At 39.3% G+C, this 288,358-nt stretch overlaps 5 protein-coding genes, 1 non-coding gene and 1 pseudogene across 6 annotated transcripts; 2 read left to right on the top strand and 5 right to left on the bottom strand.

Annotated features, from left to right (window-relative positions):
• Positions 1-316: 316 nt before the first annotated feature.
• Positions 317-24,521, bottom strand: LOC139735515 (uncharacterized; annotated as a pseudogene).
• A 9,390-nt stretch (positions 24,522-33,911) lies between these two features.
• On the bottom strand, positions 33,912-42,444 carry LOC139739782 (sulfotransferase 1A1-like). The gene is made up of 7 exons (XM_071650413.1): positions 42,391-42,444; positions 42,028-42,210; positions 40,480-40,607; positions 37,916-38,165; positions 35,480-35,574; positions 34,732-34,933; positions 33,912-34,021 (listed from the first exon to the last, which is right to left on the bottom strand). The coding sequence occupies exons 1-7, from the start codon at positions 42,410-42,412 to the stop codon at positions 33,912-33,914; spliced, it is 990 nt and encodes a 329-aa protein (XP_071506514.1). The 5' UTR covers positions 42,413-42,444.
• A 15,671-nt stretch (positions 42,445-58,115) lies between these two features.
• On the top strand, positions 58,116-131,294 carry LOC139735611 (dolichyl pyrophosphate Glc1Man9GlcNAc2 alpha-1,3-glucosyltransferase-like). The gene is made up of 13 exons (XM_071646398.1): positions 58,116-58,183; positions 83,926-84,004; positions 87,325-87,518; positions 114,778-114,902; positions 116,421-116,488; positions 121,440-121,566; positions 123,424-123,527; positions 126,363-126,483; positions 126,754-126,896; positions 127,766-127,905; positions 129,643-129,740; positions 130,481-130,553; positions 131,039-131,294. Exons 1-13 carry the CDS (start codon positions 58,116-58,118, stop codon positions 131,292-131,294), a joined length of 1,596 nt encoding a protein of 531 aa, XP_071502499.1.
• A 4,835-nt stretch (positions 131,295-136,129) lies between these two features.
• On the bottom strand, positions 136,130-160,158 carry LOC139735719 (uncharacterized). The gene is made up of 22 exons (XM_071646503.1): positions 160,044-160,158; positions 159,259-159,368; positions 158,230-158,493; positions 156,646-156,715; positions 155,425-155,534; positions 153,567-153,657; positions 152,368-152,684; positions 151,578-151,688; positions 148,458-148,572; positions 147,465-147,584; positions 146,054-146,242; positions 144,436-145,131; positions 143,910-144,078; positions 143,414-143,526; positions 142,635-142,793; positions 141,832-141,924; positions 140,573-140,887; positions 139,469-139,626; positions 138,698-138,840; positions 137,316-138,032; positions 136,823-136,936; positions 136,130-136,221 (listed from the first exon to the last, which is right to left on the bottom strand). The coding sequence occupies exons 1-22, from the start codon at positions 160,095-160,097 to the stop codon at positions 136,130-136,132; spliced, it is 4,320 nt and encodes a 1,439-aa protein (XP_071502604.1). The 5' UTR covers positions 160,098-160,158.
• Positions 160,159-166,191: 6,033 nt separating this feature from the next.
• Trnae-uuc (transfer RNA glutamic acid (anticodon UUC)) lies at positions 166,192-166,263 on the bottom strand. Its single transcript has one exon. It is a non-coding gene; the product is annotated as a tRNA-Glu (tRNA).
• A 523-nt stretch (positions 166,264-166,786) lies between these two features.
• Positions 166,787-183,687, top strand: LOC139735824 (N(4)-(Beta-N-acetylglucosaminyl)-L-asparaginase-like). The gene is made up of 10 exons (XM_071646604.1): positions 166,787-166,889; positions 167,407-167,512; positions 167,993-168,040; positions 169,101-169,213; positions 169,809-169,869; positions 170,659-170,710; positions 172,254-172,453; positions 176,191-176,298; positions 177,404-177,537; positions 183,159-183,687. The coding sequence occupies exons 1-10, from the start codon at positions 166,787-166,789 to the stop codon at positions 183,272-183,274; spliced, it is 1,041 nt and encodes a 346-aa protein (XP_071502705.1). The 3' UTR covers positions 183,275-183,687.
• A 13,684-nt stretch (positions 183,688-197,371) lies between these two features.
• LOC139742378 (sodium- and chloride-dependent glycine transporter 1-like) lies at positions 197,372-283,888 on the bottom strand. Its single transcript, XM_071652977.1, has 16 exons — positions 283,757-283,888; positions 233,701-234,599; positions 217,357-217,605; positions 214,412-214,633; positions 209,260-209,391; positions 207,037-207,337; positions 206,261-206,393; positions 204,561-204,695; positions 203,868-203,971; positions 203,151-203,281; positions 202,270-202,379; positions 201,375-201,509; positions 200,671-200,770; positions 199,414-199,541; positions 198,458-198,640; positions 197,372-197,974 (listed from the first exon to the last, which is right to left on the bottom strand). Exons 2-16 carry the CDS (start codon positions 234,551-234,553, stop codon positions 197,606-197,608), a joined length of 3,285 nt encoding a protein of 1,094 aa, XP_071509078.1. The 5' UTR covers positions 234,554-234,599; positions 283,757-283,888; the 3' UTR covers positions 197,372-197,605.
• Between the last annotated feature and the right edge of the window lie 4,470 nt (positions 283,889-288,358).

Genomic DNA, 288,358 nt, shown 5'->3' on the forward strand with positions numbered 1-288,358 from the left:
TGCACATTAAGATTACACATTGAATACCGTAGAATCACGTGGCGAAGGTTAAACACCAGTCGCCTAAAATGAATAATAATCACGCTGACAGAAATTCCAAAATTCCCATTGAGTTTGCAGAATAACTAAATGAATGAACAGAATGACTAAACAGAATGTAACAAACCTCATCCAATGGCGTATATTATATTTAAAAGTTTTCACTCTGCGGAATTAGGCACGAGCATAAACCCAAAGGAGTCAATTTACATACACATATAAGCCTATACGTATAAATCATATCGTATCTGCAATATGCTATTTGCCTCCTGGTCGTTTATTCAAATTGGAATTCAAGTCCAGAGCCCGCCATTTTTTCGGCGTAGAGTTCGTCAAACCTTCGGTTTTGGTCTTCCGTGAAGTAATTTTTCCAGTCGCCTACAGCACCTGATAAACAAACAAAAACAAGGAAAAACGAAAATGTTACCACATGAATCATAAGTCAGGAATAAAAAATAAGGAATTAAATAAATAATGATACATGCATTTATTGAATGAGAAACAGTACTTTATCACTTTCCTTTGTTAACGCAGCAACAATTCTTCGACAGGTGCATTATGTCATCTCTTATGAATTTCACGTTTTACGCGTACAATCCCTTTTTATACCATTGATTTTAATGGATCAACGTTTTTTTTTAAATGACAAGAGCACCCTTTTCTGAAGAAAACTGCTTTATTAAATTTGTAGTGGGGAAGCAAAAAAAAAAAGTATTATTTATAACAATGGCCACTTTGCATCGCTAGCCTGAATAATTTTGATAGGATACCTTATACGATCGTCACGAAAGAACGAAAGCAAGTCATCGCTGCAGGTTGCATCCATTTTCATGCTTCCATTGATTCTTTAACATCTTTAACATACTTTTACGCGCCCGCGCTCGCACACACACACACACACACACACACACTAAACAATGCTTTAAAATAAGTATTCTGCCTCCAGAATACTGAATTCGCATGGATGGTAGTAGTGACACAAAATGTTCCATTAATACCTTTCCGCATAAATGAGGACGAACTCTTGCTTTCCTGCCGTTTCTGACCCGGGCCAACTTCGGGCTTTAAGAAATCCGGGTTCACACTTTTGTTTTGCTTCATCGCCTCAAAACTGGAGGCCTTCACAATGCGATCGATGACGTCATCAGAGAGGGATTTGCCTATGAAGTGGGCCACTCGTTCAACTGTTCCGCGGAGGTCCTATAGAACACACAGTAGAACTCTTAGCACACATTAATGTACACATAAATGTTGTGAAGATGAATGATGGCTGAATGATTATTGAATGTTAATATGTATATGGTCTGAAACTGTAAAAGTGTTAATAAGATAAAATCTCTGCTCAAATAGTTGTGACAGATCTGCTCATCTGGCCAGACATTAGATTACTAGCGTTAAGTTTTTTTGACTTGCACATCTACATGTTCTGCTCGTAATCGTTCGGGTGGCTGCCTTCTTCGCTTGGAAAGGAGAGCTACGGATTAAAAGTATATATACTTTTTTAAATTAAAGACGACATACCTTCTTCATGTCCTCGAACTTCAGGAAGAGCACGTTGGGACGGTTGCGTCTCTCCCACCAAGGGAGCACGTTCTCAAACCACGACCCTTGGATAGCTTGATTTTAAGAATAAGTTTAAAAAAGTTATAGTCTGTTGAAATAATTTATACGGCTCAAATCAAGTTTTTGTGTGACTATCACTCCTTATCTAATTTATTTATTTATTTTTTACGAGTTGCCTGTCATTATCCTTTACGGGGAATTTCATGCTTTTCACCCTTACAGAACAATGTACTTTATAATAAGTAATGTACAAAGAAAATGCTTACACAATATAGCATTTGTGTATGCATGAATGTGAGATAAACATTTATGATTGTCCAAAAGTATCAGTTATATAGCAGTTGTTTTTAGTATCGTCCGGAAACATAAACATTGTAATTCAGTCAAAAGGCACACATATTTATGATAAGAATTTCTTTGCATAATCAATGTTGCAAACGGAATAATAGAAACATGACGTAAAAGCTCACTACTATATATACATGGTACACCGCAGGTTTCAGTTTAAACAACAATAAAAAAAATCGTACGATATCAGAAAATTTGCCTGAAAAGTGAAACAATCATTGCAGTTTCCTTCATTTCTGATATTCAGACATCACTAAATGATTCTATTTGTATGTTTATACAGACAAAATCATTTTCTTTCATCGTTTCTAACCTCTGTCAGCAATGAATTCTTCGAAAAGGATATCCCAAGAGTCGTAGGATGGAAACTGGTCTCTCCATTGACAAAAGTGAAAGAAAGATACAGCGGTGTCCTTGGGGTTTCGCGCCACGTAGATGACCTTGGCTTTGGGATCGTCTGTTCGGATTTCTTCGGGTAGCCATGACAACCGGCAATGCGACTTCAAGATACGTGGAGACGGCATCTCGCTTGCTACGTCCGCCATCGGTGGAGCTTTACTGAGCTGGTATTAAAAGGCGTTTAAACATGTTTTCAAGAGTGCATGTCGGTATACATTGCACGTCAACTCCTTAGGTTCCGATCGACATATGATTGGCAATACGTAAGTCCACTTTACTAGGAGGTGGGGAAGGCCATCTTCGACAGGGAAATAGTACATGTAACTCAGCAAAAAGCATGGCGACTTTCCCCCAATTGTCTAAACACCTGGTATTCTTTTCACACTTAAACAGTTACCTTTCAACCACTATGAAATGAGATGATAAGGGTTCAATTGAAATTGAATTCAAGTTATGCATATATATATATATATATATATATATAATACTTTATTTCATTTTTCAACAGAACATAAAGTTATAACAACGTATGCAAATAAGATGATGACACAGTGTCATTAAGGGGTATAATTTTATATTATTCTTCAAAGACCAGTATGCATGCCATAATAAATAGGGTATGTTTAAAACGAGTTCTGTGAAAAATGGAGGACGTACCATGAAGCAATGCTTTTAATGAGCTGTTTGCTGTCGTTTGACTACAAAGGAATCGCTACATACATCAACATCACCACAACTCCTGTACAGCAGCTGTTGTCATTCATACTTTCAGCTGCAGACAACATACCCCTGTTTCTTTGACATCATTGACAATGGAATTCCCGTTATATGACTCGTCTATTAGTAGACTTGCTAAGGGGGTAAACGCTGCATTTTTAGTACAAATGTCCTACTTGGTACAGATGTTCCCTAGGGCAAATGAAAAATTTTTATCTAAAGAGACAATCTGTATCTATGCAAATAAGCCTTAATTTGCATAATTTATGCAGAAATATATATAAAAATTATTTAAAAATATATGTGCATCCAGCAGAAGTATCTAATTTGGTAGAAGTATTTTATAGAGTAAGTGGAAACATTCCTGCAAAAATTGATTTCATACCTATGTAAATAAACATAAAATTTGCATAATTATGCAAGTTATTGTGCAAAAATCTGCATTTTTGAAAGAATTTCTAATCTATTAAGCACTGGATCTTGTAGTACAAAGTTTGAACCTGGGATGGATGTTCCTTGGGTCAAAACCAAATGATTCATTTAAAGAGACGAACTGTTTCTATGCAAACAACCTGTTATTTGCATAATAAATTATGCATATCAAAATCTACACATAGATAATCAGAACAAACAAAAAGCAATTATGTGACAATGTCTTCAATCGCTTTGAACTTAATATCCAAAAAGCTAATGGAATAAGACAATATTCTCACAACAACACTTTTCAGTTGCTTAAGTTGTTTCCATGTTATTTAATCAACTTAGGTATTGTATGCATGAATTATGTTAATAAGTACACAAGACGTGAAATTTCGAAACATATTGATATTTGAAATGATTTTTTACTATCAATTTTCCCTCATTGCATAAATGCTTTGCAGCGTGGGAAAAATAGCAATCGATAGTGACACTCTTTAAATATGATCATGCAAATATGAAAGTAAGGCCTACATAGGAACAGATGCAAATCGGAACAATATTGCTTACAAAAGGATTGTTTTTCCCTTGCAAACAGTACACAACTGGGGTCATGGTTAGAAATCATTACAAAAAAACACTACAATAGTGAAAGTGTGAATTCTGATTTTCATTGTGTTTTGTAGGCACCCAAGCGAAGCGAATAAGGGGCTTTTTATATCAAACTGATTATAAACTTGTGTAAATTATATGGATTATGTGGATTAAGGGTATCTGCACACATTAAGAACTTACAAGCTTGAGTTAGAAGCAAAGTCTGTTTCTGAAAAAAAAAACACGTTCCCTCAGTATACTATTAGCTGCTATGGCATGGAAACTATGCTGGGATATTCATACACAATAACATTTTGATAAGGCAATAATTTATGCAAAAATTGTCATTGAACATTAATCTTACTCTCTGACTTAAAATCAGTCAATTTCAACAATAAATCAAAGCAGAAATAATATGTTCATAGCCATAAGAGAGTATATCACATGGCGTTTACAATTACTAGGATGTGTGATTTGTCAACAGATCGTCACATGCTACTGTTTATGAGGATCGTAAATGTCATATTCTCCCTGGTTGTGATTGTTTTCCTTTGGGATAATGTAAATCCCTGGCGGTCCAAAGAATGTTGTATTCCGCCACATACCAGCTAATACCTGTATAGATGATGACCTACATGATCTTGAAGCTTTTTCCAAAAAACATAATTATGTTAACTGGTTTTGTGTAAAGATGTCAGAGGTTAAGATAAAAAAGATACACAGGTAGAAATGTAAAAGGTAAGAATGTCGGAGGTTATACATGTGTACATCAAAATTAACTTTCATGCGACCCATACAATAGATGCAATGACGGTGATGACTATACCATGTCACTGAATTCCCATGTCCTTTCCTGATTATCAAGAGGAAATAAAAACACTTGAGAGGGGAGGGCTTAACATTTTTCGATAATCAACAAGGGTATCACTGTCAGGAAAGAACATGCACAAATATGTACTTAGTTTTATGATACCTTGATTCACATTCAAGATATGGAAGAAAAAGTGAAATATAGCACTTTCATCAGAGCTTTGACCTTTTGGCAGGAAATTTCCCAGAGAATCTCCATTAGGTAATACAATGTACATGTATATGCTAAGTTCTAAAGAAAAATCCTACAAGCATTGCAAAAATATGAGGGAAATAGTGAAATTTTGAGGGCTCAATTGACCTTGATCTTTGACCCTTGACCTTTGACAAATGACCCCTAAATTCCCTAGAAAATCCCTGCCAGGACCAAGTTCCATGAAGACATATACATATTTTTTGTTGTTATTATACATGCATTGATTAATATTCATATCACGAATGATTGTTAGCATACTCTGGCAGAAAATTCAATTCATCTAGGCACATTTTCCATGCTTTTGAAGTGAATAGGAATACTTGTACTTTTTATATTGAGTATTTTTATCTTTATTCTTGTTTGTTTGTTGTATACAGTTATCTATGTAATTTGTATTTATTGTTTTACCCTGTAAAAAAAAAATCTTGAACCATTTGTGAGATACAGAGACAAAAAGGAAATCTTAACATTTTCACCTGACCTTTGACCTTTGACCTCTTGACCTGAAACTTTGTGAAGAATCTTATTTTGGTATATATATATATATGTATATATATATATATAGTACCTGTATGCAGTCACTGAGTTTCAAGAAAATACCATCAGGCATTGCATAGATATGGGGGAAATAATGAAATTTTAAAATTGACCTTGAATTTTTTGACCTTTGACCTCTTGCCGGTTTAACTTAAAAACTGCTTAATTAATTGCTCCATCATACGTCATCCTTGGACCAAGTTTGGTGAAATTTGCTTAATCCAGTCTTGAGGTATCGCGTAAACTGAAACAAGTCGACCTTGACCATTGACTTCTGGTACATTCAGGTATTAATATGCACAATATGCTAATTAGGTGGTATTTGCATAGAGAAATAGTGTTTTGATACTACAAACGAGAAATAATGTTTTGATATTTCAAACCATTTCCTTTTGACTAAAGGATATGCATAATACTTTGGTAGTTTTTATCATAAAATGCAGTTCTTATACTGTAAGAAAAACTTTAAAAATGTTTTTACTTTACTTTCTTTAGTAATCATGTAAATTAGCTGGTAATGATGGTTCAATAATTCAAATTCTTTTCTCATTTTGTTTCATAGAGTGTTTCTAAAGGGTTATATCTATCTAGGAAGAGATTTAAGGGGGATTTCATTGTTTACAAATCAATTTGAATTACTCGCATAATTATGCAAATTTTATGTTTATTTACATAGGTATGAAATCAATTTTTGCCGGAATTGTTTCCACATACTCTAAAGAATACTTTTACTAAATTGGGTATTTCTGCTGGATGCACATATATTTTTAAACAATATTTGTATATGTATTTTTGCATAAATTATGCAAATGAAGGCTTATTTGCATAGATACAGATTGTCTCTTTAGATGGAAAAAGTCAAATTGCACCGAGGAACATGTGTGCCAAATAGGATATTTGTACTATAAAATGAGCAATCACCCCTTTTTTCGCCCTTGGCAAGCCTACTATATATTTTCTTTAATATGCATTATATTCTTTCAAAAAAAAAGATAAGAAATCCCATTGTGTACAGCACTGTGATATTTTTTTTTTTCATAAATACGGCAAAACAGAAATACATTGCAGAAAGAAGTCAGATTCACCACATTCAGTACTCACATCAGTATGTCTATACATATCGATGACATCTAAAAAAGGCAGCTTCTTAAATATATGGCCCCCGTCCTATATGAACACGTCCCCTTCGTAATAAGCAAGCAACACTATGTGCTGCATCCACGTGGTACCTGGTTGAACAAATCGATATTATGATAATAATGTTTTTTTCGATAATATAATACAGGGGGCATGGGCTGAGGAAAAATGATATTATCATCTCCTGGTACGTTTTTGCCTCGAACGATGTACAGAAAATCATAAAATGAAACACAAAATGAAAGAGCTTTGAGCCAGCATAATAATATAAATACACACACACACACACACACACACACACTATATATATATATATATATATATATATATATATAAGGTGAAGTGAGTTCGTATTCTCCTAAGTTATGCTGAACAATGATGTTTGCTAAGAGACCGACCCCTCGACCCTTCGACCAGAAGGTGTGACAAGTAATTTAGTCTACAAAAGGCATCGAGCCGGGATACTGCGCCATACGGGGAAAAGAAAACGAATTCGTATATACAATTATAATTTTTATGCAATGAACAATTACGTATTGCTTATTTTTCCGAAACCGATATGCACTTTGTATTTGTATATCGTAAAAAAAAAATTTAAAACAATTTCAAATGCATGATAAGGACAGGGCGACAAGAACATTTATCAAACTTACCCGACTTTAGATAAGTGACTGCAAAGATATCATCTGGCCGAACTTCGAAGTTTTCCAGGGCCTTTAAGGCCCGAAGGGGCATGACGTTCGGCATAACCACACCGCGATATTCATGGCATTTTTCTTTTACCGAAAGAGGCACTTCAAAGGAAAAGATGGGTTGTTCACTTTCCAGAGTTCCCTCTGAGTAAAATTGGAAGGAGTAAAATGTTATGACATGTAGGTATGGAAAAAGACAAGGAAAAATCATCATAAGCTGCGAAAGAAAAAGAAAGAAAGAAAATGACACTATAAGCATAATATGTCTAAAAATTTCAAAAAAACTATACAGAAGACACAAAAAAATATTTTATAGTCACCTCTGGTAATTGAAGTTGTCATTGTAGCTGTATAATGAGCAGCAGCGATGGAATAAGCTGAGATTCCGCCAACTATCTCTGCAACAGACTATCTCTGCCTCTTCGCAAAACTGTACAGGTCATAATTATGTAGAGCCACTGGCAACAATATGAACATGACAAAGGCAAATCCCTATCTAAGCAAAAGTTCTCAATTTTTTACGATTTTCCTTTGTCAACAGCCAGTGGGTAAAATGTCCAAAGTCCACTGTCCTTGTGAAATACCTCACCTCATGCGCCAGCGTATTTCTATTCCACCAAATGCAGTGCCCTAAGTAACCACCTCCGTTTCCTCAGTGAATTGACCATTGATTGAACCACGCATATTGGGTAACAAGTCATTCAATTTATGTATCTCTCTCTCTCTCTCTCTCTATATATATATATATATATATATATATATATATATGATATGTATGTTCTGTTCAGTGACAAAAGCAATCAAAACGACTCGTTATTAAACGTGTATACATGTTTACCAAAACTGGTTATCTGACTCTGAGAAAAAAAAAAGGACTTGCGTTTAAACGCAAAGTTGCATGAGATTTGGAGGACTTGCGTTTGATTTTTGGAGTTGCATTTAAACTCAAAGTTTCTAGCAACGGGGCCCTACGCCTGAGATTGATAACAACACAATGTGAATTGAAAGGAAGGAAAAAGAACAGGAAACACGCGAAATTTACATTGGTAAGAATTTGTGAATTTCAGTTGAACTTGTTTTTTTCCTAAACAACGCTAAGCAATCAAAAAGCACTTGCGTGCAAAGAATTAAGTTTCTCTTATAAGCCAGGCACACTATAATTGGGATTCTTGAAGCTTCGACTGAGAATCAAGGCTTTGCTTTACGAAACAGACTATCAGCAGCGACCACCAGAACACAATGGAATGAGCTTGAAAGGAAGTTTATTTACTTTACTCTTTAAGAGTTGAAATCAACATGATATGAAGAAAGTGCAATGCTTACCGCATACCATTTTAGGGAGCTCTTTTATGAGCATGTATTACAAATTCACGTGTAATTCATACAAGTCACTAGTTACAAGAGTCTATAATCGTGGTGATGTAATTTCCTTTTGCTTTCATTCAATCGTAAACAACACTTTTTGTTGAACTTATTCTGAAATCGATGAATTTATCGCTTGAGAAACACACATACAAACATCAAGTAGTATGATATAATCAAATTTAAATTTGTTTCAAACCACGCAACCTGCACATTTCCGCAGTTTGATTAGAAATAGCTTATAGCTGAAAATACTAAAACATTGGGTCACAGTTAGTTTCTCCAAAGGTTCATTAATCCGAAACAAATTAAGGTTACTAGTATTCCGAATGTTCATTAGTAGGCATCATTTTGTTTGTGTGTGTGTGTGTGTGTGTGTGTGTGTGTTCGGATTTCGGAACTTTATTTCATTTTCGAGTTAATGAACAGTAGAAATACCATGTTTTTCCACTTTCGGATTGATACACAAAGATAAAAAGAGGCGATTATGTCATGACATACAGACACTCAGATATAGTCATTGAATCTTTGGGTTCTTGTTGGGACCTCCATGATAGTTAACAAGCTTGCTTTAAACTAGGTTCCATTGCATTCCTCTTTATCATTCTATTACTTTGATTGAAACTGACACATCGACCGCAATGTATAATACGCTTGTATTTTTTTTTCTCGCATATCCAAGCTGGGCATTATGTATTATCACAATTTGTTATGTTTCATGTATTTTTCATCGAGAAATACGAATATAGAATTGAAATTGAAAGTGAAATTGAAACAATTCATTTGCAATGTATTTGTTACGGGCATCCTAAAGATTCGACTACATTCCCGGGAAGACAGAGTTCACCAAGAAGTTTACGAACTATATAGTCGATATCCTTTCAAAGATGCTAAGGCTCGTCAAATTTCTCTAAAAGCCTTGCCACATAGATGCATACACATGGAAGAAATAACTCATTCTTTTAAAAGTGCTGGAAAATCTATTCCTCCGTAACTTTCTTTAAACCTCGATGTGAATCCAAATAATAACTAAGTGCATTATGAAAGAAGAATAATTTCAGGAAGCACTCTTATATCTACACTAAATACAATGAAAATTCCTTCACAATATTTGAATCTACACAATGAGGATTTTTTTTTTTTTTTTTTTGCACATGAACTTTACAAGATCTTCACCCGGAGAAATCAAAGAGATGATTGTGCATGATATCACCTAAAATGAACCATAATTACTCTTCTACAAAATTGCGAAATTCCCAATGACTTTGTCCAGGACTAAAACAAATGACACTTATCAAACCGGGTATTATGATTACTTAAAAGTATACGCGTTGCCCATATAGGAATGAACATGAACACTAAACGGTGAAATAAAATACATATGTATCAAAAATTGATAATCAATGTTATCTGTCGCATAGAATTTCATTCGAATTGAAATTCAAGCCCAGAGCCCGTCATTTTCTCGGCGTAGAGTTCGTCAAACCGTCGGCTCTGGTCTTCCGTGAAGTAATTTTTCCAATCGCCCACAACGCCTGTCAAAACAAAACAAAAAGTATTATAAGGAGTTATCAATGATCAGACAATGACAGCAGATATTTTTGATAAAGCGATATCTTGACTGAGAGACAGAAGCCTTATCAACTCCCTGCGTTAATGCGAGAACAGTTTTGTGAAGTTGCATTATGTAAACTCTTGAATATCATGACGCAACACTTAACATCAATATCAACGTGAAAATGTCACCTTCTTACGTCAACAACGTTCTTCTCTCCGAAGACCTGCTTTATTAAGATTGTAGTGGCGAAGCCAGAAAAACGTAATACTATGATAATGGTCGCTTTGCTTTGCTAGTCCGATTCGTTGTGGCAACATACACTGAAAAAAGTCCTGTGGTAAATATAAAACATCGAGCTGGTGTTAAATTTTCGGTGCTCATTTATGGTGTTAGATCAACACCTCCGGGTGTCACTTCAAAATATGAAGTTGTTTTCTGAACAGTTTCTTAGTTATTCTTTTTCTTGTTGATATTCAATTTCAACAGGACGATCAAGAATTTTCCAATAGAGTACGTGTACTTGATTTATGAAAAAAAATGGTGTGAACACATTAACACCACAGTAACACCAGTTGGTGTGGTCTCCTATTGATCTGGGCGGGTGTTATACCATTGACATCAACACCAACAATATCAAATCAACACCATGGTGTCATTGTTGAATTAACACCAGCGCAGTGTCAAAGTAACACCATAAAGTACCAGGTGAACACTTTTCAACACCATCACAACATACTTTCTACACCTGTGAGTGTGGTCCTCTATTGACACTTGATCGGTGTTAGATTTAACACCCGTGATATTAAATCTAACATCGACGTTTTTGCAGTGTACGTATACGTCACCAAACAAGATAAGAAAGTCGTATAATTGTTGAAGGCTATGTCCATTTTCATGGTAATCTTTCTTCATTACCGTTTTGATATACTTCTGCGCGTGCCCACACACACACGAATACACACAAACACACACACACATAACTACATACACATACAAGGATTTAAAACAAGTAACGCTTTCGTGAATTGCCATTTGTGACGTTATATTCTGTCTCCAGAACATTGAATTCACATGGATGGTAGTAATGACACAAAATATTCCATTAATACCTTTCCGCATGAAGGACGACGAACTCTTCTTTTCCTGCTCCTTCTGCTCCTTCTGAGCACGACCCACTTTGGGCTGGAAAAAGTCTGGGTTCGCACTTTTGCTTTTCTTCATGGCGCCAAAAGTGGAAGTCTCCACAATGCGATCGATGACGTCATCAGAGAGGGATTTGCCAATGAAGCGCGCCACTTGTTCAACTGTTCCACGGAGGTCCTAGAATAGACAATAGGATTATTAGAAAACAGTATAGTCTGTGCGTGCTTATTCCGTATTTGGTATCGTCGACACCTAACAACGTCGTAGAGCAGTAGAGAGAGAAAAAAAAAAACACGAAGACTTTAGTTACACCTAGTTTATTTGTACAGACACTTTTGCGTATTTTGAATTTTTTCAACGAGTATAACAGTGCTTGGGAGATCCAATTCCAGTAGCGAAGAGCAGTACAGTGAAGTGCAAGCTTTATTCATTTTGATGCTCTTTTCAGGGCATTAAATGCTTGTTTGTGTTATGCCATATTGAGTTATTGAAATATCTTTTCTGCAACTTGCTCTAGGTTTTAATGTCATTCTGCTCCACACACGTATATGACCTGTATGACAGTTTTAACGTTTGTGTCTTTTGGCGGGGAGGGAGTTGCGTAGTTGGGTGTTTGACGTGCTTATCTACATATGAAGCCTGTAGTTGTAGGCTGCCTGCTTCCCTTGGAAAGGAAAACTACAAATTTGAAGTCTTTAAAAACGAATACCTTCTTCATGTCTTCGTACTTGAGGAAGAGCACGTTGGGGTGGTTGCGTCTCTCCCACCATGGGAGCACGTTATCAAACCATGAACCTTGGGGAGCTTAGAAAAATAAAACCAACAGCAAAATTAATGGGTTTTAAATTGTACAACTCACGAGGAGTTTCTATCATTCCTTATTTGAATTTCTGACAATTTTTTTTTTCGACAGTTTGTCTGTCATTACTCTTTTTTTTTTCAAATCAAATTCAAATCCAACTTTATTTCAATATCACATTTTCTTTTGTTGATACAAGTTGAAGGAAAATGAAATATACAATGTAATACAACAATATATGAACATATACATGTGAAGCTATTTGTTCAAAATAATTGTGTCATATCACAGCATTGATGCATGCATGAACGTTAAATGAACATTTATGACTGCCTAATAATGTAATAATATCATAGGACAAAAGGTTTATTCTTCATCTGGACTTACTTGCAAGCTAAGTATGCAGCTGTGGAGGCAGCCCTGGCCACTCTCAAAAAAAGAAAATCAACGTTATAAATGGAGAAATAGGAACATGACGTACAAGTTCGTGGCTTTATGGCTTAACGCATGTTTCAGATTAAAGGAGCTCTTCACTGATAATGAGACAATTTGCCTGAAAAAGTCAAATAATCACTGAAGTTTTCTCAGTCACTGATATTCAAACAGCATTATGATGATAGGGTGGTGCTATAGATGAAGTGACAATTCTTCGTAGTCCGTGCAAATACATGTTTGGATTCTAAACCATTACAATCATGACAATGAATGTCTATATAACACTCCTCTTCGCTTTGAAGTCATGCTCGGCGCCGCTCTAGCTCCAAGACGAAATTCGGTTAAGAAGAAATTGTTTCACATTTCATCAAAAATTGCAAGCTATATTTCAACACAAAATATGAATGAGATAGTAGAATTTATCTACAAAAATGAAGGAAAGAATTCAATGATATCGATAAGCATTTCCGTAATGTGCGAATCGACATAAAACGAAAATTATGTCCTCTCAAATGAGATAATATCACTCCTTGATACCCACATTCGCGCATGTTAGTTTTCTAACTTTTATTCTGCCATATTTGATCTGAGTGTTCCGTGCTTTTCTACTTTTTGCTGAAACGTTTATGTTTTTTTTTTTGCGGTTTTGTTTTTGTTTTCTTTTGTTTTTTTTTAACAGTGCATTCGGATTCGCTGCTCCTATTTAAAGCACGCATATTCACTGCTGCTAGGACATTGAAAGAGAGAGCGAACTGCAGCAGGGGAAGTATTTTCTGCTGTGGGTGCGGTAGTCCTGATATTAGCACTGATCCGCTTTTTTGGGCGTATAGTCCATGGGCCAGGCCAGATATTGGTACCATCTGAGGTGGCAAAACCTTTTTGGTGTCATTTTGTTTGTCGGGCATAGATATGCTTATCAAGCTATGATAGCATTTCCAAATGAGTAGCTTAGTCATAGTAAATGAATTTTTAACCAATATGGTCTCGTTGTTATATCCCTATACTTCTGAATCGAAACTAACCGCCATACAAAGAAGAGCACTGTCTTCTGTATGTTCCTTAGAGCTGTAAAATGCAGCTCTATGGTATGTTCACAGGTGTTCTGTTGTAAACGCGGTGCGCTTAGTCTTTGTTCAAGGCAGCGAAGGGAATATCCAAAGGTTATGATGTCCACAGGGCTTAGTCTTTATTCTAGACGGCGAAGGGAATATCCAAAGCGTATGATACAGTGTATATCCTTTTATCTAAAAACAACAACAACAACAAAAGCAATTCCTAGTGAATTTTACCGTATTTTTCAATAATTTATCATTTTCCGGTGAAAACGCTGATACCACGCCAATGTCGCTTTATTTCCCTCCAACAATATAAGATAATGCAAAAACAATGTACCGGTACACTACGATACATTATAATGAATGATATTGTAAATGAGCAGAGTGATTTTTGTTTAAAACTGATGTATTTGTTAATAGGGTAGTATAAAAACAGTATAGATAATTCCTTTTATGAGAAACTTTAGATATGATAACGGTACATTGGTCTAGATAAAGAACTAAGCGCACCGCGTGACAGCTGTGGACATCATAACCCTTTGGATATTCCCTTCGCTGCCTTGAATAAAGACTAAGCGCACCGCGTTTACAACAGAACACCTGTGGACATACAGAAGGCAGTGCTCTTCTTTGTATAGCGGTTTAGTTTCGATTCAGAAGTATAGGGGTATAAATACGAGACCAAATTGGTTAAAAATTCATTTATTATGACTAAGCTACTCATTTGGAAATGCTATCATAGCTTGATAAGCATATCTATGCCCGACAAACAAAATGACACCAAAAAGGTTGTGCCACCTCAAATGGTACCAACAACCCATTTTTCGGGTCTTGGCCCATGGACTAGTATAACTTCTCAGCAGCGGTGCCGAGCATAACAAGGACACGGCACACCGAGCTCGAGAACGGCAACGGTCCAGTTGTTTTTTCCCTGCGGTGCGCCAAAAGGAACCATGTCTCGTTCTGTTACAACATCACTTCCCCGCTAATAATTTTGTTTGTACAAAGCAAATCTGCAAGTGTTGATGTTGTTGCTCTTGATTTTGACACAAGAATAAAGTTTTGGGTGATTTTGCACCGAGTAATTGATTTGTGACAACAGAACCAGACATTGCTCCTTTATAGGCACACCATAGCAAAAAGAAACCGGACCGTTGCCGTCACCGTACTCAGTGTGCCGAGGCTTTTTTACCGACTGACGGAGAGCAGAAGTTTATTATCCATCTGTAACACCTGCCTGATGATACTGTGACTAATCTATTTTTCTCCCCACGTTTATCCTAACCTCTTTCAGCGATGAATTCTTCGAAAAAGACCTCCCAAGAGTCGTAGGATGGAAGACTGCGTACCAAACGACAATAGTGAAAGACAGACACGGCGGTATCCTTGGGGTTTCGCGCCACGTAGATGACCTTGGCTTTGGGTTCGTCCTTTCGGATGTCCTCGGGTAGCCATGACAACCGGCAATGCGACTTCAAGATACGTGGAGATGGCATCTCGCTCACTACGTCTGCCATCGTTGGAGCTTTGCTGCGCTGGTATTAAACGGTGTTATGATTGAAAGAGCGCATGTCCCGCATATACATTGAACACTATCTCGTTCGGTTTCAATTGACACATGTACGTATCATCATGATAATATTGACAAGAATTAACTCTACTTTACACAGATCTGTGAAGGCCATTTTCGGTAAGGAAATAAATAACTTTGCTAGAAATTATGGAGAATTTTCCCCAAATTATCAAGCAATTTTCCCTTGAACCATCGTGCCAGCATATGATAGATGTTCAATTTAAACTTAATTCAAATTCAAATCTAAATCTATTTCATTTTATCAACAGAACACAAATGTAACGTGGAATGCAAATGAAATGTCGATACAGTGAAATTGATTGACACGTATCATCAAAGACAATATTATTATACTTGCCATAACAAGGAAAGCAAATTTCCTGGGGAAGACATTTTCAATGAAAAATGGATGGACCTACAAAGAAGCAGCGCGAGCAATGTGCGGGTTGACTACATGATTATCAACAGCTGCATTTACCATCCTTACCATCATAATGACCATTAAATTCAGTCGACATATTGTTATTGCCATTCAAATACTTTCGTTTGCGTTCAACATTCACGGCAAAAAAGAGTGTTTACTTTTTTTTTTTTTTGCTTTATTTCCCTGTCTCCTTGACAATGGAATCTCTGCTGGAAAGAACACAGTGTTTCACAATGTGAAACACAATGTGTAACGCAGTGTGAACACACCATCATGTTACATTCGAGGGTTTCAACACTATGAACACATTGTAAATCACCGATTGACAGTGTGAAATAAAACATGTGAACACACTGTGAAAACCACACCACAGTGTGAAATCATCCATTCACGTTGTTAAATTCGAGCGTTTTCACATCACCGACAATTTGTGAACACTGCATGTGAACAGTCTTTGGGATGCCTCGTCTCCAGTTTTTCCAATATATTTCTCAATATTTTGTCTTAAATCAAAGTATTTATTCTTGAGAGCACCGTTACAAACTTTTCTGTAAACAAAAATATGAAAAAAAATAAATTCCCGGTATTAAGTACTCACATCGGTATAATTAAAGATATCGACCATATCTAAAAAGGGTACCATCTGAATTATATGGTCCTCGTCCAATTTGGATACATCCCCCTCATGATGAGTTAGCAGTACTATGTGCTGCATCCATGTGGTACCTGATTGGGCAAAGAAAGATGAAAGCTTTGGTTAGATTTTCGCTTTGATCTAATAATGATAGAATACAGAGGAAATATAATGATTTTATCATCTCCTATACATGTAGTACGTTTTGCGTCGAATATAAGGGAAATGTTTACATAAAACACAAAATGAAAGAACTTTGAGCCCGGACTTTGAGCTAACAAATATGCTCATTCGTTTCTGGTCAGTTTTCCCTTTGTTTGTTTTCATATATATATATATATATATATATATATATATATATATAGAGAGAGAGAGAGAGAGAGAGAGAGAGAAGGGGTCTCGACCATTTACAGCACCAGTGTAGCTCCTTCATTATTTATATTCAGTGCAGTGTGAGAAGAGCATTCATTAGCTGCGTCCACGAGAGCTCTTCTTCGCACACACACACACACACTATATATATATGTATATTTATTTATTTATTTATTTATTGTTTATGTTAAGTGTTGATGTGAATATAATTACGTATGCATTCATGAAGTATATACCGAGCCGCCATATTGTGCCACACGTGGACAGGAAGATTGTCGTATAACTCTGATGCCGCTATGACAATTACTAATTACTTCTCTTTCCTAAGCCGATATACTAAGTATTTTCGTATATCATAACGCGTCTTAAAGCAATCACAAAGGCGCGATTAAGACAGGACGATTTAGAAACATTTATCAAAACTTGCTTACCCGACTTTGGATAGGTGACGAGAAAGACATCATCTGGCCGCACTTTGAAGTTCTCCAAAGCCTTTAAGGCGCGAGGGGGCGAGATGTTTGGCATAACTACACCACGATATTCGTGGCATATTTCTTTTACACACAATGGAACTTCGAAGGAAAAGATGGGTTCGTCACTTTCGGGAATTCCCTCTGAGTGAAATTGGAAAAAGGGATAAAATGTTATGACATGTGGATATGGAACAGACAAGGAAAAATCATCATAAGCTGGGAGAGAAAAAAAAGGAAAGAAATACTACACTAGAAGCATGATATGTCTACAAATGTCAAAAACTATATAAGAAAGCACAGAAGACACAAAAGAAATATTTTTTTTTTATAGTCACCTCTAGTAGTTGAAGTTGTCATTGTAGCCGTAAAATGAGCAGCAGCGATGGAATAAGCTGAGATTCCGCCGACAATCTCTGCAAAAGATTATTGCCTCTTCGCTAAACTGTACAGGCCATGATTATGTAGGGCCACTGGCGACGGTATGAACGTGACAAAGGCAAACCCCTATCTAAACAAGAGTTCTCATTTTTCCCCCGATTTTACTTTGTCAACAGCCAGTGGGCATCATGCCCAAAGTCCACTGTCTTTGTGAGCTACCTCCTGCTTGTTTGTTTGTTCATTTTCATTTTCCATCTGAGAAGATAGCTGGATAGCCCATATTCAGCTACGTTAAGCTGGTCTTCCATGGGGTCCAGTTGGATGTGAGGTGGGACCGCTTCACCGGGTTAAACACCCTGCTCTTTACGATGAATGAATGAAGCAGGATCTTTTACGTGCATGAGTTGTTACTCTCTCATACACGGGACCTCCATTTTATGTCCTATTCGAGGGACAGAGTGTTATGCCTCTTGCTAGAGGGGGCGGTATGCTTACATACAACATTGCTCAGTCCAGACTCAGGTTCGAACCCGGGCTGCGTGATCGTGAGGCAGACGCGGTACCGACTCAGCCAACTCAGCTGCGTGTTTCTATTCCACTAAAATGCAGTGCGATGAATAACCAGTTACTATTGTATGTATGTAATATATATATATATATATATATATATATATATATATATATATATATATATATATTGTGACGAACTCGCCTTCTCGTCGTGAAGTAAGAGAGTGTATTCGACTGTTTGTACAAATGTCTCCGCGAGCCGTGTCAGGATGGCCGAGTAGGCGGGGTTCGTTTTGTTGCAGTTTACAACGATCCCTTTAAATTATTAAAACTACTAGTCTGTACACTACCATGTATTATGTTGTGTCAGAAGCAGCTCACTAACACAAGCGGCACACATACCAAGTTCAGCATCACTTAAAGTATGTCACTCCCAAGCGTCACTTGTAGAGGATGTTAGATTGGTAACACTTATTTTGTTACCAACTTTTACTACCAACTCTTGCTACCAAGTTCTGCTACCAAGTTTTGTTACCAACTCTGCTACCAACTTTTGCTACCAACTCAGTCACGCTAACGTGGAACACCTTTCACAACCATATGGTGGCACAGGTATCGTTGATGGCACGGGGTAAAAGTGCTGTATCGCACCGTTACCAACTTCCTCAGGCGACGACTGGATCTTGGATTGGGCACGGACTATGCGACAAGTCACATTACCATTATACCCGAAATCCAATGACGACGACTGGAACTTGGATTGGGCACGGACTATGCGACAAGTCACATTACCAATATACCCGAAATCCAATGGCTTGCTAGTTGGTCTTCTCAGGAACGGTGCTCCAGCTCAGGAACATGTACCACCACTCTGCACACCGCTGCTTGATGATAGAACTCTCAAGAAGACACAGTGGAGTCATCAGATCAGGAACACATGTACAGTTTAATACACATAGAAGTGAACATGAACAACACATTTGAATTTATCATGTACGGGCTGCTTGTTGCGGACTATGTCACACAACGGCCACTTTATGTGCCTCTCCTCCTATCGCGGAATGAGGAGGCAATCCCGCACGGCCGTAAGCGAGGCGGAAAATACCCGCAGTAGTAGTTCGAATTATTTACAATGTTGGCGTGGTTACAAAATTCGTACAATGATTATACGTTTTAACAGTATCTCTTGTACATAGTTACTATAATTCGGCATGTATCATCGGTCTAAACCGGAGTTGGTATTAAAATAACCCAAACTTGCCCATGACAAACAAGTAACCACATATTTAATAATAAATGTTAAAACTCATAATAATGCACTACCACATTAAAATGTTTGTCCAACATTCCGATAATGCGCCCATTTCTATTCTTTTTTTTGTTTTAAAGAATATTTTATTCTTCATCAATGGAAACATAATATACAAATAAATTGATACAGAAATCTCCGGACCAATTTTATAGTCCTTTTCATCAATGGATGCAAAACTGATATCAAAACTTAACATTGATTTAGCATGTTTTGATACACTCTGGTACATTTTTTTCACAATCAATATACACAATCCATATATAAACATCTCTTCTTTTCTAATTTTACATTATCAATTCCTCAATCTCTTAACAATTTTTTTCTTTCATTACATAATAAATTCTATTAACTGAATCACTTACCCCAAAAATAATTTCTTTTCAGCTTTCATACAATCCAACCTAAAATATCAATATCCATTGATTGAAGTTTTTTGTTAAAAAAACAAAACAAAACAACCCCCCCCTCGCCATCCCCCCCCCACTACTCAATACCCCCGTCCATTCTCCCTCTTACTACCCCACCCCATCCCCCCTCCCCCTTCCAAAACCCCCATCACAACAAAACCTCAAAAGCAACTGAAACCTGTATGTCCTGACTTACATTATAACACTTAATACGAGTGCGTGGAAAAGGTATTTCCTGGTGGATTACGGCAGACCATACTCTGTTAAATAAACGCAAAGCAAATTCTCAATTCTTTTTCCAGTTTTCCCACTTTTGTAAATGTATTGGCAACGTATTACGTATAACTGCTAATTTTTCTTCTTCTAACCTATCCTGCTCTATAGACCTTTTAATGAAAAATTCCGTTGGGGGTGTCTTATTTTTCCTTCCTAAAAAAAGCAATTTCTTCACCAAAATTATAACATGGTTAACTAACTGAGCTTTTCCTTTATCTGGTAGCTCTATACCAAAAAAGATCTCTTCCCAGCTCAACTGTTGCAAATCAACATATTCAAAGAAAGTACTACATTTCCCCCAAACTTTCCTAGCAAAATCACATGTATAAAATATATGTTTATACGTCTCTTCCTCTTTATGACAAAAAGAACATAAATTATCATTTACGAACTTAAACTGAAATAATTGATAATTTGTGTACACTATTCCATGCAATAATCTATATTGAAAATCCCTCAAAACAGAACTCAAAGTGCTACTTCTTATCCTACTAAATATACATTTTATATCTCTATTAGAAAAATCACAAAAATATAAATTTCTCATTTTTTCTATCACCGAAGAATCATCACTTACTTTCTTCACTAATTCAACATAAATGTCTTTAGAGGTAATCTTTTCCAGAGGAATTTCCTTCCCATTTCTTATAAAAGTCATTTCATCTACATTTGTATTCTTCTCTACCTCTGTGTTCTCTATATTCCTTTTCCAACCAACTGGAAGCGCTTCATATATCTTTTGAATACTCAATATATTCAAATAATTAAATCCTTTATTATAAAAATATTCAACCGAAAATAATTTACCATTCCTATCCATTATATGTTCCAATCTAAAACATTTTTTCAAAAACAATTTTTCATCAAAACTGCATTTTCCCTCAATGCGAATCATTTTATTATTAAACAAAACTTCCTTCCTTATTTGATTATAATTACCCCTGAAATCCCTTGTTTTCACCCACGTTTTCAACAGATCCCTGTAAAATTCCGGTATAGACAAATTCAAAAGATAAATAAAATAGTTACAACAAAATATAAATTTACCTCCAATATGTTTAGTAACAAACTGAAAATATTGTTTCCATTTCATTTCTTGTTTACCATAAAATAACCTTTTAACCCACATTACTCTTTGAGCGTCTATCAATGATGAAAAATGCATAAATTTTACTCCCCCGTGTTCATAATCTAATACCAACACAGTTTTTTTAATTTTTGGTTTCCCTTGCCAAATAAATTCCCAAACAACCAAATCCAATTCTTTATATACCCATTCTGGCAAAGGAGTTAGAGACCCCACATATATCAATTTAGAATAAATAAAAGTCTTCAATAACTGAATTTTACCAACTAATGTCAAATCTCGTTGCTTCCACCATATTAATAATTTCTTTATTTTACTAAGTATTTCTTTATAATTCAATTTTTCTTTCACCTCTGGATCCAAAGCAAAATATACCCCTAAAATCTTTAACTCCGTCACTTTTTGTCCAAAAGAAAAATCATAAGTACTATCTTTACTACTTCCCAATTCTAACACTTTTATCTTATCTTTATTAAGTTTAAGTCCAGAGACCCGTTGAAAACAATCAAAAATAAATTCAATCCTCTTGATTGACTCAAAATCTTGTACCAAAAATGTAATATCATCCGCATAAAGCACTTGTCTGACTTCATTCCCTCCAAAACATAACCCTGAAATCTCCTTGTCTTTTCTTATCGAATGCGCTAACACTTCGATACATAAAATAAACAGATATGGTGACAGTGGATCCCCTTGTCGAACCCCCTTTTCTATCTTAAAATACCCTGTCGATTTACCCCCGTTAAAAACACAGCTAAGAGCATTATTATAAAGAGTAGAAATCCATTTTCGGAATACAGGTCCAAAACCAAAATATAACAGGGCCTGTTGTAAAAAACTGTGAGCAACGGAATCAAAGGCTTTTTCGAAATCAATTGCAACCAAATAACCTGGTAACTTAAAGTGGGAAGTATGGAAAATCATGTCATCAATAATACGTATTGCTTCACCTATATATCTACCTTTCAAAAACCCCAATTGATCTTCCATTATAATTTCCCCTAAAACCTCTGTAATTCTCATTGTTAAAACTTTAGAAAGAATTTTATAATCCACATTTAATAAAGAAATAGGTCTATAATTCTTAATCTGCAAAACATCTTTACCTTCTTTTGCAATCAAAATAATCATTGCTTGTCTTTGGGAAGCCGATAGTTCCCCATTATGATACGCTTCATTTAAAGCTTCTACTACTAATTGTCCGATAACCAGCCAAAATGTTCTATAAAATTCAACCGTTAACCCATCATTCCCTGGTGATTTATTCAGTTTCATTTTTTCCAACACCTGTATACACTCCCTTTCTACTATTAACCCTTCACAATAATCTTTGGACTCCTCAGATAACCTGGGCAAATCCTCAGAAAAAAACACATTATCTGAATTCAAAACTACATCTGATTTAGCATACAATCTACTATAAACATCCTTAATTTCATTAATTATACCAGTTTCATCATAAATAATATCACCCTTTTCATTAATCAATTTTTGTATATTAGTTTTTCTTCTATTTGACTCCATTAATTGCGTAAAATATCTCACATCTCTTTCTCCTCCTTCATACCAAGAGGCGCGGGAGCGAATCTTAACTCCTTCCTTATCATAATCATAACTAACCTGTAATTCCCTTTTTTTTTCTTCAAGTCTCTTACATACTTCTTGATTTGGCTGAGATATCAAACTATCCTCCAACTCTGCTACCTCTCTTTCCAATTTTTCTCTACTTTCCTTTCTATTTTTAGACATTTTCTTAGAGTATGTTTGTGTAAACTGACGAATTTTCCATTTCAAAAAATCCCAAAGTACTCTTTTATCCTGAATCTCTTCCTGTAAATCTCTCTTTAATTTCAAAATTTCTTCCTTCATTTGCTGAACATAAACCATATCATTAAATAAACTGTTATTAAATTTCCAATAAGAACTTCTATTTCTTATTTGATTTTCCCGGATATCCAAAAACCCTAACCCTATTGCGGAATGGTCCGGAGCAATTGAAGACATAATTTCACATTTAACCACAAAGTCTACTAAATCTTCTGAAATTAACCAATAATCCAATCGACTTTGCATAAATGGTACTTTCTGTCTATATGTAAATTGCTTTTTTGTTGGATTTCTCTTCCTCCAAATATCTACTAAATTGCATACTTCCATAAAATTATCCATTTCCAAATTAAACCTACTCTGACAAATTGACTTATTTCTACCAACATAATCACACTCTTCATTACGGATCATATTAAAATCCCCTCCCATTATAACAGATACCCCCTCTCTATTCATTTCCCTCAATTGTCCCTCTAACTTCTTTATCATTTGTATTTGCTCTTTTTCTTTTCCTCTAACAGGAAAATACACATTACATAAAATCAATCTTAACCCTTTCAAATTACAATACATCAATATATATCTACCTTCTACATCACTTACCACCTTTTTCATTTCCAATTTTACTAACGAATTAACCAAAATCAAAACTCCTTTACTATGGGAGGTTCCATGACTATAAACACATTGACCGTTCCATTCCGATGTCCATTTATCTTCTACATCTCTTGTACTATATGTTTCTTGTAAAAATATAAAATCTGCCCCTTTCTCCTTACACCAAGCAAAAATTCTCTGCCTTTTACCCTTTTCTCTTAATCCCTTGACATTTAAAGAAACATAACTACTTTTCCCCTCTCTATTATGCGCCATATACACACAAAAAAGTGAATCTCAGATTACTGACGGGAGTGACCACGACAGCAATCCGTAACAAAAATTTGATGTGCATTTCACCATCCACCACGAAATGCCCCCTGGTAACCAAAGAGTGATAAAAACCCCACAAACGAAGAAGAAAAAGAAAAAAAAAAACGCACTCGTCCCTAACCCTTATACCTACCCAGCAAAACCTACCCTATCTAACCAATTCCCCACCTGGATCCCCAATAAAAAGAAATATAACCCTACAATCCACGCACTGACACCAATGAAGCTCAGTACCCTCCAGCAGCCTCTCCTCCTCCCCGCACTACATTGCGTTAAAAAACCCCTCCATTCATATTTTAAATTCTTACCAACAAGAAAAAAAGAAAGAAAGGAAAAAAAAATCCTCTCAAAACTTATTTATAATGCCCTTCATCACATGCCAGCATTATCCCTACAGCTTAAAAACAATAACCGCAACCCAAAACTAATCATCACCCTACTCACCGATGTGCATAATGTCCCCACTACCCGGCACAATCGATTATGACAAATTGTAATCGAACGGTTAAATCGAATTTCGTTACATGGCTTCCCTCCCCATGCAGGCTTCGTCCCTGGAGCCGAACACATAGAGAGCAAAAAGTGACAACAAAAATGTACTACTAGAAACATAATTGAAAGTTTTGCTCCTTTAAGGCGGACGTCCACTTGGGCGCGGACAAGCCCCGGAAGGGTTGCGGAAGCAAATTTTGTTATTTCGGCATCCTGTCCGCGACATACGCGGAATAACTTTGTGAATCGGCTTGTCCTGGGACATTCCTAGGACTGTCCGCGGACTGTCCGCGGACTGTCCGCGGACTGACTGCGGACATTCGTAGGAATCACTCCAGAAGAGCGCGAAATACCTCGGAATATGCTAATCGTAGCCGGGCAGCGCGGAAACATCTAGGATTACACCAGGAATGAACGCGGACAATCAGGATGCCTTCCGGACAACACAAGTTAGGCATGCGGACAAACTGCGGACAATACCAGGAAAATGGAAAGGTATACATTTGGCGCTGACTTTGACTTTTCCTCATTTGACTGCTAGCCGTCATTCATGCTCCTTGTTGTGCTTCCGCAGTAGCTGCTGATATTATATTGAGATGATTGATCAATATTATTTGATAAATGTGACCACCAAAAGTCGAAGAAGAGGATTGTCTGCATGTCGGCTGACGACTCATTCTTTTTTCTTTTTAATTTGCCTCATCTGGGAGAACAATTTTTTTCTCTGCCTACAGTCACATGGATGATATTCGCAAACTTTTTGAACTATATATATATATATATATATATATATATATACAGTATATATATATAATATACATATAAATGTTAATGTATACATATATATATATATATGGATCATGTTGATAAGGCAGTCCACGTGTTGGCAAGATAAAAAGATAAGTAACAAAACTGCAACAAAGTTCATGCTGTAATCACCAACGGTTGATTTTCTTCACAAGAAATAAACCGTTGGTGAATATAGCATGAACTTTGTTGCAGTTTTGTTACTTATATATATATATATATATATATATATATATATATTCTTTATTCCCCTTTTTTAGACCTGTGCTTTATCCATCGTGAAGTATATACATGTTTTGTCTGATACTTCTGTAGAACATGCCAAAATGATCCTAATCATTAAATTTGCTTTTCTTTCTCTCATTTTTACCCTTGTGCATCTCTAACCCTCTCTTATTTTGATCACTTTTGAACATTTTCAAGTCCGAGATTTTTTTTTCATGCTTAGAGCTTACTAGCCTATTGTCAATGAAGTGTAAAAATGGGGAAATATCTTTAACCTATACTTTGATTTCCTTTTTTCATGGGGGTATGGTTCAGCTGGGCTGTCAAATTGGACAATCGAGTTTATTTGCAACTAAAACAAAAAGAGAAGAAAAAAATATTAGGTAATAACAACTACGAAAATCATTCAGGTAAAGAATACTTCTGAAATGATTTGTGATGCTTAATGTGTACTTAAATATATACACTCAGCAAAAAAAAAAGAAAAAGAAAAAAAAGAAAGACAGAAATTTAACGCTTTTTCGAGTTCATGATTTATTGCTTTTTCTCTCATTTCACTTGAATTTTGAAGTGACAGAAAATTCTTCATTGTCCTCCATCATCTTTAGCTTTCATTGTTATTTGGGGCTTCAAAGATATTACATTGTAATGAGACCACAGGTATATCTTTGCAATTGAATTCATGCTTTTTAGTGTGATGAATTTGTCTTTTGTTCTAATATGTTGTATCATTAGAAAGCATTTACGTATGAACAACAACTTGTTCATGTTTATATAATACATTAACATTTAGCCAACAATTCTATGTTTATTTTTTCTGAGTGTACTTCCACCTACTTTTGTGATTTTTCAGTTGGGCTGTCACATGGGACAACCTAGTTTGTTTGCAAATAAAATACGAAAACAATATAAAGGAAAATGTACCATAGTAAGTAATAGGAACCAGGAAAGTCACTCAGATGAAAAATAATTTCTGTTTAGATCAAATCAATACAAACTTACTCGGAAGTTAGGGGCTGATTTCACTTCTTCCTGCAAACTTTTGGCACAGTCTATACTACCTTCTTCTTCGCCTTCTGGGACCGGAAATTCCTTAGATTTACCTGTTCTTCATCACTAGACGAAAGGTGTGACTGTGATGGGGATATTTGCATGGGGGCCTCGCCTCCCTTCTTGCTCATTTTGCGTTTCATTGGCATGACGCTCGCGGAAAGTGTCGACATTTTCGTGTCTGCATCACAACATTTCCGCATCGGTTCCGGACACTTGCATATATAGATCCGCATCGGCTCCGCGCTGTCCTAAACCATTCCTGGTGTCTTCCGCTTTCATTCGCGAAGCTTCCCCACACCGCGGGATTCTTTCCGGAGCGTGTGCGGAAGGAGCGGAAGGGTTCCGGACAAGCGGGACATCGTCAGGACATCGTCAGGACAAGTCGCCGAAGGTGTCAGGAAGTTCATTTCCGCGTCCAAATTTTGGTCTCGATCAAAATTTGGGCGCGGAAATTTTTCTCTCTCCCGAAGGTGCGGAAACGCCCGGACATGTTTAGGACAGTGAGCGGACACGTTCAGGAACGTGCGGACAGGTTCCCGAAGGAGTGCGGAATACCAAATTTGCATTCCGGGACTTGTCCGCGTCTTGTCCGCGCCCTAGTGGACGCCTGGTCTTACAAAACTCTACGTACAGTCCATAACAACGTTATGAGACAACTATAGTCTTTAGTTCAAAGCTGTCCAACCGTCATATAGGCTAATTGTTCGTAACAAACTCATCTTTTAAGAGTTCAACAGTCTCTTCGTTTGATTTCCTGACCTGGCTGCTCCCTTGCAGCAGACAGGTCGACACGAGAAATGTCACATTTCACCCTGGCATGGTCTACCAGAATGAATCCGATGTATGACGAGAAGAACGGGCGTGCCCCAACGGAGAGCGGCTCCTCGATCGGGGTAGATAATCAGGTGGTCTTCCCGGTGACCGAGAATAGCGTGCAGGTGAGGAAGAGTCGTCACACCGGCGATGTCCACTAGGTAGCTTTCCCGCAACCACTGGTGTTGTCGCGCTGACGCTGACACGTGTCCCTGCTCGGCCTGTAGAGAACACCTCTGAGTCGTCTCTCAGAAGCTGGTTTGCCGATGAATTGCTTTCTGGGGGAGTTTCTGTCCAACTGCATTGACAGAAGTCAACCAGATGTGGCGGCACACGATTCTGAGATATGCCTTCGTCGAGAGGCGTGGTCTCCGTGTCGTCCTCAGCAAGGCCGGTAAGGTTGGCTGGCGCTGTCCCTTTTACCAACATCGGTGCTGTCGTTGCTGCACATATCTGTTTCTCATTGTTTATACATGGGAGAGATACCCATGGAGTATGCAGCTGCATGTTCTCGAAGTCGAGCGTGGTTTGCAGACCAATCAAGAGATCCAGACCAAGGATGCCCTCAGCTCTTATGTCAGCTACTACCAAGTCAACATGGCACAAGCAGGAGCCAAGCTGAAGTTCCATGGTAGCATGTCCCTTTGTTTTCAGCCGAGATCCGTCTGCTTGACGAACGATGCTTGTCACTGGTTCAAGTGGTGGCTTTCGCTCGGGTCTCATTCGCAGGTACATTCCTTCTGAGACATATGACTGCGATGCACCACTGTCTACCAGAAACATCACCTCCTGCCCATTCACGTTCAGATTTACGAACAGTCCTTTCTGGAACGTGGATGACAGAAGTGAAGCTGCGGAACTAGGTAGTGGCGGTTGAGATATCTCTGGTTCGGATGCCTCTCTGGCTGGTGTGCACCCGTCGTCTGGAGGATTCGTACCCTCCTTGGATGTGTCCTCCTTGTTATCAGAAGGCTGAATGTCCTCCTTCTGTTCGCTTTTAGAGAATGTCTCAGTCTTGCTAAATAATGCCAAGTCGTTTCTCGGCACTGGCGCTGGCTGCTCCTTCTCCCTCTTCCTAATGAGATCGTTCACTGCTTCGATCATGAGAGTGGTGCTATTTTCACACACCCCCATGGATTTGTCAGCAGCGTCTTCATCCTTCACAGCCACGTCTTGTTCTTCCTCCTGTGACAACAAGACTCGGTTATACTGCCGACGGTCACTCTCCATCCGCAGGAAGGCTTCTGTGTTGAGAGCAGCTTGGATTGCCTCGTCGAGCGTACGAGGCTGAGCCCGGAAGAGGCCGATTCTGATATCCCGGTCAACTATAGCATCGAGAAAATGACCTCGAGCCAATTTATCTTGGCCCGCTTCCTCGAATTCAGGATATGCCATGGATGTCAGCTCGCGAATGTTCTGTCCTAGCTCCTGCAAACTTTCCTTCGGTCTGCGTCGTCTGGTACACAGTTCTGCCAGGAATACTTCTGAATGCGAAACAGGTCCAAAGCGGTGCTTCAGGCGGTTCACGAGTTCTTGGTACGTCAACTGACGTCCCGTCTGCTGTGCTAAAACTTTGACAGCAGCTCCTTTCAAGCTGGCAACCAGATATTGAAGAGCTTCCACTTCCGTCCAGCGGTTAACTCCAGCGCAAGCTTCGAAATGGCAAAGATAGTCCAGCACAGGTCCTTTGCCATCATATCTATCTGGTATGACAGCCGGTTTGCTGGTTCCGTTGCCCTGAACATCATAATGACGTCTCTGGTCCCAGAGCTCTGTTCGACGTCGCTGGTTCGGGCTAAACTGGTGTGGCATTACATCTGGTTGTTCTCCAAATGTAACAGGCTGGTCACTTGTACGAGATGAATGCGACTGCTGCATTGGAGTTTGATGCTGCTGAGGTAGTAGCTTTGCCGATGGCGGAGCTGACAACTCCACCTCTCCATTTGCATCTCCAAACAGCTGAGGTGTCACGGCCACTGGCGAGCTTGGTCGTGACGACTGGTTAAGGCGCCCTCCAAGTGTCATCGGTGAGCAGCGTAAGTTAGAAACCGAAGTTGGTGCTACTCCAGTTTGTTTGCGCACCGATTCTGACACCTGAGCAATCAAGTCGTCGATTTCGCTAATCTTGCTCTCCAGCAAAAGTGACAACTCCAACAATGGCGTTTCGCGTGCCATAGTGAAAACACAGTTAACTACATTAATTCATACAAAAGTTACAAATAGGGATCCCACTCCTGACACCATGTGTGACGAACTCGCCTTCTCGTCGTGAAGTAAGAGAGTGTATTCGACTGTTTGTACAAATGTCTCCGCGAGCCGTGTCAGGATGGCCGAGTAGGCGGGGTTCGTTTTGTTGCAGTTTACAACGATCCCTTTAAATTATTAAAACTACTAGTCTGTACACTACCATGTATTATGTTGTGTCAGAAGCAGCTCACTAACACAAGCGGCACACATACCAAGTTCAGCATCACTTAAAGTATGTCACTCCCAAGCGTCACTTGTAGAGGATGTTAAATTGGTAACACTTATTTTGTTACCAACTTTTACTACCAACTCTTGCTACCAAGTTCTGCTACCAAGTTTTGTTACCAACTCTGCTACCAACTTTTGCTACCAACTCAGTCACGCTAACGTGGAACACCTTTCACAACCATATGGTGGCACAGGTATCGTTGATGGCACGGGGTAAAAGTGCTGTATCGCACCGTTACCAACTTCCTCAGGCGACGACTGGATCTTGGATTGGGCACGGACTATGCGACAAGTCACATTACCATTATACCCGAAATCCAATGACGACGACTGGAACTTGGATTGGGCACGGACTATGCGACAAGTCACATTACCAATATACCCGAAATCCAATGGCTTGCTAGTTGGTCTTCTCAGGAACGGTGCTCCAGCTCAGGAACATGTACCACCACTCTGCACACCGCTGCTTGATGATAGAACTCTCAAGAAGACACAGTGGAATCATCAGATCAGGAACACATGTACAGTTTAATACACATAGAAGTGAACATGAACAACACATTTGAATTTATCATGTACGGGCTGCTTGTTGCGGACTATGTCACACAATGGCCACTTTATGTGCCTCTCCTCCTATCGCGGAATGAGGAGGCAATCCCGCACGGCCGTAAGCGAGGCGGAAAATACCCGCAGTAGTAATTCAAATTATTTACAATGTTGGCGTGGTTACAAAATTCGTACAATGATTATACGTTTTAACAGTATCTCTTGTACATAGTTACTATAATTCGGCATGTATCATCGGTCTAAACCGGAGTTGGTATTAAAATAACCCAAACTTGCCCATGACAAACAAGTAACCACATATTTAATAATAAATGTTAAAACTCATAATAATGCACTACCACATTAAAATGTTTGTCCAACATTCCGATAATGCGCCCATTTCTATTCTACCGGCACAATCGATTATGACAAATTGTAATCGAACGGTTAAATCGAATTTCGTTACAATATATATATATATATATATATATATATATACATATATGTATATATATATATATATATCATATATATATATGTATGTATGTATATAATACTATGTATATAAAGCTGTAGATGATGCATGTTTTGTTCGGTGAAAAAAAGCAATCAAAACGACTCATTAGTAAACGTGTATATACAAGTATATCAAAACCAGGGTTATCTGACTCTGAGAAAAGAAAAGAAACTGCCTTTCGTGGAGTAGGTGTATACAGGTATACATATAATATATGATAGTCATAATGAAAGTGATAAAATTCCTTCCCTTCTGGTCACTACTGTTAACAGGGAGATTCGCTGAAAATTGAAACTAATGGGGAAACTTTCTAAACGATGACAGCATCACTTCTTGTAATTTGAGTTTGTCATACTGTGAAATAAAGGCAATGTAAAACCTTGAAATTTCATAATTTCTTCATCTTGATTATGTCATAAATGTTCTAAATTCCAGACCAGTTATGCATTAGTCTGAATCCTATAACAGTGAAAATTTGATTAAAATCAGATGAGATTAAGGAAGGTTATGAATTTGTGAAGTTTTGCTAAGTATCAAGGATTTGCTCTAAGAACTGAATATCAGCAGCGATCATCAAAGAATGCAATGGAATGAGTTTTCAATGAAGTTTATTCAGTTCACTCTTTTAGTGTTGAAGTCAGCATATGCAGAAAGTGACATGTTACTGAATGCACAAATTCAAGTATAACTCATACAAGTGACTGGTTACAAGAGTCTAAAGTTGTGATGTAATTTTCATTATGTTTTCATTCAATCATAAACTACAGATTTATTATGAACTTAGTGTGAAATCGGAAGGATTTGTCGCGTAAAAAAAAAACCACATAAAGAAATATCAAGTAGTATGATATAATCAAATTAAGTTTGTCTCACTTTGTGGAACCTGCACATTTGAGCAGTTTGACTAGAAATACCAAAAAAACATTGGGTTACAGTTCGTTTAACTGAACGTTCGGTATTCCGAGGGTTCGTTAATTCTAAAACAAAATACGGTTACTATCAATCCGAAAGTTCATTGGAAGGCATCATTTTGTGTGTGTGTGTGTGTGTGTGTGTGTGTGTGTGTGTGTGTGTGTGTTTGTGTGTGTGTGTGTGTGTGTATTTGTGGTTGGATGGGTGTGTGGGTGTGATCTCGTTTTCTAAACTTTTTTTTTTTAATTTTTGGGTTAATAAACAGTAGGAATACATTTTTTTCCCATTTTCAGATTGAAACACAAACACAAAAAGAGGCGATTATGTCATGACGGACAGACACTCAGATAATAGTCATTGAATCTTTGGATACGGCAACTGTTTGCTTATTTTGGACACAGCCCAAAAAAGCAGACCCCTCATGTACACATGTAATCATCATGTCTCAAATCTCTCATCATTTATTATTACGAGTAAGCGCACAATATGAAATGTTGTTCATATGTGATAATTATACAGGTATAGTAATCATGAAAATATAATTTGATAGTCTATGCAGTGTATGGCCCTACAGTTATTTCGGGTCCGTGAACAACGGAAGTTTTTTTTTTATATATTATCAATAAAATGTAGAAAATATTACTTATGCAGTCTCACTAAATTTAGACATTTCTCTCCAGTAAGAAATTATAATAAATATCAATAATACCATTATATTTCACGCATTGTCGCACATTCATTATACATTAGACATACCTTTTCCTTGAACTTGTATAAACAAAAAGGTGCTATTGGAAAAAATATATCATTTAAATCTAATTGTTCGATCAAAAATACCAGAAGATTGGCATAATTTTTGTTGTTGCTTTACTTGTTTGTTTGTTTTTTTCCAAACCGAGGTAAAATACATGGCTTATACATTAGTGTATGGCGCACGTATTAGGTGGGTATGCTATTTTCTTTTCAACGCCGCATACTTCTAAGATAACACCTTCGGTCGCGGCACATATTACTTTCATTATTTTACCTTCTTTCTGTTTTTCTTGCCGCATCACAGCTAGCTGGTATGTCACAGGTAGGAATCGTTGATACATGTCTTTCGTTTTCCGACACTTCCTTGTATTTTCAATGGAAGCCGTAATGTTTAAGTCATGTCGCATTCACATTATTACACCTCTGTCAGTACTGCTATCAGAGAAACTGCTAATTTGCTCCTTGTTTAGTATGGTTAGTTTATTTAGTCACTTGTTCTCCTATGATTGTATTTAAGAAGAATCTTCTGTACCCTGAGTACGCTTTTTTGTTCTTTTTTTAATTTGTCCTTTAATTGTACCCGTGTTCCTCTTCCTATTGTCCACACTAGGTGTCTGTTGGGACTTACATTCAACAAGGTTAAACTGCTTTTAAGTACGTTCCATCACGTTCCCCTTTATCATTCTTTTACTTTGATTGAAACTGACACATCAACCGCTATGTAATATGTTTGTATTTTTTTTTCTCGCATATCCAAGCTGGTCATTATGTGTTATCATATTTGTTTTTAATATTTCACATACTTTCGTCGAGAAATACGAAAATAAAATTGAAATTAAAATTGAAGCAATTATTCTGCTATGTATTTTGTTACGGGCATCATCCTAAGGATTCGAAAAGATTTCCTGGAAAAAAGAGCTCATCAAAAAAGTATACAATGAAAATTCCTTCACAATATTTGAATCTAGACAACGAGGATTTTTTTTTTTTTGCACATCAACTTTACAAGATGTTTACCTGGAGAAAACAAAGAGATGATTGTGCATGATATCACCTAAAATTAACCATAATTACTCTTCTACAGAATTTCGAAATTCCCAAATGACTTTGTCCAGGACTAAAACAAATGGCCCTTATCAAGCGGGGTATTATGTTTATGCGTTGCGCATATAGGAATGAACATGCACATTAAACGGTGAAAGAAAATGCATATGTATCAAACTTAATCTATGTTATCTGTCGCCTGGAATTTCATTCGAATTGGAATTCAAGCCCAGAGCCCGTCATTTTCTCTGCGTAGAGTTCGTCAAACCGTCGGCTCTGGTCATCCGTGAAGTAATTTTTCCAGTCGCCTACAACACCTGTCAAAGCAAAACAAAAACAACAAAAAATTACCACAAGGTGTTATCAGTAATCAGACGATGATGAGCAGATATTATTGATATAAGGAGGTGTCTTAACTGAGAGACAGAAGTACGATCAACTCCCTGTGTTAATGCGAGAACAGTTTTATGAAGGTGCATTATGTAAACTCTTGAATGTGATGACTCAACACTTCACATCATTATCAACGTTAAAGTATCGCCTCCTTATGTCAACAACGCTCTTCTCTCCGAGGACCTGTTTATCATCAAAGATTGTAGTAGAGAAGCCAGAAAAACGCAATACAAACTATGATAATGGTCGCTTTGCTTTAGTAGCCCGATTCGTTTTTAGCAGCATACGTGGGGCCTACGTCACAAAATAAGATATGAGAGTCATTGTTGAAGGCTGTGTCCATTTTCATTCTATTCTTTCTTCGTTATCATTTTGATATACTTATACGCGCGCCCACACACACAAACGTACACTCACGCACGCGCGCACACACACACACACACACACACACATATATATATATATATATATATATATATATATATATATATGTATATATATATATATATACAAGGAATTAAAATCAGTAACGTTTTAGTGCCGTGAATCGCTAATTGTGACATCACATTCTGCCTCTGTATAGAGTATTGAATGTCATGGTTGGTAGTGATGACACAAAGAGTTCCATTAATACCTTTCCGCATAAAGGAGGACGAAGTCTTGCTTTCCGGCTCTTTCTGACTTGGGTCAAGTTCGGCCTTCAAGAAATCCGGGTTTGCACTTTTGCTTTTCTTCATCGCGCCAAAAGTGGAAGCCTCAACAATGCGATCGATGACGTCATCAGAGAGGGATTTGCCTATGAAGCGGGCCACTTGTTCAACTGTTCCACGGAGGTTCTAGAACAGACAATAGGATTATTAGCTTACATTGTAGTCTTTGCGTGCTTATTCCGTGCTTGGTACATCGCGACACCGAACTACGTCAGAGAGAGAGAGAGAGAGAGAGAGTCAGACAGAACACGTAGATTTTTATCTAAACCTAGTTTATTTGTACAGACAATTTTATGTATTGTGTATGGTATGTTTTAACGCATATAACAGTGCTTAAGAGATCTAGCGAAGAGCAATAAGTGCAAGCTTTATTTATTTTTATACACTTTTCAGGGCATCTAATGCATGTTTATTAGCCATATTAATTGAGATTTTGAAATAGCTTTTGCTCAACTTGCTCCGCACTTAATACTTAATTTTGGTATTATTTTGGTATGATTGTGGTATGACAGGGGGGGCCAAACGTTTTAACGTTTATGTATTGGGACGGGGGGGGGGGAGTTGCCTGGTTGAGTGGTTGACGTACATGTACATGTTCAGCCTATAATTGTAAGCTGTTTGTTTCCTTTGGAAATGAAAACTACAAATTTGAAGTCTTTTTCAATGACATACCTTCTTCATGTCTTCGTACTTCAGGAAGAGCACGTTGGGATGGTTGCGTCTCTCCCACAATGGGAGCACGTTCTCAAACCATGACCCTTGGGGAGCTTAGAAAAAGTACAAGCAATAGCAAAAGTAATAGGATTTTAATTGCAAAGCTCACAACAAGTTTCTATCATCTCCTATTTGAATTTCTGACAATTTTTCTTTTCAACAGATTGTCTATCATTACTCTTTTTTTCGAATCAAATCAAATTCAAATCAATTTTACTTCCAATATCACATTTTTTCTTGTCGATGCAAGTTCAAGGAAAACAAAACGTAAAATATATTACAATAGTATAATGAACATATACACATGAAGCTATTGATTTGTTCATAATTTGTCATATCACAGCATTGATGCATGCATGACTGTTAGATGAACACTTATGATTGCCTGATACACGTGTTATGTTGTAATATAGTAATAACGGTTAATTCTTCATTTGGACTTACTTGCAAGTTAAGTAAGCATTCTATGGAAGCGACACTGGCCACTTTCACAAATCAACATTAATGGAGAAATAGGAACATGACGCACAAATTCGTGGCTCTATGGCTCAGCGCATGTTTCAGATAAAAGAACCCCTCTTAAATCATGCAAATAATGAGACAATTTGCCTGAAAAGCCAAATAATGAAGTTCGCTCAATCACCTCTATTAATTAAAGGGGCATTCCAGACGATTTTCATAATTTTACATCATGTAGTACATAAATCGACAGCTCCATGGATAGATTCGTGGAATTTATTGTGGTCCTTGAGCAGAGACACAATGCTTTGAAAAACCTAAAACAAATTACACTGAACAATGATGATGACGACATTGGAGACTCATATGTTTCAGAAATGTAGCAGTGTAATCGCCATTACAATACTGCTTGCTTGCAAGTTCACCTGTGTATAATCTATGCATGCCTTCTTCTTTTGTTCTGCTACCTTGAGTCCTTACTCATGCATTCTTATGGTGAGGCTGCCATGTCATCATCCTTGTTCATTGCAATTTGTTATGAATTTTGAAAACATTCTTATTCCTCATCTCAATCACTATAAATTCTGAAACTCTGTATTCAGTATAGCTAATTTATAGTTGTTCAAATGTAAAAATCTGAAAATCATCAGGAAGTCTCCTTTACACAGCACTGCGATGGTAGGGAGATATTATAGTTGGAGTAACAACTCTTCGTAATCCGTGCAAACGCTTGTTTGGATTCTAACGCATTACAATGGGTGGCTAACATTCTTCTTTGCTTTGAAGTCATGTTCTTCGCTCCAAGACGAAATTCTGGGACAAAGAAAAGGGTTTGCATTTCATTAAATATTACAAGCTCTATTTCAGCACAAAATTTGAATTAGAAAGTAGAAATTATCTACCCCCCCCCAAAAAAAAAGAAATTAAGGAAAGAACTCAAAGATATCAAGAAGCATTTCCGCAATGTGCAAATCAATATTGAATGAAAATTAGGTCCCCTCACCTAAAATGACATATCACTCCTTGATATTCACATTTACACATGTTGGGTTTCTATCTTCTATTCAGCCATATTTGATCTTTGTGTTCCACCGTGTTTTTGCACTTTTTTTTTTTGGCTGAAATGTGTATCAATTTGGTTTTGTTGTTGTTGTTTACAGTGCACTCGGATTCACTACTTCAATTCATAGCACACCCACATTTACTGCTGCCAGCTCATTGAAAGAGAGAGCAAACTACAGCAGGGAAGGTCTTGTCCGCTGTGTGAGTGCGTAGTCCTGATACTGTGCACTCCCGTGATGACGAACACGGTTATAACGAAATTCCGGTTACAACGAAGTAAAAAAAAAATAATAATAAGGCCGCAACATTATCCCCTCTATGTATTTTTATTGTTTATTTGTTCGGTTATTTCGATGTAACGAAAGAGAACAGCCGGTCCCTAGGACTTCGTTATAACGGGAGTCTACTGTAACTTCAACTCTTAGCGATACCGAGCATGACTGAAGGCCGAGCACGGTAACGGCAACGATCCGGTTTTTTGCTACTCGTTATGAGCCAATATTATCCATGGCTGATTTCTGTTACAATACCACATCCCGCATATAATTTTATCACAAAAGTTTTCAAGTTGTGATTTCGCTGTTCTTGATTTTGCCATAAGAATAATGTTTGGGGTGATTTTGTACTGGGTAATGATTTTTTTTCTTTTTTATCAGAACCAGACATGGTTCCTTTAGCAAAAACAAAAACAACATCAAACAAACAAACAAACAAACAAACAAACAAACAAACAAAAAGATCCGTTGCCGTTACCGAATTCGGTGTTCCGAGGCCTTTTATACGGACTGAGTTAGAGCGGAAGCTCAGTTTCTATCTGTAACACCTCCCTGATGGTACCATGGCAACTCTATTTCCTCCCACGTCCCTCCTAACCTCTTTCAGCGATGAATTCCTCGAAAAATACATCCCAAGAGTTGTACGATGGAAGATGGTCTACAAAATGACAGAAGTGAAAGACAGACACGGCGGTGTCCTTGGGGTTTCTCGCCACGTAGATGACCTTGGCTTTGGGTTCGTCTGTTCGGATGTCTTCGGGTAACCAGGACAACCGGCAATGTGACTTCAAGATACGTGGAGACGGCATCTCCCTTGCTACGTCCGCCAACGGTGGAGCTTTCCTGGGCTGGTGTTAAACGGTATATGTGTTTTGATTGAAAGAGTGCATGTCAGCATCAATCAGTTCAATTCCAATTCAAATGAAATTTTATTTCCAATAACGCATATTTATTGTCGTACAATAACAAAACGTACAATGTATTTCAACAAAAAATGCATTTTATGAAACTGATTGTTCAAAATTATTGCGTTAACCCTATTCCCGCCGGGTGGGGGGGGGGGCATTTTGCCCCCCCCCCCCCCTCGACGTTTCGCGTGGTTATTCCTCAACGCGTGATGCTCTCGCCGCGACATTTTATGACCTTTTTCTTTCAAGTATTGCGCAACTTTTGAGACCAAATTTGTTGCTCCCGGGCATACCGCTTTAAAGCCACTCCCCTTGGAAAAAAATTCGTCGACCCAAAAATTGCTCAAAAACATGATTTTGTGTTCAAATCCAAAGTTAATTGTGTCTTTGCAATTAATTCAGATAGAAATAAATATTTTTACTTTCAATGGCTGATAATGATTTATTTTAGCCTGACTATGCTTTAAAAAGTTTCTGCGACAAATTTTGACAAAAAACAACAAAAACAAAAGGAAAAAAGAAATACATAAGAAATTCAATAAACAATAAAAGACTTAAGAAATGATTATGAAGCCGAATTTTTGCTTCAATATTTTTGTTGAGGATATTGAAAAGAATATATTCACCAAAAATTAGAAGTCTTGGAGCTTCATTTTTTTTTATTTACAGGCAAAAAATTAATTTTTGCATAAATTAGCATAAATTAATTAGTATAAAATACATAAATTAAAATTTGAAAAATCTAACTATACGGTCTTGTAGATTACATTGGCCTTACCTTTGTGCAAATTTTCGCGAGGTCGCGCGATCCACGACCGAGATCTTAAGGGGGGGGGGGCAAAAAGCCCCCCCCCCCCCCCGGTGGTTTCAAGTCCCTCAAAAAATCCGGTGGGATTAGGGTTAATGGAAAAGACTGAGGGACCCACGTGAAAGACAAGCTTGTAGAGATGTGGGCCACTCAATACATTGAACTTAATACGATAGAATAAATGTATGAAAGGTACGGAAACACACACGCACACACTCGCGCACACACAATATTATTGTTGAGGATATTGAAAAGAATATGTTCACCAAAAATTAGAAGTCTTGGAGCTTTAGAAGTCACCTCGCTCGGTTTCGAGTGACATGATAATGTTGACAAGAAGTGATTCCTCTTTACACAGACCTGTGAATCCAAGGCCAGCTTTACCAGGAAAGAAATAACCCAGCTAGAAATCATAGAGAATTTCCCCAAATCATCTTACAGTAGAAGAAATATTCATCTCATACGTTAACTCCACTGGCTAGCAAGTCAAGGCTAGAATATCTTTCAAGCTTCTCGTACTGGTCTGCAAAGTAGTCAAGAACAGAGCTTCAGAGTACATAGGGGAATGTAAGGAAGACCTGCTTGTTTTGAAATCCCTATGTATGCACTGGACTTAAACTGTCGCTGCTTGGTAATTTGAATATATTTTAACTCCTGTGGCGACCAGGGATGAAATTTCATTGAGCTTTGTATCCAGTGGAAAATGCGCTCATTAAATATCAACTATTATCGTTATTATCATTATCATTATTGTTCTTATTGTTATTATTCTTATAATCAGTATTATTATTATTACTACTACTATTATCATTATTATAATTATTATTATTGTTATTATTTAAGGACCTCAAACAGTTTTCTTTGAACCATCATGACAGCGGATGATAAAGGTTCAGCTCAAACTTGATTCAGATTTCATTTTGTCAACAGAAAACAAATTTAACAAGATATTCAAACGAAATGTCGATGCAGTGAAATCAATTAGTATACAAAGGAAAGCACATCCCTGGTTAAGGTATTTTCAATGAAAAATGGAGGGACCTATTAAGAAGCAGCGCGCGTAACGTGCGGATTGACTGTATAGTATTACGCAATTATCATTAACAGCACCATAAAGCATCCTTATACCACAATCATGACCATTTTAATCAATGCATTGTTGTTGTCATTCAAATACTTTCATTTGTAAGTAACATTCCAAAATGAAAATCCACAAATAAAACAAAATAAAAAACACTTTTTTTTTCTTCTCCGTCCCCGTCTCCTTGACAATGGAATCTTACGTATATTATGACCCGTTTCCAGTTTGTGCAATATGCGTAATATCCCTTTTTTAATCAGACTATCCATTGTTTATAGCACTGCGATATACATTATTTTTTGATATGAAACTCGAAGAGAGAAAATGCGACAGAAAGTCAAATTCACTGTATTGAGTGTACTCACATCAGTATGATTATGGATATCAACCATCTCTAAAAAGGGAACCTTCGTAATTATATGGCCCCCGTCCAACTTAGACACGTCCCCCTCATGAAGAGTTAGCAGCACTATTTGCTGCATCCACGTGGTACCTAATCGGGCAAAGAGCGATGAAAGCTTTAGTTAGATTTCCTTTTGCTTCTAACCATATACAGAAGATGAATAAATGTAGCACAGATATAGGTTGAGAGAGGTCAGAGCCGCCATATTATGCGTTTTATATACATTAGTAATTATGAAAACATTAATCATAGATTCATTTACATAAACGCCTTACGAATTATATGAACACGTATACATATTATTTGCATGTCTATGTCAACATTTTCACATAAACACTTACGCAATCTATGTGTATATTTCATTTCATTTCATTTCCGACGAAAGTATACAATATGACGTCTGCATAATATAGACAAAGTAAAGTACAATGCGACTTTTGCATATTCAAATGAGATTTAAATGCACGTCATTTGTTTCCTACGAGACAACACATACTTTAGGTGAAGAAATGCACGGACAAATTATAACAGAATCGAAACAAAGAAAAAAAAGTCGGAAATGGAGGGGATTGCTAAAAAGCCTAGCTTGTAGAATGCAGCCCCCTCGTGAGTAGTAAATTGTGGTAATGATCAAACGAAACGATAAGACATATTCCTCGGGGAAACAGAACATAAAACAAATACGCACACAAACGCGCACACAGACAGAAACAAAGCAGCTCTCTTATACGCGAGGAAAGAATAAACAGGAAGTCAAAGGTCAGATAAATGGTCATCAGGGATGACAGTGCGAATTTTCACAATGATATCATTCTGAAAATTCGCACTGTCATCCCTGATGAAGAGGAAGGATCCTCGGAAATTCAGATTATTCATTAAAATCAAGATTGGCAATTAATGCATTCCTCTGTTGTGACATTGTTATTGCTCTTTCTAGTACTGCCAATACGCCGAGCAACTACAATGTTTGTATATATATATATATATATATATATATATATATATGTATATATACATATATGTATATGTATATATATATATATATATATGTATATCATACATATGTATATGTATATATATGTATATATCATGTATATATATATGTATATATATATGTATATATATATGTATATATATGTATACATATATATATATATATATATATATATATATATACATATATATATGATAACAGAGAGAAATGGATTGACTGACAGAGAGATAATAGTTGTGACGCTAAATATTACTAAGGCGAAGTAGGTTTGTGTCCACCTGAGTTATGCTGATCGACTAATATTGTCTGATTAGAGGCCGATCGCTCAACCCTATGATGTGATGAGCGATACGGCATATTGCGCCATATGAGAAAAGGTATATATTTCTGATGCAGTGAACAATTACCAATAAGTACTCTTTCCGAAACCTATATGCTATTTTTGATATTGTATAATATTGTATAATATTGTCACAAGAGGACTTTAATCTATCGCAAAATGTTTATCAAACTTACCCGACTTTGGAAAAGTGACGACAAAGATATCATCTGGCCGGACTTTGAAGTTTTCCAGGGCCTTTAGGGCGCGAGGGGGCATGATGTTCGGCATAACCACACCGCGATATTCGTGGCATGTCTCTTTTACACACAAAGGCACTTCGAAGGAAAAGATGGGTTCATCACTTTCGAGAATTCCCTCTGAGTGAAAATGGAAATAGGAGTAAAATACTGTGACACATGCATATATGGAAAAAGACTAAAACAAAATTATCATATAAAGCGGGAAGAAAGAAAAAAAAAGAAATTTATAGTGAAGGTAGAGTAAAAGGTATATTATTAGAAAACACAGAAGGCAAAAATGAAATATTTCGTTGTCACCTCGGTTGCTTGTAGTTGCCATTGTAGCTGGTATAATGAGAAGCCGCGATTCAGTAAGTTGTAACTCTCCTGCACCGTATCTGTGACATCTATTAATTATTGCCTCTTCGCGAAACTGTGAAGGTCACGTGTAGGGCCACTGACGACAGTATGAATGAATTGAACAAAGGTGAACCCTGCATTTAAACACGAGATTTCTAAGCAAACAATCTCTCGTCATTTTGCAAACAGCCTATAGAAAGAAATTCCCAAAGTCCACTGGCTGTTAAGTTGTGAGCTACCGCCTGAGTATTTCTTTTCCACCATGACACCGTGCAGGGTGCTGTACGTTATTCCGAAGGTTCGCTATTCCGAAGGTTCGTTAATCCGAATCACACAAATTCCCTATACCTAGAGGTTCGTTAATCCGAAAATGAAAAAGGGTTCGTTAATCCGAACATTTGTGGCGTTATTCCAGAGGTTCGTTATTCCGAAGATTTGTTAATCCGAAAATGAAATTCGGAATAACAAACCTTCGGAATAGCGAATCTTCGGAGTGAAGAGCCTTCGGAATAACGAACCTTCGGAATAACGAGCTGTAACCGCAGTGCAATGGACTACCACAGGCCTCTCCGTTACCTCAGTGACTTGGATATTGAGAGAGGATGTCTACTTGAAAACGAATCGTGTAATATGTACTATATATGGTTATTTACCTATTTATTTATTTATCTCAATTTCAATTATTTATTTTCTTATTAATTTCTTATTTTATTTTTCGACAAAAACATATAGACATCACTTTTGTGTAACAAAAAATAACGTGCATGAAACTACGAAAGATAAAAGAGTGCACAGTAATTGTAGAACCTTGCCATAATTATACATTGTCATAAAACTCAAGTGATAGCAGGGAAGAACACAATATGCAAGATTCGAAAAATGTAGACACATGCTCTCTCTCTCTCTCTCTCTCTCTCTCTATATATATATATATATATATATATATATATATATATATATATACATATATATATATATATAATTATATATATATACAGAGAGATCTACAAGCTATATATCATATTCTACAAGTTCTGTCTTTTTATTGGGTCTCTCCATTTTTCGCACTTCGCAAGGTTATACATGTACTTCATTCGACCACTTCTGTTTCTTTTTTTTACTACAAAGTATAATTACTATAATGTTCTCAATTATTGTAGTCTTTTCATTACCCTATGTTCTGTTTACCTTATTCTCTGTTATCAAAGGGTAAATCAACATTCTAAATGTTGTCACTCCTCGAACCTTTTGTGTAAATGTTAAATTCAACGCAAAAAAAAAATGTTGTATTAACTGTTTCTGAAATGGTAGTTCAATAATTTGAGTGTTGAATTTAAATTTCACAAAAGTTGGAGGTGACAAGATTGCAAAAATGTTGATTTTTGTTTTTAGAGCGCATATATGTATACAATTTTGTGTGTGTTTTCATGTGTGGATAAAAAACACCAATAAACAAGGCGTGTATAGACATGTTCTAAATTTTGTTATGTAACTCTGAAAAAGAAAAAGCCTTACGTACACAGTGCACTGAGGTGCCACGAGCAACTTCCAGGCATACGTATTTCTATTACATCATAATTATGCAGAGCACTGAACTACCACCTCTGTTACCTCACTTACTTGTCTACTGAGCCAGGTGTTACTGATGGGAGCTTTTGCATTGTTAGAATTGAAATTCAACGATGTGGTGGACACTTTGTGTGGAAAATTTGGAAAATATTGAATCAAGAACGTTCGATACGTTGGTGACTTATCAACGCTGCACAAAAACAAACAAGAACCCCAAACAAACTAAATTCTGTCTCTTTTTTCGGGAGTAGATCCTTGAGAATAGTTTTCTACTCGTTTTATCAGGAAAGGGCTGTCAGCTCGTCAAACATCATCAGGTATGTTTTATTGTGACGGCCCTTCCAACGTTGACCATGTCATGAAAGTGAAAATGCAACAGTTTACTGTATTTTGTTTTTTAAAAATGTCTTCATTTTGTTTGAAAACTTGATCTACCTTTGAAAATGATATTCAAGCGAAATCATACTTGAAATCGGTGTTATTGTAATTCCATTTGTACAATGTATTCTTGAAGAAGAAAAAAGAAATGTGGCAGGAACAAATTGAAATTGAAAATTAAGAAAGAAAAATTAATTTACTTTATACAAAAGGACCGACCCCGGTAACCTCAAGCGGGGGGTTCGTTCGAACCCCCGCCTCCCCCCCCCCAAAAAAAAAAAAAAAACGAAAAAAAAAAAAAGCAAAACACGTAGGTACTTGGTAGGGGGGGGGGGGTCTGATATCTCTTGTTTTTACTACCACTGTTATCACACTATTTAAGTTCCCACTGCAAAGTAAAAACCAGAGTTCACACGCAATGTGGAACAGGTGAATAAGATTCAAGAGGTAGAGTAAATACACACCATATGACTATCTGAATATAGGTTATTGAGAAATGTTTGTTTTTAAGTTCTGTTTTTCGTTTGGCTTATCTACTACATCTTTTGACGACAGCAATAATAATGTAATGATATATCTCCCCATCAGAGTAGCTTCTGCAGTGTTGTCACTGTTGTTCTGGAGGTGCTTATCTACTACACCTTTTATCGATAGCAATAATAATGTAGTCATATATTTACCCACTAGGGCAGCTTATCCAGTGTTGTCACTGTTGTTTTAGAGAACCCTTATCGTCATTATTATCATTATCATTATTCTGTGTTTTATTTGATAACATTTATTTGATCGGTTTTTTGTTTTATTTCAATCGGTTCCCCCAGTCATACCATGGTCTAAAGATCTGTATTTCATAATTCCCCTAATCTGAATATTCATGGGACCTGCTGCTGTACAAGCTTGCCTTTACGCAGGCCCCATCATATTTCTCGCATTATGACAATAGCTCAACTCTAATGTATACAAACATTTGTGTTTAGAACGATACAAACTATTGTACATTCCGGTGAAGTTTCATCAAATTTAGGTCTTGTACAATTTTTTTTTTTTTTGCTGTATAGTTTTTCTGTGCAAATCGGGAGAAATGTAAAATAAATTGAAATTGAAATTGAAAATTATCCGAGCAATGCAAATCCGGGCCAAGAGGGCCATGGTATAAAGAGCTTGGTGGGATTCGTACCTTCGACCTCTGTTGAAAGTCAAGAGTCTTATTATCTTATCTGTACTATAAACAACACTGTCCCATTACTGCAGCCGACTGTTATGATTGGTTTCAAACAACATTGTTACCAGTAGTTAAAGGGATAGTATAGTGTTGGTGTAGATGAGGATTGGGCTTTTCACTTTTTGAGAGATATCAAGAAACCACTTGTGAAATTGTACAAAGCATATGATTCTATAAAGAAGAATTCAAAGTTTATTTGATGAAAATCGGTTTTTGCATGGCTGGGACATCCAAAAACAAAATAAAACAAAGCAATCGTAATAAAGGGTGGGTCCCACCTTTTATTAGGGTTGCTCTGTTTTTGGTATCACAGCCATTTAAAAAACCAATTTTCATCGAACAAACATCGAATTTCTCTTGGAATTACATGCCCTTTCTTATTTCATTAGAGGTTTCATTATTTCACCCAAAATTCTAGAAACCTGAAGTTAGGTCTCAACCATAATTATACGATTTCTTCAACAGTAGGGTATACCACGCACGTGTACTTACCCGATTACTCACACAATATGAACTGGCTGGGTGATAAAAGAAATATATGAAATAAAAACACACAAGGAGATACTGATATTGTTGCATAATTTGTCTGGGGCGTCTTTGAAGGTATTGTTTACCATTGGGATGATTTTGAAAATGTTCGAATTGTCACATTTGATGTTTAATAACTGTAGGTCTGAAAACAAAACATCCTCCCATATAAAAATTTCGCAATAAAGCCTAAAATAAAAGGAGATATCACTTTTTTTTCTCAATAAATCATAACTGTAGACTTGCATACTTGCATACTTAAAAATGATTATTATTGATTACACTGATTAACATTTTTACATTGGTTGTTTCTATTCCTAAGTAATGTTTTAGAATAATTTTGAAGCACTAAAGCTGGGTTTTTGTGTTGTCTACAAATAGTAAATATGCCTTTAAAAATCTTCGCCATACCATCTAGCAATCTGGAATCTGCTCCCAGCCCTCTAAAGAAAAAAAATTATTAGCAAAGTGCAATTACGATCACGGTGTCAATGTATGAATCATATTCTTGTTTGGTTTTTTTCGGCACCTGATTCATGTAATCTTATGATTCTACTTTGTAAAATCGTGTACGTGATGGGAAATGCTTTTCATCTATTTGAAATAGCAATTAGAGTCACCATTAGAATTTGATAAAATGGCGAATGGATGCATTTTTATCTGTTGAAAAGTGGTCTGCTGAATATGTAGCATATTTTGTGTCAACTCTATAGGCCCCGTCATTTACCCAATACATATACCACGAAAAGAAGAAGAGGAATGAGGAGTAAAGAAAGAAGGAGAAGACGAAAAAGAAGACGAAAAAGAAGACAAAAAAGAAGAAGGAGAAGAAGAAGAAGAAGAAGAAGAAGAAGGAGAAGAAGGAGGAGAGGAAGAACATTAAGAAGAAGAAAAAAACGAGAAGAAAATCATTTCAAAAGAAACAATTTTGCAGATCACCAACACTCAGCCGGATAAAATAACCTATAATTTCTAGTGCTAGCCTATAGTACATCATTCTATCTTTGTAATGAGACCCTTCGCAGTTGAATTTCGTCTCATGTGTACAAATTGATTGTTTGGGGATAAAATGTCATTTCACACGCAAGGATAGACTACCAATACCTTTCTGATTACCAATCAAGATTAGGTCTATATTTATATCTACGATGATTTGATATATTCTGAATTGCCATTGCAACTTCCAGGTCACCTCGAGACAGACATGTCTCACTGGGTGAACGTAACGAGTCCGACACCTACGAGCCATACCGGCCGAGAGTTATACAGCCCACGAGCTTTACACCAGGCAAACAAGGCCCACGAGTTCGTTCCTAGGCAAAAAAAAAAAAAAGGGGGGGGGAAGGCCCTTGAGTCCGACACTAGGCATATAATACCCACGAGACCGACATTACATCACAGGGCATTTTCTAATGAACGCATTGTCTGTCTTGTGACCCTTTTTTGGCCTAGTGTCGGACTCGTGGGCCTTGTTTGCCTACTGTCAGACTCAACCAACCATCCGTATGACTTGTGGGTGTCGGGTTCTTGGGATGACCCCGTGTCCATTCTCCTCCAGCCGATATCAATCGAAAGCGGGGGAAAGAGTTTAAGACGCCATCAGCAATACCGCTGTATATCAGGTAGATATCAAATTAGAGGACCTTGGTGCAGTGTGAATGCTGGAAAGTTTCCGTTCCGATGGCTTACGTGTGTATGTCAGGAGGCGGGGGGGGGGGGAGGAGATCTGTGACCAAAAAAACAAACAAACAAACAAACAAAAAACAAAAACAGCTTGACTCAGGCGTTTTGAGTAGGCACTACATCATCTCTTCAACTCAAGATGTACCTTCTTCCTGTGAGCTTGGAACGGCGAACATAAAATACATGAATTATTTTCTTTAAATGTGTGTGATTTCGTGTGTGTGGGGGGGGGGGTGGGAGAAGGATCAATCCGCCCCCCCCCCCCCTTCTACGGGAAATATCTCAAGGAGTAACCCTCGGAAGTCATTGCTTTTTTGTACGTGTGTTGTTTGTTTGTTTGTTTGTTTGGTTGGTTGGTTGGTTTTTGTTTGTTTTGTTTTTTTAATTTTCTAGCCGAATGTATGGGGCCACAACTACCCCACTCACCCCTCCCACCGTCCCTGTTGGTAACTTCAACACACTGCAGAAGAAACAGGTTGAAAGATTAAGATCAGTTCGGTAAACACTCCACAGTGCGTATGGCCTACTCCCAGAAGCAAATCAAGTACGTTCCAGCGAACGACCAGACGGCCGCACTGCAGCCGGAGCGTTCATTCAGGCAGCGGCGAAAAGGACCGATGCAATTCTAAACGGCGCTCTTGGCCCGTTATCAACGCGCACCCTTTCACAGTGAACGATTTCTCAAGATTCCTGACATTTCCATAAAAAGACGCCGAATGTCTCTATCTCTATTTCTCTTTCTTTCTTTCTCTTTCTCCCTTGTTAAATGTCCTTTTTCTATTTCTCTTTCCTCCATCGTCCAATTCTTATTCGGTTTGGCACTACTCTATTGCGTCCCTATTTGTTTAGAACAGACTCCGAATGTTATCCAACATAGGCGTTTGGGGTTATTCTCATTATTGCAATACCTACACTTTTAACATACCGAAGCACAGCAAAGAGGCATACCACAATATATCTATCTATCTATCTATCTATCTATCTATCTATCTATCTATCTATCTATCTATCTATCTATCTGTATATATATATATATATATATATATATATATATATATATAAACATATACATTATATATAGAATATACATATATACATAAACATATACATAATATATACATACATATACATACAGAATACACATTCATATACATATACATATAATTCATATACTCTTGTTCCAGCTTTAGGGAGATATATGTTAGCATATACATCTATTAATTGTCTTATATGTATACAATGATAAAGATTGACTGTAGCCAATCATGACCTAATCTCTCTGATCCTGCCCCCCCCCCCTTTTCAATAATGGCAACACTTTTATTCCAAGGCTTCTCCCCCATTCTTCCGATACTGAGTACTTTTAAAAGTTATTTTTATTTTCATAAAATACCTAGGTCTCTGACACTCTTTATTCTCTCGCAATTCAGTATTTCCTATTATGTAGTTAGTATGTTTTTTCATGTTTCATTTTGACTGCGGCTTTTTTTTCTCCTTGTGCGATATCAAATCAAACAAAGCCCATTCCAATTTCGGCGGGAGGTAAATGACTCCGACGAACGTATGAATTCTCAGAAAGTAATACATTTAGATGTGATGTGACATTCCGCCTGTGATCTAACGGTCATTTACACGTCGTGCTCGTTCCGTCCACTGTGGACGATAGCCATCACTGACATGGGAATGATATTATTGAATATTTCTTGTGCTCAATGGAGTATGCATTTAGATTCAGAATGTGCAAGGTAGAATATTGGTGAATATCACCAAAACCCTCTGTAAAAAACAAACAAACAAACAAATAAAAACGAGCTTGTCAATACTGATAGATGAATACATTCAGACGTAGAAGTGCATGGCAGGTAGAAAATGCATCATGATCGTTATAGCCACGATGAGGCTTACTCTTTTTGGTTACGCCTTAATTGATAATGTTGCACATCATTTCTTTCCACGAACAAACAATTTCTCTTGATTTGGTGATTCATTACGGAGTGAGGAACAACAGCATACTTTCAGATGATGTTGACTTTATCATCATTGGAATGTTCTAGACTCTGAGAGGAAAAGGAAATAATCGTCATGATGAGTAAATTAAATCCAAAGAAATGCAGATTTAAAGCAACAAGGACAAATAAAAAACAACAACAAGGGAATCTGGGTTTGAATAGCGGTTTGAGGGAAGTAGGGAAGTCTTCTGCTAGGATTGCGGGAGATGGGTGAAGTGCTCTATAGGGCACTCCCCCTCCCCCCCCCCCCCCCCCCCCCCACTTAACGTCAGACAATGCTGTAATAACCTCGCAACGATGACTATGACTTGCATATAAGGAAAGCGGTTGCAGTTGCATGTACTAAATCATCGACCAATATATATAGCAGGATGCACAAACAACTGGGGAAATCCAGGGGCGGATCCAGGAATTCCGTAAAGAGGGGGCACGTTTACAAAATTAAAGGGGGGGGGGCGCACGCACCCCTCCCCCCATTTTTTTCTTTTTTATTTCTTTTGTTTCAACAAAAAATAAAGGGGGGGGGGCGTGCGCCGGTTGCGGTCCTCCCTGGATTCGCCACTGAAATCGTAAGATGAGGATCTTATCAGTTTATGTAATTTGAATGTATTGCTGGACTGTGAAGGTTGGAAACTTTGAAATTCAATAATAATATCCCAAATCTATGTCAATTTCGATGACAATTTGCCATATATATATCGATATTACTGTACTCATCAACGTGGGGGTTGGACTGTCATTGGACTTTCAAAGCCCTCTTACAAGGCACAAGTTTTCTGTTGTCATTTTTGTTGCTGTTGATAGTGATACAAACTAATCAAAATTATAGGCAGGAATGTCCACGAGCAGAAAATGGTATACAGCTGCTGTGAATGCATAACAACAACCTATACCTCCGACGTAGTAGAAATGTTTGAAACAATGTCAGCTAGTCTATATCAAATGGTTAACAGAACTACGACTTAAGAACATTAATTCAACGTGACAAAATGAAGTTACTCTTGCGGAAGTAATGCACTTGAAATAAAAGTCACACAATAATTAATTTGGTTAAACGCAATCTCTGTAGACTTATCATTAGACAAATTGACTTTACATTCGAAAACAACCACTTCAGGTTGTTTGTGGTGCAAATAATCTGTTTCAGTCACTTTCAGATCATTAAATGCACTTCGTTGTCGTCATGAACTTTCACAAAAACAGAGCTGCGGTTTAAAATTGATGACGGCGTTTTTACTCCACCACTTAACAGAAAACAAGTTTAAAAGATCCTAAAAAAAGTTCCGAATTCGAAATTCCCTTCACGCGTCGGCGCGTTCTTGAGTAATATGCCTCCATCACTTTCGTCCCAGGACATGGCGCTAATTGCCAAACTAGATGAGTTCGATTCCACTCCGCATCTCACAGCAGTCATATTTTCCGGGTCACAGATCGACAACTTTAACGTCAACGCGGACGCCACTCCGATTAGTGTGCAAAACACTGTACAGCTTCATCAGTTGTGTTGTGCAGTCCATCCAGCGACCTGCGTGTCCTCTTTCAATGAAGAAACATGCAAAAACGGAAATGTGAAGCCCTCCTTCACAAATTCACACTTTTTGTGCGCCAAAAGGGCGGGGCGACAATTTCATACTGCGTCCTCGATCAGTTGTTGAAGATGTTATGAGTTCCTAACAGGCATGGCGACTAAAGAAAAAGGATTAGTAGACTCTCTTCTTCTGTCTCTCTCTTGCTTTCTTTCTCCTTCTTATATATATATATATATATAATATTTATTCTGACTCATTAGCCTATTTACGTGAAAAAAAGAAAGTGTAACATTGTGGGGTAATTAGTAATGAGTGCGCCTACCATTACGCCCAGACGATGACTGAATATTAGCGGGAACCATGCGTGTACGGCTATAAACCTGTTTAATGGCTGCGTAGTAAATTGAGAAAAATAAACAAAGCTGACTATGAGAATATTTCTAATAAAATTGGCTTCCCTAATGGAACTATCTCAAAAGGATTCTGGTCAAGGATTGTTTTCTGTGCCTACTACGTATATCTCTTTGTTGTCTGAATAATTTCGTGTGACGCCACGCAGTAGCCCGAATGTAAGCGTCGCCTGGGCTTTTGGGTTAAGTATCGATTATCTAATCATGCAAAGTGACTCGGCGGAGCTTGAGATGGAGGGCTACTTTGCGCATCGTTAAAGATTTACACCTCTCTGTGAGAAACGGAAAGTCTTTAATCGGAGTTTTTCCAGAAGCTGACCAGCTCCCAAGAGTCTTAAAGGGATAGTACAGATAATAGTATTGGTTGAGATGAGGATTCAGCTTTTAACGCTTTGCAAGATATTTAGACAGCACTCTATAAAATGTTAAAGAGGATACAATTCTCAAAGGAATTCAAAGTATAAATTGATGAAAATCGGTTTTGAAATGGCTGAGATATCCAAAGATATAATAAAACAAAGCGATCCTAATAAAAGGTGGGTCCCACCGTTTATTAGGATTGTTTTGTTTTGGATATCGTAGCCATTTCAAAGCTATATGTTCATGAAATAAACTGTGAATTCCTCTAAGAATTACATGTTCTTTCATGCTTCATGAGAGATTTCTCATTATCTCGCTAACACTCACACATATACAAAGTTGGAAACCTGCAGTCCCATCTAAACCAAAACTGTACATTCCTTTAACGCCCATCGGTACGGTCTTTGCGTGCTGATTGTATGGATCGTAATATAACGCGCAAAATGAGTGGCTGCGTGATTTCGAAAGTTCCCTAAATGCCTTTTAAGTGGAGGGGATGAGGTCAAGTGTGGTATTTTGTGTTACATCTCCTCTGATTTTTGTCTTTCTATTGGTGCATGTATGAATACACATATAGATTCTTCTTCTTTTTTGTGTGTGTGTTAATCTCTTTCTTCATAATGCGCGGGCCTTTCTACGTGTGTAATAGTTTATGTGACGTAAGTACTCACGAGTAAGCAAATCTGTTGTTGTTATTGTTCTTCTTCTTCTTCTTGGATCAAAGGAAGCAGCTTTAGCACGTCATCCCATCTGTTCTTTTGATGATCATGTTGTGTGCAATATAGCTTAGAAACACTACTCACACATTCATAAAAACGCACACAAACACACGCACAGATAGAAACAGAAATATTATGCATGGTGTTTCCGTGTTTAGCTGTATCTATAAAGATAGATAGATAGAAAAATAAAGATGAAGATAATGTATGTATACATACATGGATACAGATAGATAGATGAATAGATAAATAGCTGCATACATAAGTAAATGAATATAGATATCTAAATATGATATATATAGACAGATACTTTGTTGATTAACACAGGGCAAGGTGCCCGAAAATTTGTGAATTGAAAATACACAATGTACAGCGTGATAAGTTTCGGGAGGAATTTCTCTGTTCTCCTCCTGTAAATAAATAGGTAGATAGATAGATAGATAGATAGATAGATAGATAGATAGATAGATAGATAGATAAATAGATAGATAGATAGATAATTAGATAGATAGAGAAATAGATATTACATAGATAATTAGATAATATTCATACCACCTGGTCAACAAACACCCTAAACAATGAGTTCACGGCCATAACTGAAGTAACATTCACCTCATCACACTGATACACAAAATAACACTCAACGTACAAACCAAGATTCATCCCAACACAATGCACACCGCACTGCACCGCACGTCCTTCGCACAATTACTTCCCACTCACTGAGTGGCAAGATTTTCTTTATGTATCTCTTTATTGTGCCCTTCGCACAATTACCCCCCACTCAGTGAGTGGCAAGATTTTCTTTATGTATCTCTTTACCTGGGGCCATCTTCCTCGTCAAGCTTAGCTTATGATGATGGTCCCCTGCATTTCATTTTTATCATTTCTTATTGCTTCCTTTCATATATGATATTCGTTCTTGAAAAAAAGAAAATGTATGTAAGATCCAAACGTTACGAATATTAGCTGGTAAATGACTATGTAAGTATTTTGTTGATTTGTTGATTTGTATTGATTTTGAAATGCAGAAATAAAAACTGAATTGAAAATTGAATTGAATAAATAAAGATAGATAGATAGATAGATAGATAGATAGATAGATAGATAGATAGATAAATAGATGACAGAGAATAAGATAGATAGATGGATGGATAGATAAATAGAAAGATAGAAAGAAGAGGGAGGGAGTGAAGGAGGAAGAGACAGACGGACAGCCAGACAGCAAGAGTGAGAGAGAGAGAGAGAGAAAGAGAGAGAGAGGGAGAGAGAGAGAGAAAGAGAGAAGATGTATTTTGACGACCGCTGAACAAGGCAAGTGACGTTTTGAAAAAAAAAAAGATGCTAGCAGTCTTCACGTGCGAAGCACATGATTTTGGGGAAAAAATAATCAGGCTTGCAGTATACCAGGATCAAACCCCAACAGGTAAACTAGTTCTTGTCTCCGTGGTGAGACAATGTTGTTGTTGTTTTTATATATATACAATGGATTGCCAGAAGCACTCTTTTCTAAAGTTCAAGGAATTCAACGGTCCACATGTAGAATTAATCGTCTCCAGAAAAAAAAATCCCATGATCATAGAAACGATCCCCATTACTAAATGATGTGCTACACAGATGTGAGCGGGAGAGTGGGATAACTTATTAACATTGCTGAAGGAATTGGTCTCAATGTTTAGTGTGTTATTCCACTTTAATTCGACCAAGCAGGCAGGTATGTGAATTCAATCTCATTTTATTTCCTTCTCATGCATGGCGTATACACAAGGGATCAATGTAAGGGATTGAGCATTTTTAATCTTCATTTCCCGATCGTCTCAGGGGATAAAGGGAACGCTAATCTCGGATATAGCCATGTTCACATTATAATTCTACCTCAATAAGTATAATGATGCCTCATGTTGATTATCAACTTCAATTTACTATAAATGTGTTAATGTATGAATGTCTGAGTATATGTCATTCGGCCTTATCAGCATGGCTTCATAAGCTACCACTGTAATATTATTATCACATTTGTTTATGAATCGGTATGCGCTGAGTATAGAGATAATGCCTTCAATTCATTTGTATTGAGTCACATCCCTTCAGAGCTAAAACATGAATCAAATCCACAGACAGTAGGGATATGCATTGTACATCGATTTCCCCAAAGCTCATTTATGTTTCAGTTCAAGTTCTCATCCGATTCGAATTCAATCCGGCATTTGTGGCAATGGTGATGAAGGCGACGATCACGTTCGATCCACACATAGCACATCGATGTGAAAACCCCATTCAGAATTTATGTCAATCGTGTGCGACAGCTAGCTCTTGTTTCAGTTACAGTTAGCACTCGCACGCCGAAGCATATGTACGTGCGAATTCCCCGCCGCACCCCGCTACTGCAGGAAATTAAGATTAATCTTGCAATAGCTCTCCATTGCGTGATTACACGATGAAGCAACAGGAAAGAATAAATAAGTCGACCACTTTTTTTTTCTCTCTCAGTTAAACAAAACTGAAACCCACAAAATGATATGGAGATTGAGTGGAAACATTGATATTAGTAGAAGACATCAGTGAAAGTTTGAAGAAAACCGGACAATCGATTAAAAAGTTATGAATTTGTATAAAGCATCTCGGTTCCGTCATTGCCCCAGGGCGTCGTTGCTGGATGAATAGACTCCTACAGTCCATGACGTCATTCTGGACAACAATGTAATGAAAATGTAAAGAGAATTCCACAAAATTTCATTTTCAAAAAGTACTCATTAAATTTCCATCGACTTGTTACTGACATTTATGTTGAGGGTAGTATTATTCCCCTACTTTCTGAAAGAGGTAAGTCTAGTGCTCTTTCATTATGCTAGAAAAGTGCAAATGTGTGTTTTTTTTTTCTTTCCATTATTTTCTTTTTATTGTCCAAAGCGATGCCATGAACTGTAGTAGTCTCCTTATCCAGCGATGACGACACTGAAACTTTGATAATTCATAACTTTTGATACGATTGTCCAATTTTCCTCCAACTTTGACTGATGTGTTCTTCTAATATTGCTGCTTTCAGTCAATCGACATTTCTGCTTGGGTTTGGGTTTTCTTCAAGGTATAGGAATGCTGATACAGCACCATGCTTTACCATAATTGGTTACACTTTTGTTTTCTTTTTCTTTTTCTTTATTCATTCTGGTCCTACAATCGAGCTGCAGCATACTAGTACTATAACTACTACTACTGCTACTACTGCTACTACTACTACTACTACTACTACTACTACTACTACTACTACTACTACTACTTCTACTACTATAACTACTACTACTACTACTGCTGCTGCTACTACTACTACTACTATACACTTCTATACTACTATACTACGCTACATGGATATTAACTTATTGTACAGAGTCACGTAAAGGGATTCTAATGCACCTTGGTAACGTGGTAGGGCTAAGATGCATTCTCCTGGTAACAGAATATAGAATGTTACTTTCGTGAGCCCTGGTCCGTGTGTCACTATAATGTGTACATAAGGATTGATACATTATCCGCAGGACTATATTGCAATCTTGTGTGATTATTTATGGCCAAATGATATAATGATAATAATCAATAACGACTCGTACTCGGGTTATGACACCGTGGCATGCTCTCGAATGACATTATGCCTATCTAACTCGTGTATATAACAATGAACAGTAAATGCCTGTATTTACATGTATATTCCACACGCGCATATTATATGCCCTACCATATAGGTATGCGTGATATTATGCAAAAACTCGTGAAACATTGATAGGTCCTACACCATGCGCCTGACAATCTCAATCTGGGGAGGACCTATTCACAACATTCTCAACTGGCAATCATAAATCGAAATGTCGTCAAAAAAAGAGGGCAAAAAGCCTAATACTTACATTATTTGAAAAACAAAACTGTTTGGTTGAGACGAAGATCTGAGTCTGCGTGCAGGAGCTGATCAATATTGATACAAAGCAACTATGTAAAGGTTTTCTTCTTGTAATATCTTGTTGCTGTTGACATTGAATAATTATTATATTCACATAATTAATATTGTATTTGTGATCGGCACATTCTTTTTGTGTCAAATTAGCAGTCGAAACACACACACACACACACACACACACACACACACACGCGCGCGCGCGCGCGCATACACACACACATACACACACACACACTCGAAAAGTAACTCGTGACATTGATAAGAATATACTTCCAGCTGATCTTGATAGTAAAGTTATCGAACGTAGACTCTCATAATTACTACATACACCTAGTTATTGAATTTACAAGAATAGCCATACTTTTGTTTGAGATTGTAAACTCCTTATTATTAACTTGTCACAAAGGGTAACGCTTCTCTTGTGAATTCCTCTTTTCCATATAGAGTTACAAAATGGAATTGTATTGCTTACTTGTTTATTTATCTAAAAACAAAAGTTGATATTATTTTGATATTGTATCCATGTCTTGTTGAAACTTATGTGATTCAAAGTTCCTTACAATATTATATACTCATGAAAGTGTTATGTATAATATTGCTTTCTATTACTTTACCACGTGTTTATATGGAAATAAAATCATTTGAATTGAATTGAAAATAGCTTTCAACGCGCATGATTAAAAAATAATTTTGATCAAGGTGATCACCCAATATCATTTTTTCATCGTAGCTTTATATTCTTTTTCCTTGTCACATGTACATGTATTCTACTGTCACCCATGATTTGGTTGTTTTGTATGTATGTGTAGAGTATACCGTCTACTGCTCACTGTTCTTCTCATTCTTTATCACATATTTCTTCGACCACTACAATGATATTCATCATCAATATTTTGTCCACTGTCAGCGTTGTTGCATATGATATTGGAGGAATTATTATTTGTGTTTATCATCGTCATCATCATCATCATCAATTCTTTTTTTTTCCCCTTTTTTTTAAACCTCGTTACAGGCAGTTTAACATTCGGACTCTCCTTTAAAGTGACCAGAATTGATAAACCGGTATCATCTTCATAATATTTTGTAGCTGCTGTTGTAGTAAGAATCTACTATCACTTCCATCTTAAATATCCTATAAACAAAAGTCATCATTACCTTCACTGACACGCAGCTGAAAGTTTTAAATATAGGCCTGTTATTATCGCTTACATGTGCCGTTGAACACGTCGACCTCATTGACATTTTGTGTCTCGCAGCCGCTGCACTCCCGTGACCCACCCTCGGAGATTCGATGACTAATCTTAACGTAGAGGGAGACATATCTATCAAGATGGCAGCCTACGTGTGGGTCGTCGTGGCTTGTATCTCAGCTGTGAAATGCCTCCTCATTCCTGCTTAGTAAGTTATTTACTTGTTACACGTCAAATGTAGTCATTCTTAACCTGTTTACTACCTTACTTGTAACTGCCAAGCGAGCTAATTGCACTGATATACAGAGAACGATGGTCATAATGTTCGACGTGCACTCCATCAGTCCCATATGCTTATAATCGTGTGTGAACTGTTCAATATATAATTCATCACAACTCATCATACGCATATCGCGCATGTGAGATCTAGTCCCCAGACTACCTGACTGCAGTGTTATGTTGTAGGTCTAACTTTTTTAGTATCATGCAATTTTCGGCATACATGTATAGACCGATTCTGTGACGCGCTATGTGTATTTTTGGCATGGGCAGCGCCATGGCATTAACGCGGTGTCTTAGCCGACCCCCCCTCCCCTCTCCCCCACCCCCTTCCGTGCGCGGAATGAAAAACTGATGCATGGTCGTTTTAGCCAATAGGCGTCTCGTACTGAGTGCGCGAACGCTTGCTTAGTGCGCGAACCTTTGTTACAAGTGCGTGATAAACATGTTGTCCGGGGGTGGGGGAGAGGAGGGGGGGTCGGCTAAGACACCTCAAAATGAGCTCATGGCTGCGCTCAGTGCCACAAATTGTCTGAAGCCCTCAACGAACCCGAATCGGTCTATACATGCCTCACATGGTAGGTACTGTGCTTGGGCCTCTAGCTCTACCAGCAGAGTCAGAGAGTCTCTCATAGTCATACAGTCATAGTCATATGTGAGTGTGCCTTTTTATAAATAACTTGACACAGTACTCAGTACAGTAGATCTAAAATAATCGAGTAAAATTAGATCTACTTATTTGGGAGCACCCTGAGTCAAAGGGAGTTCGGAGTGGTGTCTCCGTATGATGAAAAAAGAAAGACAAGTTTAAGCATGTCTGAAAGTGTCCTATTTTACCAACTGGTTCTGGTTCTGGTTCTGGTTCTGGTTGGGTTACTGTACATACTGTACATACGTTTTGTAAATTCATCTAATTCATACCACTTTTACCAGACGTGCACTTGCTCATTTTCACTACCAGATTGATCCCATGGTCTTGAAAAGATGTTTTTCTACGAGTTCATCTCCATACAACCTCCTGTTCATTCCTTCGTATTTTGAAACAGCCTGGCACTTTGCACATCAGCAATATGAATATGCATGAAAGTCGCGATGTTTTTCGCCTTTGGAAAAGGCCCTTTTGGTGTGTGGTGGTGAGCGTAAGGGTTTGAGTGAAACGCGCCCAGCAGAGAGCAAACTGGCACTACATGATGTCCCGCAGCGAGAGTGCCTTGTCAAAAGGCTACACTGCTGCCAGCTAGCGCATGCACACAGTTTTCAAATCTGTCATATTTAGCAGTTGTCGTTCTCACAGATTCCTATTGACTGAATCATGTAAAGTCATCAATTTGGACAGAAAGGGACTATTGCAGGAACCAAATGCTCTAAGACACTTGTCAACAATCGGACTACATCTGTATGTATTCAAATTGGAGCTATCTTTGGTACTGATGTTGGAATTTAGGGGTGATACTACCCCGTATGAGACTCCAAATCCTACTATCCGTAGCCTGAACACAAAGCGTTCAGGATGGTTGCAGTTAATGTTACAAGAAAGTTGTGTGTATGAATTCTGAGAGTACTGTAAAAGTGGTTAATTTTGCGCTAGTAATTTTTTGCACTCAGCCGGATGAGATGAATTTCACATGTTTTGAATTCTGTGGAAACATGACATGAACCACTGGAACATGGGATGGAATGCAAAAGTGTTCACTTATGTGCTTTGATTTTCGCGCTAGCTCCTGGTTACGCGAAATATGCAAAAATTTCCACTTTTACAGTAATATTTGTAATCCATTTGAAATACCTTAGTGTTATTTGCACATGTTGTCTAGCACATATTACATGCACTTTGTCGGCCTTTTTTTTATTGGACTTACCTTTTGAGAGATGACAATTGAATTAGTGACATAGCGTAAACACCACCGTGTATTCGTAATACTAATCACTATGAATGACAGACGTGAATGACATATTCATGGAGACTTCCTGACAAACTCAGACTGGATACCAACCTGTTTACAGAGGTAAGAGTTCACCTGTTTACAAAGGCCTACATGTTTGGTTGAGCATCTATTACATTGTATGTAGTTTTGTTGCAGTACAATGGAGTCATGATCATTCCAACATCAATAAACTACTATTTTTTTTTTCATTTATACTATATTGTCCCTTGTATAGCTATACAGCCATTTAGTGAGAAAAAAAAATCCAGTGTGAGAGCACTAAGTGGTTGGCATTGATTTAGACCAGTACAATTTTTATTTTAGGTTGTAATCACAAATATGACCTTCACTTATGAAATTTCATGTCTGATATACTTTCTAAGTAAACTTTGCATATTAGAGACTTTAGATGTATACTGTAAAGTGTATGATGGGAAAGTTTATGGAATGCACACAAGGTACTGTAAAAGTGGAAATTTTTGCGATGTTGAAATTTTTGCGCAACCAGAAACTAGCGCGAAAATAAAAGCATGTGAATATTTTTGCTTGCCATATGTTCCTGTGCGTGATGTCTTGATTCCGCGGAATTAAAAACATGCGAAACTGCGGCCGAGCGCGAAAAATAAGTTGTGCGAAAATATCCACTTTTACAGTATATGACTTTTCAGCATGTTCTGTGAAAAAAATAAGCCTTTCCCAGGCTCCCATGCAGAGTTTTTGCAAAGAAAAAAATTTTAATGATAATTTCAAGCTCTAAATGCGTTGGATTACTTTCTCCCTTTTGAACTTTGCTTTGTGCACCAGGCAGACTTCTAAATATCGACTTTCTGTGAGTGGAATGAGAAATGAAAGTGATAGAATGTTTGGATTTGCATTTTGATGTACCAGGTTAAGACAGGTCATGCTTGATAGATAAAAATAAAGCAAAATCAGATCGCAAAGCGGCAGAAGTTTCATCAGAATTAGATGGAAACTATCAAGATAATGGAATTTTAAAGTTTCATGTGTATTTTCCAAATAGTGATATTGGTCACAATATTTGCACATTAACTGAGGTGATGAGGTCATCAGCTTGCAAATCTCCCATTATGTAGTACACCAAAGTATCATGAAAATCATTGAAAATTACCAAATCCCTTGCAAGTCCTTGAAAAATCATTGCTAGGTTATTGTAACACATAAAAATGCTGATGCCAATATTCACCTGTTGATTTCATGTTCCTGAAAATAGTGATTACCAAGATTTTGTGTGTGTATGCTGTTTGTACTGTAGGTCAAATGGAGACTCGTCAGGTCACGATTAATTTTCATCACCTCATGTACAAGTGTAATCTGAGTAACATTTTCAAGACACCTCAGGGCATACAAACAAAAACCAAAGATGTACTCCTACCTGCCCAAAATGGGCATTTATGTTAGGTCCCTGGCAAGCAGTGAATGGGTGAGTGCTCATTCATTTTATTTGCCCAACAGTTTTAGTTGCACTGGGTGTAAGTGGGCTAGTAAATTAGCATAGCACCCTGTAAGTCTGTACAGTGCACATACTAGATGACTTATTCAGCACATGCGAAGTATCCCTTGGCTTAGGAGAGACTTCAAGTGTTCCGGAGGCCCATATTCATATTGCAAGTTAGTCGCCCATACATGTATGACGACTTACTGTAAAAGTGAAAATTTTCGTCTGCAATTTTTCGCACTTAGTTGGTTGAGATGAATTTACTTGGGTTTCCAATTCTGCGTAATCAAAACATAAAAAAGTGTTATATATAACTGGCAAAGAATTTTGCATGCTTATATTTTGCGCTGGTCTCTTGTGCCAAATATTATGTCCAAAAATGACACTTTTACAGGAGTCATCCATATTTGTGGATGTCTCAACAGAAATGAGCTCTTTGTAGCTCTAGAAGTGACAGTCCATAAAGCATCACATTATATGTCAGTGATGATCACTTTAGTGGCACAGTGTTGTATATTGACCGATTCTGTGATGCACTATGTGTATTTTTGGCATGGGCAGCGCCATTACGCGGTGTCTCAGCCAACCCCCCCTCCCCTCTCCCCCACCCCCTTCCGCGCACCGAATGAAAAACTGATGCATGGTTGTTTTAGCCAATGGGCGTGTCGTACTGAGTGCACGAATGCTTGCTTAGTGCGTGAACCTTTGTTACAAGTGCGCGATAAACATGTTGCCCGGGGGTGGGGGAGAGGAGGGGGGGGGGGTTGGCTGGGACACCGCAAAATGAGCTCATGGCTGCGCCCAGTGCCACAAATTGTCTGCTGCCCTCAACAAACCCGAATCGGTCAATAGCCTGATAAGTTGACCATTTTCAGGTGAGCAGAGAAACTTAATTGCAGTGCTGAAATACAATTAAAACGCTATTAGAATTATCGTCAATACACACAACCAAGGAAGGCTTCACAAAATCTGCAGCTTTGCATTTCAGAGTGAGGAAAGGAGGTGTGGCTTCTTTCCAGGTACCTATCAATCACTCTTGAACAGAGCTTGTGAAGCCATACGAGCAGTAAATGATATGTACTTTGACTATTTCTTTTTGCTATTCGGCCAGGCTCGCTAGTATGCATAATATAGTGTAGCATACAGTTTGTATGTAAATGCAAATATTACAATTTTACTGATAGTGGTATTTCGTCTTATGTACATCCTTTCTCTTGTGAAGAGATAGGCAAAAAGGCTTCCATGCACAAATTAACATTAGTACACATTGCTTTAAAATCTGATGATACCAAAATATCAAGCTCATGCCTAATCAGACATGCCCATGTTCCGTTTTGGCAGTATTTTGTACCATTTTTCCCTGCCAAAAATACTGCAGGTTTCATGGAAAATACTGTTTATCTTGAAAATTATATTACTACATGTGTCTATTGCTAGAAAGGTATAAATACACTGTACTGTTTTTCCACCAAAACCATGACTTTTCAGGCCTCAGAATAGTGCAATGCTGTTTTCAAGGTTGACATCCCTGCCTAACTATCATAAAAGGATTGCATCTACTAACAGCTTGTAGTGCTAGATTTCAACGTAGTCCCATGTATATCATCTTTTAATGAATTTGTAACATTTGGTGTGAAGCTAGTCAGTCAGGATTAGGATTGCTGACTGCACTCACAGTATGGCATCACACAGCTACACAGCATCACATGTGATATACTGTGCATTTGAAGCATACATTTTTTTTTTCTGCAGAAGTTGTTGAAAGGTCAGAAGAAACTAAATATCCCCCAAATATGATTTGGAGGTCAATCTGTACACATGACTGTTTTGTTTTATTATTCTGGAAAAACATCACAAAATGATACCTCCGGACCTTCATTTGAATTGCGCAACTCATCTGTGCGATTCTAGCTCGTATGTACACATAGCCAAAATGTGTCGTTTGAATGATAGTTCTTGTGATGCATGCATCACTAGATTCATCAGTCAAATGACGCATTCTCAGCACGTGTGAAAACAGCCAAGATGACACCAGGAGCATAAAATGTCATAAGAGTATATATATAACACAGTGCTTCTATAGCGCATATCACTACCGTGGTGTCTCTATGCGCTTTAAGGAGAGGGATGAAGTAGAAAGAAGAAATGCAGTGTACAATATGTGTACCATAAATGCAGAACCAAACTCATTCATAATACTTTTTGAACAGAAATGTCTTGAGAGCAGTTTTAAACTTTAACACTGTGGGAGCTTCTTTTATATAACACGGAACAGCGTTCCACAGTGTGGGAGCAGCATGGGCAAAAGATCGCTCACCATAAAACTTTGTTGTGATAATAGGACATTGGAGAAAATTTTTCTGAGTTGATCTTAAATTACGAGAGGGAGCGTACCTGACCAAGAACTTACTGAGATATTCTGGTGCCATTGAATGGCGGCACTGATTAGTCAGTAACAGTATCTTGAAAACTATACGTGACTGAACAGGAAGCCAATGGAGCTGTTTCAAAATGGGGGTTATGTGAGAATTCTTCTTTGTGCGGGTGATCAATCTTGCAGCTGCATTATGAATTGCCTGGAGTTTATGTAACTGTGAGTCAGAGATATTATACAACAAACTGTCACAATAGTCTAAATGACATATAACAAAAGCCTGAACAAGCTTCTTAGTGGTCTTAACATCCAAAAACTGACGAACTTTTCCAAGCTTATATAAAGCGAAGGATGCTGATTTACATTTCTCTGAAACAAATTTGTCCATGACCATATTCTGATCGAATATCACACCAAGGTTTTTGGCTGTTTTACCAGGTACAATGGAAGTACTGTCAATCTTTATAGCAGGAAGTTCCATTCTTCTGCGAAATCGAGATGTAAGGTGTAAGATCTCAGTTTTTTCATCATTCAGTTTAAGACCATTTTGGATTGACCATAGTTTAATCTCTCTGATACAACATTCTACTCGAGAGATTGCATCCTGCATGTTACAAGGTTGAAATGAAATGTATATCTGAGTGTCATCAGCATAACACATCCCTGACATTCGGTTGGACATGATAATATCGTGTAAAGGAGAAGAATACATGGTAAACAACACTGGGCCAACCACAGAGCCCTGGGGGACACCGATATCTAATACATGAGCAGAGGATTCTAACTTCTCTATTACAACTGTCTGCCTTCTCTGCTTCAAGTATGATTCAAACCATTTATAAGCAAGAGATGTGATACCAAACTTGTGTTGCAGCCTGTGCAGTAAAACATCATGCCTGATGGTGTCGAATGCCGATGAAAAATCAAGCAGAACAAGTATGGTTTCATTGCCATGGTCTAGAGAAAGATTAATATCATTTGACACTTTGAGTAATGCTGTTTCACAACTGTGGAATGGTCTGTACGCAGACTGCAGGGGTGAGTGTAAATTGCTATCAGAAAGATAATGCTGAATCTGCCGAACTGCAGCTCTCTCTATAATCTTTCCAAGAAATGAAAGATTAGCAACTGGTCGATAATTCTTCAACTGCTCAGGATCCAACCTTGACCCTTTCATGAGGGGAAAAACAATGACATCCTTCAGACTTTTAGGAAATGTACCCTCTTCAAATGATCTATTTACGACGCATGTGATATATGGAGCAAGTTCTACAACACACTTCTTTACAAAAGAAGTTGGCATTGGATCAAGTTTACATGTTGCAGCACTCGACTTCTTGATAATTTCCTCTACTTCATAAATCTTCATTCTTTCGAACTTAGAGAAATTCACGTTCTTGCAAATCTGGTCTGGAGCTGGTGTGGGATCTGTACTCATGCTACACAAACTATCAGATATTTGTCTAACCTTATCAACGAAAAAATTCTGAAAATATTCAGGTAATGCCACAGAATCAACACTAGGTAAAATTAAGGAAGGCTTAGGCTTAAACATCCTTTCAAATTTCCGGAACAACTCACGAGAGCTACAGTCCTCAAACTGTCTTTGATGATATTCTCTCTTTCTTGTCGTGAGTGCTTTCTTATAGTGACAACAAGCTTTCCTGAAGATTTGATGGTGTACCTCCAACTTGGTTGACCGCCATCTACGTTCAAGGCGTCTGAGATCTTGTTTCAGCTTATGAAGGTCTTCGTTGAACCATGGAGCATGGGGGCGAGGGAAAATCAAGCGAGTAACCAGTGGCGCATGCTCTTCCAGTAATTCAGACAGGACTGAGTTGTATAGCTGTACCAGTTGTTCCAGATCATTAGGGACAGATGCGTATAACATAGAGCTCCTGACATCCTCTCGGAACACATCAAGATTGATCTTATGAAGTTTCCTAAACGTAACTTCTGTCCTCTGTTGCTTTGGCTTATCAATCATCAGAGAGCACATTAGGGCACAATGGTCAGAGGGAAGGTAGTATGTGGAGTCCAATTCAGAGACAAGGTTATCAGTCATACGAGTCAGGAGGAGGTCCAATGTGTGCCCCCTGAGGTGAGTTGGTATAGTGACATGCTGTTTTAGGTTCACAGAGTTGATCATCTCCAGAAAACAGGATGCATCTCTATCTGAAGGATTATCTACATGGAAATTGAAATCACCTGCCAGCATTAGCTGATTTGGATACACAGCAATCTGTTCAAGAAATGAGGAAAGCTCATCAAAGAAAACCTGCGTAGTTGACCGGCCAGCTTCAGTTCTTTGAGGACGATAGACCACCATGAGGCGAAATGATGATTTTTCTTTTGCACTAAGTAGAAGATCAATATACTCAAATGATGTAAACTGTCTTGTGTCGTACTTGTGAACATTGAAAACTTTCTCAATGCATACTCCCACACCTCCACCCAAGCGACTCTTGCGAGGAGCGTGATGGAAGTCGTAATTCTTGAGGCAGCTAGTTAGATCAGCAATAGCTCGATCATCTCTCACATCACCCGACAGCCAAGTCTCAGTCAATGCTAGAATGTTAATATGGTGATTGATTATGAACTCACAGATTACCGGTGTTTTTGATGTTATGGACTGTGCATTCCAGAGAGCGAAACGACATATTGATGACAGACCTCCTTCTTCGGGGCATAAAGCAGCATGGGGCCTGGAAGTTGAGCGCTTCTTGCCACCTTTTCTTCCCCTCTTTGTTGGCTGTTTGGAAGATATCTCGAGTTCATTGATAGTCGACCACACTGAAGGACTGACACGTCGGTGAACATGGTTGATGGCAAGGAGTTCAGACCTATCATACTGAATTCTCTTCCTTGCTGTATTCTGGGTTGTTCGGGATGAAGCTGCAGTGGCATCATGGTTAGCATTGGAAGTACCATGCTGTAGAAGAGGCCCTGGGTTTTGCTGCACATCACCACACTGTACAATGTTAAATGTGGAGTCTGCATTACTGTAGTAAAGTACTGCCTTCCCTATGAACTTCACTTTGACAATGGGACATTTAAAATGCCATTCCAGTTGCTTAGTAGACTCAGGTGTTATTAGGCTTACTTCTTTGTCTGCCTGGCCAGAGTTGCAGAGGATGGTCAGGACAACAATAAGCCACACCAGAATAGAAGACATTGTCCCTCCAGAGGCTCTGCTCAATCACAATAGGACCTTTGTATAAGGTGTTGCTGCTCAGGAATCATGCTGCTGTAGCTGGGTCTTGCCCATGTAATGGAGTTTGAGCAGCACAAGAATATCAGATAAATCCAAAAACAGAGTTTACCAATCACGAGGATAATGAAGCAGAATTGCAGTTCAAAATTTGTCCAGTAGTGTCAGTGATAACTCCCAAGCACTCTGATAATAACATGAATGAGAATAATCTGCAGTTACCAGCAAGGAATAGCAAAGAGTTGGAGAGAGGTAATCAAGCAGCTGTGAGGCGCTTGACTCTCTCCTTAGCACTTCGGGAGTATATCCCGAAGTGTCAGATACTACCTTATTTGGAGAGGATTGGTGTCCAAGTCTTCAGGATTTTTTCAAGGACAGTGGACTCTTAATCCCAAGTTGAACCAAACACGCACACAAAAACAGAGAATATCATGTTGCCGAAGCGACGCCTTCAGGTGAGCCGTTTGCCAGCCTGAGCCAAATGATCCCTATGTGGCGGGGGTTTCCCCCTTTTCAACACCTGTAGATACCATGCCATCAAGATCTAGGTCAAATGGATGGAGAGGAAGCTACAGTGCAGATAAAAGGAGGACTTTGATTTTTGAAATTTAGTTCATGAATGCAGAAGTCCCTTATTGATTTTTTTTTTTTGCATGAATGTACATAGATCACAAATTCCTCATACTGAATTTTTGACCTCATTATAAGTTAAAGAGTGAGTGGATCAAGAGAAGTTAATCTTTAAAAAGATCAACACATTTTCTACAGATTTGCTTGTTTGTTTGTTTTTTTTTCATTCCATCAAATTTGTAGGTAAAGTTGATGTCTCAATATACTTGTTTTGTTGGTAGTCTTGTCTCGGACATTATTCACAGGAAATAAGGGATGCAGTGTAATGCCGTTCTCATGAGAAAATAGGGAGCATTAGATATGTGAAGCAAACATTATGATGATAAAACCCATGTTCTGTGCGTGTGCAAGACTGCTTATCAAAATCAATCTTGCATTCATTGTTTGAGTTTTCACAATGGTTTTGGACCATTTTAGCATCGGCTTATATTCATGACACAGAGGGCTACTTGATGCCATTATGATGTCAGCTAGCTGTTTTGATTGGGAGAAATTTCACACTTCACGAAAGACAAATGGGGGCACTGTTGTACTTATTATAGGCTACATCTTCACGAAATCTAAAGCCACTTTGCAACACGACGCAGGGAGAGAGGAGAATGGTTGATGCAACAGTCGTCTAAGTGTTCACAGATATAAAGCTCGCCAGTGAGAGTGCAGGTCTACAGAAAAATCTGGCACACATGAACTGATGAATTCATAACCTGCCATTTCATGTACAGTAGTTAGCTTCTAGATCATCCATTTCTGCAGAGCCTTTGTTTGGGGGAGGGGATGCGGAATGAGTGAGTAACTTCAATACGTTGTAAGCTGTATAGCCTTCAATGTGTGATGGTGATGTAATAATGTTGTAACATCATGCTTGCTGGATTGTAGTTGAGGTAAACACAAAAACCAAGTCATACTACAATAATAGATTTTGAACTCCAAAACATATTGCACAGAGTGCATTTCATAAGGCAAAGCTTTAGTCTTCTTGATGATAAAGAAAAATGAGCTACCGATCCTCTCCAGACCACCAATTGATTCATGCTGCACTGTGGGCGACATTCAGGTGTGTCATTAAACAGGGTGATCGTCAGCTGTAATCCGTTGGGTAATTTGATTGTCTCAGAATAACAAGCTGCTGCTCCAGAATTTGTCATCGATGAAAAAAAGGAAGACAGAGTGATCTGTAGAAAGAAAGAGAGGACAATCGAGGGAGAAATAGGGGGAGAGAGGGAGGGAGTGATGGGGGAACAAGAATAGCTTTAGAGGCATATTTGTTACATGTGATCCCTTTGACCTTTTTGGTGTTCAATGGCAACTTTTTCTTTCGCTTCGATCACCGCTTTTGCATTTTTTTCATCTGGGTTCCCTCATTGGAGAACAAGGGAAGAAAGAACGCAATTATGCAATCGTTCTTTAGGGCAGTTCCTGAACAAATTGGGTGAGTTTAAAGCTGGATGAAAGCGATGGGAATGAAAAGTTTTTTCTCCGGCTCACATTTCAGAGGAGCATGCATTGGTGACAACCCCTCCGCCCCAATTACATCTTAATGACTGAAGCTGCATATTAGGTCTGTCAAACGGGATCTGCTGTGCCCGTGGTGTAGGTAGAAGGGGGGAAGTGTAGTTGGAGGGAATGTGGCGGCTGCCATATTAAGCCCCCGTCGCCAGAGTGGATGAGAGCATTCGTGAGTGGAAATGTATTGCTCATGTTGAGGCTATAGGTGCACTTTGGGACCACTTTGTGCCCACAGATGGAGCATGTTCTTTGGCGATTGGCACAGATGGCTGGTTAACTAATTGTTGATGACTACAGAGATTACCTAATCCCTGTACTGTGTAATCATAGCCTTCCCGTTGGACTGAGCCTCATTGCTACAGCTGTATGTCTGAGTGCATTAACTAACTTGACGTCAGTTTCAACTAGGTCAAGTCTTGATGGATTCTGCATGCTGATGGAAGAAGCTTGGCAAGCTGAGCTACAGTAAATGAATGGGAGCATAAAAGGTTTTAATATGTGTATAAAAAGCAAGTGCTAGACAAATGCACATGTACAAAAGGATATCATTGCTGTGCAGTTATTACTATTACTTCTGACATATTGGTTGGTAGAAAAATAGTGGCTGTATGGTCAGATATATATCTTTCTGTCTCGCCATTAATTTCTGTCTTTAGTTTGATAGTATGTCATGGATGTGTGCTTTCTTAAAAGCCCCATTTTAACATCGCTAGCCTTTCAAAGAGTTACCGTGACAATGTCCAGGTAGCATCTGGGTAATCCTTTTTTTCATCCTGCCTGTTAAAATGGTCCACGCAAATGTTGCTTGGATGTTATTGCGGTAACTTTTGCCAAATTCTACCCTAGTCAACTAGGGTAGTTACCCCAACATTACCCTGACGTTATCCTGACGACCCTTCTATTAGAATGCTCCTGCAGAACATTCCCTTGATACACTCAGCACGCATGCGCAACATTGCAGACAGAGAATGATTGACACGCTACGCGCCGATCACGTGCATGGATTGAAACCACTGATCTCTATGTAGTTGAGATCAGTGAGTGTAACCATGTTTTGTTTACTAATGCAATTGCCTACCTAGATGTGCACAATCTAGAATAGGTGGCCACTGGCTGGTGGGCGAGGTAGCCGCATCAGTGGACACACCCTTTGTGGAAACCTATCCGGACAAGATTTTCAATATGTGTCTGTCAACACAGTACCCCTCGCTTTCTCCTGCAGTTTTATTGCCTAAGGCAAGGAATTCTGTTCTTCAGACATTGTCCTGACATTGTCAGGGTAAAGGTATGTTAAGACAGGGTTTAGACATTGAACTATTTGATAAAAACAGAAGCAAACAGTGTCCTTCAATTTTTGATGAAGTAGATATTGGTGCCATAATTAATCACTACTTTTAGCATCAAAATATACACTGGTATCAGCAGTAGCCCATTAAATGTCAAGCAAAATTTGTATGTTGATGTAGATTTTGCATTCCTAGATGTGTTGCAAGTTTTGACATACTATCAAACCTCAGTCTTAATTTGTTTTTGTTTTTTAATTCTCTTTTTAATAAGAATACATCGTAAGTAAGCTGTTATCACAGGTCTGCAGAAAATTTGAATTTATAATGCATTTCATGTAGATTAGGTACATATCTCCCAGCAAAAAAAGGCCCTAAATTTGCCTATGAAATATACATTTGTCATGCTTTCCTTCCATGTCACTACTTTTATATTCTCAGCACTCGCAGTTAGTAGGAAAAATTACGGAAAATCAGTGCCTCATCATAGCATTAATGATAGTAATTATCTTCATGATAACCTTGTGGTTCATCTTCTTGTACATTCCTACCGAGGTAGATCTTTACTCTGATCCACCATACATTACTTCATGTACAAGTGTACATCTCTGGCTGTCCTTTTTTCAGGTTGCACAACATCTACATGTAGTTTGTCTCGTTAATTGGCTGAACTCACAGGGGAATTTTCAACATTAAAAAAAAAAAATGAAGGCTTGCTTTACACAAAGCATGAATTCACAGCTCATCCAAGTGGCTTTTAGAACTCTGAGTAATTGACAGGAAATCAATAGTGCTTTATGCAGCTTAAGAGGAGATATATTTGGGATTTTTTTATTTGATTTTTTGTTGTTGTGAAGATGTCACAACTTTCCGGTGAGTGCATCTCTACTCAAACTAAAGACGTGCGTGGCTCGGCGGCAGCTACCATCATGGGAGGCCCACACACAAGCCCTTCCCACAAGTGCACATTATGTACAGTATATGCAGAGATAATGGCACACAGTCATCCTTGTAATTATCAAGGCTTGGTAAGAGGAGTACTAGTTACTCCTTTCATGGGACAATACCCCAAAAACATATCCAAGGCACATTATTTTGACTGCTTACTTGGGATGAGATGCTGGTTGAGTAGGCACAGGATGTTACAAACACTGTACCAGGGCTTTTTAAAGCTCAGTCGGTAGAGCACCTTGCTAATATCTGGAGGTCTTGGGTTTGAATCCCGATGGAATCTCATTTTCTTTGCTATTTTTTGTCGAGCCCACCGGAGGTGAGGGGAGACTAGGGGATCACCTGTGGCGTCTGTCTGTCTGTCGTCCGTCCGTCCATAACGCTACAAAAACTTGAATAACTCTCTACTGAGGACTTCAATTTCAATCAAACTCGGAGGGAAGAGTGGTTATACAAAGTTACACATTATACCAAACATGAAGGTCACCTCAAAGTCAAAGGTCACAGGCAGGGGTCAATGAACTTTAGGGCCCAATGTTAAGTTTTTACGGAGCGTTTTGATAATGGCTCATAGCTTTTGATGTATACAAAATTTTGTATGTCCGTTTGTGACCAAACTTGGATGGTAGATGTCCCCTTGGGAGTTGAAGGTCACAGATAGGGGTCAACAAACTTTTAGGGCCCAATGTTAAATCTTTACAGCGCGTTTCGATTATAGCTCAAAACTTTTGTCCATATGTCTGTTTGTGACCAAACTTGGATGGTAGATGTCCCTTGGGGAGTTGAATGTCATCACAAGGTTAAAGGTCATCAAACTTTTAAGGCCCAATGTTAAGTTTTTACGGCGCCTTTCGATTATAGCTCATAACTTTTGATCCCTAAGTCTGTTTGTGACCAAACTTGGATGGAAGATGTCCCTTGGGGAGTTGAAGTTCATCACAAGGTCAAAGGTTACAGAAAAGGGTCAACAAACTTTTAGGGCCCAATTTTAAGTTTTTACAGCATGTTTTGATTATGGCACATAACTTTTGATCCCAATGTCTGTTTGTGGCCAAACTTGGCTGATAAATGTCCCTTTGGGAGTTGAAGGTTACCATGAGGTCAAAGGTCATAGGTGGGGTCAATGAACTTCTAGGAGTTAGAAAAAACATTAATTTCTTCTACGCGAATGGGCGAGACACATTTTGGCACTTACCTTGTTCCACTAATAAATTATATTCATTTCTGGTCAGTTTCCTTCTGTTTACATTTGTAACATACTCAAAAAGCTGCATCACTGTGGTGATCCTTCTCATTCATCCCCAAGTTGAATTATCCTTCTGGTTTATGTCAGATTTAAGTGTGTGCATGTGTGTCATGCACATACACATTGCTATAGCTTCTGACCATCCGAGCATTGAGAAATAGAGGTTTCTAGGACGAACACTGTACTAGGGCTTTCTACACATATAGCTCAGTTGTTAGAGCATCGGGCTAGCTCTGAAGGTCTTGGGTTCGCATCCTGATGGAATCCCATTTTCTTTACTCATTTTTTCACTAATTTAGATATATATTTTTTTGTCAGATATTGGAAAACAATGGAACGTTTGTATCAAATTTGTCTTGTTGAGATTCAATAGATTTATGGTAAAAATATGGTCAGCGATCTTTAATTAATATTGTAGCAATGATAGAATCTTCAGGAGTATCAACCATAGCTTTAATAAGATTCATTGCGGGACAGTGCATCACATGGTCTACCAGGTATGTTGAGCATAGCCTTTCCCCTTTACCACATTTCTGTGCATTGATCCCTGCTATAAGCTTTTGATATATTAAAACAAATTTACCATCCAAAAAAAAAATGTGAAAATTTGTTTTCAATGGGTGCATGAAAGTGCACATTACACAAGCAGTGTGAGCCTGTTCGATGTGAGGGCCTGTGTTTAACTTCATGATGTGTTCATAAAATACAAAATTTTGCATTTACACATTTACAGAATAATATATCACCCTAAATGTTTTGAAATGAAAACTGGCTATTGTAGAAGCATAATGAGCCTACATATAATATATATCATGCTGCATTAGTCAAGTTTACTTTAAATGTTGGTTTTTTTTTTCTTTTGCCTTCATGGAGAAATCTCTGAGAATAGAAAAATTTGAACTGCGTGCAAGCGCATCACTCATCACCTCATAGAGACGGTGGAAAGTCGTATGAGATGCAAATGCACACCTGATGGTTGCGACTGATCCGTACAAGAAAACTGAATGCATACCGCCGCGCTGGATGTAATACATGTACCTGTAATCTTTAGCACTTTTCATCGAGTTGAAAGGGATCTACTACTGCCTGCTCGGCAGTATGCGATTACATGACCAGACATGAACTTCTTTATATTTCCTTCCTCTTTCTCCCCCCCCCCCCTCCTCCCCTTTTTGTGGTTCTCTGGCTTCTGTACCTGTGATTTTGCAATATGGAACGACTGATGATGCAATTACTTGGTTGTACAATTAACTGTGGATGCTTCGGCATTTAGTAGCTTCAATTTCTCCGCAAGACTGGTGTACATGGATTTTTTAAATAAAAATAACTTGTTGAGGACAGACTGATTTTACTACAACACGCATTTCCCATAGCCACCTGCCCGAGCATACTCGGGACTCGATTTCTGCGGGTTAATGACTGGTTGAGACATTACCACCGGACAGAAGCAGAATGTCATGTTATAATGGTTGATAACCAGAGTGTTGTGTATGATGAATGTGTATGTCCACTTCTGATATGTACACCTTGTTTGTTTGTTTTTTTACCAGGTAATAAATGTAGAGTATTGATGATCACTGTAGATTTCATTTATGCTCAGGTATCTCTTTTAATTTTAGGCATATGTGCAAACATACATTATGTGACACAACTGCAAAACTCGAACTCAGTGGAAAATGAGCTTCAATAAATAATCAATACATGCCCATGACAAAGGTGGCATTTTCAAGTTGCAACAGTTTTTTTTTTTTCAAATGGTAATAGTATGCATTGGTCAAGGGGAGGTATAAATGTGGGTTGGGGGGAGTGGGGGGGGGGGGGGGGAAGGAGAGGCTTACCACAGTAACGCATCCGTGTCATCCCAGGCACTCATGTATCACCCAGGATTTTGGTACAAGGTATGTTAATTGTTGCGCATGCATGACACTCTAGGATGGTGCGTCTCTTGTGGAGCCTTGGGTTTTTTTTCCCCCTCCCATCTCTCTCTCATTCTTGTTCTCGCTCTGTCATATTTCCACCAATGGAATTGGAAGCAGTGAGGTGTTACTAGGTCAGGCAAGCCGGGGGGCAAAAAACCCTGTGTGAAAGTTTTGGGTGTTGCAATGGATAACCTTTGTGAAGTCGGTCATGTGCATTTGAATCTGAGTATAAGAATGAGAGTGTTTTGCCAGAGAGAGAAAGATACTTAGATAGAAGGGGGGGGGGGGGGGTTTGAGAGGAAGGGGAGAGAGAGAGAGGGAGAGGGGGAGGAGGACGGAGGGGGAAGAGAAAGCCTGTTGAGTAGCAGTGTCGGCTGACCTATTGCCGCTAGGAACTGGGTGTTCCGTCTATTAACTATGGAAACTGCCGTGCTGCAGAATTTAAGGGTTAATGGGAATTTGTGTCAAAGTCTGGCCTGATGAAGAGGCAGGTAATGGGATGTTTGTATCATGCCTTCCAGTTTTGAAGCCAATATTCTCAGTGTCATAGATTGTAGTTTTTCAGCCAAATAAGGGGAAAAAAACACATTTCCGATACCAAATGTCAATGGGCAAAATGTTTGTGTCTTGCATTTTGATAGACATTAGAAGGAAATCTTAAAAAAAAACAAAACATATTATGGTACTAGATTAGTGTGAAATACAACGTTCTGTAGAATCATTTTAAGAAGTGTCAATTCTAGATTTGATACATGTATAGTACAAAAATGTAGGTAACAATGAAAACTGATCATAAGAAATTGTCATGCTAGCCTAGATTTATGTCAGATGCAAGTGGTTTTGACAAACAAACAAGTTCATATGTCATCGATTCCTTGCTGACTGGGAATTTATTCACCGTGGATGACTACATGAGAGGATTCATGTCACACAAACATTTTTTTTTTAAAACCATGGGAGCAGTGACTGAATTGAAATGTTGTGATTACTGTCAGTTTTCTCTTTGACCGTTTGCCATCAGATCCAACACACAATAGTTTAGAAACATTCATTCATAGTTAATGCACAGTTTTGGTCAACTTGAGCTGAGATTTTAGTCAGAATGGATTTTGCAGAAAGTTTGTCAAGGTCTACAAATTTTGTAGAATATTTCATGTACAAAATTGTACATCATTCATTCGAGTGATTTTTCCTTCTTTCAAACTTTTGGTGTGTACTATTCATCTAAAATCTCTTGTATCTATAATAGAAGGAAATGCTCCTGTAGTCATAAAAAATGTAGTGGTAGTAGTTAACAATCGATACTTCTCATAAAACTAATGACCTGTAAAAAAGTTTCTATTCCAGTGAGATTCGTTCTTTGCTTTAATATTTTATGTGTGTTTGTGAGACACATGGAAGCTGCATCACAGGGAATTTTTAAGAGTGGCAGTGTAATTATTTACCATGTATTTTCTCTGAGATTCAGTGAATGTTAACTTGAATTGTCAAAGTTTTTTCAACTTTATTTTTTCCCTAAAAAATCAAATGGTCATAACTGCAAAGTTGACAATCTTGCTTAATAGAAATGCCGATGTACAAGCATTTTTCGTTTAAACTCAAATGGTCATAAATGCAGATTTGTCAATCCGGCGGGAGGCTTTGCGAAAAGACGGTTACTGCCTTTAAGAGATTTTAGCAAATCTTTGGGGTGCGGGATAGCTGTGAGGTAAACCGATTAATTCATCACATCAAGGAATTGATAGGGGTAAGCTGCTCAGAAAGAAAATGCCATCGCCGATTCAGCTTTGACATTTGCTTTGCCTCCGGGCATGTTACCATGGCTGACACACACACACTCAAACAGATCATAGAATATATGTCATAACAGCGAAGTTAATAATTCAGTGGGTAATATTCCCCCTTTGCCCATGGCATTTTTGTCATCTTGCGATAAACACATTTGCATGATATTGTCTATCCCCCGTGCATTCCCGGAGCCGAAGCAGTCTGTGTCCATCAACGAGGGGTTCCTCGCAAAGTTCTGAAGTTTTTGTTAACATTTAGTTTGCAATCTTCTGCCAATCAGCTGCTGTGATCAGAGAATTTTTAGGAAAGATGTCTTAATATTTTGTAACCCCCTAGTGAAATAGTAAATTGTCGTGGTCTGCCCTCTCCCAGGCCATTTGAATTTTTTTTTTTGAATTTCATTACTGATGCATTTATACCATTTTTTTTCTTCCTATCTTTATTTTGTAATATAAGAGTGTGAGATGGATGTGATTTACTCCAGTCATCGCCTACTTGTTATTTTCTCTTTTCTGTGTGTGTGTGTTTGAAACTTTTCACTTTCACAGTTAGTGATGAAATCGTGATGGCATCGTAGCTTAAAGGGACTGTGCAATGCAAATGCATGGTAAAACTTGTATTGTATTCATAATACCCTGATCATGACTTATGTGGGCAAAGGAATATCTAAATATGAGCCATATATTTCATAATAATTTCTCTCCTATTTTCTTCAGATTACTGGGCCATGCACACACACATACATGTACACACACACACACACACACACTCACACTCACACACACTCACACCCGCACACACACAAAGAAAAACCTTGTGAACTATTAAAGCAGTGCTACAACCGTTCTCAACCGGAGTACTTTGCCATTACAAATATTTGTTGACAGAACTTTCCATCCATCATTACCAAGAAACTGTGGCTCAAACTTTGACTGAGAGAGATATTTTAGGTCGTCCGAGCAGATTTTCAAAACTATTGTGTGTCATCTGATGTTGTTATATCTTTCTGTGCAGACATCCAGTGTATGAGTAGACCAAAAATGATGTCATTCTTTATTGGAATGAAATTACAATTGATTATTCAGCACATATTGACTTCTCACTGAAATAAATTCTTCCAGCACTGCTTGTACAACTGCGAGCATTCTGCATACAAATAATTTGAAAAAAAGTTAGACAGAGAAAAAAAAAATGTACAGGGAAATAGAAAGATAGTCTCAACATACCAGTACATCAAATGTTGATCATATTCTGCAGTTCAAAAGGACAGGGCCGACACGTATCCAAACTGGGACATGAATTATTAATCAAGAAATCATTTGGTCATGATGGAAAATTTATTGGACTAGATAGCTTTTGAAGGAGTAGTGATGAATTATGTGTGAGTAATCCCCTGCAAACAAAAGCTACACTTTAAAGTGGCCTTTTCGTTTGATCTAACCCCCACTTAATGTATCATTTCACGAGAAATTGAAGATCGATAAGAGTCACAATGTGGTATTTAAATGTCACTAACAATAGCAAAATCTAGCCGCCATCATTCAATTGACCTTGTAGTGTGGTACATCAATATCTCAGGCATTTTCACCTCTGACATTTCTATCTCTGCTAGTTTTTAACTCGTGACCAATTTATTATCACTTACTTCACTCCTCCTGCAACATGGCAATGATATCTAAGTGAGATGAAGTTTACCTGGATGTTGCACTTTGGCAGCCCCTCATCAGGCTGTTGTTATTGATATAACAGGGATTTAAAGGTCATGTCATGTGAAGTCATGTGTGAACAATGATATAAAGAAAATATAAAGGGTATTCCTCAAAAATTCACTTTTCCAGCATAATGAAAGAGCACTTGACTATTAAACCGCTTTCAGAAAGCAGGGGAATAATTGCTACATGTATCCTTAACATATGTCAGTATCAAGTTGACGGGATGTGTAATTATCATGAAAAATGAATTTTTGCGGAATTCCCTTTATACTTGCTTTATATTGTTGTCCACACATGACGCCATAACCTCTAGTAGTCTCCTAATCCAGCGGTTCCAACACCAAAACTTTAAAAATTCATAACTTTGGCATTGATTGTCCGATTTTCCTCAAACTTTCACTAATGTGTTCTACTATATTGCTGCTTTCACTAAATCCACATTTCTCTTTGGGTTTTGGTTTCCTTTAAAGTGTACCATACCCAGCTGAAAATCAAATTTGTGTACAGCTACACAAAAAACAGCCATAATTCACCTGTGATAGCCCCTGAAAGTATATATTTTGATCAATCAGGGGACCGTTTCATGAAACTTTTTATCAGTGATTTATACTGACAACTGTTAAAAGCTACTGAAATCCTTGCGTCTGATTGGCTGATAGCAAATTTGTCGGTGAAAACCTCCGACGAACTCGTTGATGAAACGCCCCCCCCCCCCGATCATATTTTTGTAACAATATGGCACTTGTGCAGCTGCGTGTTGAAGCTCTGCTCTGTAAGTGCCAGAACTGATGTGTGTGTTCTAGCTATACACGTTGCAAATGATCTTGAGATTCCATGTCAATCAGTTCGCTGATTGCACACACATTGCATATCACTTTCATTCATAACATTTTTTTGGGAAAAAATATTGATAGCATGATTATTCAATTGAAATAATCGGGTGATCAGCTAGTCTATTGCTAGTCATTTTTGTTTTTGTATACTCTTCAAAATTTACCTTTAAACTCCAAGAAATAAGAATTGGAGTGACAAAAAAACCCCAAAACAAACATTTTGCAGAGTGCATGTCTCAAGTGCATATTCTTTTGCTTGTCATTGTAATTATTTTCTTGAATACAATTGTTTCTTTGCATTTTTTGTTCCTAAATACTGGTAAAGAATTGTGACTAAGAGGCAGTATACAATGTATATCTTATACATCAAATATCAAATGAAATATTTAATAAAGCAATGACACAATTACATGTTTTGTGTGGTTGCTCTTTTTTTTCTGCCCTTTTTTTTCTTTTGAAAATATTTTCATCCTGCCATTTCCAGAGAGTTCAGTTGCAAAACAAAAAACAAAAAAAAGCGAGAGAGAAAGGGGAAAAAAAAACCCAACTTGGCTGGAGACTGGATATTCATGAAATGAAAACGGAGAGAATAAAACAAAACAACAGCAAAAAGAGACCAAGCCAAACCAAAAACAAAAGAAAACACAAACAACAAAGTTCACATAATCATTGTTGTAAAACAGGACTTTATCCCAGTGCATTTTGTAAATTAAACAGGGACTGTGTGGATTTACCCTGACATTAGATGAGATCAGTGGAGTCTTACCATCCTTTGTATGCAAGGAGACCAATTATTTCTGTGACTACGTATCAAGTGCACGCACCTGGTACAGCTCCCTAGGGATTTTCAGTGTAGAGGGCGTTGATGCCCTCTCTCCCTTCCCCTCACACTCATTTTTTTTCCCTCACAGTTGTGCTCACACTGTAAGTACTGTATAAACTGTTATTTTCATGTACAGATATTTTCGCAAATGAGGAGGCCACGGACATTTTTCACGAGATGTTTTTTTCGCGAATTGACAAAGAGCAGTGGCGGATTCAGAGAGGGGCGCACCGGGCACCCCCTTTAATTTTGTAAAGAGACTTCCCCTTTACGGAATTCCTGGATCTACCCCTGAAAGAGGCTATTATAAGTGCATGATTATCCCAAGGTTATGGCAACATTTTTTTCGTGTTGTTAAATTCGCAGGCCAACGGTGATTTGCAAAATTTGTGAAAGTTAAGCCCTCGTGAAAATAACAGCTTATGCAGTATTCATATCCCTAGTACGCCTTGTTTTTGATGTTCCCTTTGTGTTTCTTTGCATATTATACTTCATTTATCCTACAACTAATTGCACAGATGTTAAAATTGACTTTGACAAATACAGCAGATATTATGTATTTCAGATGACTTTCTTTCCTACATGTGTTACTGCTTTGTGTCACATATTTGCCAAAAAAGGCTTGTTAAGAAGCATTTGTATGCTCTACTCTTTTCTCCTCTGAAGCCATTTTGTTTGTATCCTCACACAAAGTAGTACCTCCTGCCATTGGGAAGAGAGATGAATTGTTCAGTTGAAAACAAAACAAAACAAAACAAAACAAAACAAAACAAAACAAAACAAAACAAAACAAAACAAAACAAAACAAAACAAAACAAAACAAAACAAAACAAAACCCTAAATTGCAATTGCCCTGGATGGAGACTATGGAAATGAAATTAAGAAGGGGATCAAAAACAAAAAAAAAAAAAACCCACTAAAAAGCACACACACATTAAAAAAAATCCAAAGATACAACGCACAACCAACAAAACAAAACAAAAAAAAAGATCGAGAGCAATACTTTTTTGCGTGTTGTTTTAAAACGGGATTTTATCCTAGTGCATTTTGTAAATTAAACAGAGATTGTGTGGATTTACCCTGACATTAGGTGAGATCAGTGGAGTTTTACCAACCTTTGTATGCAAGTAGACCAATTATTTCTGTGATTTGGTATTAACTGGTACAGCTCCCAAAGGACTTTCAGTGTGGAGAGCGCCCTCAATGTGGTCTCGGTACTGATGTCCTATCTTTCTGTTTCCTCTCTGCTCTCACTCTCTCACACATTTACTCTCTTTCTCACTGTGTGTGTGTGTGTGTGTGTGTGTGTGTGTGTGTGTGTGAGTCGAGATACCAAGTCTCACGCATTCTGCGTGAGACTCAAGCATTTAGGGGCCATCTCACGATCTCACGCATGGCACCCATTTTTCTCACGCATCGAGCGAAGTCTGCAGCTTGGGCCTATAATAATGAGCATAGCTCAAAGGATTAAAATGATAGTTGTAATTGTAGGTGTATTTCCCTTTTGTCTTTCAAAATAAGTAAAAAATATTTACTTAAGTATGCACCTGATCGCACAATTAAGAGCTAAAAATCGAAGAAGCTCCCTACCGTGGGAGGGGGGAACGGAAAAACTCCTCGATCCCACACCCTCGCTCGCTTGCACATTCGCGTGCTGAGATGCCGAGTCATGAAAATCTCACTCATGAAATTTTTTTGAACTTGGCATCCCTGGTGTGTGTGACTGTCTGTCTGTTTGTCTCTCTCTATTTCTGCCTCTGTCTCTGTCTATCTCTCATGCTGTATTTGTGTCTGTCTTTCTGTCTTTATGTCATCTGTCTGTTTGTTTATTTCTCAGTTTCTATGTTTGGTGGTGATTCATGTTAAAAAAAGCAAGTTTGGTGTGTAGGTCTTATCACTAACTTTCACACCTACTGTGTTTGCTTGAATTTGAAACACAATTGCAATATTTAAAGCATCACTAGAATCGTGTTTCGAATTAAACATTCTTGCGGTGTGAATGCAAACTGGAAGCACGGAAGGTGATTTGAAATGTAATTCCAATCGTGTTTCTAATAACAGTCTGGAGGTGTTTTCCATTCACATTTCACCAGAATTTAACTGTGTGAACGGAATTGAACTCCAATCGTGTTTTTTGGGGGGCGGAGATTACGATGACTTTCCAACCACTCCCGCAGAAAGACAGCTCAAGAGTGATTAAAGGGAACTTGGAAGTAAGTCAAACCTCCCCTCCTCGCTCTGAAATTCAAAACCACAGAATCCGTGAAGTCCTTTTCCTCGGTCACATGAACGAATGATGATTCGAATTGTAACTGCAATCGTGCTTGTAATTCAGCATTGAAATTAAGCACTCGTGGTACATGTAAAGGCACGGTTGGAGAACTGTGCGACCATGATTTCATTGCCTCATCAAATTTGCATGACTTGTGCTTGCTTTTGATATCATTGTTGCATGATAACATGTTCAACTTTCATAACATTCCATAAATGTCTCGCTGTAAATCCAGGAACGCTCATGGCGTTAAACTTTTGCGAATTGGAGCTAATGGCCTTTTTTGCAGCATGATACTATTTCGAATTGCCACTTGAATTGAAAATGCATTGGGTAGACAACATTTTTTTGAGTGCATTGTACTTTTGCGAATCTTGAGTCCTCACGAAATTCACAAAAGTCTCATGCATACGAAAAATTTCTGGTTTTACACTATTCCAGTGCCAATTTTGTTTTACACTATTCCAGTGCCAATTCTGATGAGGCTTGTACAATTAAGCCTATTATGAGTACAGTAGGAGACAACAGTATGCTATTCCATAGCACCAACAGACCGAAATCTCTTCAGGCGACTCGTAGAGAATATTGGGTCTGATCCAAAAGTTCTTCACTCTGAATTACACAACAATTTGTACTACATTGAGAGGGCATGGTGCACTTTTTAAAATCCTGTTAACCCCCTCCCTCTTGTTGTTCTGTAGAAACCCTTCTCCTTTTTCCCCTTCTACAGTAGTTTCTTGATGACTCCGTATTGATCGAGTTAAATTCTGGCCATCCCGTGCTCCCCCGTGCACCCTTAACGCTTGATCAAGATACCATCATTCTCCCCCATGTCGAGGAGGAAGAATTAGATTGATCGGAACATCCTGTACAGATGTACCGCGAACACTGGAGAAAGGTTCCCACCACTCCATCAGAGTTAGGCATCAAGGAGAAAGCATTTATCAAAAAAAAAAGGAAGAAAGAAGAGGAAAACCACAGATAAAATTGAATATAAAAACAAAGCAAGACAAGACAAGACAACAACAAAACGGACTCACAAGGGACAGCAAGACATTTAACATACTTGGGGTATCCTCAAAAAAAAAGAAAGAAAAGAGGATATCTGAAGACTGTTGGGTGGTTTAGAGTGTGCCGGAGAAAATATACTTTAAAGCAAGATATAGTCGCAGAATGAAATTTTCGTGAATTGGAGCAGACGGCCTTTTTTTTCTTCATGGCATGTGATTTTCGCGAATTGCTACTTGCATTCAGAGCATATAAGTGTAGACGAGAACTTTCACGTGCATTCTAATTTTGTGAATCTTGGCTATCGCGAAATTCGTACAATTAAGATGCACGCTAACATTCCTTGTTTTACAATATGTAGCACTAGCTGTATAGGTCTTACTCCGTAGACATGAGGTATTTAACTTGCTGTTCTTGAATCGTTGCATTGTCCGCTGTACAATGACTGAATGTCATGTCTATGTGACTGAAGGCATTTGTTTCTCTTTCCCGGACTGTTCAACTGAAATGTTTGTTTGTTTGTTTGTTTGTTTGTTTTTGCTGAGTGGAAATAATGAGGTCAAGTTACATTTTATGCCTCATCTACATTGTACGCTCTGTCAAGTGTGGAACTAACCGAATGCTGAATGTTAATAACATAGATTATTATTATTTGTGTAAAGGTAAAGTCATATTAGTTCAGAAAATAACAACATCCAAACTCCCTATTTCTCTTTCTCCGAATATTCCTGCAGTCGATCCACAGACTTTGAGGTTCATCGAAACTGGTTGGCAATCACACACAGTCTTCCAGTCTCAAAGTGGTACTATGAGGTAAGAGTAATGCCTTATTTTTATGTGAGTGGCCTGTTTTGTATGTTATCGTGATTTCAGAGTAATTAATGTCATTGAATTCATTGTTATTTATAACTGCAAGAAATGTATGTTGTTAATGGAATATTCATGTCAATGATTCATACATGGAAGAAACAGTGTGGTACTTGTAGTATCCAGTACTGGATGCATAGGTATGTCTCTATGTGCCCGCAACATTCAGTGGTGACAGACGATAAAATTTACACATTTCTTGTCAAGTGGCTGCAGTTTGAAAGTTGCCAATTTCCTTTTCTTTTATTGCTAACAAAATAGAGAATTGCCCTCTCCCCCTCCCCCCCCCCAAAAAAAATAAACAAGAGAGAGAAAAAGGCCATTTAAAGTTGTGATACATACTCATTCTTTTTACTTGTAATTAAGATGACGTAGTGTACATGTAGATTCTTTTGACGCACATGTTAGCTGCTTGTCCGTTAATTTCTGATGGCTGTCCATTGCTGAAGTCATGGACCCCATCATCTGGTAGTGCAATTCATTTGGTTGCTTTAGGAGGAACATACAGTTTCGATTACTAGGAATTGGGACAGACCTAGATTAGGAGAGAATTTCATTCATATCGTTTACATGTTTGCCCACATGCAATTCAAATTGGTGGCAATCAAGACGCTGTCGACGTTGGCGGTTTGTGTCCAGACATGATCTGATAGCTTGTTCATTCATAACTGTTACACCAGCCACTTCATGTAAAGCAATTGAATCGCCTTCAGGAGTCACTTTTTTTTCCATATGTAGTTTGTGTATGTCTGTGTGTGTGTGTGTGTGTGTGTGTGTGTGTGTGTGTGTGTGTGTGCTTGTATGTTTGGCAGTATAAATATATCTATATCTTTTGTACCCTTTAGTACAATGTATTTGCCTTATTTTTATCTGTAGCAAAATGTGCAAGTTTTGTATGTCCATACCATCAGGAGTTGGCTGTGGTACATAATGGGTTTTAACGGACTGCAAGGAAGTTAAAACAATTTACTCTTGAAGGACACAGTAGCGATGTTGCCGGGCAGATATAGGGCAGGGGGGATTACGCAACAGGTGACCCCTGCTCTTGCTGCCCCTCTCGTTTGCGGGGGTAAGCGCACGCGGTGAAGAAATTGCTTAGGTAGCGTCATTCGATGGCGGTTTGTCGTGGAAGTAGGAAGTAATTGAGGCGGCTCCTAATATTGGATTTCGTGCATTGTCTTACACATTGAACTTCGAAACCCACCTCCTCCCCGTCCGCCTCCTGCAAATCTTGGATTGGTATTTCATTTCTTATGGGTGTTTCGATAATTGATATCAAAGTACATAGGGGGCAAGTTTACCTACGTATTTCCATACGGTCGTCGTAATGGACGTTTCGGCTTTGATGGAAACGGATGTGCCGATTAATGATAACAATATTTGAATGGATGTCAGGGAGGCATGGGTTGTAGGTAACAGTGTGATAGTGTGGCCATTCTCAAGAGCGTAGCTTGGTTGCACCGCGCAGGTGGACCGCAGGGGAATTTTCCGGCGACATTTTCCCTTCATAATAATGGTGGTTGAGAAAGCTGAAGGGTTTTTTGCTGGTTTTTCGCCCCTGCTTGGGGGTTGCCACACTTTGCGGCCGTATTTTGATAAAATTAAGCCGCTATAGGATAACATCTGCTTTAAAGTACAGTTTGAATCGTTCATAATTATATTCCTCTCGAGGTAAAGGGGGCTTTGTTCTGGTAACATACTTTTGGATGCAATTCTATTTACCGGCGAGTAGCGAAGCAGGCTGACCTTAGTACCACGAGGATGGATTGTTATCTAAGCCCTCTGTAAATATGCGAGTCTTGGGGCAGTCGCGCTGGTCGGTGACTGCTTCAAGGCGTGGACGCAAGGGATCGGAGTTGGTATATGTGCCCTCGTGAAGCACTTGTTAATGCGACCAGAACAGGTGTTTGGGTTTTATTTCCTGCCAATTTCGCTATCGGTGCGGCGGGGCAGATGGACTTTTACGGGTGGCTTTGCTTTCGCTTGATATACCAGTTGAGTAACATTGGTTTACTATATGAATTAAGGGCCCTTGTCACAGAGGCTATAAACCCCCTTCATCTCGGGATGCATAATGCTGTGAAGTGTATTACTATTGTACGTGTTTGGAATGGTGTAAGAAGTTATCACTATATCAAAATGTATATGCAAGATCGAACTCGTTATTATGGATAAGCACGTTGTCATTCGATTGTATGGATTATATAACTCATGGCTTCCACGATTAAACCACCATAACCGCAGATTTGGTTTTCCATGTCTTTTTATTGTGTCGTAGCAAGGAGTAATGCATATCATTGTTCACACTTTAAAACCAAAGCATGTCATTCGAATCTAAAGTATACATAACACATCCTGTATCTGCCACTTCTTTTTTTTTATTATTGTCATTATGTAGACTAAAGGGATGGTATAGTTTTGGTTGAGATGGGGCTTCAGGTTTTCAACTTTTTATCAAATTTTCATCAAATAAACTTTGAATTCCTCTTAGAATTGTATGTGTGCTCCTTAATATTTCATAGGTGATTTCTATTTTTCTCGCAAAAAAGTTAAAAGCTGAATCCCCATCTCAATTAAAATGATACCATCCCTTTAAAGGCCCTTTGAAAATCATGTATTGATGCTACAGAAATTAGACCTACTGTGTATTGCACATGCCCAAGGGAAAAAAATAGAATACACGATTGCCACTAATACACATTCATGCTGTCGAGTTAAAAGATTGATTTACATGTAGATAGTGGAAGCATTTTCTTTCTTTGCTTTTTTTCCCTGTCTACTGTTGCTGTGTCTTCTACATACGTACCTCCTGTTTATCCATTTTTCCTTTGTCCTTCAATATATCCTTCCACTTGTTCACTATTGTGACAGTCACAGTATCTCAAGTCAATTACTCATGTTTTTCCCCAAATAAATTTGTAGTTTTTGTATACATGTAGATTATGTCAAAGAATTGCCTGTGATTGTCATTCAACTGACAGATGACATAGAAGTGTGAGATATTACTTCGTCTTTTTTTTCTTTCTAGAATTCAGATGTTCAGCAAATTTGCAGTAATACAAGCAACAGTTTTTTTTTCCCCTCATACATTTGTAGTTTTGTCATGTAAACTATTTAAAGCACTAAGTATTGCATGCGATTATCAATTGAATCGCAGGTGGCATGAAAATGTGAGATATTACTTTTTTTTTAATCGCTGTATTTTGAAGATTTGCAGCGATGTAATCAAAAGTCCCCACTCTCTCACTATTCCCCCCTCCGCACAGGACACGTCCGAGTGGACACTGGATTACCCACCGTTCTTTGCTTGGTTCGAATGGCTCCTGTCCAAAGTTGCTGTGCACTTTGACCCCGAGATGTTGAAGGTCAGCAACCTGAACTACGCCTCGCCGGCCACCATCCTGTTCCAGAGGCTGTCCGTCGTCTTCACTGACCTCGTGCTGGCCTACGCAGTCAAGGAGTATGTATGACCTGCCCAAATGTGTGACAGACAGACCTGTCTATAGCAGCCACCCAGGGGAGATGAAAAGAGTGGCTGTTACAGACAGGTGGCCACTATAGTCAGGTTCTCCAACATTTTATGTGTACCGGTATTACATGCATGTATGTACTGTATTATCGTGTCCATCCATTACTTGTAGGTAGTTTGTATGCACAAATATGCTTCATGCTGTCATCGATTGTGTTATTGCACACTAGCATGCATACAGGAATCAAGCTTTTCATATTAAAGTGCATCACTATGCCTGAAAGGCAGGTGAGTGCAGGGGTGGATCGCATTAAACTGTTCAAAATATATTACTGGCATGGCTGCAAAGCAAAAGAAAACCTCCCAAAACCCAAACAAGCTCAAATTTACCAATTCGGCTGCAGTACTGCTCAGTATGGATCTGTTGCTGCTACATGTATACCGTAAAGTTCCGTGTATAGGACGCACCCGTGTATAAGACGTACCCCTAATTTCGGACCTAAAATTTAAAAAAAAACAAAAAAACACGAAAATGTCCATGCAAATATTGCGTGTGTCATACATATTATTTCAGCTCAAAATTTCCCTAGAATGCAGCATGTATTTGCTCTATTTTTCGTTTCCTTTTATATTTTCTTTTAACTGTATTCATCGGACATCAACACAATATGGAAGACGCAAAATGCGAGACTTGTCTCGGTACTCACTTGCTATTGTTTCGCCTTTCAATCGTGGTACATATGTCATGCATATCGTACTCATGAGTGTACAGTACGATCTTTGCTGTCATACATAGCAGAGGGTGTCTCGCATATTGACGCATGTCAGACTGGAAGGTTCATTTCGAAAAATAAGAAAAACATCAACAAGTGTAGCAGAGGGATCATACGGCAAGACATACGGTGCGTACGGTAATTACACTCATGCACTGTTACCAGTAACATGTGTGTCTCTTGTACCATGCTTGTATGCACAGTGCTAGCCTTTTGCAAAAGGCAGCTCGCTATAATTTCAGCACACGCACACAGAGAGCAATGGACTTGCACACACAGCGCGCAACGGGCAAGCGCGCTTCGATCCGATCACTGTGTGCACGCGAGTCCATTGCAAAAGCCTCTCTGCAGCTGCTGCCTTTGCCAAAGGCTTGCATGCTAGCTACAGTGTAGCTATGCTATCCTAGCTGGCCTTGCACTCGTGAAATGAAGAGCAAACGAACGACATGGATATGCATGCATGCTTCACACATCGTTCATATTTACGGTGACATAGTGTCGATCCTACTCCGTATTTTACAGCTTTTGTCTATGGCCATATCGATACTAGTACATTGATAAGTTTTACGGTATCGGTAATTTAGTAATGATACCTGTACATCGCGTATTCCAGCTACGTAGGTTGGCTGTTGGTAGCTTGGTAGACTGACATCGGTAGCATGTACAGCAGTGCTGTTAGTGTTACAGCTGTTGTCTATGGCCAGATTGATACATCGTTACTGCACAAGGCCGATGTAAGTTTATCTCGTATTTGCAGCTTTTGTGTGTGTCCAGATTGAAAGATCGCTCTTTTATCCGTAAGTTTTAGTGATTGCTTACCTTCCAAACGTCGATGGGCATACATGGCCCCAAGTTGGCCTTATAAAATTGGGTGTACATGACGGATTTTTTTCCGTGATTCGACTGTACCCGTGTATACGACGCACCCCCGATTTTCAACGTTTTCCGACGAAAAAATAGTGCGTCTTATACACGGAACTTTACGGTATATACAGGTGAAAATCTACTGCAGGATACAAAATTGGTGGGTCTTTCACATGGCTTTCCTCTTGGAGGAATTTTTCTGTAGCCGTTAAGGTGGGCTGCCAAGACAGATTTGACTGTACATGTACTTTATCAATATTCATGCATTTAGTCTTCATTAAATCCTTACTACACTTTTTTTTCCCTTTTTTAAAAATACTTCAACTGTATCTGCACATCTCTAGCCATGCTTCATTAGCCTGTAAGCATGGATGTGCCGAGATAAGCTGCCATTAATAGGAATTCATTTCATACTTACTTTAAACAATATTTTTATGATATTGTGATGTTACACTACTGTATCTGTACAATATGATGCATGAGCGACCAGTTGCCAATAAATAGTTTGGAAGTTGTGACTGTTGAAATGCATGGGAACAAACTACAAAAGGATATGAAAAACAACAACACACAAACAAACTCAAAGCAAAGAATGATCTGATCATAGCTGTTCATATTTATTCTTCCCACTCCTTTCAAATGAAGAAATGCATGGTTTGCTTGAGGTGAAAGGGATGAAGGGTCAAAGGTCAAGTCCAAAAGTCATCAAAATTTAGCTAAAAATGTCTTATTCTGGCCATAACTTTCACAAGATCAAGATAAGTCCAGTAAATGATGTTACTGGTATCTGGTGTCATTTTTCAAGGATAAGAGTGAATCTTCCCATGGAAGACCAGCTTGTGCACCTGAATATGGGCTATCCAGCCATCTCTTCAGATGGAAAATGAAACAAATAAAAACAGCAATAACAATGACAACAACATTGTGTAACATTTCAACAATTGCTGTTCAAGCTGCCCACCAAGCTGACCAGGATTGTGCTGTTTGATATCTGTTTAAAACTTTGCTTGTTTTATGCACCTCAGGATCACTCTCTGTAAAACTCTGATTCAGTCATTAGGTGTGGCCAGACTGGCAGAGAATCAAGAAGTTTAAGGTCACATAGTCTTTGCAATCTTTATGTCATCTGATCACACTGGCAGCCAAACTTCTCGATCTTTGGATCAAGAAGTTTGTGTCACTAATGGGTTTGCGCAAGAAAAAAAGAAAGAGTTCGCTGTCTGATGGCTAGTTATTGTGACGTAACAATGAACACCTATGCATCACAGACGTAACAATGAACACCTGTGCATCACAATTGCCTTGCACTTTGGAGACACCACCCGCAAACAGGTGGTGGAGTGGTCACACGACAAACTTCGCAAAGTTTCAGTTTCTAGCGGTCACACTGGCAAAAGATGGAGAAGCTTGGTGGGGGTGGGGGAAGTATCCCTAGCTGGAGTGGGAAGATTCGTGAGAAGTTTCGCAGGAAGTAAAACAAGTAAAACAAAGTGATATTCATAAAAGGTGGGTCCCACCTTTTATTAGGATTGCTTTGTTTTGGATAACTCAGCCATTTCAAAACCAGTTTTCATCAAATAACCTCTGATTCGTCTTAGAATTCTATGTTCTTTCATATTTCACATTGAAAGAGGTTTTCATTATGTCACAAAAAAGTGGGAAACCTGAAGCTGGCCATCTCAACCAAAACTATACCATCCCTTCAGGCAAGTTAGCTATTGATGTCAACTCCATGATGAAACTGTTGTCTATTTCAGTTCAGAATTGTGATTTGTGAGAAGGTACTCAATCATGGTATTTTTCCCCCTTATATTTGGTACAAATGGAGAAGAATCCCCAATAGGCTACCGGTAAAACTTCCTCATTTGCGACTGATGTTTACTTTTTATACGTGGATGCACACTCTATCAAACATTCTGTCGATAGAAATATGTGTGCCAGAGCTACATGAGAGTCACATCCAGTCATGTTTTAATCAGCCTTAGAGGAGTGCTTGCATTCTCATCTGGGAGCCATGAGATACCGCAGCGAGATCAGATTGTATGAACTAGAATCTGCCCCATGTCTTTTGAGACTGTCCTGGTTGGAAAAAAAAAAAAATGATGTCCCTAAAATCTAAAAAGAATGATCAGAATCAAGTGACATAGTCCAGTTTTGAATGTCCGGCTGATGTAACATAGAGATAGTCTCCAGATATCCCATTTACATTATTTTTGTGTAAGATCAACAAGATGCCCCAGAAGAGAGCACGGCAAGGGGATTTTTTTTTTAGAACGCTGTACATTCTCTGTTTCACTTAGTGAGAGTGAAATAAAGAGCAAAGCTGTCAAAATTAGATGGCGATGCTTTGAAGGCATAGGACAAGACTAAAAAAAAAAAATAATAAAAATGACAGACTTCTTGTTTGCCTGCTTGACAGTTTGTTCCGTTCGATTAAATTAAATTCAAATTCTATTTCCAGTATCGCAAATTCTTTCAAATATTACAATTACAACAATTGAAATGCAGTTTGTTCAATTCAATTCAATTCAACTCAAATTTCATTTCCAATATCACAAAATCTTTCGACTGCAGTGACTACAACAAATTAATGCAGTTTGTTCAGACCAATGCAATTCAAATCATATTCTGTTTCCAGTATCACAAATTCTTTCAACTACACAATTATAATACATTAATACAGTTTGTTCAGGTCAGTTCATTTCAAATCAAATTCTAATTTCCAATATCACAAATTCTTTCAAATGCAACTATTACAACAAATTCATGCAATACAAAATATATAAACGTAAATTTGAAAGTGGAAGATTTAATGAGCAAGTGTGTAATCTATAGGAAACTATTTGCTCAAAATAAATTGCTTTATTGGAAAAGAGAGGCCCATGTAAAAGACAAGCTTGTAGAGATGTGGTACAATGTACATGCAGTAAGATGGGACTTACAAAAGAAAAAAGACAAAATAATGGAAGCGCACAGATGCACACACATGCACACAGGTATACAAACGATCGGGAAACAAAAATGTAGACGGTACAGTATTGGGAAGGGGCAGTCGGGGAAAGAAGGAAGGACTATTGGAGAGAAAGTTGCATTTTGGAGTTGTCAAAGTTTGCCCGAATTCATCCATTACCCAAGCAACAAGTTACGGGTATTCCCAGATCTTGAGAGTTTTATTTGTCCCTGAGAGAAATGCTATGCATACATGATAAAAGAAACTATGCATAATATGAGTTCTTTGACAGTAACAGTTAGATTAGTTCTTAGTCTTTGAGACCCAATCCCGAACAAAAATGAGTCCAATGTTGTCAGTATGATGATAAAGCTACATGTGACTGTAATTCAGCAGGTTCAATCATATAACAATACAAAGGGTCTGAGGAGAATAGTATGTATATGTTAGAAGTGATGGAATATCTCTCTTATCAAAGTTGAATATAAGTTGTGTAATTTGGAAAAAGAAAAGAAAAAGAAGATATTCTGTGGTTTTACAATCACCTTCTTTGCCACTTTGGAGACTTAAGAGGGATTAAGAAAAGGTTTTTGCAAACTGAAGCCGAATGTTTTTCAAAGAGCTCTTACATCAACTGGTTCCACATTTGCAAACATTGCTTGCGTATTGTTTGCTCTTTTTTCGCTGTTTTTCAGTAAGCCCGACTGCCGCCCTGGGCTACATTTAGTGAGTGTGTAAGGGATTTAAGTTAATTCATGTGAGCCATTCGGCATCATAGCAGAAACTGATCCATAATGGATGCGCTTCGGCGGCGGTGGGGCAGGAACAGAACGCGCCGTCTTTCAGAGCAGATCATTTGCCGAAGCGTGGGTGTGAGTGTCGTCGCACTGTCGCTCTGATTACGTGTCATGTTCAACATGAAAAACAATCTTGTCCTGTCGTCGTGCTGCCCAGCTGCCATTGCTTTCTTCAATCGTCCAGAAGTCGGCCCACATGGTTTAGTGACAGTTTATGACATAACTGTCTGATTGGTGAACACATATATATTTTTGTTTATTCTTTTCATATCTTTTTAATTGAAATCTACCATTTTTGTATTTCAAAAATGTACATTGATTAAATGTCTAATATGCTGTTTCATGACAGTTACATTTTCATCTCCTATATTTCATTGTCCCCGCCGAACGAGTTCGAGCAGGGGACTATGAAACGGGCTCGGTACGTGTGTGTGTCCGTGTGTGCGTCCGTGTGTGATCAAAACTTTCAATTTGCTACTTCTCTGTCATTTATGAGCCAATTTCGATTCTGTTTGCTTTATATGATAGCACTACATTTGAGCTTTGAAACTTCTACACAGAATTTCAGTTGTGACCTTTGACTTTGACCTTTGACCTATATTGTACATTTTGCTACAAAATGCTACTCCTTCGCCATTTCTAACCCGATCTCGATTCTGTTTGCTTTATGTGATGCCACTAGGTGAGGGCTTCAAAACTTCTACACAGAATTTTGACCTTTAACTTCTTTGACCTTTGACCTTGATTTTTGACCTATATTGTACATTTTGCTACAAAATGCTACATCCTTCGCCATTTCTAACCCGATTTTGATTCCGTTTGCTTTATGTGATGGCACTAGGTGAGGGCTTCAAAACTTCTACACGGAATTTTGACCTTTGACTTCTTTGACCTTTGACCTTGATTTTTGACCTATATTGTACATTTTGCTACAAAATGCTACTTTCGGCAGGGACATATATTACGCACCGCGTAATTTCTACTTTTCCTTGTTTCTTTTGAAAGCCTAAACAGTTTCTGCTTTGATTTTGCCAATGTACTTTTTCCTGGTGGTGAAGTTTTATGTTACTTGGGATTAGAGTATTAATTGCCTATCACTCACAGGAAACAAAAAATCTAGCATGTGTTCATGCAATCATTTTTGGAAAGAAATATATACCAGATCTCCCCGTTTCAATGAATATTACTATCACCTCTGCTCTCTCTGGCTTCTGGCTTCACAACAATTGCTTGTTTGAGATGTGATACATAATGTTATTGTTAAAAAAATGTAATGAATTCACCTCTCGATTCCTTTTTGCCTTATTTGAATGAGCAGATGCTCATGGCAGATATTCATCATTAATATTTCAAACATAGCAATCCATGAAACTCACATTTGCAGTTCCAGTCTGAATCTGTAGACAAACTGCTGCAATTTGATGCAAAGTTATGGGGGAGTCTGGCATGTTCATTTCTACTGAATGGAATTTCCTCATTTTGATTGCTTTTTTTATAAAAAAGGGCTTTTCTTTTAGGGCATGCCAGAAAGCAATTCCACTCTAAGAGTCTGAAACTCAATCACATTGATATGCTTTTTTGTCTGCTGTAGAACGTACATACACTTGTATGACTGCTGTACCTTAGTCATTGCCATACTCCAAAGTAAACTTAACGATGAAAATGGGTACAAACAAGAGACAGAGATGTAATTAGAGAAGATGAAGGAAAGAATTGAAGCTTCTGTAATGGCAGTGTAAGAAGTGACTACTTAGAAATGTATGTGTTCAATTATAGCTACTACTACTCTTACTATTGTTTGATTTGATTAATATTACATCATATTATGAAAATCATTGTTGTTGTTATTATCATTATTATTATTATTATCATTATTATTGATAATATTAATAAATTATCATTATTACTATTTTTATCAACTTTATTATCATCATCATCATCAACAAAGTAGTAGACATCTCCCTGTAACAGTCATAGTAGGCATATATCTGTCATGTCATTGAGATAAGTTTGGATCACCGCAGAGTGTTGCTTGCCTGATCATAAAGTTCAGGATAATCCAGCACACGTAAAGTGCAAGTTGTATTTGACATTTGTGGCACTGAGTAGAATTCATACTCAGATTGATTCATACTCAGATTGCAAACTTGTTTTCAAACTCCCAAGATTGAAGGAAATATTCCTTTAACTTCCCAAAGAGGTAGAAAGGTTTGCACTGATATCTAAGAGCATAAAGTGTGGGAAGATTATAGGATAAAGATGATATGAAATTATGCTAAAGGATTTATATTTGCAAGTTGCAACTGAGCCAAGATATGTACATGTATATATGAGAGCAGGATGGATTTCAGCATTATGAATTACAAATAAGCACGATATGATTACAGATTTACAGTATGATCAACATTCCATATACAGTTTAAGCAGCATAAGTGTAGTAAAAGGTCACTTACGGAGGTTCTTCTTCTTCTCGTATGGCACGGCGTGCCTGGTTGATACCGTTTGCTGACTACTGCTAGTCACCTGGGGCAAACCACGAGGGGTTGGCATCATTTGCCCGTTTTCTGTGTGTTTAGCTAGGTTGGCCACTTCACCAGGTTAGCCCCCTGCTCTTTGCAATGAATGAATGAAGTGGAATCTTTTACATGTGTGAGTCATGGCCAGCTCTCGCACTGGGACCTTCTTTTATCTCTTTGTGTGCCATGTTCGCATGCCTGACTCAGTCGACGGCGTGCCAAGTTCACAGATTTTACTCAAATGCACAAATCTGCCCAAACCGATCGATAAATCGCCAAATGCCACATTACAATGAAAGCGTCACTCGCAATTCTGATCCACTCACTTGTAGCTTTCATTATGTGGTGATTGAATATTGAGCGATGTTCCCTGTTGGAATTTTGGGAATCTTGGGATTTTCTCCACAACTTTGCTCATTACTCATGTCAAGCATAGCAACAATTTATAAGAAGTTGCATGGATTTGAAACACAGAATTTTTTCCCCAAAGCATGCCTGCATTGCACCCTCAGGATAATGTGGCACACAGGGATTTTACACTGTGGCACATGAAGAGTTAATGTCCAATCCAAGGAACACAGTGTTTTATGCCTTGTATTATTAAAGAGAAAGGTGCAAACGGTGCACATTGCTTTCTAGACAGTGAATTGCTCTTTGTAGGTTGTGCTACTTCATGAAGAGAAAATTTACAGATCTTTCAAACAAGATTAATAGAGGTGAAACGTTGAATGAAATTTAACTTTTGTGTCGTGAGTATTCTTATTCATGTATGGTACCCCCTCAAAAAAAAATTCTGTTCTCAGAATAGTATGCTATTGCACTTCTGACAAAAATGATTTGTGGTATGCATGAATGTTTCGTCGTAATGTCCTGCACTGTGCATCACTTCTTATCAGATAATAATGATGATAATGATGATGATAATGATAAATATAACATTAATCAAACATGGAGAACTTGTATGTGTACATGCATGCATTGATGTGGTGTATGATATGCGTGATTTCTCAGAAAAAAATGAAGAATTCATTACTGCCAGTCATGTGATGGTATTAACCCGTCTCTGGCATCTGTCTGAAAATTTTGCATTCCGCCACTTCCTGCAGCGTGCGTGACTGCTCCCGCTGTGTAGGTAGTGATATCAGTTCATGTGCATTAATGATTCATGCTCAGTCGCGATGATTACCGAATCGCAAAAAGGGAAAACCCAGCGATTCTAATTCCATATGTGATTTACGAACAAAAATATGGATGGACATGTTGTAAAGGACAAGTGCCGTGTAAAAAAAACCCAAAGCAGCAACACATAAACTAAAGAAAAATAAAAACATTCCCTTCATGGTTTGCTTCATGAATGGAAGATTCTGAATCAGTTATCTCCCACGATGCACTTGGGGTACTCATCATGCCGTCGAGATGTTCTTTCCGAGTTGCTGCTCTTTCAGCTTGTATGGACGGATTGGAGGGGGGGGGGGGGTGGGGGCAGGGGGATCTTGTGGAGCGATGAAATTTCACCAGAGGCTTAATGGGTGTCGTGGAATCTCACTTTTCAGGTGTAATGAACCGGAATGCATGTAATATCTTGTTGATCTGCTGAAGGTGTTTGTAATTGGATACCTTAGGAAAAGACCCATTTGCCTTTACATGTCATGAAATGGGGGTAGGGGAGGATAGGGAAAGGATGGGAATTGGATGAGCATATTCCATATGTGATGAGTAGGACCCTGAGCAGGGATTTTTGTTTTTAGGATGGCTGCTGTTGTTGTTGTTATGGGGTTTTTTTTAGATTAAAGGACAAGTTCACCTTCATAAACATAAGGATTGAGAGAATGTAGCAATATTAGTAGAACACATCACTGAAAGTTTGAGGAAAATCGGACAATCCGTTTAAAAGTTATGCATTTTTGAAGTTTTTGTGCAGTAACCGCTGAATGAGAAGACTACTGCAATGTGTGAATAACTTAGATGTCACATGTGTACAACAATATAAGGAAAATATAAAGAGAATTTCACAAAATTTCGTCTTTTGAAAAAAGTACACATTCCCACGACTCGTTATCGACAAATGTTATGGGTGATATTATTCCCCCTGCCTTTAGAAAGAGGCAAGTCAAGTGCTCTTTTATTATGCAAAAAAAGTGAAAATATGTTGAATTTTCTTTACATTTTCTTTATACTGTTGTACGCATATGACTCACAAGCTGTAGTAGTCTCCTCATCCAGCGGTTCCAACACAAAAATTTTAAAAATTCATAACTTTTGCATCGATTGTCCAATTTTCCTCAAACTTTCACTGATGTGTTCTACTAATATTGTTGCATTCTCTCAATCCTTATGTTTATGAAGGTGAACTTGTCCTTTAAGGAACATAGCTTACAAAGAATACTCATAAATATTCAATATGAAGTGTCACATGTTGTATATTCTCAGGGGAATGTCTGTAATGATTGCATTAGAGCTGTTAGGCTCTAGTCAAATTTCTCACATTTAGGTAGTGGCATTATTCTTTGTTACCTTTTTGCTCTATTTTTTTTTGGGGGGGGGGTGATTGGAGAGGGTATTCTGTTATATATTGCAGCACAAGTTGAGTGAATTTCTCCATAAAGCCATATAAGACTTGAAACTTGCAATCCAAGCAATGTATTAGAATATCGAATGACTTGCCAATATGAGGTTGATGTTACATAGGAGTAAAATCACAGTAAAGAATAGTAGGCCATCTAAGTTCATATGAGATGGTGCCAGTACATGTACAATGGCTTCACGACTGCTTCAAATAAAAATCAGGGACAAATCACTTTGCAGAAGAAATGGGCCACACTATATGTACCTTTATGACTTTCCAGAGTTTACCATTCCATTATAAGTACAGAAAGCAGTTATTAATATTGGTCCTATTTTGCTTTGTTGCTTTTTTTATGTTTTAAATGAAAAAAAAGAGCTATGATAAACTTCACTAAATCTCAATCTGTTGCTACTGCCTTCAACAATGAAAGATTCCTTCAAAGTTCTTTGCCCTCCTGATTGGTTGGATGATATATTCTCTGATCTTTGTTAGATGTGAAAGAAGTGTACAGAGAAGTTTTTGATTATATACCTCCACCCATGGGGCATTTCGGGTGAGGCACTTAAATGTTCCATTTCCAGATTTAGAGCAGATGGTAGAACAAGTTCTGTGTCATTCTTTCACTGCCCTTTTTCCATTTTTTTTTCTTTCTTTTTTTTTGTCTTGAGGAAGTATCTTATATCAGGCACACAAATATGGGAAAGGTACTCTATGCTCCTTCATTTGTGTGACATAATAGAAGATGTTGTTTTTGTGTTCTTTTACAGATTGATGCAAAAGTCAGATCTGAAAGCTTATGCCAATTTCTTCTCCACATAAGCATAAAAGTTTTCGGAATAAGGAACCTTTGGATTAACAAACTTTGGAATAAAATTAACAAACTGTGACCAGCATTATGGTTGAAAGGATGACCACTTGCTGAACCCAACAAGTCCCATAAGCTGCATTTCTATGGTGTGATACTGTGTCTCCTTGTTCAAAACTGCCCTTTTTATAGATAGTGTTTTATTATGAAAAGTAAAAATATCATCTTTAAAGTGAGTTCTGTGTATTTTACACACCAAACTTCTTGTATATTTTCATTGAAACATTTTCAAAATCATCTTGATTTCTAAAATCTATGAATGAATTACAAACTGCAAAAAGTTGCATGATCTGATTTTAGATCAGATCTCAAAATAGGTAAAATGGGTCAACCCAGCCAATTTTTTGTTTCTTATATTTTCTTACTGAGCAATTTTTTTCTCTGTGATTCTAAAGTTTTGGATCATAAAACAAATGGGATATTGTCGCTTTTGCTGGGTTTTTTTCTTTGGTCTGTGTGATAAGGTAGAATGTAAATGTGCCTTTTCATTCCTTTATAGCCCTTCACTCTTCACTTTCAACTCTAATAACCTTTGATAGGATGATGCTGTTGCATTTAAGTTAGTCTTAGGCCTGAATAGAATTTACTCAAAAAGTGTTTAAATTTTCAGTTTAATCTGATAATCCCTTCACAGTGCATTGCTACGGAGTTTTACGTCCTGTGCTTTGCCCCATTCGTTGTACAGAGAGCACCACTGGGCAGATCGAGTACTCGAATAGACCCTAAACTTCAAGCCTCTCTTCTCAGTAAACACTTTTCCAGAGGGTGTACTTTCTTTCCATTATTTAGCTGGGCTAGGAAAGCCAGGTTGTTTTGAGTTGTTTATTATTCTAAAGCTCATACAAGAGAGCCTGCTCTTTCAGAATCTGCCCTTAGCTAGAAATCCTTGTCTGCTGATTTTCTGGTGGTTTTGTGATGCAGGGTCACATTAAAAAAAAAAGTAAGGGAGATGGGAGTGAACTACTGGTAATTGTTTCCGTGACCACTACTGTGAAACCAAGAGGAGATGTTATATGGCCTTCTCTCCCCGGAGCGGTGTCACTGTCCTTTCGGGCACACAACTTGAAGCATTTAGTTGTCGCCCTGGGAATTCAAAGAGCAGATAGAGAGAGAGAATATTTGTAGCCCCAGTTTGTTGTTATTCAAGCAGGAATGGAGAGAGTAAAATGGCACTCCGTGGCGGGGGACAAAACTTCAGCTGCTGTTCAGAGCGTGCGAGGAGGGAGCTATTCCCAGGGGCTGCCGTGACGGCGGGGGCTCGGAAAATTTGCCAGAGGAAAATATATTTGGTCGACTTGTGGAACATGTACAGCTCTATTCAGCATGCCCAACTGCCACAAAAATAAGACTCTGTTTCATTCACGGGAGGATCTGAGGAGAGATGCGAGTTTCCGGAGGCTGTTTCGGAGCGTGATAGCTTCTTGACATTTTAGGGGATTGTCTCAAGCACTAGCTGGAGTGGGACTTATATCTTGCTGGGTACCCCTGAGGGGCGGGGGGGATTGAGCATCACAAAGTTTGTAGTCATAGATAGATTGTCACGGCTCGGCTACCTGTAAAATTTCAACATATTCTGTTTTTTTTTTTACTCCTTCTGATGACCTTTTTATCCATGAAAATGCTTCCCATTTTCTCACTTTAATACATTCTGTTCTCAAGCCAAGGAGGTTTTTAAGCATGGCTCACTTGGGTATGAATAACATGTGTTTCCTTAATGCCATGTTGTGTCAGTGGTCGGTGAAGCACTTTTAGTATAAGCCTGACATTCCTTCAAAGGCTATTAGTCCATTTTCCACCCACACACCCATAACTCAGAAGTATGAAGGTTGATTCTAAAAGAGCTCAATGCTCTTCTAACCCATTGTGTACTACATTGATCAGAGAATATTGCATACCTGAAATGGGGTAATCATGAATAGCTTAAAGATACAGCCAAGTCACATTCTCTCTTACATAAATTATCCCATACTTTGAAAGCTCTGTGCTGTACTCAAACACTAGCCTGGTACTATCTTCATGCATTATAACCATTTTCCATGTACAAACACCTGGCACTCCTGTAAAGGACGTCAATTTCTGCCCACGTGCCCATAAAGCAGGTCTAAAGTAGATTCTAAAGAACTAGATACTTTTTTTTAACCATACATTAATATGAGGACCATGCAAAGTGTAATTGGCTCTCATTGAATACTAAAGATATTGCCATGTTTCACACATTTTCTTCTTTAGTTCTATGTATGCACACACAAACCCAGTGATGTTTACTGTAAAACCAGAAATGTTTGCATGCATTTTAGTTTTGCGAATTTTGTGAGAGCCAAGATTCATGAAATTAAAATGGATCTTGTGTCTTTCAGTATAGATTGAATTTTAATGCACTATGCATCATTGCTCCACAGTCAAGAATAAGTAATCAAGGACTTAGTTTATGAGTTAACATGATCTCTTTCTAAATCACTGTCCCAAAATATAATAACATATTTTGAAAAAGTTATTACAAAGTTATCATTATGACTGTGATTTTTACATGAAACATGTTGTAACAGGGATGAGGATAGCATTGGGATCACTTTACCTTTTAAAACACTTCTGATTGCTAAAACTTGGCTGTCATGACTGAAGCATGTAACTGTATGTGTGACCCTGCATCATAAAAACCACCAGAAAAATTGCCATAAGATGATTTTAGTTAAGGGCAGATTCTGAAAGAGCAGACATTAAGCTTTAAAATGATGTAAAATGCAATACTAATGGATTTTCCTAACCTATCTATTAAAAAAAAGTCGGTATTCTTTGAAATTATCAAGGTATACATATTGTGGATTACCATGATGGGGTGGTTTCCTCACATGGACAAAACTTTGAACTAGTTTGTTTATATGAGTATATGAAGATAATCATAGTAGCCTACTTGATAGCCAAAGAAGAATTAGAAGTATTATTCATTAGAGAGTATATTACCTCAATAAGCAATTGCTTCATAGTTTCTGTTGAGAGATAGTGAAAGAACAGATTACTGTCATAGTGCACTGAAAAGAAAGAAAGAAAAAAATCCTTAATGCAGGCACTATAAAATTTGAAAATTGAATGAATTTGGTGGGTTTAATGCAGGTCTGTGTTTCTCACTGTCTGATTTATCTGTCTACTGAATGGTCACTTGTCTCTATCTTCTTGCACTGCGTCTCAATTTCTTTGCGGCGTAGAGCATCGATAACTTGATCTGCGGGCTCGTACATATCAGATGGTCATAATGAGGTCATGACAATGGGCTTCACTTGTTGACCCAAGCACTTATCCCCGACTCGAGTGGCATCGGGCTTTCTTCCGCCGTGTTTACGAGAGCGCGGTCAATTCCGTTTGCCGAGCGCTGGAGTGGAGGAGGGTAAACACACGCTCCATCTCCTCGGTCAGATCCAGGCCTCTGTTCGCTCGCTTGGCGAGCGGCCGGCGCTCACGCACGGGGTCTGTCGAGATGGCTGCGAGTGATGACGGAAGAGGTCCTGATGGCCGAATATTATGGATGAAGAGATCCATTTCTAGGTCATCGATGGGGAGGGCATCTCATTTATATCTGCTAATTTCTGGACAAACCCTTAACATCTTACAATCATGTGGACGTTGACCCCCTACCTCTACTGAACCATTGTGGACTTTCATCCTTATTGGTATTCTGCCCGCAACAGCCCGTCGGACTTGAAACTTCATCTCTTGACCGGGAGAGGATTGCTATTTAAATCATTCTCATTCAGAATGGCCACTCAAGGGTACTCTGGGACCAGTTAATCTCTTTGCCATTGCCCTTATGTCATATCTCAAGTATTATCGAAAAAATGGCCAGTGGTGGGGATGGTTTTGGAGTGACATGGGGGAGCAGATAGGAAAAAGGAAGTGGATGATGTTCTTACGTGAGGAGAAGGATAATATGAATGTGTTCCATGCCCAGTAAAGATATCTGCAGACTAGAAATTGAGTTTCTTAATTTTGGCATGGTATCTTTTCTAGACAGATTTTGTGTCTTACAACAGCTACATTATGAATGTAATGACTCGTGTGTGATGTGATGTGGTATGGCTTTCTAGAAGGGAAATAAAGCAAATTGAAATTGGTAGAATCATTAATTGCTGCATTCAGGTATTGATACAAGTAAGGTTCACATGACATTTCTAGTCTCAAAGAGTAACTCATAGTTTTGAATTTCATTAATTAGCTTGCTTGTAGATTAGCACCAAGTAGATGTACTTGCAGGTTAGCAATCTTAAAGATTAGTCGATGAATAGAACCACAATACATCTTAGGGTTTATGCTCTATCCATGAGCAGCCGGGGGTCCTCATTCATAGCTTATGTGTTGTGGACACAATATCGATGAAACCAAAAGTTAGTGTGTCCTTGTGAACCCTATCTTGATCTTGATCTGTAAATTAGTAGAAGCTGACAAGGGGATCAGAGTTCCCTTCAAAAAAGCACACAAAAAAAAAAACCACAAATGAACAAACAAATGCACAAAAAAATAAAGCAAAACAAAAACAAGAAACCCATAAAAATTTCTGGAAAGAAATTGCAGGTATACTTTTGAGAGAAGCACCATAAAATCAGACAGTATGCTTTTGAAGAGACTTATATTAATTGATAATCATGTTCACTAAAAATGAATGAAGTAAATGCCCATGAAAGTAGGAAAATGATAAGTAAATACACTGTACATGTAAATATGCTCTCACCAGCAAAGCTCATCAAGTTTTTTTTTTTTTCAGTGGAATTTGAGGTAATATGAAGAATGAACTCCTACATGTCTGTTCTTTAATTCTTGTAGTATACAAACGTGGTCTTCATCATCACTTTGTTTGTGATTTACTCGCCCTTTTCATCCAGCTTTAATATGGAATAGAAATTCACCACAAACAGACTGTTTTACCTTTCATCCAGTGTAGTCCCATTTGAAATATCTGCGGCTGCAATGTCTTGGAGATTCATTATGTCAGGATTAGAATGTTAAATGTGCCGATGACAATGTCATTTTTTGTGATACTACCAATGTGAAGACATTTCCTATCTCAGCACACTGACTTTCTAGGGGAAAACAAGAGATAAGGGAATTATTAACCCGTTTAGGACGAGTCCCGAGTATGCTCGGGCAGGTGTCTATGGGAAATGCGTATTGTAGCAAAATCAGTCTGTACTCAATGTGTTAAGAGACAGAGCTTCCAAAGAAAGTCTTGTTTCTTGTTCTGAAAAAAAAAGAGGAAAAGATTGTATAAATGAAGAGGAACTCAGACCAGAAAAAGTCTGGAACATGTGTCGTCAATCTAGAGCCAGAATGGTATTGAAGGTACACCAATTCTCAGGGGTTAACCCGCCTATTTCTACCAAGATTGCTTTTGGATTCAGGCGGTATTATGGGATTAGGTGGGATACTAATTTGTTTATGAATCTAGGACAGCCGGGAGACAAGTTGTAGTGAATTCATTAATCAGACAAGATTTTTATGACAAGAATTTTTTTTTTTTTAAAATCCTTCGCACAAATTTACAGAGCAGGCCATCTGAGGGGACACTTCTCTGGCGCTCTCGTTCTCCTAATGGAGCACACTGCCTCTAAGAGTGGTACCCCATCATGTATAAAGAGTGAACTGCTCTTGTGTGACCAGAATGAGTCTCAAAGATAGAAAGCGTCTGGCACCATTTCGCAGAAAGCTCCCTCATCTTCAGAATAGGTCCCCTTATTCTTAGATTAGCCAAATTGATCCAATTTTGTGAAAACAGAAATTGCGGCACATCGAAGGCGTCACCCTCCTCTCAGCTGCAAACTGCTATTACAATTAAGGGGCTACGAATCAGTCAAGCCCAGCTGTAGCCACAATGGTGCTATAGATAGGCGTACATATTTTGCAGCCTGAATTTTCAATTTTAAGCGTGATAGCGCCCAATTTGGCAGCCGTAATATATAAAGTGTGAATGATGATACAATCAATTACAAATCACAAAAAATAATTAGTTTGCTCCGAAATATTTCACATTATACACATTTTGTTTCATTTCATGCTTGTCTGTGTGTGTGTGCATGTGTGTGGGAAGGGAAAAAATCTTTGTTTTGTTTTTGTTTTTGTTTTTGGTCCTCCCGACTTGTCTCTGTAGGAGCCTACACTTTTTTGCTAGTCATGACGATCAGTTTATCATACGATCTGCTGGAAGACATCATGGCAGTAATTCATTTTTTTTGCCATGTTTCATTCCGCGGGCGGAGCAGAGCAAAGTTTTGCGTGTGATTATCAGATTTGATCATCTGCTCCGTCAGCGCTGGCGAGAGCAATTAATCACGTTTTCCCCCAGCTCTGATGGCGGTCCAGTATTCGTTGGGGGATGGAGCGTGGGAAAGAAAGCACACATCCATACTGGCCATGTCCAAGGTTTGGTAATGAGTTTTTAAGGAGTTGGGAGTATTTGGCTGCTCTGGAAGTACAGTGGTCCTCACCTTTGTAACATTTTTCTCTGTGCTTTCACTCGATCTCCCCGATCTCTGTGTTTGAGCAACAGATTCTTTTTAAAGAAATTTCCTCCAGTGATTTTTGTCTGTAATTCACCATTAGCTGCGTGAAAGACATCATTGATAACTCACAACTCTACTATTCAAACACAAAAAGTTGATGCTAAGGAAATGACTTATTCTTCTTGAATTCATTTCAAGCCAGACCTTCTTATAGAAGGATGTGGTTAAATGGGAAACTTGGGAAATGCGGGCACCATCTCTTTGTGTTATTGCCATGCATGCCACTGATACCACTATGGCTATGTCTTGAAAGCCTGCGACATTCTCAAATCCCTTCACTTTCCTATTTCATTCTTGATTTTGCTGCAACCTCCACCATACTGTCAGATAAATTCCTCTCCAGTCATTCAACTCACTTGAATGAGGATTGGCATTCACAGTTACAGGATGATTCTTGACCAGAAATTACATTATTTTTGGGGAAAAAAGATGAACAATTCACAAGCACAGCAATAAATATTCTATTAGTGTAGTATAAAAAAAAAAGAAGTTATGAAATTTCGAAGTTTGCAAACTAAGTTTGCTAACTTTGCGAAACAGATCTCATTCAGTTGATATGAATGTACAAATGAGTGAACTGATGATATCCTCACCTCATAATTCTGATTTCTTATTAATTGTTCCCAACATCCTCACAAAAATTCAATTGATCTGCTGTGAAATGTCAAACATAATGTTATTCATAGCTGAATAGCTTCAAAATAATGATCAGTCATATCTATTAGGATTTGAGACTGGGGCATAGTAATTACATTTGAACAACAACAAAAAAACTTTGATATTTTGAGATTTTGTGGACAAACTATGTGGCAAGTTGCAGTTATGAAAACATCATTAACTCACTCATTTGCCTATTCAGATTGACTGTTCCCAAACTGTTTTGTGAAGAATAACAAAACTTCACAATTTCATGACTGCCCAAAAGTCTACCTGATCTTGGTCAAATTTGCACTGTTAGTGTTGTGCTTGTACAACTGTACTTGTCTCTTTTTTATTTGAAGACAGTAATTTTTTCACTGGTGCTGAATTTTCCTTTAATTAACATCATGCAAACATGCAACTGTGCACTACCCATTCATTGGATTCATGATCACGCATGTAGGGGCCTACATGTACATACAAATTTTATGTGGTCCCAAATCATTTCAGATTCCCCATTTCTCATTTCCATGCACAAATGATTGAGAAGTCATTTTTTTTTTCCCCAGAGAATACTGCATCATCAAAATCCAAGCCACCTCGATGCTCATACCATTTTAGGCTGGAGTTGGCGTCGTCACGGCAGTCAGCAATCTCCGCATTTTTTTGTTAGCGCCTCCGGTTACTGTAACCATTCCCATTAGGGACGCGGGGTAATGAAGGGATGCGATGACACCGCCGGGGGATAACAAACATTAATGCAGCCCGTTCTGTGATGATGGTCCCTCCTTTCAGTGTTTCGTTTCATACCATAGCTCGTCAGATTTGGCAAGCAATATATATATCGGGGGAAAATGAGCGGTGACATTTTCGTGAGAGACAACCGAGATGTGAAGACAAAAAAAAGAAAAAAAGAAGGGATTAAGAGCTTTCAGCAAGGCAATTGATGACACTGTGTCGGGTGACTCTTCCTTTTTAACAACAACAACAACAACAACAACAAGATCCATTCAGTCATTTTTTTTTAAATCTTCTGAATGGGGAGTCGACGTGTTTTGAAAGTGATGTATTGAAGCTGACAGGAATGCAGAAATCAGCTGGCCGATTCGACAAACGGCAGTAAAAAATGAGACTTCGATTCCAGATGGGCTCTTGCACTATGGAGTCATCGTATTCCCATGTAGAGATGCTATCTATCCTTGATAGCCATCACTAGTTTCATTCAGAGATTATTTTGAGAATTGTCCAATTTGCACAGTCATACTTCTAATGCAATAATTTCTCTTTTTTTTTTTGTCCAGACATGTAGCATTTATGTTGAATGTCTTGGAAAAAAACAGAAAAACAGACGTCGAATCTGCTTATGTCATTTTTCTTGTCGCTGCTTTTCACTGCTGACATTAAAGATACATTACAATGTCCAGGAAACATATGGAGCTTCTGAGCCTTTGTAATTCAATTTGAAAGTATCAATCATGAAATGGAAAAAAGTTGATGGTGACAATAATTTGTAAGATGCATCTATTAGATAGGTACATGAGCAGAAATGTGCAGAGAAGATTAACATTTGCAAGAGGAGTGACATATAAAGAACCACAAAAGAAGCAGAAGAAAAAGACACAGGACCCCAGTCTATATGACTATTACTATAACTGGAAGTCCATTACAGATGCAGAACTATAGCAAGTCTGCATGATAGATTATATTTTATGGTTCATCACAAAGTCAACAAAATGTTGCATGATCTGATGTAACATGAGGGCTCAAAATAGGTGAAATGGGTCAACATAGTCAATTTAGTCAATTTTCCCCCCTTTTTTTTCTGAATTAGTGATTTTTCTTTTACATTCAAATTCTGAAGTGCGGAATCGTAAAATGAGTGGATAGATTTATTTGTGTAGTTTATCTAGAACACTTCTTTTCTCCTATAGTGTGATGCGATATGTCTGAGAGGTTCCTTTTCATTTCGTAACCCGTTGAGGACGAGTCCTGAGTATACTCGGGCAGGGGTCTATGGGAAATGTGTGTTGTAGCAAAATTAGCCTGTCCTCAACAGGTTAAAAACCCTTTACACACTTTTCACTTTCAACTGTAATAACTTTTTAAACAATAATGCTGCTGCATTGAAAGTTAGTATAAGTCATGAAACAAACAAACCAACACCGACAAAAACATAACCACCTCGATGGAGGTACACTAATAAAGGTAATGGCACTGAGTGTCCACAGATGTCTTGTCTGTGCAAACAGATCTGCTAGGAAGTGTAAAACCCATTCCCCCATCCCCTAGATATGTGCGAATAATACCTTTTAACATACTGCACCTCGCGAACATTAATCCAATTTATTACAAAGTGATCAGCCTGCTCTGTAGAAGTATGACTTGCCCATTGCTCTTATTTTTTTCTCTCCTGGTGTACCCAAATTGAATTATCAAAGATAATGAGTTCTTGAAATGTGAAGACAGATGAGTTCAATGAAAAAAGGGGGAGGGGAGAATGAGGCATTGAGTTCGCAAGGTAAGGGAGGTTATTGACCAGCGGGACATTTCACGTGAAATGTGGCCCCACTTATACATGAGTCGATTCTTGAGACTCTAATGAGGATGTTGGGAAGTGGATCTCTATCTCAGGCAGGTAAGGTGAAACATGGACTCCATGTGATGCAGAAACTGTCAGTTTTTATTTTAAAATTAATACATTGTAGGCATGAGAAATGTGTGAAATAACACTGTCATTAAAAAAAAAAAAAATTCAGTTGGTTAACGATGAAAATGCAAAGTATTAGCCAGAAAGGTACATCAACAGTATTGCAGTCTGATAACATGTTGGATCGTGGTTGCTATGTAATACTTTATAATCGATTATCGATAATAGACAAATCGGACCATAGCAGTATCCATCAATCTTCCACACGAGAATAAATTGCATGCAGCATGTTGGGAAACATGATTGCTTGGACACATTCGATCATCATGTAACGTTCTTCCTACCCACTGTCTACTGCTATGCTGAACTGGGAGGGCTTGTGAGGAATAAATGTCAGGGACTCCAATTTAACTTATCTTATACATTTGATCTCAAAATACTACAAAAGAACTCATTATCCTGTCAGCAGAACAACTTTCTTGATAGACTTTTCAGTACATTGCAAGCAAATTTCAAATTTTGGAAGATGAATTTTGAGCCCTTCTCAGTGAGAACTATGTGCCCTTAAGGATTACTGCTCATTATTCCAAACGTTTGTTGATCTGAAAATGAAATAGGGTTATCATTATTCCAAAGATTCGTTAGTCTGAAAATGAAATTAAGTTGGTTATTCCAAAGGTTTGTTAATCCAAAAATGATACAAGGTTTGTTACTCCAAAGGTTTTTCAACCAAAAATGAAGAGAGGTTTGTTATTCAGAAGGATTGGTCATCCAAAAATGAAATAAGGTTTGTGATTCCACAGTTTAAGTATGCACAGTCTTTATTCATTTTTGGACTTATAAGCCATATTTCATTTTGAAATCAGCAAACCTTTGGAATAATGAACTTTATTTTCATTTTTTGATTAACGATCTTTTAGAATAATGAATCTTATTCCATTTTTGGTATTATGAACCTGTGAAATAATGAACCTTATTCCATTTTCAGTATTACAAACCTTCGGAATAACATACCTTCAGAATAACGCCACAAATGTTCTGATTACCGAACCCTTTTTCATTCTGGGATTAATGAACTTCTAAGTATACAGATTTTGTGTGTTTTTGAATAATGAACCTTTGGAAAAAACAAACTTTATTTCATTTTTGGATCCACGAACCTTCGGAATAGTGAACATTACCCCCTTTAAGCAATTCCAGTCTCTCTGTCATGAGTAGACTGTTCCTAGATATTCATTTTCCCCCCGCAATTCATTCACTGCAGGTGTAGTAGGTGGATTTGTGGATTTTGAAGTTTACGGTCATAAGCATTTGCATTAGATGTATCGAGACACGAATTACTCTTTCTTCTAAGTTAGCCCCTGCTGGAATGGACAGTTTTATTTACATTCCTCTTTTTCAGTGTCTGTACAGTTTTTACCAGTGATAGTGACAAAATTTGTGAAGACACATTAGCTGCCATTCATATTTTGAAAATCATCAGATAATCGGTGCCGATCTTTGGAAAGAATTTCTTTTGGAATAGATATCATTACAGCAATTATTTGCTGGCAAGTGATTTTCATGCAACTGGCTTTGTTTGAAAATATTGAGTCTTCTGGAATGGCCCCCTCACCACCAGTTGTTGTACAGCGACAATGTCAGTCTCTCAAGGACGTAACTATATGTGACATTACAAGAGGTTAGGTATAGGTCAAAGGGCAAGACATTGGATAGTGTGGCTATCATTGAGACGTACTGAACCATGCCTGGATAATGACCTATGCGGATCACTGGAATATTTTATCATGGACCCTCGGATTTTGAATTTCCATGTGACTGGGCTAAGACCGCAGAGCTTTCAGGAAGACGGGGGCGTTGACTCATCGGCAGCGTTGAGGCTTGGTTACCGCAATCAAGGCCATTGGCATCTTCTGTCACACTTCTCCATCAGCCGGCCAGCGATAGGTTGAGCCGGGAGTTCATTCATGTACTCCCATGCAGGAAATGTTCTGTATGTTGTGCCTTTACTTTTTTGTGAGCATACTGTTTCACGAGTTGGGACTTAGACATATCTGCGAGTGGTTGAATTTGTAATCGAGAATCGCAATGAGGAGATGGGAACAAGCATTATCCCTCTTCAAGAGAAAATTTAATGGCTTCTCAACCTTGGAGATGTCACACTTTTGGTATCAGAGGATGCTCTTTTTTCTGTGATGGATGAAAAGCATCTAGGCCAAGCCTAGGTCAGTGGCTGCTCTTCGCACAGAAGCATCACCATCCAATATTTGAAAAGTTAAAGTGCTGGCTTGATTGACAGGTATGGCTTCAAGAGAGCACTCATTTTGGGGGTATTAAAACTACAGGACAGGAAAGGGTTTCTTGTTGCAGCAGTAATTAACAGATAGAAGCAAAAGACTAAAACCAAACAATACAATAGAGTGCAGATTTCCATGCAAAACTGTTACAAACTTGTTTTAGCCAATCTTTATAACTCTCTCGACCCTCACCAATCTGTTTATACTCCCTAGTGACAATTATCTGATTCCCCCCCGTGGTAATTGCTTATAAAACTTTTTAGAATCATGTTCTCTCCTTGTAGGAAAATTCAATTAAGTCATTATTTCTAGACAGAGTATTTGGTACATATTTGATGAAAAATATTTCCTGCTTACCGCGCTTAAACCGTTGAGGACGAGTCCCGAGTATACTCGTGCAGAGGTCTATGGGAAATGCGTGTTGTAGCAAAATCAATCTGTCCTCAACGGGTTAACTGAGAAATGTCCCAATGTCATGTGATGATGAAGTGCAGTTTAAAAAAAAGTATCATAAAGATACATGCTTTTTGTTACTGAGTGGTCATAGTCTGAAACTGATAGGGAGGACATGAAATCTGCAGCCACATGGAAACCATGACAACCAGGATAGAGATTACAAGATATGTCAAAAGATAAGTACATATTTGGGCTTTCTTGTGCAAGGTGGCAAGTATTGTATGAATATCAAAAGTGTATTTGGTGGACAGTAGTGGACAAATAATATATATTAGTCTGCCCAGCTCATGTAACAATTCCAATATCCCTCCCCCTGCAAAAAAAAAAAAAAGGTGGGGGGGGGGGGAGTGATAATGATCATTCAAGGAGAAGTGTAATTAGGCATAAGGCAAGATATGGGATTTTGAACAATATAAAGAGAATACCTAGTAATCTTTCTCTATTTGTTCAATTCAGAGACAGCCAGAAACGTGCTAAGGAAGAAAAAGGAAATGCAAGTGGTGGGTATGCATTTTCCCCATATCTACACTATGCATGCAGCTTTAGCTAGAATTCAACTCACATTTAGGATCAAAAGAGTATTACTCTTTTGACTCTGCTACTACCTGAATAATAAAATGGGATCCTATCATGGCATTTGAATGTGTTGTGTTCATTTCACTTTTTTTCGATTGTACATTTTGCTACCATATGCTACTCCTTCGCCATTTCTAACCCGATTTCGATTCCGTTTCCTTTATGTGATGGCACTAGGAGAGGGCTTCAAAACTTCTACACAGAATTTTGACCTTTGACTTCTTTGACCTTTGACCTTGATGTTTTTACCTATATTGTACATTGGCTACAAAATGCTACTCCTTCGCCATTTCTAACCCGATTTCGATTCCGTTTGCTTTATGTGATGGCACTAGGTGAGGGCTTCAAAACTTCTACATAGAATTTTGACCTTTGAATTCTTTGACCTTTGACCTTGATCTTTTTACCTATATAGTACATTTTTGCTACTAAATGCTACTTCCGGCGGGGACATATATTACGCACCGCGTGATTTCTACTTTTCCTTTTTTTTTTGGATTCAGTTTATGGTATGGTGATGCAAAGCACCACTTCCTTGAAATTATATTGCTTTTCTGCTGAGCAAACGTGGAATGTATTCTCTTGATGCATATGTATCTGTTACATTCTATGGATGGACCAATTAAAGAGGGCTCCATTTCACCATGCCCCAGTTACCATCAAATTTGGATGTGGATATTGATAGTGCTTCAGTTTCCTTCAATTATCATTAAAAGTTGCTCTTTCATTCGGCTGCGCTTGTAGCCCCAGGGTGTCGTAAGTCACGACGTGACAGAACGTGATAAATCATGCAGTGTGACACTTGTGACCCATCTGTACTCTGAGAGTCGTATGTCACGAGTCGGATGACTTGTTCCTCGAATGCGCAACAAATCATTATTTCCATCTACATTCAAACTACAGTTTATCCTTAAGATAATAATGATAATAGCTGCAAGAGGTGACTAATAGTCTGAAGAAATTTAGTAAAAATATTGTACAAAATTTTCATTAAAATCCAAGTGAGGAATCCCTGTATATCTCTTCTACAAGACACCAGAAGAAACATTAGTCCACAGTCACTATAATGATGATGGGACGCAATGAATTTTGATACAGTGTACATGAAAAAGAAATGTTATTATTTTAGTGAGCAGTGAAAGTAGTGTTTTATGGTTTGTGATGAGGGAGGTACATCGTGACCAAAATGTGAGCCATGGGAGAGATTTCAAGGAACTGATTCCATGGTTTTTGAAGAGGTAGACTAGTTGGAGCAGTCTGTTTTGAGCATTCCAGTCATGTGCCGTGAGACCCGGGCCGAGTATAGTGGCTGCCACTGTTTGACATCATATCGGCTTCCAGGGCAACCCCGATCAGGTCAGTGTACATTGAATTGTCAGTTTCTCACCCCATGAGACACGCGTGACTCCAAACACATTTTGTGCTCTTTTGCGCAAGGAAGTTATGTGCGTATGTACATACCCATGAATATTGGATGTTCCAGGTAGCCAATACACGATCTAATGGTGTGATTTCTGAGATGTGACAGTTCGTAAATTAAGCCTCCTTTGTTGAAGTAACATTGAGACCTGGAGAGTGCACATGAAATATTCATAATTCATTACCTTGCCTTATTTTTCACTCCCTTTCGATACAGTGTGATTGCAGAAATGACTTTCCATTATAAAAGACCCCCTTCCCCCCCCCCCCCCCAAAAAAAAAAGATATACCTATTCATCAGCGCTCTGATGACAGCAAGCACGGGAAGTCATGTGCTCCACGAAATGAAGGAGGTATGCAAACATACAGTTAGCTTAGTCAGTGTGATGAAATTGAATGAGTCGAAAGCCTTTTGCAAACAAAGAAATGAAAGAGCTAGTATCCCATAATGCCCTCCCCCCACCATCATAAAAAGCAGCATCATTCAGCATCTTTCCTTTTTTGTTTGCCTTTGATTAGATTTGAAAGAAATCAGGCAGCATTAAGGCAAACCAGAAAATTAGATTGAGAGCTAGGCTCGAAACGATCCTCTGGAAGGGTTGCTAGGCAACCGTCACACCCGGGGTACATGGACACATAACTGATGGTCGTCTGGAAGAGGGCGTCTCATCCATGAGCAAACACGGTGGGGAGCGCAAACATCTCGAGCAAACTTTCGCCGCAAGAAGATCGTTGAGTCCTCTTTGGCTTGCCGGCTGCTTTATCGGTCCACGTTTGCAGCGTGACTCGTGGCTGACTCTCGCTGTGAGCAAAAGCGATCGTTGCGTTGCGCGCAAGATTCTCTGGGGATGGAGGTCCCTACGGCTGTGGCAATGCAAACGAGTTTTGCTATCATAGCCTTTCCCTCATACAACTTTGTACATGTCTTCTCTGATTTACAGTCACACTGAAAATTGCCTAACTCTTTGTCTCAATTCTACAGGAGTGTTTGTGTGTATGTTGCATGTGTAGTATATACTGCACATATGACACATTGAATTTCATTATCAAGATCGAGACCAAGAACAATCGTGCATGTCAGTAGTGTGCATCATGTTAATGAGTTTGTCTTTGATACTTGTAAGTTTTGATCCCTTATTTTTTCCTCTCAATTTACCATTTTCTTTCTCTCTCTTTGTCTATCTCTCTTTCTTTCTCTCCCTCTCTCACTTTCTCTTCATCTACTTCTCTTTCTTTCTGTCTGTGTCTCTCTCCCTCTCTTTGTCTACAATGTATCTCTCTCTCTTCTTGTCTTTCTGGTTTCTCTTGGCACCCATTTTTCTTCTTTTCGCCTCCTCCAGGTTCTGCCTAACTCTACCTAAGCCGTCCAGCTACAGGCGGGAAGGAGTCGTCGGGGGTTGGACTGAGCCGAGCTTCACCCTTGCCATCCTGCTCATCTGCAACTTTGGTCTGCTCATCATTGATCGTATCCTTTTTTTTTTAAGCCACTGGAGTCTCCCTCCATCATCAGCCACACGCGACCTGCAGACATAGGGTGATTTTTAACCCTTTCAGTGTGAGGACCCATGCAGGCTGTTGCTATATTTCTGATCTGAGAGCTCTGTGATAACCCATCTCTAGTGCAAGGTTTCTTTTTCTTGTTAGTCAGTAACAAATTCTTCATATGAGAGTCCTGACTCAATTTAACTCTTTATGTGCCATGGTGTAAACCTCCTGTGTGCCACGTTGTTCTAAGACACCAACATATTCATGCTTTGGCAAACCGTTCTGTTTTTTTTTCAAATCCATGTAACTTTTATGGGTTTCAGATAAACTGGACATGTAGTGAGCAAAGTTGTAAAGAAAATGCCAAGCTTTGCTTTGATGTATATTTTATGACAAGTCTATAATTGTTTGTCTTTCAAATGACCAGCAGCTACGGTACATTACTTTAAAGTCATGACTTTTGCACACAAAACAGTGACAGAAACTTATCATTCATACGCAAATCCAGTAGGGAACACCGCTTGCTAGTCAATCACTAAATGCGAGCGATGTGTGAGAGGAAGGGAATCGCTAGAATTGCTTTTGTTGTACCACGGCATTTGGCGATTTATCGATCGGTTTGGGCGGATTTCTGCGTTTGAGCAGAATACGCGAAGTTGGCACTCTGTCGACTGAGTCGGGCGTGCGAATGTGGCACGTAAAGAGTTAAGGTCTATGTGCTTGATGTGGACCTCTTGAGCAATGAGCCTGGTACTTATCTGAACTGAGACATCATCTATACAGATGTCAGATACCATTTAGAGATGAAAACTCTGGCAACATTTTTTTGGAAGAATGTTCATCATAGCAAAAATTATATTGCCAAGGCAGGGAATCAATATTAAGAAGGACAGTTGAATTTTAAGTGAAATTAGATAAAAGATATCATTAATATTTGAGAATCTGAAGGTAATTAATTTGTAACTTGATGATTACTTGGTAGGGATTTCAAAATACCTGGCTGAGATTGTGTAATTATGATATTCCTTGAATGGGTACTTCAACACCAAGGTACTGTAACTTCTCTTGAGGTAACAGTTCTTGTGAGGAGTGCGGTACAGCTTCTCAACTGGACCAGAATATTATGATCAGTGATGCAGTGTGTATACCCCTCAATCTTTTTCAGAAACGACTCCATCAGTCTGAGAGAGAGTGTCTCTGTCAGTTATGCATTGTGGTCTGCATTTTTTTCCCTTTTTTTACCAGGCAATGAGTAACAAATGGGTTAGACTCTACTGTTTAAGGTCACAACATTTTGTGTTTTTATCATTCGCTCCAGAACTGCATTACTTGGGATTCGTCATGTCTCGCAAGTCGCATTTCACTTGAATGTGTTTGCCGAGTGCTGACTTGTGGGGTGGGGGAAAAAAACACAAAGCTCTGAGCAATCTTCTGGTTGGAGTGTGTGTTTGGATAGTGCCTTTCCTTGACTTACACACCGCCATCAATTGACTCGCAGATATCCACTTTCAGTATAATGGATTCCTGTTTGGCCTCATGCTTCTCTCCATAACCAGAATCTGTCAGGTAAGTTCCTCCTATTTCTAGTTTTGTCTCTTCCCTCTCTTGTGTACCCTCTCCCTTTTATGCCACTTTATATGCCTCTTCATGGTGTGATATCGACGGTAATGTCGGGCAATTTCTCACGCCTCAAATAGATCCAAGCTTCTTCCTCCCCCCCTTCCAGTATCATGGCTTGTAATTCTTTTAAAACTGCTTTTCAATGTCGCAATCACTCCTATAATGTACCCCACAATGTGAGTTTAATCATGATTTGTGGTGCCACATTACATGCGTATGTACCGCATTTATGGATTTCATATCGATTTTGCGAAGAATGTGATGATTGGATAGCGTGTCTGTGCAGATTAAGAACAGAAGAGAATCAAGTCCTGTGATTTCTGTTTCAAATCTCCTCTCGCATAATTGCACCGACAGTTGATGCGACAGTGTATTAGTCACACTTTTATATAAAGCTTGTCTTGCAAAGCAATCAAAAAGACATGGAAGACAAGGATAGTGAATACTAGTATAAAAGAACAGATCATGTAAGCATTGTCTGCTCTGGTGAATTTATAATCGAGTGATGTTGTTCACTTTGCTGATGCAATTGATCACTAGGATCTTATCATTTGGAATGGTTTTCTCATTCTTGAAAAAAAAAATAATGACAAAAACACAATGTTTGCAAATGGCCATTGCCATTCTGTCAGTTTCATTTACAGTTTATTTCAATTTTTCACTTGTACAAAGGAAATCATTATATGACAAATCATAATGACATTCTTATCAAAATATGAATAAGAGGATGTGACTGTGAGGTGCATTACATGACAATCTATGATATATGTGTCATGATTTTAGAGCTGGCTGTCACTATCTTGATGTCCCAATGATTGGGGGGACAATGCAGCACATGTATACGCATAGTCTTTTAGCAAATACATTGTATCCGAAGCAACAACTTTGAATCAAAAGAATGCTATGCTAGATTTATCTTCGTAATATTAGGGCAAACACCTTGGTTACAGTGCACACATATTTCAGAGACAATGTTGTGAAATAGATACAGTATTATGTATCACGTAAAATTGAATCCAGAAGTTTGAGGGTCTTTTGTATTTGATTGAGGTCGATGTACAAGGGTAATACATTTCAGTAAAAAAAAAAAGAAAGAAGAGAATATTACAGTCATATATGGATGTCTTTATGATACAAGAGTACAGCTACAGAATTCTGTAAAATGTTGTCACTTTGCTTGATTGGTAGTAATTAAAAACTGACTGCCCAAGTGATATGTGGTATGTCAATGGCTAATTAGATAAATGATGAATGAAGTCACCGTTGACAAACATTCCTATACTTTTGCAAGTCAGAGAACACATTTACTGAACCACACCGCCACATCAGTGTCAAGCTGTTTGTGGATGCAGCGAAAATTGAGCTCTGTTCGGTATAACGTGGATGGACGCGCAGAAAAGTGGGACATGCACTTGTTAGAGCCGGGGGACCGTGGAGCACTGAATTTGTCCGGCCTTTGGTGGTGAAATCCGATCATCCAGATTGAGGGATTTGGGCCGCTATTTTGCCGTGGCCCGGGGGAAGATGCGGGGAAGTGGACATTACCTGAGCAATTTGTGAGAGCTTCCCCTGGAGTTTAGGAATGCAAAAAAAAAAAAAAAAAAGAAGAAAGAAAAGAAAGGAAATCCAGTTGACCGTGACATTTTAGTCCATCCGCTTTGCATCAGTTCAACCCACGTCATGTTTGATTTGCCGAAGAAAAAAGAATGAAAAGGGGATAAAAGAAAAGAACAGGAAAATGTTCCCGGTGTAGGACCAGCATTCCAAGAAAGCTGTGACATGGGAATGTGATGAATGAGATGGCACCGGCTCTTTGTTTGTCAATTTCACATCAAAAGATTTGTCGCGCCAAAGAAGAGATGCGGCGAAGCGTGGTGTCCTGTAGGTGGTGGGCATTTGCCGAGCGGGATCGGATTACGGTTCAAATGTCTCGGCAGCGGCGGCGGCGGCGGCGGCGGCAGGGCAGGCATGGTGAAGCAGGGACGGACCAGGAAGGTGATCCATGGATATTTGCCAGGGCGGTGTTTTTCTTGCACTTCATCGCCAGTTTTGCCGGCTCACTTGGGATTACCAAAGTCTAGGTGTTGGCAGATATAGTTTAATGTTATTCAAGGAGAGGAAGGTAATCTGACCTGTCATTGAAAAACAGAAATAAAGAAAAAAGTCCAGATTTCCAAGGGGTGGTTGTTATTGTTATATTTTCTCTTTATTTTTGTTGAAGTCTTTAAAAATACCTAAGGTGCTGATATCATTCATGGAAAGAAGCACTTAATTGTGGTTATCTGACCTATTATCAGTTATCAGTTCAAGATGGAGCTAAGCCGATATACCCTTTCCTTTCTCGTTTAATGCACTGAACAATAACAAAATCAACTGTAATGCACAGATAAAACAGCGATGGGGTTTGAAACGATCTTAGAATTCATTGAATATTTCACCTCTCAAAACAAAAGAAAAAATTCACTTGTGAAAAAAAAAAAAGATTTAAGATTTTGAAGAATGTCACTTTCTACTCACATGGTAAAAAAAAATTTGTAGAGGCAAGTCATAGTTAGACTCATTGGGATTTTTTATAATTGCAACAGACCCCACCAAAGATCAGTTAAGAAAGAGTCGAATAGTTTACCGCGAAATGAAATCACTATATTATCACTTCACAACTAAAAAAATTGAATAGAAATCATGTTTGTGGTCAATGTTTTATCTCCTTCCACCCTCTCCCTGTGAAAGCCATCATTACTCTGTTACTAAATTTTCACAACACTACAATAATCTGATGAGGAGATATGATATTAAGAAGAAGATTTAGTAAAGATGTATTTTTGGATAGGTCAGCATGAGACATGATGGTGACGCCATATAGCATCATCACCCCATCAAATTTTGTACCTAGATAAGGAAAAGGAAAAGCAGAAAAAAAACTGAGAAAAGAAGAGGAAGAAAATTAAAAAAAGAAGGAGAAGATGCAGAAGAAAAAATAAGGACATAGACAGTGAGAAGATGAGAAGAAGAAAATGAAGCAAAGAAGAAGAAGAGAGAAGGATTTACGCTCTGCAGGCAAGTACTCGAGTTTTGAAACTGCGAAATGGGAAATGCAGATGATGCCTCCACCGGGTGTGGTATTTTTTGCAAAGGTGTACGGTTACGGTGCATCAAGCCAAGGAGACTCTGTGTATTGCTCATCTCGTAACAAACACTGACTCCTGTCTCATTTCCACTTGTCTTAATGCCCAAAATCTCTCCTTCTTTCTCCCCCTGAAGCATTGCATTTCCTGTGCCCAACTTATATTCCATCACCTAGTGGGACGTAAAGTCAAGCCAAGAGCCAGACCTGCCGGCCTTTTTGCCCAGATTCTTCCATTTCCTTGAACCATCCCCACTCTAGAGTCAGTCCTTGCGATTGCATAGTTTATGAAAAGTTTTGAATGAAAAGTTATAGTTTTCATGGAATATGGCATAATTTTCATTTATAAAATATACATTGAATTATCCTTCCAATATTTTTTTTCTTCCACTGACTGTACAAAGACCCAACAAACTTTATGACATATTTCCATAAGTTTGAAGTCAGGGATTGAGTATTATACCCTTTAATATTCCACAGAGATTATTTTCTCATTGGTCACTCGTCAGAAGCAAAGTTTGTTGCTTCCAGCCACCCACCGAAGTGTATCGGATGGCAGTCTGATGAATCCGACTTGTGTTTGTCGACTATCAGGTCAGTGTCAGACATGTCGCGCGTGATCCTCATCTGACCATCTTGACTCATCGGATCACACCCAGCATGTCTGACACTGTGACCGATGAGAAAAAAAAAATCTCTGTGGAACGAGGGTGTAAGATAGAGGGAGATTTATTGCAAGTTGGGCAAAAGGTTAGCTTATGATGACTTCTGTGGGTATGCTCTTATTGGTTTAGCTTTCAAGTACTGTATGTTGTAATTAGTCTGTTGTTGATTACCAAACATTTACATGAACTTTGAGTATCAAAAAAGCAAGTAAGTATTAACAGTGTGATATCTTCCAGTCTTCAAATTACATAAATGTTCATAAAAACTTTTAGGGGGGGGGGGGAGGAAGTTCCAAAAATGGGCCGTAATTGTACTTAATCGTAATTTTCATCTTCTTCTTGGGAATGCATGGTCAAATTTTCACCAAACTTGGCATGTACGATGTATTATCACTTGGGTGATAGAATAATATACTGTACAATGTATTGGGGGGGGGGGGGGAATACGGACAAAACCCCCCAAATTAAAGAATCTTTTCAAATCTTTTCTAAAATTGCAAACTAAAAGCTATGTTAGTGCTGCATGTATGTGTAATGCGTGGAAGGTGGATATGTGATAACTCAGGTGAGACCCCAGGTCTCTATTGTTTTTTGGGGGTTTTTTTCATGTTCAAATGCTGATTCCTCAAGTTTATCTATGCATTGTCTGTTGCTGATGTCTTTTTTTTTTTAATTGTTGGTTGTACGTTGCACATGACAATTTTCACATTTTCATCTTCTTTTTGAAAAATTGTAGCTGGATTTTGACCAAACTTGGCCAATATCATCAATAGGGGGAGGGAATAATAGTTTGTACAAAATGGTGGTGATGCCTCGAGGGGACCCAGAGGATGGGGCCCATAGGTACATGTACATACGAAATTAGGATGTTGTTGCCCAGGGGGCCTGCAGCAAATCCCTGAATCTCTAGAATTTGACGTAGTTTGCTTCAGGCGGAATGCCTTGAAGGCCAAGTGTGATGCTCAGTTGAGCACCAGACCCATGGGTCTTCCCCCCTTTTTTTTTTGTAAGATGTACCTCAGTATGCAAAGTGGCGAGCCTACCATTTATCCTTACTGGACTAGAATAATTGAAATTTGGTAAATTGATCTGCATTGTACCATTCCAGGACCGAACCCTTGAGGGAGCCGTCTGGTTTGCGGCGCTTCTGAATTTCAAGCACATCTATGTCTACGTTGCGCCAGCTTACTTTGTGTATCTACTGAGGACGTACTGCTTTACCGCCTCAAACCAAGGCAAGTATAAACCAACTGGTGTGTCAATGCATCAATAACTCTTTAGCACCTATCACCTTAAACCAAGGAGATCATACTAAGAATATGAAAATCCAGAAAATAGGGAAGAAAAAATAAAATGGGGGGGGGGGGGAGGCAAAAGGGGTAACAATAGCTCATAATATCGTGTAGTGGTGATTGAGATTTTTTTTTTTTCATTCTTGTTTCTTCTTTAGCAAGACAGTGACAAAGGTGTCGAACTTTTGCCAGACTGTGGAATTCTCAAAATAATCAACATTGATATCAGTATTTTTCTACTGATTATTGTAAATGCAATGAATCCCCCCAAAAAAAAAAAAAAAAATAGAAGACATCTGCATGTTTGTGTCAAGTCAGAAGTGTGAAAATTACAGTTATGGGTTGTTGTTTTTTTGCGCTTTCTCAACTCACTTAATGATGTTGGTGTCAACTACATTGTGTATCTTCCTTGTCAGACATTCAATGACATGTATGTTTTCAATTTGTTCCTCAAGAATCGCACCTGTGGTTCAAACAGAAACAGAGAGACATTCAACTTTGTCCAGTGGTGGATGATTTCATGGTACACTACGTTTGTTTGTTTGTTTGGTCTTGTGTGCGTGTGTGTGTGTGAGAGTGTGTGAGAGTGGTCTTGACAAGGACATACTCAACCTCAAAAATTTCGGTAAGCATGCTCTAACAGTCCTCAAGAGAACAGCCAGTAAGAATATAGTGTACATGTGTACATACTGAAATGTCGAGATTAAAGGAGACCTCCGGATAATTGTCAGACTTTTACATATCAACAACTATAAATCGGTTATACTGGGAACAGAGCTTCAATATTCATGATTGGGATGAGGAATTAGAATGTTTTCCAAATTTATAACAAATCATAATGAACAAGGATGATGACATGGCAGCCTCAGTATAAGAATGCATGAGTAGGGGCTCAGGGAAGCAGAACAAAAGGAGAAAGAATGCATAAATTCTACACAGGTGAACTTGTCAAGCATGTGGTATTGTATTGATATTACATTGCTACATTTCTGAAATATGTGCGGCTCTATGTCATCATCCCTGTTCAGTGTAATTTGTGGGGTTTTTCAGAGTATTGATATCTCTGCTCAAGGACCACAATAAATTCCACAAATCTATATATGGAGCTGTTGATTTATGTACTCCATGATATGAAATTGTAGAAATACAGTCTATAGGTCCTTGTCAGGAACAAACTCATGTCCAAGAAAGAATACATGGTGTACCATGAAACCATCCACCACTTAACATTCTACCAACACCGGAATCTTCAAAGAGTAGATAGTGTCTATTGTCCAAGTAATAAGTATTTCATGAGACCTGACTGAATGCCATTCTAATTTGCAGAATACTTCAGGGGCAAAGATCGCTACATATGTTTGAGTTTTCTCCATCATATTAAAAAAAAAAAAAAAAAATCCTGAAAATAGAAATCTGGCAGGTTTCTGCATGCATGCATGATGTGTTCCACAGTTTGCTTTATACAACTATGAGCATTCATGACATAACCATGACCAGCCAAGCTAGCTACACATTTCTCATGTGTGCAGAGAAATTATGATTTCTTGGCAAGTGAACACTCTAAAAGGTCAGAGCAAACTTCCCGTGTAATGAGAAAATACACATCATGTCACTCTGGTCTTCAAATTTTGTCATAATATGTCCAGTGTTTTTGTTTTGTTTTGATTTCCTTGTAGAATGGCTTATTAACTCTAGCACAAATGATGACATTTTCTAGTGTTGCAATTTGGCACTGGAGGTGTCAATGACCTCCAAATTCTACTTTCGCGATCTATTTCATTACATTTTTCATTTCCCCAGATGGTGGTGTGAGATGGAGGAGTTTCTCCATCGTTCGTTTCCTGGCTCTTGGAGTCCTCGTTGTCGCCTTGTGTGCCTTGTCCTTCGGACCATTCATTCTCATGGTGAGGAGCTCGCTCAATATGAATGCAAGTTGTCAAGTCTCGTCAATGGTTGGAGTAGAAACTACTGTAAAATCAGAAATTTTTGCATGCATGAAATTTTTTGCAAATTTTATGAGGAGCTGAGATTCGCGAAAGTACAATGCACGCAAAAGTTTTTGTCTGCATAATGCATTAAATGCCATTCGTCAATTTGGGAAAGTTCCATGCTGCAAAAAAAAGGCAGTTGGCTCCAATTCGTGAAAGTTTCATGCCACGAATGTTTCTGGTTTTGCAGTAGTTTGTAGACGAGTGTATCTCCCCTTGAGACACTTGATGCAATAGTACATTGACAGTTCACTAACTGCGATATGTAGGTGTGGGCGTTGGTTATTATTGGTGAAGCATGAAGTTTTTTTGATAGAGCAAGATTTTTATGAAGTACTGCAGCATAGCATTACTAGAGCTGGTTCCCTTTAAAATTGACAAGAGACATTTAAAAAAAATAACAGCTAATGCCGTTTGCATCTGTTTTCATGTTCACACTTGGTCCTTTTGTATTCAGGGTTTCCTTTGGGAGAAATGTAGTTATACATGGATCATCTATAATTGAATGATCATGTGCTCCAAGCTACTGATAGAGTTACATGTAGATTACCCCCCCCCCCCCCCCATCCCCATGTCATAAAAACATCTTCAATCATTGTTCATACGATGTATATGAATAATTGCACCTGCCATTGAGTGCCATTGAAAAGGCTACATCATGATTTTCAACCCTCCCCCCCCCCAAAAAAAAAAGAGTAAATAACAACAGCAACAACAACAACAAGTCACATATTGTGTGATATTGACTGTCTTCTTGCATTAGTCAAAGATGTTTAACCCTATGTGTATCTTGAGTGCCAACTGGTACAGAAAACCCCATAGCATTGCACACACCTTCTGAAGTCCATGGCATAGAAAGGGTTAGGGATTTCCTCAGACTTTGCCCCGTTTTTTATGATAATGCATTTTGCATGCGATCGTGAGTATCCTTGCCCCAAATGTGTATTCTGTTATCATTCTTGTAATACTGCAAGACCACTTGCAGTATTAAGCATAATTAATTTCATTTTTGTTTTCTTTTTGTTGAGGCCCACTTGTTGATACCCCTCTTAATATGTCAGCCGTACCTGTGTAAGACATTTTCCTAGTTACATTGAATCCATTTGCATCAGAAACTTTAACCCATTGAAGACGAGTCCCGAGTATACTCGGGCAGGGGTCTATGGAAAATGCATGTTGTAGCAAAATCAGTCAAACCTCAATGGGTTAATAGCAAAAATGTAAAAAATACTTTTTAATGTCATGTCTAAGTGAAAAGGAAAACTCCTATTTGGGCAAGTAATTTTCATGAGATTTGATTGTAGGTTGACCATGGGTTATTGCAGGCTTTAGGCAAAATACATCAATATTCTTCTACATGTAGGTACAGATACCATCTGTCTTTAGTGGCATGTGGCAGGTGCGTCATTTGACTGCTTTGTGAAAGTGAACTGAAGTAAAGTATGCTTAAGGGGTCAATAATTTACACACAACATATCCTCTGGCCTCATATTAACAACCGCCATCCCCCACCTCCCCCCCCCCCCCCCCCACCATCCCAACCTTAAAATGACGCCACAACCGACAATGGAACCACCTGTTCATGGTCTGTTCAATCCATTAGAGGGGAATTGACCGCAAAGGAAGATAATGTGATTTCGGCTGCAGCAACGAGATTAAAAGGAATAGATTGTCAAAAACCAAACACAAATGCTGGCAAAAATCAAGAAAGTTATGACAGATTGAATCTTGTACAGACACCCATTGTGAATGCCAGGCTAGCAGTCTTTTTTTTTTTTTTCATGTCACTTGAGGTCAATTTATAGCAATTCTTCTTACTTGTTTGTTCAGAAAATTTTACCAACAAGACAGCTTTTCATATGTGTTCAAGATTATCATGGGTATTACCTGCACAGTGCCTTCACAAAGTGCTTGCTTCACCCAAGTCTTTCATCTCTGTGCTTGGGGTTGCATTCTGTTTCGCCTAATGTAGTCGTTGGTAGAGATAAGCAAACTTCTTGAAAGTTTGGGAATTGTCCTGGCTGAACTTTTCAGGAGTAAAAACAAATCACAGCGTCGCTGCGTTAGAATGTATTTGAGAAATGGTCTATAATGTACTTCACCTACTCCCGAAGAAAAGATGACCCTGCTCAAAGTAAGAAGACTACAGGAAGTTTGAGGTGTACCCATGATTCCCCCTGTTCTTTCTTCTTACTGTTCTTCCTACTTCTCCCAACTGCTTCCATTTGATAGGAACCTAAAATTTAGGGGTTTTTTTTTGTTTCTTTGTTTTGTTTTTTGATGGAAATTTTATTTCTTGTTGTATTTTTAGTTAATATTATGTGATGCATGTACAATTAACTGCATGTGCAGTGGCCTTGGTGTAGTGAGGTGGGTCCAAGGACCGTATTTGTTATCAACCCGTTGAGGATGGGCTGATTTTGCTTCAACATTCATTTCCCATAGACAATTGCCCGAGTATACTCGGCACTCGTCCTCAACAGGTTAAGTGAATTGTTTCTGCACCCCTGGCAACCAAGACTACTAGTATGGCATATGAAATTTTACAGAAGTGTTTCCAACATGTGTATTAGGAGATGTCAAGTGAATTTGTTATGATTGTATAGTTCCTGCTCTTCCAAATATGATGATATTGATGATATTTATTAATAATAATGGTTATGATGGTAACTATGGTATCATGATTTTGATTATGTTAATAACAGTATCAGTAATATTGATAAAGATTACTTTGTCTTCTTGGCTCTGCAGGACCAGCTACCTCAAGTTCTCTCCCGGCTCTTTCCATTTAAGCGAGGCCTTTGCCACGCCTACTGGGCCCCAAACTTCTGGGCCCTCTACAATGTTGCCGACAAGACTGTAACACTCGCTGGTATGTCTGAACTTACATTTTTATGATGATGATGATGATGATGATGATGATGATGATTATATTCTATATGATAGAATATTCCACTGTCAATACTGTGTGATGCTGATCTGTTTTGTTTGTTTGGTTTTTTTTTTTTATGATTAGCATTAAAAAAATGTTAGTTTCTTTTTTTTACTCACTGATCTTTATTGTATTCATCCTGTAACTGTGTGTGTTGTTGTATGCAGCCTTCCCCAATACAATTGTCTATTTACATGCCATATCTTTCAGGTCTGAAATTGGGCTTACTTCCAGCTGACTTTGCGACCAAGCAAGCAGCCATGACTGGCGGTCTTGTGCAAGAATTCCAGCACACTGCTCTTCCCTCAGTCCCACCCATAGCAACTTTTGTGCTGACTGGTGTCACCATGCTTGTAAGTCCTTTAGTTGAAAGAGAGAGAAACACTGAGGCACACTGAATTCCAGTAATGATGGGATGTTTTCCATATTGAGCTGTTTTTGTATTGTTTTGTTTGCTCTTGAAGAAATCAAAGAATTTGAAAGAATATCTCTGGGAAGTACAATTAGGCATATGTCTTTGCAGTTGCATGAATCTAACTACATGCGAAAAGTCCCATTTGCAAAATGTACTAAGGAAATATGTGGCATTTGCAGTATCATTTAAATAACTGTACTTTTCTCACAATGTGATAGGTCTGTGTAACTTTTCCAACCCTAAGTGACATTACGTGTTTCTTTCTTGGTAGTATGTTATATGGTTAGTTTTCCCACAAACTCTTCTACAAGTTGCCTACATACGGGGTACAGAGACTCCAACCCCAATCACCTTCTGATCTGGAGATTCTCCCACCTGAAACCCCTAGCAAACGGGAGATTCCAACTTGATGTGCGCAAAATGCAAAGTCCCTTACGACCGGGGTCCGAAGCTCTAGGGTTCTAGATGCTCTCTCGTGCTATCTAAGGCTTATATGATGGCAATAAGTAAGAAATCATTTCAAGTGGGAGACACAGAGCCAGGGCGGGAGAAATTAAATCTCAAGCGGGAGAACGGGAGATTTTGCAAAAATGGGCTTTCGGCGGGATATCTCCCGTCGAAAGCGGGAGAGTTGGAGTCTCTGTACATCCAACAGTTACATTTTGATGTGTTACTTGTATCACTTCAACTAAAAGATCTGTGTCACTTTCCTACAGAATGTTTCTATATTTTATGCTGTTAGGTGTTTTATTATTGTATGATTGCTTTAATACCCACATGCCAATGACGCGTTATGTCCCCTTGTAGCCAGCCCTGCTCCATCTCTGGCGGTACCCGGGTGGCCCGAAGGGCTTCATCCGCTGTTTGACGCTCTGCGCCTTCAGCTCGTTCATCTTTGGCTGGCACGTCCACGAGAAGGCCGTACTCCTCCTGATCATTCCTCTCAGGTAGTTTTTGTCCCTTAACCCTATTCTAACTGGGCTATCTTGTATTTGAGACCAAGTTTTTACTGGGGGGGGGGGGGGGGGGGGTCAATTTGACCCCCCCTTCAGATCTCGGCCGCCGATCACGCGATCGCCGCAAAATTTTGCCTGAACATAGAGCCGGATGTCAACTACAAGATTGCATGGTCATACAAAAGAAAAAGTTTGATTTTCTATTTTTAGTAAATTAATTATGCAAATTTACGCATGAAATCATATTTTCACGTATAACTCCATTAAAAAGACTGAATGATAGCTAAATTTTTGTGTAAGAGTTCCTCAAGACACATTGAACAATTTTCTAGTAAAAAAATAGCACAATCAAAATCAATTTCTTTTGTTTTTTATTGTTTTGTTAATTTCTTACGCATTTCATTGTTTTTTCGACCTTTTGTTTTCTATTGTTTTTTTGCCAAAATTTGTTGCAGGCACTTTTTCAAGCTTATCTACACTAGAATCAATTAATTTGAATGGTTAAAAGTTGAAATAATCTAATTTGTATCAATTTAACCAAAAAACACAATTTGCATTGGATTTGCACACGATATCATGAATTTGAGCCGTTTTCGGGTCGACATGCATATGCAAAACATTACGTAACTTCAGAACGGTGTACCCGGACGTCGCAAACTTGGTCTCAAAACATGCGGGAGACTTCAATGAAAATAGTCACGAAACGACGCGGCAAAATCTTTTCACGTTGCGGAATCGTGGCGCGAAATGTCGAGGGGGGGTCAATTTGACCCCCCAGTTAAAATAGGGTTAAACCCTTTGAAGACTAATCCTGAGTATACTCGGGCAGGTGTCCACGGGAAATGTGTGTTTCAATATAGCAAAAACAGCCCATCCTCAATGGGTTAATCATGTTCTTTTAAAAGTCAGTAATAGTCAGTTCTTCCTCTTAGGCCTACTGTAAAACCAGAAATGTTCGGGTGCATGAAACTTTCATGAATTTCGCGAGGAGCCAAGATTCGCGAAAGTAAACTGCACACAAAAATTTTTTGTCTACACAATGCATTGAATGCTAGTGGCAAAACTCAAACAAGTTTCATGATGTGAAAGAAGCCCTTGGCTCAATTCGCGAAAATTCATACCACGAATGTTTCTGCTTTTGCAGTATGCAGCGCCCTTCCGTCTTGATGATTATTGCAAATACGCTGTATCAGAGATGTCTCTTGTTCAGAGATACTGCAAGGTTCTTTTCGCAGGCCCTGCTTACTGCAAATGTGAAATATTTATTTGTAAATGTTGAATGTTCCATGGTGTTGATAATATGTTGATACATTTTGTTGCCTATGATACCATACTTATGATACCATACCAGAAGGGCACAAGTCAACACCTAAAGTGTGACCCCACTTGACCTCTGCGTGTTGCGTGTGGGTGCGTAAGATCACCTCATTCATATGCACGTAGCGTACAGCCAGTGTATGGACCCAACTGCTAGAGACAAAATGTCTACATTTGTATGCGATAGGGAGAATTGGCCAGAAACATTGTTTGAACCCACCTACTTTTTCTCGTGGAGAAAAGGGGAAAAACCCATGAGAAGAAATGCTTTTGAATTTTCGGGAAAGTAAGAGCCATTTCCATATAGTCAAGCATTATTACATCTCGTGTAAAATGCTGGGAGCATCAAGGAGTTGAGTGAACTTGACGCCCGAATTAATTTCCTCCCACTTTCTTTTTCGTTTTCCATAGTCTGCTCGCCGTTCAGAGTTTCAAGGATGCCCAGGTGTTTCTCATCCTATCGACCGTTGGCCATTTCTCTCTCTTTCCGCTGCTCTTTACTGCTGCCGGTAAGAATGAATCTCATATTTCTGAAGAATTTCTCCTTTCTCCAGCTCCTGTGTTCTCATTTTAAAATTCGGCCCCGAGAGCAAATGCAGAAATTTTCTGTCCAGTCTGCCGCAAGATAATCTGAGACGTGCACTGTCGGAAGGGCAAGGAGCGAGCCTACATTTAGCACCATATATACTGTGGGCATTCTTGAAGAATATTTCATATTTTACAATACTAAACTCCTCTTCCTGTCATATCAAAAGCCTGATTTTTTTTTTTCGTGTCTCTCTCTCTCTCCTTTTCTTTTGCAATTACCATATTACCCTTTGAAGAGGAAACATATTAACTTTATCTGTCCGTGAAAAAGCAACTACATTAATGGTTTGCCTTACATGTTTTCTCAAGTACTACAATCGTGGAAACTTTGATGAAAGTTCAAAAAGATATAATGGTACAAGTTTAAACTTTTAAAGCAGATCATGATATATTTTTCTATCGAAATCTTTAATAGCCATGCTTTAATGGCCAAAAGTCATGCTGACCTACTTCTTCTGACTTATTTGAATTCACAAGACAGCTTCATCATCTCATTACAGTTTGTTATTGATGCAGAGCATGTTCCTTCTTTTTTCTGGAGCTCAAAGGAACATAATTTGCATTTGTGATTTATACACAGTTGTGTCTCATCTGTTCAACTGTGTTGCAATCAGACAACGTAAATCTAACATCGTTTCCTTTGTCTAACTCTTGTTTGCAGAAACACCCATCAAAGTGGCACTGATGATCGCTTACACCAGTTTTACTTTTGTTGCCATGGAAACATGCCACAGGCAAGTTGATGACATCACAAGTTTATGACGTTGTGTAGAATTTCCTCTTATTTAAAAGACTGAGACAAAAAGAATAAATAAAGAATATGTTATATTTTTGTTTGTCTTTTTCATGAATTAGCATTGATGATTGGATGAATCACATTCATAAAACTCTACTGATCTAAGGCAGGTAATAGATTCGAAGAAGTACATGTATGAGAAAAAGAAAAAGAAGTATGAAAACGTACAGAGCAATCACATGTAGTCAGTTCATGAATTGCAACATATGTGGTACTTTACAACAAAAATAGTGTAACCTATGTCTTAAATGTACCTGCACTATCTCACTGAAAATATGCATGACTTTCACTTTCATTTTATAGCTTGTAATTAAATGGTAAAGTGAGCCAGCAAGAGTGTAGGCTCAGAAATTCACCTGCTTTAACAGACATTTGTGTCATAGCTGTTGTGTGATTTTTTTTTAAATCCCTTTCCCTTGGCAGATCCCTCGTTGTGAGTTACTCCCTCCCACACTTTTCCCTGCTAAACCCTGTGGAGACGCTGTACATTGTGGGTCTGGTGCCGCTTTTCCTGTACTGCGAACTGGTGCACTACGCATTGGGGCTGTCACAAAAACTGGCCTTCCTCCCTCTTCTCCTCATGTCTGTTTACTGCTCAGTGGGTGTCCTCTACTCCTGGCTATGTCTGTACTGGAACACCTTGAAGAGGGGTGGTGTTAACAAGAATAAGCAAGAATAGTTTTCTGAAGTTATTTTTCAAAAAGCCTTATTTCAGATGTGTCTTTATCAAGAACAAACCAATGAACAGTTCTTGATGTACAGCAAAGTGTAAATTTTATTTTCATTTATGCTGATGGATTTTCCACTTCTTTTTCTTTTCTTTTGTAGTGTAGGATTACAATGAGGTGTGCAAAGAAATAAAGAATTAGCAGGCGAGAGGAAATAAACTAAGATGAATGATATTGTATATCCCTATGCAGAACAGCATAGATCATGCCAAGAAAAAAATTGAATCAGTCCTTTGTGTGATATTGTAGTTCTCTACCAGTCCAAGACTTGGAACTATTCTTCGCTTTATCATGATGTGAGTTTACCCTTCTTGCCAGTACTTAAGCATCATCGTCTCTGTTTAAGGGTCCCTAATTGCATTCGTAGCCCTTGTCTTAGTTTTCGAGGGGTTATTTTTAAGAATAAGTAAACACATATTCAGAATGTGCATGTCATGAGTTGTCCGTATACATACAGTGAATGCAAAACCCCATTGGAGATGTACAGAGGAACTCTGAATATCCCAACTCAGTGATTCAGGAAAACTTGTTTCAATATTGTCGATGTAGGGATGTCTATTCGCCTCACTTAACGTGGTACCTGACTATTAAACGAAAACAAATAAACCCAACAAACAAACATAATTTTTCCTCATCTCAATTTAATCAGTATGGGGGATCTTTCATTTACAATGTACACTGTACTTGTCCTACTTGTGTGTTTGAGTGCATGGACAAAATAATGATAAAAATGTGGTATGAATTTCTTTAGTGGATAACAAGAGAGGTGGAAAATCAAAATCATGTCTCAAATTACTTTCATTTGAATTCTGTAACCTTGTGTGCAAGTGATTGTGGGTGTGACATATTGGTGTATGTAAGGCAAGCAAATAAAATCTTTGGTGTGCATTGATTGATACCTCATTTCGCGATATGACAGTACTACAGATTGATGCACGATGTATTAACGTTAGACAATATTCATGCTCACAGTGTGGTTTACAATGTACAGGGAAACCCAGCTATGATGAGTTGGCTTGCGACAAGATTTTAAGATGAATCCGATGGTCCCGATTTTCCACTACCTCGGTACTGTATTTCGCTGGTCTTTCTTTTCATTTTTACATTTACGACAAAGTACAGAATGTAACAGTTATAGCAAGGTAAAATGGGAAGTCCAGGAGACCGTGTTATAACAGGGTTTTTCGGTATCACTCTCTCTAAGAAATGAACTCTGGGAAAATGCACATGTTAAGTGTCTGGTGGACTAAAAAAAAAAAGTATTTTCTGACATCAGTCAGAAAAAATGCAAAATCTGCAAAATCACAAGTAAAGCCCGAATAAAAAGTGACTACAATGTATAGCATACCAATGGCTTTGCCTGCTTGCCCTGTCATTGTCCTTAAGATGGTAGTCTTATATCATCACTAGATTCAAGGCTATTCCATAAGCAATCCGAAAGTTTGTTCCTCAACATGTGTTTGTGAAAGCCATTCTGATTTATGTCCACTGTGTAGGTGTTTGCATCCACTGTGTATGTATTTCCTGAACTTCCCAGCTTCTGTATGATGTGTATACAGAGGACATCACAAGTTGAGAGTCAGTGTTAAGGTAGATCATGTACCCTACCATGTGAGCGATGCTACCCCGTTGAGGACAGACTGAGTTTCAATGGGTTAATATGAAATGATTTATGAGGTCATACTGCCTTGCTGATAGAAGCATCAAGTTGATAGATACTGGCATGATGATCGGAGAATGCATCTGAAATACAATTTCATTCTTTAATTGGAGAAGAATGTTGCTTGTGCTTAAATCCTTGTGAATGCAATAAAACAAATTTAAAGCAAAATATCAGGGGAAATTTGTACTTCACTCAGTAAATGTGATGCCAAATTCGACCATTGAATGGTGCTTACAGTACCACACCTGTGCTTACTGTACCTTACTTGTGTACATTATAATGCCGCCTGGGATGTTTTCTTCGAAGATACAGTGTATACTCTTCTATATTTCTACTCAAGATTGATCAGTGATGCACTAATACGCATCTTCAAGGAAAACTTCCTTCATACATTGAGAATGATTTGTGTTTGTGCGTGTGCATTTGTGTGTGTGTATGCGTTTGTGTGTGTGTGTGTGTGTGTGTGTGTGTCTTTCCTACATACAGTGAATTATGTAACATTTAAGTGACTGTGATACAGATGTAGCTGATTTTGTGGTGCATTTTCAAAATGCAACCAAAAATTTCCTGACATTGAAACATTACTGAATCATAAGCCATACTGATGTAATTGTGTTCCATATGACTGTTTTATGTGGTTTCATCAGTTCTTCAGAGCAAAATTTTCCTTGTATTCAATTTTCGCTTATTCAGTGCTTTATTTGGTTGCCAAGAGACATGGTGTACAAGTACCACTGTTATACACAGAAACACCATTGTAATGAGCTCATTTATAACTGAGAACCACTTTTAAGAAGGTAAATTTGGAAGTCCCAATTTTCCATTACTGTACTTCAGTTGGTCTCTTTTTTTTTTAATAGTATCTTTACAATGAAGTACCAGTTGAGTTATAATGTGGTAAAATCAATGGTCCCAGTGACCTTGTTATAATGGGATTTCCCTGTATGTAATTTGGAACAAGACAGAGCCTGTGTATTCTACAACTGTGCATTCAATACTCAGGTGAAAGTAAATCTCCTATATCGTACTTTGGTGCCTTATCCCAATACGAGACTCTCATCATTTGGAACATTTATGTAACAAACACTTGTCAATAAAATAGCTACTTTTATTGGTCCAACAGCTTAAAGTTACTATGTACAATATTTGATTGGTTTCACCACCATAATAGACAATATTCCTTAGCCCAAAGATTTGTTCTGATGAGAATACATGTACAATGTACTAAATCTACAGCTGTACTATAATGTGTGCAACTTGTGCTCCACATTTAGATCAATGTGTCAATTTTTTTTTTTTAATCATTCTAATTGGTACATCACAAGACAATTTGGCAGAGGGAATTTAAATCAAGTTTTCCTTAACATATGGCCCTTTTGGGTAATACAAGCATTGCTCACAAAATTTACACTGAGCACACAAACACACACACACACACACACACACACACACACAACCCTTACAGAATCATGATCACGTCTGCATTTTGTGAAAGGTTCCCATCAAGTATAAAGAATGAAAACAATTAATACATTGTAGTCTTTCTGTAAATTTTGATCGCCAATATTCAACTTTTTGTGTCCTTAGATACTTTTGATGCAGAATATTTTGCTGGGGGGGGGGGGGGGGGGGGGGGAGAGTATATTTTCGCCAGTTATCGAGCAGGAGCTGCACATAAATGCCAAGCCTGCTCTGTGCACCTGCACACCAATATGCTGTGTGCAGGCAAGCTGTACGAAACATTCAGCATCTGCAGTGTTTGCCTGCATTTATGCCACTTTTTTTTCTTTCCTAAGTGTTTCAGTGAGATGATGCTTTGCGCTCTTGTGCGTGGGTACTGCAAAAGACTGGCTGCCAGATAAAGCCTTGGAAATGTAAACATTTCTATTGATGGAAGCTATCAAAATACACATATGAGAAAATTCTGTGTCAATTGATTCATATCATGTGTATTTGAGTTGAATGAAGTACTGTACATTGTAATAATTCATACAGCTGGACTAGATGTGTTCATGTGACCTATATTCACACTTCTTCTAGCGAATCCTGCGTAGAGAAGCTGAATACCCAGAGCATTCAATTCTTTGAATTTTCCTCTGCAAATATCGGTCTCCATATATCATATGTGAATGTTTTCCCACATACTGTTGACTCAGCTTCATATCTAGGTCAGACAGACCATACTGATTTGCGTCGTCTGCATAAATATTCCAATATTGAATGGGTGAAGTATGGGTCTGAAAAGGAAAGAGAAGGCAAAAGCATGAAAGATTCCGTAACACAGAAAAAAAAAAACACATAGACACCTACTTGTCGTGCACTGCATGTATTTATTTTTGTTTGTTTTTAGTTTATTTATTTTGCCTTTATTAAAATTTCACAGGGAAATCTTGAGACTGGAGCCACACATAGCACCACACTCCAGTACATTGTCATGTTGATTCTTTAGACTAGATGATTATCATACCAGAATGAAATGTTCCTATCCGAAGCTCTCCTTTGAGGTTCTCATTAAAAGCACTTGCATCTCTACATGTATATCTGCTCTACTTTCAGTGTGCATGGGTGTATAACAATGTACAATGCAACCAAAGCCGCAATGTTAACTTGTTTTATTCTTTCTCCAGTGCCGGTGTTATCGTTGCTACACACATCTTGGTTAAAAATGCAATCAATTGTGAGATGTGATGCAAAATGTGTAGTCAAAAAAGAGTATGAGGAAATTGGCAGTTTGGGGCAAAATTCATGTGAACAACATGTGTCAGTGACTATATTACCTGCTGTGGTACATTGACGTAAAGATAGGAGTTGCTGTGCTTACTTAAACATAACATATCAAAATGTGCATCTATACTCTTATTTTAATTCCATGAATACCTCATCTTTGAAAGCAGGGTTAAGTTTCTTCTCCTTTGGAAAGCTCCTCATAAAACAATTGCACACATCCATTTTGTTTTCTTTCTCTTTTTTGGCATCATTCTGAACTTCTTTTCACTATTGAAAAGGTGATAAAACCTGCAATAAATATATTTCAGTGTCATTCATCTACTCAGTCTTATAAATAATGAAATCTGCTGAACCTCCTCTCGAGGTAGCAAACAAGTTGGACCGTTTGGTTGCAGTCTATTTGGACTTGATGATCCGCTGCGCTTGGCTCTCTTCTTGGCGACACATCTTCAGCTTAAAGTCCTGCCTCCTGATCAGTCGAGCCATCTCTGTTATGATGGAAAAACATCAGATGAAAGACATCAATCAGGATTATGCATGAAATCTGACTTTACAACCAGCCGATTGATGACTGTAAAGAATCGTGAGTTCTTTCTTGAATCAGTGGTGGTAAAATGCTGTGAGCACTTATGCATGAAATTCATCTCTCTATTAGCACAGACTGTTCAATAAAGTAATATGTAGTACACTTCTTCATTGAAAGAATATATCAACCTCAAAAAATACTGATCTCAATTCTTTCAATATAGGTGTATACATGTTTTGTTTTTTATGTTTTTATGTTTGTATTAAAAGGGGGGGGGGGTAGTTAGCAAGTAATTGATCAACTACCAACATTCTTGAATCCAACAATATTTTTGCCGAAGAGCTAGAATTTTTAGTTATTTATTTTTCTTTTCTTTTTTTATTTAAATTTACTTAATAACAGCATGTAAACTTGATGAACCAAGATATTGGATAAAACAAATTCGGCATGAAATATGCATAATAATTCAATTTCTCCACTTTGGTTTGATACAGGGAAATTATGAATGGAGTATACATCAATGACAAATAAAACTCAAAGATCTTCACAAGAAGCCACCTCACCTTTATTACCCTTCTGAAGCTGGCTACCCATCTGGGACAAGGCTGCTAGTCTTGCATGCAGACTCTGCAGGTTGCCACTCTGGGTTGCGGCTGTATCGGTCTTTGGCGAAACACCTGGAAAGACAAACAAATTATGAACAAGGACTAACTGAGGATTTTGTTCCTAATTCTCAGAAAATTGCAAAATCTCCATTTCTGCTTGTTGTTGAATAATAGAGATAACAAGCAAAAAAAACAAACAAACAAAAACAAAAACAAAAACAAAGAATGAGCACCAGTTTGATCTGTGTGAAGATACTTTACTTTAATACATGGTATATCGTTATTTGGTGATTTTAATCTTGAGAGTCTGCTCAAAGGTTGAGTGCATTTTTTTTTTCAAATGTATAAGAATTACAGTTGTCACAAATAAGAGATATCAGAGTGTGACGATGCTACCTTATTCTTATAGAACAAGGACTGGGACAATCAAGCATTCACTATTTAAACTTACTTGAAACAGAGGTAACTGTTGTAATGGAGCTCTCCTCACTATCGCTGATGATGAGCTCTTCCACTGCGTTCACATCTCCAAAGCCCTCCCTGTTTCTGCTGTTCTTGTCCCTGACGGCAGAACTCCACTGCTCCTGTCTATTTCTGTTCATCCGCCTGTGAACAGTGTCCATGGGGTCTGGCACTTGAATCGTCAGAGGAGTTGAAAAGTCTTTCTTCCCTCTCGTCGGTGCATGGAAGCCATCCTCGGAGGCAGAGACAGAGCTGTCGCTTAGATCGAAATTATCTCCCGCATGTGATTTGGCACTTTTTGTCTTGTACTGAGTTGTGCTCACAAAGGTATCTTTCCTGAGGCCATTTTGCATGTGATGCTTAGTGGTGTGTTTTGAAGCATTCCTGGTGGATGCATTCACACTGCCTCTGTTCCCGATTTGACCTTTCTTTGCATGTCTTTCTGCACTTTGCTCATGGGGCCTGTTCACACTCGGTCCTGAACCGGGATTAAAATTAGGCTCGCTGCGCACACCTGTGTGTAAGCCAAGGAGGTTGGTAACTGGCGAGGGTGGGGCATCCAGCTGCAGGCCTTTCCTCGGATGCAGGAGCTTCTGTCGGGGTGGGGTACCAGCAACCTGTGGCTGACCTTGCTTGATTGGGGCGCTGATCGATTCGTCGATCTTGTATGGCGACGATGTCAGGAGGGGTGGGTCCATTTCGCATTCTGTGAAACAAGAATCAAGTACTTGTGTGAACACAGCTGACATGCTTACTTTGTCTGCCTGAAACATCATTATCATGTTACTCTAGTCACAAGTATGAAAATCTGTCTGACTTGAAATTGCAGAGTTATACAGACTTTTTGCCCAAGTTTGTTTTGTTGCTTTTTTACTGCCATTAGACTTACGAGGGCAAAGTTAAACTAGTTTTTAATTCATTTGATTCATCTTACTTTCTTGGTTTGGTCTGTACGAACACGTAATTATAAAGAAATCGATACTTCCCGCAATCAACTACAAATGGCTAGAATTTTTCTTTTCAGCATAATCACATAGGTACAGATAGACATGCATTGTTTCTAGCACTAGACAGTACAAATAATGTAGAAGCAGGGTCCACAGAGACAAAGCAAAGCAGGCCCTGTTGCATAAAGTTGAGATCAAACAAAAGTCAGAAAATCAAGCATAAGTCTCTGAATGCTCCATTCTGATTGGCTGATACCTGACTTATGTTTGATTTTCTGGCTTATGTTTGATTGTATCTAATTATGCAACAGCTCCTACGACATACAATCTTTGTAAAGTGTATACATGCAGATACACATTGCAGGACTCTGAAAGTACTCTAGTTCTAATTTCCTTCATTTCGAATAAAGGTGAAACCCTTTACCTTCCTTTGTGGATGACAGCAAGCCAACTTCAGGAGCTGACTGGGTGTCTCTGGCAAGAATCACGGGGTCTCTCTGCCCCAGGAGTCCATTGAGGCGATCCATGGCGGGAACCTCCTTTGCTGACCCAAAACCCGACTTCAATCTGAAAAGTGTTTTGTAATATGTGACCAACAAGGTAGAATCTAATATCTCCATTCTTCATAGTAAGCGAGGTTGGGGTGACAAGGAGAATTGATTTGTTACAATTGTATATGTCTACATAACCTGCTTCCACTATACACAGTCTTCATATAATTGCTGCAGCCTCATCTAATTACTACTGGCAAACTCGATTCCATACTACATTGGGATCTAAATTCACTGAATAATCATTCAAAACATATTTACAGCAATTTCAGTGGAAATGACTTCTTTTTTTTTTAATTTCAAAACTGCATCTGGTCTTTGAACTAATAATGCTGTTGCATTATATCATCAATTTTCACTACAAAGCGCTTTCGCAAAGAATAATGAAAAAAGAAATGTTCAATCCAAAATACAGTAAACAGAAGCTTAGGGGACAGCTATGACATGGAAAATAGCTTCTCATTTTAACCATGTAACCACAGATCCACTTTGGTTTTATAGGTACATGTAGTGGGGGGGGGGGGGAGGCTTTTGAATATAATTTTCCCCATAAAAACACTAGAATGACTTGATAGTTCCAGGTTATCTGTACATGACATGTCTACATAACACAACATACTGAGAGTCAGAAAAACAGAACTCACTTCTTATCCAGACTGCTACCTGCTGCCGACACTGGCTGCCCTGCCGCGGCGGTGGCGGACTTCAAGGCAGCCATATTGGATGTGAAGACACTCCTCATTTCCTGCAGCAAATCCTTCATCTCAGCCGACATGTTATGGTCCGGGTCCGGCGAATCAGACTTATCCTTTCATAACACAAACATGGCACAAATGAAACACAAATACCAAGTTGCCGAGTTGTTTTCATATTTTCCCTATCAGTTAAACGAGGACGAAACCTAAATAATATATGATTATGTGAATTGAGGGAATGCAGCAATAATAGTAGGATACACATGGAACTCACATGGAAAATGATATAGAGAAAAGTCAACATATTTTTCACTTTTCTAGCATAAAAGCACTTGACTTACCTCATTCATAAAGCAGGGGGAATAATATTACCCTTAACATATGACAATAACAAGTCAGGGAATGTGTAATTTTCATAAGAAATTAAATTTGGTAAAATTCTCTTAAATTTGTATTTTCTTTATATTGCTGTACGTACATGACATCACAAACTGTAGTAGTCTTCTCATCCATCGATGGCTGCACCGAAACTTTAGAAATTCAAAACTTTTCAACGGATTGTCTGATCTTCCTCAAACTTTGTTGATATGTCCTACTAATACTGCTGCATTCACTCAATTAATATGTTTGTTCCAGTTTCATTCCCCTTTAAAACACCCACACATACAAGTCTCTCTCTTTTGATTTCATGTCAACAGAAGAGATATTTGTCTGTAGGTCAATGGAAAACTTTTGAGTTCATGACATCATACAGTTACTACTAATATCATTGTTTAATGAAAATATAATTTACATGAAATTTCACATTTTCATCCCTATCAGTATTTCATTCATACATTGTTTGTCAGATTTTGAAGAAATCTCAATCTGCTACTGTGTTTGGAGGGTCCTTGTAATAAGACAAAATATGAATTAAAAATTGTAATGATGAGCATTCCTGCCATACTTTTGTAATACTGTAGGTATACATCTTACAAGTATACAGTGTAAATCTATCTCACTGAATTTCATAGAGTAAAGAGGAAATGGGATGCACTGATATGTCTTGAGTACCAGTTTCTGAGCATGCCCATCTGCCTCAGTGGACGTATTCATGATGACGACTGGGACTGGTGTGATGTAGTTCCTCCCGTTCAGTCTGTCTACAGCCTGTATGCTGGCTGACTGCAAGAAGTGGGCCGACACCAGTCCAGCTGACGCCTTCCCCTCTCCGCCCGAGGAGGACGACTTGATCTGCGCGAGGGCGGTGGCGGTGGCAGACTCGGTCCGCCGGAACTTCTTCTCGACGGCGTCGGGGCTCTCCTCTGACAGGGGCTTGCTTGGAATGTGTTGGGATGCTTCTTTGGCGGCAAGGGTTCTTTGTAAGGCCTGGATGACAACACAACACAGCTGATTAAAACTCTCTGCATTTTAATTGCAGTTGAACTCAACACAGACTACTGTATATGCCATATGTCTAATTTTTCAATAAATCGGGATTTCCTGACAATTTCAAGAGTGTTTGGATTTGCTTTTGTGGAGTAAAGTAATGAACAGAGAAATGTACATGTGCATGTGACGTTGCATTCATGTCAGGATCAGAGTTAATATTTGGCATAAATATATGGCATATGCAGTAAATGATACTGCACCCGGGACCCCACCAGACTTAATTCATTCACCGCTAATCATCAGCCACATATTAAGGTATGATCATACAAATCACAACGGTTTTAATATCGTTATATCACAGAGGCACCAATGTGGCGATTACAGTTTCCAAATGATTTCCAGAGATATCTCAAGCTTATTCATTGATAAATTCACACATTTCATTGAGTCAATGAAAGGAGGATGTTAAATATCTTGCATAACCTCACATTCATAACCTATCATGAAAGGAATCAACAAAAGTAATGAAATGATTAGATGTCACATTTCTTATGCCTTTGTGGTGATTACAAATATTCAAAGTCATGTACCTATTATCGCACAGTGTTTTTGCAGCAGGGATCACCTCATCAAATCACTGAATATTAACAACCATATTGGAGATGTTTCTATGCAATCATGGTTTTAAATGTTTACAATGAGAACTCTAAAATCACTTACAGCTCATATCTTCCTCAATAAACAAGCACAAAAACACTGGAAACAATCAAACAAAAGCAGAACTACATGTCAGACAAAAGACACTTCCCCTCTTTGCTCATCATTCTATGTCTGTTGTCTGCTCTTCAAACATGAGGCTCTCCTTGATTCTACTTGCCTAATGAATATTCATTCAGACTGCCACTACAATATTCATGAGAAGCCATTCATTTCATTCTTACCTTCATCTCCAGCTGATGCTTAAGGGTCATCTTGGTCAGGGCTTGTTCCTGCTCCTCAATTACCCTCTGGGCATCAGTGTGCTTCAGGGCAGCCTGCTCATGACAGAGAGAGATACATGATGAGGTGAATGGTCATTTTGAAATGAAGCACCATTTTGGGAAAGTTTTTTTTGGCATAATATGTGACCACAATCTGCTATAATAGCTAATGACATTCATATACTATTGAACTGAATACCACTGATCAGAGCTTCCAAGTAAGAAGTAGTTCTGGCACTCAAAAAATTATATGCCAGTTCACACCATAATATATTCACATCACTGCTGTGTTTTAAGAATGTCGGTACACAAGGTGACATACAGGTAAGTTTTTGGGGTTGTTGGTTTTCTTCCGCATGTTGGGTTTATACGCTGTGCACTTCCTCACCAACCACATAAAAACATCATTTGATGCAAGTTACAGAATTCAAGGAGAAAGATTCAGTGCAAACTAATCATTCAAAAAAAAAAACCCACCCCAAACTACTGCTGATTATTCTTGAAAAATCAAACAAACCTGCAGGTCTTGGCACGAATAATGGCCTAATCATCTAATTAAAAGTTACTGGAAGTACAGCTTTCCCATACAGAACTCTCTAAAATTCAACAAAAGCTGCAGAATTACCTGACATGAGGGCAGGAACCATGATGATTACACATCTGCAACTATGATATCGAAACAACAGACATGCACATAGATGGAAAACACAAACAACCAACTGAACATACAAAACAAATTACTGGACAAGTATAAGAGCCTTCACCTTTTCAAGGGCACTCTCCAGTTTAGAAACGATATCCTTTTGCGAGCTGCGTCTGTTTGCCAGACTCTTGAGTTTGTGCTGGAGTCTCTCCAGCTGACCAGTCAGTCTGGTCAGCTGGTCCTCCAGGAGCTCCTTCTCAGCACACAGGACGGAATTCTCCTTCAATCAAAAGCACAAAAAAAGTTCAGCTGTAAGATTCTCAAACATGCTGGGTTCATGCCAGTTGATGGAAATGATTAACGGTCTTGGTTGTCAAAGTAGCATAGGGCAGTTTGTCAATCAGGTGCGATTAAAAACCACTTGACACATGAATTCATTCATTTTTAAATAAATACACAGCACCTGCTGCTATTAGGAAAAGACCCAGCACTAGCTGTCGGGCAAAAGCCCGGCAATCTAGTGGATATAGCCCCTGTCTAGTAATAAGGAGATCATTGGTTCGAATCCAACCAGAGTATGCATGCCCATGATTTTTTTTTTATCATGGCTCCTACTAAAAACTGAATAATCGGCGCTTTACTTACATTGTTGAAGGGCAATTATTTATGATGTATCAGTTGCAACAAAAATATGGTGCCATCGTCGCTGGATAAGGAGGGTACTACACTTCATGACGTAATTTTAGACAACAATATAGAGGGGAAAAAGTAAAATCAACATACAATGTAATTTCACTTTTCTAGCGTAATGAAAGTGCACCTGACTTACCTCTTTAAGAATCTTTCGTATTGTTGATTAGGACAAACACAAGCTAACAAAATAAGATTGGTTGTTCTTACCTTTTTAGCTGCACTGAGGCTCTCCTCCAACCAGTGAGTCTTATTCTGTAGGGAGTCCACTTCACTCCGCTTGGACAGCAATTCTTTCTGGACATTGTCTGCCACATCCACAGCTTTAAAATGAAAAAAGAATTTATTTTTATTAGATAAACTCCACAAAAACTACCCCCCCCCCCCCTCAACAAACACTTCTTACACAGCATGTTCTAAAATATACTTCAGTTACATTTTTTATTAGCTAAAAAAAAATAAGATGTCAAACATTGCTCTATAATGTACTTTTATATTTGCTGTTTCTTACATGGTGCTTTAACAATCAGATTCATACTACAGTTTTGGTTGAGAGCAAAGCAAAATTTTTAATGAAACAAAACTACCTCATTTAATCTCATTTCTCTTCCCAGGTCAATCTTTCACTGACAGTCTCCCCTAATGCATCCATTGTAACAGAAACAGAATGACCAAACAGGAATTCATACTTTTGGTTTCGTCTTACCACGAGCATCCGCAGACTTGGTAGCCCTCAGTGCCTCCAAGGTCAGCTGAAGGTCATGCTCCAGGGCCTGAATCCTGAGCTGAAGATGGCTGCTGCTCTTGTCCGTCGTCTTCTCGAGTTCAACGTACCGCGTTTCCAGCACCTCCTTCTCAGCGGTCAGGTGCATCACCTGATCGAAAAAGGCCAATCAAAGGAGAACATGTTATAAATGAAGACCCCGATAATAACCTCACACCATTTTTATGCTTATATGATCAAATGCTTGACAGTTTTCATCCTCATTCAAAAAGAATTGTGAAACTCAAGGATGACAGCTGCCAGTGACATTTCTAGGAAATAACAGATCAACTTGGATACATACATGTACAACAGTTTTATTCTCTGTGTCTCACTCACATATCAACACCTGTCTTCTTTTACAAGATAGGAATCTACAGTAAGGTTTCGCCTGATTTTTGCTCATTTTCTCAAATCATGGTCCAATTTTTACACTGGGAATGAAAACATAAAGAAAGACAAGACTGACCTTTTCTTGCATGGTTTTGAGTTCCTCCAGGATTCCCGCTTTTCCCTCGATGACTGCCTCCACCTCCCTGTTCTTCTCCTCCACAGCCCCTGTCAAGGTCTTCACCTCCGTCTCCAGCGACTGAACTCTCTTCTCCCTGACCTTTAGCTTCCTGTTGAGGTCGTCCTTAACCCCTTTGACCTCCTGCAACTCGGTATTCTTGTCGTCCAGGAGTTTGATCAAGCTCTCCCTCTCCTGCCTAGCCTCGGCGCTGGTCCTCTCATTGGATTCGACCACTTGCGAGAGACTCACCCTCTGCTTGCACAGCTCCTCGTACTGCACCTCCTTCTCCTTGAGCTGGGCCTGTAATCTGCTCTGCAGACTGGTGGTGGAGTCTAACTCCTTGACTCTCTCCTCACACAATGCCTGGTAGTGATCTCTCTCCTGCATGAGGATGGTCACCATCTTAGACTTCTCTTCCAGCTGTTTATTGAGATCGTCATTGGCCGCCTGTGCGGCCTGGAACTGGGAGGTCGTCTCCTCGAGCACGGAGCTAAGTCTATCCCTGCTCTGCTCGGACTGATCACAGTCGGACGTCTTCTTCAGGATCTCCAGAGAGAGTTTGCTATTCTCTGCTTGAAGGGACTCGATCTGTTGCAGCAGCTTGCTAGAATTCTCCACAGCCTTCTTCTGCTCTTCACACTGCACCTCAAACATCTGTTATCAAATCAAATGCAAGGAATCTGATCATAAAATATGCAGCTGAAATTTACTCCCCTGATATGCCAAGAACTTTAAAGCTGGGCCCGAATTGTCAATCTTCTGTGGGTGCTGGCCTGGAACACAAGACATTTTACGGAATCACATGGGAATCACTTTTTATGTGATCTTTAATGACTTCAGAGAAACCAGGAGGTCTTACATAAACTACACAATTGGATACCTATGACTTCTGAATGCTTTAGTTTCAGTTTCCCTACAATGTCTTTTGTTTTAACCAGTTGAGGACGGGCTGATTTTGCTACAACACGCATTTCCAATAGACACTTGCCCGAGTATACTCGGGACTCGTCCTCAACGGGTTAATCATATTTGTAACATGGAAACATGCAAGTTATGCTCAGTCTAGGGAAAGATGAATTCCAGTGTCTATAGTTTAATAATCATAGTAGTATTTTGGCAATGATTGACAGATGATGTCATTGACAGAATCTTAGTCTGAAAGTCTTTTTGTGAGCATATCCAAGCAATATGAATATTACAATATAGTAGAAAAACTATCATAAAATATATAACACATACAACTTGTATTTAGATATTCATTTGGCCACATAAAGTGATCTGTAAAAGGTATTAAGACAAAATAACATGCATTTGCATTGCATAGTTCCTTTAAGACAATAGAGAAATCAGTATCATTGCTTTGCAAAAAAGCAAAGTTCACGATTAGCCACCTTGGAGACAGTGTATTTTACATTCGGATTACAGAAGGCAGTATTATTGTTTGCAAGTTGATAATTTTGCAAAAATCAACTGTCTTGCAAAATTTTTATAAAAAACAAAAACCGACACCAAAACATATGGCATGGGGTAAACAGAAGGCACTTCAAGAGCTTGTCCGTTTCCCATCCATGGTTACCTTCTGCTGCAGCTGTGACTGGGCCTGCTCCTTGTAAGAGACCAGGATCTCCTCCATGTGCCTGACCTCCAGTGACCGGTCCTCTAGCTCCCGCTGCATGTTGGTCAGCCGCTGACCCTCCTGAGATCGCAGCTCCTCCGTCTTCTCCTCCTCCTCCCTCAGCTGGGACTGCAGGGCGAGGAGCTTTTCCTGGATTCAAGCAGAAGACCAAACTAACCCATTCCTTCTGCAAATTCTCTAAAAAAATTCAGTGCCCCCCACAGGAGATTCTTTTTGCCCGTCAAAAAAGAACAGACATGTTGGTAATCTACATGTGCAAAAGCAGTCAAGCAGTATACCAGTAAGTATTCCCTTTCTATGCAACTGCATGTGCCATTGAACAATGTAAATTATCGATCAGCTGTGAGATATGAATGGAGCATGTGCGGGCCTGGAAAATTCTTTTGCTATACACCATAAAGACACCCACATGTGGTAAGTTGAAGTCAAAATCTAGTGAGCTCAGCCTAAATTACTACAAGTGTACATACATCTTCATACCAGTATTGTAGCATAACAAGCACAATACTACGTTGGAAAATATGGATTACACAAAAATACACACAATTCTGAGACAATAAAATAATAACTATCGATAGCAGAAATTCTAATCTTTCACTAAAAGTTGTTTTCCTACTCAGTACAGTATATTGAAAAATAAACATGATTTGAGGCAACTAATGCAGACACACTTCTGAATATTTTGGGAACCTGGTATACCCGGTCTTCTGAGTTGAAGCTACAGGAACCAGGTATACTAGGTTCCAAGAAGGAATGGGTTAAGATAGAAATTACCACAAAAAAATGATGGATTTCTTAGTACCATCAGTTTTAAAGCAGAATAGCATTAACCCCCTCTGGATTTCTTACATGATTCTGTGCACTCTCACTTTGCGGTTTGGATTTTGGTGCTAATCAAATCGCATGTTCCTACAAAGGTGATACCAATGAAAGGGGGAAATTGACACGCATGCTATCAAAGAGTTCATACTTTCAACAAGCGACGAATAAAATTCCTACTTCTGCTTTCCTACTTGCGCATTAAAAAGCGATGTACAGAAAAAAAAAAAATCTCAATTACAATGTACATAAAACTTGGTTTTTGGGGGCTTGTTTGTGACACACACAGCAAGATTCAACAAAGTTTTTGTGCAAAGACATATCAATTGTTGGCAGTCAATACTAATTCAATTGAGTTATGTCTTCATGCCTTTCTGGCTCTAGAAAATATTCTGTGAAAAACTGTGCACTTCACTCTTCATAATCTCAATTACAACATGACATAATATGCACATAACACTTCACGTAGTAGTCATCACGGCTCCCTCATATCGGGACTCGGGGTCAAATACTTTTGTGACGAAGCTGATACCTTGTTTGTCTGCAGATTTATGTTGGCATTGGCTAACATGAGCTGGAGATTGGAGATCTCTTCCCTGGCTGCCTGCATGTTAGCTCTGTTGGTATCCAATTCATTTGTCATGGATTCAATCTACAGAAAGAAGGGGGGGGGGGGTAAAGATACACTGAACATTCAATTTGTGACAAAAAAACACCAACCATTATTCATTCCCTGGAGATCATGGTTTGGATTAAAAACAATGACAACAAATCCAGCTATTCAGTTTGGTGAAATGAGTATTAAAGGGTGTGTACAGTTCTGGTTGAGGTGAGGATTTAGCTTTGAACGTTTTGCGAGATATTCAGAAACCACCCTATAAGATGTCAAAGAGCATGAAAATCTAGGGGGTATCAAACTTTATTTGACAAAAATCGATTTTGAAATGGCTGAGATATCCAAAAACAAGGTGAAACAAAGAGATCATAATAAAATGTGTGGCCTGTTGCCTTTTATCATTATCACTTTTTTGGATATCTCAGCCATTTGAAAACCAATTTTCATCAAATAAACATTGAATCCTTCTTAAAATTACATGCTCTTTCATATTTCATAAGAGGTTTCTCATTATCACACTTAGGAATGTTCAAAACATGAATCCCCACCTCAACCAGTACTGTACAGTCCCTTAAAAAACTTAAGTAAAGATATTCAACACTTTGAATGTCGGTAAATTATACTACCATGGGGTTCCATTGTGGCTACATGGTAAAACATCAGACATTTTGTCCAAAAATGAAATTCCCTGTACAGTTGTTCTTAATAGAACTGAAAAATTACCCAGGTTATCAGCCTGTAACAGAAAGGTCACACTTGACAACACTTTTTGGAGACGGTACAAACCAATGGGAGGGTTTTTTGTTTTGTTTTTGTTTTTTTAGATTGCCAATGATGTACTGGGCAAACACAACAACTCAAAATCGTGTCTTGTGATAAATACAGATATGCACTTGGAGCTCGAGTCACCTTGTGCCTGGCTTCCTTCCTTTCTGCCTCCATCTCCTTCTTCAGTGCCTCATACTGGCTCTCCATGGTGGTGAGCTCCATTGTCCTCAGGGCAATCTGCTTGCTTGACTGATCTCTGAAATAAGAGAACAGATAGAAGTTATGTTAGATAGTTGGTTTTTTTCTACACATGCTGAGTTATATGCACCTCATGACGACAGCACAATGCGACGGAACATGACATTGTTAGAGTCCAGGGCAACTTATCACAATGATATGAATCCACTGTGTAAGCACTTTTATCAGCAACCGTATATGTACCATTATCAATATACGTCTTCAGCTCTCCGCATACAATATTGCTCTAGCCATAGGTAACAGCTGCTCATCTTCACAAAGAAATTATGCCACATTTATTTATGCAGCAATTTTTGCAACTGTTTTGTATTTATCTTTGATCAGAGATTTACTGTATAAGCTGTTATTTTCAAGAGGGTTTAATTTTTGCGAATTTCACAAGTCAAGTGAATTAACAACACGCGAAAATGTCGCCATATGTTAGGCTAATAATACATTTACGGTAGCCACGATGTCAAATTGCGAAAATGTCTGAGACCTCCTCATTCGCGAAAATATCTGTATGCAAAAATAACAGCTTATGCAGTACGACAGTGATAAGCAGCAAAAAAATTCATATATATATATATATATATATATTTCTAAAACAGAGCGGATTTACATGGTGATTACTTTTGCAGTAAATGTAAAAAAAAAATGGAAGAAATACATCTGTAATTGATAGATAGAACACTACAACTGGAAATTCTGCTCGATCGCCTTCTTGATGAAGATGCTGCATCCACGAGAGCACCACAAAGTCCAGCAATACTCCAAAATAATGAACAAATTCTACAACAGCGTTTGGCGATGAGAACATTTTGTCAGAACCCACAGACAGCAAGACACCATTCAGGAGTGGGTCTGTCTGAAACATGTCTGCAGAGCCAGACATCTTCACTCTAGACTATCGTCATGACACCAGTCTTGAACACAAAGTCACAAGACAAGAAAGGAAAACTCCATGAGCAATAACAAAGTTTCAAATTATTTTTTTTTTCCAGATCAGTTCTTTGTAAATATAACTTTTAAAAAACTGAAAGAAGAAGAAGCAATCAAACAGTTTTGAGTAGGGAAACAGAGGTGTATACATACAAGACAGGTCAAGGTTCAAGTGTGCCGACCCTCACAAAGTCACAGACAAGGGAAAGGCTGACGAATGTGTCCATCAACCTTGGACAAAGAGTCAAGTACTTCACTCTACACTTGTGTCTTTGTTTGCAAAGCCCCTGCCAGTTTAAGAAGTAACAATAGGCTACAGCACAATCAGGTACTCTGACGTTCTGCAAGATGATCCTAGACATACTCAACAAACTTCTTCTTCATACATTCCAACATGTTTAGAGTCTCCAGACTCTCTAATTAATATTGACATGATTATGATAGATGAGTATATTTTCCCCAGTGATTTTATTGTCGCTTATCAGACAATGCTGTCATAAATTTGATTGACAAGCATCATTTTAATAGCAAAGGGACATTATTGGGCAGCTTTGAAACTTCTGGAAGATTAACATTGTGACTTAGGTCCTATTTTGTTGGTGACTGGTCACAAATGATTTTATAATGTCAGAGTAAACACAATGAAGTGTCTTGCTATGGCATCTGATCGTGTGAAGAAAAAAAACAACAACAACCTCAACCAACACATCAATTTCAACATCTTCCCTCTCTGGCAAGTTGTCAACACCTAGGCTTGGGATGAGCACGCTCCACAAACAATCGCGATGCTGCGAAGTGGCACAGCGCCGCCACCGGTGCTTGAAGCGGCGAGAAAAGAATTCGTTCCAGATTGGATCAATATCAATACATCACAAGTACCATGGCACCAGACTCTCTACCAATCATGACACATGACAACAATCATCATCTTTTTCATTTTGAGGTCCTTGATCACGCACAACGCATCTTGAGTGGTGTCTCCACTGAGCAAATTTTCTCATCTTGCATGTCTTGGCATGGAAACAAGAAGATTAAAGCATGGAAATTGCACAACTTACATTGTAAGCATGTATATGATATACATTTTTTTTTTTTTTTTTTTGGGGGGGGGGGGGAATAAAAAGTATGGAAGAACTAATCACTAGGAAAGAATCAACTGTGTACCAGTATTTTTTTTTTTTCATGGGGGGTTGGGTTGAGAGTTTCTGCACATACTTATGCTTCTCTATGCATCATAGCACAAAAAGAAATATTTGCCCCATTGTTTGGTATAAAGCTTTTAGATGGAAAACTGTGCTTGCTGATAAATCCCAGGGTTGTACCTGTATTATGACTGCATTTAAAATTCAGGGATTTGATGAACTCTTTTTTTTAAACACAAGCTTTTAGAAATCTATTTCCATACAACTACCCAAAATAATGGTGAGGCTCTGCAATGTTTTCTCTTTGTTTTCTAGAAACTTTTTGAAAGTATACTAAGCTTTTATGGCACATACAATGTATGAGACAGTTCAGATGTATTGAGAAATGATAAAAAGATGTTCCATCAGTACTTTCTCTTTGTACTCAAAAGCACTAAACAAATGTAACTTGAGTCTAAATTAGTCTATAATATATGAAACAAGTGTGTTTTCTGTTTGGTTTGATGTTTGCTGTAGTTGTTTTTTTCTGCCTCTCCTTCATGGTAGAAGCCATATCACATGTAACATTGGTGACAAAAAGTAGTCTAGGTTGGAATTCACAGAGATCCTTAAAACAACATGCACAGTTCTCACTCAACAATTCTTCAGATAGCTCACTGCAAACCACTGCATGGGACACATTGTATCTTTCATCTTACTTGGCATATCAGTTTGAGGTCTTGCAACAAGTGCACTTATGATAAATACACAAACATTCAAAACATGTACATAATCAAGACTCTTGATCACACACAGTCAAAGCAAGGTACAGGGAAAGATAATGTACACCTTCCATGGTGTTTTGAAGACTAGTGAACTATCATACAATACCCCTAGTATATGTTGATAATCGAGCATACAATGTGGATACAACATTCCTTCATTGGGGGTGAGTACGTACTGTAAATCAGTGAGCTGTGCCTGCAGTCCAGCCGCCTGCTGTCTGGCATTCGCAGCCCTCTGGGTCAGGGCCTCTAGCTGCTTCTCTTGGTCCCCGCTCAGCTGAAGGAGCCTGGAATGACATCACAAAGGACCATGTTTACATTCACTGGTCAGATACATATTGGCATCAATGTTTATCAGATTTACACAGGAAATACCCCTGGGCAATACACAGCAGTGTAAATCCAAGTAAGTGACAATACACTGAATGCCTTTATTCTACTATCATAAGCACTTAGATATCTTATACAATCACTCCACAGCACAGTTCTTTCATAATAAATTAACCATTTGACACAAGATGCATGTTCAAGAAAATTTGGCTTTTAGCTACTAAAGAGGTCATGAGTGTGGTTCTTGTGATGTCTATAGTTGCCCAACTACGTGGTCAAGTGTACAAGTACATGTACACCATTTGTACTAGGAGTGTTAGTGTACACTATAAAATCAGTGCAAAAAGTTGTCACAGAACAGTTTTTTCCATGCAAAAATATTTAGCAGACATATATTATGTAATTCACATTTTATTTTTGCTCATCCTCAGCTCAGACTTCTACAATTCCGACAAGTACATATGAAACAGCAACTGAAAATGAAAGTACGAGTCTGGCTCCTGAACAAAAAATTGCAATCTTACTTCTTTCCGTGTTCAGGACATGAACTCCAACTTAGAATCTTGTGAGCTCAATATTTCCAACAAGACATGATTCCTCTAGATGTGATTCCTGCTCACAACACTGCAAACTCACTTTTCCCTGTGTTCTTCGGCCAGTAGCCTAGTCTTCTCCTCAGCCTCCCTCTTTGTCTCGGCCAGATCCTTCTTCACCCCTGCTCCATCCCTCTCGAGCTCTTCGATCCTCTTTGCCTTTTCCTTCAGATGGTCCTCCACCAGTCTTACGATGAGATTCGGGGGAGGGGGTCGCACAGCATCATCATGTCGGTGAACTGCGGGTCCAGGAAGCCGGTCTCTGGACCAAACAAGGGAGTGAATGTGCTGCAGGGCCAAGGCGCTAGCGTCGACAGCTTTCTGGAGGGAGTCGATTCTGTGGCCGGCGTCCCGCATGGCCTTAAGCAAAGAGTTGAAGATAAGCAAACCATTGGAAGGAGGGAGGAAGTGGAGTCTTGATAGAGGTGCCAATGTGCCAATCAGATTAAACAAACATTGAATGGAATTCAAGAAGTAATCCCTTAAGTACACTAGACAGTAGTTCAGGAACAATGGCTCCATGGAGGGACATGTAATGCCTGGGTGATTATGGTCATCATTTGTGTGAAGGTATTAAAGTAGGATCAGGATCAGTGATGTTGTTCTGGGATTAGTGAATCCTCTGTACTGAACAGTCTCGTGGTTTGGTGGCACACAAAGTGAACAAATTGGAGCCTTTCATTGGCAGGACCCTCCTAATGTTGTCACTGCACCCTTTTTTCTTGTTCTCTTTGTTTGCTGCCGTCATGTCACTACTCTGTTTCTGCAGGTTCTTATCAGACCATCTGGGATGGGCGGTGATGACAGGCCTCTTGACACATCACCCTCAATATCCAAGACATCATCCCCTTTACTCCTACCCTCCAATCCCCTTCTCCCATCCATCCGTGGTCCTGGTATGCATGATTTCTCCCCTGTTTTTAATACAACAGAACAGTTGATAACTGGCAGTGGACACAAGATCCATGAACAATAACAACACCTCTTCATAATCCCCTAACAAGAATCAGTTTGTCCAGTCCATTCAAGACAGGCTTGGTTGGTAATTGGAAGTGTATAAAAGGACTTAATAGTCTAGCATCACTGAATTTTCAGCAAACTCAAGAGATTGACAGTGGAAGCTCTTGTTTGCATCGTACAAAACTGTATTTCCCAGCAAGTAAGAACACTACCAGTAATTACCAAAAGAAAAAAAAAAAAGGTTGTTTACTACAAGATTAAAGATGGTGGAGAGAATCTAACCTTCTCATGTTGGCGGTTAGCAGTGTCGAGGTCTTTGACTGACTGCTGGAGCTGTGCAATCATCTTCTCTTGACCCTCTGACTCACGCTTCCTGAAGAGCAAAGGGGGGGGGGGGAGGTGGGAAAGTAAATTGATTGCTCTGATTATGAGTGGAGTGAAAAACTGGAGGACAACCCTTATCCTAAAAAGAAAAAAAAAACCTAAACATACAAAAACAATCTTAATATTTCATTTAATATGCCTTGTCCGCCTTAGACTACTGAACATAATAATGTCAGAATTTCGTAGCTTGGGTATTTGTTCCATGTTCATTGTGTCACTGCCGGCAACTAGGGACAGCCTGGTGGTAGTGTCACTGCCCGGAAAGCAGTAGATGACAGGTTCGAGTCCCTCTGGTTCCTTTTTTCCAACATGTTTGTTAATTTACTGATCAGCAGTTGCAATGTTAACAATCTAATTCGTAGAGGAAGAAAAAGTGAAGAAACTCGCACCTAAAAACAATTTCATTAAGTCAAATATTGAAAAAAAAAACTTAGGGCAACTGCATTAACTATGTTAAGCAAAAAAAAAACAAGGAAAAGTAGAAATTACGCGGTGCATAAAATATGTCCCCGCCGGAAGTAGCACTTAGTAGCAAAATGTACAATATAGGTAAAAAATCAAGGTCAAAGGTCAAAGAAGTCAAAGGTCAAAATTCTGTGTAGAAGTTTTGAAGCCCTCACCTAGTGCCATCACAAAAAGCAAACGGAATCGAAATCGGGTTAGAAATGGCGAAGGAGTAGCATTTTGTAGCAAAATGTACCATATCGGTAAAAAATCAAGGTCAAAGGTCAAAGAAGTCAAAGGTCAAAATTCTGTGTAGAAGTTTTGAAGCCCTCACTTAGTGCTATCACATAAAGCAAACGGAATCGAAATCGGGTTAGAAATGGCGAAGGAGTAGCATTTTGTAGCTATGTACAATATAGGTCAAAAATCAAGGTCAAAGGTCAAAGAAGTCAAGGGTCAAAATTCTGTGTAGAAGTTTTGAAGCCCTCACTAACAGACTGTAGTGCCATCGCATAAAGCAAACGGAAATGAAATTGGGTTAGAAATGGCAAAGGAGTAGCATTTTGTAGCAAAATGTACCATATCGGTAAAAAATCAAGGTCAAAGGTCAAAGAAGTCAAAGGTCAAAATTCTGTGTAGAAGTTTTGAAGCCCTCACTTAGTGCTATCACATAAAGCAAACGGAATCGAAATCGGGTTAGAAATGGCGAAGGAGTAGCATTTTGTAGCCAATGTACAATATAGGTCAAAAATCAAGGTCAAAGGTCAAAGAAGTCAAAGGTCAAAATTCTGTGTAGAAGTTTTGAAGCCCTTACCTAGTGCCATCACTTAAAGCAAACGGAATTGAAATCGGGTTAGAAATGGCGAAGGAGTAGCATTTTGAAGCAAAATGTACAATATAGGTCAAAGGTCAAGGTCAAAGGTCACAACTGAAATTCTGTGTAGAAGTTTCAAAGCTCCCATGTAGTGCTATCATATAAAGCAAACAGAATCAAAATTGGCTCATAAATGACAGAGAAGTAGCAAATTGAACATTTTGATCACACACGGACGCACAGACAGACAGACGGACGGACGGACAGACAGACGGACGGACGGACACACGGACACACACACGTACGGAGCCCGTTTCATAGTCCCCTGCTCGAACTCGTTCGGCGGGGACAATAAAAAATGCATTCAATTCGATATGCAGGATTTCATATTTGACCTCACTCTGAATGTTCTGAACATACGTGTAATAATAAAACATATGTACTGTGATGTACCACAGATACAGTATACTGTATAGTCATATTTTTCTTTTTTCTTACCTGAGCTCCAGAACCGAGTCCCTCCCAACAATGGTTTCATTCAGCCTTGCCTGCAGGTCTTCAATGGCTGACCTGAACTGGACACGTTGCTGGGAGTGACCACTCTCGCTCTTGAGTTAGAAAATAAACGGAAACGATGCACTCCATTATGAAATCATCATACCAATTATACTAACCCAATCCTCCCATACACATAAACACACACATCATATTCATGCATATTATAGCACAGAAAGGGATCACCACTTTTTTTCATCACTCAAAGTACATTAAAACAAAGAATGATTCAAATGGAGAATGCATCTGGTCAGATTAACTTATTTACAATTTCAGATCTAGAAATGGTATACTTTTTATTTTTTTCTCTTTATTGCAATATGTATAAGATATATATACATATACATGTACATGTACATGATTATCTTTTTAAGTCAGCTATTAAATTCTTTGTCACAAAGTAGTTTTCTTCTCTAACTACTATACAAGTTGTAAATGTGCTCACTCTACAAATATAATCTTGTACATGTAAGATATGCTGTTCAAGCTTTGATATTATATTGTACTTCCCCCCCCCCCCCATTTTTCCAAAACTACACAGTTGATATACTGTAACAACCAACCACAAACCAATCACTTTTGTCATGATAGAAATCGGTTCATAGAAAAGATGTATCGATCATTTTCCCTATATTTGTGTGATTTGAAACATAACATTTAAAATTTCAAGATTTCACAACTATTTTGTATTTTACTGATACATTGTATTAACTCTGAATATCTTGTACATCAAACACATTATCAGACTTACTCTATAATCATAGAGGAATGATCCAGTGTTTATATGCTATTATGTCTATCAATAACGGTAGACAAGCACTTCGTGTATGACTTTCCCGCTTTTCTGCACTTTCAAAATGCTCGTATCTGCTTCTTTGTGGGGAAGGGGGGGGGGGGGGGGGGGGGGGAGGGAGAGGCAGACTCAACACCAGGACCAACCAATTTCACAGAGTGAATCAACTTCTCACACTGACACACTGCACATTGCAACTGCGGTACTATCAAACTATCCAGTTATAACTGTGCCAGAATTGGTGTATTTTGGATGAGAGGGCTACAGCCATGAGTATAGGCTCCACTGGTGGTGGAAGCTGTCATGTTTTTGGAAGTTGCACTTCTCTATTACATTGTAGTCGCCAAAAACAAGACTACAATGTAGTTTACCTGCCGGAGTTTCTCATTCAGAAGCGTGATCTCGGCCTGTGCATCACTCAGCTGCTTACGGAGAAGCACTCTGTATCAAAATGAAATGTTAATGAAAAAAAAAAAAATTATACTATACATCTTTCTGCTCATTTCCACCACCTCTTCATTCAATTTTATTAATTTTCAATTCAACTTCATCCAGAGAAGTTTACTGCATTCAAACCATTGAGGTTTGACTTAGTCATATTCTCCTTCATAGGTTTCTTGTCAATCAATTTTTTTTTTAATCATTCAAATTCATCAATTGAACTGTCACTGACATTCATCTCTGCTGATTTGAGTTTTACAAATGTTAGGATCAAATTCATTTTTTTTTCAAGCAAATATATTATTTTGTCATTCAAATTCATAAAGTATTACATGGGCCTTTATATGGAGGGTAAACCTGATCTTTACTATTTTTATCTTTTTTCTTTGCTTCAATTACATTATTGCATCATTGTACATGTTTGGGTAAGTATATTTCTGTGTTGGTAGAGTGGATAGGTGCGAGTTTCAATGTGTTAGTATAAATTGGTGTATTACACCTCGGCTGAAAAAAAAAAACAAACAAACAAAATACAGTCTGACATCTGGAAATCACATGCCTATTTCAGAGGACCAAAGTGTATTGAACTCATGCCAAGACTATTGTCTGACTGGCGCCCAGTCACAATTCACCTGTGCTATTCTTAATTCTGAGATGTGATAATCTGTTTAACACAATCACCAATGGAGATCTCTTTCTCTGTAAAATACATTGTATGTCTGCTGAAAAAACAGGTGCACACCCTACACAATGGGCTCAGTCATGCATGTGATGGAATCTGCACATATAACAGGTGTTGAAACACTTGACAGTGTGATGTCTTGAAGTATGCATCCATTTGGCACTCATAAGGTACTACATGTTTCGTACTGTTTCTTACACTGTATGATCGCAGCACATTGTCAGTTCAACATTGTCATGGAAGCATGTTTCCTTTTTGACAACTTAAAGGGAAATTCCATCCTGATATTAAGTTGTTTTGTGTGAAAACAGAAAAATCTGAGAAGTAGATCAGTGAAAATTTTGGAAAGAAATCAGACACAAAAACGCAGAACTTTATGAACCATTTAGTTTAGAAAGTACGACACATGGGCATCTGTGTGTGATGAACGTTTGAGCAGCTATTTGTTTTGTACACAGAATTAACTAGTTTCATTTTCTCAAATATCTGGGCACAGACAGAACTTATCCGCAGAGAAAGACTTGCACAAACATATTGCTCTTATCATATACTGAGAACAAGTCTGAAGTCATTTTTTCTCAAGAGAAAAATGAAAATTAGTGACTTTTTGTGAACAAACCGTATGGAGAGTTGCTCAACACCTACACCACACAGAGTTGCCAATTTGTGCAATACGCTCTAAACTTTAACAGTTAATAACTTTTAGTGTGTGTCTGATTTTTTACCAAATTTTCACTCATTCACTTCTCCGATGTATAATCTTTTCATACAAAGCAACATAATATCAAGATAGACAATCCCTCTAACAGTCACATATTAATACTTCACTTACTCTGTGGCTGACTCTGTTGGGAGGGGGACATTTCCGATCGGCGATCTCCTACTACCACGTGCTAGAATGGACTCGACTGTTTCGGTGGCACGAGGAAGAGTTGACAAGCGGGAATCAGAAACGCTCCTGTAAACCATCTCGCTGGGGCTTGTAGGGGCCAATGGTGCAGTGAGATCAGTGAAGGAGTGTGTTTGTTTTACTGCAGCAGCTTCAATCTGTTGTCGCAGCTTCCTGTTCTCTGCAGCTTGGCTTTCCAGTTGATTTCTTAATTCATTAAAAAAGAAGAAGAAGAAGAATAAAAAGGCAAAAATAATCATAGAAGAGACATTTCAGAAATTCTATTACATGCACACACACTATTATGAGTACATATTGTAGTTCAATTTGCAATTGAGAATCATGTCAACAGAAAAAGAGAAACAAGTATTACTCCTTTTTCATAAGGAAATTTAGCACTTTGCCACTGTGGACATGATCAACAGTGCATTTTGTTCAAGGAGGCAACACTTTAACAGTGAGTTGATAATTTTGCAGGTATTGATTGACTCATGAAATTTGCACACACACACACACACAAAATAAGTACTGCATTACAAAAGGTGGTGACATGACATTTGCTCCTGCGAAATTTCCTCCAGTCTCATTTTTTCCGGTTATAATAGGGTCTTAGCTTTAGTTTGATGTGAGGATTAGGATTAGGGTTTGGGTTACGTTTGTGGGTTGAATTTATGTTTGGCTTAGCATAGGCCTACAGATATTTCATGAGCAAATGTCATGGAACCACAAATGGCATATATTATACATACATAAACAGTTTATAGCCAGAAAATACTAGTACACTGGCATTGCTGTTAAGGGAAGTCACTCAAATAGAACAAATTAAACAGCCTATACTCTTTCTTCTCTCCTCTGTAATAAATGTTTGATAGCATTTGGCAGACATATCTACATTTCACATTATAAAGTTCAAGTTGAACAAGGGATGGCGCTCTTACAGAAACACCTCTGGTGCTGTTCGCCCACACATACCTCAAATCTGAGATCATTCTATATTCCACTGTAGCACCTCGGTCAGGAGAGAAGCTGGTAGATGGAGACAGGGAGGGCGCCCTCGATGTTGGTTTGTTGTAAGACGTGATCTGGCACAAGCATATATGTTAGCTGCATTTGTCCTGTTTTAACACTGAATATTCCTTAAACAAACGATGTAGCAGTTCTTAATGAACTTCCAGGTTCAATGACTATGAATCAAAATGATATAAACTGACTCCAATGCCAGGTAATAAAAGCAAAACCACCTCTAAAATGTATCCATACCTTAAATGCAACATGCTAACGCTATCTTTATTTTTAAACAGCCTTGTAACAACCCAGCAGACTATGAATTACGCAGCATATCATTCATTAATTGGACTTTTGGTGCTTACTTTCAAAGGATTCTAAAATTTATCTAAAGTGCATCACAAGAAATCCTGTGTCAACAACAAAAATCAGCAGGAAAGCGGCATTCCAGTTTCCCATGCAGTGCTACAGTAATCCAGCCTGATAAGAAAATTAGTTAGGTCATGCATACATATTTTTTCAGCCAGATTTTTTACAGAAAAGGAACAAAAATACAATCTTCACTGAACAGGGTGCTCAAGCAACTTACATTTTATTACTGCATTGGTTAAAAACGACATCAAAGTAAATAACAAAAAAACAATTGGGATAACATGAATGAGAACAATAAACTCTTATTCACAATATGTGCGCAACTTTTGATACTAGAACGAGGCTGGGATGGGGCAGGGAGAAATGAAGCAAGCAATCACCTCGACAGGATCGACCATGTTCAAGTCGATCTTTAACTCCTGTACTTCCTCCATCTTGCTCTCTAGCTCCTCCTGCAATACATTGAGAATTTGTGCCTTTGTGCATATAGGGTGGTTTTTAGTGTGCAGTCCATGGACACATCAAATAACACACAACGACAAGCACAACAGCATGTATAGATACAGCCCAGAGGAACAGATGCAAGTTCAGTATTGTGTTTGAAGAAATCCATGGAGAAATTTTGAGATATTCATGTGCACAGCATTTAACAGATTTTGGTGCAAGACAAGTGCACAAAAAATTAATCCACAATTTTACATCATATACAGCAAGACAGTTAAAGTCATGTGTACACAGAACAAGGAAACATGTTGCAGATGAACAAATATTAAAATAGGAGGGGAAAAAAAATCACATGTTTTTGACTTCACTGAGTAACATGTCAATCAAACTTGAGCAATTGATTGATTCATCATATTGTGTATACATGTAAACGTAAAACAGACATCAGAAGAACCAACGACTGAAAGCGCTTTCTGCATGAATTCTGCATGAATAAATTTCAAACAGCTGTGAGACAACTCCAGTTTACAAGCAGAAAACAAAGTTGGTAGGGGGAAGCATTCCATTGTGAGTGCAGAAATTTACATCCAACCCAGAAATTTGGGAAATGTCATGCATAAAAATTGTAGTACATTGACAGTTCTTATTGTGTAACCTTGTACCAGTCACACAAATTTCATTACATATCCATAACACATACACGTACCAAGTATGACAATATCCAATCTTAGTACATTGTAATAGAAAACATTCATATAATAAGACCAATAAAAATCACTGTCGGACCAGTAACTCTTTAAGGAATGGACCAGCAAAAATGGAAATACTGGGTACCTACTGGTCCAACAGACAGGTCACACCAGTGGAAAAAAATGGGTCAGCATGCAGCCCTGATCATGTGTTATTATTGGGGATTTTGGATTTTTTTTTTTTACTTTGTTATAAAATGCTCATAATCCTCATTGAATGACGATGACGGCTTTTGTTAAGACAAGCACTTTTTCGTATCAAATTTTAGATCCTGTGCTTCAATTTCAGTAGACTAGATGACCAAACAGACAATTACTAGTATGCATCTTACACTACAGGTACAATGCTGGGCGCTTAGAATAGAAAGAGTAACTATATAGCAACATTCTAAAAAAAAAAAAAAAAGTAGATTTATCACAATGGATACATGCATGCATGAACATCACATCTGTGCCATATATTTTGTCGCAGAACTTTCACTGAAACAATGGGCACATTCATGGGTTACCTGTCTCTTTGTCTGTAGACGGACAATTTCTAGGTTTCTCTTCAAGCCCGTAGGAGAGGCAGTTGTCGGTATGAGGGATGCCATCCCATACTTAAGACTGCCACCTGCCTTTGCCTTGCACTGATGATATTGACTGCTGAAGATTTAGGGCAAATACTGAACAGAAACACAGAAAGGAAAATGTGAGGAATAGGCCTACATCTAGGGAACAGGTACACATATTACCATCAAGAATGAGACTTCAACTGTAGGACCATTATTAGTATTAGCCTTTAGTTGCAAAAGGGAGTAATATGTTTACAATTTAAACAAAATCTAAAATTGACACATCAGAAGCAAGCAAAATGAAAAAAAAAAAATAGGCATGAATCCATGTTATATAATGTCTGATCATAGTGATAAAAGCTCTAGTGTCGCGAGTAGTGAGAAAAAGATTCCCATCCCTGATTCAATCTGCCATTCTCATAAGGATGTTTGACAGTAATTCACCAAAGCTTTGGTCAACATTGAAATCAGAAAAAAAAAAACATGACATGAGTGAAAAAGACATTTGTTCTTAGAGTCTAATTACCCATACATAAGATTCAAATCTAATAAAAGCAATGGATCATTAATCAGAAGAGGGATGAAGATATGAGGTAAGAGTTAATTTCAATTTGTCTGCCCTTTGTACACATGATATCTGTAATAATGTAAGATCACAACTGCTGATCTAATGTTACAATTTTAACAAACCCTGTGAGGCTGTCATCTACATTCAACAGCAGTAGATGACAGTGGACATTGGTGGACAGGTTCAATTCCCGCTGAAGCTGCACTGGTTCTTTTTTTTCCAACAAGTATGAAACATAGATCAGCAGTTGCATTCTTACAAATTTCATCTTTTATGAATTACTTCCTTCTAAACCAATAAGCGTTTTCACATCAGCCCGATGTTTCGAAATAGCACGCTATTTTCTGACTTGGGATATTAACCCGATCACGAAATAACGCGCTATTTGATAATATGAATACAAATTAGCGCGCTAATCTTATCGCTCTGATCGAGAAAATTTCTCGAGTCCAACTCGGGAAATTTCCAAAATAGCGGGATAATTTGCGAACTAGCGCGCTATTTGATAATGTGAAATCGCCTCAAGAAATTAGCGCACCCATCAAGCGTGTTTTGATGGGCGCTCTGCATCGGTTGATTAAAACTCGATTTTTGAAAAAAAAACAAGATAGGATTTTTTCTTCTTTTCATCATGGATAGTGGACATGTGTGTGTAACAAAAAATCACCGTGCAAAGTTGCGACAATTTATACGTCAGATGTGAGATGAATAGAAGTGAATAGGGGGCCTCATGAGGCGTTCCCCCCCCCCCCCCCCAGGCCTCATGAGGCGTGGGGGCGGTCCTCATGAGGCGGGGCAGTCCTCGTACACGGGAGCGGTACTCATGAGCGGGTTTCCCGGACTGACATTGTAGTTGCGCCCTGCGGTTAGAACTTTGCTACGATTATGAATGATGAATGTAGCTGTTGTTGTTTGACGATGGCAGAAGTGCACTGAAGGAAGGGCAAGAATGTATCCATGACCATATTGGGTCGGCTACTCGAAACGTGGACAGCACAAAGAGATTATACCTATAGAGTAAGTAGTCGCCATACGCGTGCGTACAAATAGTGCGTCCAAAATTGAAGAGGGAGCGCACACTCAGCTCCTGGCACTGGATCTAAGTCTACGTTCAAGTCATATCTTCTCATATCATATCTGGAATGATATGTTATTCTTTATTACACATTTTCATTTTCAGAATCACAATGTGGTTATTTGTTTGAATATTAGTTTTTACGATGGTATCATATCATTTGAACCATTTGGTAGAGTCCAGACCTTTTTGTTGTTCGCAAAATAAAGAGTGCGAACTTGGGTGTAGACTAGACAGTACTTGAGCATTATGACGTTTGTTTCGCGTACATTCCCACTCAAGCCATAAAATCAAACAACCTCAGCACCATTATGACGCTTAAACATGACCATTGTGACGTCACAATAAAACAACGCAAGGTCACTGCGCCGAATATTCAAGTCGAGCGCATTAAACAGTGCGCTGCCAGGATCCGTGCAATGGCGGCTCCCACAACGGGAAATGGCAGCTCCCTCGCGCGGCTGCCTCCCCACTGGACTACGCCCTCTTGTGTTATAATCTCTTTGGGACAGCACGACTCATAAACAAATTTTCTATTAACTATAACTAGTATAAGGCAACTACTGATATATGTCTAGTGATAGTACTGATACAATACGCTGTGAGGTGGCACTGGACAACTGCAGACAAGATCACAGGTACATGGGACTAAGGAACAAGACCTCTGTATCAGTCACACTGCACTGAGCTAGCCGAGTGCACGCACTCCCACCCACCCCACTCCGATCCCATTGAGCTAGTTAGACACGGTTGCCTGCAACTCACGAGTCACGCACACACTACAGCAACGTAGTCGTAGAGTAACCACAAAAATTATTATGCAATAATCTCTGTATACTACAACCAAGCATTTGAGAGTACCTTCTTTCCAGTGCTCCACTGTTCTTTTGAGGTCTCAGAAAGACTCAACCTTCGTTTACATATTTTACAGGAACCAGACAGTCGTACTGATGATAAATCACAGCGCATCATCAATCGCGAAGCTGGAAGCCGTCAGGGCAGCGCAGGTGTTTTTGTTATTCATTTTGAATAATGTGCGTGACGTTGCCAATTTTATGCTTGCTGGAGTTCAGTGAGTGGAACAGAGATACTGTATGGAATTCCATTGTAGGACAAAATTATAACAAGTACAAGATAGTCATGACATAATATTTTTGATATAAAACAAAATATTTTTTGTTTCATTTTAAATATACTATTTTTAATGTCATGAGCTAATCATCATTATGAGTCAAAGACAAGACGTTTTCAAGCACTGCAAAAGTCGATAGTGCTTGAGGGATTCTTTAATTTTTTCGAGATACATGTACTTAGAAACCACCCATATATGAAATATGAAAAACCATACAATTCTAAGAGGAATTCAAATCATAGTTGATGAAAATGGGCGTTGAAATGGCTGAGATATCAAAAGCAAAGTAAAACAAAGTGGTCTTAATAAAAGGTGAGACCCACCTTTTTATCGAACCTCTTTGATTTTGGATATCTCAGCTCTTTGAGTATTTCAGAACCGATTTTGGTCATATCGCGAACTTCGAATTCCACTTCGAATTGTCTAATTAACTCATAGGAAGTTAAAACCTGAATTACCATCTCAACCAAACCTATACCATCCTTCTAACATGGATTTTTGTTTTTATAGGCCTACTCGATTTGATGAGCATTTATTGTTCATGATCTACATCTAAAAACAAGAAAAGAAAAGGAGGAGGAAAAGAAAAACAAAGAAAAAAACGTAAAAGGAACCATTTGATCTAAGGAAACACTTGTCTCTCACAAGTGATGGAAATTAATGACTAAAAAAATTTTGAATGGAGGGCGGGATCTTGAAAGGCATAATTTACCATTTGCAGATGAAACAAATACCCAGCATTATAGTGCTTGAAAATAGTTCTAAAATGTGAGTTAGGAATAAATTAACCACTGTAAAAATTTCAATCGGTAAAATCGATGTTAAAGGGAACCGAAACCCAAAGAGCAATGTGGATTGAGTGTGCAGCAACATTACACTTCGGTGAAAGTTTGAGGAAAATCGGACAATCGATGCAAAAGTCACGAATTTTTAAAGTTTTGGTGTTGGAACCGCTGGATTAGGAGACTACTAGAGGTTATGACGTACGAGTGGACGACAGTATAAAGAAAATATAAAGAAAATTCCACAAAATTTCGTTTTCATAAAAATTACACATTTCATCAACCTAATACTGACACAATATGTTAAGAGTAGCAACATTATTCCCCTGCTTTCTGAAAGTGGTTAGTCAAGTACCCTTTCATTATGCTAGAAAAGTCAATTTTATGCTAGAAAAGTGCATGTTGAATTTTCTTAATATTCTATATAAGTTTTTTTTTGGGGGGGGGGCTGAGAAATTGAGAGGGTTTGTTTGCTTTGCAGTTTTTCTGACACTATTTAAGATACAAAATACAATTGTCTCCTGTTGACCACATTGTCAATAAGTACTGTAGGCCTACATTATCCTTAAGTTAATCACGGATGAAGATGTACTAGTAGATGATAACATATTCATACAAATATCATTTTGATAATGACAGTAGAAGTAATAGCAATAATATATAGTTAATAATGACAACGTTAATTGGTATTGTAGTTATTATTATCATAACATAACTCACATTATTATTATCATTTTGAACAGGTTGTCATACTCTTATGTAATTTTTGCTATTGGCATAGATTATTTTGTGGGGCGGCAGTGGGGGACTTGTTTATTTTGGTGACTTTTTTTAAGGTATATATAATTTGCTGATAGAGGGCCTAATATAAGATACAGAAAGCAAATAAAAAAGGCTAACTATTGTGATAATGGAACATTTAATTTGTTGAAAGTCTGTAGTCACTTTTCTACAGTGTGTGTGTTGTAAAACCTCGTGATTTCATCATTATTTTTGTAAAATTCTTTTCTGATTTTTGTAAAGAAACAAATTAGGATATAGCCTCTATGTATGGTATAGGAAAATTATTGGTGAAATTGATAACAAAAGGAAAGTCGTCAACGATGACTATAATTCTACGACTATATTGTCCTAAAAAAAAAAAAGAAAAAAAAAGTGGGTGATAAATACGGACACACACACAGAAAAACCAAAAAACAGACAAACAAAAAGAAAAAGTTATGCCTCCCGTGCCGGGAATCGAACCCGGGCCGCGTGGGTGAAAACCACGAATCCTAACCACTAGACCACACGGGATTGCTTGCTGACAGAGCAAAATTATAAATATATATATGTTATGTGTAGAACAGTGTTCTTGTTTGTTTCTTTCTTTGCTGTTTAAACCAGGTGAATTACATAGATGATGCAAAATAGTGACTTTATACTTGCAAGAGGATCAGAATGTCATAAATAATCTATGTTCCCTTCGTGCTTCGTACCTTTTTATTTATTGTTTTTCGTCGTGTGATGTCATATCATCGCTTGCGAATGGATGTATCACCTGACAACTGAAATAGTCAGGTGATAGCGCTGGCACACTTTCACGATCCCACGAGACAGGAACAGGCAATGCAATGTACATGGTCCATGCGATCTGATTTTTGTGGTGTTTGTCCTCACACTACAACAAACGTGTTCTCTGCGTACAAAGTATAGTAGACCCTACTAGATTCTACGTCCGGTCTGGTCTGCAACCTGCAACACAACTCTGTTTGAGAGATCTGAAGGCAAAATGGAGTTATCAAATGTGCCATTTTCTATATCTTTCTCTTTGATTGCAATGTTAGCATTTCTTCTGATTAGTCTTTCTTCTATACAAAGCGTCACGTGTTCGCTGCCACTCGTCATCAACACCTGGCCTTTTACTAACGCAACAGAAAGAGGTAAACAATCAATCGTCAATTAGCTGATCGCAGTTGAGTTAGCATGAGATGAGGTTAAACTTACCTTAACCGAAGAGAGAAAGTTAACAAAAGTTGAGGACAAACAGTGAACATGAAACTTTAGAAAGAAAGTGGTCAGACATGCATATGTCATTGAAATAGCATGTCTGACCACTTTCGCATAAATGAGAAATGGCAGGGGCCACAAAAAAGCTACCTGTACAAAGCCTGCTGCAAACATGGTTGTTTACTCTAAGTAAATGACAATATCAATATTCTGGTCTAGATTTGCTTTTAAGTTAGAAATGTTACCTCTAAGCTCTATGTACCTCAAAGGCTAAAGTGTACACTTCATGGTGACTGGTTTCTGTCATTTTGTAATTGTAGTTTTTGATACATTAAAGTTGAACCAAAGATACTTAGATAGGTTGATATGCCATCAATCAGGCAGCCTGCGCCTGCCAAGTGATGCTACATGCTGTTTATACTTCATTTTGTCATGTGATGATCCGATCAGCTTGGGAAGTCCTTGGCAGTGGTCTCTCGGCACTGGATGCTGTGGAGCAGGGCTGCAGTGTCTGTGAGGTGGAGCAATGTGACGGCACAGTGGGTTATGGGGGCAGGTGAGGCAAACAACACCACAGAAGTTGGCAAACATTTTAGATACATTTATCTCCTTTACATTGATGATGTGATGCTTTTGTTTTATTTTGTGGGTTTATTTCTTTTCTTTTTTCTTTCAATGTAAGAAATGTTGTTCCACGCTTGTGTCACTTGAATGTGATACAGTAGCTCTGAATATATGTTTGCACTATTCATGACTCAACAGTTCGGTAATCACAGTGAATTATGAATTTGTCATTTTCCCTTAGAACTGCTGTATTTCTGGATATAAGTTCAGAGTCATATATGCATTAAAAAAATGCTTTTCAAAGTAAGGTGCTCTACCTATTGTCATGTTGTGATTCTTCACTTGTAGACTATGCAAATTGAAGTGATGTAGAAATGAAAATCGACATTAATTTTGCATTGTTATTTTTTTTTTATTATACTGATGGCTTACACATGTGTATACAATGGTATTCTAACCATTATTTCTCCAGCCCTGATGAATCTGGAGAAACAACTCTTGATGCGATGATCATGGATGGGTACGTATAGTGCCTTTGAATCGTATTACACTTTATGTCGCTGCGTAGAAGCACATGATGTGCTATTTAAAAAGGGCTTTGTCTTCTAGCACCTAGCTAGAGGTTTTTTGGAATCGTCAACTGCTACTCTTGGAAAGGCAGCAGTAAATGTCACACTATTATTTTAGATTCAATGGCAGAGTATTGGGATACAAGAAAGAAGAATGATATCAGCTTGAATGTGTACAATTCCACTCTGCATACACACACACACACACACAACTGTACCTCAGTACGCACCTATCACATACAAGCATACACAAACATATATCTATGCATGGGGGCACAAGCAATTTAGGTGCTGAAGGGCTGTGTCAAAGGATGGTATACATGTAGTTTGGGTTGAGATGGGGATTCATATTTTAACTTTTTGAGAGATGATAAGAAATCATTCATATGAAATATTAAAGAGCATACAGTTCATAGAGGAAAGAGCATACAATTCTAAGAGGAATTGAAAGTATATTTGATGAAAAACAATTTGGAAATGGCTGGGATATCCAAAAACAAAGTGGTCCTAATAGGACCTCTTGTTTTGCTTTATATTTGGAATCCTCGGCCACTTTAAAATTGATTTTCTTCAAATAAACTTTTAATTCCTCTCAGCATTGTATGCTCTTTAATGTTTCGCACAAGCGGTTTCTAATTATCTCACAAGAAGTTAAAACCTGCATCCCCATCTGCACCAAAGCTTTATCATCCCTTTAAGTATATGACAGCTAATTGTTAAATCAGGGACGTAGAAATATGCCTTCTTGGCTGGAGCGCCTGTGTCATTCTAGACTATGAAACATTTGTACATAATTGCTACACCATATCATGTTTTCCATACAATGTGGATGTTTTAGGAGGGAAAAGCGTGCAATATAGCAATTTTTTTACTATACAACAAATATCACAAACCATTACCATTCTTCCCTCTGCAACCTTTTGCTGTGTTGGGATTTCCATAGAAGTTGGTCAGGTTTCCTTTGTATGTAATTTTTTCTCAGGCTCTTTTTTTTTTTCTTCTTTTGAGCAGGGAAACCCATGCAGTGGGATCTGTTGGGGATCTACGTCGCATCAAGAGCGCCATCTCTGTTGCCAGGGCAGTGATGAATTACACAAAAGAGACCCTTCTTGTTGGAGAGTCAGGTAAACATAAGTTTAGGGTACAAAGGTCACCATTAACCCATTGAAGGCGAATCCAGAGTATACTTGGGCAAGTGTCTATGGGAAATGTGTGTTGTAGCAAAATCAGCCCATCCTCAATGGGTTAAGGCATGTGTGTAATTCTTTAGGAAAAGCAAACTTCTAGAATAGTGCTACATCAATTCACTCTTTTTTTGAGAAGACACATATAGAGGAAATCTGTGAGCAAAAATTGCATGAGGATATAAGGGAATCAAATACATTTGCATTAATAGTATCATATTGTGGAAACATGAAGAAATCTAACTTCTGCTTTATATTTATAAGCTGCGTAGTGTGTGCGTGTGCATTATTAGCCCTTTAAAGTATGGGATTGCAAGAATTTTTTCTTTTTACATGGATTTTGTTTACATGTACGGTACACAGTATAGGTTTACCAAATATTTTACAGCACTGGCATTTGCATTTGCCAAATATTTCAACATATCGTTATTACATTAACTGTATAATTTAGCATTTCAAACAAGAATTGGGTAGATCTCATAATTGATTTAATCATTTGCTCATATTTTATTCTGTCTCTTTCTCTGTCCCACAGCTACCAAGTTTGCTATAGAGATGGGATTCAAGGAAGAGAGTTTGACAACAAATGAATCCAGGTATGATTCTTGTCTTTTTCACTGCTGCTTGAAAAAAAAAAAAAAAAATTATGCGGGCTATGGAAACTGTACAATGCAAAGGAGGTGGAATTGAAGCCATGGAGATTGACAGTAAATGATCTGTAGTGTTCATTGTCTTTTACTTTACGCAAATGTATGGTCGAACTTAAAAACATATACTGTATACGCTATATATTTCGCGGGGGGTTTATTTTCGCGAATTTCGCGAGTCGGGAACTATTGGCGAAATTAACAACACGCGAAAATATCGCCTTCCAAAATGAATCCCTTGCCTTGATGATACGAACATTTCAGTACTAGTATACCATGTCACGGCTTACCGAACAGACCATACTGGCTAAGCTTGTTTACGCACGTCCACGTCTACTTACGAATACTGTAGAGAGCCAGTCCATTATCGCAAGGGGACCACTCGTCAGAAATCTAGCGCGATGGACTTAACCACTTCAAAAATGTTGAATTCTAACTTACTAGTTCGCAGAGTTTGGCAAGTCTTTTTCATGCAGTGTATAACTAGTATCATTCTTATTTGCTAGTAAGTTGAAAATTCACACTTTCTTTGCCACTTCATATTTTCTCTGGTCCCCCAATCGCGAATTTAACCACTCGCGAAAATGTGTGACAGCTACAATTTGCGAAAATTTATGTACACGAAAATTATAGTGTATACAGTAATGTCTGCCTCTAGAGTAAGTGAAAGGGAAAAGTGCTAATCTGAATGATTTCACACTTTTAGCCTGTTTGAATATTTGCTGTTGTTGTTTGCAGAGCAATCTGGAATGCATGGAGAAAAAATAATTGTCAGCCAAATTATAGACAGGTGAGTGTAAACAATATTGTTTTTGTCCACCGATCGTTCTTCCTCATTGCACAGATACTTTTCCTTAATTTTTGTCTCCTCTGTGTTATTTCTCTCTGTATGTAAATAAAAACAGAAGATATATTGAAGAAATGCAGTGTGATGAAAGTCATCAAACTGATGACATGAGAGTAATTACAATAACAATAGCACAGCACACATCCTTCATTGCAAAGTAACAATGATACCTTTAGATATGCAATTCATGATTAAAGGTTTTATTCTCAGAAAACAGTTGAAATGTTTCCACAACTCCTTTCCTATCACCGTAATATTTTCATAAACCTCCTGACCCTTCGAATGTGAAATGTTATATATAAACGGAAAAATGATGAGATCTTGTATCACAAGTAAGATTGCATCCCCCTTAGAGGTATGGATTCATAGAAGCCCCTTTTTCGAACTTGTGCACATTCTTGTATTAACAATGATATCTGATTGCTATTGAAAAACTTTAAAGGGAACGTAAACCCAAAGAGCAATGTGGGTTGAGTGAAAGCAGTAACATTAGTAAAACACATCAGTGAGATTTGAGGAAAATCAGACGATCGATGCAAAAGTTATGAATGTTTTGGTGTTGGAACCGCTGGATGAGGAGACTACTAGAGGTTATGACGTATGAGTGGACAACAATATAAAGAAAATATAAAAGGAATTCCACAAAAAATTACTTTTCTAGCAAAATGAAAGAGTACTTGACAAACCGCTTTCAGAAAGCAGGGGGAATAATTGCTACCCCTATAACATATGTCAGTATCAAGTTGATGGAATGTGTAATTTTCACGAAAAATGAATTTTTATTAAATTCCCTTTATATTTTCTTTATATTGTAGTCCACTCATACGTCATAACCTCTAGTAGTCTCCTTACCCAGCAGTTCCAACACCAAAACTTTAAAAATTCATAACTTTTGCATCGATTGCCCGATTTTCCTCAAACTTTCACTGATGTGTTTTACTAATCTTACTGCTTTCACTCAACCCACATTGCTCTTTGGGTTTACGTTCCCTTTAAGGTCCATATTCGCTGAGTTACATGAAGATATTTTGTACCTGACAAAGAGATCCACAGTCTACTGTATATGCCGAATATTTCGCGAGGTTTTTATTTTTTCGAATTTCGCGAGTCGGGTGCTATTCGCGAAATTAAAGACACACAAAAATATTGACTCTGATCCCGATGTGAATGTGACGTACGCATGTGCACTTCTCCGTTCAGTACAGGACTCTACGATCGCGAATTTAACCACTCGCAAAATCGTCGAGAATTCCCGATTCGCGAAAATTTAGACTTGCGAAATATATGGCATATACAGTATATGTTTGGTGCAAATAGAGGAAGATTGACATTATTTTCATTTGATGTGTATGATATACAAAAAGTTTTGTTTGTTTGTTTTTTACTTGTGTTCATGCAAGAATGTACAATATACACATGTATTTACTTGTATATGCTTTTGTTCTGGTGAGGTATATAATATGCTTATTGTTTGATGTTGGTGCAGAATGTCATGCCTGATCCCTCAAAGTCCTGTGGCCCGTACACTCCCGTGAGGAATGGCAAGCAGCAGATGGCCAGCAAAGAGCGGTTCAACCCAGATGTCAGCCGGAAGAATCATGACACCATTGGAATGATAGTGATCGATTCCAAGGGTCGTATCGCAGGGGGTACATCGACCAACGGGGCAAACCACAAAGTACCTGGGTAACAAAACTAGTGATTATTAAGATAATTAAGTACTATTAAAGGAAACCCAAACCCAAAGAGAAATGTCGATTGAGTGAAAGCAGGAACATTAGTAAAAGATATCAGTGAAAGTTTGAGGAAAATCGGACAGTCGATGCAAAAGTTAAAAATTTTTAACGTTTTGGTGTTGGAACAGCTGGATGAGGAGACCACTAGAGGTTATGATGTATGTGTAGACAACAATATAAAGAAAATATAAAGGGAATTCCACAAAAATTCCAAAAAAATGTTACGGGTAGCAATTATTCCCCCTGCTTTCTGAAAGCGGTTAGTCAAGTGCTCTTTCATTATGCTAGAAAAGTGAATTTTTGTGGAATTTTCTTTATATTTTCTTTATATTGTTGTCCACACATACGTCATGACCTCTAGTAGTCTCCTTATCAAGTGGTTCCAACACCAAAACTTTAAAGATTTTGCATTGATTGTCTGATTTTCCTCAAACTCTCACTGATGTGTTCTACTATTAATGTTGCTGCTTTCACTCAATCCACATTGCTCTTTGGCTTTGGATTCCCTTTAAAGGACAAGTCCACCTTCATATACATAGGATTGAGAGAAAGCAGCAATATTAGTAGAACACATCAGTGAAAGTGTGAGGAAAATTGGACAATCCGTTCAAAAGTTACAAATATTTTAAGTATCTGCGCAGTCACTGCTGGAAGAGAAGACTACTACAGTGTATGATGTGTCATGCGTACAACTATATAAGGAAAATAAAAAGAGAATTTCACAAAACTTTACTTTTTGAATAAAGTGCACATTTCTTCGACTTGCTACTGACGTATGTTAAGGGTAATATTATTCCCCCTACCTTCTGAAAGAGAGAAGTCGAGCGTTCTGTTATGCGAGAAAAATTGAATATGTTGAATTTTCGTTATTCTTTCTTTATATCGTTGTACTCATGTGACATCACAAGCTATAGTAGTCTATTCATCCAGCCATGACTGAGCAGAAACTTTAAAAATTCATAACTTTTCAACGGATTGTCCGATTTTGCTCAAACTCTCACTGATGAATTCGACTAATATTGCTGCATTCACTCAACCCACACGTCTATGAAGGTGAACTTGTCCTTTAAGTACTACTATGACCTCTATTAAGGAATATTCGTAATGATCACAAAACTTTGGAAAATACCTTTAATCATGTTGACTACATCATATGTGACCGGCGACAACGGTTTCAGGCAAAAGTCGGGAATTTTGAAAAATCATTTTTTCACTGAATCTCATTGCCCATTTCCTAAGCTTTACATTGATATAAAACACTTGTATTCTTCGGCACAATAAGTGGGCATAGAAAGAGAAATAAAATGCACTTTTTAAGTTGTTAGCCTGACAAATTTGCGAGAAAACAGGCTTTGAAGATTCACCTCTTTCTCAAAGACAATGTCCGAGCGGCGAAGCGAGGGGAGAATCACCCATCCGTACGATGGTGCTAATCGATGTTAAGCTCCGCCTCTAGCAACCACATCGCCTTCTGATTGGCTCACTGAGAGAGTCAAATTTCCCGGGCACCTTCCTCGGAGCTCAGCGTATAGAGCCTAAAAACAATGCATTTCGCTCGGGTTTGTTTACCAGTACGTCTTACAAGATGGCGAATACGATATTGCACGTATGGTGTACATGTACAATGTACATGTGTATGGTGCACGCATTACGCAATGGCATCCACATGCCATGTCCGTGTGCATGTAACAGGAGTGGTGGCGAATCCACACATTTACAAATCGCGCTTTCATTGTGGTGCATTTTGAAGGCAGAAAATTGCTAGTGCTGGCAAGGGTCACGCTTCCTGTTTGTTTCGCTTTTACAAGACATGCATAATTATGTTGCTTTGTTCGGTGGTGCTAATTAAATTAAAACAAACAAACACGACTCGTTAGTTTGGTGCGATCTTGACGTGTAGTATTTGAATAGAATTGGTTGCATGTAGTGTGGCCGCTCCTTTCCTGTCATCTACCTTCCATTAAATCAGTCTGCTGTCATAATTTTTACTACATGTACAAGTAGACAAATTTGAGAATATTTAGTTTTCTTTTCACACGATTATGTCATGCTACATGATTTTTGTTTCACTTCCGTTGTCGAATATTGCGGCAGAATGTAGTTTGGATAGAAAGCCAAACGAACAGCACGCAGTACAGAGCGAGCGTATATAAACCACTATAGCAAGAACAATGGAGCATGTAATCGTGCACGCGTGGACAAAGCATTCCCCAAACGCTGCAACTGGTGTCTCCGAAAGCCAAATTATGTAAATGTATGCGACGCACCAGCCAATCACATGCGAGACCCTGCGCCGTAGCAACGCTGAGGATATTGGCGCGGCGTTCGAAAGAAGCTTGAAACTGACGAGTGCGATCCCACATAGGGTGCTTAAAATTCCATTTTTGATAGGAAAAACGTAGTCTTATGCTATGACATTTAGTGTAGATGTAGAAAACATATCAAAGATTCGATTTCTGCAAAAAACCTAAATCGACAAAAATAATGGTCAAAATCTTTGTACCCCGCCTAGGAGGGAATTTGCTCTTGCGACTTTTGCCTGAAACCGTTGTCGCGGGTCACATATTGCCTTGAAACCACTCCTTTACTTTGCCTTCAAAGAAGAAAGATCAGCCAGAGTATTAAAGGAGGTATATTGTATGGCATTTTGCCTATACCTGCTGTTGCTCAGCTTTATAGTTCCATAATATGTACACATTGATCACTAATTCTCTAGTGAAGCCAAATTAGTTTGGAATGACATCATTGATACACCGTATCCAGGCAATTACCCCAAGAGGGCAATTACCCCCTGGCTAAATACTGGTTAGTGGTAAGGTTAGAGTAAAGATTAGGGTTAGGGTTAGGTTTAGGGTTAGGAGTTGGGTTAGGGTTAGGATTAGGTTTGGAATTAGGATTAGGATTAGGGCCCGGGGAAGGGTCTGGGGTAATTGCCCAGGGGGTAATTGCCCTAGACCCTTGTCACACGAATGCAATCAAGTCTGTGTTTTTTTTTTTGTGTTTTTTTTTACATTCTTACTCTTATTCTTGAAGTCAAAAGGGGCCTGAGCTTTCGATCCCAGCAAAATCTTTGTTAGAGGCAAATGACAAACAAGTAGGGAAAGCAATCACAGGACTACACACAAACAAGCACAGACTGAGGAGGGCTAGGGACATAAAACAAAGAAAACAAAAGGGATGGGTAGAAGTCAAAGGCAGGGAGCCAAACAGGTAAGGAAGGGAGATTAAAGGGGGGGGGGGAACAAACAAAAGGCAAAGGTGGGCCAGTGATGATCCCATGGGGGGGGGGGGCACCTGTGAAGGATAAAGATGAATAGGGAGATAACATCAAACAAGAACAGGAACAACACAGGGATAAAGAATTGGGAAAGAGTGAAATAGCAGCAGCACGAGTGAAGGGGGGGGGGGGTATATTCATGTACATCTTATACTAATTCATCACCTTCCTGTGCAGTGTTGTTTTCCTTCATTTTGGTTCCCCTTTGCGTGCCTCTAGTGAAGAGTACCTTCAGTCAACGTGCTACTTCTCTTTCCTTCTCATCTCTGTGTACTATTCTGCAGTTGTAGAAGTCCAAATTAAATTTTTCATTGAACCAGTCCTTAGTTTATCAAGTTTTCTGCAGTTAGTGTACCTCTGGAGTTTTACATTTGCTGATTTGTTTTTGTTTTTGTTTTTCCCCATTATAGGAGAGTGGGGGATTCCCCTATTGCTGGAGCCGGTTCCTATGTGGACAAAGACGTGGGCGGAGCTGCTGGAACTGGTGATGGAGATGTCATGATGAGATTCCTTCCAAGGTAACTTTTGCAGCATCGCTGGTGCATTCACTTTACCACACTACCAGATACTTTCCACTGCTACTACATTAAGTGTTAATACCAGTAGATTTAATTATAAGAAAAGCAGTAGTATTATTGAGGATAATGTTGATAGTGATAACAATTGTCATGATAATAATGTTAATGTAAAATCATAAAGGAAGGATTGTTTAGATGATGTTGGTCATCAAACTTCAGCCTTGAAAGTATTTGTTACTTGCAATTTGATTAATCTCTTCTTCATCAATGATCTCTTTTTTCCTTCTTTTTTTTTCTCAGAGATTTGAGGAGCGTTCCAGGACTTTTCTTCTTCATACAAAGCAATGTTAAAAACAAGTGAAGCACTCAGAGAGCACAGACCTCTGCCAATCATAATGCCCCTTTTTCCTAATTATAAAGAATCCTTCCAAAAAAAGAAAAGAAAAAAAAAATCCTGGATGCAGATGGTGATTAGGATCACTACCAACTTGTCTCGGTATTAACTTCTCCTGAAAATTTCGTTCGAAATTTCTGTGGTATTTTAATAAACAAACAAACAACAAACCAACCAACACCAGCAAAAATGTAACCTCCTTTGAGGAGGTAACAATGTCGCACTAACGGCAGGCTGACATGGTATCAATGCTGACAGTGCTTAATGTGTGCAATATTTTACAACTCGGTGCTACTGATGCAATTATGACCTCATTACATGCCACAGTTACATTGTACATGTCTGTTCGCTATGTATGATGCTTGCCACTTTTTTTTCCTCTGAGAATTGTCAGCTAAAACATTGGTTCCATGACATTTGCTCCTGCGACGATTGCTCCAATCAAATATCTGCACTCTAAGCCAAACATGAATTCTATCCACAAACATAGCCCTAATCCTGATCCTCACATCAAACTAAACCTAAAACCCTATCACAACCCTAACCCTAAGACCGTGGAGAAAATAAACCAGAGAAACTGTAGCAGGAGGAAATGTCATGCCACTGAAACATCACATGGGGTCAGGGGGGGGGGGGACGTGTGGAGGTTCTTCGTAGCCATATTCACCAATGCATCAGCAATCTGTTACTCTGTACTTCTGTTCATACCAGCTTCCAGGTTGTGGAGAACATGCGGAATGGGATGACACCGGACGTGGCGTGTCAGTCGGCGCTGCAGAGGATCATCCGCTACTATCCCGAGTTCAGTGGAGCTCTCGTGGCTGCAGGAGTTGATGGTAGCTATGGTGAGACTGCATTTATCGCGACACTTTGCGAGAAAGGTTGAGGAGTGTAGTAGATGGCATGTGCAATAATTTAGAGCAATTGATGCAGAGCAATATATGATGTACAATGTACACATGGAGCAGTTGTTGTGCACACATCCTTGAGTGAGTTGGCAACGCTGTGATGAATTTTCTATTTTATCAGCTGCAAATGCCAACATTTTGTGGCAGCCCCTGTGCAGTCCACCAATATAAAGACTAATGATTGTCATTTCAACTCATTTGAATTCATTTGAATTCATTTTGAAGAGTGAAAAAGTGGATTTAGATCACCTTTGTTACATTTGTCACCCACAGCTGTGCGTTTGTCCACCTGTACATACCTTGTCAGGTATCCTGCACTCAAGTCAACGAAACCGGAAATGCACACTTACAAGACTTATTGGTTTTGCTATAGATCAACTGGGTTTGGGTCCTGTTTTTATGGCATTTTCTATCTGGGGGCTTCAAGTATGCATAACAAAAGATAATTCATGCTCTGGATCATAATGGCATAAAGCTGTTGTTCAATCTGTGTAAAATTCATACTCAATTTTACAGTATTTCTCTCTTCATTTCTGTTATTACAAGGTGCGACATTAGTTCCCTCTGCCAATTACACGGTAGCATTCAGGGTTTTTCAAACAGAACTTCTCAATCAGTGAAGAAATATCTAAGGAATCCAGAGTTTCATGTGGAATGGCCATGATAAGTGCCAAATGAGTTGGCCTTTTCTGTGTCATGGTAGAGCGCCATCAAAACAGAAACCAACTAAATTTTGAAAGGGCAGCTGAAGGTGCAGCAACCCATCTTTGATAATCCTGGTCAAAGTTGTTGAGTTAGTGTTGGGACAGTTGTAGAATCCAAGGAACTCTGACTTCCTGTCAAAATTTGACACTGCTTCTGCACACTCTCTGAAAATTGCTCATTACTACTTTTGTACTGTCAGCCATGATACTAAAAAAGTCATAGGCCTGGATTTCCGTGGCAATTTCTCGTTGAATTGCATGCCCATACGTTTCAATGATCTAATTTTGGATTGTGTTAGAGGTCCAGTCATTTCTGTGTTTCGTCCATGGAAGTTGTTCTTTGTTGCTCTTCCATCATTCCACCATCAAGTTCCAGAACACTCCATCACAAGCTGTATCACCTTGGAAAGATAAACTATGCTTTCCTGTTTCCAAGAAAACATATTGTCCTGAAGATTAATATTGTCCTGAAGATTAGAGATAGCACATCTGAAGCAGTGGTTTGCTCCCTCCTGCACTGCACTGTGAACGGAGAACTTGATGGATTCTTGTTGACCTATATAAGCTTCGAACATGCTCTTTCGTGTTGTTGTGATCGTTCATGTACATTAACATTTTGGTGGCCTTCTGCCAAGTGTCGAAACCTTTTGAAATGAATGTGCAATGAATTTTTTCATGTTTCGAAATCTGCACATTGTAACATCTGACCACGGAATCAATCGCAAGAGACAATCACTAGTCAGCTAACAATCACAGATCCATTTCACGCAATGGTCACGCGACTGATTAAATCGGGTCGAGTCAGAGGAGTACAGTTTTGATAGATTTTACTTGTCTCATTGAGTCTGCATAGTTACAGTGACGTGGCTTATAGCATGCAGTGAGCATATAATGCGTATGTGTTGCTAGTCTCAATTCAGGACACTACATTTCTCCCTTTCTCCAAAAGATGAAATTTCTCATATAATAATTTGGTTAATGTCATGCAAGTGTAATGAAATAAAATGTTTCCGACTTAGAAATGAATAACATCAATAATTTTGCTGTGTCCTGTTAATTCAGTAAATTAAATGATGTTCCAAAATGGTTTCTTTAACTTAAATGTTGCATAGTGTATAAACATACAAAATACAATTAATGGTTTTACTCCAAATTTTCCATATTTTTCCTTTTCAATTTTTTAATGCGTATATGTGTATATATTATCTGCTACGTAGGAGCATGCATTAACATTGTATAAAGCTTACACTACATCCTAACTTAATATCTTCTTTCTTCTGATACTTCTTTCTTCTTTTACCTTCTTTCTTCTAAAACTTCATAATCTTTTACTTTCTTTCTTGCAATTCCCTCTTCTTCTTTTGATAATCTTCCAGCTTCTTAATCCCTGCAAAATCTTCCAGCTTCTTTATCTCTTCAAAATCTAGCTTCGTTCTTCAAATCTTCTAGCTTCTTCCATCAATATGCAGTGGAACTCAGCATAACGAGAATCTTTCGGTTCTGAATGTTCTGCTTATTATGTCAAATATATTTGAATATATATCTCAATACTGAAAACAATACCAAAAAAAAAAAATTATTTCACTAAAATCAAAACAGTTTGCCGTATCCAAAACTTCGTTATATTGAGTTCCCACTGTAGTGAGATATATCAATGGGGGGGGGGGGGGGGGGGGGTGTTCACTTATTCTTTAAAATTTAGTTACAAAATCCTTCAAATGAGGGGGGGCTTTCTTCATTCGTACAGGCCGCCTGTGGGGTTGTGGGAGCCTCTCTCTGGTTTGGTCTGGGTGGCGTGGTGGGGCATCCTTCCTTCTGGATTGGTTGGATTGGTTTGTTGGTGGAGGCATCCTTCTGGATTGGTTGGTCTGGTGTGGGGCCTGTTGCATTAGCATCACCTGCACCCTTAGTAGTTTCCTGGAGTATCATCTCTCTCCAGTCCTCTCGTTTGGGTGTGTCGGTTTGGTCACCAGGGTAGTCATCCATATTTTGAACGACCGCATTTGCGAGTTTGAAGTGACTCGCGTCTCTGTAGATCTGCCTTCCATCCGATACTCGTCGAGCAGCCACAGATGAACCATCTATCCTGTATATCACATAGAAAGCTGGCTGAAATGCCGTTGTCCATTTGTTCTTTTTGCTCTGTTTGAGCAGGGCAAAATCTCCGACTACAAAGTTGTGCGTTCTTGTGTTCCTGTTTTCTCTCAACCTCTTGCCCTTTTCTTTGTAGTCTTTGTCCCTTTGGTTTATTTGTTTGTCTTTGTCTTTGACCTCTCAATGTGGGGTCATGTGGTCTAGTTTTGTCCTCACAGGTCTTCCCATCAGTGCTTCATAGGGTGGCGTTTGTGTAGCTGGATGGGGTGCTGCGCTGTAACCCATGAGCATGGTTTGTATTGCAATCTCACGATCTTGTTTCTGTAGATGTGCAATTTGTTCAGTCTTGTTGAGAATTTTCATGAAATTCTCTGCTTCCCCATTGGCTCTGGGGTGGTCTGGAGTGACCTTGTGGTGGATGAATCCTTCCTCTTGGGCAAAACTTTGGAACTCCTGGGAGTTGAAAGGAGGTCCGAAACAAGGTCTCGACCTTGTTTGGTATGCCGTGTGTAGCAAATATCCTCTTGAGTTTGCTTTTTATGGCCTTGAACGAGGTTGATCGTGTCATCTCGACTTCAGGATACCTTGTTCTTTTGTCAATGACAACAAGGTTGTAGTGCCCATCTGGGTATGGTCCTCTGAAGTCTATGGAAACCACATCCCATGGTTTCTCTGGTATTGGCGTTGTTTTGACTGGCTCTTCTGTGTGTTGTTTTGTCGTGACTTTACATTCGTAACACTGGCCAATCACTTCTTCAGTCATTCTGTTCATCTCGGGGAACCAATATTTCTCCCTCAAGAGTTGTTTTGTTTTGGTCATACCAAGATGTCCCATCTTGTGTGCTGTATGAATGACCTTCCTGTGCAAAGTGCTTGGTATCACAATGCATTCAAGTCTGAAGATGATGTCTTTGGCAATGTACTGCTGTTGTCGTATGGGGTAAATGGTTTGATGTCCTCATCTTTCCTGAATTCTTCCCAGTCATTTTGCATGAGTCTTTGTTTCACTTTGTTCAGCTGTGGATCTTTTTCTGTTTCCTTCCTGATTTTGTCCATGACCACAGCGTGTTCATCCTCTATGATGTGCTTGACTATCATTTTTGTTTCATCGGACCCTGTCTCTGGGAGTGGATGTCTGGAAAGGAAATCGAGCGGGTCGGCCTCGTCCTTTCCGGGTTCATAGATTACCTCATACAACCTTTTAGTCGACATCTTGCATTTCCATGACCCACTTCTCTATCCTCGGTGGTAGCTTTGCTGTGGGTTTGTTGAACATGGGTTTCAGTGGTTTATGGGCGGTCACAATCTTGAACCGTGGAGCCCCAAGGAGGTACATCCTGAACCTGTTCTTTGCCCATTGGATTGCTAGAGCGTCCTTTTCAGTCTGGCTGTACCTTTTCTCTGCCTTTGTCATCGAGCGGCTGATGAAGTGGACGGGTTGCACTCCCTTTTCTGTGTGCTGGAACAGTCCCGCTGAGAGTCCCTCATGAAAGCTTGCCTCTGTTCGGAGTATGATCTCCTTCGATGGGTCAAAGTATGCCACTACATCATCACTTGTGATGCTTTTCTTCAAGTTGTCGAAGGCTTTTTGTTCCTCTGTACCCCATTTGAACTTGATGTCCTTTTGTGTCAGGGCTCTGAGTGGGGCAGTGAGGATTGAGTACCTGGGTATGAACTTGGATAGGTATCCAATCATCCCGAGAAAGCTTCTCACTTCCTCCTTGGATTGAGGTGGCTTGCTTTCTTTGACTGCCCTGACCTTATCATCAGTGGGCTTCAGACCTTCCTTTGTGAAAAGGTATCCGTAGAACTCGATCTCCTCTACAGCGAAACAGCATTTGTCCTCGTTGAATGTGATGTTGAAGTCTGCTCCCCCCTGGAGAACGGTGCGAAGCGTCTCGTTGTGGTCCTCCAATGATTTTCCGCCTATGAGGATGTCGTCACGCTGGTTGAGGCAGTATGGGATGTCACCAAATATCCTGCCAATTGTCTCATCAAACAAGTCTTGCGATGACTTTGCTCCAAATACCAGTCTCTTTGGGCGCATGTTCCCCCAGGGTGTACTGAATGTGGCTACATTTCTAGATTCTGGGTCCAGGAGTAGCTGGTGGTAGCCTTGCTTCATGTCCAATTTGGAGAACACATGACAGTCATGGAATTTGTATGTGAAGTCTTCTACAATTGGGCTCTGTGTGATGCGACTTCTTTCCATGTGCTTGTTTACAACCCGAAGGTCGATGCTTGCTCGAATCATGTCTGGTCCCAGCTTGTCTTTTGGGGTGTCCTTGAATCTCGGCTTTGGTTGAACCACTAGAGGAGAGCACCATGTGACTGGTTCATCATCTGGGATTTCTTCATAGATTTCCTCCTCTATGCACTGTGCTAACCATTCCTTCAGAGGTTTCTTTCTTTGCAATGTATCTGCAGGTACATTTTTAAGCTTGTGGCTTAAATCTGATGTTCATAATATGGTATTTTGTTAAAACCAGGTTGAATAATATTCAAATTATTAAGATAGAAATTGAAGAGAAAAATATGATAAATTTGTTGTATGAGTGATAATTAGAGTCAAGTGCCTGGGAGCAACCACAATTTTTGGTTTGCCAATAGGGATAGAGCAAGGGGATGTCATCCCATAATTTTAACAATGAAAGATTATCACAGCATTATTTTGCACATTTCTTAAATACATATTTTTGCAGGCATATGGAAACTATGTTTTACCGTCAATTCCTTCATTGTTTTCTCTCTATTTTGCAGGTGCAGCCTGCCATGGTTTCTCCTCTTTTCACTACTCAGTGCGAGATCCATCTTTCTCAGCGGTGAAAGTGATAGAAGTCCCATGCTCCTCAGAATCAAACGATGTACATGCATAAGATTTGCAATGTGCTATTTCCTCAATGGACTTGATTATGTGTCATGAATTCTCAGACTTCCTAGAATTGGTTTGTATGTTTGTTTGTTTGTTTGTTTGTTTCATTTTCCATCTGACAAGATGGCTGAATGGCCCATATTCAGCTGCACTAGCTGATATTCCATGGGATCCAGTCGATACGTTAGTACTTGGGGCAGACCACTTCACCAGGTTATGCACCCTGCTCTTTGCAATGAATAAATGAAGCAGGATCTTTTATGTGCAGAGGTTGTGACTCTCACATACACGGGATCTCTATATTTATGTCCCAAATGTGGGATAGAGTGTTTTGCCTCTACTCGAGGGGGACGGTATGATAACTCACAACATTGCTCAGTAAGACTCACTTGGGTTTAACCCACGCTCAAACCCAAGCCATTCGATTGAACGGCAGATACATGTACAGTGTATGCTACTTGACTGAGCCACCTCTCTGTTTTGTTACAGCATGGAAAGGCTCCTGAGCTCAGGGATTGGGCATAGAGCAAAACATTTCAATTTTTTTCTTCAGAGATAGAACGTTAAAATATTTTGTACATTTCAAAATATTCATGAAATCATGGTCATGCTCATTTTTTTTTCTCTCTCTCTCAGAGAAAATACTATGTCATATATTTCATACATGTAACTTGTAGAAGTACCTGTCTTTTTTTCTGGCTGGTGTGTGTATCCACCCTATCTAATAATGTTGGTAAAGGAGGAATCTCTTAGCTTATGTACAAAGGGATCAGATGGAATGCATTTTTGTCGTCTTCCAGGTCTGTAGTCATTGTACATTTTGATGCAAGTCTTTTGAATACATTAGATTGATTCATCTGTTGTCTTACATGTAAATCACAGATGTTGCCAACTTTGTAATCAGTGATGTTTGCATTTCTCATGTTTTTGCTAGCAATTAAAGAGTGTGGTAATTTAGGTGTAAAGCACTACTTGAGATGAGATAGAATATTTTATTTATTCAGTTGTTGTGTAAAATATCAGTAGTGTCCAACATTTCCAAAGTGTCATGATACATAAACACTTTTCGAATTATGTTTTGAAAGAATTCCCTATGATATTACTCTCCTTGAGCAATTACTTCTGTAAATTAGATATAAGATATATCAGCACTGGCAAAGTACTGTCTGTTCTCTGAAATATACTGTGCGTTATTCTACCAACACCAACGGCTGAATACCGAGATTGACTGTTATGCCCCATAGTTTTCCTCACATTGTGACTACATTGTCTTCTAGTGAGAAATGCTGATACATGCTATATTTATGTCACTCCGGTCTTGATGCGGTCAGGGGTATTTAAACTGTAAGAAGAGAAAAATTACAAATCCACTGGCAGTGTCCAGAAACTTCCAAAAATTGTATGGGAGTTGATTTTCTTGGGGTATCATATCTTTCCCTCCAGAAAGAAATGTCATCTGCAACATTAAAACATTAATGAGGGGTTTATACTTGCAGTGCATCTTAATCGTCTATTCAAGCAACACAGTAAAATGTATCACTTTAAATGTAACTTCTTACCACGCCCTGACATGTGGCGCCCCTTCCTATCACGCTTTAGACTTCATTTTTCACAGGGGTTTAATCCATATATGTCACACTGTGTAGCACACTGAGGAGGTTGATGGGCAGCCTAAGTGAATAAGCCGAAAAGTAGGTAGTGGGGTGAGTAATTGGTGGCATCATGCCTTGTGTTGTTATAGGCATGGATGACTTTGTTAATGTGGCGTTTCCAGGCGTGCTTCTGCTCCTCTACCAGTGTTCGTGGCCTGGCTAGCAACGTCCCTTGAATTGCTCCACTTATCTGTTGCCTTGTGGATGCAACGGAAACATCTGGAGGCTGTGATACCTGAGAATTGTTGCAGTCCAGGGTTCATACACTTCCACATTTTCAAAATTCCCTGACTTTCCATGACTTTCCAGAGCAGAAAATGTAAATTTCCATGACCATTTTACACGATGTACACATCTTATTCTAAAGTGTGTAAAAATACGTCATCATAATACTAGGAAGCAAAACACAAAACAAGTGTGTATACTCGGTTATACACACTTATGCTTTGTTCTGAAAGAAGCTCCTTAAAGGGGAATTTTCCCCGAACGACAATGTGGATTAGGTGAGTAGAAAACAATTTTAGAAACCCAACAGCAAAATGTTGAGCAAATTTTGATAACCTGTTAACAAGAATTATGCAAAATTGTGTACAAATGTATGTTGCCCTCTTTGGACGGAACTATGCCAGAATATGTGATATCACAAGAGGACAACACTCCTTTGAATTTGTACATAGAATTTCACAATTTTAGTTTTTTTCTTGGATATCGATAATCCAGTTGATCAAGTTCAATAATAAATGTATGCACAATCATCTAAGCCCCACATCCTCAAGTATAAATGTAGAGGGAAGATGAATTTCCATAAAAAGTGAAAATTTCGTGAAATTTGTTTACAACTCCAATAGATGTAGTTGTCATGTTGTGACGTCACAAATATTAGCACAGTGCCACCCGAGAGGTCGGCATACAAGAAATTAACCTGAACTCTGAAAAATCATATCTCTTGATTATTTAATCCAAATTTTATTCACTCAATTTGCATAAATGCCTATGGAAGCTTCCCCTAAACTAAACCAGTATAAAAATATTAAAGCAATAAAGAGGCTGGTTTCTAGTAGTTACAACAAATTGAGTAAAGTACAAATTATGCCAATTGCTTAAAGGTAATCTGGAGTATCCACAATGTTGAAAAATCTTTTGAAAGAGTTCCTATCAGTTTGTTTCCCACCTGAAAGAATCTTATACAGTGTATTTGAATTGTTCCATGAATGTTTTGAATATTTGTTAAATTGAAGTTAAAACATGGCCTTAAATTTAGAGTTTGCCACTCTGCAGATATTCTCCTTTTATTACAGTTTTATATATGCTTTTCTGTGTTGGTGGCTTGGTGTTTGACCAACATGGCAATTTATTTCCAAATTTCTTTGAATTAAACATGTGCACCACTTTTCAGCAATATTGTTGTGTACCAGAATGTTATTTTATGAGAGATAAGCAAGAAAAGAATGACTTATGGGCAGTTTCAGTCAAAATGAAATCACAGTGCAAATACTCCTGATTACCTTTAACTACGTAATTCTTCAGTTCTACAAGCTTTTCGTCCAGTGTCTTCTCAATTTCACTCAGCTGCTTTTGTTTGTCTTTTGCACTTCTTCGCATACTGTTGGACTTTACTATGAGTGTCAGTTTGCCTGTTGCTTCAGCTTGAAGGGCAAAGTCATTTGCTGCTTTTTCAAGGGACTTGGCATCAGCTTCAACCCTCCTCTTTTTCAGTTTTATTTCTTCTATTTCATCCGACAGGCATTTTCTTTTTTGTGTTTTCTTCTCCTGGTCTTTCTGTTTTCTCTGCTCTTCCAGATGGGCATGATACTGCTGTCTTGCTCCTGCAGCAGCTGCTAACAGCTCCTGTGAGATGTTCACCCTACTCATTCCACCAACTGCCTGAATGTGGTCACAGATGATTCTCTTGGCTATATATGACCTTTCTGCCAGGTTGTCTGTCTCAACTTGTCGATTGACAGAAAAGCCACGTTCGACAGATGCATTCCCATGGGAAAGAAGCAATATCATCCGAACTACTTTCCAGAGATGCTGATATTCACTTCTACCATTCATCCTTTCATGAAGAAACTCATCTAGCCCTGACGATGAATAGTTGTAGTCTCTGAAGTCTCCCAAGCTATTGTGAACATCAGAAAGAAATGCTCCGTATTCATCTAGAATACAGTCACATGATGCTTCATTCACACGTTTTGTGTCTACAAGAACTTGGAGTGTTCTTCTCAGCTTTTGTTTATTCTGCTCATTCATGTCATTCTTTGCCATTTCACAAGGATCAAGGCATGCAAGATTTCTTGTGAGCTTGTACTGCAAAGGACACTTGGTTGTCAGTTTATCTACAAGGCCTTTGAGAAATAAGCTACACTGCGTTCAAAATTCAAGTACTTGCTTTTCGCTTGTTTTCTTTCCATGCAACAGATCTTTCACTGCTTTGTGCGCCCTGAAACCAACATCCACTTTTTGGTAGGAGCAGTGATTCTTCTTGTCTTTGACATCTATGCTCATCAATTTTTGTGCTGTCGTTGCACTGCTGAGAATCTCTGGCTTGATGAACCTCTGCATTAAATTTCTCATGGACGCTTGCAAATCCTTGGCCAGAAATACCATCATTGGTTTGTCTGTTTGATACAAAGTGAGGAATCCCAGTATCTGCCTAGCGATAGAAATGTAGGACATATTAGTTTGTAACTAATCAGTGGATCCTTGCATCCTTCTCTCACTGCTTGAAAGGATTTGTTGTCAGGTCTAGGTATTTGCAGTCTGGTGAAGAGTTCGTTCTCAACCTCATTGTGATGCAGGCATTTTGGAAACCCAAATTTCAAGATGAATTCATTGAAGATTCGGTCCGCGGTGGTCTTGCAGGACTTCTTGGTAGTTGGAAACGCTTGCGCAAACCATGTAAAGTGGTCCATTATGACCAGCACGTACTCCTCACCTCTTCAGCTGCATTCTAGGTGGAGGAGGTCTGTGCACACAAGTTCAAATGGTTCTCTGAGGTGGTGATGGAGACTAATGGAACTGTAGTGTTCTGAGCAGGCTTCTTTTGATTGATGCAGTGGCACTTCCTGGTGATGTAGGTCTCAATGAACACTACATAGTGGCCAGTAGAACCCCTGGCGGGCGAGGTCAATTGTTGTTTTTGTACCAAGGTGGCCCATCTTGTCACGTAGCTCTGTGCACACCATAGTCCACCATTTTGAGGGGAGAACCAGCCGTTTTTTTGTTTTTGTTTTTGTTCTCCATCTGAGAATTTCATCCTGTCCAACCTCTAGCCCTCTCCACTTCTCTACTCCACAAAGCATTATCGCTTTGGTCCCTTGGCTCTCATCTTTACATTCATCTGCACACGGCCACCTTGCTTTTCCGTAGTAAAGGAGCACTCATGCAATTTCTGGATCTGCCTGCTGTGCTGTCATCTTGTCACTCATGGAGAAGGAGGTCGCAGATTCTGGATCCGTGTCTGTCTGGGTGTCCAGCTCTGCAGATAACTCCTGGACCAGGACCATCTCGTCCTGGTCTGGTGAAGGGACCCTCTCACAGCAACTTTTGTAGTCATTGTGATTTCCTGTGTACATGTCTCCTGCCATGGTATGGTTGACAAAGGCATTCTCGATAGGACATCTGTATTGCCATCTTTCTATCCTGGTCTGTACTTGATCAAGTACATATTGGAAATTCTTCTTAAATGTCAAGTAGTTCAATGGATTTCCTTTGAATGGGTTTAGGTCAGGCCATGGTAGATGTTGTTGGGCGCTGAATCTCATGAGCTCACGGACCACTTGTGACAGAGCTCCATCTGATTGTGACACGTTTGGTGCAATGGATTCTTGCTGTGTTGGAATGAGTGGGGTGCTTGCTCTTGAACTGGCTTCACTGGGCTGCATATACGGAATAGAAGTTGCTTCTCTTTGATGTTGATTTCGAGATGAAGGAGAATCCAGGATGGGTGGCTTAATTCTAGGGCTGGCTCCGACAATCTCTTCATTTTCTTCCTTTACACTTAGCTGCGGTGTATGACCATCGGTTCGGAGCCTTGGACTGAACAGATCCTTATCGTCAATGGCATGTCCACTTGATATTGTCATTGCATGTAGATGTAGTTGTGTTGTGCGTTTCGTCATATCAGTGACAGCAGTAGAAAATCTATCACTAAGATCTTGCATTAGTAGCAATGCCAGTGGGTGTTGACATGTCCCAGTTCATCATACCTTCCTCATGTAGTATCTCTAATTCTGCCTTCAGCACAGCTTCATTTTCCTCCTGTTCTAACCTTGCTGTCTCTTCCTCGTACACCTGTCGCTTCTTCAAAAGCTCTGCCTCACTCTGGGCTAGCCTAATTTCTTCTTCCGCTTCTTCTAGCTCTAGCCCTTTCTTTAGCATTTTCCTTTTTCTCTCTATGTCACTCTTTATTTTCATGGCAGCCAATTTCGTCTTTATTTTCTCTCTCCCATTCTTCCTTTACTTTTACTTGTACGAGAGTAGGTGTAGTCTTAGTACTTTCAGCCTTGTCATTGCTCTCTGAACTGGATGAAGCAAGGTCATCCATTTTATTGGTGCTAGGTGCATTTATATTTATTTGCAGGGTCTTCTCTGTGCTGCCATCTTCTTTCCTTCATCAATTTCGGCATTTCAACATTCTCATCCATGTCACCTTCATTCGTTTCTGCACCGTAGATCAAGAGTCTGGGTAGGGTTCTATCTAAATTCATACCTGTTTGACGTGGACGCTACCTTCTGAGTAGAACGGTCGTTTAGACCCTATTTTAGACGACTGTTACTTGATTCATTCCCTTATTCTTCACAGCTGAATCCACACTCACACAGAGACCTGCTATCACTCTTTGTTGTTAAGATAGGGTGCCGTCCATATTCAGTTGTACTGCATGTCAATAAGTAACGGGAGCAGTTCTTTATTTCCTTGCATCTACTCACATTGTTCATGTATGTACATGGCGTTGTATCCCTCCTACCTCTGTGTGACGTTCCAAGTCTATGGAAGTCTATTGCGTACGGAAATCGTGTAGTGCATGCAATGACTGTTCGATCATTCCTCATTCACATTACGCGTCGACGTAAGGAAGACGATCATTACAAATCCGTCTAAATCTGTACAATCTCTTCATTGTTTTTACAAATGTAGAGTTACATTATATCAATGCTGGTCAAGGTATCATTCTTGGTCAAATTCACCGTTTATTTGACACACGATGTATCCATATTTCACGCTTTTACACGAGAAAGTACAATGGTAAAAACAGTGAAGATGCTCTTCGTTACCAAGACACTCATCCAGGTATGTTGTCTTTCAATCAAACATATGTACAATGATGGCAATGATGTGAAAACGTATCAAAGTACATTTTGGACACTACACTGTGTCATTGCATGGTGCCAGGACATTCAGAATGATGTCTTTGTAGGTGGCAAATAAGTTTGTCAGTAGAAGCATGACTGTGTTATGAGGAATACATATATTGTCCGTATGCCTTATCATGTTAAGTGGAAACATGGGGTTACCCAAAGGCAATTATGATAAAGAAGGTTGATCAGACCATCTACTGGAAAACAGCTCATCCCAGCGTGGTCCAAGCTGTGGCATTATACTTGGAGCCTGAGTAATATATTTGGCTTATTATATTTCTAGCAAGTATGCAGTAGCATATTGGTCAATACACGTACAATGAATTGTATTTTGATACAATGTTGAGTGTTGAGAGGCTGCTCGTTTATTTCTTAATTGGGGTTAAAGAATGATTTAAGTGGTTCATTCAGATTCAGGCTGTGTGCATTAGAACAAGTACAGTGCACTCCAGTTATAACAAACATGGTTATAACGAAATTCTTGTTACAACGTAGTCAAAATTCAGGCCACAACATTGTCCACTCCATGTATTTTTATTGTTTATTTGTTAGGTTATAACGAAATTTCGATTTAACGAAAGAAAACGGGTGCCGAGGACTTCGTTATAATGGGAGTCCACTGTACCCTGATACAATCTTCTAAGAGTTGAGATAGTAATTGTGATATGTCGATGTGCAATTTTAGCATATGGGTCTACTCGTGAATTGCACACTGTTTGTGTGTTGATAATTTGAACAGACTATGCAATCATGTCATGGTTACTGTGTGAATGTAAATGGGATCACTTCTGATGATTAAAAAAAAAAAAAACTGTAAAAAGATGTAATTTTTGCCAGACTCTCCTATATCATGCAGTCTGCATCTTTCTGTTTTGTTCTGTGTGTGTGTGTGTGTTTTTGTAACTGTCTCCATTTTAGTCAGGAAGTAATGGGTGCTACTGAAATAGAAGTGTTCTGTCACAACATATTTAAGTTAACTTTGATAAACCAAGTGACAGCACAAACAATGGTAACTGTTTCATTAATATTGGAGTTTAAAAAATGAGGTGTAGGGAATTTCTAAATTTCCAATGTTTTCAACAGTTCATGCAAACTTTACAAAGTCCTGTGAACGTCCCAAAAGTCCTTTAACAAATGTCTGATCTGGATGAAATCTCTACACTGCACCATTTTATGTTTGACTTTACTCCTATCAAAACCAATTTGAATATAGTGTTGAACTGCACTCTGATTTCAATTCTTATACAATTTGCAGACTGTTGCTGTCAAACAATAATTATGCAGGGTGATAAATGCTTTGATTGATGACCCCATCATTAGTTAATTACTTTCACTATGATATAAAATGGCCACCTCCTGTGACACTTGATGGTTTGTAAACCATTCATCACAGTACCTGTATTTAATTCATATCTCTTGGCATCTCTCTCTCTCTCTCTCTCTCTCTCTCTTTCTCTCTCTCTCTCTGTTATCTAATGTGAGCATATTTCAAAAGCTCCCTCTTAGAGGGATGATATAGTGTTGGTGGAGATGATGATTGGGCTTTTAACTTTTTGCGAGATACTAAGAAAACACTTATGAAATAGTACAGAGCATACCATTTTAAGAGGAATTCAAAGTTTATTTGATGAAAATCGGGTCTGGAATGACTGAAATATCCAAAAACAAAGTAAAACAAAGTGATCATAATAAATGGTGGGTCCCACATTTTATTAGAATCGCTCTGTTTTGGATATCTCAGCCATTTCAAAACCAATTTTCATCAAATAAATGTTGAATTCCTCATGGAATTACATGTTCTTTCATATTTCATAAGAGGTTTCTCATTATCTCACCAAAAAATGTTAGAAACCTGAAATTAGGTCTCAACCAAAACTATACGATCCCTTTAAGAAAATGGATTGTAGAAGATGCCTTCATTTGTAGGACTGTCAGGAATGCAATATACCTCCTGTACTGCTTAGGAAATTTTTAGCCCTCAAGATGCAGGGATTTCTATACTATAGACCATACATCATATTGCAAGCTGAGAACTAGAAGGGCTTTATCACAATTTTGGTTGGTATGAGTTATTGGTGTCATATTGTAGAGCTCAATCTCCTGCACATTATGGTGTCAATATAAAATTATTTCTATTTTCAGTAAAATGTTCAAAATTAAAACCACAAGGGTGCTATTTTACCCTATACTTGGAACAATACTTTAATATAAATCTCTTCCCTCTTTTGATAACCTTTTTATTTCATGAAAATTGATTGTTTTATTCTATTTTTGCTCATTTCTTAGAACACGCTAGTGCCTTTCTGGTTCTCAGTTGACGATATTAGGTGCCTATGCTACTGATCACTGCATACCCTCATTCAGAAATTTGCATAATATTCACACAGATAAAGGAATCTTGCACAGAAGAAGTATTGGCAATAGAAGACATGCAGTTTTTATTTCTGTTGCACATATTCATTACAACAGCAAATCAATACCAAAGATTTGTAAAAATGGTGTTGAAAATGTTTGTACAAAAAAAAAATGGTAAAGGTTGTAGCACTGAAAGATACATGATGTGATGAAATCGAGTATAAAAATCAAATACACATTCTGTACATCCTTTTAAAGAAAGAATGTGCTGTGGGCATGATCAACATGTAAGACAGTGGTGCGAGCATACAAGTATGGCAAATATTTTGATCTGGTTATATCAAAGAGTGAACATTATGCATGAACATTTATCAAGCGATGTTGACATGAAATACATATGTATATTCAATGCTGTACATATTTCACCTTCAGACAAAAAAAAAAAGCTTCACTGAAATTTGTTCCTGTTTACATGCTTGCTATAATCAAGATTATCTTGTGATACATGTCTCACCAAGAGCCAGTAATCTGGATTACTACTGGCTTATTATAGTCGTCAAATGCCTACACATACTGAACATTACAGCATTGATGATTTTATGGACTCCCAGCACCCACATCCAAACTGATGTAGGGCAATATCAAGTGATCTGCCCTAAGACACACATATCATTCCCCCACCCCCTCCTCTCCCATTCCCCTACCCCCCCCCCCCCCCCCCCCCCCCCCAAGCCAACAGGCCAATGACCCTGGCTTTACATCAATGACTATCATGAATGTCAGGTATGTATTAGTTGTCAATTCAATACCAATGTACCAGGAAATCATCTATACAAAACATACACAGTTGGGGGAGGGGGGTATAATTTGACCAATGATGTATGAGATGCTCTTTTTAACATCTGCCATGTACCCCCAATCGATTCATCAGGGAGAGTGATTGTGATGTAGCCCATGTGTTAACGTTGAGGCAACAGAGCCTCAACAAAAGCTACATTGACCCATTTTGTGATTTCATTCTACATCACAAAAAGTCATATTTCACTCTTCAAGAATTAGTTATAAAATGCATCATGTCATTCCTTGAATAAACATGTTCAAGTGCATGATGCCAGCTATAGCAGAGTATTGAAGCCATGAAAGAGAGAGAAGGGGGGGTACACATGTAAACAGCATATTCTAGTTTTGGAGTGACAGCTGCAAACAGGAAAGTGGTGCTCCCTGGTTTCAAGTATTAAAAGTGACCAATGTAGCTTGGCGTACTTGCAATACACGTGCCACTGTTGATACACGAAGATACACGTAGGCAATTAGATATCTAAATATTCGGTTTATCCTTGTCCATAAGAATTGCACCTTTAAAAAACAAAACAGCTGAAGAAGCAGTTATTTTACATAGTTTTGATTTGCATTGTTAAAAAGAGACATCAGCGGTGTGTCATACTTGTAATTATCTACTTCATTGTGTCAGACCAGAAAGTTCAGTGAGCTTTTCTATTCACTGCAACAGAAAACATGATCAGACCACAAAAAAACCCACAAAACTATAAGAAATAAAAAACCTTCTCTTCTAAGCCTTTAGTTCAGCAGTGCACATCTTGTACTGAAACTGTTCAGTTATGCACAGGTTTAGTTTAGAAGCGTACTGCTTAGCAACACTGCATCTCTTCAAAGAAAAATCCAAGCTCTTTTACCAGAGCATATGGTATACTATCATTTAGACAGGTTATGATCAATTAGCATGTGATTGAAACGATACAATGTTTGTCTGTGCCTGGAAGTATATCCACTGGTAGCATATAGCAATAATCATTCTGCTTACAGTAAGCAATGTGTACTAAGAGAAGTCTAGGTACTGTACACTAGTCTTGGAAGCTTGCCAGCTAACCCATAATTACACAATAATACTGAACTATATCCACTGTGCACGATCTACACTAGTCGATCTGTGTATTTCTACAGCCAGTGTTGACTCCATTCACCAAAGCAGACTTTAAAGGCAAGAGGTGGCTACAGAAAAAGACGGGAAGCCCTATTATTCACTCTGGTAATGGAATCTCTTGAAACAACAGCATGCCCGGAAGAAAAAAGATAATCCACACGACTTTTCAAATCCATTTACATTTCATACTCTGAACACTGAATTGAAACACAAGTCCTGACTGTTGGCATTTACAAGTATGCAATATATGAAACGCTCCTCTGGAAATTTTGCTCCCTTTAGGCCACTGAAGCAAACAAATTAACGCTGGAAATGGAGAAGTAGTCCCAACTTTCTATTCCTATCATACATCTACATCAAGTAGATATAAATATTGATTCTGTCCTTCACTTCAATCTTTGAATATTCAAAGATTACAACAATTTTAGATAAATTTATTTTGGAAGAATGGATTTCTGACCAAAATTGCAAGACTTTTATATTCATCTCTTCTCCATTTCACATTCTTCCCCATCTACTTCAGGGAAGAATGAAGAATTGGAATTTTCTTCACAAAGATATGACATATTCAAACTCAGCTATGATAAATCTGTACAATTAAGGGTATGTGTACATATAGATACAGTGTGTATTTACAAATCAGTAATGTGTATATACAAGTAAGATTATAGTAACATCAATGGAGTATTTCGTCTTCACTTGTTGTTCAGCTGTGGTTTTTTTTCCCATTCATTTATTGCTTTACTTACTTTTCTCTATCGGTGTTCAGATCATCCATGACCATTTATTAACTCCAGCTTCAAGAAATGCATACAGTCAAACTTGCATGTGGATTGTTCTTCCCTGCTTATGTGCAACTTAGTTTTTCCACTTTAAATGCACAACCTATTTGTTACAGAAATACATCTTTTCACTGGTTTTTATTAATAAATGTTTCTGTGCAATATCTCAATATTCTGTAACTGCACATCAGATGCACAACATTAATGTAACTGATAAGATGCAATGCATTTGCACAGAATTCACCATTTTCTGCTTACCTTGATTATTTTTGTAAAGTAAAAAAGAAATAATAATAATCAAAACAATATATGAAATACACTGTAAATGTATCCCATATCAACTATATTCCAGCAATTTTATTGCTACTATGTGTTTTGGAGACTTGCATTATATAAAAACACCAATCAGTGAACTACAAAATAATCAACACTACATCATAGAGACATGCAATATTCTGCACAAGTGTCAAATACTCAACAGATATGATTAACAAACTGGAATCACAGAACTCTTTACTTCATTTGTGTCTTTTTTCCTTTGAATTCACTCAATCACCACAAATAAAATCAAGATTCTTTGACAGACAAGTTCTTTTTTAAAAAAGTGAACATTTTTTTTTTCTTTTACAAGTGATCTTATGTTGGTCCCATAAAGTCCCTGACTGTGTATGCTTACAAGAAATCAAAACATTCTTGGGAGGGAAGCAAAAAACAAAAAGTGCATCAATTTACAATTTACTGACGCTGCACGCTGCTAAGGCAAAATGGAATAAAAGGAGGATAAAGAAAAAGAAAGTATAGGTTAAGACTCGGTAGCGTGGGTATACCATGGAGTGGGAAGGCTGGCCAGCTCGGATATATTCGAGAATCCCCCGTAACGAATTGTGTATAGCTTTATCACTGATCTCTATGTAAGATACACACAGCCGAAGGATCTCGACTGGAGTCGTCCCAAACCAATATTTTCCGTATCGCCAATGCGCAAAAACAAAACAAAAACAAAACAAAACAAAAACAAAAACAAAAACAAAAAATTATGCGCACGCTGCGCGGGGAGCCCTATCACAGATGCACTGTGGGATTCCTCGGCAGCATTGTCGCTTCCGGTTGTCTTGCGGGTGTCTTAGTTCCCATGCGATTCAATGCAATTTTCGTCTGCTTTTCTTTCGTTGCTGCTCTTTTCTTCGGTTAGAATTCAACTAAAAAAAAGTTTAGAATTTCAAAATTTTACTGATTTGCGGTCACTAGAGTCATGGTTCACTACTGCAAAGTTCCAATGTGCTGGTCACATGATAAAAAGCGAATAAAGTCTTCAACAAAATATACCCCTTGATAAAGACGGAACGTGACCCGAGTGCATACGCAGCCAAAACCGGGGCAATTTTTTTTCCCCTTGAGCTATCCCATAATGCATCAACGATCAATGACCGTAAGCTTCGATGCACATAGATCATTCCTTGACGTGGCTGACGGGCGCAATTTGTGGTTTTTGAATGTACCCCTTGTGGGCAGCAAATGAAGATTAGTTCACTCAGACCACCCATGATTCCCTATGCTACCGGATCTTCAAGAGTCTCTGTGGATTCCGACCACAATAAGATGTGGCAATCAGCAACTTTTTCCCGTCGCTGCTCTTGGCAAGATGATGTACAACGTTGCAAGTCTAGGTCTGGTCCAATTTCAGAATGACTACGAATGTCGGAAAGTATAGTATTTGATATTTCAGCAGAACCTGTAGAAAGAGTCACTGTTGTACTCTTTTTCTGAGTTTTATTTTAGCCTGTTCACAAGCAACTTGGAATAATTGTCTGTTCCATCATCAGCTCGTGAACAACTTTGCGGTGGAATATATTTGTTTCAGGCTGATGAGCTAGTTGAATTTTGAAAGCCATGGTTTGACATTTTACTGAAGCATTGGAAAAATTGCCCATGTCCACTGTCTATGAATATAAGCAACAATACCTTGTCGTTTATGATTGATACAATACAAATGATAAATCGCTTATGACAAAATAATATATGCAGACATTAGAAATACATAGAAAAGATTATTTACAGGTGATATAAAACTTATAAAAATGTCTGAAACATAAATAGAATGGGAAGTTATACACGGCAAAGGGCATTACATTCTCTGCTGTCGGCGAATGACAGTAAGTCGTAAAGAGCACAGCCCTTGATTCTGGAAAGAGAGATGTGATCTTTTGCAAGTCCAGGGTGTATAAACAGGGGAGTTGGTGCTACAAAGTGGTCTCGTGCGAGCAGAGGCTCAAACCAAGCAGAGGGGTGCCCGCGGGTAACGTGGCATTCGAGCTGACGGCTGGATTCAAATCTTGCTCGAGGTCATTGCCGTCTGGATACGCGATCTCTCGCTTCTCTCTGGGCGTCGACGGCGGGTGGCTGACTTCGTCGTGCAACGACATCGAGTAGGCGACGTCCTGGCGGCTGTTGTTGGCGTTGTTGATGTTCTCGCAGGACAGGTCCCGATACTTCTCCTCCTGGATCATGTCATCCCGCGGCTCGTCGAGTGGCGGGTAGCCGTGCTCGGTGCGAATCTCTTCCACCGCCGGTCCCCACTCGCGGTGCGGAATCGAAGCACGCCAGAACAGCTAGAAAAACAGATGACGAACAGCAAGATTATTGCCATGATAACTTTATATCACGGCTGTACTATACATCGTTTTCGTGAGGAAGGTAAGCAGAAATGCTAGCCATTTGAAATTAAAATCACTACAACAACTTGACAACAACTTACTGTACCGTTTGGTACTAGAGATGCGGGGGCCCACAATATCCTGAAAGAAAACCCACCTACTTTATCAAGGATTCGTAGGCCTATTAGGTAGCTAATTGACTGATAACCGTATGGTCATACCATGCCAGTTGCGCTGCATTTCTGCATTAATTTTAATGTTATTTCATCACTAAGAGACATCCAGCGCTCTGTCTAAATTGTTAGTACACAAAAACAGGAGACAGGGAGAGCTGCCCCACTGCTTACTAGGACCAAGGGAGCGACGAATTTATCCTGCAGGGGATTTCAGCATTTTGAAAGGGAATTACTTAAAAAAAAACTTGACGATTGAGCTCACCTCCGTGAAGTACATGTACGATTTGATGTACTTGCACAGCTCCATGACGGCACCGCAGAGGAAGCCGATGATGAGGGGAACGAAGGCGAAGACAATGGCGACGGCGATGTGCCAGCCTTGGTAGGGCTCCTCGGAGACTTGCAGGCCTTTGAACAGTAGGTAGAGGGAGAACACCCACGCCGTCTGCAGGTTTGTGGGGGCAAGGGCGAGGGCATTTGGATTTAATAGCGAGACCAGCTAGATATTTACAAACTTCACATCACCATTGTCAAGGATTCGTACGTTCTGGGACGGGACAACATTCGGGGACTTGAAACCTCGGAGAAATAGCTTGTAAAACCCTATCATTGTAGAGCATTCTAACAATATGAATTTGCAGAGTTTGTCGTTCATTTTAAACAAATTGGGTTCCCTAAAATGAGATTTTTCTTCCTTTCGGCAAATGTTCTATCATTACGCGATCACGACTATCCGATGGACGACTGGTATATGACTAACCCATGTTATCATCATACAGCTTTAAGGAAATCAAATGGTAAAGCAATATGACATTTGATCTCAACCTCTCAAGATATTGGCGATACAAAAAGGATGATGTAAATTTTCCTAATACTGACAAAAACAAAAAATCGCAAAATACCTATTCCTTCGAGGTTTTCCTTTGATACCATTAATGCATTTGTACTTTTAAAACCTTTCTATACTTGTAATTGTCTGTTCCAATATCAATCTTACACGACACGTAACTTAAAATTACAGTGTATATTGCACATCAGATTACAAGGTCATTGTTTCTAATATCTCTGAAACCAACAACTTCCACTCTTGATGTTGATATTTTGGATGTCATGTGCAGACACGAAACATACATCACAGAAAACTATTATTTTTTTAAAGCAACATCAGGAGGAGAAGTTAGGGGAAAAAATGATGAAATGCAGCTCGCATCTGCTTACCGCCAGAACCGGTGGCACAATGACAGCTTCCAGACCAGCAAACAAGCCCTGGAAGACAACGGGGAAGCAGCCCACCATGGCCTTGATGTCTCGCTGGAACCTCAAAAACTTCCATGTTGGTAGCGTGCCTATGTATACAAATATTATGTGAAGAGTTCGCGTGAATAAAGTCCAACACCTGTACTCCCACTGTGAGATTAGCGAGCTTTAAATCTGTGACGCGAACGTTAAAGACGACGCTATCAGGCTAAGAATGGTGTTTTGTAAATGCGCGAGACAGCTATTTCCATTGTTCAACCCAGAAGCCCACTTCGTCTTCGCGTTCCTGTCGGAGATCTAAACCTTGCTATTATAAACAAAGAAGACTTTGATGCCACGCTTGTCATTAAGTTAGTGTCAGCCAATATATTTCACTTGCATTCGTTTTTCTGTTTTTTAATCGGCAAGGGTCGGGAAGGAACATGCGAAAATTCGCTTCAGATTCCATTATCATAAAAACTTACACATATTTATACACCCAAAATATTTGAAATTATTTTCATACGTTTTAACAACCAAAATAGGTGCGTTAGTCCTCCTATACTCACATCCACGCCGCGGAACTTTAATTCGCGCATTTTTGAAAGATTCATCTTTTGCGTTCACATGATCAAAATTATTTAAGGTTTGCATGATCTACCACTAAGAATGCGAGTTAGCTGGAATCATGAAAATAAATGTCCGATACATGTGCAGTACCATGATAATGGAGTTCTAAACATTTTACAAGTGTACTTGTACTATTTCAAACGTGATGATAGGCTAATGTGACAAGTGGTAAAATAGATATAGGAACACAAGCTCTTTTAATTATATCTTTGGTTACAGGGACTACTCTAATACGTGCAATCGGGTACATATCACACCGATACAGCTAAATGAAAATTAACGACGGAAATTATTCATGATAAATCTAAACGACAGGCCGATGAAGTTGAGAACATAAATTTCCTGATTTTTGTATTTCCATATTCTTTAAACGGTATGCCTCCCGTATAATACCGGTACCTTTTTACCTCTTTTATTCATCCACGCTATTAAAGAACGCTAAAGAATCCTCTGTTAATACTCTAGTTGTAAAAATGAGTTACAGAATGATCATCACATAAACTGCGTGCATCATCACGTAAACTGGGTTCTGATCACTCTGCATGTAAACACGGATGAAAACTTGCTGTAGGCCTACTTCTTTTTCTGTTTGCTTTACACAAAACTTACCATATATCCACGTGACGGCCAAGCACATGATGACTGAAATGATGTATGGAATGTGGGGGAGAAAGTATTTCCGCAGCACGTCGGCAAAATGAGGACCCTCCTGCGACAGAGAATTGTTAAAATCCACATTTACTATCATTTTGAATACCACACTTTTCGCACACTTCTTCTCTCTCAGATAGCTGCCATGGAATTATTATTATTTTTTTTTTTTGCTGGTGTGTGAAATACAGCTCAACTCGAGGTGTAGTAAGAAGCAAAGGAGCATTAGCTCTACAAGTTCTGTACTGCTGCAGAAATGGCCCAAGTAATTTCTCATATGGCTAAGACCTAGTTTTATCACAAAGTATTCTATGCACTTCTGCCTGAGAAGCAAAGATGGTTTCACCGCCATGAAATTTGTCTTGCGTTAGCGTCTGTCTGACTCTTCATCATAATATCTGCATACATTGAGCACAGAGAGGGAAACGGGGGGGGGGGGGGGTATTATCTCCAGTGAATATTTATGTATAGAGACCCTATACATGTACTGCATTTTATATTCCTCTGACGTCAACATAGTAACTGTGAACCGTATCAACTTTCACAATGAGATCCACGCACTGAGAAACGAAGGGACTCACAGTATAAACTTGATGAAGTCTGTATATAGAAATTTTATCCTACTGATAGCTACGGTAAAAAACACATTTTTAAGCACTCACTGGCGTAACAAACAGCAATCCTCCTCCAAAGCACACTGCTGTAATCAGGAAGGAGGTCGGCACGAGGGCCTTCCACGAATGGCGACAACCGATGACGTCGATGAAGCCGATGACGATGGACAGGGCCGCCACAACCTGGAAAAGAAACGACAAATCAGCACATTTTTGTATTTGACATCACACCACACTAAAATAATTCACACTCTCTCAAGAGATATATTTAAATTCCTGCTGAACATTCTATCCCATTCATACATTACCATCACCACCACCACCTCCACCGCCATCATCATCATCCTTTCCCCTTCTTCTTCATCATCTTTTTCCCTTCTCCTCCTCTCGCTTCTTTTTCTCCTCCTCCTCCCCCTTCTTATTCTTATTCTTTTTTCATGCTTTGACATAAACCTTAATGTCTTTGCACCTGCTGATATTGAATGTTTGTTCGTTTGCATATTTTACCATCTGAGAAGATGGCTGGATAGCCCATATCCACCTGCACTAGCTGGTCTTCCACGGGGTCCAGTTTGATGTGAGGCAGTGCTCCAAAGCAATGTCCCCACATGAAACTCAAGATTTAACGACATCCACAACCACTTTAAACTTCCAACAGCACTTATATCACATGTCAAATCCTTTAAAGACTTACGTAAAATTGAACACTCTTTTCCGATCACCTTCCATTTCAAATAACTTTTGACAGAGATTCCCTTCTCCCTAAAAAAGAACTAGTGATTGTATTCTTGCATATAATACTCTGAAGGATTCCCACACTTTCATTACATCCACTACTTCTAACAATGATTTCCCCAGCTCTCATCATAGGCACCCTCTCCCCATTCTCCATACACAGATCTAATTTAGATGTCACGTGACAGTCACGTGGCGTAGATCTCACCTGGAAGCTGAGACTGGCCAGGAATGAGAAGAAGAACAGGAGGAAAGACATAATTCGCGCGTGGGGTAAGGTGCCGAAGATCATCGCCAGCAGGACAAAGATGGTGTCACCTGAGGGGGAAGATTTTGTAATATAGGTAGCAAAAGTCACCTCCTTGATGCATAGCAAATATGTACTGCGCATAAAGCAGAAACAACATAAACAAAATTCTGAGTCATTTCATTTTTTTTAAACTTTAACCTCCATTTATATTGAAAGTAAATTATGAGAAAATAAAACAAATACGTTTTCTTTTCTAGCGCACTTTACAATTGAGACATGAACAAAACATTGAAAACATAATTACAACATACAATGTATTAGCATATGCATCTACAACATACTAGCATTTCAGTCAGTGAAAGGCAGCCTCCCTGAGATTTTTGGCGGAATTACAATAAGTGTTTACACTGATCCATGCCTTTTGCCTTTTACTAAACTTATATTCAACTTGTCATTAAGGTAGGTATTTGTGAGAATTGTCGTTATCAAACGTCTACACGTACATAATTAAGCTATCAGGGTTACATCGCATGCACCACATACATCTTAATATTGGTGATAAAAATTTCCAAATCAGTAAGATTTGAAGTTTCTTTCGTCTGGTGTTCAGGGAATATATGATATTTCAGGTTCACTTGACAGCACTGGTATAACCATATACTCATGATGAAATATTTTGCACACACACACGTACACACACACACACACACACACACACACACACACACACACACACACACACACACACGCATACACTTTCGATAGTAAATAGTGTCAATTCATGGAGGTAGACGCAAATTCAAGCATACCATGAAAATAACATATATAATGTAACACACCTGTCTCCGAGTACGTTTCATGCAGGTATTCAGTACCAGCGACGGCATTGCCATATCCAACGTAAGTGAAGAAAGTCACGGCCGACAAAAGGTTTACAAACAAGGCTACCAGAATCAGAACAACTGAATCCCTGCAGACAAAAGAAAACATATATATATATATCAAATACAAATAAGAAATATTAACAAAATACAAAATACAAACGGAATTAATACCCAAAACATTGTACATGAATGTATAAATCTTTACATAGCAGGTAAACTCAGTCTATTATTGTGAGCGTACATTGACATCTAAACAATCCTAAAATTTAAAAAGACACACACCATGTAGTTCACAGAAAAGATAAAGGGTATGAGATTACATGCATGGTGACACTTATCAATAAAATTCATCTATGTATTCACATTGCTATTGACAGAGATTTTAAGTGCACATAATTGGACATATTGCAGACTCTGTTTTTCATGTTTCCTTTTATGATGTCTTTTATTTTCGGGGGGGGGGGGGAGGGGTTGATGCAATGTGCACAATCCTTGCCAGATGTTGCTAGACAAGAGTCCTCAACGTTAAAGGAAACGTGCATGGTGTCATTTTCACTGAACAAATATGGGGGGGGGGACTTACAGTACTTCATCATAGATTTGCTGAATAGAATAATGCTGGAAAGAGAGAGAAAAGGTGAGAGAAAGAGAGGGAGATACGTTGTAACTCACATGAAGCAGTTGTTGTGAAACTTGTTGTAGCTCCCAAGAGACATGAGAATGCCGCACATCGGAGCAAAAGTGGAGACAGCACAAGAGAATGCCGTAGACCACACCTAAAGAGGGCAAATCCAGGAGAAGAAATCAATCAACCAACCAATCAATCAATCAAACAATCAAACAATCAATCAATCAATCAATCAATCAATCAATCAATCAATCAATCAATCAATCAATCAATCAACAATCGAGCGAGCGATTGAGCAATCAATCAATCAATCAATCAATCAATCAACCAAACCAACCAATCAAGCAAGCACGCAAGCGATCGATCGATAAATCGATCAAATTCAATAAATCATTCAGTCAATCAATCAAAGAAATGAACAAAAACTCTGTTTAGATATTATGAAATTTCGTGTAGTTTTTAAAACCAGAGAATTTCATTATCGTTTCTTTAATCTACATCAGAAACAAAAAAACAAATCGACAAACATTTGGTGCTCGTCTTTTGTACGGTGCTGGCAATTATGTAAACAAGGCATGACTCTAATAAACGCAAACAAAGGGGAAACTGACTAGAACGATATATCATATAAATGAAAAATGAGCAAAAAAAAATGAGATTCCACGAATGGAATCCGACTTTCTTTGCCCATTTTTCAAGTTATAAGTCTGTAAAGAAAATTGCGATGTATTATGTACCTGCACTTCACACAGCTTCTCCACATGGGGCCAGAAGAGGAGCTTGATACCGTCCATGGCGCCGTCAAGGAGGGCTCCTCGGATCAGGAATACCAGGAGGAAGAGAACGTGGAAACCCACCAGGATGTAGGCAACCTGGAGAGATGGGAAACAGAGTGTGAGATAGACAGATGGAGCAGGTGCGAGAGGAGGAGAACGGAGGGAGAGAAGGACGGAAGGAGGATACAGGGGAGGGAGAGGGGGATGGGAGGGGGAGGGAAGTAGACGGTAAGAGGGATGAAAGGGAAGAGAGAGAGATGGAAAGAAGAGAGACAGAGTGGAGGGAGGCAGATAGAAGAGAGATAGAAAGGAGGGAGGCAATACGGGAAGATAAGAATATAGGGAAAGGGAGAGAAAATGTACACAAAGAGAGAAAGAGAAAGGAAGAATGAAAGGAGGAGAGGAAGGATAGAGTGAAGGTATGACGGAGGGGAAAGATAGGGAGGTGAATGAACGAGACGGTGAGAAAAAGGGGAGACAGACAGAGAGATAGAGATAATAATAATAATAATTCATACAATTTCTATAGCGCCGTTCTCCACTTTGATTAAATGCTCAAGTCGCTTTACATCAAAGCAAACAGACTGAAGATACAAGTACATCACCGTACTAGAAGAAGATGAAGAAGCAGAAGAAAAAAAATACATGAAAGTCATGAAAGTCATGAGATGGTGAAAAAAGAAAGTGAGAAGAAGAGTATAGTGTGAATACTTTGTGTGTACAGCCGACGCGCAATCCTAAGCGAATGCATAATCATACACGTAAATACGAAAAAGTACATACGTCTTTCTGGAGTTGTCCATGTTTCATCCCTGTTTTTTTTTTCTGTATGCACGTTTGGATACCTCTTAAGTGCTAATTGTATGCCATCATTTGTGTATATGCGAATCTGAATGACAGTTCATTCCTAGTCTATTTGTGAAATAAGATATTTGTGAGCAGTTGAAGGCGTGCTCCTGTCTGAGTAGAGGGATGGCGTAGTTCCTGATCCGACCGACAAGTTAATCACTTGCCCCTAACCCGAGCTGCTTGATTGCAACTGTTATTGAAAACAGAAAGTTCAGCTACCCCACATGGTCAGCAAAGGAAATGTACGAGTGTTACACAGCTGTAAACGTTACAATCTCTTGTCTATCACAATTTCATCTTTAAAAAAAAAAAGCTTGTATGAGGCATTTCAAACGATCAATCCACTTGTTTCTATCAGGGGCTTCGATTGGCCTGGGCTTAACTCACTCAATTTGACGGGGAGTTCGTGAGGTATTCCCGTTTATTTTCAAATGCTTTCTTCCAGCGTTTCAAAAGCCTGCCAGTTCTGTCAGTGAGATAATCACTCGCTTCCCAGAGAAAGTTACTGCTCTCATAATAGCTGCTGAATCAGGTATCGAGATTGATGTTATTTCGAGAGTCCGCGCGGTCAGCTGAGATGGTGAATTTTCGACTGGCATTCATTATACTTTGTGGCAAGTCACTGTCAACAATGGGATAGTAAGACACATAATTACTTTATTCATCAGTTAATACATCATAACGGTGTTTTGCACATGGTCAGACACATTTGGCCATTTCTGATTCCTTGCTGACTATTGGTAAGTGTTCTCTGGGGAGAGGACTTGATAAGAGTGGGAAGGAGGAGGAGGAGGAGGGTGAAAGAGTCTCACCTTGCCAAAAGACTTGACGCCAAAGAGCATGATGTGGAATGCGATCACCCAGGCGATGGCCAGGCTAATCATGAGATGGGTGACCGGTGCTCCCAGATCATTGGTCCCATCTGCCTGCATCTTCACGTGAAACCTGTTGTTGTTGTTATTGTTGTTGTTGTTGTTGTTGTCGTTGTCGTTGTCGTTGTTTTATTTTGTTAAAGAAAAGACAAGTTGACATGTAAGTGAAGTCAACGAACAGCCAGTGGTCAGATTTACAAATGACTCATTTAAGATATCACAGGAATCACATATCAAACAATTTTATGCAAAACTTAAGACTAATGAATGTCGAGAGCATGCAAATATATGAAGAAAAATGGAGAGTCACACCCTTAGCAGCTATGCCGCAAATTTTCATTGCTTTCCAGGTATTTGGTTGGGCTATATTCCATTTGAAACGACGAGGCATAGCTTGAGAAAGTACTAGACGCTATTGCATTCTTTTCTTTGGTTTGACAATTAAACAAAATACGGTGCAAGTTCAAAATAGTGGAAGAAATCGCTCTCAGACACGCAGACATTTCGAGACTTAAAACAGTTCGGAACACATGAGAATTTGCCTGATCAAGTACTTCGAACAGAATGCAGATGGTGTCTATTCAATACATTTTGATATCCCAACTTTATTAAAACTTTGATGTGTTGGGCTCAGTGATGTCGTCGGGGGTTTTCTGTGCGTTCTACTTGTTTGCTTTTGTTTCATTTCTTTTTCAAGTAATCTATTAGTGACGAACCTGTAGAATTCTTCCTGGGGAGTGTTGTTCATGTTGCCCGAGACCAGATCATAAACAGTGTTGGGCTCTGTCATGTCGTATAAAGAGGTGGAGTCGTTCGCTGAGGTCCCGTTGACGTCCTGGAGGGGCATCAGCAAATGACACGCGGGCGTGTTCCAGGCGTTGTCGCAGGTCATGTAGGCGATGTGGTGGACAGGGCTCGGGAGGAAGACGCTGTAGATGTAGTACAGGCTGTGCCCGGAGATCGGACCGGACAGAAAGGTGAAACCAAACAGCTGCAGCAGCATGCCGAGACTGAGCCCTACAAAATCGACAAAGAAGCAGGAATCATACATGTGAATCAAAACAGTATACACCATCATCAAGAAAATGAAAATGCACACACGATATATATAGAGGGGAGAAAACGTAGCTTTTAGAATGTCTGTTCAAGCTTCATATACTAGACAAAAGGTGCAACAGCGGCAATATTATATGTTTCATGTACATCGGTGAAAAACTACAATGCACCTTAGCTGTGTTTGCTTTAGCGCCGACGATCGATTGGACACACCCGTTTAAATCACCTAGATTAGGTGTGGTTCGAAAAGTGAATGAAATCGGATCGCCATTGCCGATTCAAGTCTGTTCATGCTGAGCATAAGTTCATAATGAAATAATTCTTTAAAGGACAAGTTCACCTTCGTAAACATAAGGATTGAGAGAATGCAACAGTATTTGTAGAACACATCAGTGAAAGTTTGAGGAAAATTGGACAATCGATGCAAAAGTTATGAATTTTTAAAATTTTTCTGTTGGAACCGCTGGATGAGGAGACTACTACAGCTTGTGAGTCATATGCGTACAACAGTATAAAGAAAATGTAAAGAAAAGTCAACATATTTTCATTTTTTTCGCATAATAAAAGGGCACTTGACTTGCCTCTTTCTAAAGGGAGGGGGAATAATATTACCCACAACATTTGTTGGTAACGAGTCGGGGGAATGTGCACTTTTTTCAAAAGATGAAATTTTGTGAAATTCTCTATATATTTTCCTTATATTGTTGTACGCATGTGACATCCAAGTTATTCAGACACTGCAGTAGTCTTCTCATCCAGCGGTTACTGAAAAAAAAACTTCAAAAATTCATAACTTTTGAACGGATTGTCCGATTTTCCTCAAACTTTCAATGATGTGTTCCACTAATATTGCTACATTCTCTCAATCCTTATGTTTATGAAGGTGAACTCAGGGTGGTCCACGAGGGGTTTTAGCATGTCGCTGCAACATGCTAAAATTCTTGTGCAACATCCTAAAAAGCCAGCAACATGCTATGCAACATCCTTAAGAATTTGCAACAAGCTCAAAGTAAAAGTATTCAAAAATGTGCAAAACATGTGCATAACATAAGAAACATCAAACTACCAGGTACTTTAGATATTTGTGTGCAAAACATGAGAGAGAACATTGAATGTAAGCAGCACAAAGAGAGATAAGCAACAAAATATTGCGTACTACGTACTCATCGTGTGCGCTCCGCGCATATTCAATTCTGCAATATTCTCAGATTCTGAGCTTGCAACATGCTAAAATTTCAAGTTGTGGACCACCCTGGAACTTGTCCTTTAAGAAACGGACTTTCGCCCAGTGTGAGAGGGGAGTGGGAGACACAGAGAGAGAGAGAGAGAGAGAGAGAGAGAGAGAGAGAGAGAGAGAGAGTATGTGAAAGTGGAAAGAAACCAAAACAAAAATGTGAATTGAGTGAATGCAGCAATATCACCTGAACACATCTGAAAAGTTTGAGGAAAATCGGACTATCCGTTCAAGACTGATGAATTTTCAGTTTTAGTGCTGCTATCGCTGGATGAGAGTACAATTCATGACATCACGCATGTGTAACGATATAAAGAAAATATACAAAGAGAATTCTACAAAAATGTCAAAATGTGTTGACTTTTTTATAGTTTCTTTATATCGTTGTCCGTACATGACGTCACACACTGTTGCAGTCTTCTGATTAAGGGATGGCTGCATCACAACTTCTAAAACTTTATAATATACTTTTGAAAGTACTGTTCGATTTTCCTCAAACTTTCACTGATCTGTTCTTCTAATATGACTGCATTCTCTCAATCAACATACATATTTGGGTTTCATTCTCCCAAAGGGGGACTTTGAAACCCTTAAAGGGGTACTATTAAATCCTTAAAGGAGGACTTTTAAACCCTCGAGGGGGACCCACCTTTGAGCAAGGGGCAGAACTTCCAGCAGGTGAGAAAGGAGGAACTGCTGAACTGTCCCAGAGAGATCTCCACAAGCACCAAGGGTAGGATGAGCAGGAAGAGTGCTATCATGTACGGGATCAGGAACACCACTGTACAAAGTTCAAAGTTCAGAGTTCAAATGTTTACAGAATAACAAGTAATCTGTATACAATATTGTGTTCGGGCTAATTTTGTGAACAGAGTTCATCAGTTTTCATGAAATGTGTGATATGTGCAACGCTAGTATGATCCTAACACACACACACACACACACACACACACACACACACACACACACACACACACACACACACACATACACACACAGTGTAGATACGCAAGAACAGTATGAGTATGTTGTGATAACCTAACTGAAATTATCATATATCGAATGTGACGTGATGATGCAATAGCACACTTGAGCTGCTACAAGTACTTTTGAAACCAAATCATTCCATGCAATCGATTCAGATTACCATAAATGTTTGTTTGGGTTTTGTTTTTTGTATCATTGTTGTTGTTTTTACATTATTACATATTAAAGGGAAAACAATCCTGATTTGATATTTTGACGCTATGGCCAGACAAGTAGGCCCCGACATATTTTTGTCTAGAATGTGTTTTTTAACAGTTCTTGTTTCTCTCAGAATAATGCTTTGTCTTCGCAAATAGGATAGAACTGAAGCGAATGCCAGAGAAATGGAACGAAGATTCGCTTTGTGGTTTTGATGACCTTAAAAAAAGAATGTGTAACTACTATAATATGTCTGCAAGATATGAATCAACTCGAGTCTCTCTCTGTGTTTCAGCGCATTCACCAGGAGAGTAATATTCTTCATCCAGGAATGACTAGCTGCGCAGCGTCAAGAACTGTTTCCTGTCTCATACTACGTTCAGTCATGTACAAGAATATGACACCATTTTGAGACAGGATACTTCACAGACTAGATCAAGCAGTTCGACGATATATCCCACGCCTTTCGACGAGCACATTGATTTGTAAAAACATTACTTCGTCTGTGACTGTTTGCATACATGTATCACGCTTTACCGAGAGCATACCTGTGTTCAAAATATTCATACATCATAAATGACGTGGTTGAGTGTGTGTATTTGTTTGTGGATATGTGTGAGCTCATACTTAGGCGTAACCATATCGAGAAAACCTCCGCACAAAATGCCAGGATCTACATGTACAGATAAAAAGGTTATTTTTATTGACTAATTCAATACTTAACCCCTCCCCCCCCCGAGATCTCGGCCGTCGATCGCGCAATCGCACTGAAAATTGGCACATACATTACCTGTCGCGTAATCGACCAAACTATAAAATAAAAAATTGAATTTTTCATTTTCTATATTTTATATCAATTAATATGCGTGAAATCATAAATTTTGCTCTAATTCAGAAAATAAAGCTAACGGCATCCTAATTTTTGGTGACATTATTCCTTGTAGCATTCCTAGCAATGTACTTGAAAAAAAAATCTGGTATCAAAACTAATTTCTTATGTATTTTATTGTTTTATGAATTTCTTACGTATTTCTTTGTTTTTCGACCTTATGTTTTACCATTTTTTTTCCGCAAAATTTATGACAGAACCTATTTCAAGCATAATCGCTCTGAAAATAATTGATTTCAGCCTATGAAAGTGAAAATAATCATATCTTTACAGTGGCGTATCTAGGGAAAACGGCGCCCGGGGCAAGCGCGAAAATTGCGCCCCTAATTTCTGAAAAAGTGTTCAACCCCAACCCCATCCCGGTAGGGACTTTTAGAAAATAAGGTCCACATATGCTTTTTCAAGCACATAAAAGGGGTCTTTTGAGGGTGATTTAAATGTAATAAATTTATATAAATATTGGCGAGCGAGCGCAGCGAGCGAGCCGAAATTTTTTGTATATTTCGCGTCATCATCACGTTTGGTTCTTATCTTCTTTTTTTTTTTGATAAATTGCGGCGAGCGAGCCGAAAATTTTTGTATTTTAGCTTACAATACATGGAATTCTTGTCATTTTTTGCTTATTAAGTCTTACAATTCTAATCAAGATATTGTGACGGCCTTATAGATAACGATTTATACCAACAAACTTAGGACTTGAAAAAATACTCCAAATTAGTACGCACGAGTGAGCCGAAATTCGTATATTTCCGCGCCATCATCACGTTTGGTCCTTATCTTCTTCTTCTTCTTTTTTTGGATAAATTTTGGCGAGCGAGCGCAGCGAGCGAGCAGAAAATTTTTGTATTTCAACTTACAAAACATGGAATTCTTGTCATTTTTTGCTTATTAAATCTTACAATTCTAATCAAGATATATAAGTGACGGCCTTATAGATAACGATTTATACCAACAAACTGAGGAGTTGAAAAAAATATTCCAAATTAGTACGCACGAGTGAGCCGAAATTCGTATATTTCCGCGCCATCATCACGTTTTGTTCTTATCTTCTTTTTTGATAAATTTTGGCGAGCGAGCGCAGCGAGCGAGCCGAAAATTTCTGTATTTCAGCTTACAAAACATGGAATTCTTGCCATTTTTTGCTTATTAAATCTTAAAATTCTAATCAAGATATAGTGACGGCCATATAGATAACGATTTATACCAACAAACTGAGGACTTGAAAAAAATTACTCTAAATTATTACGCGCGAGTGAGCCGAAATTTGTATATTTCTGCGTCATCATTACGTTTTGTTCTTATCTTGTTTGATTTTTTGTGCCCCCCCCCCGTAATGTTCGACACCTTTGGTGTCCTCGTTTGATCCAGTAGGCGATCGCTTCAGAACGAAAGAAATAAAATTGCAGCCGCTGCTCCGTGTAACATTTTGCCCTCTAACAATGGCATGTGTGAATACAATATACATTGTCATTTTGTCCGCGTTATCATCACGTTTTGTTCTTATCTTCTTTTCTATACATTTTGTCGAGCGAGCGCAGCGAGCGAGCCTAAATTTCAGCTTACAAAACATGGAATTCTTGTGTGAACACAATTAACATTGTCATTTTTTGTTTTTATCTTGTTTGATTTGGTTTTCTCTCCCCCCCCCCCCCCCCCCCCCCCCGGTCCGGGCGAGGGTTTTTTTTTTTCCTTCTTCTTCTTCTTCTTCTTCTTCTTCATTTTTTTTCTTTTTCTTTTTCTTTTTCTTTTTCCCCCCGTTTTTTCGTTTTCGGCGCCCCCAAGGAGTGGCGCCCGGGGCACGTGCCCCCCTTGCCCCCCCCTAGATACGCCACTGTATCTTTATGAATAAGGTGAAAAAACTCCATTTGCATAGACTTTATACACAAAATCACGTTTTTGAGCCATTTTCGGTCTGACAAGCATGTATAAAAAGGTCGTACAGCGTCGTAATGGTATGCGCGATTTTCGCGAAAATGGTGTCAAAAGATGTGTGAGACTTGAAAGTTAAAAGTCGGCGAACGGCGCGGTCAAAAAATTTAGCGCGGCGGAATAGTCGCGAAAAATGTTGAGAGGGAGGGTTGATTCAACCCCCCCCCCCCCCGGCCCTTTTAGGGTTAACTGTGCAAAAGCATTCAAAATTTACTATTGCAGAGGGTCCTAAAACAAGTTTACTTGTTTTCATCTTTTAGCTCTTCAGAATCGGGAAATATGAATAGCATCAGGTATATTGTACTTCTTGTAATTGCGAATGATGCCAATCTTAGCACATCAGTATACATAGTTTGCTCCCTTTAGCAGTGAGTCAGTTAAGAAGTCAAATCACATATGAACATTCATCTACTGCCTACGCCGGTATTTCAGATCTGCACGTTCGCAGCCCGAGAGTTGTCAAAATACCTGACATTTTAGGACCATTAATTGCTCATCTTCCACTTAATAAAAATCCTGATAACACATCTTAGTGTCATTAAAATCAGATTACACACGACAATATGTCGCTCACGTTTTTTGAACTACTGCCAATAAAAACACTAATCAATGCATATTACTTTCGTCACACACGAGACCAAAAACAATATATCAGCACTTTCAGGATGACAACAAAATTTTTCTCCCTTTTTTTTTTTTGCAACCAGGAAGAACTGGTCAAAGGTTACAGGCTGAGATGAATTAGACACCTCCAAATGGTTTGCTTACATAAAAACATAAACAAACAGACATCCTCGACTTCCTCAATAGAGTGCAAAGTGTTTGTCGTTTTTGCTCTCATCCCCAACACGCTTAAAGTGTATGGTTATAGCTTAAAGGTAGGGAATCCCATTTGCATACCTTAAATGAAGAGTTGTATAAATACAGTGGTATGTTGAAGAGAGTATCATTTTAGAAACTCCCATAAAGTATTGAAAGTGGAAGGTAACATTTAGTACACTTTTAATGACCGTTAGATTTTGAATTGAATTTTTTTCGGGGCTCACCGTAAATTCCAGTACATTACTAGGCTACCTTTGCAGACCCATGCACTGCATATGTGTCCATCATGTATATTTTGTGAAGAAAGTTCATCAAAACTTACAAACATTTCTATATACATTCTTGCCACACACTCTATATGTTATTACATCAGCTCTTATATTATTAGATTTGTGTTTATAGATAAAAGAATACAGAAGACTGCAACAAAAAGGCTTAAGTGTGGCTGACACACAGAACTACTGAGTAGTTGAGTTTTGTGCATTATTCAAATTGTAGATAACTGTTGACTTCCGAATTTCTCAGCAGTGGCCTAAACAAGTCCCCTGAGGTTCATATTTAATGTTTTGCTGCATTTTGGGAGGTCTGTAAAAGGGAACCCCTACCTTTAATAATTGATGTTATTATTGTGCAATACGGCTCGTTACAAGAAAGTTCGAGTATCACCTGCAACATGATCATTGCTGCAATTAGTGAAATGTGTCAATAGGATCTTGGTTGTTGTTGTTGTGTTTTTTTCCAAGTTGGTGTTGTTGGGTTAGTTTTGGGTTTGTTTGCTTTGTTTTTCATTTTGTTGGGTTGTGCACTTTTTCTCTTTGACTTTTATTTGGGTTTGGTTTGTTTTGTTTTTATCTAATTCTCAATTACAAGCTCTAAGAGCCTCATAAACATTCTGATTCTATTGTGTTTGTTTGGGGTTTTTTCGAATGAAATGAGATGTACATATTGTAACAACATGCGAGACCTTCTCTCGTACCTCCTCCGTTCTCGCACATGCGATACGAGAACCGCACGAAGTTGTCGATGTTGAACACCACGCAGAAGATGGCGCACATAAACTCCATCTTGTGACCCCAGTTGCCCTTGTGCAGGTTCTCGTCCATGTAGCCGATGGGGAAGGGCGGGGGAAACCCCTTCCTCGTCAATGCCTTCTCCACGACGGTGTCCCCATTCTCCTTCGGCTCCAGAAGTTTGGTTTCTGAGGGGGAAGGAGGGGGGAAAAGATGTCGGGGTTATATAACGGGTTACTTTCGATTCAGACATCAACGGTAGCTTTCCTACAGAGGGTATGATTATATTCACGCTTTGCAACGCTCACTTTCTCTTGCTCTGTTCCTCTCTCCCTCTCTCGCTCTCCCTCTCTTGCTCTCTCCCCCTCTCCTTCTCTTCCTCTCTATCTTCATTAGCGTCAAGCGTCAAGCGTTACTGTAAATGCTAAAAAAAAACCGCTTGACATGTCAACTGTCAATGTATCTGTATCATTTTCACACCATCTACGCCCCTTCCTCCAAAATGTGCGTGTTGTGCATTCATTTGCAGGTACCAAGCTACCCAACATGCCTGCACAAACTATCAGTCTACAGGTACCCCCGTTAGATCCTAATAGATGGAGCGCCCTTATGGATGTTCGCAACAGTCACAACACAGCAATAGTGCCGTGTTAGCTGGGATCGTGAACTTAAAATTTGCCTTACATAATTTGCCTACATGAATTCTTTTGGCTCTTTTCCACATTCTTCCCCGTTGTCGTTACATTGTACTCTCAGAAATGGTTGGTAGAAAGGAGATCCCTGATTAGAATGTAGGATATAAACACGTTCCATTTACAAAAGACAACTTGTCTGATCTTTAACAGCCAAATTGTACTTTTTGTAGTTCGTCACACGTAGTGAAGAAGGAAGCAATACTCGTACCGAAAACATGGCGGCAGAACGAGAAGGGCCATGTCACAATGACCTGCTCGTCTTTCTTAATCAAAATATCCACAGACGGAAACAAGCTTGCCCATTATACATGTATCTTCTCGCTCATGAGAACGAAACATGAGAGCAACATCAATATTAGCTCAAGAAGAAAGCTCGTTGAAAGCACACTGATAGGTGATGGGAAATGAGCTGACAAAAATCCAATTGGTTTCCTCGCACAGTCGTACGAAATAAAACATAACTCATTGCACGACGGCAAAGTTTAGTCAAGGAGCTCATATACCTATAACAATAATGCTAATCTAAGTATCAGATATTTTGCTCTCGTCAAAGATAAACTCCGGGTTGAGATTCTTTCATTAAGTACAATCTGAAGCGAATTGTCATAGTCTAATCTTGTGGGGCGATGTTGCATAGTTGCTGAGGCTCTGGGTTTTCATATGGGAGGATGAGAGTTTAAACCCTGCCAGGAGCTTATCACGGGGAAGAAGACGTTGTTCATCAACAATATCTGTTCCCATCCATCATTAATGTGCACATATGTGCATGGCAGTGCAAGGATAAGATATATGATGAAAGGGCACTTTGAAAAAGCAGTGCTCAGAACAAAGACGAACTCCGCGAGAATAAGACCCTTTTTTATCAATCATTACGTCTCGTTTTGCTGGTTGAAATGAATGTATGGGAGTTTAGCAATTTCAGGACAAATCACAAAGCCAGATCACATGGACACGAAATTTCGTCACCAAAACCAACTCTGGCGAGAGGAACTACAGAGTAACAACAAGTGATGTCCTGTCTCTTTAACACTGATGCGCCAAAATCATGATGCACGCTTGACACCATGGTCTGGTTTTGCTGAGGGTGAGCCATGTATGTTTTTTCTACAGCCTTCATTGCACCGACATAAACAATGTCATCAACAAAACCAACGACTAACTATTGGCATCTGATCAGATTGTCGACTCTTAGTCTGAGCATAAGCTATTTGGTGTGATCGTAAAGCTCGCAACTTTGGCCTGTGCCTTAACAAAGAGACATCCCACACAGAATAATTATCAATCTTGCTCCCCAACAAAATCTTGTCGTTAGAATCGTTAGAAATTATAACTATGCAGCAGCCATGTTGAGGGTTGTCTTTCTTTTTCTTCCTGCTTTCACTGAATTTCCGCCACCAAGGAACAAACGTGATCATTATTGTTATGACAGCAGAACAAATTTCTTAACTTCCTTGTCTGGGAACGTGTCTTGGCCAACACTGCCATGTACATGTTTGCTACATATTTGGTTTGGCAAACATGCTAGAGACGACTTATGAAAACTGTCCCACTCCGGATTTCAACGCTTTTTGGGCTGGTGAGAAATCACCAGCAATGCAATCTCGAAACTTTTGACATGAGTTTCTCAGACTAACAAAAATGTCCTTTGCTATTATCTTGTCAAGGAAATAACACTGCGGAATAAAAAGTGCTAGAATTAGTTTACGAATGTTATCTACTGGGTAACATTATCCCAATATCCTGTCATCACTCAAAACATATTAATGTCATCTCTTCAACAACATTAAACACTTTTCGTTACGTCAATATGTGTACATCAACACGCTGATAAAACTGTTTGGAACAATATACCCTCCTGAGGAAAGAAAAAATAATTGTAAAAAATATACAGCTCGTAAAGGTAAGGATATCAGATACACTCAGATGTATATTTGTTATGTTAGTAGCTTATAGATTTAATATTGATCGCCTTGTCTTTTAGTCAGCTATGGACGACTCTCTAATCAAAGTGTTTTCTGCTAATCCGTATTTTCCTATTTCTTCACTAGGGGTGACTTTGTTTATTACTTTGTGTTTAATCTTTAGTTCTTGCTTGTGGATCGGACAAATGAAACACGGAAACCGTCACAAAAAAATGGGATACGAAAGGGGAAAATAACGATAACGATACTGAACAATTTTCACGATTTCGGTACAGGATGACATTCTTCAATCACCTGTGGTAGGTTCGATAACGGTGATATCCTCGTCGCCCGCCGGCTCCCTTCCCGCGTCACCTCCTGCTTCTCCGCCGCCGACCGTTACCGTCACGTCACCGTTGACGTCATCATTGGAACGCGCGATCAGGCTCTGCGCATGCGCGGGCGCGGGTTCGTGGCCGCCGAGAGAGGAGGCGTTGCTGACCAGTGTCGTGTTGACGTAGGCAGAGGGAGAAGAGTCCAGCTTCTCGTTCGATTCGAACACGTCTGAGGAGAAATGAGACAAAACGTTTATGATAACTAAACAATGCATATCATACTGGATAAAACGGGCTAGGGTCATTGCATCCTGGGGGCTAGAAAGATACAACATCGCGATTAAACGCTATTCGCCAGTCTTAACATAGGTACGAATGAAATTTGTCCGACGAGGTTCAGGTGTGTCTGCTGTAAATGAGATGTGAGACTTTATAAGAAGTAATATCCATTACCAGTTGATGAGGGTATTGTGCTTACCCTTATGCCTTTTGTTTCTCTCTTTCTATCCCTCCCCCATCCTCCTATTTTTTTTTTCAGTCAATTTTTCCGCATCATTCACAATGTCTGTACCGCTCCTTTCTACTCGCCACAGTGCAAAGAAAGAGAGGGGGAGAGATTTCGCCAAATGGCCCTCTTCCAGGGAAGCAAGGCAAACTTCTTTTTTTTTTTTTTAAACTGGTTCAACTTCATCTAACTTACTGCTGTTTCATTGACGCGTGACACGCGTTTTCGTCGAGCCGCAGATGCCGACTTGGCACACGGACAAACAAACACACACGAAAACGCACACACGCACACACACACACACACACACACACACACACACACACACACACACAGGCGGTGCCGCCCTGGCACGCGCGCCAGCCACGCGCCGTTCAGACGCGCTGTTCTCCCCGCGTTGTGTTTGACCGCTGGTCAAGTACGTCGAGCCGAGCTAACCATGATGGTACCCACGATGGGGGATATTCATCACCAAATATCCGCTTGGCAGGGGAGCTTGCCAGCGGTATCCTCTGTCTCGAAAAGACTGAATTAATCAAATTAAGTACACCACCGATGTCCTCGCCTTCTCGCCTCGAAAGAGTATACAGTGTCGTTGTTTTCATGAAAAAAAGGGGGGAGGGGGAATTAAAGAAGAGTTTAGCGACATGAAATTCGAAAGCCGTGCCAACAAATCTGACAGATTTACAATCTTATCAACACGGGCTTGTGCTTAATGGAATATTATGTATACAGACATACAGCGGTACACGTATATAGACACAAACATATTCATCTTTTCTTTTTCTTTTTATTTCGAAGTCCTTCAAAAGCGTACATCAAGGAGAAAAATGATAACTTTACATATATAATATGTGAATGGTATCTGCCTCAGTCACATCTGAAACACTACGAGCTGTATTGGTCAGAGCCGTAGTGGACTGGACGCATCTGAATGACCGCCGGAAGATGGGGAGGGACTGCATACCCCCACGCAGCGCGTTCCTATCATTCTTGGGTCGGTGACTGATAGCGGGAACGAAAGGGCCATCACAGCTCAGCCTGTTGGCTGATGCTGTCAAGAGGAAGTTATCTGCTCCGTTCGAAACATGGCTGGAATGGCAATAGCATCTGTTTCTCCATACAAGCTGTTTCCCTCTTCTCCTTCCCGCAATAACACACACATGACAAAGAAAAGTTCTTCCCCCCCCCCCAAGAAAAAAAAAGTATATGAATAAACGATAAATCAATACACGTATATGTAAATTATGAATCATAATACGCTTATATACACGTACGCGTCATTAAAGTGACCGTGAAACCCTTTTCATGCTTTGTAATGAAAGATCATTTTCGTGCGCAAAAATGTGTTATACCACAGTGTAAAAATGATAATAGTCGTAGTAGTAGGGCATTTGATGAATAGAATTTACGTCTACACATCACATCGACAAAACTGAACGACTGAAGATGATTTCTGATGTCACATACGGAAATGTGATAAAAAGGGAAGCAGTGCATGAAATTTTGGTACGCACTGCGCGCTTGAGGCGAAAAAAGTGCGCAAAGCACGCTGCGGACTTTATGCTATAGATACAGTAGGTTCCAGCTGAAAGTACGGTGTGCGTTCTTTGATGAATGAATATACATTCGACTCCCGTTATAACGAAATCCTCGGGACTAGCAGTTTCCTTTCGTTATATCGAAATTTCGTTAGAACCGAACAAATGAATAATGAAAGATTTTTAGCGGATAATGTTGGGGCCTGAATATTTACTTCGTTTATCCAGGATTTGGTTATAACCGTGTTCGCTATCATAATCAAATGTATGCATCTTCCCCATATCACAGATAATAGGGAATACACAGAATGTTCTTGCCTCAAGGACTTAAGTGTATTTTGGATATATTATGTTTCTAGACTCCATCTCAGGGCTGAACTACTTCGATATCATTTCGACCCCTTGTGTAAGAACATTATCTGTATGTTTCTTCCGTCGCCACAGTCATCAATGACATCATCATCATCATCATCTCCTTTCGCTTCAAGGCTGTCATAGCTCACAGCCAAGCAAAATTTACACGGTAAACTGGGTCAACAGTAATACGTGACGATCTCGATAACATTCTGAAAGGGTCTGGGCACCGTTTCACGGAAGTTGTCAGTGTCTGACAATGTCAGTAAAATCATTGGTTTTGACTGGCTGAGAAACTCCAGCCACTGACTGTCACTATGGTGACAGTCAGAGACTGAAAACTTGTTGCGGCCGACAGCTTTCATGAAACGGTGCCCCTGTAGAGGAGTACGGGGTGCTGGGTACGGTAAAGGCAAAGTGGCAAAATTTTGGATAGGCGCTAATTCATTATTATTTTGAAGCACAGATGGTTACCGCTACATTACGATGATCAAAGGTTACACGCGAATACGCTTATCCCGAATACACAGGATATTCTGGCTTTTCTGTAAGTGTGAACAATCATCACTTTGATAATGGTAAAGATCATGGAATAAAGCAGTTCTTTCTCTATTATTACCCATTTGAATCCCAATTCTCACTGTCGTCACCGTTTTCTTCATTGTAGCTTTCGCTGCTTGTGCTCTAACATCTTCAGTAGCATAAGCATGATATTTGAGTTTCTCCAAATTGGCGCTGAAAACCGATTTCACATAATCATACCCCATGAGACTTGTATGACTGCTACCCCTTCTCTTTCTATTCCCGTGAGCAAGTCCTGCGTTATCATAATTTTTTAAAGTTCAAGGTAAGTCTCAACAGGAAGGCCCTGAAAACATTAAAAGGTCGCTTCGAACGATGGTAACGCTCATTGATTATGCTATCTGAAAGTTACCGTACATACGTCTCGATCCACAAGGGATTGTAGAAACTGCGTTCATCTCTCCCCTCCTCCCCCCCCCCCTCTCTCTCTCTCTCTCTCTCTCTCTCTCCCTCTCCATCTCCATCTCCTTCTCCTTCTGAAGAGGCACGCTCCTCAAGGAGTAATCATTATCGCTTTTTTTTCAGGAGATGATCTTGTTGGACTCAGTCGGCAGGAAAGACGCAAATTCTAACACGTGCTCGGTGAAGACAACCCCGTCCGACGGTCGACCGCCTGCCCGCCATCGCAGTCTGCCTGCACTTTCACGACTATTTAATATTATTTTTGGCTTGACTGGGACGGAAAGACGAACAAACAAAGGGAGGAAAAGCGTTGATGAGAGAGGTTTTAGTTTAACCCCTAAGCTGGAGCGAAGCAGTGTGCCTCAACCCTCTTGGAGCCGCAATATCACTGCAGTTTTTTGCAGGAAAAATTGTCCCTAGCATATGGAGCAGAGCACCGTATAGATCCATGGTATACGAAAGATGTTGACACATAGCAACCATATCTCACAGAGTACCCTATAGCTATCTAACCACAGCAGTATAGACGTACATTATGTACTTGTATTTTTATGTGTCTGCACATAACACTTCTGAGGGAAATTAAGCCGAACGACTGTACTGACACAGTGGTGGCGACCATCTGTCAGATTGTCATCAAAATTCTTGTATTCAGCTCGATGAAGTACATCGCTTGATAGTGCATTACGAAGAGCAGCATTGATAGCAAGGGCGACACCAGTCACTCATCATGCACATTGAACTTGGAGGCATAAAACCGAAACTGAGTAAACGGATACCATTAACGTATAATTATTGGTAAAATGATGTCGAGATCGAGTGTGGTCAGCAAGGTCTTAATATCCCGACCCCCGCCCCTGCCGCTCACCGTAGGCAACTAACAAGAGTTGGCAAACGGTATAAAAAAAAGAAGACCCTACTCAATAACAAGTTGACGCCACTAATCGAAATCGGATGTCGTGCGGAGTGATGTTGTCTGGACTGAGTTCAAAATCGTTGCAACATGTACATATTATAGGTCCTACATTGTGGCAAAGCTACGGGCACAACTCGCGCTGAAATAAACGCGGACGTCATCGTTCACAGATTGTGGTTTCCCAACATTCACATTGTCGAAAATGGAACAAGATGTCGTGAAACAATTACGGCCAACGACCTGCAAATGATTTAAATGTAAGAGAAATACGCCTCTCAAAACAAGGACAATAAATATAGTGTAAATGATTTAATATAGGGCAATTATTCCTCTCAAATCAAGAGCAAATATCAAAAATCATGAGTAATTCAATTATAAAGTAGGCAAACCTATACTCCTCGTAAATGGAAACAATCATAATGGTCATAGCTAGACGTTCATTCACATTGAGAGAAAAAAAAATCGACGTCATTCCCCCGTAAGTAGGTAGACATTCGCCATCGTTAAAATCCTCACCTCAAATAGGAAAGAACTTCCATGGCTGTCCCATGCACCATGATATAGATACTTTGCTAGTTGTGTTAAACCCTTTCGTGTTCTTTGAGTGCCGATCAGCACAGAAAACCCCATAGTGTTCTACACACTATCCACAGTCCCTGTCATACACAGAAAGGGTTAACAAGGGAAGGTGAGTGATGTCCACTGTCATCAAATCAAAGAACTAGGGATAATCATATCAGATGCGCCTTCTCCTCCCTCCCCCCCCCCCCCCCCCCTCCCGCTCCTCCACAATTGAACGGGAACCTACATGCTGCGCCGTCGCAGACAATCAGGCTCTACTTCAGGTCCGCGTTTGCTTTACGGAAAATGTAAACACTACTGCACTGCATGATATGACCATCCAATAATCGGTGGAGAGATCGAGACAAGAAGCAGGCAGACACAATACAAGACAAGACAAACACACATACAGGCACAATGAGTAGGACGGAAAGACAGAGGATGGAGGGAAGAAAGGAAGAAGGGACGAAAGAAGGAAAAGAAAGAAAGGAAGAAAGAGAAAATCAGACTAACGAAAGCCAAAAGACATCCAGACTCATCGCCTGGCATGCGAACTCGGTAATTATCGTCGGAGCTACTCTTGATTGACCCGAGATTGCTGTTTAATTGCTTGCCCGCGAACACGACGCACATGTTTAACCGCGTCCGGGAGTGCCGAGCTATGCCCGGCGCGCCAGATATGCTTGGATGGCCAGGGCATTTATCTCATTACAATATTACGACCCCTTGTGCTTGGTCCTTTAAGGTGGGTCAAAGAATCTTTCTTTCTGAATGGACGTGATAATTTCTCCTTCTTGTAAGGCGAAATTAATTTCCATCAATTTCCTCACCATATCATACTAAAGCACTTTTTTATGTTATTACTGCAGTGTCTATCACTCTATGCTTCAATATGCACTCCTTGTCGGTGACTTATTGAAACTTAGCATGCCATCGTAGACCGGACCGTCCTATCATAACCAACACCACAAAACAGGCATACCTAAAATGGGAAATATTTGAATGAAGGTATCTTTTCACGGAAAAGAATGTATCGCATGGCTTCTGATCGTTATTTTTCTATTCCCTTTCAATCCAGGATCTATTCCCTTTCAATCCAGGATTTGAAATACGATCAAAGTGTGCTCACACACAGACAGAGACGAGTGAAATTAAAATTGATAATGTGAGGAACACAAGGAAAAATACGAACACCTATCAACCCCCCCCCCCCCCCCAAAAAAAAGAAAGAGATGACTGGACACCTGGTCAAGTTGTACATCATTATCAGTCATTAGAGACTATACCTTGAGACGATTCCGGAACTGGTGACCATTAGAGTAGTGATCAAGTACATCTGACAACTGTAATGATGACTGACCACACATGGCAATGAGGTGTCTACACTGACGCAAAGTCTGAATTCACGAGGGATTTTCCCCGGTCCGGTCAGGCTGTGCCGAGCTCGTGGGAATGGTCATGGTTCCAGTCAGAAATAAATCATACGAACTAATGCTTTAAGAATTCAAAAACTCCAGAGGGGTACCACAAAAGTAAGTAAGTAAGTAGTAGTAGTAGTAGTAGTAGTAACAGTAGTAGTACAGCTGTAGTAGTATGAGTAATAATAATAATAATAATAATAATAATAATAATAATAATAATAATAATAATAATAATAATAACAATGATTACTATCTCATATTAACGATACAATAGTGCACGTGTTAAAAGCATTATCAAATAAAATATCAGGATCTCGAAAGATAATCTCAGAGCACAATTGAACAGCCCCCCTCACATGACAGCAGGTTGTTGCATTCGTAATACGTGCGACTTGCACAAACTCCAGTCACTACAAATGATACATTATAACATGCATTATAATAGCAATCACCTGTCCTACTGAAAAAAAAAATCCCAGAATGTTTGGCATGCAGTGTTTCTTTCGTATTTAAAGTTGGAAGATGGTTGTCATTGCCATACAAAAATAATATGCTCTCCACTATCAGGGAAGACTTGTAAGTACGTTGCAGTTCCGAGCACAGAAAAAAAAAATGTATTGATGCAAATGGAATTTATAAGCAATGCTACGACCTTCGCAGAATCGTACATTAAGACCTACGTGTATGAAAGGTATTTCGTTATCCTACAAGAGAACTAAATGCACACAGCCGACAGTACCGTTGTGCATCTCGGCCTCCGTGCGCTGTATCAGCAGCAGAGTCATCGAATCGTCGGGATGGGCAGGGAGCTCCATGGGATGGGTTACCATTGAACGTTGATTTTCAACCGCAGTTGGCAACGGTTATCAACAGCAAAACTGTTCATCAAGTTCAGGTAAAACAACGCGCACATAAATCCAAAACGTTAAAAAGGTCCCACTCTTACGATTGGAGGGTAGGTGCCATCAAAAGAACCTTGCTGTAAGTACTATACGCATCTCGGCCAAAGAAGGGGTCAACCTTGGAAGTCCGTCTGATCCCTTTCGAGTGGAAAGCGAGGGGAATAAATGGTGGTCCTCTGTAGCACAAACGAAGTGTATTTAACGCATTAGCAGAACAGAATCACAAGTAGCATCGGTTGCATCGCAAGACGAAGGGCCTTGGTGGTTGCCAGGAACAACTTCCTCAGGAAACCGTGCCGATTCAATCCGAAAAGTCTGGCCGTATGCCACTCAACATCTGGACGTGCCTTGGCCCGGGTCTGGGAACTATTCAAGCCGTGGACGTCATGGATGAGTCCTTGGACTCAACAGCTCCAAGAGCCTAACCTTACTACCAGTCCAAAAATTCCGGCTGTCGGCTTTACCTTCAAGCACATCCTCTTCAAGGAGTGTCAGCAGCGTATCTCCGCCAGCGGCCAATTTTTTGTTTTTTCCCCCACTGGCACTTCCCAGCGTATCGAAAACGTTTCTCATCATCATGATGTTGGAGAAGGGCCATCAACTGAAAGATTGTACCACGGAGCTATTACAGTATATAGCAGATAGCAGCTCCATGATTGTGCCGTGTGAACTGGACGCCAGGATGACAAGATAGCAAGGTGTTCTAGCGACCCAAAAGCAACATTTGGCTCCTCAGACCACAGTCGCATTCGACATCATCATAGAGTAGGTAAAGTCCCACATGTGAGACGTAGGCTTACGTTATGTCGAAGCTCGTTGTCCTATATCAAGAGTCCTCGGAAGCTAAGGGAGGAGTTGCAATGACAACCATTTCCGGTATAGTCTACCAGGTATTCCTTTGTCACTGGTGTCGCATAGCAAATTATGTATCACAGACTTGTATGGACATTGCTTTTTACTTATAGAACATTGCTTATATGAAAATGAAAACTTATTACCTGTCTTCTAATCACACACTAGACATTATCTGTCCTGTTCAGCCTCCAACAAGGAACAATCGTCATTTGCACTGGGCACATTTCCTGTCCTAAGTATACTTTGGCAGGAATTTGATTCTACTTTCGACGATGATTTTCTTTCTAGAAGTTGTATATTCATGGAACCCTAAAGCTTACATTCGTCATGTTTATTCGTCATCTAAAAAAAAAAAAAAGAAATGTGGGGTGGTAGTATATGGAAGGTTCATACAGGATTCAGGACGATTGTTACTTGTCTTTCGAGAGGCCAATTTCTATCTCTATATCATAGAGACGCCGGCATATCTGCCACATCGAGTACTTATTTGGAGTCCGATGGTGGCGATTTGACTTTCCACCAATGACAAGGCGTACCTTGTATGTCATTGTGGATCATCAAGCCTGGAGACAGTCTGTTTAACTGACCGCGGGAGATTATAAAATATGCACATGTCTTGTACCAGAGTGATTTCATAACTTCATTCCATCATACAGTATTTCACATAATTTCTTCTATGATTGAATTTCATTCATTTTTTTTTTCATTTATTCAGTTTAAATCTTACTTCAACTGTTTTATCTATTTGCTTTTTTTCTTTGTTTAGTTCGGAGGTTGAAGCTTTGCAAAAATAATCACCGTAATGATTGTGATTTGAAATAAGAAGATAGGGGGTGGGGAGCGATCTAAGTCTATAAGCCATCACCATATACGAGAGAACTAGATGTAATAATTATGTGCTTCAAAAACCGTCTTTGACTTTGGACTACACGGAGCCAGGAACATTACAACAAGACAGTGTCCTCGGATGATACTTGCCTATGTGCAAATCTAGCTGTAAACGAGCAAATGAGTATAAGAAACGAGTGGCGTGGCGTGGCATTCTCATCATTCAGTCCTGTGGCGGTGCAACATCACCCTCCCCCCCCCCCCCCCCCCCCATGACAGCTGGTATCAGGATCTGAGGAGAAGCCTTCTGCACTATACTGTATACTGTCATCTTGACACACCCAGTTCCTAGCTCATTTTCATGCACAGAGAGAGAACTCCCTAACACTGTGGGGACCTAGACTTCAGTTTCGAAAATATGGCCGTTTTAATCGCTGAGAGTAACAGAGATTTACGAGGGATTACGAAACGTTATCGGTTGAGACCAGCTTGATATATATATCAAGCTGGTCTCAACATTATAGGACATACTACAGGAGTTTCATCAGCTAACAATTACGTAGGTCACTATCCGAGGAAGACAATTATGTAAAGAGCGCCCTTTTAATGAGGTCAACTATTTGGGGCTTTCTCCACCCAATTGAAAGCAGAAGATGAATTATTATATTCTCGCGGTAACGACCCTAGAGCTCACCATTAATCTAAACTAATCATTCCTTTTAAATTAGTCTATTTGTCTGCTGCTCATAAGAAAGTTTGGAAACCTCCCATACATCGATTTCAGCAGACGATATTAACCATTTCAGTGCCAATGAATCAAATGTGCACAAATTTTACACACAGACCTAACGACAGGTAACTGAGGAGGCACGCAGAGGTAAAATAGAAAGTGACAGTCATTGTCGAACAAAATTCCTCGTTGGGAAAGGGGATCATTTCTTTGTGACACTAGTAGACGTGTGTAACAAATTCATCCCATCAATATATTCCCATGCATTCTTCGACACAGGCGCAACTTCAACTGACTGTTTCGAGACAAAATCGAGAGAACCATGTTTGTACATGATACAACTGCAGGTCTAATCTACAAATGTATGTATCAGTACTTTGCACGTATGTTGACAGAAAGGCCAGTAATGTGGGGTGAAAGCTATAATGGCCATAGTAATGTCAGGGAGGTGACTTCCCTGGTAATGCATTAACGACTTTCTCCATACATGTAGAGTAGAACCATGTTTAGTCTCGGCGTAACTAGGTCACAATGCAGGATGGGTCTCCCTGTCTCAATATACCCACCTGTTTTAGGCATCTTTCCACCGTCTCGTGCAAAAGCGTTCGCGCCTCATCCTCGTTCACTGACGTACAAGTTGAATCGTCCCAAAATCCAGATGCTTGTCGGAAACCGAAGTACATCCAGTTACCCCTCCCATTTTACTCTCGAGCTATAAACTCTTGGCGGATACGTAAGAAAATGGTAGTGAACTCCGTGGTATTTCCGTCCGTTCCTGCAGGCTTTAAAAACTAATAGCAGGCTGGGCGCCTTAAAACAAGTTGAAATCCATCGTCGTTATGCTATTCCTCGAAACACTGAGAGCATGAAAACGACGAAACGAAATGTCGAAATGACGAGAACTCCACATCCTTCGTTGTAAATTACACAGCAAGGACATACTTCACAGCAAATGCTTCACCCCGTATACTCCCAAGGTAGTTTCGCGGGCAAAGTCCTGCAGCCGGTTTGGGAGGATTTGGGGAAAGAAACCCGAGTTTTGCGAATAACTGTGATTAAACCTTAACCTGCGTTCCCTTCAATTGATCGGGTATTCCTTACGAATTGGAGGAGAAGGAAGAAAAAAAAAGTGCGCTTTTGTGCGCATGCATAATGGCGTGTTTGTGTTGTCAAATCGACAGGGAGCCGTGGGAAACGAGCGAGTTTCGCCCCTGGAGAGTAGCCTGAATCCTGGTGTGGCTCTACCCGCTGGAGTTGGCTCATCCGCGTGCGACTCATATTCTCCCCAGCGGGGAGAGGAAGAAAGAAAAAAAGAAGAAAAAAAAAAACGTCGTAAGAGGATCAAGGGCGAGTGTTAAAATACTGCTCTTTTCTTCCTTTTTGGACATCCACATACACTGTGGTGTGTTAAAAAAACATTGGTATCTAGCAATGACAAAGACGGAAAAACGCCTTCATTAAAACCCTTGGATTAGAACGGCGCTTAATGCATCAGCCGCCATTCGACTGCAGGGGCTATTGAGAAAGTGCACGGAAAACACTTAATCGTATACCTACACTACAAATGGTACACACTTACCAGGCAAACACAATATACTTATGTACACTTATATAAGTTTTCATTAGTCTTCATTTGATATTAACATGGTGTCCAGAAAAAAAAAATATTACAACTTTGAACGAATGCAACATCTTTGGAAAAATTAATGAACATTATTCAGCAGCCAAATATACTAAAAATGGTAGCATGTCGCATTGGTTAAAAAAATTACCATAAAACAATCTTTGGCCTTTTTTTTTCAAACATTTTGCTAATCTTGTTGCACCATGCGTCTAATTCAATGGCACAGGAAATAGGGGAATTGCATGTGCCACAAAACAACAGGAGCTTCAAAGAATCCTACCACGGTTTGGATGGAACCTTTAAGACACATAGATACATGACTCGCGAAGTACACTTCATAAAGAGGCAGACACAACACCACCAGTCGTGTAGTGTTTTATAGCCTCAAAATAATAGTGCACAGGAGATATTCCCCCAACAACGGCACGCTGTTCTCGTCCTGAATAGCTGCGATCAAATCCTTCCATAACCTGCATTTTTCTCTCCAGGAGCGCTGAGCACCGCCCGAGGACCAACTTGACCCGTGAGGGTAACCCTCCAACCCCCGCCACTTGACATCCTCCGCGTCCTTTACAGTTGAATGGAAGCACAAATTCTATTCACTCTCACACTGTGGCGGCGCAGTAGTCACTTCCATGACAGAATGAGATAATTCAATTCAATTCAGTTTCATTTTTTATCAATTCAATTCAATTCAATCATTTGTTTTTCACATTTCTCAATACAAATGCATCAAGTAATTATAACAAAATAGAATAACCATGATTATCATGATTACAGTACTAGCCAAGGGTCGGTATACGTGCAGATTTTACCTAATTGACCACAGTACCCTATGAAGAGAACCAACAAAAAAAAAATAACAAAATTTCTGTACATGATATTCATTGGATTCTTCATATATTCATTTCAATCTATACTAATTGATTAGAAGGGGTATGAAATTAGCTGATATTTCATTGTTACGCGGAGGTGGCTGCGAGGAAGTTACTGTTTTCGAGATGTAAGACAAAAACAAGAGGAAATGATCATACGACGTCACAAATCAAACCAACTATATTTTGCGGCAATTGCTGATGTGATGACGGATATAACTTTCATGTGTGGGGGTCATATTTTTTGGTGTGTGTGTTTTTCCCCACACATGTTTGTCGTTCAATGATGACATTCACGAAAATTTGATGATGTTGGTAGACGCTCCTCAAAAAGTCAATGTATAAGTTTCATTGTAGTCTGGATTTCAGACCTTCAAGTTCCGTTTATTTTAAACATGGCAGACAAAATGGAGATAGAGACACTCTTTGACATCTTGGCAGGGTTAGAGTCCTTTGTCTGAACTTTTGCAATCTTCTTATTGGGGCAACGGATTGATTAATTTTGTCCTGTTTTTTTTTTCTTTCTTTCTTACTTCTAAAAAGGAGGACAAAATACATCAATCTATCGTTAATCCTCATGTTCTAATATGGGGGAGGGGAAAGGATCACAATGCCATGATGACATCGAATCTATAGATTTGCTGTAGGGCCAAAAACAGAAGGTACAACGCAAAACGCAGAAAAACAAAACCATTAAATGTAAGGGAAGACGCAAGGAAAGCAATCACGTAAAGTTGGCATGCCGTAAACACACAGCACGGTATGTCATTTTGTAGTTCTCGTTGATAAGATGTGAAATAGGCTATCATTCGGAATAATATGTTTCTAGCATGGCTAGAAATCGTTGGCTTCGCTCGCTTGGCCGAAATGGGTTGCAGTTGGGCTGGCGTTGAAATGATTTCATTTTCTATTCGTGCAAAGCTGGATGAGATGGGAGAGACCTGGACACCGTTTCATAAAAGTTGTCAGTCCCTCGCCTGACAAGCTGTCAGTCTCTGACACTTTCGGTAAAATCCTCGGTTTTCGATTGGCCGAGAAGCTCTGGCCACTGACTGTTCCCACGGTGATTGTCAACAGACTGACGACTTGTCAGAGCGGACAACTTTCATAAAACGGTGCCCCGCTGCGAATGCTTCTCGGGACCTTTCAAGAAGTAGATGCAACGAGGAAAATTAATTCATCGCGTATATATATATACCAGAACGATTAGAGCGTTCACTAATGGTGCATACTGGACTCGGGACAACCACGATCAGTGATACTGATGATCCAGTTTGGAAGAGTATTGTTTTGAAGTATATGAGGTATATCCATCTTTTTGCTATTCTATGCTTGAGTCACGCGCTGTGGTATCAAATTCTATCTCTATCTCTATCCCTCTCTTTCTTGTGCATTTTCTTTTGTCGTTTGGCAGCACCTGTACGCCCGTTTCTGCATATAATGTTAACTTAACCCAGACGAAAGATGAGACAAGCATTTATCAAGCTCTCATCAAATCAGGTGCGGGTAGAGAGTCTAGATACACAATAAAACGTTAATAACACGGAAAAAAAAACAACAACAACTTAAACAAAACAAAAAACAAAACCCCTCCCTGAAGCTATCATTTCTCCATTACAGTTCTTGAGCGCGGGTCACATTTCCTGTTTTAAGACTGCTCATCCAGGCGATATATTCCTGTCTGTGTCAAACCAAGCAAAAAGTCGACTACCCGCAGAAAGGCACAAGTACTTAAAGTGGTGAAATAAGTCCTACTCTATTCTGACTAAAGTGCCCTGGTTTGATTGCACTTGCGACCATGAAATCGATTCTTTCCGTGGGTGTGCGACAAACGTCAAACTCTGCTCCATGACGCTAAACATTGCAACGGCTCTCATTGGTGAATATTGGTGAACATCCCCCCCCCCCGAAACTCCAGCTACTTTTCTTTTCAAATGTATCCAAAATGCGAACCCTCTATCTGACTTACATGAAAAAATGAAAATATGTCTTTTCATCTTTGAAAATTATAAGTTGCATTAAGCCTAAACCATCTACAAACCGCTCAATTAATTTTCCAATGTGGTCCGTTTCTGACGTTCCGTTAGCTTTTATTCCAAGACCAATAGTCCCATTCCTTATTAAACAGAACATCTTTCCTGGGCCAGTCCTTGCTGGCAGATTCAAATGTGCCAGGTAGTGAAAATTACTGCCAATACAGTGTATTGTGATTAGAGTGTGTATCTTCAATACACGCAATTCCACGCAATCACACAGCGATATGATATCTACGCGATCTCGATGCTGGATACTGGGCGCTATGGGCAATCATAGCTGCAAAAGATGTAGCCGAGCGTAAACAAGCGCGACCTGGCGACACCTGTAAAACTCGACCTTTAAGACGAGCATCCGTGGGCTGGCATGCATCCTGTACCTGTTTGTCGGGAGAACGGCGGGGGAAAAATTATCGCCCAATGGCGACCAGCCTTTAGTGGGCCAAGAAAAACTCTCGGAGTCAGGGCGTTGACTCTTTGCCGGAAATGACGTCACGATGTCTGATTCATGTGGCAATATTAAAGCACCTTTCAAGTATTTACAAAGTATTGGGAGAGAAAAAAAGATATATTAGTTATTTTGTGAAATTGGTTATGCAGCTACTTCATTCAAACTCAGAGTGAATGCTGGGAAGATATGGAATTAGGAAACAAAACTACAAAGTTCTAAAGACTTTGTTCAAGACTTAGTTCTCTATAATGGCTTCTAACATAGATCTGAGAGTCTAATTGATTGATGTATGATTGATAAAATGTATTTTCGTCCATAGGATAGTATTGTGGATGCTCTGTTTTCATTGTATTTGTTCACGTCAAATTGTTTTGTTACTGTTTATATCACACAATTACATTTAATCCTAAAAAGACTGGGGGGCCTAAAAGCCCCCCCCCCCTCGACATTTCGCGCGATTACTCTGCAACACGCAATGCTCTCGCCGCGATGCTCTATGACTTTTTTCTTTCGAGTTTCCCGCACATTTTGACACCAAATTTGTGACGTCCGGGGGTACGATTCTGAAGTTACATAACTTTTTGTGAGGCCGAAAATGGCTCAAAAATGTGATTTTGTGTACAAAGTCAATGCAAATTGATTTTTTTTTCACATGGTTCATACAAATATGCTTATTTTTACTCTCAATAGCTAAAATTAATTTGTTTTAGGAGTACTATGCTTCAAAAAGGGTCTACCACAAATTTTGTAAAAAAAAACAACAAAAACGAAAGGTCAAAAAAACACAGAAATATAGAAATTCATACAACAATCTCAAATTAACTTTGATACTGAATTCTTTTTTAAGTACATTTGCTAAGAATGCCACAAAGAATAATTAGACCAAAAATGAGCACTTTTGGAGCTTTATCTACTGATTTAGATCAAAGAGTCTGATTTCTCGCACAAATTAGCATAATTAATAAGAATAAAATAAAAGAAGACTATTTTGGAAAATTTCAATATACGATCTTGTAGATTACATCGCACACTATCATTGTGCAAATTTCCGCGGCGATCGCGCGATCCACGGCCGATATCTTCAGGGACCTTTAGGCCCCCCCCCCCCAGTCTTTCGTCTTTCTAGCTACCAAAATAGCCCAGTCTTTTTAGGGTTAATGTATGTGATGCAATGTGTACTGAATATGGTCGACATTCATGTAATTGCAGGGTAGCTGCATGACTATATGAAAGGTATACCTGCCAAACATTCAACTCGTGGCCAATATGTCGCGTGTCTCCCAGATTTTATGATCACGTTAATGTTGACAAAACAACTGGAGGGCTGGATTTGTTTACAGCTGGAATATAAAAGAAACGTGATTAAGTGCATGATTTTCAATTCTCCTCAAAATCAATTTTAGGAAGTAAGTAAACCGCAAAAATATATCGCCATGCTAAAACACTTTGAAAGTAGTTCATGACATTGAATAACATGTTGCCCAATGCATTATTTGTATTAATAATATCACTTATTCATTCATTAAATCTTTCATTTATTCATTTATTCACATATTCATCTTTCTAGCCATTCATTTGCTTTAATAATTCTTTTCTGTTGTCTGATAGCTCTTCTTCTGTTGTTCCATAAAAACCCTTCAAGACCTACTTGCAGTATTTTGCTGCTATTTACTGGGGATACAGCTCAAAGTAGAAGAAATTCTTCAGATGGAAAGAAATCTTTGCTAGAAAAAAAAAACAATACCTGCATCATCGTCGTCATCGATGACGTGGTCGCCGACATCCAGATCGAGGGATCCCTCTGTAAGTGCTCCCGCTTCCACATTAAAGTCAGCGATACCCTCGTCGCTCATCAGGGGCTGCGCTTCCTCGGCAACTTCCCCTCCCTGCTCCGGGAGCTCGCCTTGTGCTGGCTCCTCCATCTTGTCGGACTCGTGACACAGCGGCTGTAGCTCCTCCTCTTCTCGCGTTGGTGTAGATTGACGCACCGGTGCAGGCTCTGGTGTAGACTCTGGCATAGGTTCCGGTGTAGGCTCTGGTGAAGTGTCTGGTGTAGGCTCCAGTGTAGCCGCATGCTCCAGGCTCAGCATGGGATCCTGCTCTATATCCATGATGGGCTGCTCCGGGGACTCCTCGTCCCTGGGCGTGTCATCCACGTCTGGAGGGTACTGGTCAGCAGGATGGTCGTTGACGGGGATGTCGGTGTCAAAGTCCAGCGATCCCGCCGCAATGTCACGCACTGGGTCGACCTCGAGATCGAGAGAGCCCTCTGTGGCAATGTCCATATCAGCATCCAGATAGCCATCTCCACCCATAGCGTCTGTCGGCATCTGGTCGTCGTGGACGACATCAGCCCCGTTCTCGATCGGGCTGTGTTCCTCACCGTTGGGCGACGGCCAGGCATCGTCGCCAGATAATGCTTCCGGCGTTCGGTTGAGGTCATTCAGTTGCGCATCGAATGCGGCCTCGAGGTCCATGTCCATACCGTTGCTGACATATTTATCACTTCCGCCTCCAGTAAGCACATCCTCTATCTCGACATCACTTTTGACCCCGTTGACATCGACGTCGAGGTTGGCGTGAAAGTCCACATCCATCTTTTCTGGCTCCGCTGTCGCTAGCGTCGATGTGCACCGAGCTTATCTGTTTCAATCAAAAACACAAATATCAATGATAAGACAGTGAATAGTTCTTTTTAATATACCCGGTATTCTTTCTACAGAACAGAAGGGGGATTTGTTCACACTTTTCTCGCAGCTATTTTTACACACGAAAATAATACTGGGAACGACGTCCAAACTGAATTACTGAAAACCAATTCCATGTCGCTTCGATCGACGCAATCAATAAATTTCTGCCTCTACAGTGGCACAAATAACATTTTCCCCTTGACAAGTTTGACGATCTCCTCATCGAAATTCCATTAAAAAAAAGTGACTGATGCTTTTTGTGGGCTAATTTTAAAGCAGTGAAGTCCATTCAGGAAAAAATAAATCGAGAAGGCTCGTTATGCACGTCATCAGATTCAACGCCCCGGATAGCATAAACAGGCGTGCGCATATGGAAATCGAGGATAAAGTTGGGACTTTCCCTTTTACAGCTTCACCGTGTCACGACAAAAACGAAAGCGTCGACATCGAATCAAGAACTACACGTGAACCCTCAACAAAATGACTAAACATTAACTCTTGCGGTCTAATTTTCAGCTCGAGTGATAACACTATACCGCCCACTTCCCCCGTCGAACATACCCTCTAATCGCTCTGCAGCGACGAGGGGCGTATCCTGCCAGCCAGCGCAACGAAAAACGCGTTGGGAGTGATGCAGTCATACACAAAATGAGACGAGTTAATGGAAATTGATAGTACGCGAGGTGATTCACTTAAAATGATTCAGACGTAATGAATCAAGCGCAAGACTTCAGTGCACCATGCAGGGAGTCGGTTTACGGGCTGACTATCTGACTATCCCTACGCGCCATATGCATCTTTTTGCACTAAGACCGGAGGACTACAATTCAAAACATCCACTCGGAAGTGAAACGAAAGAGATGGCTAAATCGAAGAGATTACATAAATTGCCGGTAATTATCAGAGTTCCTCCCTTCTCTCCCTCTGCCTTTCTCTCTCATAATAGCAACACAAACTTCAGGTAGTTATCTGATTGCATGGTGGGTAAATGAGGGACAGGAGGTAGATTTATCAAGACAATCTCATCATTTTCAGTTCGCCTCAAATCTCATTGAATGAAAGGAGAGTTGGAAGTAGGGGCTGTGTTACCTAGCAACGGATATACGTGGTTCCTTTCTTTCACATCCACCGTTTTCTGCCATGACTTCACAAAAGACAGCGTGTACCTTCTTAGTTAACACCTGATATTTTAAGCGTGTTTTTGTTCTCTTAAGAAAGGCCATATGGCACTTAACTTATTGAAATCCCACTGAATTTATGCAGTCAGTTAATAGACATCTGAAGATCAATAATAGTAAGTTTATATCAAAACGAATAATGACTATAAAATGACTGTTGATAAATTTGACCTAAGATATAAAGCTCTCTCAAATCAGAAACAGCGAGAAACAATTTCAGATGGCACACCATTTTAAAGGGTATTCCAGACCAGTTAAATGTTAATCTGAAAAGAAAGGGTAAAATTCTCTGAGCACAATAGTGATAATTTGGTCAAAATCGGATACAAAATAGGGAAGTTATTAAGGCTGTTAATTTTTGCTAATATATGCAAAATAGTTCTAAAACAATGTTCCAAATGGGTGACCTACTGATGTCATCACCTCACAATATTCCATTACTCGTGTACAATAAACTGACAAAATGAATTAACTTTTCTATAAGCGCAAACCTCCAGCTGAATAACTTCAAAATAAAGATGAGTCAGATATACAACGTATTAGGATTTGAGATTGGGGCATAATTGCGTTTAAACATAACAAACTGGACATTTCAAAATTGTGCGCACAAACTTTATGGCAAGTGGTTTGGTGATGACATCACCGGCTCACGTATTTGCATATTCACACTGACTGTTTAAGAACTACTTGCTTTGAGAAAATTATGAAACTCCAAAATTTCATAACTTCCTTAATTTTTATCGGACTTTGATCAACGTTTCACTGTTGCTTTATAAAATTTTACTCTTTGTTATCAGACATGCGTTTACCTGGTCCGAAATTCCCATTTAAGGGTAATCCAACGCCTGAACACGTAGACATCGAAAGTTGTTATTTTCAGGCAAACTGAGCTTATTTTGGAATGGGACATTCTGACAATGACTGATGTGTTATTTCAAACCTATATGCCGAGGGAATTTAAGCAATATAATAAAAGGACGGGGAGGGGTAATCAGCTTTTAAAAGTTTCAATACGGTGATGAGGTCTCGATAAAGGTCCCTAAATACGTCATTGATATAATTAGTGTGTGTTATCACAAAGTCTACAGCATGAGTGATTAGAACATACAGTTTGTGCCTATTGGCGACATAACGGGTGTTATCTTTCTTTGCACTAAATAAGCTAAGCGGACATAGATGTTAGCTTAGGGCACAGTATCAGGCATTTTATGTATTTTCGGTTTCATTCATTCATCGACGAATATTTCCTCGGTAAGAAGGAAAACCGTGCTCTTGCTATTCTAATCAACAGTTTTCTCTGCGTGAATTTACGTCGTAAAAATACAGCAAGACAAAAAAAAAAACAACAACAACCAAGCATGTCTTCCATTGCAAGTACGATATGATCATAATACAGCCAAGTTTCACAGATCAATTGAGCTGTTCTCGTCTCTGAGAAATGCAGGGCAAAGCATGGATAAGCAAATGCATACTCTGCTTAACTCTTAAGCAATCTCAATGACGAAAACCGATATGACATCTTGGCGACAAGACATAATCACCTATTCATGTCTAGACAATAACTATTGTCTGCTTAATAAGTTCTTGCCTTACAACATATCGCTTTTACGTTGAAACGTAACTCTCAATAATGCGTTCCTATATGGGTTATAGGATTACCCTCTTTACAGAATAGATGGACAACAGGACCCTACATGTTATTTCTATATCATGATAATCGTGTCATCTCATCCCTTCCAAGACATCTAAGACGATGTCTGAAGCCTCGCCGGAAAAAAAAATACACTGAGAACGAATACTGTATGGGGTTTAAAATGGCCGCTTCGTTGTGACTTATACGACGTCTCCTGTGATGTAGCCTATATTATATACATGCATCATTTTGCTTTACCTGCGGCCGTCATAGGAGTCCTACTTTATAGTAATAAATCATTTGCGTAATACAATAGGTTCATCTACGGAAGGATCATCTATGCTATTTATGGTTCTGCCAATACGGATGCCGTTTGCATAGAACCCCTCGTCCCAATACATAACAGTTTGCAAGAATAATTGTACCTCGTCAGCCCAGTGACGAGAGGGTGTAGGAGTGGTTTGGAGCACGACTAGAACGCAGACTACATACACGGTCGTTGTGGCAAGGGACGTACAGCGCCGCTGTTTGGCGCGTGGGAAGGATTGGCAGGAAAGCTCCGACAGGAAATCTGGGATATCTCGGAGGGAAATCTTTGCGTCTTCTGCTTCTTAAAATTCGGCCCCTTGATAAACCACTTGGTCTGGTAGCACATTGTCGCGCCATTAGTACTAGCTAATGAAAAGAAAGCTAATCGCGCACCGAGCGCTGTAAAGCCGTGTCTATTAAACCCATCCCATGCCATGCTATATACAAATCACATCGTTCAAAGATCCCAAAACAGCGTACAGATACCATGGCCTCTTCCCACCTCCCTGCATGGCCTGAGGTATAAGAACATCTTCTTTTTTAGGTCGCGATAAATGATTTCTGATACCAACGAGAGATATGCCACTATCATCTTCTCAAGGAAAGAAATTGTCCCTTGCTCAGCACATCGAACTTTCTCTCTCTGTTAATGGAGCATTTGAGAAAGGCCACATAAACATATTGTGTTTATCGATAGACAATTGACAACTTCCCAGCGTTGTTCTTCTCTTTCTAAAGGGAGACATTTCACTATACAAGATTTTCGATACGCATTGTGCAGTCTATACGGGAATATAGTTACTTTGAAAAAGTCGAGAATCCATAAAGTATTTTTTAAAAATCCACAAAACGTATTCAATGACGTATTCTAGCACACTGCGACCTGAGATGGATAAAGAAAAAAAAAATGACCATAAACGGATGGTATGGATACAACGATGAGTCAGCGAGACGGCATCCTCCTAACGAGATAACGCAGATGCGAGCCCGACGACAAAGAAACAAGGTATCCTCCTCATCTCGGCTCCACCCCTTTACCCCCCTCCAGGCCCACATCCTTAACATGGTACTTGGTCATCCTTCTGCCTCGTTCGCGATTCATCCATCCTCTTACTGACAGATACTGGGAGGAGAGGTGAAAACTGTACCGGATACATGATGTAACAGATAATGTTCATCTGAAACACATCAATATCTTTATCAACTCTGCATGTATACTTGCTGTACTATGTAAATGGCGTATTTTTATCATACACATTAAACGCGACAGGCATGTGACTAGTCAAAATGTTTGTTTTGCTTATCGTCCGAGGACATAAAGGGTACAGTACAACGTAAGCATGACAGCAGAGCTCCACGGATGACACAAGAATAATAGGTTCAGACCGTGCGGGTAGTCGGTTTTTTTTTTTCTTCGAGTATTACAATAATATAATGCTTGTATGATACAAACGCTGTCTTCAGTTGCAAACCCGTGAGAACATGCACTCGTGTTTATGTCCTTGTGTGTATATGGCATTATGTTTGTGTCTCCGTGTAGGTCTTAAAGTCTTGTTTACATTTCGTACAATATGTTTTTCTGCTCGTGTGTGTTGGGGGACGGGAGGGGAAGGGAAGGAGAGGGGTTGGCGAGCGAGGAGGATTTGACCGTATCATCTCGGAAAACACAAGTCTTGATGATAATTCCACATCTGGGGTGGTGTCCAGGAAACGGGAAGACAGCCAGCCTCGCCCGTCCGGTGTGATGGACAATCGCTTGGATTGTATTTCTCTTTTGATGGTAGCCACATCTCTTCCAGCTCGGCATACAGAGAAGAAGATGAATGCGAATTCACATTCCTTCCTCGCGGGGCTTATGCAGAGACAAGAGGAGACTGGATGGGGACAAACTTTGCTAAAGAGAGGTGGCTACGGGGAGATACCATGATCCCAAAACACCATCTATGATGATCTTTGAAAGGAGGTGTGTGATACCTCCGTGATCTTCGTGAACGTCAGACCGGCTGACAGGAAAGTACACGTCACACTATACTCTCTCCATGGAGCTACAACACATGGAGCTAGCTCCATGCTCCCTCAAAGGGAAACACCACTGAGACTTGACTTCTGTATAGTCACCGACATCGGTCAATGCGAGTGTCACCTTAAAGGGATAGTACAGTATTGGTGGAGATAAGAATTGGACTTTTAATCTTTTTGCGAGATACCAAGAAAACATTTATGAAATAGTACAGAGCATACCATTTTAAGAGGAATTCAAAGTTTATTTCAATGAAAATCGGGTTTAGAATGACTGAAACATTCAAAAACAAAGTAAAACAAAGTGATTGTAATAAACTTTGGGTCCCACACTTTATTAGAATCACTCTGTTTTGGATATCTCAGCCATTTCAAAACCAGTTTTCATCAAATAAACGTTGAACTCATGGAATTACATACTCTTTCACATTTCATAAGAGGTTTCTCATTATCTCACCAAAAAGAATGTTAGAAACCTGAAATTAGGTCTCAACCAAAACTATACAATCCCTTTAACCCTTACACCACCAGCGTGTCAAAATACCATTCATATTGTAAACAAGAGAATTCTCAGTATATGACACGGGAGTTACCAGGAGTTTCAAAGCTTAATAAGCTGTATAGGTACTAAGCGCAAGTATGAGTAGCGTATAGGCTCCTACGTGTATATAGTTGTATCCTAGTAATTTCAAGTACAAGCATTCTGCATACACAATGAACTACAAAACACGCAGCGTATTTTCTGCGGTGCACTGGGATCGGTGAACTCAAAATATCTGCCAGAAAATTCCAGAGGAGATTACGGCCGGATCAAAGTGGATTTTTGAGGGGAAAAACACAAACGGTATAAATCATAATCATCCTGGCAGTTGTCATTCACGTAGTAGGTTGAAATAAAGTAGCATGGCCATAATATTTGCGACATTACGATTCATTCTGCTGGTTCTGCTACTTGTAAACATGGGGCCCATGGACAAGGTGGTGTAAATATGAATTCCTTGGCATCTAGTAGTAAGAACGTCCCCCCCCCCCCAAAAAAAAAAAGGGAAAAAAATCTATTGGTCACAAACACGCATGTGTCATTGCATTAGAGCTATATAGCAATACATGTACCTTGAATCCATCTTCTGCAATAAGTAAGTCAATATATTGCGTATATGCATAGTTTGACGTGGGGAAGGGTTATAATGATGCGTTTCTGGGTCATTAACTTTGATTAAATTGGACTAATGAAGCAAACTTTGAACGTACAGTGGAAGAGTGTGCGTATACAAAGACTCGTGACATTATATATAATGTATAATAATGATTGACGGTGATATAGCGAGCTTTCAGCTTCAGCTATTTTGCTATGCTCTTATAAACTGAACCAATGCAAGCACACACACCAAACGCGTCATACAACTGGGCGATTTCATTTTAAGGTGCGGTGTTCTAGTGTTGTTTTTTTTTCACGTTTTTTTTTTTTGTATCTTCGTGTGTGCGTGTGTCTAACCCAATAGAGAGACTCACTTTTCCCGCCTCTTCATTCATTCTTGTAGCGCTTTCTGCTGTTTCCCCCTTTTTCGAATGCCCTAATTAGAAACTTGTCAGAATGTAGACAGAGATCGTAACTTGGAATATTACCTTTACAGGTAAATTCATCTCAAACCTATATGCGGATTCAATGAATGTAGAATATCGGAAAAAGAGATCAGTGACGTTTGAAGAAAATCGGGTAATCGGTTCAAATAAAAATTTACGAATAATCAAAGTTTTGTTTGGGTCCATACCTGGGATTACCGTACGAGCGCTAAACACCATCTGATGACGGCGTTACCTAACTGACTTCCAAACTCCTTCATTTCATATCTCTTCGACATGCATCAACGACCGAAACGGTACATGAGGACTTGATAATCATATCCTATAATCCATCGTCTGCATGACGCCGTAAAGACCATACAACCGGAATACGACTTCTCCTCAATTCAATGGACATTTGAAGGTCAATGTACCACCGTGCCCGGTTGGTAAATGATGGACAAAAACAGAAGTTATTGTAATTATGACCCTAACGCATAATTGCGTGGGCGATGGGTGATGGGATGATGGTGTCATCAAGCTTGACTTGGTTGTCATGCAACACGTAGTCTCACAACCATGATACCGAACTCGAAAGAATAAAAACATCCATAATCGGTACGATATTCTTCGACCCCCAATATCCATTCAAACTGATGTTATCTATCATATTTATCATACTTGTGCACGAATAATGTCCAGTTGAAAAAATTACCCTCATCCTTTCCAGTAGAATGAAATCGGTATGAACCCACGTATTCATTTCAAGACTGATTGATATTGAAACATAAAGTGAATTTCTTACTTACATTATTCTGCCCACATGCTCTTGAAGGAATAACCATCGAAACTTCCTTAACACGACACTGTCGTCCAGTTACAGTGAACAGCACCAAAAGATGACACCAATGAGGTCATTGGGCTGGGTTCTATTTCTCAGTATGAAATTACACAATCTTTGCTATTTACTCCTCCACAGCGACTGAGATAAGGTTGCACTTCTCTTGAACAACTGACCTAATAAGAACCAGTGTGAGGAACCAGGGGCCTCACTGGAGGAACATACAACATGAGCGAATATCACAACTACAGGGACATGTGCGAACACCCATGACATGCACCCGAGCCCGGGCTTCTGTTTTTCGCATAACGCCCTTCTCGCTCGATAGGATACCTAACATTCCCTGTCGCATCGACGCTGCCCTACCTGTCGTATCTACTTACGAAGGAGCAGACCTATACGGGTCACAGACGTTCATAAATTCACGGTCAGGTCAGCTCAGCTCCTCCAAATGGTCACACGAAAGTGACTAACATCACGCCTAAAGCACTACCTGCGATCCTGACTTACAAGTGGTGCCATCCGTGGTTACGTGCTCCAGGGGCAACCATAGATTCACCTGTGCAAACCTCTTCTAGAAGTTGCCGAGACCGCACGTGACGTACCAAGAGGGGAACTCCCTTTCAAAAGTGCTTAAAGGGATTAGTACAGTTTTTGTCGACCCGAGGCTCAAATTTTTAATATCATTTAATTTTTGTCAGATAATGAGAACCTAGTTGTGAAATAGTATGAAAGAGCATAAAATTCAATGGGGCCCACTTTTCACTAGGACCACTTTGTTTTTGGATATCTCCACCATTTCCAAACCGATTTGAATCAAATTCCTTTTAGAATTGTACGCTCTTTCAGATTTTATGAGTAGTTGCTTACAATCTCACTAAAAAATTAAAAACACGAAGCCCCTTCTCGACCAAAACTAAACCACCCCTTTTATTTACGCTTGTAGGGCCTATACAGCTAACGATTTGATATCACACTATGACGTACCACAACACAAGGAGTGAAGAAGACTATCTTAGAAAACCTCGCCTACTCTCGGCAATTTGAGTATGGGTGTGACTGATACATAATCTTCTGCTGATACAAAACTAAATACCTAACTAAATGATAAACAAGAAATGATTTATGTTTCCACTAAATACTGTAGTTTATAAGGAAGATGATTGGGCAATAAAAAAAGGGTACGCCCTACTGCTAATAATACAACCCACGTGAAACTACATTTGCAACGTTGACATTAACTGATGTCATGCTAGAGATAAAGACATATCCAAACTAATCCTTTCTGAGCTAATGAGTCAAATGTGTACGAATAAACCTACGAAACGAAAATTAATGTGGCACGCAGAGGGTTACAGGGCAAAACTATGGGCAAATGCTTCCAACTACCTCTGAAGATCTGTGCTGGGTGAGTCTGCGACGCCAAGTTGGACACTGATTACTGCATGTATGCATGGAGCTAGGTAGCTCCATGATGTATGCTTAACCCGTTCCGTACGTCTAGGATGGGCATTTCAGAATTCAGTATGGAACGGGTTAAAATTTCAGGTGATTTGGTAGACTTTGCTCGGGGAACAGAAGGGACTGGACCGCTTCATCTTTGTCGTCAGGAGAGCAGAACAATTAAAACACACTGGCAGAGATGAATATCTAGAGCCACCATTTCTGATTGCCCATCCAATTTTTGTTTTTGTTTTTGTTTTTTGTTGTTGTTTTTAGTTCGAAGAAAAACCCCCACGATATCAATATACATTATGGCAAATTAAAAAAACGCCAATAACAACTGGCTTGCAAGTCTACATTTAATTAAAGAATGATATTCTAAAAATGGCTGCTCGACTGAGATTGTAATTAGTTTCGATAGGACCCAACCTTAAATCATGAATGTTCATCTACTAGTATATCAATACAAAACCAAAAGGAGAAGCTTCCAATCATCTCAATTACGACCAGTCGAATTTACCCCCCAAAAAAAAGACAATGCAAAAGAAAGTGAGCGCATTCTGGACACATTAACCTCGTTAACCTGGGCCAAAACCTTCCCATCGCCCCTCCGTAATTCGGCCCAGCGAGTCGACATGGGAATCTCATCAACTTGAACTTTCCAACTCTTGAAACAGAGCAGATGCTTGTGCGCACCAGCAATGCCATTCTTGTCACTTACCCCCTCGTACGCTGCTTTATTAGCTCTGCGAGAAATGTCAGCACGAGCAGAATGCAAGTGCATAAAGACCGTTTTCAGCTCTAGACGATCGCTATATTAGCCCGATTTTGGCACTTAATCTATATGTCAGGAATAATGTTTCTGAGGGTACGTCTTCAACAATACGATTGGAGCACAGGAATAGTGTTTGGTACCAGTATCCCTTACATACGAGTGAAGTGTGTTTGAAATGTATTGTGGGTTAAATGTGAGTGACAACGCATGGGAACTAGGCTGCGGAGGAGGTGAAAAGGGGATGCCATCCCGTATGGGTTTTTCAGGTCCCTTCTTTTATCAAATTATCGGATATCGACACCGCTTCCCAGCTGCACCGCGTCGTTCCCAGACCGGGTGCCCAGTGGAAGGAAGGGACGGCATACGAGCGACAATTCCGCATTCCTCTGTCATGTTTGATGTCCGATTCTCCTCTCCAACGCATTTTGTAAAGGCAGAGAGAGAAATATTAAACAGAGCAAAACAAAATAGAGAAAAGGACATTTCGTGATCTCCAGCGGATGTCCGATTAAAGGGGACATTACCCCCCAAATATACGTGGGTTCAGTGAATGCAGAAAAGTTAGTAGAAAGTATTTTTGATGTTTGAGAAAAAGTGGACGATCTGTACAAAAGTTATGAATTTTTACAATTTAGGTTGGATCTATGTGCCATCACTTCTGGATAAGAAGACTTCAACAATTCGTGATGTCACAGAAGTAGAATGCTATACAGAAAATGCAAAGAAAACCTGTACACAAAATTTCATTTTTGTGGCACAAAGAAAGAGCTCTTGACTTACCTTCCTCAGAAGGGAAAGTGAATGATACCCTCAACATAATTATGACAGTATACTTTACAATTTCAGGGAATTTGCAGTTTTTATCAAAATATACAAAATAAAAAATATATAAAATCGTCGGCGTTTTCACGAACCGACGCTATTTCGTTTTTGAGCGAAAATGTAGTTCTGAGAAAATCGCGTTTAAAGATCTCACAAGTTTTAGACAACGTTTTCAATGACTTTTCCTGTCTTGTGTGTGAAAATTTTGACAGGGTGATGAGAGTGGAAGTTGTTCTTCCTATCCATAGTGTAATTTTAGTGTGAATTCAAAAAATTTACGATATTTCTGTCTTCAAACTCACTGCGTCGGTTCGTAAATCCATCGTTTCTTGCGCGCACCATAGGTTATGTACTTAAGCGCGGGTCTCACGAACCGACGTAAGTTGTATTACGCCGGTTCGTGAGACCCGCGCTGTAGGGCCTGTACAATAGGTAACGTGCAATACGCGTGTATTTACGAACCGTCGCTATTTCATTTTCGTATGTGTTTACATACAAATACTATTAGGGCTATACCTGCTTATCAACAATAACCTTATTAATTGAAATTAATTGTCATGTAATGATTGTTGTGATGATTACAATACATTTAGTGATAATTAAGATGATAATACAAGCCAGTTTCTCTTAATTGTTCTAAAAAGAGTGTTGTCATTGTTTTCATCTTCATTTAGTACACGCATGTATTGTTATTATAGCTGTGGTTGATCGTTCCAAAGATTTCTTTGCCCCCCTTTTTTTGTGGATATATTATTATTTAACACTTTTGCATTTGGACATCTATCATTTGGTAATACATGTATTCGGTATACTGTGTTTCATATTTTTTACTTTTTACTGTTTTTTTAAATACTTAATTAACTTACTTTTTCATTTTTTCACATTATTTTTAATTCAAATTCAGTTCACTTCTTTCATAATAATTATGAATGTTTGTTCTAAGATGAAGGATACCGCTAAATCTTGGGAAAAAGATGTGCCAGTCAATAATAATTACTTGTATTTACTCATCTTTCATACTCATGCATGCACTCTGTTATTTCTTTCTCTGAAATAATATATTAATTTCTTTATTTCTTATTATTCCACATATTTGTGACATTTACTTTGTCACAATTTTTATCAGTGTCATTATTGTCATTTGGCTCGCATGCGAATTCACTCATAATTCCTCATTTTCCATCTTTCTCTTTCCTGCTCAACAGATTCTATGATAGCTGCACCTGATCATATAAAAACATAAACTCATCCTGCATGCACTCTTCGAAACTGATAAACTCCTAAAAATACATGAATATCGACACTATCAGAATTTCAAGCTTCATTTAAAATATATAATAATGGTCATGTTTTATTATGCCTTTTGCAGCAATATATTGAAGAGGTACATTATGTAATCGAAGAAACATAGGTCCTCAATAGAATATCAAATTTGAATTATTCAGAGATGAGTAATGACAATGGGAAGGATAACAATTGTGGAAGAGCTCCATAAATCAATACATATCTAATGGCAAATGGAGATGGAATCAAGATTCAAGAATATGTGTAATTCAAGTTCATTATTATATCAGTTCTTGTGTGTTCACAAAAAGAGGAACACAGTTCGAACATGCACACCAAATCTTACATCGTACATTTACATCTATAGAGTGTGGACGGAACATATACAAGAGAAAGAATAACATTCTCAAATTAATATATCAAGCATAACTACATGTATGTATATGACCACACAAAGATGTTGCTGCATATGCATGAAGCTTGAGAGTGCTGCAACACCCATATGCTCAGATAAAAACTTGATGTATATCATACAAAAGAGAAGAGGTACTGCATGTACATGTAGTTACACTATTCACAGGACAGTAGAGAAAAAGCACGAGAGAGAGAGAGAGAGGGAAATGGGTGTCTAAAATAGGTCGATGTAAGGAGTGCCAAGCCAATTAAGTCTCTAATAGAAGTCATACATATATAAGGAAACAAATTAATCACAACATAAATGATCATGCTCATGTTAACCAATAATTAGCATCTAAAAATGTGTGTAGAAAGCCCATAATATCAGCCTTTCGCCCCGAAGGCTTGTTACATATGAGAAAAGAGAAATTTTGGCCGACCCCCCCCTCCCTGTGAATCCTTAATCCACCAGTACTATAAACACATTCTGAGAATGTGTTTTAGTACATGTACTAGCAAATTCACAAGAGGGTTGGGGAAATTCAGCCAAAATTGTGTGTGGCTAAAATAATTAAAAAGAAAGGTCATCAGCAAAACTACGGGGTGGATGCAGACGAATTTTCATGTGATGACTAAAAAATATGCAGCTAAAGGAAAAAAAAAAGACGGCGGAGAGGGGCCAAGGCTAATTTGACTCCCCTCCCCTCCCCCCCACCAAAAAACAAACAAACAAACAAACACCACTGTTTTACAGCACCTTTAAAGGACTCTTAATTTTTTGTTTGTGAAAAACAAATGTCTCGAAGTAAAGAATTCCATATTGTAGGCGAAATGTAGACCGATACAGTGTATAAAGTGTACATCCCAAGCTATTAAAGAAAAAAAAAACAGATTATGAATATCATTTAAAGTAAGAATTTCAGTGTGTTTAATCATTTTTAGTTGAGTTGCAAATGACATGTACATATTCAATAAGAGCAGTAAACTTCGAAGCGCCCCCAAGCCCTTCTATACTTAATTATTCATGTGTAAAGGTAGCGCCAGGGCACTCCGGTGGTCTAGTGGTTATGACGCTGGTCTAGTAATCCAGAGGTCGTGGTTCGAATCCTGCTTGGGCTGCCTGTGATTTTTTTTTTTTTCACAGCAGCCTACAAACTGCACACTGTAGTTGCGTGCGTTACTACGGATGGAGACAAATGAATAATCTATTATTTTAATATACGATGTTTGACATCCTTATTGCAATCACTTTCTTTAATTGTAAATTTAGAGACATAATGAATTATTATTAAAAGAAATCAAATTTCTGTATTTTGTTGTGAGTTTGCATGGGAACATACACGTATCATAATTTACAATTTTAGTTAGATAAAGAACATCTTATAACAGAACTGTCTAGTGATGGTTGAATAATTATGTCAATTTGTTATAAGTCCTATCATTTACATGGAGTGCATGTTCCCATGTTTATAAGAATCATACGTGACACATTCAAAGTGGGTTGAAGACAACAAAATAATAAATAAAAGAATAAAGGAGAATAGAACTTAATCTGATTACAGCATCATCTAAATATTGCCAATGTGCACTTAGAAATCTATCAAGATTTATCACAAGGTTATGATTACCACACAAAACCTTCAAGATTTATTATCATGAAATACATACCAATGAACACTTAAAAAAATCTAACATTCCATATCCACATGAAGCTTTCCTTGATATAAATGTCTCTCTGTAGTGTTATTAAAGTGTAGCAAAATTATAATTACGACATCACAGAATGGAATGCCTTGTTTTCACCTTCAATCTTAGGATCTCCTTTCATGTTTCCACTTTACAATCACATTTCACTGTAGATATACCGTCCTTATGTTGTCGCCCTTCATCCCAATTTCTCCCTTCTATCCTATCTGTAGATTGTCTTCTTTCCTAAGCCATTGTATTCACATTCCTTGATGATCAGCACGATGCTGTACTTTTTTCTTCTTCTCTGAAACAGTCCAGCTCTTCGCTACTGCATGGCATCAGTCATCTGAAAGAAAAGACAGAAATTAAGAACTTTCAATTGAAATCAAACATCATGATACAAGATACAACTTTCATTTTGAGAAAAAGAAATCAGCCAACTAAACTGTAGTTGAAATTATTTTGCTCTATTTATATTAAACATAAAACAAAACGGTATACAGGATCAGTGAATGTCAAAAAAATACTGCTGTTTTTGATGCATATTCAAATTGTCTCGCCTTTTACATATTTCAATGATGCAAGATCTTATGTCTAGCACTTAGTAAGTCTCATGTAGAATTTAAATTATTATTCACATGAATAAATCTGCATGTCCTTGTAAACAAGGCATTGCTTTGAAAAAGCTGAATATTACTAATTGCATTTGGGAAAGAGTCTACGACAATCAAACTTGTTTATTATCAGAGACTTTAACATCTTAATTAGACCTAGACTCTACATTACCTTTGTATTCACATCCGTTGGTGATGTACACGACCCTGTACTTTTCCTTTTCTTTTCTGAGACAGTCCAGTTCTTCGCTACTACATGGCACCAGTCATCTGAAAGAAAAGAAAGAAATTAAGAACTTTTGATTAAAATCAAACATCATGGCACAAGATACAACTTTAATTTTGAGAAGAAAAAGAAATCAGCCAACAAAACTGAAGTTGAAATTATTTTGCTCTATTTATATTAAACATAAAACAAAATGGTAGGCCTATGCAGGATCAAAGAATGTCAAAAAATGCTGCTGTTCGTATTTGATGCATATTCAAATTGTCTCTTCATTTACACATTTTACTGATGCAAGATATTATGTTTAGCACTTGGTATGTCTCATGTAGAAATTGAATTATCATTCACATGAATATAAATCTACATGTATTTGTAAACAAGGCATTGCATTGAAATAGCTGGATATTACTACATGTACCTGCATTTGGGAAACAGTCTATGACAATCAAACCTGTTTCTTATCAGAGACTGTAACATCTTAATTAGACCTAGACTCTACATTATCATTCAGCTTTTAAAGGTATTAACCATTCACCTATAAAACACTGGCATTGTCATGTGCATCATATTTCTTTGATACTGCACATATTTTCATGAAGTCTGCACAAGAATGCAAATGAAACACGTCTGCTGTTGGTATTTATGAGAAAAAAAAATCACTAACCCGGAAGTCCTTGGCCTTAGGAATAACACGTGGCGAGTTAGTAGGAATTGACGTTAAAATAGAATAAGAATAGATCTACTAAATAGGCCTTTGCCTCATGAATGTCTGGTCTAATTATAGACTAAGTGAAGTCTAGACCTTTCACTTTTAAGTTACCAGTGGTTCACAAAATTTATATTATAGATCTAGACTACATCTAGATCTAGACATCTAATACTATTAGATCTTGGCAACTTTTGTCTTTGTGACACGAAATTAACACGTCACGGATGATATTGCGGCGATATCCAACAGGATGAGAGTACCACTATTACTGACTCAGTAAGTTGACATCTATAGATAACTAACATCAACTTGTTAACGTACGTTAGAGATGGCACCATATACAATAACCGGTGACACTGACACTGACAGATCTAACGACTACGTTTAGACTAACGTTAAAGAGTTAGACTCGCCATCTCAGTAAGTCGGCCAAAGACAAAGTCAATACAGGGCTAAGTCAGTGTTACTGTTATGTTAGGCCTAACAAATGTTAACGGTTACTCGGTTAGGTTAGGTTTACCAGGACTCAAGAGTCCTGGTTAAATCAGTCGAGGGACATTTCTTAGAAGTCCTTCGATTCCAAGAATAAAAAGGGTGAAAGAACAAAGGGAAAAAAGGAAAGAAGAAAGGACAAAAGATTATGTATGGATGCTGTGGAAATCGACAGCGCTACTGTCTGTATCACTATCAATCACGCGTGAATATGTAAACGCCATTTGGTTGGGCCGCATTCACAAGTTTTAGGGAAAAAAAGCCCCACCGCTGTGCTTCAAAGGTACTCCACTCGAACTAACGTTAGACATAATGTCACATATCTACACACAGTACGGTACTAGGGCTGAATTCACAAGTATACTATAACACTGCACTGTACAGGAAAGCCACCTAACCTGTAGAGTACTACTCGTAGTGTTTAGGTAGTATCACTAGACCACATACTGTCATAGATGACATCTACACCAACGCTGCACACTGGCACTGGTCCGACGGTCCCTGACCAGGAAAAATCACTGTTGGACACTGACCAGTAACTTTTTCAGGAATGGACAAGTACAAATTGGGGGAAAAATGGGTGGACTCTACCTACTATTACCACTAGTGTAGATGTAGATCTAGAGCTAGACTATAGACTCTGTGTTAATTTGACTTGGTCTTAGACTTCAGCTGATCTTAGTTTTAGTAACTGGCATTACAAGTAAAGTCTTAACTTAGACTTAATAGTTAAACTTGAAAGTTAAAGTCTAACATGTCTAACTTTATTCTTTACTCTTCCTTTGAGTTTTACTTTTAGACTTTTTACTCTTTTTTTGGTTTAGTAGGCCTACTTTGTCAATCTCATGATTTAATTTTCAACTCAAGTCAAGGCATAGCCATGAGTGTCTTCGAGACTTTGACATCTTGCATGTCTTGCACACAGACGTTACGACTACAGTACTCAGTAGTCTCAGAAGTAACGACATAAGTTGAAAAGAAACTATAAATAATATGATTTGGGATCTAATTTGAAATTGGATGGCGTTTACAGACTAGGCTTCATAAGCATCACGCGATTGAATACATGGGACTACACTCTACCGCAATTAATGGTTATGGTAGTCCAACTGAAACTGTTATTTTGAGCATGATTTTAATAGGATTATAGCTTACCATTCACTTCACTCGTGGACAGTGGGCTGGCTTAGGTCGTCATTCATCTTTCAGATGGTTTGGTTCTCACTCTGAGATCTGGATTAGGGCCAAAACCTAATTCTAGGCCAGTAAGTTGAACAAAGCTCAAAATAATGCAACTGCGACGGTTCGTAAAACCCGCATTGCTCTTCACCCTAGCAATTCGGGTTTCACGAACCGGCGTATCTTTACTGCGTCGGTTCGTGAAACCCCTTTTTCTCAATTTCTCGATATTTCGAGTACCGTCGTTTTTTTCTTTCTTTGATAAAATTAAGAATAATTAATTTTGTGATCTAAAATTTTGGGATTTGGTAGAGTTTTGAAAGCACTTTCATTTGGTACCAATATCTCGATTTTGAAAATTTTGACCAAAATCGAAATAGCGTCGGTTCGTGAAAACGCCGACGAAATAACAAAAAGTTCCTAAGAGTCAAGAGCAGGACGGTAAGTAAAAGATATCTGGTCAAATGAAATTAAAGTCTAACGGAAGACCTCACGAGCTGTTTATAAAGATTCTATCCTAGAGACCTAGTCCACAGGGTATCCTAACAGACGAATAGGATGCCATATCGGTGCATGATGGAAGCCGGATGGTGCCAGTATGTATTATGCCAACGAGTCAAAATACGAAATGACAAATAATAAAGCTGTGATAGACCAACAACAGTCGGCGCGATCGAGCGTAGAGTTCTTGTTTTTACAAGCCTTGCGCAAGGCCATTACATGACAATTGCAGGAAATTATAGCAGCAAAGAAGCGCCTTGGAATTTGTCATGAATGCAAGTTATGATAACAACAGTCTAGAGTCTTCTCGCAACATTTCCTTCTATTCAGGAGGTCGAGCGCATAACCCTGAAGAGATAATGATCTCTTGTGCCAAACAAAAGAAACACCAAGAAATGGGTAGTCCCCGGTGGATACGTCTGCGCACTTTCCCTTGAAAAAGTCAACTGCTGATTGTCATTACAGACGAGGTGACGACCTAAGTTGTTTTGGCGCGTTTTTATAAATCCATGCTTCCAAGAGCAGAGGTCGCAAACACGTCCTGGAGTGGAGTGAGCCTCCCGTGGAAATAACAGGAGTTACTTTAAATACAACTACTCAGGGCTGATTGCATGTACGTTTAGCAATTCAGACACGAACAGAATCTGAAAGAGCGGATCCGCTTTTGGGATCGTTGGAAGATTGGACGGGTTAGGTCCGTATTTCGGTTTCGGTTCAATACAGCGCTGACATCCCCACTTCCACGTCGTACTCGTTTGATATCACCGGATCGAAAAAGTATCGCATATCCGAAACTCACATCTCCTGCATGGCTTTTGTGCACTAACATCACAATATTTCTTATACATACTTGCAAAAAAACACATGTACACACACTCACAAAGGCGGAGAGATAGGTAGATAGGTACACTATACGTACGGATTTACAGGGTGTTTAGCACCAACAAATCGAGCCGCTATGTAGAGTTCAATTTAATAAGTTTTCGGTTATTCCACCTTCAAACCGTGGCGAAGTAAACATCTCCCTATGCCATCAGGACAGTTTGGCATGATTTTTAAGGAAACCAATAGTTCGTTAATAGAGTTACTATAGCTTGTAACGTTTATAATATCACGTAAACCAAGGGCCGAAGCAGACATTGGTAATTTTGCCAGCGCAAAACAAAAATCCCATGTTGCATGACTTCCAAGAAGGCTAACAAATGCACCTGCACATAGAATTCCTGACATGACCCCTCCGAATCCCCCTTCCCCCCCCCCCCCCCCACCCCCGCCCTCTCTCTGTCCCGTCCGTCTTTCTTTGCGGAAGAAAGGGCGATAACCTATTTTCTGATGCGGATGAATCAAATGGACCATAACATATTCAATGAGCACGTCGTCATTCTTACAATGCAAGCCCCCATGAGAGGTAAGATGTCACACCTCTGATGTTGCGCAGCCCGCTCGTTTAGCATGAGATGGATAGACTCAGGACAATCAAAACTGGGTTCTAGCCAAGAAAAATCAAGTTTTTATGTCATCCTCTGACATATTCCTCATCGTCGCTAGCAAGTCTCCACGTAAACTTTACCAGTGATCAGTCTGTGCGCCTTTTCGCCTTCTCGGACCCGAGACGTCAGGAAGACAAGATTTCACAGATCGCCTCCTCCGATCCGAGACGTCGAGAAGGTGAGGTAATCACCCCGTCTTCTCGGTGGTTCTGTTTATTCACCGGGTTTGCACCATGCTCTTTGCGAGGGAATGAAGCTCCATTCTTCACGTACGTGAGTTGTGAATTTATCAGACGGGAGTGACGCCCTCACACACTGTACCTCCATTTCAGTCCTATCTGAGGGTAGCCTCTTGTCAACAGTCCTGGCGCAGTTAGAGTCCGTAGAGTGGACAGCGAGGTGAACATTCTGGTGAGCTTTGGATGCCAACAGCGCCATGGCCGTCGACAACAAGCTAATCCGAGTGAACGGCATGGTTACACATTACAGATGCCTCACCGGCTGAGCCATCTCACCGCCTTAGTTATACCGTCCAATACATTGAGTACTTCCACTAGGCACCGCTGGAGGAGAAAAGACACTGAAGGAGACGTTTAAGACCAGCATTTCCAGTGGACACATGAGCCATGCGACCAGTCGGGGGATACGTGGTGTGACCTCCTTGGTCTTTCCGAGTCGGGTTCGACGTCCTGCAGATGGCGGTAAGAAACTCATCGACATCTCTATGACGTCATCTAATCATGTCAACGAAGACGTGAAATGGTCCGATGTGAAAGTCAAGCTGGTGATATTTTTCTCTTCTTCTTTTTTTCTCTAAGAGTACGAGCACTTCGCAATGAACGCAACAGGAACAAGAGACCCGCGGGTCTAGCGCTCACCCGAGTATCGCAAGTTTACCTTTCACGCAGTCACTAATCTAAATCATTCACAGCTCTACCAAAATTTGACCAGGCATTCTCAAGTAGCAGATGAAAATGTACACTATGGGCCCAAATTTTTAAAGATTCCTTAATTTGGGGGGATTGGGGCCCCCTGGGGCCCTCTGGGTGGGGCATGGTGCCCATTTTGATAAATTGAGATCCTGACCCCCTAGGGATGCTACCTGCCAAGTTTGACGAAAATCCATCATGAGGTTTTCAGGAAGAAGATGAAAATGTACAATTCAGGCCCCCATTTGGACCTTCCCAACCACCCCCACCCCCCCCCCTGCCCCCAAGAGGGGCACCCCTGGACCTCCTATGAACAAACTCAAAACTACAGTCATTAATGTACTAACTCATAGTATTATCTTAGCTCTATAACTTCTGATTCTAGCTCGATTTTTAAAGATTCCTTAATTTGGGGGGTTTGGGCCCCCCCCCCCCCGGGGGGGCCCCCTGGGTGGGGCATGGTGCCCATTTTAACAAATTGAGATCCTAACCCCTTAGGGATGCTACCTGCCAAGTTTGGTGAAAATGGGTCATGGGGTTCTAAAGAAGAAGATAAAAATGTACAATTTAGGCCCCATTAGGATCCCTCCTCACCCCCCTCCCCTGGGTCCCAAGGGGGCACCCCTGATTCTGCCACGAACAAACTTGAAACTACAGTCATCAATGTACTAACTCATAGTATTAACTTAGCTCCATCACTTCTAGTTCTAGAGAAGAAGATTTTTAAAGATTCCTTAATTTTGGGGGGTTTGGGCCCCTGGGGCCCCCTGGGGGCCTCCTGGGTGGGGCATGGAGCCCATTCTAACAAATTGAGTTCCTAACCCCCTAGGGATGCTACCTGCCAAGTTTGGTGAAAATGGGTCATGGGGTTCTCAAGAAGAAGATGAAAATGTACAATTTAGGCCCCATTAGAACCCCTCCCCACCCTCCTCCCCTGGGTCCCAAGGGGGGCACCCCTGATTCTGCCATGAACAAACTTGAAACTACAGTCATCAATGTACTAACTCATAGTATTAACTTACCTCTATCACTTCTGGTTCTAGAGAAGAAGATTTTTACAGATTCCTTAATTTTGGGGGGTTTGGGCCCCCCTGGGGGCCCCCTGGGAGGGGCATTGTACCCATTTTAACAAATTGAGTTCCTAACCCCCTGGGGATGCTACCTGCCAAGTTTGATGAAAATTGGTTTTGGGGTTTTCAAGAAGAAGATGAAAATGTAAAAAGTTTACGCACGACGGACGACGCACGCTGAACGACGCACGCTGGACGCCGGACGAAGGGCGATCGCAATAGCTCACTTGAGCCTTTTGGCTCAGGTGAGCTAAAAACGATCGTTAGCTGCATTGCAGTCCTTTACAACCTGATCCTTCGGTGAGCCACGAACTATTCCACATGCACGTGAACATTTTCTCGTGCTGTCCTTGAGCGGAGGAAAAGAATACGACCATGGAGCTAACAGAGAAAACGAATTCCTTCCACTAGTCCCCCAAAATGACAAAGAAAGTGCTTTGAACTTATGATAATGATACGAATTGTATTGTCCTTTAAATCTCAACTGGTAACGACTTTAGCCTGGAGGACATTCTTTTCATTTCTTTTATTTTTCTTTCGTTTACTTTTTTTTCTTTTGAAGATGTCATCATGCAAGGAGAGCAAAAATACATTAGTTCTTCGTTGGTTTTGTTTAGCTAGATTTTTTTTCTTCTTTTCGGGCAGTCGGGGGGGGGGGGGAGATGACTGAATGTTACCTCTAGACATCGGACTGGAAAAAAACTGTTTGGGCGGCTTTCTGGAAATCAATCTGCAGTCTGAAATCAAAGTGCAGTCCCTCGAATGGAAGCCGTCACGCAGGATCAGGACCTTGTCTCACCCCACCCTCCCTACCCCATTACTTTACAAGAAAATACACACAAACACACGCACACACACACACATACACATTCACCTATACTCAGTGCTTGCAATATATGAAGCGGAGTTGTTGGTTGTTGTTGTTGTTTTTTCATGTGACGCTTTCTCCATGAACGCCACTCAAATTTTCATACGAAAACGCACACGCAATCTGTAAATAGAAATTAGATCAGAAAAAACAAGGAAAAGTAGAAATTACGCGGTGCGTAATATATGTCCCCGCCGGAAGTAGCATTTTGTAACAAAATGTACAATACAGGTCAAAAAATCAAGGTCAAAGGTCAAAGAAGTCAAAGGTCAAAATTCTGTGTAGAAGTGTTGAAGCCCTCACCTAGTGCCATCACATAAAGCAAACGGAATTGAAATCGGGTTAGAAATGGCGAAGGAGTAGCATATTGTAGCAAAATGTACAATACAGGTCAAAAATCAAGGTCAAAGGTCAAAGAAGTCAAAGGTCAAAATTCTGTGTAGAAGTGTTGAAGCCCTCACCTAGTGCCATCACATAACGCAAACGGAATCGAAATCGGGTTAGAAATGGCGAAGGAGTAGCATTTTGTAGCAAAATGTACAATATAGGTCAAAAAATCAAGGTCAAAGGTCAAAGAAGTCAAAGGTCAAAATTCTGTGTAGAAGTTTTGAAGCCCTCACCTAGTGCCATCACATAAAGCAAACGGAATCGAAATCGGGTTAGAAATGGCGAAGGAGTAGCATTTTGTAGCAAAATGTACAATATAGGTCAAAGGTCAAGGTCAAAGGTCACGACTGAAATTCTGTGTAGAAGTTTCAAAGCTCCCATGTAGTGCTATCATATAAAGCAAACAGAATCAAAATTGGCTCATAAATGACAGAGAAGTAGCAAATTGAAGATTTTGATCACACACGGACGCACACACGGACGGACGGACGGACGGACGGACACACGGACGGACACACGGACACACACACGTACGGAGCCCGTTTCATAGTCCCCTGCTCGAACTCGTTCGGCGGGGACAAAAAAACAGACATGCATAAGACTTTGACATTTAACTACCTCTAAACGATGCAAGCATAAAATGGAACGCCTTACTTGTTATTTTTTTTCTGTCATTACTATAATACTAACTTTTTTTGAGGACTTACACTTCATAGACGTTAAACTGTGTCAGGATATCCTTTATCTATCAGGGATCCAACATCACAATGTGTCCTCTTGATGAGTCATGTGTGTGAGCCAATGAACCAAGTTTATTTCGAGACCCAGAGAAGATCTTGCGGATTGGGAGGGACTTCACCTCAATATGTGGGTGCTGACGATTCTTACTGAATACCATGGAACAGACATGTCAGGTATAGACCTTCAAAGGGGAAATCCGGTCATAAATATAAGTTAGTCTGATAAGAAAGACTAAAATATTACGAGTTCAACGGTATAATTTTGATCGAAATCGGATGAAAAATAAGGAAGTTATGACATTTTGAAGTTTCGCTATTTTGGGGGAAAAACAGTTCTTGTAAAGGCAATATGAATATGCAAATGACAGAGTGAGCATGTCATTCCCTCACAACTTACCATAGGCCTATAGTTTGTACATAAAATCTTGAAATTTCCAGTTTTTCATTCAAACGCGATTATGCCCGTGGCTCAAATCCTCGTATATCTAACTGATCACTATTCTGAAGTTATTCAACCAGGAATAACATCATGCTTCAGACTTTAAAGGACAAGTTCACCTTCATAAACATAAGGACTGAGAAAATGCAACAATATTAGTAGAACACATCAGTGAAAGTTTGAGGAAAATTGGACAATCGATGCAAAAGTTAAGAATTTTTTAATTTTTTTGTGTTGGAACCGCTGGATGAGGAGACTACTACAGCTTGTGAGTCATATGCGTACAACAGGATAAAGAAAATGTAAAAGAAAATTCAACATATTTTCACTTTTTTCGCATAATAAAAGAGCACTTGACTTGCCTCTTTCTAAAGGCAGGGGGAATAATATTACCCATAACATTTGTTGGTAACGAGTCAGGGGAATGTGTACTTTTTTCAAAAGATGGAATTTTGTGAAATTCTCTTTATATTTTCCTTATATTGTTGTACGCATGTGACATCTAAGTTATTATAAAATGGGTTCAAGAATGTAGCCAATTGGAAGCGCTGAAATGAGTCACGTGTGCGTGCATTATTTTCTTCAAGTAAGCACTAAGAAGAGTCTCTCTTCCACCTCCCTGGCCTGACGTACGTCACAATGTTTTACACTAGCAGTGCGCACTCAATCAGTTGTTACAAGTGCGTCACGCGCTACTATACGCGCTGTCAATCCTGTAAACAACTTCTAGTTCGGGCCGCGGGCTGCCACAACAGCCGGCGGCCTTTCTTGTGCATAACAGTACGTGGCGTACGTATACTCTTATACGTACGTACAGTACAGTGTGCGGGATTTCCGAGTGCGACGTGCGTAAATGTTTGGGACGAACATCTTCGGACATCTTGACTTTAGAGCGAGTGCTACATGTAGCTGACTGGTATTGACCCACAAAGGTACGTGAATAATGCTGTTAGTTTTCGACCCATTTTATAAAACTAATGATGCACAGGATTATTTCGTGGCGTTAGTGAAGGTGCGGCTCACTCTCGAGTATTGACAACGGTTGCAAACATGCACTCGGCTGCGCCTCGTGCATGTCGCACCATTGTCAATACTCTCGAGCGCGCCGCACCTTCACTAACACACTCTATCCTGTGCATCATTAGTATATTCATACACTGCAATAGTCTTCTCATCCAGCGGGTACTGCACACAAACTTCAAAAATTCATAACTTTTGAACGGATTGTCTGATTTTCCTCAAACTTTCAATGATGTGTTCTACTAATATTGCTACATTCTCTCAATCCTTATGTTTATGAAGGTGAACTTGTCCTTTAATGACAGAAACACTGAATTTTTGTCTTTTTTTTTTGGTACACGATCAATGGGAAATTGTGACTGTATGACATGGTTAGCTCACTCATTTACATATTCATACACTGTACAAGAACTGTTTGCAGAAATTAGCAAAACTTCAAAATGTCATACAATTGTAACTTCCTTATTTTTCATCCGATTTCAGTCAAATTTTTACCGTTGAACTCGTAAGATTTTACTCTTTTTTATCAGACTAACTTATATTTGGACTGGAATTCCTCTTTAAGTGAAGATCTTATGCTACGCACAATGGAGCAGGGAAGTGAATGGAATCACTCCCCTGCGTAGAGCTATGTCCAATGTGTTGTAGCTCCATGGTCCACTTGATCCAAAAGCATCACTTCAGACAGTCATATATGAACTAGACAGTCCCGTGACACGAAAACCGACAATCCTGTATGACGTCACATAAGGAAGACATTCCATGGTCACGTGAGATCACGCCATGGTCAAGCGAATATCAGATAAACCTAGATATTCTGCGTGTAACAACATGCAGCTCCTAGGTGTTCTTGGGTCACCTTCTACTCTTCAAGACACACTTCGACACCGGAGAACCATGCAATTCATTTCTCGAGGAGCCTTAGGCCATAAACCTAGGAGGTAGCCTATACCTCCTTGGTTACATCAAGGAGCTTTGAAGCTCCTTGGTTACATCAGATATTTCGCACCCAATCCATACAAGGCGACCGTGACCCTTATCCCAATGCCAAATTATACCCTTTCATACACACCCATTGGGTGGTACGAGACATCACACGGCACAATACCATTCGTCGTAATGTAGGCCCTATTGTTGACAATAGGCCCTACTCTCATTTGTGATACGAACAGCATGTTAATTAACTAGCGAGCAATCCTACGACTATATTGATCCAGTATTTGAATTCTCATAATCTCATCACACTTTCACCGGATTTTGAGTATATGTCCTTGTTTCCCCCGGCGGATTTAAACAATCGTCCACAATGATTTTCATGTTCAAATCAAACCCATAGGTTGAAGATTCCTTCATGAGCACATTTATGTCATTACGCGGCAACTTTTGTGTAATTCTATATGCGTAAATGAGAAACACCATGTGGGAGGTCTCTCCCATTTCAGAGCGATTTATTCCACACATCTCCCACATTGGTAGTAACGGGCAGTCTCCAAAATGCTTCCACAATTTAGAAAGAAAGAGACAGAGAGAATAAAGGGGAGGGGGGGGGGGGGGTAGAGAAAGCCATCTGTGTAAGAAGTGGCTGTAAAATGTCGAATGTTCTGCCAAATAGTTTCAAACACTCCTTGGGTTCTACGCAGTTGTCGAGCGATGTGCCTGCAGCTCACGCTCCAAAACGTGGCACTGGAACGACATTCCGTCAACGACAGGTGACCCCGTCGTGACACGTGACCCAGTGCCACACCTAGCCGGTAAATTATACCTGCGAGATTATAATCATGTCAGTTTGTCGAATTGTGAGGAGGTGAAGGTCGTCACATTACGCAAAACTTATATCCGCGCCGATCTATTCCGAAAACTAACGAGCGAGACTTATCCAGCACACTGCACGCAACTCAGAATCCAGTTTCTGACACTAGACACTTATACGATTAAGAAGTATGTCGCGATAAGTCCATTGCATCACTGACATGGTAAAGTGATCCGCATCCGGGAAACGCCCTTGACCTTTGTCGCCATATTGCTTACAGCAAATACTCTCCTGCTTCATTATTCTAATCTAACGACTCCTATTTCTTTCCAAACATTTAAGACTTCCGTCTATGTATGAAGTCAAAACATATTGAGAGCTCAATTCCAAGCGAGATATTCGTAAACAGAGTTACATTGGCCTTCCCAATACCACGTATAGAAGATGCTCTGATGGGATGAACAAGGTATGCTCGAACACCCTGCTATCTCCAAGTTAAAACGTAACAAAACAAAAATAATAACGCAAAATGTGTTTTGCCTGAAGCTACTGTCTATCCTAATGGGAAAGCAAACTGATACAGGATCGAAGGCTAATTTTGACCTTTATCGAAGTTTGGCATGTCCGCGTCGCGTAATCATGGTAATGGTCCTGTTAGCAGCCTGCTTATTGCCAAGCTCACAGTAACAAGTGTTTCGTTACCACTAACATCCAGTTAAATTGCCAGCGGGACTCGTTGGTAGATGTAAACACCTGCAACCAAAGCGAAGGAGGGTGTGTTATTCTCTCTTTTCTTTCCTATAATATATTTTCGACACGATGCCATCAACAGGCCAAGCCAAGATTTTCATCTGGGATCTCATTAACGACAGTGCGACATGCTTCCATGTTCCACCATGACGCACAAGCATTTTTTTTTTTTTGCCTGTTTTCTGCACCAACGGAGACGCGTGCATCCTCCAATAATCGATCCATGAATCTGCAGCCCACTACATAGTTATTAGAAAGAACAACATCTTCATTGACATAAATGAACCCAGCTAATTCGCTTGGGAAATTAAGGAAAACAGGGTCGGAGTGGGAGGAGGAAATACTATCAGCACAAAGAACTATAATATCGTGATCACGGAGAACAATAATATCAATACTCTTAGGCCAACATGAATGTCTGGATTAAAAAAAAACAGCTTTGAGAAGGTTTTGAATTTATGATCCTGCAAATCTGCTTGGTATCTATAGCTTCGATGTCACGTGGCTTTCACCTCCAGACAACAGAATTGCGCACATCATGTGACAACACATGACAAGATAATATGACGCTCGATGACAGTAAACCAAACACCAATTAGCGGGATATCAAGAAACACTTACTCTTTTAAATGGCACCATAAAAAAATCATGCGTCTTTGTAAGTTAATTGATGTACAAATGACAAAACACTCTCTTTTCTAAAATGCGCTTCGCCACTTTACGCTGAAAATGACATTCGCATGATCGATAATTTGACGGAGAATTAGGGACGTAATGCAGAATTATGAGTGGTAGGTACAGCTTAAGTCCCTCACAATGCCATGTGCTACAAGAAAACCCATTCAAAATAAGTGGATTGAACGACTGCAGAAGTATTGGTTAATCACAATCGATGAAGTCTGAGGACAATCAGAATATCAGTTGAACAGTTTTTATACAACTTTAAAGTTTGGACAAATCAATAAGCCGCCATATAGCTGGATAAGAAGGCTACAACAGTTTATGCCTGATGTCATTGCAGTGGAACGATATTAAGAAATTTAGGGAAAATTGCACAACATTTCATATTGTAGAAAAATAGACGGTGCAGAATATGCAGGGTGATCCAGTTGTAGATTTCATCTCGGGTAACCTTCATCTCGCCAAGTAGGGCGCACGTAAAAGTAGCTTGTTATGACGTGAGGGGAGGAAGCAGGTTGATGGCGTGTTTGCCAAGAAACGAAGCTGAAGCACATTAAGAGAGATTAGTGAGCCCCCTGACCACACCAAACCATGTAGAATGTCGTGACATTTCCCACTAATCAATGATTACCGACATCAACATGTTTTTGTTTCTTGCCTGCGCGCGGGAAAACACAAAACCCCGCGAAAAAAACCAAAACCTGCTGCATGGGTATTTTGACGTCGGTGATCCCTTTGCAATGAGGAGAGGGGACGTTGTGTAAGCCAGTAAGGATGTTGTGTTCAGATGGCTTCGGTGGGTGTATGATTTGGAGCACGATGAGGTTACAGTTGACCCTCTCTTATAACCAGGGAGGTTGATAGTATACATCCTTCATATAACTAACAGGAGTATACTAGGGTCTACCTGATCACAGATGCAATTATCTGTTTGCATGCCCGTCGTCCTGCTATCTCCAAGTTAAAACGTAACAAAACAAAAATAATGACGCAAAATGTGTTTTGCCTCAAGCTAGGGAAAGCAAACTGATACAATATTGAAGGCTAATTTTGACCTTTATCGAAGTTTGGCATATCCGCGTCGCGTAATCATGGTAATGGTCCCGTTAGCAGCCTGCTTTATATTGCCAAGCTCACATGGTCACTCTGACCATTGGCCTACTGGTCTGGCCAAGGACCTACAACGAACGTACGATGTAGGTCCATGGTCTGACCAAGGAGGTACTAGTACTACAGCCTGGTCAGTACGCCCTTGGTCTGACCAATTTAAGAGGTTCCAAGTCTACATCAAAGAGATCTCATTTATCAGCGTTTATTGCTTGTTACCTTCCGTTTGTCTGTTTGATTGTTTGTTTGTTTATTTGTTTGTTTGCCTGTTTTGGAGAGAGAAAGATGGATGTAATAATTCAGTGGAGTGTGGTGCCGCAGTAAATTGATGGATTAATTACGTAAATGCCCAGTTCAAACCACAGAAACACCAACGACCGATATCATCGTCGGGGCAGAACGGCCATACGTTCCTTTACTCCTCTCTGTTAATCCGTTGAGGACTAGCCGAGTTTGCTTTACCACACGTTTCCCATAGACATCCGTCTGAGTGTTTCTTGTGACTAGTCTTCAATGGGTTAATAAGACGCTGAAGGATGTCGCGCTTCCCCTGAAGATGCCCACTATTGATTTCGACGCTCTCCGCCCCAGACATGACATTTCTGGCGGAAATTTCAAGATAATTTGGCAAGGGATGTGATGAGGAAGACGCTAAACGTTTTTCAAGTCGTTGTTTTTTCTTATCTACTTCTCTCAAATTTGATGAATTCCCTCAACTACCCGCAATCTCACTTGGAGATACGTCGGCTCCTGTACTTGACAGAAATTGCGTACTTAACGTCTCAGCAAAAACCTTTCCAAATCTTCACCTGCTGAAAAGGGCCTGATTATTTCACACATATCCGGAGGATGATCGGAAAATAATCTTAGATTGCTTTACAGGTATAGGTGAGACGTGTACATGGCATTTTTTGTTCGATGGAGTGCAAGATGTCACCAGACAACAACACAACCAAATTTTATACATCAATCACTTGGTTAGCGCAGACATCTTGAAAGAACAATCATGTCTTTCCATTTTCCATCGTCTACAGTGTCTACATCCTGATATGTTCCAAAAGCATGGTGCCAAAAGGTAAATCCTCATAACAAAAGTTTCAGCGATCTCTGCTCTGCTGTTGTGTTCACAAAATAAGCCAACAATAACCTCCGGTAGATGAATGTATAAATGACAGTATCAAATAATCCACCACATAATCAATCAACGTAGAGCACATATTTTCTTTACACGTAACTGCATGTGTTCCATGACACGGATATGACAACTAATCTAATTCTGGATTATCGCCATAAATCATTGCATCTCAGCTTATGATGGGATTACCCATCCCTGGTCCACTGCCAGAGGTGTCCGTTGCCATAATATGTATAAAAATTGCTCAATAAAGAGGAAAATACCCGTTTAAGCCAACGCTTTAAATGTAAGGTTATACTTTTGTCATCTTTCCTTTGTAATATAAAGCGAGTAAGGGCATCCACTGTAGTATCATTTTTCATCAGAGATACGTGTATGCTTTCGTCGTAAAATGCCCTTATATAGTAGCTAGCCTCTGACACATCGCAAGTACGTTTGACATACAGGTGATACCCAATTGTTTGTTTGTTGTTGTTGTTGTTTTCTTGGGTGGAGGTTATCAAAGATGCAACCGTTGTAACTTAAGATTGAAAAAACGACCAGCAAGAATTAGCTAGCGCTTGAAGCTGTCTACCAGCGCGTCCCAAGCAAGGCGGCCTACGATCTCGTATCACTGTAGCAGGGGGGACAGATCGCTTCTTTTGGCACATGTCAACCATGTGACAAACAGGTGGATACTTCTAGAAGTCGCTATCTTGGCAGTAAACCCGTGGGGATATTTACCACAGCTCTGAACAGAAGCCAAGTTGAATAGTGAAAAGATATTTGGTAGCCATGATGTCAGTTGTGGATTTCATACCGCAAATCGCGCGCAGCCGCATCGTCGAGGTTTCGCGCATTGCTACAAAATACCACAGTCCCACAAAACCACGCGCTTACCTCCATCACCACTAACGGATAGAACTTTCTTTTCCTCTTATCATGTGGGTTTGTCATGATAGTTGATCTGAATTCTTCTTTTTTCAATGTGACTATATACAGTGAATAATGTATGAAAATAGATTTACATCAAATTACAATTTGCATGTCGTTTCAGATTTACCGTGTAGCTAAGCACATTTTTGGGAACATTCACCCGATTTTGATTGCACATTTGGAAGGCGGAGAAGGTAGGGGGTCAAAGGCGTCACCTATTAATACTGAATTGATCTGCCCTGATCCACACTGCACACCTCTCGCGACGAGGTGCGACCATCGATAAATCGATTCGCGAGCGTGACGGGAGGCGTTCCGCTTCGTTTGGCGTCCACAGCCAAAGCTGCAACTCTGCCGAATTTTCAGACACGCAGCGCTACCAGGGTTTGAATAACATGAGGTGTAAAGCACTTGGAACTTTGAGATAACGAAGGAGATGAATGTCATATTTTAGAATCAATTGGAAAGCCATAGTCATTCTGCTTCACCTGTGTGATTGAATAGGCATTTTGATCACGCATTGTGCACCGTGGAAACCAAGACGTTATTTGATACAGACTTATATGCTTAAGTCAAGTTAAAGGATGCCATATCTGTACTCAGACGAATCACCCTGGTTGAGGGAGGATGTAAGATGTCGGGCCGTCCATAACTGCGGCCATTACAGTAGCAATTTCTTCAAATGCAATTCAAAGTTGATGCATCCTTTAAAATGAACCTTAGCTGTAATCAAAACGAGTCAATGTTAGCTGCATGACATAGAATGCTTCCTGTGGTACAGTTACAAGAGATCGACATGCTACACGCACTAATGTAGGCAAACAAAAATGTTCATGACCGAAAACGCCATATATTGTATTACACACCAAAACTGTGGTGTTTGTCTGACACGTGACACTGCCATAAAGTTCGCAGCAGGCAGGCATACATACTGTACATGTACTTGAGACACACTATCCAAATCGAAACCCGGGGAGCAGGCTCTAATTATGAATGGCAGCTACCGTGTTTGCTTTCCAAACCACTTACTCCATGAGGACTCACAGCGGGTGAGAAATATCATTTCCACTGCTCCATTCACTGCACTCAATCTTCTCAATCGCCACCCATCACAAAGAAAAAAAAATGGCTCACAGAGCCAGGATAGGGTCGTATGAAGATTTTGATGACGACATAATTGGGTGAAATTGTGATAGTGTCGAAACAACAAATTACGCAAGACAGACATGACATCACAATTAGACAACACTCGTTATCAAGGTTCAACAAATGTACTCCCTCAAGCAGCTGCCAGTGCCTCCTCCTTGTTATTTAACCCTTTCTGTGCCAGGGACTTCAGAGTTTGGACAGTGTGTATAGAATGTTACGAGGTGTTCTGTGTCAATCGGTATCGAAGCGCGCAAATGTATTGTTAACGTCATCAAACAAGTTTGTACAAAATGGCGATGACAATATGACGTGGTAACCCTGGCTGGGCTACATCCCCAGTTTTAGAGACGAAAGTCTTGTAAAAGAACATGTCTTAACTATGACTGTGTATGAATAGCGTACCAAGTATGATGCAGTAGGCCTATATGGATATTGACGAACGAGTCAAAATGGTAAGAGAGAACGAAAACTACTAAAGCATACTACTAAGCATAAACATGAGGCAACGCTAGTTGTTTGTTGTTTTTTTGTCTGATGTTTTCACTTCAAGATGAGAAATGTATGATTTTATTTTTAAAGGATGTATGACTCGTGTTACAGTCATATGCATTTACAATCATCACATTCGGTAGGAGCACATTGCAGACGTTATTACGCACGAAATTTGAATCATTATTATACGACATACTTTTGGTATCATTCATTTCCAGTTATGAGACCTACAAAGTCTCGGCTGAAAGTAGACACACATACTCCCCTCTAATACTTGCACACAAAATGATCAATTAACTAATCTCCTTGCACCCCAAACTCGTATCCTTCAAGAATTATCATCCCTTCGACAGCGAAAAGACATTAATTTTGTGTTTGACATGCGTATAGCGTTATTATACGCGTGCTTTTCTCTCCGAGGGTGTGAGAGGGCAATTTTTGTGATGCAGTGCGTTAAACTGCATCAAATGAAGCGACATGAGAACCAGACGACGTACACCTGTGAGATTTCCGACCTTTTTCAGGCAATGATTTCGTTTTCCTGTACAATGAGCAAGATATTACAATTGTTAAGCTCTTCTTTTGCGGGGGGGGGGGGAGGAATGGAACCATCATTATTTTTTCTCTCTCTGTTGTGACTGTCACGTTTTCCGACTGAGCAATGGTTCGTTTCAGCAGGCAAGCCCTGGCATTACAGGAGGCAGGGCGATAAGAGAAGGACCAAAGCAAAGAGGTATCATGTCCCAGCACGGAGCTACTATACAGTAGCTCAATGGTCCTTGAATGCTCCTACCTGTGACCGTGCAGCGCTTCCCAAATATGCATAATTTATATCATCAATCATCATTATTTTGATCACTTAATTGGGTCAAATCGTTTTTGGCTCTTTATCGTAACGAGCGCCACTTCTGACAAGACTCCGGATATACCGAATTGTTGCGACGCCTAATGATCACGATACAGTTTGACCGATTATTCCCACCCCTACCTAGCAGTTGGAGGAAATATCCTTGAACATGACGTGTTTACTTGTTTATCACCTTTGTTTGTTCTTCGTTCTTTTGTTAAACAACCCAACAAGAAGCCCCCCCCCCCCCCCCAGCAATAACTGTGGCGAGGAAATACGAAGCGCACGCCATCAATTATGAGTATGTAAACAAAGGCGTTGTACTGTGTGCGGTCATGAGCACGGACTGGCCTTTGTTTTGTACAGGGCTTTCGAGCTCACAACTGACTGCTACTGTACCGTATACCCAGTACGCCTCTGAACATCTGGTAGTGAGAATGAAGACGTTATCTGTCTAGTCTGTTAGGGAGGTGGTGGTATCTCTCCCATCTCCTGGACTGACACAAATTCTCTGCTGCCATCTTCATCTACCCGTGGGATTACATGTCTATTCCCCCCTTAGGATTTGCGTTGTTTGAAAAGTTTGCATGATTTTGATCCTACCAGTATGCCACGAACACAACATTACTGACAGAACTCGTCTTGAAATCTACCTAGTGTCCACTCCCCATCGCCCTTCTATTTTAGATACACTACACAGTAAGTTCCAAGCAGCTAAGCATGTCCCTCCAGCAAATAACTCGCGGCACGTTTACTCTACACCCGCAAGAGTACAAATCATGTTTTCCTTTGGTTATACGTAGCCATACATGAATTCACAAGAGAAACACACATACACACACACATACGCACTTCATACACAATATACCCCCATTCTCTCGTTCCATACGCCTTGACACATGCACACGCAACTCCGTTCTTACCGCAGAATCAGAACCCCCCCCCCCAAAAAAAAAAAAAAAAAAAAAAAAAAAAAAAAAGGAAAAGAAAATAGAGGGAAAAATAGACGAGGAAAAAAAGATATATCACAATTCCTGAGTACGATTTATTTATATGTGGCTTAGCAGAGCACAAAGAAGAATCCCACATTCACCAGTTCCGAATAAAGGCCCGGCCTCGAGTTCGATTCAATCCTTCGCCATTGTGCAGAAGTCACCGAAATGCAGCACAATGGGACAGGAGACTTAGAATTGGCGGAGTTTACCGTAAATATTGTCCCGTCCGCTCTGTGTGAGCTATCACGCACGCACACACACATTCACCTACACACACTCAATCCACATAAGTTCCTTTTGGAATACTATCCTTTCTTTTTGTCTTTTTTGTCTTTTTTCTGTTTTTATTCGAGACCCTGCACCTCTGAAGTTCAAATTCAAAGCCGGGTTTGTTTGCATCCGAATTCGTACGCAGAAGAAAAGAACTGCCTCCATCTCTCTCTCTCTGTACCATACCAGGAATGAGTCACTCATTTTCATCATCAGGGCAACGTGAGACAAGAAAGTTCCATTAGATGGCATCCAGGGCTGCTAATATATGAGTGGTGTTCTCGATCTTTCAAACGTTCCGGTAACGACGACGCAAACTGATGCTTTCCCCCCATCCGAGTACAACCAGTCCCCCCCCCCCCCCTCCCGATTACCTCTTTTATGCTGAGAAGCACACACGAAATGGAAGCAACCGTCCATTTCATGCCAGCAAACAATAAGGACGTATCATATACACACTGGATTCATCATTAATGGGACCCCGTGAATGGAGACGATACCAATATTTCCATCATACATGAAAAAAGCCTAAAAACCAGAGCCAGACAAAACTCCCGCATGCTCATCCACACACACACACACACACACACACACACACACACACAAGTTGAAGGAAAAAAAAAAACATTGTTTGTTGCGTGTAACGCCTCATCTCTCGTAATAATGGCAATGTAACACATCGTTGATTTGTTTGCGAGTTTCGTGCCCAGCATAAAGCACTCGATCAATACATCCACCTCTTACAATTTAAATATACCCCTCGCCCCCATAAAAAGAAAAAGAAGTTTGTTCCCCTTTCACTCTTTAGTCTTACTTTGACACCCATGCATATTTACCATCATAACAGCAAAACAAGGGAAGTTAAAAAGGATAAGAGTCGAGCAAAGTTTGGGAAAGAAATGTTGTGAGGAAGTATCCAAAAATAGCCTCTGCTATATCGATAAGTATACCAATGCCATCCATTTTGGCTTTTTCGTGGAAGTAGGAAACCCCAATTCAAACACAAAGAAGACACAAGTGATCTTCTTTACCAGCCAAATGACATTACAAATTAACTATTAAAACTTTGAGAGAGAAGTAGGTTTACCAGGGGCCCGTTGCATAAAACTCCAACCGGATTTTTTTCCGGTTGAAATCACAAAATTCCGGTTGGAAGCTCCCAACCAGAGTTTTTATGCAACGGATTTTACATTCTTAGATTAGCAACCTTAAAAAATTCAGGTTGGGCAAATCCCAACCTGAATTTTTTAAGGTTGCTAAAAAAGTTTTATGCAACGGTCTGCAGGTATCATGATCATATGCACACAATCATGTGTATGTAAGTTTAATTATAATTTAAAGGGGAGGTAAACCCAAAGAACAATGTGGATTGAGTGAAAGCAGCAACATTAGTAGAACACATCAGTGAAAGTTTGAGGAAAATCGGACAAGCGATGCAAAAGTTATGAATTTTTAAAGTTTTGGTGTTGGAACCGCTGGATGAGGAGACTACTAGAGGATACGACGTACGAGTGGACAACAATACAAAGAAAATATAAAGGAAATTCGACAAAAATTCACTTTTCTAGAATTATGAAAGAGCAATGGACCAACCGCTTTCAGAAAGCAGGGGGAATAATTGCTACCCTTAACATATGTCAATATCAAGTTGATGGAATTTGTAATTTTCAAGAAAAATGGATTTTTGCAGAATTTTCTTTCTATTTTCTTGGTATTGTTGTCCACTCATATGTCATAACCTCTAGTAGTCTCCTCATCCAGCGGTTCCAACATCAAAACTTTAAAAATTCATAACTTTTGCATCGATTGTCCGATTTTCTTCAAACTTTCACTAATGTGTTCTACTAATGTTGCTGCTTTCACTCAACTCACATTGCTCTTAAGGTTTATCTTCCCTTTAACATAATCATTAAAGAGGAGGTAGAGGGAAATATATACATTATACACATCTGACAGATGTATAGAGGGCCTTCATAACATCGTGGCGAGCACTGTAAAAATATATCATGTTAATTGTTATCATTTTCTAGAAAGATTGTAATGTGTGTCTGAATGGCCAACATTCAAGTAAGATGGCCGGTAAACATTATGCATCTCTAATCCTACATAGGTCCTACAGTATACCGCCATCAAAATCACCGTGACACCATGGGGCTACAACACGGCTCCATGGCGACACTTTTAAAAGTTTAAAAGTTATTCATATCTCTCATTTTTTACGCCATGATTTACACTGTCAGTATGATCACGCCCACAGCATAACACGCCGCACAGATTGGCGAGTATGTTGTTCGGGGGGGGGGGGGGGATAAATAATAATGTTTCATGATATGAGACAGTGCACGCAACCTTTCTTGCTTGGGACAGAAAACACGCGTTTTGTGTACACACCAGACTGGGTCGGAATAATACTCGTTAAGGGCTTTGTCAACCGGAGCGTTCACGGAGGGGTCCCTTTTTCGATACCCATACAATTGTGTATTTGATTTAGCAATCGGCGCCGAGATTAACACAGCTCCGTGCCATCAAGCCAAGTAACGTCTCTTTTTTCCACGAGTACGCAAGTAAAACACTCTACACTGTGCAGTGGTGCTTCACCGAGATGTAATCGTGCCCGATTCCGCTTGGTTCATTGTGGCTTGTGTTTAGGGGGTCGTTTTATTGCCAACAGAGTCTCTAAGTTGTGTAGCTGTGTAGTTTCGCGGGTCAATGTGAACAGTGCGTGTTGTTTATCCACACCCATGTCTTACACTCTATACAGATACAGGCTAAAAGAGCCTTATACACATCTGCTAGTCAAACCAAGGAGGTACTAGGCGAGCTCGCCTAGTATCTCCTTGGTCATACCATGGAGCTAAAGATCAAACCGTGGAGCTACAACACATCCATGCCGGTTGTGTTGTAGCAGGGAGGTCACCTCCCTGGTTGTGACTAGTACCATAGTCGAACCATGGAGCTACTACGAAATATGTTGTAGTTCAGTGGTCGAACCAAATACCTCCTTGGTCAAACCTGCAGCAGCGGTTCCCCTGCAAGGAACCACACAATCTCCTGCGGAAAGAGGGAGAGGGAAGGCATGCTGCTTTAATAACACAGGCGGCTCCTTCTGTCAGCAACGAGAGGAGATAGCATCACGCTTTGAGGATTTCCTCGATTCGGATAAGAACATTAACAATTTAATGATTGTCACACTTACATTAATTCCAACGTAAATGTTTTTATTACCGATGTGATCATCTTCCTGTTCTCAGACAGGAAACAAGCCAACAAAGAATGTCATAAAAATAATGATTATTTGGCCATGGAGATGTTCTGTATAAAAATAGCTCCATGATTTGTCCATGATTTGACCATGGACTATGGAGCTACATCACCGTAATTCCATGATTTGGCAAAGCGCAGATGCGTTACATTGGTTGTAAACTTTAACCATGGCATATGACGGTGATATGGCTCAGTCGGAAACGTGTCTGTATGTCTCCAGATCTAAGGATACCTGGTTCGATTCCCGAGTCTCACTGAACAATGTTGTGTGTAAACATTCCGTCCCTCTATTAAGAGGTAAAAACACTCTGTCCCTCGGAGAGGACATTAATGAAGGTCCCGTGTATGAGTTTAAATAGCCACCACTCACGCAGGTAAAAGATCTCACTTCATTCATTCATCGCAAAGAGCAGGGTGCCAAGCCGGTGAAGTGGTCCCCCTATACTACCAGCCCACACAAGAAAACGGGCAAATGATGCAGACCCCTGGTGGTTCTCCCCCAGGTGACTAGTAATACATGTAGTCAGCAAAATGGTATCAACCAGGCAACATTGTGTCATACTCTTGAATGAATAACTCTAACCACGGAGTTAACACCTTGTCCACCAACAGAGCGTACACAATGACTCTGGATTATATCCATACCAGGCCAAGTTGCCAAGGGAGGCGAGATTGTAAGATCTATTCTCCCACCTCCCAATACTGTCTCTGATGTCGTTGTTGTATACGTATTAGGATTGGTAGATCCATGAGTACATGTACCTAGCTCCATGGCCCTCATCTTGACTGTATAATACCGGATTATGTACAATTATCGGTAGGCCTACTGCACAATATATCACTATTAGTACTACTAGACACAACCAAGTGATCAATCAGTATCTATTACACGAGTCACTGAAGCAGTGAAGACAATAAATCTCTCCTCACACTCAATGTACAATTGTATTATAGTCCGAACTGCAGTTAGTGATAACTGCTCACGGAAATCACATCCATTTGGCCGCGAATCCTCCTATCATTGCTCGAGAGGGGAGAGAGAAAATATCAACTTAATGTCGAATATCGTATCATATTACATATACCGTAACAACTGCATGCTGTCAGAAGTATAAAAGGTCCGAATGGGCGTGTGTATTGGCCAACACATTATTTCAGTGGTTGATGGAGAGAGCATTTTCCGGCTCTTCTTACGATAATAAACAGAAGGGCGTAATTACGCTTTTTGATAAACATTTTCCCCCCTAAAAGGAACTCCAAACTCAGTCGAGAGTTGGACCATTATCAAAGGTATGGACTTTACATGAACAAAGGCGGACAACGATTTTTTTTTCCTTTTTTGGGTGGTGCAGTCTTGCCGGGGTATCGTAGTATACCAGATGTTGATTGATGGGGAATTACAAAGTTTATGTTTGCGGAGTGATTTTTGAGCCGCCCGCGAATTCGCGGACTTGACTTTTGAGCCAGAAGGATAAGCCAACATCTGGACAACTTTCTATTTCAGCATGGTCGATATCAGTTGAAATCATGGGATGTACGTTGTGCAACATTGACATTTTACCCTCTAATCCCTCCTCTCGCTAGCTGCAAGATTACAAGAGGCATTCGATCGCCTTTGATCGATTCATCGAAATTGCGCATTCCAGAAAGCGAGCGTGAAATTCAGGCCTATACTGTTATCATAGTGTTCACTTGAATGTAAGCTGGTTACCACGAAAAAAAAAAGAAGAAATACTAAATCTGATTGTATTCAAGGGCCCTGCCATACGATGGCTTATACTTGATCACGACAGCGTGGCCTAATCATTATTCAGCACATCCCAGAACCGAGACTATCGATAGTGTAATAATATGAAGCTTTATTTGCATTGTATTGATTAATATCCCTGGGAACATACTCTCTAAAATGACTGTGCACGACATGTGTTGGCGTGTCACTTGCAACGCGGAAAGCCCTTTTCTGATTTCTCTTCTCCCCCCCCCCCCACCCACGTCTTTTATTTTGCACCTGAATGCTCCGAGTGATCAATAAATGGCACTGTGTATACATAAAATCGTATAGAGGGCGAACAAAGAATGGGGGGACACTAGACGCTGGCTCCATGAAATGAGTTTTATTCCACGGCAGGTGACAAAAAGTTGTATTGAAGAGACATCGGTCACAAAAGAGCAATTCCATACACACCGGACACAATGGCCATGATGTTTATTTCAACACAGCGACTGAGAGACCTGTGCGGTTCTCAGATACGGCAGTCATGACAAGTGTATGTCCACAAAATTGTATGATTATATCCCGCTATAATAAACGAACACGATCTCCAATTTAAAGTGATCGTCAAATGCTTCATATCTGGGAAAACAAGTGAAGGATTTACCATACTAAATATTTACAAGTCCTACTAAATGTACGGATAAAGGTCTAAGTAACCGTTTTATCAGCATTCTTATTATGTTCAAAGATTTCTCTTTGACCGTGAGATTATAACTTTCAAACATTCTTGCATGCTATGAGAGGTTTTGTCGTGCCTTTGCACCCTTACAGGTCATTGCAGTCATAAAAGTTCTACATCAAACATCAAAACTCCAATAGCTACTCTAACAGGGGCAGAACAATTTTCATTTTTTTTTGCATGCTGACATTTAAGTGTTTTTCTGTCTTGATTTCAACATATATTATTCGGTTAGCAAAGTTCGCCATTTTTTTACTGAGTCGCCGCAGTGTGGAGTATCAATAAGGAATCGTAAAAACTTTAAATCGTATTTCTATTTCATAACGAAAATAAACTTTTTGGGAGCATATATCTATGCTATATTTTCTATTCACAGTCGTCTGAGTCAACCGAAAGTATGATGCACATAACGACATGGTTACAATCAACACAGAGAATAAAAACACGAATATGAAAATAACTTGTTATCACATATTCCTGCATTTATCAACAATGTAAGGAGTAGAAAGAGAATATCATGCCACTAAAAAAAAAATGAAAATAGTGTTCAATTGTTCATCATCTAACTAAATGCTTACCATTTGCCAGAGGTGACAATTTTCTGTTGTTAAACTTCAAACCGAAAGTTACCAAAGGCGTGTTGTGATAATATACATAATATCAAATGTATTCTTTAAATTCATTATTATCAACCAGGTGAAACTTATCATACGATGTCAACTCATTACACTCATTACCAACTAAACGATAAACAGAGTTATTTGCATCGTACATATTCCTCTTTATTCTAAAAAGTATTAGAAATCATTTTGGGCATGGCTGAAAGAATATATCTAAAGTTCTGTCTGCGTTAACAGGAGGGGAAACATATTCATGACAGATAGTCTATAAAAAAAAATAAAAAAAAATCAGTGCATATTTGGAAAGGAACATAAACCCATTTTTCCCCGTCAGCTGTATGGGCGTGGGTCACACGACTTTCAACCGCGCTGTAACCAGACACCTGAGGAAAATGTCGTGGTAATCACGCTGGATTGTCTTACATGAAGTATCAGTTTCACCCCAACGGATGTGTTGACTTTTATATTCATGTACCACCAAAGTTCGTTGCCATGACAACGTACCATTGAGCGAATACCATGGTCTACCGATACGACATTCAGATTGTAATCGCATTGAGCAGTACATACTGCAAAGTAACTTGCCTACAACAGATTAAAGAGAAACGGACGGGTGATGAAGGCTTCTATTTGCCTCGAATTCGTAACATATCTATATCTGACACACAACTGCTTTGTATAAGTATTTACTAAACGCATACCCTTCCCCTTATCATTTTATTGGGTAGATGCATGTAGCAATATGTATTTAGTGTCATAACAGGTCTTATACAAAATAAGCTTTCACGCAAGAACCCCCTTCTGGGGTTTTTTATCCCCCCCCCCCCCCCCCCCCCCATTTTGGGGAGTACGAGACATCAAAAGGAACAAGAAGGATATCGTAATCGGGAATTGTAAAGGAATGAAAGTTGACTAAATGAAAATCATGATAAAAATGATAATAATAATGATAATAGGGTCCTATCTATCCAGGGTAGCCTCTTCGGTGTTGCCACTGCTCTACTAGAGGGCCATGCCATTATTTTTACCCTAGCGTTGCCAGGTACCCATTTATACACCTGTGGATGTCGAGAGGGACGTGGTTGGTAAAAACATCTTGTCCAAGGACGTAAGCACTGGGCGGGAATCGAACTCGGGTCCTCCGATTTGGGAGTCGGGAGTCGTACCCACTATGTCACAGCTCCTGCACTATAATCGGTACACATAATTTCATTTCGGGCAGCATCCAAACAGTCAGAAGTTGAAACTGAAATAATTGTTCTCATAGCAATTGTCGTTACGCTGTACTCATAAACAAAGAGAGCAAATACAATGTAGCTGTGGCGGGAAGAAAAAAACAAACACAAAGAAAATGTACCTCACAGAAGCTAGATGAAAGGAGGCACCGAATAGGCAGACTGTGCAAAAAGGAAGAAACTGATACTCACTCGAACAATGAAGTGCGAGGAGGGTTCGCTCAGCGCAAAAACAGTTTCCACCCAGTGGGAAACAACACATACCGGATTTTCGAACTTGACAAGTCGAAAGCTGATCTGGCCTTGTTTGCTTGAAATCTACACCATCTTCCTTTGCTCTGGAAGCGAAGAGAAAACGCAACCAAGACCCCCACCATTATTCTCGCTTTCCCACACATACAGTACTGTGCATCTCGCCTGCATTCAAAATGTGTCCGAGTGCCAAAACGCCAAACTGATGCAGCTTCTGGGAGACCCTTGTTTAATTCTCGTGAGAGGCATGCTCATCACTGATAGGTATTTTCATTACTGATATCATGCAGAATTGCATCCCGTATGAAAACTTGGGAAATCACCCTCCCCCCCCCCCCCAAATCCACCTCTACTTGGGCGGAGGGAGGTATAAAATGTAAGTTTTCCCAATTCATGCCGGACAATAATTGTCTGAACTTGACAGGCAAAACATACTGCCAAACAAACAAAAGTGACAAACGCGTCATGACTAGTACGTCACTGGGTTTGCAACTTAGCACCACTTCCATTTGGGTTTGGCTTCGGAAGTCTCGGATTTTGTTCTATGTATTTGCGATCACAGCAAAGCATCCTCACGACACTTTAGAAATGAGTTATAACTGGGATCAGGTTGACTAGCCATACATGTATACACGTCGGGCGGGGGTCTTTTTATGTTCTTGAAATTGTTAATAACACGGGGAGAACACAGTTGACGACAATCGAAACATCCCTGCAGATGAACACGCACCTCGAGGGGGAAAAAAGACAATGTTATTTCCTCGGCGACAAGGAGTGGCCGAGTCGCTGAAGAATGGAGGACGAGATAGCACAAAAAGAAGCCCGGATTAGCGCGTTCCGACTGACCTCACCCACGACTGGTTCAGCTGTTGAAGGCAAGTCATCCATGACAAACGTAATGATGACATTCATATCAAAACGAGGAAAGGGAAAAGGGGAAACAAGTGGAAGAAAAGAAACAAGGAAAGAATAAAGCAAAGCAAACCATCAATGCGAAAGTCAAAATACAAATTTCAAGCAAACGAACCGACAGAAAGAACACAAGGTCTCCCACCTAGCTGTGAGGGCACCTGAGAATGCAGATGATACGTCACTAACTGCAGTTTAAAGTGGAAACAAATATGTATCAGCGCATATGTATCAGTCAGATTATTCGTATTCGCCAGAGCAATTTCTACTTCAAAGATATGACACCGTCAGATCAGTATCTCCTTGGTCAGACAGTTCTAAATAGTCACACTCCTGTTGTATTAGTAAGTCGATACATTGCACAGGAAAAATTTTCCTTCGTTGACACATTTCACTCTGCATATAAAACAACAGAAGTGCTCGCTCTCATACCATAGCCCTATATGGATCACTGTCTAATCATAAACCACCTCCCTGGTCTAAGTAACCATGGAGCTACTTTAAGTCTATAGTAGCACAATGGTCTAACCAGGGAGGTGAGACGAACCTCCCAGGTCTAACCATGGACCTACAACAAAGGTCTATGGCCTAACGATTGCATTGGTAAATACTGTTCTGTAGTCTTGCCTTGTTATACGTGTATGCTGGCATCAGACTCGAAGCTCTACAGACGCTTTATGGCACTCTTAAAAGTGTGCGCCTGACTTTGTTTGCAGTAATAACAATCATCGCCCAACCCTCGGGAATAATGTAATATGAGAACGACGACTGAACACATCTTCGATTAAAATTTGGTTGAATCGTTGGCAAATGCTTCATATGCAATTGATTACCAATGAGACAAAAACGTACATGGAGATTGTTACGAAGTGAAGTTGATTTGTTTTGAATACTTTTCAGTGCAACATCAACATGACCCTGCCCATTTTCTTTTTCTTTTTAGATATCTAGATCAGTTCGTGACGCTATCGCTATAAAACTGACGTCAAAATGCACTGCCATTATCGTCATAGTCAATATCCCATTGTGGATAACATTCTTTTCTTAAGTATCCTGGCACAATTATAAAATGTCATGGCATTTGGGTAAGTCGGTCTCCTTCTCCGTCACCCACCCCCCTCCCCACCCCTCCTCCTTTCCTTGATGCTTCTTTTCCATCCATGCTCTCTAGACTAAAGACACAAGATGAGCCCTATGTCTCCTTCGAAACAGCTGGAAGAGAGTTTAGCGATATATTTTCCTCCATGGTTCAAGAGAGTCTTCCAGGTTGGTGTCCGAAAGGCGGTTTTCCCCCCTCTCTTGTTTCCGTCTCTCTTTCTGTTTGGGTTGGCGAAGAGAGAGCCAACTTCTATCAGCGTTTGGCCGTCAAATGTCACCGAATGTGGGTCATGACGTTAAACTCTGCCAAGGACAAGTTTTGACTCTTTCTCTCTCTCTTTCTTTCTTCCAACCTCGATCTTCAAAGCAAGAACAAGAACAAGTAGTCGTCTGACGCGAAAGGCAAGGTGCGCCAAGTCTGAAGGAAATATCATAGCTGCTCCTTCGTGTCACAAGACATCTCAACGGGGTGGACTCGGGGGATTGCCCATGGTCATTCGGATCGGAAGAGATACACGATACAATAACAATTGTTAGCACACGGGTTTATACTCCCAAAACGAAATATAATTGTTACTTCTTTTTCCATGAATGAGTCGTTAATACATCCGCAGATACGAATTGTAAATCCAACTAAATATACAGCGTGATAGACTAAGGACATGTCACGCATACCCCCTCCCTCCAGTCCCACACTCCGCCTCTGCCATGGAACGCAGCGATCCTTTTTGGAAAATATTTGAAAATACATTGGGGGGGGGGAGTGATGTGTGTTATTTTGGTATTTTCAAATGTTACATATTCTGTTAACTAAATATTCACGTTTTCCTTTTTTCACTTTACTTCTATTCAATACCTGAAAAGAGGACATTTTCAACAACAACAAAAACTCCAAACAAACAAACAAACAAACAAACAAACAAACAAACAAACAAACAAACAAACAAACAAACAAACATGTGTGAGTTTATTGTTGGTTACTTAGAAAGTGGGGTTACAGACAACAGTTTCGCACTGTTGCGTGTAGACCCGTCTGAACGAGGAGGAACTATAGGCGATGGTACCTCCTTGGTCTGAAACACGATTGTAGAATTCTGAGACGAAATCTCGATGGAATTGGCGCTAATAATGATACATTTGTCACTAATCGACGATAGCAATTTCAATCCTTCCTATGTGCTTTATCCTAGACATGAGGTCTGGAATGGTCTGTCCTCTCTCTCCCTCTCGAGAATGTTTGACGAGAGGAACGTCGGTTTAAAATTGAGATCATTGTCGGTAATGCAAATTTGTAGCTGTACTGGAATTTTGCCCGAAATTGACTTAACGACATAAGTCGGCAGCGTGCATGTCGAGGGGATTCTACGAGAATCCGGGGTCAGAGGTTAAAGTTCATCTGTCTGAACGGCACACCAGGCTCCTCAAAACTAACGTCATTATCAAGTGGAGACTGCATGAGCATTCGACATACACGTCGGCTGCTCGCACATGTGGTTGGAGAGTGGGATCCAGGGTCAGATTAATAGGCCAGTCTATAACTGACACATTCTACCCCCTACTTTGGTTGGGGGGGGGGGGGAGATGCGAGACAGATAAATAATGTCATGACTCTGATGACATGAGAGCATCTTTCACCACAGAATGTCAGCGCTGAAGAAGCATTTTGGTGTGGTGGTTAGGACCGCGACTCCCAAACGGAAGGTTTTAAGGTCAAACACACTGTCTTGCGCGAACATCTTTGAACAAGGTGCTCCCCCACTAAATGTCTCCTGACCCAAGTCGCTATGATAGGGCCATCAGCAAAATCAGTTCGAACGCTAAGTTATCACGTTTTTACCGGGGTAGATGGGAAGATTTATGATTATATGATTATAAGCATGATATAATTTCTGAGGCAAATTTTCGACAACGCTGAAAGTTATGTAACTTTCAAGTAACGAAAACAATTCATGAGATCCACTGCTAACTGTAGTACAATTAGCAGTGGATCTCAGTTACTAGTTTATGTACGGCTGCGTTCGTATGACGATTTAACTCACAATTCTCGCGGGGAAGTTTCTTGCCACTCGCCGCCCAGCTGTGGTATTTTCCATTTTTTATGACAGATTTCTTGGCGTTCCTGCGTTTGTCCCTACCTCATTAATCGCACTCCTCTAATTAGTGACTGGCGGAAACATCGATAAACTGAAGAGAGGCAAGTGGCGATGAACAAATAGTTTGCTGAAAGTCAGCGCAGCCATATGCACTTCGGTTTGACATCAACGAATGAAAATATGTTTTTGTCAGTCTGAAACGTAGGCTAATAATCTCCGGCCAGTTGAGAGAAGAGAGTGAGAGAAGGAGATAGATATACACCTGGCGTGCGAAGACGCATTGAGACGTATTTCCCCTTGTGCCGGGGTAGTCAGATGGTCTGTGTAAGCAGCTCCATCATCCGTGCATCACTTGGAGGAGCGTGGGATTCGAATTAAGACTGTCTGCTGTAGCGATAAAACATACGGTAGCTACATGTATGTAAATTTGATTTGGCGACCATCGACACCAAATGAATGCTTTTTCGGGTTCCCGCAGCTCAATTCAAGAGATAACAATCGAAGGAGAGAATAGAGTAAAAGAAACATAGAAAGAAAGAAAAATGAAGAATTGGTAGTCTCTCTTCAGTCGTTAACGACGTGGACTATTAACGTGTCCGGCGTTTGGCCCAAAGAAGTATAAACTTCCGATCATTGACAGAACCCAACGTAAGTCATTAAGGCATTATTCTAAATCTAAGCAGAGTGAAACAAACGATGCTACGAATAATCATAATTATAATGATTTCTAATTCAGTAATTGGCACTAATTGCAGGATTTATTACCAGAGAGCAGTGAAATAAGACGTATTTGCATTGAGACATAATAAATAGCTACAAAGAGCTTACATTCCTTCCCCTAATATATCACGAGACAATTCAAATATAAAAAACAAGGAGCATAATTTTCTTTCCTTGTTAAAAAAGAGAAAAAATGAAGCGAGTAATGATGCTAGTAATAAAGCCTTTGCTTATGAACATCTGTTTCTTCAATCAGGACGTGGGAGAAGGGCGATCATTAACTACTAATAGCGTGCAAACAATTTAGCCCCTGTTGTGTGGCGAATCGGCCTATACACACCCACCCACACACACTCTCTTTTATATACTTACATGGATGGTATGGTATTCCATCGACCTATTTATTGGAGCAATTAATTGTAGTCTTTGTGCAAATACCATTTCATTCGGATTTCCGCTTGGAAGAGCACATAGAAATTAAAAAAAAAAAGAATACGAAATTCTACCAGGAGGAGATGAACGGACACGGACTTCATCGTGGTGAAATACATGTTTACCGATGAAACAAAGGTCTCTTATGTAATACTACATATGGGCCATCATTGATGGAACACAGCGAAAGACACACAAACACCGATGAACTTATCCAATGAACACATAATCGCTTCTCTGAGAAAGTGAGTTGATTTGTAATTGGTTTGTTTGTTTGTTACTTTTTTATTCGAGCAATGTTGTAGAACTTTAGCAACTACACTGCGTACTAGCCAGTTCAATTTCTCCGACCCAACCTACAAACACAGAGAGTGCTTACACCTCTCTGCTACAAACATCGTCTCACATAGAACCAAGTAAGGTACATCTCCATCCTATTCCTATGAAGATCGATTGGGTGATAGCACCACCCTAGTGATATACGCTGTAGAGCAGGGAGGTGGGAAGACAGTACCTTCCTGGTGATAGTTTATGCCTCGCGATCAGCTCTACTCAGCTCAACTCAGCAGGCAGTCTCTATCATTTCATCACTGAGCAGCGAACTCCTGTCACATTTCATTAACTTTACACGTTGATTTACTGCGGGATATAAATATAAGTCTGCGTAATATGTTTACGGAAATACAAGAAAATAAAAACACCAAAAGTAAAACATGCGGATATATTTCTACCCTGTAAGAGACGTTTTCCCTAACAGACCAAGTATATTCCAATGTCCGCGTGTCACCCACCCCGTGCCCGCGTATGCCCATCTATACCGAGGACACAAGTGACCACTATCCCCACGCACGCTCACGCATTGGCTCAGCGGCTTCGGCCACATCGATCTGTTTTCAATGTCGTTGGCCGAAAAAAAAAAGAAACAAAAAAAACACCCCTCTTTGTAGATCGAGAAGAATATTGTTTGACAACATATCACCAAGAGGTAGTTAAAGTCTGAAATCTTCAAGTAAAAGCGAAACTACATCTTTATCACCCTTCTAAAACTGTTCCATACATAAGCCTACTTTCTTCTAAAATCTATCAACCACAGCTCCAGACGAAAACGAAAACAGCCGTTCCAGTCTCTGACCTTGGAATCTTTCGTATAATACACTTCAACGCAACGATCGCCAAGACACCAAAAAGGAGCAATCGCATTGCGTACACTTACAGTCACTTGGTATATTTCCGTGGTCCTTCAATGTGAGATAAAACTAACGCAAAGAATGAGGAAAAGTGAGAATAATAAGTCTGCAAAATACAGAATGTCACAACGGTGCCTTACCTTATTCCGTGCCAGGAGTTTCACACAGCTAGTCCCACACGTGTGGATTAGATCGCTAGAAGTCCTGAACGTAAATAACGTGTTTTGTTTGGGGTCGTTCGAGTACCGCTTTACGTACCCAGGCCCTCTCACCACGCACCCAAGTCAAATCAAATCAAGGGACGCGGAGACTGACCTTCGGCAAGATTATTCCATTATGCCACGGAGGGGTGATTGTGTGAATGGGCTATGACTGAGCTCGCAAGACGGCTGTGATGGTAAACAAAGGCAACGTCTATTGAATTTCAAGCTCAAAAGAATACAACGATGGTCGTTAACTCGGCTCTGCAAAGACCGACTGCCATGGAGTCTGTTTAATTGACGGCCCAAACAATGCCTACATCACCCGCACATATTGATTAGATGTTCCCTACTCCCAACTACGGGGATATGAGTCCACGGGATACTTTCTGCTAGGCCTGAAGCATCCAGCAAACACAACTCCGTCAAACTCCCACGCCCGAAATCAGTTCGCAATGTTTTTTAGACACACGGGTACAGCGACTCAAGATGGCGTTTGTCGCTTTGCGTTCATTGCCCACTCCCGTGATTTCCGGAGATCAGATTAGAATTTACTGCCGAAAGTGTCACCTTCCTCCATTTCCATGAGAAGAAAAACAGCAAACTCATGTAGTAAAGCTTTATGCCAGTCCTGCGGAGTTTCCGAATACCATTTTGCTCCATGTATGCTGTATCATAATTCACAAACATCTGCGAAAACAAAGAGAGGTCAAACGTGAAAGACAGTCTATTGAGTCATGTCATTGCACAGAGTTGTGAGAGACAACAGAAAAGAGTCAGACCGCCAGCATCAATGCAAATTGCAAGGATTTCCTAATTCTAATCGAACCTGCCGTCAATAATTACCTCCGTATGAGGTTACAGGTGCAAGGATATTTAATCACTCATCGTTTTACCCATGGAACGTGTGTGTTACGAGCCTTATCGGTCTTACCTTGTAGGATCTGCACAAGGGAAGTACATATTCGATCTGATTTCCTTCATTTTCATTCTTTATCTTTTTCACCAGGAATGTTAAATTATAATTATTCATTTTCTCTATCACTGTCAAATTCCAGGCCTATTTGAAAGCAATGCAGCTTCATAAGTGATTTCTTTTTCCTTTTTGCATAGAGCGAAGCCAAAGGCCAAGTATTACAAGGGCGACAACAAGAATTCCGTGTAAAGCCTACATTAACCTTTTGTGTGCCACATTGATTGCCCGTCCATAGGTTTATGAGTGAAATCTGTGGACATTTGGCTCATTGGGACAGAAAGGGTTAAAGGACAAGTACGTCCAAATTTGTGTGGATTGAGTAACTGCAGCAATATTAATAAAGGAACCAAAATTAAATCAATTCATTTGGGCTTACTGTTTTACTTCCGAGAACGGTTTCACGTCCGATCCTGGACGCTTCATCAGCTCGTCGTCGGAAGTAAAACAGTAAGTCCAGATGAATTGATTTAATTTTGGTTCCTTTATTGATCGTTACCTGGATGAATCACAAGTTACACCATTTGCAGCAATATTAGTAAAACACAACAGTGAAACTTTGAGGAAAATCGGACAATCCGTTCAAAAGTTATGCATTTTTAATGTTCCAGTGCTGCCAGAAGATTACAACAGGTTGTGATGTCACTGCAGGACAATGAATTAACAAAATATAAACAGAATTCAACAAATTTTCATATTTCTAGTAAAATTAAAGAGCATTTGACCTACAATGTCCCTTTCTCAAAATGCAGGGGGAACAATAGAGCATGTACCATGCGTCAGTAACAAGTAAAGGGAATGTGTATTTTTCACTTTTAAAAGATGGAATTTTGTGGAATTCTCTTTGTATTTTTTTATATCGTTGTCCTGCAGCGTTGTTGAAGTCTTCTCATCTAGCGATGATGGTACTGAAACTTTAAAAAAAATCGTAACTTTTTAACGGATTGTCCGGTTTTTCTCAAACTTTCACTGATGTGTTCTACTAATATTGCTGCATTCACTCAATCCACCGTGACATAATATTTTAATGCGGATAAAACACTAAAAAAACTAAAAACTTTTCTTTTAACTACTTGATAGTTCTGATAAACTTTTCCTTTAAGTACTTGGTTAGTCCAGTGCCACCAGGGTCCCATTTCATAAAAGATGTTCGCGTAGCAATTCTTGCAGGAATGGCAACTTTCAATAGCAACAGCCAATCAGGAAGCTGGATTCTTGTCGTCACCATGACAATTGCCATTCCAGTAAGAGTTGCTATCATGACAAATTTTTCTAATGAAATGGGACCCAGGAGTGAGAATTATCGTCCAAATCATTTGATTTAGCACTAATAACAGTGGGACCTTCATGGAGGTGGGAGAGAGAGAGAGAGAGAGAGGGGGGGGGGGGGAGAGGGAGAGAGAACCAGCTCTCCCGCCTCCCTGATTCTGTAACATAGGCGGGGCTTCTCAAAACTTCGGAGCATTTATTACGCAAAAGTAATCGTTGAACAAATCGGATCACACCGCTAAAAGGGTCATCACCACTATCTGGCAGGAGTTCCATGACAATATTGCTCCTGCGACTTATTGCTCCAGTGAAATATCTGCAGGCTCAGCCAAACATGAAACCTACCCACATAACATAACCCTAACCCAAATCCTAATCCTTACATCAAAACCTAAAACCTTATCACAACCCTTACCCTACGTAAGTTTTTTTTTTTTGGTTTTGGTTTTGATTTTTGCAGGGGCTGCGTAACGGGGGGGGGGGGGGGGAGGGGGAGGGGCGCTAATCCCTTGTTCCCACTACAATCACTACCCCACCACCACTACCATCACCACCATTATATATCAGAATATGTAAAACAGTTAATGGCAGGCTCACCTTACAGGCACACAGACAAACATATTCTTGCATACCTTGCATACATATATATCTAAACACATACATACATACATACATACACACATGCATACATACAAAGACAAGCAGACATATTGACATGAAGATGATGATACAGACAAGCTATTACATTAACACCTGCATGAATAGACATGGGATTTGAGAGTAATTTTTTTTGAAGTATAAATCGCCTAATGTCACACATCAATAAAGCAAATGACGCTGACAATAGAGATGCGGTAATAGAGATATCATATCAATATATATATGTCAAAAGCATGAGCGGCATTTTTTGTTATGTTTTTGTAGCAATAGGATTGCATAGAATGACTTTGCTGTTTTCACAATTCAGTGTTAGTCGTTTTCTTATAATTCATGGTAAGTTTTCATCATCGAAACCCACTGAATGACTCGATTTTCTATGTCATCACGCCTCACCGGAAAACACTTTATACTTGTTTCGAAAAACGCTTCCGCTCCAATCTGACATTATTCGTAACCATAATACACGCACGTATTATTCTTGTACGGAGTCGAATGCTTGATTATAGGGGGCGCTATAACAGTCGCTGACTGTAAACACATTGCTACACAGACTACAGAAGACAAGAGTCACCAAAGATGATAATTATTGTCAAGATATGTACATTTTATTACTGACCTGTGACTATGTTACCATGAAAAGCATACCACAGATATAAACTACAATAAACGCACAAAAATTGGTTTCTATTTTTTCTTTTTTTCTCTCTTTTTTTCGCCAATGAGAACTTAAAATGACCTTACATATGACAACGGAGTATCTCGTTCATTGTCGCTAACTATGGTAACAAGAGGCAAGGACTGCAAGATGATATACGCGACCGTTTTTTATTGTTCATATTATGGCACTTCGGTGCGTCAACGCTGCACATAACGCATAATCATATCGACGAATGCAACAGGTAGCAAGCAGAGTCGCGTCTTCACGGTCCTTGGGGAAAAAATGGGTTTGATTGAGATGGCTGCATGATACAGGCAACAATACAGACAATTGTTCATTTTTTAAAATGAAATGAAAGAAAAATCAAGGAGAAGGAATGATTGTAATCGAGTAACGCATAGTAATGATTACATTTACAACCGTTTTCTGGTTCAAAGTCACGGTACATTTTAAACATAAAGTAAAAGCTATGTTGATGAGGCGATTATTTACCCCTCCCCCCTCTCTCTCTCCCTCCCTCTCTCCATCTCTTTATCTATCTACTTAGAATCTCTTTCTCTCACTCTCTCTCTCTCACTCTCTCTCCCATTCTTTGACAACAATGAGACGATAGTATAGAAAATTAACCAAAAAAAAAAAAAAAAAACCCGACATTTAAATGATGAAGAAAGTGTGAGAATAAATGTGAGGGTGAAAGGTATATTATGTCGAAAGAATAAAGGTACACGTCACTTGAATGATGTCCTTAAAATTATTTTGATAGTGTACCAACTATCAATCCCCGCCCAAACAAGCGTTACTGTAATTAAGTCTAACATCCTGAGGAATACCACGCGTCATTTCTACAGCTATGTCTGCATTTTTTTTTTTTGCTGGCAGCACTTGCAACACATCTGTAAGGCGTATCATTTCGCCTATGGTAATGAGTAATGATGGCAATTGATGATACAACCACTCGATTTAAAGTCGACTATAATAGACA

This window comes from Diadema antillarum, unplaced genomic scaffold, assembly GCF_040938485.1.
Source record: "Diadema antillarum isolate AM-2024a unplaced genomic scaffold, OU_Dant_1.0 scf00000003, whole genome shotgun sequence".
NCBI lineage: Eukaryota > Metazoa > Echinodermata > Echinoidea > Diadematoida > Diadematidae > Diadema > Diadema antillarum.

Coding starts and splice junctions, on each gene's coding strand:
- LOC139739782 (XM_071650413.1), bottom strand. CDS start 42,412: ATGGCAACTACAAGCAACCGAG. Junction 38,166..40,479: donor ATATCCATAATCATACTGAT/GTGAGTACACTC, acceptor GTTTAACACCAG/CCCAGGAAAGCTCCACCGTT. Junction 34,022..34,731: donor GTCCTCCTTTATGCGGAAAG/GTATTAATGGAA, acceptor TTGCTTTGACAG/GTGTTGTAGGCGACTGGAAA.
- LOC139735611 (XM_071646398.1), top strand. CDS start 58,116: ATGGCAGCCTACGTGTGGGTCGTCGTGGCTTGTATCTCAGCTGTGAAA. Junction 58,184..83,925: donor TGCCTCCTCATTCCTGCTTA/GTAAGTTATTTA, acceptor ATATTCCTGCAG/TCGATCCACAGACTTTGAGG. Junction 87,519..114,777: donor CTGGCCTACGCAGTCAAGGA/GTATGTATGACC, acceptor CGCCTCCTCCAG/GTTCTGCCTAACTCTACCTA.
- LOC139735719 (XM_071646503.1), bottom strand. CDS start 160,097: ATGGAGGAAGTACAGGAGTTAAAGATCGACTTGAACATGGTCGATCCT. Junction 159,369..160,043: donor ACATGGTCGATCCTGTCGAG/GTGATTGCTTGC, acceptor TGCTTGTGCCAG/ATCACGTCTTACAACAAACC. Junction 147,585..148,457: donor GGAAGGAAGCCAGGCACAAG/GTGACTCGAGCT, acceptor TTCTTTCTGTAG/ATTGAATCCATGACAAATGA.
- LOC139735824 (XM_071646604.1), top strand. CDS start 166,787: ATGTTAGCATTTCTTCTGATTAGTCTTTCTTCTATACAAAGCGTCACG. Junction 170,711..172,253: donor GTCAGCCAAATTATAGACAG/GTGAGTGTAAAC, acceptor ATGTTGGTGCAG/AATGTCATGCCTGATCCCTC. Junction 176,299..177,403: donor ATGATGAGATTCCTTCCAAG/GTAACTTTTGCA, acceptor TGTTCATACCAG/CTTCCAGGTTGTGGAGAACA.
- LOC139742378 (XM_071652977.1), bottom strand. CDS start 234,553: ATGGATGTGGACTTTCACGCCAACCTCGACGTCGATGTCAACGGGGTC. Junction 204,696..206,260: donor GCGTCAAGTCTTTTGGCAAG/GTGAGACTCTTT, acceptor CCATCTCTCCAG/GTTGCCTACATCCTGGTGGG. Junction 200,771..201,374: donor GATTGCTGTTTGTTACGCCA/GTGAGTGCTTAA, acceptor TCTCTGTCGCAG/GAGGGTCCTCATTTTGCCGA.